This window comes from Triplophysa rosa, linkage group LG21 (assembly GCF_024868665.1).
Source record: "Triplophysa rosa linkage group LG21, Trosa_1v2, whole genome shotgun sequence".
NCBI classification, from domain to species: domain Eukaryota; kingdom Metazoa; phylum Chordata; class Actinopteri; order Cypriniformes; family Nemacheilidae; genus Triplophysa; species Triplophysa rosa.
Window position 1 is genome coordinate 2,628,348 of NC_079910.1, and position 288,358 is coordinate 2,916,705.

A 288,358-nucleotide genomic window follows, 5' to 3' on the forward strand; every position below is an offset into this window, starting at 1 on the left:
GATTTGTTGTGAGCATGCGCGACTTTGGCTACCATTTAAATGTATCGTCTGCTAAAATAATACCAGATGTTCACGAATGCAAGATTTTCCTGTCTAAATTGTAAGTTTGAGTTTTAAGCGGATTCTGTCAATGAAGAACTGCATCGTCGCCTTTACGTTGTCATGACAACACGTATCTTATTTTCACCGCAGCTTTGCCGTATAAAGACAGCTAGTGAAGGTCGTGGAATATAAAGAATAGAAAAATATATTGTGCAAGTTTATAAATGGTATTATATTCATTTTGCATAGGGCTAGCTGTTACGATTTTTGTGTCAATTATGCTTCTGAATTATTTAACGAGACTTTTTTGTAAATATGTATTATTGTAATATAGGCCTTAATTGTGTCTTCACAAATCACAATATAAATTCTGTAAAAAAATGTATCATGAAAATTAATTGTACATAAATCCTTTAACCTACAAGTTGTACTGTATATGACAGTATTTTTTGTATAGGCCTACTGTTCTGTGGAGTAGCACAATGGTGAAATGATAAACTAAATACCGTAGTACTTTAATATTTACTCTTGTAAGGTTCCTCAACATTAAAGAGAAGTTTTACTAGAGTTAAACTAGAGTTTTAATGTGGTAACATACTGAAGGCTACATAAAGGTATATTTTTCACATTTGCGCTTAATCCTAAAAGTAATGTTACAAAATTGTGGTAAATAATTATACCAAGGATTCGGATAAATATTTGGGAAAACCAATACAGTGCAAGCTTGAAATAATAGAAATGACTCCCTCAGTAAAAACCAAAGGTTGTACTTTTAGTGTCAAGGGCACAATGGTGATAGCTCATAAATAATGCCGGGCTCAAACCTGCAACCTTTCACTTACTGTATTAGCCCTTATCTTTATTCATTAGGCTACCCCACCCTCAGCACATCATCACGGTAAGAAATATAACTCATTTACATATGGTATGGCAGTACAGTGGGAGTTTCTGTTGTCAGTGATGTTCAATAAATAAGTGGTAGTTTCTAAGCAACCTCACCTGAGAGTATAATGTGTGTTAGTCTCTTGAGCTCATTTGGACACGTTGATCCTCGTGCATGTGGCCAAAGAAAAACAATTAATTTGCTCGTCACGCCAGATGCACAAATTGATCTCTACTCGTCCCGAGAGAACTTGATTTGTGAGAGGCAAAAATTGTGTTAAACGTTATTGCAAACTGGACACAGAGTGAATCACAAACCGCTTACTGTGACTACAGTTAAGAGGAAATACAGCTTTTGTCAAATATGATGACAGCATGCCCCAATAACAAGAGTAAGCTCTCATTTATTAAACCAGGTTTTACTGTTATTCATTAAATACAAAAAAAGTCTTCCACAATTTAAAATGTATTATTGACTGTATAATGCATTGCGTTTCAGCCATGTCTATTGAAATTGTGAAAAATGAGTGACAAATAAAGCCATTGTTTTAACCCATCAGAAATTATGTTTATTAATATACAACATGTGCAAAAAGTTAAGAGGATGATTAACAAAAATTATGCTTTAACTAATGTACATAACCACTGCTAACAACCGTTCATGAAATGAGACTTCAGATTTCACGACAAGTTACTAACCCCAGTTAGGTTTAGAATAATGATATTTTGGTCTTAGTTAGACACATACTGAAGCAATATGTTTGTATACATTCTCTAAATTGAACTCTTAAACAGCTGTTTTTCTTTGAAACGCTCTGCAGAATCTAGTAGTTGCCTGTGATTTCAAATGAGAAAGGTGGAGCATTCTTCCACACACACCGGAAGAGCAGGTATGGACAGACCCGTGTCGTGTTCCAGCCCTCCGCTCTGTTGTGACGAGTAAGTATTTAATAAATCATTCATCTAATGCTGAGCCTGTTCAAACACAATACTCAATTATCCATGCGCTCCCATCCTCTGCACTCTGTTCCCCTGTCAGTGTTTATACTTCTCAGTAACCTGGACACAGAAGCATGTCCAACCTGAGTCATTACAAACAGAAACATCCTCTTTAACATGGTTTTAGATTGATCTATGAGATGCTTTTAAATGTCGCATAAGTAAATGTGAATGCATTTTAAAAAACACAGCAAAATCCCAGATCGCAATGCGACAAGGTGAATAAATCTTCTTTAGCGTTCCACAGAAGAAAGAGTCAGAATTTTTATTAGCGAACTATCCCTTTATCCCCCTCCCCGTGAATGAAACGCCAACTTTTCTAGATCCAATCAAATCACAGTGGAAAAGCAAGCCACACCCACTTTTCTCTCATTCAGTATTCCATTTCACTCTGAAATACGTCACAATACCGAAGTCAGTCACGACTTGTCTCATTTTTTATGACTTGTCACATTTTTTTACGATTGACAAAAAGTGCTCACAAAAATAGTTTTAATCTTATTAATAACAAACGATTCATGTCAAAACTTGTGTTCAAGTATTGTGTTGCCAGAACTCAAATACAAACCAAATCGATCACTTAAGATCTTTTTTTTAGGATGCTGTGTTATAAAGCGCTAGGTCTTAAAACAGAGCCATTATATATGTTAAATTTACAATCACTCATTTTGCATGCCTTTTTCTAAAGCAGCGTACAATATGGATGCATCGAACAAGATGCATGTTTTCTATGCTGTATTTAATTCCTGAAGGCCAGATATGACATTCTCCCAGTCCACACGGGTATAAACAGCGTGATGTTTTGAAAGCAGCGAGCTCCTGACGTACAGAAGAGAGAAGAGATTCATTTAGCTCATTTAGATGAATAGCACCTGAACTTTTTCCTGCATGTGGTGTGAACGTAACCATAGCAGCAGAGACAATTGTGTTGTTACCATAAATAATAAGTGTGGGAGTTGCAACTTTTAGCATCTCATTGCGTCCCATAACCCCTGAGTCTGAAGAAGCATGAACAGGTGAAATGAAAAGACACGTGTTTGCGTGTTATTTCGCAGCGTGGTAAATAGCACCTTGTGACGTGCTGCATTAGGTAAAATCACTTTTCCGAGAGGAAGATGCTGCGCGTGATGCGCATGTTTGTCGTGATTCAGTTTGATAAAAATACTTTTCAAAGAAGGACTTGAAACGTAACAAAAGGAGCCTCGCTATAATCAATCGCACCGTGCTTTTCAGTCAGCCGATTTATTGAGCTGTTTTTGTCCTGTTACACATTTCGTGTGCCCATGTGCTTCACGTGCAAGAAATATAAAAGGACTAACAATAGATGAGAAAAACAAAATTGATATGTGACATTTATCCCAAAATAGCATTGCTTGATGACTGGTAGCACGTAAAAAGATGTTATTTTATCAAAACAGTTTATCCAACGTTAAGCCATTGTATTTATTTAATTACTTGGTGAATTTCCTTGGAATGAAGCCCACAATCATGATTCATGAATTTGTGCAAAGTAGATGTGATATACATGTATAGCTATGCATAGACAAGCAAAAGTGTCTGCCAAATGCATAAATGTAAAATTTATGAAGATGCCAAAGACTGCTTCCCAAACCCAATGTCTTTTATCAGGCGCAGATTGTGAGGTTTTGTGAGGTTTGATCCTTCAGATTGTGTGGAGTGAAACAGAGCAGATTCTGCAGGGCTTGATGAAATGACTTGGAAGTCAATCCGTGTTAGTCACTGGTGGTGCTTGAGTTTCGCTGTGATGTGATGCAGAACAAGGTCATTTTCTACTGTTAATTCTCAGGTGAAAATAACAGCCATTCAGATTTTCTCTCTCTGAATCACGACATATGTAGATCTGATTTGGATTTGTTCAGCATTGAAGTATCGTCCGTGTACTTCATGAGTTCAGGGACGACGGACTTTATCAGGGTTGAAGGAGTTTAAACACAAGCAGTAGAAAGGTTTGCGTCATAGACGTCACACGCTCGGGTGAGAGATGATGTGCCTCACGCTGCCCCTCAGACCTTTGATTGGGTATTCTGGGTGGTAACCGACAGTCAAGGTGTTTTGAGTTGTTTTTGCTGTTCAGTTTCTAGAGGTATTGCTATGGTAAGATGTTGGCGGAGTGGTCAGGATGTTCTGAGCATAGATATGTATATAGATTCCAACACTCGACCACTCCAGAAACATCAACATTTTAGTTGCTGTCATCGCTTACGGTAAAAATATTTGGATGCTACAACATTGCACAACATCTGGTTGTAAAAACCACTGAGATTTAAATTCCTTTAGAAACGAGATAACCTTTCACAGGTGAGAATGTGTCATGAACGGCAGGTGAGACACAGACAGAGGACCCAAGTGTAGACAGCGGGTAAGGGGTTAACAAGACATTTTAATAATAAAACAAAACAAAAACCCATGAGGGGGTAACATAATAAAACAAGGGAAGATCACAACATGACAAGACAGGACTAAGACTAACTACACTGACCAGACTGGAGAGCCAGGACCAAACAAATGACAACAGTACACAATGAACCAGCACAGGACAGAGAACAAAGGGGCATTAAATAAGGGACCAAATCAAGAGGGGACAGGTACGGGGCATGAACTAAGAACGAGCACTAACCAGGAAACAAGAGGGCAGGAACAATGATGAGACCTGGAGAGAGTATGGCGAGCCATAAGGGTCAAAATTACCTCCCTCCACATGAAACATGAGGTTCTGTCATGGCTCTGCCACAAGATCAAGAAAAGCAAGACAAGATGGGGCAGAACCATGACAGAATGTGTGTGTTATTTTGTATATGAACTCTGTATTGCTGGTTTTTAAACTATGGTAACTTTTTAATGTCGTGTTGACTGACGTCTTCATCTTGTTGTATTGTTTTAGTTTAACAATTATATGCTCTCGAGTGTTCACTGACCGGCCTTGACCTTCCCAATATGGCGGATGACTTATGTTTAATGGTCCATGGAGATAACTACTATAATGATGCATGTACAGTATATCCTCTATGGTTGTGAGGTGTCTAAACAACTGCAGTAATCATTTGTCATAGCAAACACTTTTAATAATGATCTAACGGAGATGATTTGGAAGGTGGAGAACAGCGCTCTTGTTTGCAGTGTGATTCTCTTCATCTTGATCTAAAGAGAAACAAAGCCTCTTTCTGTTTGCTTGACCGCTGAGAAAAACATCAGAGTCAGCTGCTAATTTTCCCACAAATCCTGATGTGAGATTAGCACCAGAGGTTTTCCATGATTCTGATCTCAGAGCAGGATTTGCAGACACAGCCCCAAGCGTCTCGTAACCAACCCTATACGTGAAAGCCTTTCGAGACGTTTCTGGACCATGTACAAAAGCTTTCCGTTCTGATGCAGCAGTGTGTCCGTGGTTCAAGGAGAACATCACGGCGGACAATAACTTGCATACTTCTTCCTTTCGCAAAATAATAGAGAGGAAATTGCTTAGCCGTCTCTAAGTTCTGCAGGTATTGAAAACATGACGGTCGTGAATGTCAAGGAAAATGACAACGATCGCTTGTCTGATTGTAATGCTGATTGCAGAGATCTTGTGATTCTGTCCTGGACTTCAATCATGGTTCATCAACATCACGACTCTCCTCAGCACTTCTGTTTGAGCCGCTCTATTGATCTCTATAGATGCGGTTCCTAATGCCACAACCAGATAATATTCTGACACTCGTGTCAGGGAAGCGGTACTGTAGATTATCCGGTAATTGAACCAACAGTTCTGATGTGGTTTACCCTTATTTCTGCTTTCTGAAGTGTCTGCAACCTTGCACACTCAAATGTTCTTTTTTGCCAAGAAGAGGCTTTTCTCGTGTTGGCTGAAAGATTTGACGTCAAGCATAAAAAAGGTAGCATATCGTTGCATGGTGCTTTTTACAAGGTCTCGTTTTCAGACACAGTTTACACCTCGCACCTGCTATCCTGGAAGTCTTATTCATCTCTAACTCACAAAGCTTTTTTTCTGTTTCCAGACAGGAGGAGGCGCCAGTCACGGTTATTGTGCAGATGCACGCAACATTCAACAACAGGTGCTCCGTCTCCAAGGACAACATATATCAGGGCTCAGTTTATGTTAATAAATGTAATTGTATTTTTGTATTTTCAGCACCCCCGTCTCTCTCTTCTCTGTATTTATCTCTTTCTCTTCAAGTGCTGTTTGAGATGTAAAACCCACTAATGGGCCAAATGATGTGGGTTGGGCTGATTTTGCACAGGTTACTGAGAGGCTTTTAAAAACTCTCCGTTTGTGAAGTAGAAACAAGTGGCAAATGAATAAAAGAATACATTAGAATTCCCAGCTTGAAATTTAGTTTTGATCATGCATGGTGGCAAAAGATGTTCCACAATTTTGTTCATTTAAATAAACTTTGTAAGGTGAAAATATTTGTTTACCTTCATTGGTCCGTGTTCTCTTTAGATTTTCACTCATCACTTTGTTCATCGGATTCGTTTTTACCTGCCCACAGATGATACACATTAGCATGTTGCCATAAAGCTGCTTCTATGCATTTTTTGTCCAAAAAAATACGCTGGCCTTCATGCTGTCATGGCAACGAATAATACATTGTGTCGAATGTAAAAGTATGAGAATGACAATAAAGAGGAAAAAGAGAGAAGGAGAGCGAGAAAGAGAGACGTATGTGAGTCATAAGTCAGTGTGACCCTGAAAGTTAGAAAAGCGAGAACTAATTATATGGAAGGTTAAAGAAAGAATAGTAAGTATTGGCTTCAGAATGACCTGAAAGATAAAACACAAACACATCAAGTGAGGACATTCAACAAAAAAAACGTCCCCCGCGGAGGCTGAGCATAGTCTTCTAAACATATCTGTGATTTTTCAGAAGCTGCAACAATTATATTTTAATTCTTTCACATCCAGGGGCCATTTATCAATCTTGGTTAATTGGCTGGTGAGTCACAATCTAGCAGAAGAGGAGTGTGATGAACTAGCTCAAACGCCTGAAGAATAATGAAAAAAGTTTTTATTGTTATTAGGCTATCGTCAGAAGCGCAGTATTGTGATTTATTTAACATTTAAAGGTGTCTTCCAGCAGAGTTTGCCAGGCAGAATTTAACGATGTAAAATAAGACCTGTCTCAAAATGCCTGGAACTATCACTGCTGTTGAGTGGGCAGCAATTACAGATGTAAACCCTTGCAGAACTCTCTCCACACCCGTTAGTGTTTTGAATTCAATTAAATATCATGTCGTTTTTTGTTGAACTGCGTTACATTCTTTCTGAGGGCTAGTGTAATGTTTTGTGTTTGTTCTCCAGCTCTGGATATTTAAGAATTGCCTGAGCAATGAAGAGATTCAACCTGTTTTTAAGTGAAGGAGGTTATGAGGTCATATAGTGACATCACTTAAATTTTCCAGTGAATCAGAAAGAGCTTTATTGCCTTAAGTGTGCTTGCACACACAAGGTTCTTTCTGGTACTTAAAGCTTTCAGTATACAACAACAACAATAGTAAAATTAATAGAAATATATATATTTTTATATAGAGTTCTTTATAAGGAAAACACCATTATTATTATTGTAATTAAGTAAATAAAGTAGAATTTCTACAGTATATATTTACTAATAATAAATGAATATATTCCAGAATAAGTTAATATATTTGGTTTAAATGACAGATATACAAAAGTAAATTATCAAATGCATTATATACACGATAATTTAAGGTGAATATTTAAAGAGTTCTTTGCAAAACCAGATAAAATGTTCAAAAATCTTGTTTTTTTTATTGTGCATTCCAAATAATATCAAAATGCAGCTGGTTTGTTTTGAGTAACAATAGCTCAGCAAATACAGCTAACACAATAAAAACATGATAAAACATTTTTGCAAATAAACTCTTCGATTCGCTATTTTATTAAAAAAAGCCATTAACAAAAGAAAAAACACTTAACCGAAGACAAAAACTGCACAGAGAATGTTGTAAAAAGTCAAAATTTGAGAAATGTGAAGGGGCATTTGCGAGCACATCTGCGTGGCTGTGGATACACGCTGTGCTGCACGTGCGAGGTCCCGCCCCTCACGTGAAATTCCACGCTGCTGCACGACGTGCGACCGCGGGCTCCCACCAGCTGTGAGAAAAAGCGCGAGGGCTTCAACGTGCTAATGCACGTTTGCAATATTACATGATGAACGGTGGATCATTTTCATCTATTGAGGTTTGACTGAATTTAAAAAATCAGCAACGTGAAATCGTTCCCCAACGCAGGGATGGGCTGTCACTCATTTACATATTACTGAACGAGAGCCTTACATCACATGGGTCAGACTTCACCGCACTTTTATTGTAATAATAGTTGCGTCACATGTATCCCATACTTTTTAAATGTTTGTATACTTAAATACACTTGTAATATATTATTTTAAAATATGTAAGTCCTAATTTCGTCAAACCTTTAAAACTGATCGTCTCTGTTGTGCATGCCTCCCCTCTGTTTGGATAAAATGGTACGGTCCGCGTAAACCACGCCCCATCTCTCATGTCCCGTTGATAATGAAGTTATTATTGTTGTTTTTATCAGCTAGAGTCTGATGGCGAAGAAGTTAATGAAAACACTCAAACGAACCCGTCGAGTTTCCCCACAATAACGCGCATCTCCCTGTCTAGGGACGTTATGATAAACCGAAGTATTACCCCGAAACACATGTTCGCGCGGGGGGTAATAAACTCATGGAGCAGGGGAGAATAACGCGCAGACGGGGTTGCAAGAGACCCGAGCCGCCGGACGCGAGCATGAAGCGGGACGTCAGTAAAGTCCTGCGGCCGCTGCCCGTGGAGAACAACGACGAAGATGAACTTATGAAGGAGGATCACTGTTTCTCCATGGACTTCAGCAGGAAACCAGCAAGAGCGCCTCGGTACAGTCTGATACGGGAGGTGGGTCGCGGGAGCTACGGTGTGGTGTACGAGGCTGTCGCCCGCAGCTCCGGCGCACGGGTGGCCGTGAAGAAGCTCCGCTGCGACGCGCCCGAGACCGTGGAGCTGGCGCTGGCCGAGTTCTGGGCCCTCGCGAGCCTGGAGAAACGGCATGAAAATGTGGTTCATCTGGAGGAGTGCGTGCTGCAGAGAGACGGGATGGCACAGAAAATGAACCACGGCAACCAGAAATGCAAACAGTATTTGAGATTGGTGGAAACCTCTCTGAAAGGTGAACGAGTTGGTATGGATCGATACAAAGTGTCAGGGCAATTTGCAAGAATTTGCCACGGTTTTACTACAGTAACTATAGTTGAAATGTTGTTTGTGTACTGTACTTCACTTTTACCGTGGTAAAACCATAGTTCGTTTTCATAATTTGCGGTTGCATCGTAATCACGTAATACGTTGAATTGTTTTGGTGTATTGATATCTGTAATGGATCTTGTCAAGTCAAACTTGTGCAGATGTGTTAACTTAGTTTTATGCATCTGATATTACTTCATGCAGCTCTTATAAAACGCATGCATGTTATTGTAAAGATCTTATATGCACAAAGTAGCTGGAGAGAAGGCGTGAGAGAACATGATGTCCCAGCACATGTGATCATTAACCCTTTCACTACCATATAGGCCTTTTTCATAACAGCTTCTGCTTTGTGTCTTGTAGTGATCACCTTTATGCCAATGGTTGTCCAAGAGTCTTGACAATATTGTTGTTGGATTAAGTTGAAATGTGCATGGTGCATTTCTAGAAACGTCCAATACAGTTGGTGTCACATCCGAAAAGTTCGAGTAAGATGTGTCTATTACATTGCAGATGAGAAGGCGCAATACAATTTGAATTGTGAATGTAATCTTCTTTATCTGTGTTGAGATGTGGATGTAGGAACTGAGCTCTGTTGTGTTATGTAAGTGTCATCATTTAGTTTCCACAAATTGAATTCTGCCGTTAAAGTCTTTTATTTTGGTTAGGAATAGCTTTTAACACACTTATTGATTGATTTTGGCTTATTCAGTGTTTATATTTCTTTAGTTGAGGAATTATTGACATATGTTAGAACAACCACGTCTGCATTGCTTGGTCTTGATGTCAGTGTTTGTGATATATAAGGAGGTCACTTCATGCCATTTCAGTTAAAATAGGTGAACAGATGTTACTGTTGGCACCTCGATATAACCTAAATCTGTTTTCAGGAATATGAAGGAAATGTGCTCGCAAGTGTTTCTGTTCCAAAAGGTCAAGGAGTTCAATGCATTTTCTTAGTTCTGTTTTCTATACATGGACCAACTCTTGTTTACAGGAGTTAAAGGGGCAGTTCACCCTAATATAAAAGTTCCGTCATCATTTATTCCCCCTCGTGTCATGCGAAACTTGCATGTGACTCTTTTCTTCAGTGGAACACAAAAGAAGATATTTTGATAAATGTCTCCGTGGTTTCGTGTCTATACAATGGAAGTCAATGGGGGTCAATGTTGTTTGCTTACCAACATACTTCAAAATATGTGTTAAATGTTGTCTCTTTTCAGGTGAGCGTATCTTGGGTCACTCTGAACAACCCTCTTATCTCTGGTTCGTTATGGAGTTCTGCGACGGTGGCGACCTCAACCAGTACATCCTCTCCCGACGGCCCGACCCGCGGACCAACCACAGTTTCATGAAGCAGCTGACCAGCGCTGTGGCCTTCCTCCATAAGAACAACATCGTCCACCGCGACCTCAAACCAGACAACATTCTCATCTCGCAGAAATCGGGGACCCCCGTCGTCAAAGTGGCCGACTTTGGCCTCAGCAAGGTGTGCGCGGGACTCGGCTGCTTCGAGGACGCGAGTCACGAGCAGGTAAACAAAAACACTGTGAACGTTAACAAATTCTGGTTGTCGTCAGCATGCGGCTCGGACTTCTTCATGGCTCCTGAGGTGTGGGAGGGCCACTACACGGCCAAAGCGGACATTTTTGCGTTGGGGATCATCATTTGGGCCATGATCGAACGGATCACGTTCATCGACGCAGATTCCAAGCGCGAGCTCCTCGGCACGTATGTTTGCCAGGGTGCCGAGATCATCCCGGTGGGCGAGGCCTTGCTGGAAAACCCGAAGATGGTTCTCCACATTCCTCAGAGGACCCGTAACGTGATGTCAGAGGGCGTCAAGCGACTCCTGCAGGACATGCTGGCTGTCAACCCGCAGGACCGGCCCGACGCCTTTCAGCTGGAGGTCAGAATGAACCAGGTCACATGTGCGGCATGAGCAGAAGTGACGGGCCGACATAATCGCACAACTATATTTCAGGTAAACTCATGTGGATTGCTTTTACGTTGTTTAACGATTGATGGACATGTCGGTATCGTACTGTTTACCATGAACCAGAGAGTTCGAAGGCCCAACAATAATAATGATAACTGTAAAGTTTTAAAAATCAAAATGCACCAAAAATATAACAATACAGAAACAAAAGGATGATATCGTTGGGATCACTTTAAATGTAATGGCTTTCGTCTTTACATGGGTTAGAAGTCTACCTCAGTTGGTCTGTTTAGTCGCAGCTCCATGCGTTACTAGTAACTTCCGGGAACTATTGAGAGCCTCCATTGCTGTGAAAAAACTGTTCCATTGGAGTCAACGGAGAAGACGCGACTCTCTCTATCAAATGGCTCTCGTTTGTATCTCCTCTTTGCTCCGCCTCTCTGAAACGCGCAGATTTTTTACAAAGCTCATGGCTCTGAAAAGCGAGGTGTGCTCTGATTGGCCAGTTAACCAGTGCGTAGTGATTGGTCGAATACTGCAAGCGTGTGATGGAAATGTAACGCCTCTTACCATATTTGGAACATCCGGTTCCAAAGCAATTGTACTGACAGGTACGCCCACCTTACTTGCGTATACATTTGGGCATACCACCAACTGACGTAGGTCTGGGTGAGCATTCGCTTTTAGATAGAATGCATCTTTGTTATTTTTTGCAATTTTACGTGTCTAATACATGCATGGGCAACTTATAACACACCAAAGACACAGAAAAACACGTATTCGAGCTATATGACCCCTTTAAAATGTGAAATTCTAGCGCAGAACTACCATAAAAATAACGTCAACGTCTGTTGGTGTGGCAACATAGTTGTGGTAACATAGTTATCGTTCTTGGTGTGAACGGGCCTCAACATGGCAACTTCTGTTAAAAAGGTATTTATCTTAAAGATTTCAGTTTTCAAAACTGAGTGTCGTGAAATTTGTTGCTACTGAAATGTTGCTATTTTGACAACCCTCCAAATCCAGCCCTATGAGTTATTTAACAATTTTTAAGACTATTGGCAGTCTTCATGGAGGGTACGGTTACGTAAACTTGATTTGCGTATTAAAAATTATTTCGTTTGCCAACTTGATTTCAATCCAAACATGGGTGGTCACGTCTGCAGGGCTTTTACCTGTGTTTACTTCCCACTGTTCTTTGCCTGTTCGTTCACCCAGCCTCTCTGTATTTCTCTAATCAAATCCTCATATATGGCCTTAGGGGTAACATGTACCCTAGACAGCTGCCAGTCCCAACTCATCGCCCTTTTCACCGACCCGTTCGGTTTTTGTTAACCGATGCCACGCCCTGAACTCGCACCAGCCATCCGATTAACGAGATCCGACACCTTTTTAGTAGAGGATCACAAAGCGCCGGGGGTCATAACACCGTGTTTACTCTCAGGTGTGGGTGAGGGCCAAATGTTATACAACATGGGTAATACTTCATTCTCTCAACACCACACCACAGCTGGAATGAAGGCAGCGCCCTCACAGTTTATTGCTTTCTTTTATGGATTTTATACTGGATGCTGTTCAGATGAAAAGGAAATTAAAGAGCATTGCAGAACCCACTTTACAGTTTTCATCGAAATTCGTCAGGCTTCATGTCCCACGCTAGGAGATACGACGGCAGAGTTATTATGAAACGGTGATCTCATTCTTCGATTAGGGCTGCTCGATTATGACCAAAACCTTCACGGTTATTTTGCCTGGTGTTGAGATCTCGATTATTTAACACGCTTACTTATTGACAAAGTCAATAAATTATTAATAAACAAATAACTTGTCAAATTATCACTGGATTCAACTTAATAATAATTTAAAAAATAAGTGTAAAAAATAGTTCAAATGAATCATTCAAAAATAATAAAGTGAAATGAGACAATCCTTGCAAAACGGAATGTAATACTTGTTTTACCTCGAGTATTTTGTTTTCATAATTGTTGTAATCCAAAATTGAAATTGAAAATCAATTACGATGAATTGCACAGCCCTAATCTCGATATATCTTGCTGCCCTATCAGGTCTAGTTCTCTATGATTTGTGTGAAATGGAAGGGCTTGTTTGTAGAGATACGTCACATGGTAAGCCTGCTGTCTGATGGCCGTGTACGTGACTCGTGCGTCAGGGTTTACCAGCTCGTTCCTCCAGTAAGTTGTGCTCATATGGGGCAGTTATGTAACCCGGCAGGGCACATAGCCTCATTCCCCCCACGGTGTCCTGAATAAACTCAGCCGTCCATCACAGCAAGTAGGCTAGAGACCGAGCCCTGAATTTGGGTGTTCAAAGGGCATTTCAGGGTGATAAAAGGGGCGACTTGGAGGCGTAGACACTTTCAATGGCCACTTACAGTATTATCAGCTAACTAGTGACATGGAAACCACACAGAAGCCCCCCTTTCATTTTCCAAACCTGTCCCCCACCCGCCCCGTCTGGTAGCCCAGGACACGGTGCGGTTTCTATGTCTCTCACGTTCAGAACATTCTGTTCTCTCCCGTCGACCTGCGCTTGTGTTGCGCTCATTGCTGAGGCTGTTGTTTGTCACACGTTTGTTTATTACATTTACATTTAGTCATTTAGCAGACGCTTTTATCCAAAGCGACTTACAGATGAGGGAAACAATGGAAGCAATATTACAGTATAGTAATATTTCTTTTCTAGTTCTGTTTTTCTTTTTTTTTTTTTCAAATATATATTGCATGTTTGCCGTGCAAAGCGAATCATATTTTTTGTTTATTGAAAACAATTGCATCTTAAGATAAATAAGTGAAAAATTAGGACTTTTAAAAATATGCTATTTATTTTTCCAAACTTAACGGTGCCATGATGTTAAATGTTGGAGACTTTAAAAGCCTCTGTACAGATATATGTTGGAGCCAAAAGCGTCTCACATTTGTGTTCCAGCTTTAGGGCTGCATAACGATTAATCGCGACTAATCGTTTGCAGAATAAAAGTTTTTGTTTACATAATATATGTTGGTGTACTGTGTGTGATAATTATTTATTTATAAATACACACACATGGATGCATGATTTTAAGAAAAAATATATTTAATATTTATATATAATATAAATAACATATTTCTTAATTATATACAGTACATGCATGTACGTGTATTTATATATACATAATTATCATACGCAGTACACCAACATGTATTATGTAAACAAAAACGTTTATTCTGCAAACGATTAGTCGCGATTACAACCCTATTTTTGGGTAAATATGTTACTTGGTTCTTAAAATAACAATTGCCATGTCAGGTTTAGAGAAACCGTAGCAGATGACATTATTGGATTTTCTGCCGCTGTGTCACAGCGCTGGCGGCCTGTAAATGGAATCCGATGAGACGCTGACACAGATACACAGCCTGAATGAGTCTGACATGGTGTTTCATCCGTAAATCATTTACCCGCCTGATGTCGGACACATGAAGCTCAGATTAGAAACACGCCAAGTGTTTAATGCAAAAATGCAATACAGTTTATATTGTAATCTAATCTTCCGGTCCAAATGTGTCAACATAAAGATAAAGTTCTGTTTAAAGATAAGTTTAGAGGTTTGGTTTCCCACATAAAACCAAAGGTTTTCATTCAACCAGGTGTGGTGAACGTGAGCGAGTTCATACGTGATTTTTGGAGGAAAGCCCAAGCGTTTACACGGTTACACATTGACTCTCGGCTGTGGCTGGTGTTTTAACAGCGCTTGGTTAAATTTACTACTGCGTTCTCTAAAAAATGATGTGTTGACTTTACCTAGAAACCATGATGCAAAAATGGTGCACATATATTTTAAGTAAATTCAACTTAAGGAGATTTTAAGTCAAAATAATAAGAAAGTCTTTGTTGCGTTTACACAAATATATGAGTTCACTTGACCTTCTTCACTTAAAAAATGATGTAGCACGAGTTCAATCGACTCACAGTGCTCATGTAGGCTGTACTTAAATATTTAATTCATTTACCTTAATGTTCATATAGCATAGTGAATTATATTATTACAACAAATAATATTGAAATAATTGATGACTGTTTGATGTCAGTCATTGAATGATTCTCCACACACAGAGGCACACAATACTGCATTTCTGATGTGTGTCTTCCTTATTGAGCTAAGAAATACGATGGGTCGAACAGGGTCTACACTTACCAAAGCAAACACGAATCACTTGATTGGTAACAATTATTCACAACAAAACAACATCAATAATACTAAATACATCTTAAATTTCGTAATACATATTATTAACATCTATGTAAATGCCCCAAAAGTGCTTATTATTTAAAAAAAAGCATGAATAATCAAACCTTTCAGGCGCAAGGGCTTATGGGTATTCCTCAGCATTTGTACTGATAATATTAAGTTCATTGCACTTGAAATGTACGTTAGGTTAACTTAATGTTAACTGTAGTTTCGCACAACTTTTCCATTCACTTTATGCATACTTGTGAGCTTTTCTTGTCATTTATATTTTTCTGTTGCATGAACAAAGGATTTTAAGTTAAGCTAAAAATGTTATAAATTTGTATATTTTTAAGTAGAAGCTACTTAACATAATTCAATATGGTTGTTGAGACAACGAATCACTTTTAAGAGTGTGTCACTTTTTTTGCTGACTCGCACCCGGACGACACCCAGATGTTATATTTTGCGGGTCAGCCATCAGCTGTGTGCTAAAATGATGTTTATGTAATTGTTTTCTCTGTTTTCAGGTTTGGTGAGCATTAAAATACGGAAGTGCACGCTGATGAGAACATCTAAAGGGACGTTGACCTTTAAACTCTGAATCTGGTGAATCTCATGGAAAAAGGTGAAACGTAAAACGTTATCTGTAGCAGACCTTTGACATGGAAAAGCTATGCAGGCTTCTTTTCTAACACACCTTTTCTACTTCTGCAATAAATTCCTCATATAAACGACTTCCAAAGAAACCACACATATGCATAAGACATTTTTACCTGCTGATGTCTAACTCTCTCGTGTTGTCTGACGTGGCCACATCCACATGTTTTGACGTTGCACTATGTCTTCATACAAACATATCCTGTGAAAACTACCTACTGCCGCTGTACCAGACAGTTTGTGACCTAGATCTCTAAAACAAAACTGATTAGGAAATGATTATATAGCTTGTGTAAATGAAGACATAAGTATTTAATGTGAATATGTGGGTGACCCTGTATACACTAGAAATGCTGTGTTATTTTCAATCCAGCGTTGGGTCAAAAAGGGACAAACCCAAATGTTGGGTTAAATTAACCAGGAAAATGTTTAGATTTGACCCAACAATGGATTCAGAGACAACCCAACATTTTGTTTTAATTACAACCCAACGGTTGGATTTGTTCCTTTTTGACCCAACGCTGGGTTGAAAAAACACATGTTTTTTTAGAGTATGTGTGAATGTTTGTGATGTGAGCAGTCTGCACCTCTTTCTAAAAAACACATTGTGCCTTAGATTGTTTTTTTAAGACAGTGGGCTGTATTGGTTTTTTTTTTTTTTTAGATTTTATGCATGATTTTGTCCGAAGAGTTTTATTTCTGTGACTGTTTAAAGGTTTTTCAAACAGTCTAATTGTATCCTTAAAAAATTGCAAAGTTATATGTAAGAGTTTTAAATGCAACCTTTGTGAAAAATGCGTATTTTTGTTAAATATTCTAAAAAACGTATTGTTTTCAAACGTTTAGCCATCAAACATGCACAAACAGTATCATATGAATACGACACAAATAGATCAATTGATATCATTCACTATTTTTTATCAGCAATGCTAACAGGTGATTGTTTTACTTTCAACAATTGTAATTTTTCAACACTGTTAATATTGTTTTTTTTATGGAATCGAACAACTTCTATCAGGTGAACTTTGTGTTGTTCCAGCAATTTTCCAATGTCACTTTTCACTCCAGTCTTCAGAATATTTGTGAATGAGATTTACATTTAGTCATTTAGCAGACGCTTTCATCCAAAGCGACTTACAAACGAGGTAAACAAAGCAAATGGAACAACATAAGGACAACAAAAAGCATAAGTGCAATGAAACTGGTCTCATAGCCTACCACAGCCTCATAGTTTTTTGGGGGGATAGAAAGAGAAATCCATGTGATATTTACAATCTATTTCAAAGTCTAAAATTTTGTGGATTTTTTTTCTTGTCGGCCGTTTAAATTCTTGTTTTGACATGAAATGTTTAAAGCTGCAATCCATAAATTTGCTCTCCATATTGCCATATATATTTAAAACAAAATTGCCTTTTACTTTATCTGTGTTAAAGTCCAAATTGATATTTCCCGCAAAATCGGGAATTATTATAACTTACAATTGTGAATTGTGAGGTTTTTAACACTGTTTTATGTAGTTGCTTAATGACAGATTTGTGTTCATTTTAACCAAGAAAAATGACAGATTGCAGCTTTCTTTTTTATATCATGTGTTGCATAGCTCTGTTTCTGTGGGCATCATTGAGTTAATGTAACGCTATACATTACTGTTTTGAGTTGCTGTTTAACATGCACTACCTTACCAGATGTTTAGACATGACCTGTTCTCTTCAGATCCAGATCTGTGTTCATCTCTGACGAATTAATGGTTTAATTGTTACACTCATTTTAATGGTGACCGTGGTCATGCTCAGTGTTAATCGACAAACAGCTGAAACGGCAGCGAGACATCGTTCCCTTAGTTAGAAGTGATTTCTGTTCAGTGTTTGGTTTACAGTGTCTCTACCTCATTTTCGCCATCGCTTTAATGTCACGTTTCAATGTTAAGTCTAGTCACTTGAGGTTCGCGTATATTCAGTCAATCGCTCTGTATTTCATAACTTTGCATTTTACTCTTTGTGTTTGAAATGCATGGAGTTCAGTTCATTATTGCAGTAAACCCGATGAGGCGACACGTTCTGTTGTCTTGTCATGGGTAGTTCAAGCAGTTCCTGATATACCTTATCTTTTCCAGTCACAACCCATAGTTCTGAAAACTTCAAACCAGGAGTTAATGTGTGTTGGTGTTAACATCTGTCACAAGAAATGTGGATTGTACATTTAGAAACTTGCCTCAAAATACCAAAAAACCTTTGACCTTGATGTTTGCCATTTCTGCATGCCCGCTGTAAAATGTTTGCAGGTCAAACAAATGCAATTTAACAGTTCTGTAGAAAACTCGCCTAACATAATGAATCACTACAAACACACCAAACGGTCGTCTTTCTACTTGAACATTTCTCCGTTTTTTGTTTGTTTTGTTGGTAGTTTCTTGTCAATATACTATTTTTGGTTTTGATGCTATGAGCCATGAGATGTTTTTGAAAACCTAAATGTAGATACTTATTTTCTTGAATAAAGGAATACAAATATTGAGTGATATTTGTTGTTTTATGTTGGACTTCTGCTAAAGATTCACCTACTCACCTACACCTAAAACCAGACACGAGATCACTCTAAAGCCTGATTTTTACTTCGGTGTCGGACCTACGCCGTAGCCTCTACGCTGTAGGTCGGTTTTCGTTTATACTTCTACGTCGTCGTCTGCGTCGACAGGCAATGACCACTAGGCGTCAGTGTCCACGCACGTGTTGCTTGTGTTACCAAGACAAGAGCCGAAGAAGAAGCATTAGCAGTGATAGTGGCAAGTAAACAGTGCAGATTAGAGATGTTAAATACAGAAGAACAAATAATTGACTTGGATAATTCATTCAGAAATGCGTTTGAGTAAACATGACTCATGAGAACATGAGAGTTTTTTGACCGGAGGGAGGGGTTCAAACAGACCAATCACAGCGCTTGAGGTCCGCGTTGAGTTGACGCGTTGTTACATTTTTGGAGAGGTGCGCGTCAGGCTCCGACGCAGAACCTTAAATTGGGCTTAATATGTTAATTATGTAGACATCACTGAGATCAAATTGAGTGCAAATAGAAACTTTTGCTTGAGTCTCAGACATTTCTCCTGAGAAAAAGAGTCAGAAATCTAGAGTTTCAGAAGAGATGTCAACAATGTGTCAAACTGAAGTCTGAAGTCAAATGTCAATATTATTGATCTCGATATGAACTCAAACATTTCTCGTCAAATTTACTCAAATCCTGATTATTTTACCTCTACGGTCGATCTACATTCATTTTATATTACCAATTGTCTCGTTTGTTTCCGTATTTATTCCTTAGAAATTTATGGAGAAACAGCTGAGACCAAGTTGATGTTCAAATGAAACTCCCGAGCTGAAATCTCCTCTGGAGATATGACACGAGTTGTTTGTCAAACATTCTATTCTTTGTTAATCGTCACTGGTCTGTAAACACATGCCTAATTACCCATGCAAATACTTGCACAACATGACGTGACTCTTGCGAGGTTCCCACATATTGACCTTAAGCAGAAACACGTAATGAGTGCCGCTCTGAGGTCAATGGGTTGAACACATGGAAATAACGCTAATGATCTGAAAGGACAGTTGTGAGCAGGTTGATCAGTTCTAAATGTGAACTGCAGAATATGATGCAGGTAAACGTGTGATGTGCGTGTACGCTGCAGGAGGAAGCGGGACTGTGGTTTTATGTCACGTGCCCTAATCTGAGAGGAGAGGAAGTGTTAGAGCAGAATGATACGTGTTTCCTCTTAAGAGATAAAGTGATTGCATGGTGCTATTACCATGACGACCGCAGCACATCCCAGCGGACGGGACGTGTGAATGAAATGTCGGTGTGTCTCGTATGGTGCTGTGTCACGTTGTCCTGAAACTTTGAAAAGTGTTACTTTTACTCTTCTGTTTCCGAGTATCTAAGTATTCCAATAAGAAACTAATTCACAGTTTGAGATTTTTTTTTATTAAATGGTTTGAGATTTAATTGCAAAATTGAATTTAAATTATATTAAACTGACTTACAAGTTGTATTTTACAACTTGATGTTTTAAAGCCAGGTCATTATAATTTAAGTTCAATTGACTCATAAAGGTAATTTGAATAACTTAAAGTTTTTTGTTGATTTTTTATTTTACAGTGTTTTTAAGCTCTTTTAATCTCTTTTTATAGATTCATTGCTTTGGTCTGTGAATTTATTTGTGTTTGTGTGTGTGTGTGTGCGTGTGTGTGTGTGTGCGTGTGTGTGTGTGTGTGTGTGTGTGTTGTGTGTGTGCGTGTGTGTGCGTGTGTGCGTGTGTGCGCGTGTGTGCGTGTGTGTGTGTGTGTGTGTGTGTGGGAAGGGTAAACCCTACGGTATGGGGACAAAATGTCCCCACAAAGATGGCAATATCCAAAATCCTTGTCCTTGTGGGGACATGTTTTTGTCCCCATGAGGAAACAAGCTTATAAATCATACAGAATGAACTGTTGTGAAAATGTAAAAGAGCAGACAGTTGTGTGTGATTGTTAGGGTATATGATATACAGTTTGTACAGTATAAAAACCATTGCGTCTATGGAATGTCCCCATAAAACATGGAAACCCAACATGTGTGCGTGCATGCGTGCTTGTTTGTTTGTTTGTTTGAGTGCACAGGCAAACAGCACTACTAATTTTGTGTCGTGTGTGTGTGTGTGTGTGTGTGTGTGTGTGTGTTTGTTTGTTTATTTAAGTGCACAGGCAAACAGCACTACTATATTTTTGTCATTTTTTTATCATTTCTGTCAATATGTATATTTTTGTGTTCATGGGGATGATTATTATTAGTATGTAAAATAATGAAAATTGATGTAAAATAATAAGTAATCTCAACTTCCACCTCATTGATGAACAGTTTTCTAGTTTTAATTTCTTTTGTTATAATATATATGTATATATATTAATTAATATATCTCACTGAGTCCAACAAACGCATGGAAACCCTGAGTGAACCTGTTGAATTAGATTTTTCATTTGCTTCCCATTCTGAGTTAAGAAGCAATGTGAGAAGCTATTGGAAAGGTGGACCATTTATAAATGAGAGAGACTGAGACAGCTCCTTCTGCTCTCCAAAACGAAAAAAATCCTTACCTTTCAAGAAACCCATTACAAAAGTCTCCATTAACACATTAAGAACATTCTACTTTTTGTGTCCCTCTCTCAAAAGTGTCTATGAAAGGACCCATATTGATTATCCTCATAGATACGTGGCTGCAAGCGTGCATAAAAAATAAATAAAAGAATAAACAAACATCAGTCCTTTTAATTAGCTTACAGAAGGCATCGGTCTGGATCTTACGACCTGCAGCGTTGAGTCACGGCGTCCATCACAAAAGATGCGACGCTTTGAATGCCCGAGACGCACGGAACCCTGAAAAGGTAAGAACTAATGGACGACATTATTGTCTGCGGGCTTTTCAAACTGAGAGATGCTGGTCTGAATCATGGCACTCAGACACATGACAAAGACTCCACAAACATTATCAACCGTCATGAAACGGCCGACTCCATTAAAAAGTCGAAATTTCATTTTGCTGTGAATAATGCAGTAGAGCAATGAATGATGCTTTCTACGTCAAAACACATTTCCAAGGGTGTATCTGTGATTTTTGTCAGCTTCCGGACTTATATGAGATACGGAAGATCTGAAATGAATTCACATAGACAGGTGTTATGTATATTGAAAGCCATAGTTCATCCAAAAAAGCATACAGGCAGTTCTTTAAAATATCTTGTGTGTTCTTCAGATGAAAGAACATCATAGAGGTTTGGAATGACATGAGGATAAATGAAAGAACTTTGGTGTGTGTGTGTCATCACCAAACCACCAGTGCAAAGTGTCTTATATCTACAAATATTTTCCCCAACAAAACGCTGCTTTTGTGTGATTCACAGTTATTGTGTCAGAGAACAGTTTGCTGAAACAAAAACCAAGAGAACCGTCCAGCTCAGTCATGCGTGATTTTGATCAAAATCTACTTTTAATTCATGCTGCTGCACAACATTATACTGACTTAATCCAGAGAAAAATTCAATAAAACTTGATCAAGACGAATTGTTTGCTAATTCAGCAATGAACTGAAATGAAACGGTTCGCAGCACACAGAGAGATCTGCACACGAAACCGTCAAAAGAGTTTAACGAATCACTTGTGAAACTTCCCATGCTGAGGAAATTCTATTTTGATTGTTCAGAGGTTACACAGCTCATGAGATTTACTGATAAATTTCCCCTAAAATGACTTGAGAACAAATGCGACCATTGTTGAAATCAATGGAGAGTATGGGGGTGTAAAAGGAATATAGATTGTAGATGTAAAATAATCCAGATTTTCTGTAAATTTGATAAGAAATGTTTGAGTTCATATTGAGATCTTCAATAATATAGACTTTTGATAACAGACTTGACAAATCTGAGCTCAGTTTGAGACGTTGTTGACATCTCTTTTGAAACTCTAGTGACAGACACATTTGTGAGATTTCTGACTCTTTTTCTCTGGAGAAATATCTGAGATGAGATTTAAGCAAATGTTTCTGCTTGCTCTCCATTGAATCTCATTGTTGTCTAGGAGAAAAATTGAGATATTAAAAATAATCTCATCTGTGATTTTTCTGTCTTGCATGTCAATGAATCCACAGTGGTGTGTTCTCCTGAAAGAACATGTGATAGTAATACTAGAGATGAGGATCTGTGTCAAGGTCTTCTGGTAACGGACTGTCCTGATCTGTCTCTTTACAGGTCTTGCACAGTATGGGGTTAATCCTAATCTGTGTCATTGTGTTTTCCAGGGACAGAACATCTCATCTGTTCTTGGCCCAGAGCAAAGTGACGCAGCACAAAGACAAATGAGGACACTTGTCCATACAGTACACCTACTGCACTCTTACAAATAAAGGTGCAGCGATGCCATAGAAGAACCATTTTTGGTTCCACAAACAACCATTCAGTCAAAGGTTCTTTAAAGAACCTCTTTCTTTTTTATAATCAAAAGGTTCTTCTATGGCATCGGGGAACCTTTTGAAGCACCTTTTTTTACGTACGGAGTACAGTGTACTAGTTCAGATACTCCTCTTGTTTGAATTTATGTTAAATAAATTTCACAATTTAAATAGTTTATATAGAAATAATAGATAAATGGATAAAAATAATATCAAATCAAGTGACACCTCCAAATAATTTAAAAGTTGCTGAGAACTAAAGACTACACAGCTGTATTTTTCATCCTGCAAATAATGTGTTAAAAAATGTTGACTTCAAATGTCAGAATAAGTTTGTGTAACTTACATATACTGTGAACACATTAGTATATTGCTAAACATAACCTAAACCCTCAGGACTTCAAACCTGTAGAAGACCTTTGACCATCTGATATATTTAAATCCATATCTCACAAAACAACTCACTGAGTAATTTTGTTGTTGCCCGGATGGATATGTTTGTGCAGAACTTTATCACGCAGAAATTCGATGGTCATGAATAAGTAACCTACTTTCACAGTGCATTTCAAGCCAGAGGTTTTTTAAGCGTGGTATAAAGGTACCGAGGATGTTGAAAACAGGCATAATACTGATGCACAATGACAAAGCGCCTTCAAGGTGTTCTGCTGGGATGTGGGAGTCGTTCCCGTTGTGCACAGGTTTTACGCCAGTGGTCATAAATACACAGCGCCCACTGAGAGTCACAGGAGAGATCTCCACTCCATCCCCACGCCTGCTGTGTCACGATCACATCTGTGTTTGCTGCTGTAAGGGACTCGAGCAGGTTACAAACACTGTAGGAGGACAGAACGTGGTGCCTCAAGGTTGACTATTGTTTTAGCATCCTAACAATAAACTTTTCGTGGTTGTCCACTGAACTGGCTACTTCTTCTGATTGCACATATTTCTGAAAACATAGAAATATAATGAAAAATATTCAAATAAATACTTAAAACGTTAACATAACATAACATACAACAATAACAATACATTAGGTGACTATAATAAATATGAAACAACACGAATATGACATATGTAGTCCAGATTGCTATAACATTAATTTGACAAATCAGAATAAAATATAGGTTCTATCAGAAAGAGGTAAATAGAAATTAAATGCAAATTAAATAAATAAATGATGGATTAAATTATTAAGAAAAACGATATGAGAAAGATATCAAACTATATGAATACATAATAGGCCCTATTAATCATATTCATGTAAAAAATTCAAATAAATTACGTCAGAAGATAAGTTAAATTTTCACGAACAGCATTTTAAAACAAACAAAAAGTTAAACAAAAGGTTTTGATACTTTAGGCTATATATTATTTTTCAGTTTCCTGGATCCGTTTTTCCTGGATCTGAGGACAAAACACCAAATAATAAATAAACAAATAGCAGAAAATACAGTAAAAGAAGGAAAAGTTGGACTTTTGAATAAACAAACTTTTTTCCAGCGTTGTGATCCGATTCCTCCAATATTATCCGACTGCAATACTGGAGGCTGCAATTCCAAGGACCTCCCTTTCTGGGACCACACTTCTAGGATCCTATTTTTTTTGGAACAGCGCCGCCTACCGAATCGGAGTTCAGAGATCCGCAGTCCAACGGACCCTAGTTTTGAGGACTGAAAAAAGTGCACAAGAATGTATTTACACCCAATTCTAACTACTTCCCTTAAGTAATCCCTTACTTTACTTTTCACAGGGAAAGTAATTAAATTACAGTAACTAATTACTTAGTAACTAGTTAGACCCCAACACTGCGTGTGACAACCTGCCCCGACCTGAGGTTTATGACAAATGACATAAGAGCACATTTGAGTTATATTATTTATTCTTTCCTTTAGTCTGTCACATTTAGTTTTTGTGGTTGATTGCTGAAGAGCTATAACAAAAACATGGTGTTTCCTATTTCCATGATGCCTAAAGGGATACTTCACCCAAAAATAAACATTCTTTCATCATTTACTCAGTTGCAAAAATACAATGGTACAATGGTTTGCTGTCCTACATTCTTCAAAATGTCTTCTTTTGGGTTCAATAGAACAAACAAATGATAAAGTATTTTTTCCTAGTCAATGGGGGGCTTCTGTCTGGTTATAAGCATTCTTCCAAATATCTTTCTGTGTTCATCAGAACAAAGAAATTTATACAGATTTGGCACAAAAGAAGGTGAGTAAATGATGACAGAACTTTCCTTTTTGGGTGAAGTATGCCTTTAAAAACACTGCTTTAGAAAACAAGCATTTGTGCAATTGGACTTTTTTACTGTTGTTGAGATATACTGTAGGCCCAATGACATCTAGCCTCAGCCTCGCCTAATACATGTGATGAAAATTTATGGAAATTACTCTTGGAATGGTCCAATCTTCTAGTACTCATTAAAACATATTCTGCATTTTTTTATGTCTCAGGCCTGTTGAGTCCATTTGTAAATTTCTCTGTAAACAAACCACAAAAAAATCTGTAAAGATATGATGCCATTTCTGCAGTCTGAAGGCATTTATTTATGACGTTGGATTAAGGTTCATTCTATGTGGAAATGACCGAAGGAGAAAATACCAGGTCATTTTTACGACTGAATAAATTGTTTGCATCTCCGGATGGCAGTGTCTTAAACCGGTGTTATGGCTTTTCACTGAAGTGCTGTTAACATTTGTCTTGATCTCTTGATTTAATATCCGCTGCTGTCGGTGCGAACAAAACATGGATATCTCACCCCCCAGAGCGTCAGCATTCATAGTCTGTGAAAGATTTTCTCCATAGGGGAGACGTTGTTTATTCCTCAAATAAGATGCAGGAAACTGAGATGTTTATCGGTTTATATGAGAATGCCTAGATGGATCACTGATTGTCTAATATAGACGCACACACAGTCTATAAGATTAAGTGTGTAGTGAAAAGGAACAGGCAGTTTCCAAACCAGGCTCCTCCATGCCCCTCGCTCTCTGTGGGCTTTCGGTGACCTGTGACCTGTGGCTACCGGGACTTTACCCCTTACCTGCACCAAACCCATTCATCACTCCCTCTTCAATGAGCCACAAGGACGTGTCCTCTTATGGACACCCAATGGACACTTTGATCTCATTTTTGAACATAAACATAAATAAATATGATGTTTTTGTGTGCCAAATGTTTCCACAGCGGTCCGGATTCCTGTCTTTGGTGATAATGGGCCTCATTCATGAAACATTCGTAAATAGAGTAAATTCCGAGTAATTTGCGCGTAAAACAGACCGTCCCGAAAACTTTACTCCGGATTCACAAATACTTGGTAAACGTCAGATCTCATAGTAAAATGTGTGTACGTTCCAATCATTCGTAAACAGGGCGCGCATGCACGCTCACTCACAATTAGCATAATCCCCGCCTATGATTTTACAGCTACGCAAATTACGTAGGCCTATCTAGGAATGCTGGATTCCTCTGGACTTCATTCTCTGGTTTGGCTACATTATATTGCATGAATGCATAAGAGACTAATCGGCGATATGCTTTCCAATAAATTAATCAATTAAAGTGTTTTCAGCCAGCTAAAATAATAATACCTGGTGCTCTTCTGAAAATGACCAGCTGGTGGCGCCTGAGAACGCTTTGGAGGCTCTGCGCGAGTGCGCGTTACTCCGGAGATGCGTTGGTTGCTGTGATTTAGAATATCCGCAACAGTTAGCCTACTTGTTATTAGTATATTATTTATGAAGAATATTACTGCATATGAAAATGCAGTAATAACACTCGCTTCTCCATCTCCATCGTTGTGTATGATGGTTGGTCAATGTAGTGTTTGTCCCGCCTCTTCTCCACTGTGATTGGACGGCTGTGTAAAAAAAGGACAGTGCGAGCTCTGCGTTTTACCCAAAGTTAAAAAGCAAAATAACTGGTGAAATATCATTATGATGTAATGCATCCAAATGCAGTGTCATCAGTTTGTCTAAAATAATACAGAACGTTACGTGCGGTTTTACGCACTATTGACACGTGTATGGAGCAGGCGTACATTTTTTTCGTACTACCAATTAACATTTTGAAAATACGAACATTTTCATGAATCCGAAAATTGACGTCAAAACGTCTTTACGAACGATATACACTGCTCGTGTTTCATGAATGAGGCCCATTGATCTTTAGAACATTTCTTAATATTACACGAGAGCAAAATACGCAGTTTGAGTAACAGCTGAACAAGGTTTATGAAAGCTATTAATTGTTCCGCTTATAGTGCTGTCAGGATGATGAAATTTGGATAAAAATAATTGTCTATTAAATAATTGCGATTATGACGATTAATTGTCTGTTTAAAGGCTTTGACAATTATAGCGATTAATTACAATTGATTTATTCAATGAATAAAATATAGATACGTTAAGAAATGTAAAAATTCTGTAAATTACTAGTAACATTCCCTACAGAGTGACCTTAACAGAAAAAACTGAGATATGAGGATAATGTCGTCTTGCTGTGTAAATCTGGAATCACTTTAATAAAACTCATAAACACAAAAAGTACAAATCTGATACAACTCAAATGATGAAGAAATGTCATTTGAACTTAACAGTGAGTGCAGATCAAGGACGGGATGTAAAATGCTGCAGATCACCCTAGTTTTCTAAGGATTTACAGTCATTGCAGTTATCTGATAATAATTGCGATTATGTCAAATAATTGGGATGAGACGATTATTTGATAATTGTGACAGCCCTAGTTCCGATGATCAAATGTGAAATGTGAGATGATCAAAGGAGTCTCAGATTTATAATGATGTTGACCTTGATAAATGCCCCAACGGGTCCATTGGGTTTACATTGTAGGAGGGGCACACATTCTTCGCTTTGTGTCTATCATGTCTGACCTTTATGCTAGAAATGTTTGATAATGTTTGTCTCTTATAAAAACAGTGAGACCTCTCAATCACTTTATTATGCCGCTGTCTGTGAGTGCCCGTGTGTCTCACCTCAGTCATAAATGAAAAGTTCAATGAGCTGAACATCCACTCTCTGTTTTGTTATTGCTGGCGCTTTAACTTCGTCTTGGTTGACGTCTTGTTACATTTCCAGATTTGAAGAGTGCTCCGTCTTCATTGATCAGTGTATAATACGCCATCTAAGCGATGTTCCTCCGATGTGGAGGTGTTTTTGTCTGCGTCTCTGTGTATGAAGCAGGATTACGGTGGACATGACAGATGAGCTGGTTTGCTGAGATGAAGTGAAGCTCTTTGACCCAATGGACTGGAGCTTTATTACACAGACTTTATCATGAATAAAGCCATCGATCTGAGCTTCAGGCCTAGAGACCGATGGAGACATTATGTGCGGTCCTATCGATTATGTAGGCTATTAGTGTGGAATCTTTATTGTTTATTGTTATAATTCAGAATCGTAATTGAAAATAATAGGAAAACAAAAATTTCAATTCCTCTTATCAATCAGAATTGGAATATAAGCTGAACACGTAATACACATGCGCCACCGCTGTTAGCGTAGGGCCGTAGGCGATAACGTTATCATTTTGAAACCTGTTTTGAGACGTTCGCGTTTTCAGGCCCCCTTGTCGCCAATGAACAGTCAAAAAAGCATAAAAATGTTTCCGTTTTAGTTGAAACGTCCTAACCCGGCACAAATATACATAAATACTTTCATGAGGTCATGAAATGTAATGTGTTAAAAAGTCAAGTTGACTTTGACCTGTTTGAGTGAATTGTTGACTGACGTTACACTGGAGATGGATTGGCAATAATACAAATAATGCTGAAAAGTTCAAGTGACGTCTGATGAATGAATCTCATCCGCTGGTGTATTTGAGCTTCTGAGGATCTACTTCAAAGATTAACTGAGAGATGTTGACATTTGCTTTGATTTTGTGCATATCATTTTGTGTTTTTTCGATGTACATGTTAATCAGTCCAGCTCAACAGCGTTGATACCACAAGTCCTCTATGTCAATCCTTTTAGTCCGATACAAAAGAAATGATTGTTTTTGTTTATCTTTTGTCTAGTAGGACACATGTAAAAATTGATCCTTAAAGGGACAGTTCACCCTGTCATGATTTACTCACCGTCGCGTTGTTCCAAATCTGTATACATTTCTTTGTTCAGGGGAACACCATTGACTACAATAGTAGGAAAAATTATGAATGAATGGATGAAGCATTTATAAAGCGCTTTATTGTGTATTATTACTCGGCTCGTTGGAATGCTTGATTGTGATTGGCCAGTCGTGGCATTTGCAGGTTCGTTATTCCCAGATAACAACCCCTCAAAACTAATAACACACGGTAACCCGGATGCAGCAAATCATTTTGACAGGTTTTTTTTTGACAAATGAAATATAATAACATCGGCGCCAGTGCCTTCACCACACACCAGCTATAGATGGAGAGGAGAGAGATATAGAGCCAATTCAGAGGGTGGGGATTATTAGGAGGCCATGATTGACAACGGCCAGTGGAGGGAATCTGGCCAGGACACCAGGGTTACACCCCTACTCTTTACGACAAGTGCCATGGGATCTTTATTGACCACAGGGAGTCAGGAACTCGGTTTAAGGTCTCATCCGAAGGACTGTGCTTTTTACAGTATAGTGTGCCCATCACTATACAGGGGCATTAGGACCCGTACAGACCACAGGGTGAGCACCTCCTGCTGGTCTCACTAACACCTCTTTCAACAGCAACCTAGCTTTCCCAGGAGGTCTCCCATCCCATCCCATCCAGGTACTGACCAGGCTCAGCCTTCCTTAGCTTCAGTGGGAAAACAGTCTTGGCTATAGGGTGATATGGCTGCTAACAATGCTAGTCAAAAGTCCCCCCGAACTACATTTTTCAAAAGATCTTCTTTTGTGTTCAATAGAACAAAGCAATTTATAATGTCATTTTTCCTATTATGGTAGTCTGTGGCCAAGAACTGTTTGGCGACAAGCATTCTTCCAAATATCTTTCTCTGTGTTCATCAGAACAAATAGATTTAGACAGATTTGGAACCACTCAAGGGTGAGTAAATGATGACAGAATTGTTTTTGTGGACTGTCGCTTTAAATACAGCATCTTAAACAGTTATTGTAGTCTCCAAACCAGACAACAGATTTGTTCATTAAAAATGTATTGCTCAGAGATCTCTTCTAAAACTCTGATGGTTTCTGCCTCTTTCTCATGAGAAATGTTTGAGACACAGTCACAGATGAAACATAAGAAAATGTTGCCAGTTGCTGTACATTTAATCTCATTGATGCCTTGGAGAAATAATTTAGATATTAAAGATCTAATGTGTAATTTTATAACATGTCAGTGTGTGAATGATTTATGAATACTTTAGAATATGTATTTGACCAGCATTTGAATTTATAGTCTTTAAACACAGAAACAACACTTCGAGAACATTTAAAAACAATACCAGCATTTATATTGAGTTCTACTGCCATCTAGTGGCATTTGTTTTGTCCAAAGTACAAAATCAATCCCGATCAAAAATATCGATGGTCAGTAGATGTTATTGGCAGTAAACATAAGTAACAATGTGACTGTATAAACGACCAAAGAGAGGGATAAAATCATGATGTTAATATTAACATTAACCTGGTGGATAAACTAACAGATAAACTTATAAACTCAATTGGAGATTTTTAACAAATATTCCAGTTCATTCAGATATTTTAAATTCCAGTTTCTCACCATTTCTCTAAGAAACGCCTTGGAATTTAACAAATCAACATAAATGACATTTACAAATAAAGAGATAAACACACAATACATCTTACAGTTATAAACTTTGCAAGGGTACAATATTTCTTGTGCTTAGTACACCTGTCGATTTCAAGCTCAAACTAATGCTCCTGTAAATCTATAGAAAGCATGATTGTCATGCAAAAGCAATATGACTGCTGCGTCAAACACAAATATATCAATGTTAAAGCATACAATAATTTGAGACCATTTATTTGCCCTTACAGTAAACAAAAAAACACTGATATTGAGATGACTAGATCTGAAACTGGCTACTTGCTTTAAAATGTATGCTTTTGAATGTAGAAAACTTTCTATAACTGATTTAAAATGAACATATCAAATCTTCAATTTTATCAGCAATATTATGTTTGAAATAGTTTTACATGTACTATAGCATGTTCCCAACGTCTTTCATGTCAAATGCAGTTACTAACTAAAGGGTTTTGCAGTTTTGTCTTCAAGTTCTAGTTGTTCATTTGTAAAGCGCAGTCATATTATGAGTCAAACATTTGTACCGTATATGAATTATTGTACGTTTGTTTTTTGTGTGTGTCCAGATGGATTTTTTCACAGAATGAAAGCTGCAGAAAGCCAGACGAGCATCAGCAGAGGAGCTAAAGTTCTCTCCACCTCTGATCCAGCCTTTATGACATCACTTTTCAATGTCTTCTCCATTCTTCTGTGTCCCTCTTCAGGAACAGAGGTGGGCTCATGTGTACGGGGTGGGATGGTGGCTTGCTTGGTTGAGACGGCTGGATGTTTTGTGGCCTCAGGTGGCTCCTCCGATGGAAGACGTTTCACTGTGAGGAGAAAAAAAAGATTGTTTTGTGATTTATATTTTATGTTGATTAGAACTCAACCTGAACAGATGATGTAAGATTACCACAGATGTTCTCCTCACACGTTGGCAGTTCCTCTGGACACTTTGAGCATGACTCTCCTGACTCATACGGCCTCTGTCCTTCAAAATTTCCTCTAATAAGGGAATAAAAAGAATTGCGTATGCTCTTTTTATCCTGGAATAGATTTTTTGAGCTTTTGTACAAACTTCTGGGCCTTGTATTTCTACAAACATCATCAATGGCAATATTTAGTATGTCACTTACGTCGGATAATAATTGCAGACGAGAAGAGTGGACTTTGGTAAATCCAAACCCTCTAGAGTATCACACACATGAGTAGCACATCCGATTTGTCTGCTGTCCGCCCACACCATCTATAATTAAAAAATAATGTAGAACCACAGCACGGTAGGTTGCCAAAATAAGTGAGACAGAGCTTGAGGTAACTCTGTTTAAAAATGTAACACTAAATAACAAACAAACAGAGAAAAAGAGAACAAGGTTTTGTTATGTTGAGATCTAGAGAAAAAAAATGTTTCTATGAGATGAGCCGAAATAAAAAGGGCATGTCTTCGGGCATTTGTAGGAGTCTTTGTTTTGTTAAAGATTTGGGATAATTTAGGAGAACATAGACATTTTGAATTTATAGATTTTATATTAAACTATGAATATACAGTGACATCCATAAGTATTGGGACAGAGGAGCATATTTTGTTATTTTAACTGTTTGCCAAATATTTTTCAAGTTACAGTTATATAATGAAAATTTTGAGTGTATTCACATCCAAATTGACTGATGGGTTTGGGAATTACAGCTCTTTAAATATGTATCTCCCCCCTTTTTCAAGTGACCAAAAGTAATGGGACAGTTGTATCAAAAGCTGTTTTATGGACAGGTATGGGCTTTTCGTTAAATCATTTCTAATAAATTAAACATGTTAAAGGTCTGGAGTTGATTCTACGCGTGGTGTTTGCATTTGGAAGGGGCCTTTTGCTGTAATTCTTTAAATAAGTCATTATTAGATTGATCATTTATTAGATTTATTAGACAGATTTATTTATATGCTTTATTCATAATTTAATATTAAAACATGAACTTTCTAATAATATTTTTTCCAGTTGTAAGGGCATCAATCATAGTACACTTTAAACGCAAAGTGGGATTTTTGGACTGTAATACAGTGACGCGGAAAACATTAAGAGACTATTTCAGAGACCATTTTTTAGATTTTAAAATTGACTAATTATAAGTATTTGTTTAGGAAATTTTTTTTTTTTTTTCATTCTGTGAACTACTAATAATATTTCTCAAATTTCAAAGAAAAATAATGTTTCTTTTTGCATTTATTTTCAGAAAATGAAAACTGGAGAAACAGGTGAAAATAGCAGAAGAGATGCTCTGTATTTTTTCAGACCTCAGATACTGCAAAGAAAGCAAGTTCATATTCAGTTTTAAGCAATACAAAAGCATTTTTTATGTGAAGACCTCGATTTTTATTACAGTTTTTATGTCTGCCATTCTGTCAGTCTTTCACATTGCTGTTGAATGACTTTTTGTCATTGACTTTTTGACACTAAACTGGAATGGCCACAATACATCTACTGTAGAAATGCTGATTTGAAATGAAAATTTGGAATGGTCTCTAAATTTTTTCCGCAGCTGTATAATTATACACAATCTGGCAACCGCATCTGTTGCTCACCTGAGTGTAGTGACCACACATTTTGTCTTCAGGGCAGTTGTTGTTTTCATATTCATAATCATGAATCTCTTCAAACCTGTGGTGCAAAGAAACGAGTTCATGGAAATGAAGTGCTTTAACTCTGCACAGAAAAATATAAATCTTCTGTTATAACTCAGTTTAGATCATACCAGTCAAGCATTGCTTGGGTAACATTAAATGGTCCAGTGGTTACAAAGAGGTTTTCCCCCAGTTCGAGGCTCTTGAGGTCAGGGTTGTGGTCCCAGATACATTTGGCTGCATATGCTTCTGCCATCAGACGCAGTGTCTCGTCCCATACCTGAAACAACAGCAGACAGAAGTAACTTTTACTTTATATGCATTAATATTACTTAAATTTGAAGCATGAAAATATCTCTTAAAAGTCTTATTTTCTAAATGCTAAATATTCTTTCTTATTTTGTTTCTTGACTTTCACATGAAATAGGACCTGGTTCTTCAAGAGATCCGCCTCATTCTTGTGTGATTGGAAATGAAGAAAGACATGCACAAGAGTGTCGTGCTCTGAATTTCAGCCACGACAAAAACAAAACAGGAAGGATAAATGACCACATGGGGTTTTATTAAAACACACACTCAGCATTACGCTCCTCTGGTCTCGTATAACATTCACATTCCTCAACATGTCTCACAAGTTGCGCAACGGTATTCCCTATAGCCACACCCCCATACAAATGTCATCCAATCAAATCAACCGCATTAAGAGAACTTCTTCTTTTAGAGATAAAGAATGGTCTTCCGTTATAAATCTGGTGTTGTTCTGCTCTGATTCCAGCGTTTGGGTTCAATCACATTCGACATGGATCAGTTGTGGTACAGCTGTATCGAAAGGGAAGCTTTTTCATACTTGATACTAGCACGTAACTAGATTTTTAGAGCTTTATGAAGTGTCAAGTTTTGTAATTACACTAGAGTCCCTTGTGATATGAGAAAGCCTCTCAAGTTAATTGCGCTTATGAATATGCAACAATGACTCAATTACCAGACAAATTAATGTGATTATTTGCAGATGTAATTAGAAAGTAAAAGCAATTCCAATGATTGACGGCAGGTGATTGGCTGTCGTGACCTCATAAAGAAATTCTTTAGCTAGATAGAAGTGTCTACGCAATACTCATTGATGACCAACCTGGCACGAAGCATCTTGATATACCACATACTACTGTATGAATGTTCGTGATTATTTTCTTTTAACAGCTTCACCCGCTCGCCGTGTGTTTGTGGTGTGGAAACAACATCTTTCTGTGCGTTTATGTGTGTTCCAAGAAAGAAAGATTTGAATGATAGAAAGGAAGAAAGAAAGAAAGAAAGATTCGTTTTAAAGAACCAGCAAAAATGCAGCCAAATGTTTCACACATGTACACATCTCTATCAACGGGTTCGACAAACATCACATGCATCTCTTACCACTTTCTGCATGAAGGCAGCGCTGGGCTTGACCTGCGAGCGGATATCATTGTGAATATCTATGATGTTAGATGTCTGTTGCTCTGTCAGGTGACCCGCCGCTAAACTCAGAAGAATCCAGAGCCCGGCGTTCCGGAGGGCCGTATTCCGATGCATGTTGACTGCAGTCAATGGTAAGATTCTCCTCCTGTTGTCTGCGGTCTCGCCTCGTGACAGAAATCTTTGTTTTTTCCTTTAGAGCATGTTAATGTTCTCCCTCAGTGTGTGTGCTTGAGAGAGAGAGAGAGAGAGAGAGAGAGAGAGAGAGCAATTGAGAGATGAACACCAGTCGGCTTTGCAGTTTCACAAGAAGTACAGGACCCTTTCAGCACCCCAGACTGTAACTCCCACCCCGCCTGTCCTGATCGGCCAGACTCAGATTACACATCTCACACACTCCATATGACTTCATCACAAGTGTCACATTGAATCACTGCCTGTTGTCCGATTCACTCCAGCAACATAATGCTCTCAAACTAACTCAAATCTTATGACGTGCGGGAGTTTGAGTCATGTTGCATGTCTAAGCATGCAGCTCGAGGAATGCCAGAGATAACAGAGTATGTGATCGGTTTTCATCTGCTCTTGTTATTCATTCTGTATGGCTAAAATCATTTCCTCTGTACCAGACAGTGCTTTCTCCATGCAGCGCGGATTGAACCGTAAGCTCATCCTGTTTGAAGAACCCTAAAGCAGATCAGGCCCAGGCCAGGTTACACAAAGCAAGCGCTCGTGAGCTGTAAGTGGTGAAATTCTTTGCCACATTTATGGTTGATTCAGTAACAGAGCGGATTGTTTCAAGTATAAAAATCGCCTGAAAACCGTACGGCATTTCTGACTTCCATACAGCTTTCAATACAATTACGTAAGATTAGAAAAAAATCACAGCTATTGCGCATGCACTGTACAGAATGCTGGGTTGCGATCCACTTCATTAAACCATGTGTTTTTGTTAATAAAAAATAACCAATGCTGGGGGGTAGAGGCAGTGGGAAAGGGAGAATATTGTATGTAATATATATGTAATACGTCACTGTTGAATAAAAATGTTAATAAAAAAATGAATGTATTTGTTTCATCATCTTTGCTTGTTTTGACTTACTTTACACAAATTTAGGTCATCTTGAGCTCCCCTAGTGGGAGACACACCGCTTTATAGTGTGCTATCGTGTGGTTGTCAGGGTGTTGCTATGCTGCTGTTCTGTGGCCTGAATCTGAATAATATGGCATGTTCTAAGGATAGTGCGAGTGGGGCTTGCAAATGAACTCGTTATCATTTTTTCCAAGTAGTTGGAGATGGTTGCCAGGGTGTTGCTATGTAGTTGTTAGGCCAGTCACTTAGAAAAGCAATAGCGCATCTGAACAAGCTGCATGATTTTAATTGTCATTTATGTTCCTGCCACAATTGATGGTGTTTGTTTGGGGTTAGCAGGTTGTTCCAACCCTCACCCGGAGTATGAGTGGTATTGATAGTAAAGTTTGCCTTGGCAAGCATCAGTGGAAGGGCGTTCTTATCATTGTTTCATTCCTGGATCGATTGGCATCTTAAGAACTCTTGTAAAATATACATGCCTTAAGAAAAGCCAGTCAGCAAATTTGTTGCTTTTATCAATTGAACAAAAATCAAAAATGTTATTTCATTCATAGTTTTTATCATGTTTTTGTTGCTTTAGCTTGAAAGTGGACGCACCATCTAACTTGCGTTACGTGTGTTTATTTTCTCTCTGCTGTCTGGCGTTGTGCTGGGTGTGGACCATTTTGCTTCTCAGATTTTCTTTACTAGCAGCCAGATGTACAGGCATGGCAACTAATGATTCAATGCTGAACTCTTAACACATGTGTGAGGCTCACATCCAATAAGGTGCACACATTTGGAGGAACTTGTTTTCTTGTTTTCCTCTGTACCTCATTTCGCGTGTGCCTTACGTTTCCCTGGTTTTATGTTTTTTAAATAACCTACACTCATTGGATCAAAAAGGGATGAACCCAACCGTTGTAAATTAACCTATGCACCCAAAATGCGGTGTTGTTTTAACCCATTGTTGAGTCAAATATAAACATTTTCCAGGGTAATTTAAACCAACAGCTGGGTTCGTCTCCTTTCCGACCCACCGCTGGGTTGACAATAACCCAGAATCCTTTAGTTTGTATGATTTAGCAGCTGGAAGAACTAGCTTGCAGGTTTAATACTGCCATGATGTATAAATACTCTACAATTCTAATAATAAAAGTATTTTCATCCTAGTAATGGGCTTGCTTCAATAAGAAATACCTTTACATTTCCAAATGTAAAATATTCATTCCTTTTTTTCATGAAATACTAAGTTATCATAATATTGTGATGACTTTGTTCACTAGTGAGATCATATAGATGTTTGGCTATTTGGTCGTCTCAAGCAAATGGTTTTGTCTCAATCTGTCTGGTCTGCTTTTGTAATTTTATAATGGAAGGAAATAAAGAGATGAGTAAACAAACACACCCGATCTGGTCAAATCTCTTCCAATGCTTTGTGTCACAGATGTGTTTAATTTTGTAATTTTGTTTTTTACCCAGAATCCTTCACTCATGAATCACACTGTACCACGGGCGTGTCTTCAGTGATATCACACATGACTTTAAATGTGTCGCTGTCATTCTCAGACATGCGTCACGTAAATGACTTCACAGGCTGCTGCTTTACCTACTCCAAAAAATGTCGCTCTTCATGTCAGGTATCAGAGCTGTTGCTTAGCACCGCAATCGGGAATGTTGTTGTGAATATTGGAATGTTCTCCTCGCCTCTGGCTCTTTCCCTGCCCCGAGTGTTAAAACGTCCAGAACACTTCCAGATGTAGGGTGGGACGGAGGTCTCTCGAGGGAACTTGGGCCTGGGCTCCTGATGTTCTGAAATCCCCTCCTTATGACCGTCTGTATTTCAGCTTTGCTTCTAAGGCAACCACAGAAATCATTGATGATGACTGGTTTGAAAGCTCTGAGCAAAACAAAACATATGCTGATGATGTCTGAGTTACTTATGTAATAGTCCTGAAATGTTATTTGTTTCGTTGTCTTGTGATGCGTTTAAAGAGGTGGCATGACCTACAACTCTTATAAAGACTTTCTTGAATGCCCACTGAAGGCTTTTTAAAATAAAGGAGGAAAAACGTGCTCATGAAAAATGAAACCTGTGCAATATTTGTTGTGTCAGAGAATAAACACGTTAAATTACCATTCTAGAATATTGATTTCTTCTATCCCTACATGTTTCTGTCGGGTACGTGGACGTGTGACAAAAGTCTTCATGTCATGGTGCCTGAACCTAAAGATTCTCTTTCATCTCAATAGCTGTTGCTTCCCGTTTCATATGACGCCTCGGAAGTACACAACCTTGCTGTCATCTTCCGTTCTGGAGAGGTTTTTTGAGCCAATCGCCCGAGACACAATTTGCTGATGTGAACTTAACTGGAATGTAGTTCTGTCAAATTTGATCAATATTACTATAACTTCCTTCATTTTAAAGGAGTTTGGTACTGAATGAGTATAGAATTGGCAGTATAATTCTAATATGTGTCAAATTCTGGATTCTAAAATTGCAAACTGGAAAACGGCCATGATGTGCCTCGAGAGTGAATGATTTTAAAAAGAGTTAATGATTTTAATTTCACGTAGTGGTAAGAGAGGGCTGTATTTTCTGCATCTGACGGGAGGATTAGACCGCAGTTGGTTAATGTGGATTGTGAGAAGTTAATTCAGGCTAATCTTTGGGTTAGAGTCGACACATGCGCTTCATGCGCTGGTCTCTCCAGATATGTGCTCACTGAAAACACTGCCAAAACACATTAAAAGATTCATGAGCATTGAGTATCACACATGGGCATCTGTACATGCTGTACCCAAACATTCAGCAGTAAACAACTCCTGTGTGGACTGTGGTTTGTTGTTCACATTGTTTGAAAGAAAAGTGAGATTTGTTTGACTTTTGATTTTGCGTCATTGCATATTTAGATTTTGCATTATTTCCGATAGTACAAAAGAAAATAAGTTTTTATTTAATCTTGCCCTTTTATCATTTAAAATGAAAATGCGGTTACTTTATTGTTCAAAGCAACTATCCAAAACAATATAGTGACCAGCATATATACAGTGCAAAGTTGTTTATTCGTTCTTTAAAGCACCTATAAGGTTCTAATCCAGAAAAGGTCTTGAGCTGGTTGTATAAAAGTTTCATTAAGATGTTCTTCAGTGTTCCCTGGTTCCATATGCTTAGTATGGCTTTCTATATAAATATAGAATCATTCTTGAATGTTATAATTCCATACAGTATATCCTACAGAATCAGGTTGTAAACATTTTCCGCGTTAGAACATATATTTCAAGAATAAACTTTAAATTAAAGGGGTCATATGACACGGCTAAAACGAATATTATCGTTTCTTTTAGATGTAACGCAATGTGTATACACGATTTACCACATATTTTCCACATACCGTACATGTTTGTATCTCCTCTTTGCCCCGCCTCTCTGAAACGCGCAGATTTTTTACAAAGATCATGGCTCTGAAAAGCGAGGTGTGCTATGATTGGCCAGTTAACCAGTGCGTAGTGATTGGTCGAATACTGCAAGCGTGTGATGTAAATGTAACGCCTCTGACCATATTTGGAACATCAGGTTCCTCTTCAATTGTACTGACAGGTACGCCCACCTTACTTGCGTATACATTTGGGCGGTCTTAGACAAATCATACCACCAACTGAGGTAGATTTGTGGGGGTGTGGTTACACGAGGCGTTTCAGGCAGGTCTGGGTGAGCATCTGCTTTTAGATAGAATGCATCTTTTGTTCCGACACTTTCATTTTTGCAATTTTATGTGTCTAATACATGCATGGGCAACTTATAACACACCAAAGACACAGAAAAACATGTGTTCACGCCATATTAAACTTATACGTGAAAAACAAAATGATCACATGTCCAGTGATATAACCTGACCTCAGAGTACACCCAGAACTCAACCCAGACAGGTTTACATTGACTAGTACATACCATAAAATGGTAACTATCAAATTCAATGAATGACCCAGTGGAATGTCACCATTAAAAGTCATGTGCTTTTATCTGAGTTTTACTTCTGTTTGCTTTTGCTAATAGGGGAAGTAACAAAATATCTGCCCTATTTACCAATGCCATCAAAAGATACTGAAGCTGTTCAAATAAAATGCTTCACTGCCAAAACACATTGACAGAGTATGAATTATGAGATGTGACACTTAAGGGTGTTGGTGGGGTATAAGTCATTGGGCATGAAATCAAATCATATTTTTAGAAACAGCCAAATGAACTGGTTGAATGCTTAAAATAACTTGAATGTTTAGAATAAATGCATCTTTGTCAACAAGAAAACATCAGTATATTTACACACTTAAAATTAATATATTTTCCTATATACCTAATTTAATGTAGGCCTATTCATGAAACGATGTAACGTTAGTGGTTTATAGTATTTCACATTTTTTGTGTATCACCTGCCATTATTATATAATGCATTCTTAGTGTTTGCAATAAATGCAGGTGTCTGCTTTAAAATGTATACAGTTTACATAAAAAACGACAAATAATAGTAATTAAAATAATCGTTTAATTGTTTTTACAAACTGCTGTACTATGCATACTATTTTTAAACGGTTAACAGTGTAAAGTGGGCAGTACGCTGTTGACGCACGTAGCATTCAGCCAATCAGCTGCAGCGCTATGTGTGTAACGCAGACGCTGATTGGCTGAGAGATCTGAGGTGTTGAATGCCTTCGCAGTTGCTCTCTTGCAGCTGATGCAGTCAGGCAGGTGAGCGGGCGGGAGTCTCGCGCATTCTCGACGCGTCTTTTCAGGTTCACAGGTAAGACTTTACTAGACCTTATTAGTTATTTGATGAAGGACCATCAACTTTATCGTGATTTTAGGCTCTTGTAATGATGTAGTGTTTCCCATGCGCTAATAATTACATCTGTAAAGTTTTTCAAAACAACAAGGCTGTAAGTTAATAATTAATAATTGGCTAACAACGAGAAATACAGCATTAGCAATCGTGTTTACTGTTTATATCTTACTTTGCATTATTATAGTACCTTATAGTTATGTATTTTTTGACAAAGTTGTTAGGCTACACCTGCTCTAGAGTCTAAAAGTTTACTGCACCCATCAAACTAAGTTACACCCATGTTAAACTGTAACGTTACACATTGTATTGATATTTTCATGAATTTATGGTTTTTATTTTGAGCTCTTTTTTATTTAGATTATATCACATTTGATTTTGAACTTCTTCATTCATCTGAACATCTTAATTCAACTGTACTGTAACTGTCTGTACATCCAAATTTACATTACAGGAAGATTTTTTTCTGTTTCCAATAGTCTCGTGTCATTTCCAAACTGCATATTTTCATTAAATGGCAGTTATGCTCTTCTTGCCTTACAATGACAGATCATAGGGACTGCTAAGTTTCAGAAAGGAAATGAAAGCATAAAAATGATCATAAACCGCCTGTGGGTGTGGGCCAGACACACCAGCTATTATTCATAAATAGTCACAATGACTTAACAGATCTGTTCCTCCCACAAAATATGGCTTCAGAAAACTGGGGATATTGTCAACTCATCTTATGTTTATAGTGCTTTGAAACTTCAAAGCTTCTCTTCAGTGTGTCATTGTATAGATAAAATCTCCATGAGCATTCTTAACATCTTGTATGTTTCACTAAAATGAAATTTGGACATATATGAAGTGATATATGAAGTGACATGAGTGTGAGGAAGCAGTGACATCATTATTACAGTTTACATGAACTGATACTGTAAATAACATTGACAACATGTTAAATACATCACACAAAGTCAAATGTTTAGATGTTTAATACATGAAATCGCTGGAAACAAATGTACACCGATTTTTGTTTCGAGAACTGCACAAACTGCTCCACATACTTTGTTTTACCAGAGCAAAGGTCTTTGCACATACAGTCCGAAATTTTCGTATGAGTTTTTTCCTATTTGGTGCTCGTTTGTACGGTGTCTCTGAGTTGTCAAAACGCCTCTCAAAATGCTTGCTATACGGATGCGAAAAACGCAGAAAATCGAACCCAGTCCGAATTTTTTATGACGGACGAAAATATCGGAGGCAGTGTGTAAATGTGATCGACACAACGAGAGGTCGTATTTTTTTTTTAACATGCAGAAATTTCGGAATGTAAATTTCGGACTCTATGTGCAATGGCCTTTACTATACATTTGTATAGACAAGGCCTGACTTCTGACATGCTGGTCTTAATTCATCTGATGAAGGGAGTTCGTTTACTGTAGTTTTATATAGTGTAACGCTTTCTGTAGTACAGTGTCCTCCTGTGGGTGGTGTGTATGTGATGCAGGGAGGGTGTATATTTTGATTCAAACTGAGATCCGCTTCTTTCCTTTGCATGTGTACTTTGCAGGTGGACTTGGACTGTGTGTGTTTATTGTCTGTAAATGAGTGGCCAGGGCCGACGACAGGGCACAGGGAAAATATTTCACATCTCTTGTCGTCACATGAACCATATTAAAGTTTGCATACTCGTTCTCAGAATCCCACAGTCCCTGCAAGGAGATAATGGTTATCTCTTTTACCTATATGAGCTTGAGTTTTGTTTTACAACGACCTTTAAATTACAAACATTGTTGTTTAAGCATAAAATCTTTGCATATGTCTACAGTATATGGTGGTTACATATTTATCAAGTTTTTTTTGTTTATATATGTTTTAATTGCGCATAAGTATCATATCAGGATTTATAAAAAAGTCTCTTGACTTTTTCGTTTACTTGAAGAATGAAATCTACACATGAGGCACATACATGAGACTTTATGAAATGCTTTGTTGGCCTATTAAAGAATGTATGTAATACATAAATATATATAAAAATTAGTATTACATCACTTAACACAAGTCAATTTGACATTTTCCTGTTTACAGTTTTACTTTTACCATTTAGTGTTCTTTATTAACGTGTCACTCCCACAAAAGTAAAAGCACACATTCACTTTTTTATGAAAACAATAGTGTGTGAGAGAGTTCATGGGTTAACCTAATGATATGTGGTAAAACCTGATTACTTCAAGTCATTTGAAGGGTTCATTTACCACAATTGTCTCAATACCCGGTAGTATCTGATTTCACCTGTTTGCGAACCATTCATTGTCAAAGTTACTCAGCTCAAGACTTTTAAACAAAGTGTAATGCAAACTTCCTAAATAGAAAGGCAAAGGGATTTTATTATTTACATGGTCGACAACAGATTTAAGCGGGTAACGTGGCATTCCGGTTTTCTAGGTGTTGTTTGTAGTCATCGCCCAGTCGTTCACAGTCAGAGGTGTGTACACGCAACAATGACCTCATCTCAGCCATGCAGAGCTGCCTGAAATATGCTGAACAACTTGAAAATCTTTCCATGTTACATGCTAACAATGGCTGCCATTCCAACTTGCTTTAGAGTCCCTGCGTGTTTTCTTTACACATTTGATTTGTTGATGCGCACATTGCTCTGAATCTCTGTAGTTCTTTCCGTAAAGATGATGTAGGATAAAAATGATGGATCGGTTCTAAAACCTGCCTTGCTGTTCGTGGCCTACAAAGACAGCTGCCTTCTTAGGGGTCATTCCCACAGGATGGGGGTGTCCGTCTTTAATTTTGTTGTTCTATGTAACATTCCTCTTTATGAGCAGTCAGTCGGCTTTTAATGATGCTCAGTTGAAAGAATAAATACAAACAAAATATTTATGCAGCAATGTGTAAAAGATCGACGTTGAAAATGGTCTCCCTACCTTACCCCAATTTGCGATGGTTAGCCTATAATAATGATTTATAATTTGAACTCTCTGGAAATGTCCGTTTTATTTCAACCCGCGTGCGTTAAGTAACCTGTTGTATTGTGTTTCAAACAGACATGGCAATAAAGGCAAAATGTGTGGATTGTAGGCTAGCTTAACGAAACTTGTCTTAAGGCCAATGCATTCTTTACTATTCTAGCTATTTTTAATGTGCGAAAAGGCCCTGGTGCATGATGGGATTGCCTTCTCGACAAAGGATACATGCAATGCAGTCTGAGAATTTGACGAAAAGCGGATTTATTAAAATCTTTGCTATGGGCGCACATGTTGTTCTCTAGGCGTTGGCTTGTCTCGGCTACATTATGTGTTCAATAATGTGTGCTTTGTTTTGATTGGCTTACCAGAACAGGTGAGTCAATCATGCTGAGATACTTTCATGAAACATTGAGCTGTTATCTACAGGGCGGATGCTGTTTTAACACCAGCTATCTAGTACGTTCAGTTTTCTGGGCAGGTACTACTGAGAGGCTGAAGGCCTTTTTTGGGAGTGTCCATAGTTGTAGTTTGGCTCGTTTGGCTCATTTGGTCCGGATCATAAAGAGATTGATACGTTCAGTAACACTGAACCTAAAGGCTGAAGTATTACAACCTGATCAGCTTTTATGACATTTGTGATGTATTATTTTGTTTGGCGTCCATCCACCAAGGTTTAGATGTCAGCATTCACCCTTATTCAAATGAAACGCACTGACTGTGCTGTACAGTTGCTGTAAAGAACCCAAATACCATAATTTACCTCATGAGCTCTTATTTCCAATCCCAAAACTCATTTTAAATCTGTTGGTGAGCATGTGTGTTTGATCTCAAATCTTGTACACATATCTGTAGTGTTGGACATCAGTCATTTTTACAAAGATAACTTACAAAACAGTACTGTGGCGGTCCCATGGTAAAAATGTGTAATTAGATTATGTTTATTGTAACTATAGCTTTTGTAAAGTTCATTGTTTTCATGCCTTTAAATGAATGACTTTAACTAGAGGTGTAACAAATGTATCATGGCACAATTCAAAATGATACAATAAAAAAACAATATGTCTTTGTAGCTATGGAGATATTTATAGAATATGACGTATGTTTAATCCTATTAGTTTAGCTGCAAAGATGTGGCACTAACAACCTAGATGTCCAAGCAACCCTCCCGTTTGAGATCAAAAAATCTGTTTGTTCCACAGTCTGTCATCTTGGTTAATGTGTGTTTACTGTATGTACTTTTCTTTAGATCGTCAGAAAAGGCTCTTTAGACATCATCGGTCAAATACCTCCAATGTGCAATGCCAAAAAGTGACAGCTGGCCAGGGGGCGTTTCCAAGGAACCCGTGTCTGGTATGAACAGCACAGGGAGCTGTGATAGCATGGTCAGCATCAACTCTGACTTTGTGAGTATCACATCGTCTTTCAATTTCCTAGAACAGTGCTTCCCAACCTTTTGTGTGCATGCATTTTAAGTACTTTAGGTAGGTTTTGGGATAGTGTCTAAACCTTTTCTTACAATTGTTTTTTTTAGCCATTTTTCTATTCTATTTTGCCGTAACATTGAGAAGCATGCTAAGAGTATTTTAGAGAGATTTTTTGACTGGCATTTTAAGTGTAAGAAATAAAATGTTTATAGCCGCTGCCGAGTGGAAAACTGCTACAAAAATGCTACAGCAGTAATTGTATTACATTTTCATTCAATTACAGGTAATAAAGTGCATATTGCATCTACAGTATACGGCCACTTTTTCTGTCATTTGTCCAAAATCCCATATTATAAATCTAAAGAAATTGTCTTTAAGATAGTATCGACAGCAAATGCTAGTCACTCACATCCTTAAATATGTTAAACATTAGCTTTACAAATATATTTATAGTCCAAAAATGGGTTTTCGGGCATAACTGGGCGCTCTAAAGAGGAAGACGGAAATGTGATGTTTATCTACTGATACTGATGTTGTTTGAACAAAACTTAATTAAACACTACTTTAACTTGTGTCCGTTTACTTAATACTGATTATATTATATGTTGAAGATTGTGGAAAGGGAAAGAATTTCAGATCGCAGTTTGAAATGTTACTTTTTTACTCGGTCTAGAAAAGTACAATTTGTCTTGCAAATAATGAAACGGCATTGGCACAATGTGAAACATTTAATGCAGCCGTTTGAGAGGTTCCAGGTTTTTAAGACTCTTTCCTCTTCACACCATAGAGTGACGACAGTCTGGAGCATCTCTCTGCTGAGGAGAAAGCATGTCTTATGTTCCTGGAGGAGACCATTGAATCTTTGGATGTGGAGGATGACAGCGGACTGTCTAATGATGAGCCCGATCGCCCCTCTTATGGACTAGCGAGGAAACTAGCTCAGTACCCTTCTGTCTACCACAACAAACCTGAGGGTAAGAAGTTACACCTTTTAAACACTGTATTTAAAAAACAGTTTTGTCTTAAACTTCAGATTGTAAAAGCCATGACCAAAGACAGCCTGCTGTCAAGTCACTAAATTGCTTGCAAACAACTGGGAGTTAAAATCATGACATTAAATTGACATTACCCTGACTTTCCTTTTTTAATATTGACCCGTATATGTTCTCTTTCAGCCCATGAGGACCCAAATAAAATCATAGGAAGAGGTCACAGACCATCTGCAAAATACCTCGTGCCAACTCCATTAGTCGTAGCTGGTGGAAATGCCAAACTGGATAGCAGACCAAGTGAATTATCACCCAAAGACAAACCTGCCGTGTTTATCGATGGCTTCAGGTCAGCCTCTGACCATCAACAAACACCACTGGCGGCTTTAAAAAGATCAGAATTATCACAATCAGTAATTGTTAAACAGAGCACTGGACTATCGAGAGAAGTGGCTGACCTGCCGCCGTCTTTCATTCCTGAACCTCCGGTTAGATCTCATGCGTCCAGTAACAGTCCTAAGAGTTTAGATGCTAAGAAGCAACAGAAGGTCTCCTCAGAGATGAGCTGGATTCCTCCACCTTCGGATTTCATGGATGAATCAGCCGATAAAGCCGCTCCACGTTATTCAGCACCGCCTCCACCTGTCATTGATGAACTGCCGGAATGGACTCCTGAACTTCCAAATCCTGCAGAGGTGAACAAATCAAAGTGTATATATCCAGCACCATCGAGACAATCACTGTCCAAAAATGACATTGAAAACTTGCGGCAGAAAGCTTTGATGAAGAAAACACCTCTGACGCCGGTAATGATCGTGCAGCATTCTGGAGCAGACGTGCCAAGAACACCTTCACCATCTTCTGAACAGGTACCGGCTCTTCCAAGAGAGTACAAGGACCCCAAAACCCCTCCGCCTGTGGCACCCAAACACAAACTCCCTTCTAATATCATCCTCAAAAGCCACAAAGAACCCGGGGCTGCACATTTGCTCCTGTCGCCGAGCGATCGCACTCCGTTGGATCAGCAGAAGATAAGAATGGAGGCATTGAGAAAACTAGGCCTGTTAAAGAATGACGATGTCGATTCAGGGCCCAGTGTCTCTCCTTCTGTCTCACCGACATACAAATCTAAAGATCTGAGTCCGGTGTCCCCTCACTGCCCATCTGTGTACTCAACATCACCTACTCTGGAACCGCCGCCGGACCACTCGAGGTTTACAGGATGGCCTGTATCAGGAGATACACAACTGCCGATAGACACAAGACACAGAGATGTGGCAAGTAGAGAAAGCCTTTTGAAGAAGCCACCGCCTCGGCCCTATGAGATCAAATCGTCCTCGCTGGGAAGGTCAGGTGTCGGTCTTAGCAGCATCGTTGTGGAACCCAGAACATCGGCGACAAATCTGGACACCACCGATGTTGAGCTATCACCCGGACAGTTTCGAAAAAGCCGAGCTCGACCCCTTTCTGTGGAAAGCGCCAAGGACTTGAGTTTGGGACACCCGGAGGTCGATTTCAACAAATCGTTTCATTCCAATTCGGTTTCGCTCGCACACACAGGTGGTGATGCCCAAAAGTTGCCCCGATCGAATGGAATAAGTGTGGTTATTACCCCTCACGGGAGGAACGGAGAAAACAGACGTGAAGCGCTGAAGAAATTGGGATTACTGAAGGATGGCGGCGGTCGCTGATTGTCTTTTGCAGATTTTTGGGGGTATGAGGATTGTTGTCATAGACACTAATAATACTGAAGAAAGACTTTTAATATAAGCATTTAAGTGATGCTGGATCTTAGATGAACTCATCTTCACTTGTTGCACTTTTGGTTCTGGCTTCATGGTCGATTTTCATCTCTAGATTACGCGTTCAATGAAATTCAATATAAATATAGCACTTTTTGTGAATTGTTGTTGGCAAAGCATTACAATGTTATCGTTTAAAGAACTAGCTTAAAGATAGTTTGTAGTATTTGCCGCTCAAAAATACAATCACACAGGATTGTATTATTCGGGCATGTTTTAGGGCATTGGTTTGTCTAAAATCTCATCTCTCCTGTGTATATTTCTTTATTAAAACGTTTTCAAATGGTGCATGTGGCACCAACAAGTTATTCTTGTTAATGAACGTACGGTAGTGTACTCGAGACCAATCTTGGTCTCAAGACCATTTTTTGATGTTCTTGGTCTTGTCTCGGTCTCAGACCTAAAGGACTCAGGATTTTATTTCCAGATCGGACAAGACCACAATTGCAGGAACATCAGTAAATTGCTGGTGCATTGTCTGATCTGATCTGATAACATCAATAATGTGAATGGATGTAAAACTCTCTGCTTTAAATGCTTTTATGTTACTTTTGTGCCAGTAATAAATGAAGTGGTGATTGTCAAAAAAATCAATAGAAAGGCCCACAAAATCGAAGATATGATTGCAAAAAAACTGTATGAGATCTTGTTTATTTATCTGTATTACATATAATATATATTAACATTGTTTTAAATGCGAAATGAATTTTTTGAAATTCTTGTTTGTAGTTCACACTCTCAATATAGTTATATATATATATATATATAGATAGATAGATACTTTCAATATCCTATTATTGTTTCATTAAAAGAGTTTACAGATTTCATGATATGTTGGGTATTTACAGAGTTTTTAGGGTTACGTAGATCTTTTAGATGAATTATAGGAGTGCTTGTCTTGGTCTTGACTCTGTCTCGGTCTGCCTTGGTCTTGTTTCGGTTTAGGTGGTCTTGACAACACTACACTAATGTACAGTTCATAAATTGTAAGATAAGTCAAGAATTAAATACTTCTAAATCTGTAACAATTATTTTGATTAAGACTCTTTAGCTCATCAGTGTTCAAATAATGGGAAACGGTAATCTGACATTTTGAAGGACTTCAATAAAATCTTGTAATATCAGTATACTGTGGTGGTGATAAAAGTAAGTGAAACTGTGTCTTGGAGGCTCAGTGTGTTTCTGAACTCTTGGAGTGGGTGTTTAACATCCTTGCCACCTCTGACGTTCAAATTCCTATCCATGTTTTTCTTGTCAACACGGTTCTGATGAGGTGACATTCTGAGAGTTCCTTTCATAACATCAGCTGTTTCTATCATGCAGAAACTTGTCAGACCTGCTGAGTCTTTCAGAACCTTTATCACCTGCACGTCTTTTGTTTTCCAGCATCAGACAGACTTCATTATGTCTTCATTTGATTCGACTTTTGGAAGCCTCCAAAAGACTGCCGTTTGTCATTTGAACAGGTGCATCCGAGTCTGTGGCTGCTTTGCTCAATATTAGATCACAATGGACAGAATAGACAAATACAGTGCACACAAAGATGACAAAAGACCAGAGACAAAAGGTTGAAGTAATCAAATATGTCAGATAAAAAAAGGAAAATAATAAATGCGATGTCATACTGTAAGTTTGGTTGATCACTGTGTTTGATACGAGAGGTACTGGTGGATTCCTGAACTGCACAATGTGATTCAAATGGGCTGAATCTCTTTGAAAGTCTCACCAGTAATGGGTCTTCATTAAGACTATCAATTCAGATCCATGTTTATGTTGTGTTTTCTGGTGACTGTTCACTGTTGGTTTATACATGAATTCACGACTCCCTCTAGTGGTAGTAGTTGTGAAATGCGCCCACTTATGTTTGGGTCAAATATGGGCATTTTCGAGATGACTAAGATCTTTGATTGAAACGTTGCCACTTGAACTTTTTTTTGCGAATGAACAACAGTGTGCAGATCTTTTTCATATTATTTGATTTATGTTTTTTTAATCTTGCACCTGGCTACGGTGCTTTGGATGTGCGTACCTTAATTTTTTGTGTTTATTCATATTTTACCCAGCCGTGGGTTAAAAACAGCATTTTTAGCTTGTTGTTGAACTTGGATAGATGGATTGATGGATGGATGAATGGATGAATGAATGAATGAATAGAAAAATTAATTTGGGATCTGGTCCTTATAAAATGCATAAATCACTTTGAATAAACAACTCATCTATGTTTGGTTATGGTAATGTTTGCTTTTTCTTGCTAAGCTCATGTGCTACTGTACATTCAGAAGTTCTTGGAAATGTGCAAACTTGTACGTTGTAATTAATTATCCTGTAATGTGTGTTTCAAGTATTTTAGTTGGAAAACTGAGTCGTTGTAAGAGGATGAGCATTAGGTGAGTAATCGATGATTTATCCGTTTACTTCATTCTGCCTCAGAGAATCATGGGATATGTGGCTTTTATTGCACAAGCCTGATGATCCAGCTAGTATTTTCTGGCAGACGTTATTGCTGTTTTGTACAATGTTCACAATTAAAACTTGATTAAAACATTTTTAGTTTTACTAGTATTAATACACCCAATTTAGGAATTAAAGACGGAGCAAAGATGGTTTATTTTTTCCCACCTGTAATTGTCTTTTTATCTTTATACAGTAGTGTTGCCGGGTAACCACCGTCACAAAAATAATTCCTGTTTTTAAACATGTTTCCCAGAGACTTTACCTTTCGGGATGGTTCCCAAAGGAGAATTTTATTGCTCAGATGTTGTTCTTTCTTTCGGTCTCGGATGTTTCTCCTAAAATTGTTTGGGAGAAATAAAAAGAGAAACAAATGGGACAATACGGTACATGAAGAGCATGGAGGTGTAAAATGAATGTAGTTGCTGAGGTCAAATCATCAGGATTTGGGTAAATTTAATGAGAAATGTTTGAGTTCATATTGAGAGCTTCAATAATATTGACTTTTGATTGCAAACTTGACAGATCTGAGCTCAGTTTCTGCCAGTTTTTCTCATGAGAAACATCTGAGACGCAGAAGACTTGTTTCCATTTGCACGCCATTTAATCTTATTGATGTCTGGGATCAATCATTGAGATATTTACCAGAGTAAAATACAGACTTCGGTCTACTTCATTACAGCCTCTTCCTTTGTGTCTACTGAGGAAGCAACACATTTGCCGAGAATGTCTTTTATTGCGACATCCTAGAGCGTTTGCACCGCAGAGAATCAGGCCACACATCTGGATGAATGTGGTGATTCAGAGCCGCAGGATGGTGGAGGGGTTACAGGCCCAGCTGCCCCCTTCAGTCCTCCAACTGAGGCTTTGTCTCATTACTGCCACGACAAACAACAACGTTACCAAACCTTTGAGGTTTACCAGAAAACCCTTTACGGGCCTTCTGTTAATAATAAAACAGTCATTCGGACATTTCCGTGGAATGGCTGGTCAATTGGATTAAAACAGATTTATTCAGGAATTTCTGGTTGTTTGTTTGCTGATGTCTAAGGGGAAAATGTTAGCATATTTTATTTAGAGAATACGATAACCTGCATCATGAGATTATAAAACTAATGTAATTCATTTTCAATATTTGTGAAGGGCAGTTTTGAAGCCTCTTTCTGATGATATGGGGACAGAAAGTTATTACGTATAAAAACACAAACCAACACATTCTAACCTGTGAAAGGTTATTTCTTTAGGAATTTGTGTTTTGTGGCATCTTGTAAAACGCAGAATTTTACTGTGAGTGATGACAGTAACTTAAATGTTGTCTGTTCCAAGATGGCGGACGTGTTGATGTGAACGGTTGAACGTGCATCTATACACATGCATATCTATGGTAACTGCATCATCCTATGTATAAACGGGACACAATCGTATCTTTCTCTCTCTTTTTGATGATGTCTTTTTCAGCCGGTGCTAGAGAGATTAGTCATGTGACTAACACACTTCAAAGGTGGTCTGGGTCCCAGCAACAGACGTTGGCATCCAGGTATTATCATTTTGTCTTTATCTGTTTAAAACAATTCACTTGTCTACTCAAGAAAAGCCGTTATTTACCTGTGTGGAGGTGTGTTGTTTTATAGACCCGCACATACTTGAAAAATCCCACAGTGGTGAATAAGCTCATGGGGTTTTTTGCTTTATGCCCATATGATCCTGGCAGTACCAGATTTATTATAGTTTTGACTTTAGTTTTATTACTACTTTAAATTAGCTTTTATTTTTTGATAAAAAATAGATTTTTAGTTTTTGTGTTAATTTTAGTTCAGATTTTAACAATTTTGGTATATGCTTTTGTCATTTTATAATTTATTGTTTTATTTTTAATGTTGCAATATTAATTAGCAATATTAATTCATTTTAATTTTAGTTTTTGTTTATTATTATAATTTTACTGCTTTAAACTGACTTCAGTTCATTTTTGAGGCAACATTTCAAATTTTCCTTGAGTCAAGTTTTTCCAATCATTTTTAGGTCAATATTTGATTTGATTTCAATGAACAGGAATGTTTTCAAAGTTTTAATTTGAGTAAACTAAAATAACCTTGATCGGCACAGGTACCAGCATTTACCACAAAGATACTGCATTCAAAAAGGAGTTCATGCGAACTGTCATTGTATAGAAAGGAACACCATTAAAAAAATCCCTAAATATTTATAGTCCAAGGAAAGAACAACAGCAAATGGGTAAGAACAACAGCATCCATTCGTCTATACTTTCTCTAAACCCGCATGTCAAGGTCCTGAGAGGGCTGAAGCACAAGGGTGAATAAAAACATTTTAGAGAGAGTTGTACCTTTAACATTTAGATTAAATGTTTTTCACATTAACAATTACACAATGCAGTTTTAACTGCAAATGCCTCATCGTGTTGCAGTTCTCAGTTTCACCGCCAGATGTCTCTAAAGCCTCCGCTTCGAGTTCGATTACTGACGCAAATCCTTTTGATACTTTCCGCAATCTTTACAATCTGTTTCTACTTCAAAAGGATTAAAGTCAGATGAGTCAGGCTTCAGAATCCAGTCAAGCAGATAAAGAGGGAGTTGTGTTGTGTTTGAGAGATGACTCAGGGACGCTCAAAACTCTGTGTGGCCAAATCCAGGTTGATGGAGCTTATAAGACAATCAAAATATCCTGCCTGATGCCACAAAACATCTGTCCGCTGGGTGGTCCGTTCAACCTGTGAGACTGATGAGAAGGGTCAGGCTTTTATTTAGCATTCTTTTCTAATTCAATACAGAATTACATTTTAATTTGCATTATTAGAATAGCAATGTAATAAGTTGAGCAATTTCAGGTGTCTCAGTGTTTGGTATGAGAGAACATGGTCAATACCATTAGAAAGAAAAATGACAGACGAGATCTCTCTGATATCTCAATTATTTCTCGTATGAAATTAACAAGTCTCTGTGTCTGAGAAAAAGAGTCAGAAATCTCACAAATGTGTCTGTCATTAGAGTTCCAGAAGAGATGTCAACAACGTGTCAAACTGAGCTCAGATTCCGCAAGTCTGCAGTCAAAAGTCGATGTTATTAAAGATCTCAACGTGAACTCAAACATTTCTCATCAAATTGACCCAAATCCATCTGATTTTACCTCCAACCTGCATTCCTTTGAAACCTCCATACTCTTCGTGTGTTTCAACAATTACAATTCCTATGCATTTATTTCTCACACTTCTGGATATATGTTATATCTTTTGTGAATGCCAATTGAATTTTTCAGACAAAATGAGAAGTGCCCTGAGCATCACATCAAAAGCTAAACGAGGCATTTTCCTCTCAAATCTGGAATGAAATCAGAGTATATTACTTTAGATGTGATGAAAGCCAAGTGCAACAGAATCATCTGAAAGCCGTGACCCGGTTCTGACATCAAATGCATGTTCACAACACGCCTTGCGCTGCGAGATGCACGTCACCTCCAAACGAAAATCAACATAAACACAAGAACGATGACCCGGCGGTGTGCGGTATTGATGGAGGTGAGACAGGCTGAAGCTTGCCTGCGTCTGCTTTTGTTGAACTGTACTGGGGCTTGACAAGAGGAAGTTTGGAGAGCGCTGGAAGAGAAGGTTTAATGTCTCGGCGTTCAGAAACAGAGACAGAGGAATGTCTCAAACAATGACCCGTGAGAACTGAAAGCATGTCTGTTATCCTTTAAACTCAGACTAACCTTTGTGATGTGTTTTATGTGGATGTGATTCTCTCTGTTTGCAGGGATCATGTGTGGATCGGAGTACATTGTGCTGGAATTCAGCTTGTCTGACGGAAGATTCCCGTTCTAAAAAGAGCAGATGGGTCAAAGGTAAAAGCCGTGAGGTGATGAAGGACCCTTTAGACGTAGAGTTTTTTTTTTTTAAGTGTTTTTTCATCGTCTGGCTTGCTTTTTATTTGTGAGCTTTAATTGTTCTCTGTTGAATCCTTTTTGTGTCTGAACAGGCCTGTTCCTACACGAGTATTCCTGCCGTCATCTTCCACTGCACAAGTCGGTGTGCTACAATCGCTGCTTGAAAGCCAATGCAAATCTGACAGATCAATCGACACACCTCAGAGCCGTACAGATGCCATGAAAGTGTGCTTACATTATTGCTTTTGTGCTGGTTAACACATTTTCATGTGTGTCTTCTGACAGCGGTCATTGCGACTCCTGAAGTTTGTGGAGAGATGAGAGAGAATTTGTGAATCGCACATGGCCCGGAGCGTCTGACCTCTGTTGCCCCAAGGAAGCCGTTTCCATGACAACCCCCCACTCAGCCGGAGTCCAACCAATCGCTGACGATTGTGAATTCCTGCAGGTTTAGAAAGAGAGAGGAAAAAGTTCTCAATGCACTCGGAGATGATAATATTACAGCCACGTTTGGAGACAAAAATGTGTTCGCCGATTGTATTATTAGAGACTTTATACAGCATTTAACGTCTGGTGGAATGTTTTGTATTTCACAGAAGGAAGAAGTCTTATGGGTTTGGAAAAACAGAAGTGAGTAAAAGTCTTATTTTTGGGTGCACTGTTCCTTTAATTAACACATGGATGGGATGGTGGAAAAAGTTAGATATTTAACTTCTAAATTCTCTTTATTTAACTATCTAAATTACATATCTATATATAAAAAAATCTTCTTTTTGGGACACACTGTTTAATATTCTAATTATTACTAATAATGCATTTATCTACATAAAAAAACATTTACAAAATAAATAACTGGATAAATAACAAAATATACAAAATCATGCACGTGCTTTAAACTATGTTCAGTACATAAAATGACAAATCAGTACAATCCACTGAATGAGTGCGAGAGAGTGCAAAACACTCTTCTGCATCTCTCTCTCTCCTCTCTCTCTCTCTCTCTCTCTCTCTCTCTCTCTCTCTCTCTCTCTCTCTCGCTCGCTCTGTGTGTGTGTGTCAGTCTCGCCCTCTCCCTCTTTCTCTCTGAAGACCATGAGCGCGTTTCTCCTCCTGATCTTCGCGCACACAATCTCTCCAAGAGCAAGGAATAACGCGCGCACTCCGTTTCACAGGAGGTCCGTCTCCACGCGCTGGGAACATCGCTTCGCGCACGTTCGGACTCTTTCATTTGTGTCTGTTTAATTCTCGGTTTTCTCTCTGTGAGGGTCGAAGGTGTTGGAGATGATGCGCGCCGCGTTTGGATTATTCGGCGTCTTTCTCATCGTCTTTGTCCAGCAGCCACACTGCGCTCGTGCCAACAAAACCCCGCAAGGTAAGTTTCGCTGTTATTTCACCGCGCGCGTAATAACGCGCCTTTACTCGCGCGCGATAGCTGCTCCGGCAGAAATGAGTGTTAGCCGAAACTCACGGCAGATAAGTTTGCGTTTTTCTCCGGCGCATGCTGAGACAGGCATGTGAAACATGTTTGAACTGTTTATACTGCGCAGGTGTGTTTATTGTAAAAGTTTCATGATAGATGCAGTTCTGACAGTGATCGTTATGCATCAAACTGTACATTTGCTAGATAGAAATCACAGTTAAAAAGTGTTATAAACAAGACAAGCAGTGACACGACATATAGAATATCACAAAAACTTGAGGGTTTTAGACAAAAAAAGAATTGCTTTGTGCGTTTTGGCTCACTGGTGCCATTAGATTGTGTCAAAGTCTTAATGGAAAGGGCGGATGGTGACCCGAAATAAAGCATAGACTTCATCTAGAGCATCTTTAGATTAGTGAGATCTGAAGTCATCTGACACATCTTTAATACCCAGAGGGACAGACACATCTAGAATAAGGATATCTAGAGTCATCTTAACAGATCTCTAATTCGGAGTGGAAGGATTCTGTCATCATGTATTCAGCATTTACTCCTGTCGTGCATAACCTGCATAAGACTATGTGAAGCACAAAAGAAGATATTTAAAGAAATGTCTCAGTGGTTTTGAGTCCATACGATGGAAGTCGATGGGGTTCAGTTCTGTGTGGTTACCAACATTCCTCAAAATATCTTCTTTTGTGTTCTGCAGAAGAATGAAAGTCATACAGGTTTGATCGTGATTCAACGATGAAAGAATTTTCATTTTTGGGTGAACTATCCTTTTAGTTCTGTATCTTGACGGTGCGACTCCACTGAAATGATGAAATGCAGAGCTCTGACCCTTACACAAGGAGATGTTGCGCTCATCTAGAAGATTTCAGGGGGACGGTTTAGCCAAGCACCCATTCACCTCCATTTCCCATCACTCAGCGACATGCTTTCAGTACAAACAAACGTCAACAAATGGCGACTCCCGGGGCTTCATCCATGCGGACCACATGCTGTACGGTTCCATATGTGGCCGAGAGCTGGACAGCAGCCTCGAAAGCCCTGCTGAGAGTCTTACAGAGGCCATTTAAAGGTATTTAACACCATCAAGTCGAGTATTTAACGCTCGCCTGTGACCTGATCGCGCAGCAGAGTCTGAAAGTGTGCAGGCTGTGATTTTTGTTCCACTTGTTATTTGTAACACTTCTTGCATGGAAACAAAGGCACCGTGTGATAACTTTGCAATTGTTGCACGCGTGCATATGTGTGCATTTAAATTCGGTGACCAAAAAGGCCTCTCTTGGGCCACCGACAACAGATATGGACAAGAGAGAGCGACTGAGAGAGAACTGGAGACAAGAGGAAGGGGGTGGGAAGGGGGGGGGGTTGTTTTGCATCTTGGGTGGTCTGCTTTCCATTGTGGGAAAACTCAATATTTACATTTTGTAATTAGAACTACTTTCACTCTTTCATTTTCCACAACAGGGATGACACACATCTAACAGAGGAAGGTGGCAGTGTCGGGGTTAATGACCTGCACCTGTTCACCAGCACAGGACAGACAGGTCAATGACATGTGCACACGTGTGTGCTTGTGATGCTGGTGCCTTTTATTTGGCTACTGGTCATAGAAAGAAGTCATAGAACACCGAGCTTTATTTATTTTTTTATGTTTTTTCAAAACAGTACATTTCTTCTGTGAACTCTTTTGAACTGAAAGAAATTCAGATGAAATGATGTCATACCCTGAAATTAAAAAATCAAGAGCAAAATAATAAATATATTTTTCTTTCTTTCTTTCTTTCTTTCTTTCTTTCTTTCTTTCTTTCTTTCTTTCTTTCTTTCTTTCTTTCTTCCTGACTCTCTGTTGATTTCTATTCATTTCTATCCATCCATCCATCCATCTTTTTTCTTTTTCTTTGTTTCCTTCTTTTCTTTCTTCCATCTTACTTTCTGTGACTGTCTTTTCTTTCTTTCTTTCTTTCTTTCTTTCTTTCTTTCTTTCTTTCTTTCTTTCTTTCTTTCTTTCTTTCTTTCTTTCTTTCTTTCTTTCTTTCTGACTGTCTGTTGGTTTCTATCCATCCATCCATCCATCCATCCATCCATCTTTTTTCTTTTTCTTTGTTTCCATCTTACTTTCTGTGACTGTCTTTTGTTTGTTTGTTTGTTTGTTTGTTTGTTTGTTTGTTTGTTTCTTTCTTTCTTTCTTTCTTTCTTTCTTTCTTTCTTTCTTTCTTTCTTCCTGACTCTCTGTTGATTACTATTCTTTTCGATCTATCTATCTGTCCGTCCGTCCGTCCGTCCGTCCATCCATCCATCCATCTTATTTCTTTTTCTTTGTTTCCTTCTTTTCTTTCTTCCATCTTACTTTCTGTGACTGTCTTTTGTTTGTTTGTTTGTTTGTTTGTTTGTTTGTTTGTTTGTTTGTTTGTTTCTTTCTTTCTTTCTTTCTTTCTTTCTTTCTTTCTTCCTGACTGTCTGTTGGTTTCTATCTATCTATCCATCCATCCATCCGTCTTTCTTTTTTTCTGCTTGTTTCTTTCTTTCTTTCCTTTCTTCCATCTTACTTGATTGTCTTTTGTTTCGTTTGTTTGTTTGTTTCTTTCTTTCTTTCTCTCTTTCTGTCTGCCTGTCTTTGTTTTTACTTTCTTATTCTCTCTTCATTTGTACAGTATCTTCCATCTGCATTCGAGTTATGTATGTAGTATTATTTAAAATAACGGTGTAAAACACATGGACTTTTATTAAAGTTTGTCAGGACAGTATTGATTAAACACACATGTAGTCTGTGAGCATTTTTAAACTTCATCAGTGTCTCCATCAGTACCAGTCGCTCATGATGATAATGCAATGGGAAAAGGGCCTTTTGAACGTCGAATGATGGATCTGTCCATGTTATTTGACTAGAAGGATAAAGAGAGAAATGTTGGACACGTCTTGCCGGTCGCTAACACAGCGCCAAGGCAACCAGTGGTGAGGATGTGACATGCCACAGCGGTATGTGTGTTGATGTAACCTCTCCTGTCGCTCTCCGTCTGCCCCGAGGTACAACCCCTGCCGGGCAGCCCTGCTGGACATCTCCAGTGTGGGAAATACACATTTCCCTTGAATAGCATGAGCCGCGAGACGAGGCCAGCGGCGGAGGCCTGCAGGGAGGGGTGGCGTGACAGCGGTTCGCCTCTTTCTCTGTTTGGGGGTTTGTTTGCTTTGTGTAGCCTTTCACTCAATGAAGTTGGAGTTCTTTTGTGAACGAGGAGTCGTGGCCTTGTCGGAGGCGGGGACGGATGATCTTGTGCTGCTAGTTGCTCCAGAGATTGATTTAGAGAATATCTGTCGCTGAAAATTCGTTTGTGAGATTTCTTCTGAAAAATCGTTCAATTCAGATCTCAACAATGTCTCAAACTGTTCTGTTTTTTAAACGCAAGATTTTTAACAAAACTTTAACTTCTCCCAAGTTGTTCCAAAAGCAAATTAAGTACACAGCCCATAGGAAAAAATACAGATGAGTTCTCGTCTCTTTAATAATGCACCTGTTTCAAAAGATATTATCTCAAACTGCGCTCTTTATTTCTGCAATTTAAGTCTGCAATTGAAAGTGATGACAGAATGAAAGAAAATCAATTCTCATTCTTAAATTCTATTATGTTTCCAGGTCTCATCTCATTTGTGTCTATTTTTAGTATTTTTTAGGGAAAAAAACACCCAAGACGAAGTTAATACTTTCTGAAGCATTTGCATATTCTAGACTTTACGTAAATCCAGAAAATGTATTACATTTATTTTGTGGATACACTATATTAACATTTTTGGTTAATATAGCGAACATTTATCTCGTCAGTCATTTTTATGTAGATAAGATAAAAAATCTTTCGTTCTGCACATCTTTGTCACAAATGTCTGTTTAACTCTCAAGTCTTTCCTTTCACGCTAACATTTGTGTCCCAGAGCAGAATCTGCATTTTTGAGGCGGAACTTAAAATGCTTATAGTCGGCCACATGGTATAAAGCGTGTTTGCTGCTCAGTTTTAAACTTATAGGCCCGGTTTCACAGACAGGCCTTAGTTAAATTAAGATATTTAAGTCGTTTTTATAAAAATGCCCTGGATAAAATCATTACTTACATTTTTAGGATATGTCAGGGCAAGTTTTTTTCACAGTTAAGACAGCTCAAACTTTCGTTTTAGTCTGGGACTAGACTTAAGCCTTGTCTGTGAAACTGGGCGATGGTGTTTCTGCTTCTGGAAGAGTTTATGAGAGTTTTACAGCGCTGTCATGCTCTGATCTCTCTGAATAGTGCTTTTATATTATATTACAAGAGATCAAACACTCCATCATCATCATGTTGGAGAAATGTAATGCTTCATTAGATGGATTATTCATGTTTTGTCATTTATTACTGTTGTGGCAGTAATACTGTGTATTTGATAAAAAAATCACGACACTGAAAGAGAACCAGAAAAACAGTTTATTGTTCAGATGTTGCTCTTTCATAGCTCAGGAGATTTGATGGAGTGCTCAGTTGTGTTTCATTTAAATAGTAATTTTCATTTGTGTTTCATTTAAATAATAACAATAAGATGTTTCTCCTAATAGTGCTTAGGAGAAGTAAAGACAGAAAAAAGGGACAATTGTGGAAATGCATAAAGAGTATGGAGGTGTAAAATAGATGTAGATGGTAGATCTGTAGATTGTTGATTGCAGACTTGACAAATCTGAGCTCAGTTTGTCACATCATTGACATCTCTTCTGAAACTGACAGAGACATTTGTGAGATTTCTGACTCTTTTTCTCTGGAGAAATATCTGAGACACGGATGAGACTCAAGCAAAAAATTCAATTTGCTTTCCATTAAATGTATAGAATGAATTAAGATACGGTATTAACGAGATCTCATCTGTGATTTTTCTTTCTTCTGGGCAGGCTCCATGGTATTATATTTATAAAGATATTTTTTTGAATATCGTGCTAAATTAACCATCACTATTGCACATTAGGGAATGAACAGACCCATTTAGTGTAAAACTTAAAAAATATGTAAATATTAATTCATCTGAATATTCATTTTCCCTCTCACACCAGGGAAAACACATGTACTTTACGTGTGAAAAAAGCAAATGAACACCTAGCACGATCAGTCAAACTGACTAATTTATTTCAGGACGTGTTGTTGAGATCATAGAGCGTCTAGACTTCATGGAGTAGAAAATTCGTTCTTAATTTACACGTCCCACATGTATATGACTTCGTTTTTTCAGTTAAACACAGACAAATCATTTTATATTTAAATGCGGCCATGTTATCTCCTCAACACGGAAAAGCTCCAAGCAGCCCAAACGCGCATCATTAAAGTGATCGTCCAAGTACTCCAAATGATAAACATCCGGCGTGACACGAGGGCGAGAAAACGGAGAGAATTTTCACATTGGGAGCACTTTTCCTTTAAGCAGAGGTTTGGAGATGAATGTCAGGTGGTGTGAAACAGTTAATCTGCTCGGCAGACAGCTCTGCGAGTTTCTTCTCATTGCAGTCATCATTAGGAGACAGAAGGAAAGCAAACATGCCGGCTCTAATTAGCGGTAGAGCTGAAGCAAAAATACACACCGCCTTTAAGGGCTTTACAGTCGAACATACAATTACTAAGTCTAACGTGACACGGCTGGGTTTGGATCATTAAGAGTTTACACTGATAGTGCGGTCGGGTTGAGGGGAAGTGTGCAGACCACATCTGTACGTGTCAGTGAGCTCGTGAACGCGTCACGCGGGGAGGAAACACGTCTTAATTGAAGCTTTTTGTGGTGGAATTAATCCATTAAGCGACCGCTTTTTCTGCCTTTTAACACCCTGCGCGCTTTATTGTTTAGTTGAGGGATCGTAAAACAGTGAAAGATTCACGCGAGGAGGTTTTAATGTTGGACGCTGGACGATGTTGTGCTTCCCTGAATCCTCACATCTACGTGTTAAAATCCACAGCGTGTGTATTTTAAGCGTCTGAGTGACTCTCTGTTGGCAGGGGTGGAGTAACACAAGACACACAAACGCACAGGGCCCCGGTGAAGTCAAGGGCCTCATGAACATCTCATCATAACAGTTATTGTACTGAGTTGGCTTTCTATGCATTACACCAGTAAGCTTTGTGTGAATTATTTTACGTTTCGGCGGTTAATGTTTTACTAGATTATTTGAGTTTTCTGGACCATCACATTTGTGTTATTTTTATGAACGTGTTGTGATATACTATGAAGTGGTATTGGTAACACTACAATAAGGAGGTATTTGTTAACACGAGTAAATGCATTAGCGAACACGAACTAACAATGAGCAATATAGTTTTTCAGCATTTATTAATTTCTGTTCATGTCAGTTAATATCAAAACAATTGTTATTTTTTTCTTTTGATTTTAAAAATGTATTAGTAAATGCAAAAATTAACACGAAGAATAATAAATGTGGTAGACATTTGCTCATTCATTGTTGATCTTAGCTAATACATTAACAAATGCAAACTTATCACAAAGAGTCACTGTGAAATTTATGTTGGGATTATCTGTTGTGGAAAATACATTCTTAAATATATTATGCAGTGATATTAGAAAACATCCCTCACATTCGCTTCCGAGATGCAGAACTATCTAAACTCCATCACAATCTTTCAAGAGTTATGATCTCCACATCATATTATACTTTAACCCATGTAAATGATTGTCTCATTTGTATCTTTTTATTGATTTCACACCTTGTGAAGAAACACCTGCGATAAAGTCAACACGAAACACAAGTGATAATCCAGTAACATCCCCTGAGCTATGACAGAGCAGTTCTCTGGCGATGTTTATTTGCATTAATTATACAGATTTTACATCGCTGTGGATACAGTCGAATAAATATTTATGGCCTCCAAATTTTCTCAGTGTAACACCCTCTTATACAAAAATGTCAAAGTTAATTTTATCTCTTGTTTGCGCGAGTGACTTCACCTCAGGCTGGCAGCTGAGACACGCGAGACCCAGAGGAAAATCTTATTGCTCAGATGTTGTTCATAGCGTTCTCCGTTGTGTTTCATTAAAGTATCAAATTAGTCTCAAATGCTTCTCATGCTTATAGGAGAAATACAAATGGAAACGGAGGTGTAAAATAAATGTAGAGTGTAGAGGTTACAGAATGTGAATTTGTGTGATTTTGATGAGAAATGTTTGAGTTCATATTGAGATCTTCAATAATATAGACTTTTAATTCCAGACTAGACATTTTGTCCGATTTCTGACTCTTTTTCTCAGGTGAAACATCTGCAAACGTTTGCTCTCTCATTGATGTCTAGGAGAAATCATTTTTGATTTTAAAGAGATCTGTGATTTATCTCTCTTATGGAGAGGCGCAGCATCAACGAGGAACATCCAGACGGTGTCTGTGAGCGAGCGAGACCAGCAGCTGAGGAGACACGGCTCTTCTCATCCTATTTTTCAGTATGAAAAGGTTCTTTAGGCTTTACTGATTTTAAAATTAGATGAGAAAAAGTGTTGCTTTGAAACATCTGAACACTTGAGTTCAACACTGGAGATCTCCTCTTCATCGAGTGGGAATTCAGAACATTGCAAAGATTTGCAAAGCTCAAGACTGTTGTCTGTGTAGATAACTTGTTCAAGTCAGTATAGCGAGATTTGTAAAGATGTTTTTGTATTGAGATTGATATCAAATATATAAACAAATGTTCGTGCGCGTTTGTCGACGAGTCTTTATGCATCTTGTCTTTCAAGCTCGAGAGAGACTTTAGAAAGAAGAACACCTGAATCTTAATGAACCGGCTCTCGCTCTTTAATTTGGCATTTCTCATGTTTCACGGATGGTCGTGTCCTCAGACAAGCTGTGTTGGAAGTTAAATTGGTGCGGATCATCCGTCAGGGGCCCTGCAGGTGACGCCCGCAACCGCCACGTTATGAAAAACACCGTTCTGGTGCGCCTGATAATCCCACTGCTTTTAAGAAAACACAGGCCGGGCTGTCAGAGAAAACCGGCGGCTTACGAGCACTGATGTCAGACACGAAGTAGGATTAAACCGCAGGAGGAAGGTTTCTGCGCATAAAGAACTGTATGTCATTCTGTGGAGTCTTGTTTGTTTGATATTGAACGTCAGCGTTTCTGGAAGCGGCGGCACAATGGATGGCTTTATTCATTTTAATTCTCTTCTCTTGGTCTGCAACACATTGTTCCCGCTCAAGGGAATTAATTCTTTTCATGAGACGTCCTTCCATTTGTTGTGGTGCGTTTATCGATATCAGGGCACAGACGCCCCGGGCTCGGCAGCCGCAATGTCAGTAAAAAACGCTGTGACTCACATTTTCCTTCATGACATCAAATTAATGCCTTCTACGGTCCCAACAACACGCAAACCAAACGCGCACACACACACACACACACACACACACACACACGCACGCACGCACGCACGCACGCACGCACGCACACACGCACGCACACACGCACACACGCACACACACACACGCACACACACACGCACACACACAAGGCCTACATTAACTTCTGAGCCCTGCACTATAAGCATCTTTCTTATTTATTTCTCTTTGATGTTTGTAATCAATAGTGCCTTTAAAACTTTAAAAACAGCAGATTTATTTTCAGGTATTTTTCAGGTTATAGATCTTGTAATTTCACTGAGAACGTTTTGTGCTGAAGAAACTCTGAAAATGTTAATTGATCTATAAGTTTTACTCGGTGGTGTAAACAAAGCATACAGCCTGATCTCACAGGAACTATATTGCGTGGTGGCTAATTTATGTGAAATCTTACAATGCGAAGCATACAAAAAACTACAGTAATTATAAGTAGAACCATTATGTGCAAATGAGACTCTACTAAACATATGAATGAGAATTCATACGAATTCCCGGGAGATTTTTTTGAATGGACGCAATGGTTTTGTTGTTTACTGGTTGCAGTTGTATGGGGAGGATTTTGATTTTAACTAACAAATCATTTGTTATAGAAAAGTTACATTTCAGCTACTCAGCTACTTTCCAAATGCCTTTTATGAATTGATTGTATTGTTTTAATTTTTAATTCAGACCCGAAACCTTCAAAACAGCATTTTTAAAGCTACACAAAATCAAGCCAAACTAAACTAACGCTTTTTAATATTGATTGTTTAAATATATTTCTTCCCTTTTTTGTATGCAAATTACCATTGCTTCTCAGCTGTGGCATCATTGCAACATGCGATTAGAAATTATTTTGATACTTAGTACTTTGCACTTGGTTATTAACACATACAGTGTTAGTGAGGAGTGTGCAAATGAAAATCTGACATTTAAAAAAATTGAAAATACGACACATGCAAGCTAAGGTGTGAAGAAGACAAAGTCAAGATGTCATTGAAACGTGTTTGATGCCATTTTCTTTTGTGATGCAATCACAAATCATTTCACTTAAACAGAATACTACAGATTTGACCAAAACAAGATTACAGCAGAAAATAGTCATATTGAACCAGAAGAGTGATGGAACTCTATGTCTGCTTATGTCAACATGACATATCGAACGTATCTTTATGGCTCTTTTCTCAATTTAGTCTTCTGTTTTGCCTCTGTTCCGTGAATGTACGCACGCATCGTGTCTAAATTCTCCCTGCACACCCTTTTTGACCCGACCTCTCAGAGAGTTCATTTATTGGGTCGTAATATAAACAACATGCCTCAGATTACGTCTGCAGTGTTGCTCTTGTGGGATTGAGAGGTTATTGGAGTCGCTCTTTGTAGGCCACATGGAGCCGGCGCCAAGCGTATCAGATCTTGAAAACGCAGTTCAGCGATGGCCTATATCTCAGAGGGCGCTGGGTGGCACATTGATGCCCAGATGATGGTCAGCGTTCAAAGCTCTGAAGCTCACAGCTGGTGTGATCCACTTGCTTTGATACTTACTTTGATAATACCATGGTATCTTGGTATACAGTATATCATGGTATTGAACAGTATTTACATTTAGATTGATTCATTTGGCAGATGCTTTTATCCAAAGCGACTTGCATGTAGAAGAGCATGCAACATTTTGTTAACTTTAAACAGCATTGTATCTCGTGCGGTATCATGGGTAAAAAACACGGTAATACTATGGTATTTCATCAGAAGAGTTCCATATGGGAGATTTCAGTTTTATTCAGTAATTTTCTTGGGTTTAGAGCAAATCTAAACTCGATTTCAAAAACTGTCAGATATTTTTCCTGAGAAAAAGAGTTAAAAATCTCACAAATGTCTCCATTAGTTTCAGAAGAGATGTCAACAACGTCTCAAACTGAGCTCAGATTTGTCAAGCCTGCAATCAAACGTCAATATTATTCTCAATTATAATCTCAAATGGCGTTTTTCCACTGCATAGTACTGCACGGTACGACGCGGCACAGCTCACTTTTGGGGTTTTTCCACTGGGCACAGTACCTAGTACCTGATACTTTTTTTTACGACCACCTTGGTTGAGTTTCCAAGTTTACCGATACCAAAATGTGACGTGTTCACACACAGATCACTGATTGGGCACAGAGAATCATTACCAGCGTCATTGGATTTGCAACACAAGTATACGCATTTTAATTCGTAAAATTGGCATTCCGTTATATGTTTTGTGACTGTAATATAGAGATTGAGCCCCTAAACGCTATGCTAAATGCAAGATTCTTGCCCTCGTGGACCGTCGAGCAACCCAAATGATCGTTGTCTGCACTTTCCTGTAAGATTTCCCAAACTCTCTGGTTTTTTTCAGCAGTATTTCGTTTTGCTCCCATCCGCCATGGATATGCTCCATATATCTCCTGTGTTGTGCGTGTGTTTATGTCACGTTCACAATGATGTTACGGGAGTAGAGGCGACACTAACTTTATAATCCCCACCCATTTTGAAGCAGTACTAAAGTGCAGTGGAAAAGCAAACTGAGCCGAAGTGAAGTGGGCTGTACCGAGCCGAGTCGTACTAAACCTGACGGTATCATGCAGTGGAACAGCGCCAAATATAAACTCAAACATTTCTCATCAAATTTACCCAAATCCTGATTATTTTACCTCAACAATCTTTGTTTTATACCTCCATAATCTTCATGTATTTCAACAATTACACTCTCATTTGTTTACATTTGTATTCCTCTAAACAATTTTAAGAAGAACACAGCGTATAAATACAGTTTAGTCAAGAAAGGACAGGAGATGGTCGGAAAACGTGCGACATGAGCTCCTCGGTGTCCTCGTCCTCGGTGTCGGACACATCAGATCGTGTGCTCACGGCCTTGTTAACATTTCAAGAGAAGTCAAGCAGAAAGTATTTATGGTTGATCATTAATGAGCGATAAACATTTAAAAGCACAATTTATCAAGCATCAGTCTTCTTTAATGAAGTATTACAGATGAGGAACAGCGCAATGAAGATCTGTCAGAGACAGTCTTGTTATAGGACAGCGAGATGAATGTGTGTGTATTTGTGTTTGTGTGTGCGTTTGCGTGTATTTATGTGTGTGTCTGTTTACAGACTGCATGTGTTTACATTCCGGGGAGATGGTCCAAGCTTCAGAGGCTGCAGTTAATGAATGGAAGGAAATGCTTTATTCTCCTCAGTAATGGAAAAACACTGTGAAAATGAAAGGTCGCGTTTGGTGCCACGAAGTTGCCGTGTGCCAGCTCGCACCGAGATGGGACAATATCCCTGACGCCGCGAGAAGACCCTGGGAAACTCTCACTGTTAATAAAGTGAAACCTCGCCTTTGGTTTACAAAACCGAGTGAGCTCTCTCTGTAGGCATCACACTTCTAACACAACGTTTGCTTTAAAATGCAGGATGCATAATTATTTCTGTCTATGCTGAACAATGTTTGTGTTTCACTATACAACATTAAAAATGTATTTTGTGACCTGCATCGAGAATGAAGTCAGAGTTTAAAGACTCATTTAAAAAAATGTAAATTCTGTCATCATTTACTCACCTTCATGTCATTTCAAACCTGAATGATTTTCTTTCTTCTGCAGAACACAAAAGAAGATTTTTGAAGAACGTTGGTAACCAAACCACACTGAACCCCATTGACTTTTATTGTACTGAGACATCTCTCAAAATATCTTCTTTTGTGATTTGCAGAAGAAAAAATAAGTTTTTATTTTGGGGGTGAATTTTGCTTTAAGAATGAACTGATGGGGTTAGTCATATTTGACATAATGGATAAGCAAACCTTGATGTGCAAGAAATCATTTTTTCCCCTTTGTGCAGGTGCTTAAACATCAATAAATTGAAACTAAAACGTGAGATCGTCTGTGATAAGTATCCAAAAAAGACGTTTTTCACCAAAAAGATGTCAATTATCTCTAAACTCCAGCTTCCCTGTTTGACCCAGTTCGTCTGGCTGTCGTCTTTCAGATGTTTTCACGTGTTTATTTTCTGTCGTGTCCTTGATGGAAACATCCTCGGGCATTTTTAGGTGCAGACGGTTTTCATGTCGGGATCTCGGCTCCGCTCAGCGTTGTCGGATGTGCCTCGAGGGCCATGAGATAGCAATCAAGGATTTTGTCATTAAGATAAGATATTCTTCTTACGCTTGGAAACGGTCAAAAGAAAACCTGACTTCATGAAGCCCGTTTTATTGCCCGAGCACGTATTGAACATCACAGGTGGGATGTGATGGAGACAAGTTCATATTATAAGCGCGATTCTATGGCTTATGAATGAAAAACAGAGATTACGTTGGAAGGGTGTATTTGTTCTGGAGTTGATAAGATCTCATTGAAAGAAGCCATTGAAGCTGGTTTGTAGGAACAACTTGTTCGTGTCATTCTTGAGCTGTAATGGTTCACTGAAGCAATCTCGAAGATGCCCAAAACACTTCGACTTTAGAATGAGTCATGTATTTCTTCTAGTCTGAATTGATGGCTTCTCTAGATTTGAAGTTAAGATTTGTGCACTGTAAAAAAAAAGATAAATCTGGCAGAAAATTACCAGTACATTTTCCCTTTATTTTACAAACATTTCCGTTAATGCTAAAATGTAATTTAATGCTGTGCAAAATGTAAGATACAGGGAAAACAGCTGTAAAAAATGATTATATTATATTAATACAGTATATTGTGCACTACTTTTACAGATTTTTTTTAGAGTGTGGTATTTGTGTTTTGTAGTTCACGTGTGTCATCTATTGATATTTACATCATCTTTATTTGAAAGTCACTGGCTATGTTTGTAAGTACTAACTTTCTTCTGAAGGGAATGTTGATAAAAAGATGAAAATTCTGCCGTCATTTATTCACCCTCATGTCGTTCAAAACCTGTATATGAAAAGGAAGATATTTCAAGAAATGTCTCAGTTGTTTTATTTCCATACAATGGACGTCAATTGCACTGCAAATCTGAGCTTTAAATAAGCGTTTTATTGTTGTTTAAAGACTGCCAGCATCACTCAGCACTTACAGTAGCGCTGCATTTACATCGTGTTAAAGACGCCTGGCCGTAACACAAATAGAAGCGGGCGATATTTCTTTTACGAGGCGCTCGGAGGACAAACACTGAGTTCCTTCATTAGATGCAGAGGCTCTGGGAAGAGACGGCGGAGGGGTGGATTCTAAATTCTGCTCTTACGTCTGCATTTCTCCAACACCCTTTTTTCTTCCGTCTCGTCTCTTCGTCGCCTAATAGACCATGAGATGAAGACTTTGTGCTGGTTTTGCCTGCGCCGGTCTGCCAGGTCACACACCCTACTCTCTCTCTCTCTCTCTCAGAGCAATTAAACATCGCTCGGCCCGCTAACGGATGTTTGGCCAGAAACGAGAGGTTGTCCCTGCGCTACTGTTTCTGGCTCTCCACCAGCTCATGTGATTGGCTGCCAAACTTGTGAGGGCAAAGTTAGATCCACTCTCTTACATAATATTTATTTAGATGGCGGAACAAACTAAGTGTGAGTGTGATGTGGTGGAGCTACTTTTAGATTTACTTGAGCGAAATTTGGCTCACCTCTTGAACACACAACACTGTATACAGTACATGTGTATGTTCTTACTGTTGCTTTATTAGGTGTTGTTAAACAGGTTTCATAAAAGGATTTGTCTTTTTAACGTGATCTGTCTGTCCTCTATGTTGCAAGTACATAAAAAAGCAAAATGCGTATTTCATTCATGTATTTGAAACGCGCTTTCATCTGAAGCAACTTCGGACATTGTATTCGGTCCATATATTTATCGGTGTGTTTTTTGGAATCAAACCGTTATTTCCTTATTAACAACCCATATTTATTTATTTACAATCGTTTCAAGTGTGCCACATTATATATTTGCGTTTGCAAGCAATATATAATTGTAGAGCAATGCAAAGATCATGGGTTCGATTCACAAGGGACACTCAAACTGATATAAAAGTATAGATTGAATGCAAGATGCTTTGGATAAAAGTATGAGACACAATAACTTGTATAAGCATGTGTGTTGCATAAACATACCACGATTACAGTTTGGGACATACTCATAATAATTTCAGATACTATTTAGACGGATAATATTTGAATTGAGACGCACGCTTATTGGCCGTTTCTCAATTCCAAGAACTCAAAGAACGGGCTTGTGTTCTTGTGTAGACCGGTCTTGCGAGGCAGCCTCGGGAGAACGAACTTGGATGGACGCGCCGTAGTGACTTCTGGGACTTCAAGCGGATTCCGTAGGCTATGGCTAGAAGGGATACAGCTACCTCCACTGGGCATGCGCACTTCAATACCACATCATTTTTGTCGCACTGACAACAGTTAATTACTATTTTTTATTATTGTAAGGTTAGTTTTAGGGTTGGGGTAGGTGTGGGCATTAGCTAATGTAATTTATTGTCATTTTATGGCGAGATTTTGGATCACTTCCGGCTGTAACTGTATCCCTTCTAGCCACAACCGATTCCGTAGGTGCGCAAGGCTTCATAGGACGCATCCTTGATATCGAGAACACATCCGGGTACTTTCATGCGTTCTTTGTTCTTGTGATCTTGAGAATTGGAACCGGACTTTGACGGTCATTGATGACGTAAAGCGAGAACATGAGGACACAAGACCGCTGAAGAACGCATATTGAGAAACAGCCGTTGTTTTGGAGTTTTCATTGTTTTAATTATCACATCCTCACAGTCAACCTGGTTACCCCGCGATGCATGTTATAAGCCCGTCTCTTCATTTTGACATTATTTTTATAATATTGATTGTTACATTTGACATCATAATAATTGACTGTTAAAATACCACGTGCTAGATTTTGTCATGTAGCCTACTGTGTAGTCTGAAGTGATTCCAAGGATAGAGCTCAGTGCAGACAATAGTATGATAAAAGATTAATAGATAAATTGGTCAAGTCCGTTACTAGGCTTCGGCCTTAGCGCTCACTAAGATGTTTTAAATATGAAATTTAAAATTAGAGAGTTGAACATGTTCAACTGAATGTTCATTATTTCATTCACTTCTCTCTCTTTATCTCCACTCTTTTATCTCTCTTAGGAGTCAATGAAAACGTCATCAATGAAGTTGGTGAATTTAATGAAGTTGGTCGTTATGAAGTGGTGCATGAATGTGGTTCATGTAAACAATTTGTTTGTGTGTTCAACTGATAATTTGTTATTTAATAAAATATACACAATCTTAAATCTACCCTGAGTCATCATTGTGTCTTCACTCTGTACTTGAAATGTGGTTAATCTAGTGACTGAAAAGGCTATACCATGATTTATTGTTTATTTTACTTGATGTGTTATATGTAATAATTTCTCAACATTATGCTGTTAGCATTAAGGTTTAATTGTAAGAAATAAATATGTATTTGGGATTAATAAAACTTTTAAAAAATCTAAGTAGTTAGAATTGGGTGGAAATACTGTCTTGTGCACTTGTTTCGGTCCTTGAGACTGCGGTTCTCAAAACTCCGATTCGGTAGGTGGCGCTGTCACCAAAAAAAATAGGGTCCTATAAGTGCGGTCCCAAAAGGTCCTGGAATTGCGGCCTCCGGTATTGCAGTCGGATAATATTGATGAAAAACGCGAATGTACCCAGCCAAAAGGCCAGGTAAACAATGCTTATTCCAAAAGAATAGCGAATCTGGGTTTATGTTTCACCCGCGGTTGAACACTGAAGTGAGAGGATGAGATTAAAGAGCGACGCGGGGTTCATATTTGTTTTGTCAGTCAGGTAACTTACAGTATGTGTTGTCATGTTCACGTTTGTTGGACAGGTGTGTAATGTTATCGTTGCCTCAGTAGTAGCGTTGCAATGTACGCACAAGCAGTTTGTGTTCACACGAAATTCTACTGTTGCTGAAAACTAAGGCTTATGGTCTGTGGGACTGAGCTTTGAATAACTTTTTGTCTAACATAAGCGGGCACAAACTAAATAGATAGCTGTCAGATCGAATCAGTCATAATGGTAAAGTTAAGTTTTAAGAAATTTGTACGTTTATGTTTATAAAATGTTCATTTAAAGTTGTACATACATATTTACTAGCTAATACTTTGAGTGAACGCCGTGTTCACAGACAGTTACAGTGAAAGTTAACGGGCTACGCTTATGAATATTAAACGCATGACGTGACATTCACCAGAGCCATTGAGAGAGAGATTCGCGTCTTCTCCGTTGACTCCAATGGAACAGTTTTTTCACAGCAATGGAGGCTCTCAATAGTTCCCGGAAGTTACTAGTAACGCATGGAGCTGCGACTAAGAGACCAATTGAGGTAAACTTCTAACCCATGTAAAGACGAAAGCCATTTAATGAATAAAAAAATGAAATAAATAAAGCATTTAAAGAGAAAACATAACTTCCTGGAACTATCTGAAGGCTCCACGAATCACGTGACACGGGCTCTCAATAGTTCCCGGAAGTTACTAGTTACGCATGGAGTTGCGACTAAACAGACCAACTGAGGTAAACGTTTAACCCATTTAAAGACGAAAGCCATTTAATGAATAAAAAATGAACGAAATAAAGCATTTAAAGAGAAAACATAACTTCCTGGAAATATCTGAAGGCTCCATGAATCACGTGACGCTCCAGCATTTTGGACTTCCATTCACTAAACATAGTCTAATAAACACACCATATAAGGGCATTAATAGTTCTTCAGGTACCTGTCGCTTCCTAGAGGAACGCAGACTTTACATCAAAAGTTGACCTTTTCAAAGATGATTTGTGTCATGTCTGTGCAGGTGGACTCCAAAAATGTCTGCGTGAAAACATACTTTATTTCTCGACCTGGAGGGAATAAACATTTGTGCACACAAGTATATTCATAATCTGGATATCTGAGCATTTATTTTAGATCAACACTTGGCAAAACAGTTAATGTATAACCAAAATACGGTCGTTTTTAGCACAATGTTTTAAAACGGCCATAACACACGTGGTTTCTGCCAATCTCATATTAATCTTGAGTACCTATAGAGTAGTATTGCATACTTCGTATCTTCGAAGAGTATTTAGTTTGATCACATTTATAAAAGATAGATACAGCTGTACAATTATTTCCGAATGCATACGGCGCTTGCGGGGGGGAGGGGTAGGCTGAACTAAAGCACGTGCGCACCTATTGCCAACAAAACACAAATCAGTTTCACTCACCGCTGCGGTTCATGTCTGGCATCTTTTAGTGCAGGGACCGCTCCATATATCAAACGATCTCCAAATCCAGCTTTATATCCACTGTTTATATAACATTCATCACCCAAATGCAGTGAACATCTCTCTCTCTCTCTCTCTCTCTCTCCTGCACACAAGTGAAAGTGACGTCTGCGCATGCTCCTTCTCCTGCTCTCCTTGCTGCCGCGTGCTTTTCCGGGAGAATTGTCCAATAAGGGACTAAGAAAAATTGTTACGAAACAGTTTTATATGTTCGAAAAAAAACTTTCCGAAACCTGTACGATCGCTGGGGGAGTGTATCGAGCACAGAAATACTACGTAATACGCCCAACTCGTTTTTTGACAAGTTGACCATGTTAAGCGTGAGAAGACAGCACGTTTAACATTGTAAAGAAGTCAGAATGCATGAAACACCGTTGCGCCACCCCTTTAAGTTTCCGTCTTCATTCTGACATCATGATATATAGCACATACCTCAATATACACTATATTATAAATAAGTTCTTGCCTTTCTCAAAAATGGCTCTCCTAATAGTTTGGTAGGAGCCTGGTGAAATGCCAGCATGTCTGATGTTGTGGAGGGTCTTGATTTTGGGGGTGGGTTTATCTGCAGAGCATAAAATATATTTTGAGAAATGGTCCATAAAAAGGAAATAAATGCGAGTCAATGTTGTTAGCTTACAGTTCTTCAAAATATCTTTCTTTGTGGTCTGAAAAAGACACTTTCCTCTTCCATAAATAGCACGTTCAGCACTGTAAAGGAAAAGTAATGCCCGTCAAAACCTCTCGAGTCACATTTTAAAATGTGTTGCTAGTGGAAAACGCAACCTCATAAACAGAGGGTTTAGTTACATAGGAATATAATATGGACCGGGAATACTTTATTGAGAATTCTCAAAGGTTTATGTTTTTAGGTCAACGGGGAGAAACATTTTCATAAAGTAACTGTAACGCAACCAAAGTTATAAAGACGTTTTATATTCTTAGGTATTTCTTTGAAATATGGAGAGGTAATCTTCACAGCGTTTCGCACATTTGGATGAGGGTTTGACTGGAAGTTTGGTTTTCTTGTGATGAAATAGCTGAAGTTTAAAGCAAAGAGACATATTTCAAGGTGAAATGAGTAATTTCTTCAGCACTAGTAGCACCAAACAAAGTCACAAAATTATGATTGGTTTCCCAAACATTCCTCTTGTCTTCCAATGGTCTATATAGAGAAATTTAGACTGTTTACAATGTTTCGGTGTTGAGATGTTTTGATGGCAGTAGTGTTTACAACTTTTGATGTTTTTTGTTTTGATGGTTTAGTTGTAGGGAAAGACCCCGTCTTCAACATATTCAAAGATAAAATGATACAATGTTTTTATTCTTTGCTCTTTAAAAATCGTCTCAGCACGTATATAATTTTATAGCCGTCATCGTAATCTTTTTTCGACTCTGTGATGTTGAAAGAGACAAAAGAACAAAACACCCAGAAAAGAAGCTTGGCATCATGTGTCCTTTAAAACCGGCCTGCCTCTCTTGAGTGCTCTGGAAAGTTCTCTCTAAACTCTCCTAGACAGATTAATACTGACATGTTTATTTTCTCTGTAAAACAGAATTTGTGTTACAACCACTCAAGCTCTTATTTTGGCTGGTTGTGATGTATGGAGCAGAAGACAGGGTCAGTTTCAACTATTTTATTATACTAGCAATATATTTTATTCCCCGGGACACAATGCTGATTTGTTTTGTTGTGAGCGTGATTGCAGCTAATTGCTCCCCTGATTGGTTCTGCTGTGTGACCGGGATTGTGGGTAACTTGTATGGTTCATTCATTTACAGGTTTGTATATAAATGTTATTTTGGATAGGGAGTCTAGCTGGTTGGTTTGGATAAGTGTGGTTGTGGAGAATAAATCTTATTGGCTCTGTTGTACTAGCGTGATTGTGCTTAATGAATCTTATTGGTTCTGTCGCATAGCGTAATTTTGTTTAAAAATGAGTAATATAATGACTAATGCTGCTGTAAAGACATCCATCACCACTTTCATGTAATCAGCAAAGAGATTTGCACCCGTGTCATTAATTCTAATCGTGAATCTGAATTCAAGAGTGATTGGTAAGAGTTGTACACGTGTGATTGGTTCTTTTGAACAAGCATAATTGTAGTGAATTAATTTGACTGGTTCTGTTGTACAAGCGTGATTGTGGAGAATGCATCTGATTGGTTCTGTTGTACAAGCGTGATTGTGGAGAATGAATCTGATTGGTTCTGTTGTACAAGCGTGATTGTGGAGAATGAATCTGATTGGTTCTGTTGTACAAGTGTGATTGTGGAGAATGAATCTGATTGGTTCAGTTCAAGCGTGATTGTGGCGAATGCATCTGATTGGTTCTGTTGTACAAGTGTGATTGTGGAGAATGAATCTGATTGGTTCTGTGCGTGATTGTGGCGAATGAATCTGATTGGTTCAGTTCAAGTGTGATTGTGGAGAATGAATCTGATTGGTTCTGTGCGTGATTGTGGCGAATGTGGCAAATGCATCTGATTGGTTCTGTTGTACAAGTGTGATTGTGGCGAATGCATCTGATTGGTTCTGTTGTACAAGCGTGATAGTGGAGAATGAATCTGATTGGTTCTGTTGTACAAGCGTGATTGTGGAGAATGAATCTGATTGGCTCTGTTTTACAAGTGTGATTGTGGCGAATGTGGCGAATGCATCTGATTGGTTCTTTTTTACAAGCGTGATTGTGGCGAATGTGGTGAATGCATCTGATTGGTTCTGTTTTACAAGCGGGATTGTGGCGAATGTGGCAAATGCATCTGATTGGTTCTGTTTTACAAGCGTGATTGTGGCGAATGTGGCGAATGCATCTGATTGGTTCTGTTTTATGAGCGTGATTGTGGCGATTGTGGCGAATGCATCTGATTGGTTCTGTTTTACAAGCGGGATTGTGGAGAATGAATCTGATTGGTTCAGTTCAAGCGTGATTGTGGCGAATGCATCTGATTGGTTCTGTTGTACAAGTGTGATTGTGGCGAATGCATCTGATTGGTTCTGTTGTACAAGCGTGATTGTGGAGAATGCATCTGATTGGTTCTGTTGTACAAGCGTGATTGTGGAGAATGTCGTTGACTCCAATGGAACAGTTTTTTCACAGCAATGGAGGCTCTCAATAGTTCCCGGAAGTTACTAGTAACGCATGGAGCTGCGACTAAGAGACCAATTGAGGTAAACTTCTAACCCATGTAAAGACGAAAGCCATTTAATGAATAAAAAAATGAAATAAATAAAGCATTTAAAGAGAAAACATAACTTCCTGGAACTATCTGAAGGCTCCACGAATCACGTGACACGGGCTCTCAATAGTTCCCGGAAGTTACTAGTTACGCATGGAGTTGCGACTAAACAGACCAACTGAGGTAAACGTTTAACCCATTTAAAGACGAAAGCCATTTAATGAATAAAAAATGAACGAAATAAAGCATTTAAAGAGAAAACATAACTTCCTGGAAATATCTGAAGGCTCCATGAATCACGTGACGCTCCAGCATTTTGGACTTCCATTCACTAAACATAGTCTAATAAACACACCATATAAGGGCATTAATAGTTCTTCAGGTACCTGTCGCTTCCTAGAGGAACGCAGACTTTACATCAAAAGTTGACCTTTTCAAAGATGATTTGTGTCATGTCTGTGCAGGTGGACTCCAAAAATGTCTGCGTGAAAACATACTTTATTTCTCGACCTGGAGGGAATAAACATTTGTGCACACAAGTATATTCATAATCTGGATATCTGAGCATTTATTTTAGATCAACACTTGGCAAAACAGTTAATGTATAACCAAAATACGGTCGTTTTTAGCACAATGTTTTAAAACGGCCATAACACACGTGGTTTCTGCCAATCTCATATTAATCTTGAGTACCTATAGAGTAGTATTGCATACTTCGTATCTTCGAAGAGTATTTAGTTTGATCACATTTATAAAAGATAGATACAGCTGTACAATTATTTCCGAATGCATACGGCGCTTGCGGGGGGGAGGGGTAGGCTGAACTAAAGCACGTGCGCACCTATTGCCAACAAAACACAAATCAGTTTCACTCACCGCTGCGGTTCATGTCTGGCATCTTTTAGTGCAGGGACCGCTCCATATATCAAACGATCTCCAAATCCAGCTTTATATCCACTGTTTATATAACATTCATCACCCAAATGCAGTGAACATCTCTCTCTCTCTCTCTCTCTCTCTCCTGCACACAAGTGAAAGTGACGTCTGCGCATGCTCCTTCTCCTGCTCTCCTTGCTGCCGCGTGCTTTTCCGGGAGAATTGTCCAATAAGGGACTAAGAAAAATTGTTACGAAACAGTTTTATATGTTCTAAAAAACCTTTCCGAAACCTGTACGATCGCTGGGGGAGTGTATCGAGCACAGAAATACTACGTAATACGCCCAACTCGTTTTTTGACAAGTTGACCATGTTAAGCGTGAGAAGACAGCACGTTTAACATTGTAAAGAAGTCAGAATGCATGAAACACCGTTGCGCCACCCCTTTAAGTTTCCGTCTTCATTCTGACATCATGATATATAGCACATACCTCAATATACACTATATTATAAATAAGTTCTTGCCTTTCTCAAAAATGGCTCTCCTAATAGTTTGGTAGGAGCCTGGTGAAATGCCAGCATGTCTGATGTTGTGGAGGGTCTTGATTTTGGGGGTGGGTTTATCTGCAGAGCATAAAATATATTTTGAGAAATGGTCCATAAAAAGGAAATAAATGCGAGTCAATGTTGTTAGCTTACAGTTCTTCAAAATATCTTTCTTTGTGGTCTGAAAAAGACACTTTCCTCTTCCATAAATAGCACGTTCAGCACTGTAAAGGAAAAGTAATGCCCGTCAAAACCTCTCGAGTCACATTTTAAAATGTGTTGCTAGTGGAAAACGCAACCTCATAAACAGAGGGTTTAGTTACATAGGAATATAATATGGACCGGGAATACTTTATTGAGAATTCTCAAAGGTTTATGTTTTTAGGTCAACGGGGAGAAACATTTTCATAAAGTAACTGTAACGCAACCAAAGTTATAAAGACGTTTTATATTCTTAGGTATTTCTTTGAAATATGGAGAGGTAATCTTCACAGCGTTTCGCACATTTGGATGAGGGTTTGACTGGAAGTTTGGTTTTCTTGTGATGAAATAGCTGAAGTTTAAAGCAAAGAGACATATTTCAAGGTGAAATGAGTAATTTCTTCAGCACTAGTAGCACCAAACAAAGTCACAAAATTATGATTGGTTTCCCAAACATTCCTCTTGTCTTCCAATGGTCTATATAGAGAAATTTAGACTGTTTACAATGTTTCGGTGTTGAGATGTTTTGATGGCAGTAGTGTTTACAACTTTTGATGTTTTTTGTTTTGATGGTTTAGTTGTAGGGAAAGACCCCGTCTTCAACATATTCAAAGATAAAATGATACAATGTTTTTATTCTTTGCTCTTTAAAAATCGTCTCAGCACGTATATAATTTTATAGCCGTCATCGTAATCTTTTTTCGACTCTGTGATGTTGAAAGAGACAAAAGAACAAAACACCCAGAAAAGAAGCTTGGCATCATGTGTCCTTTAAAACCGGCCTGCCTCTCTTGAGTGCTCTGGAAAGTTCTCTCTAAACTCTCCTAGACAGATTAATACTGACATGTTTATTTTCTCTGTAAAACAGAATTTGTGTTACAACCACTCAAGCTCTTATTTTGGCTGGTTGTGATGTATGGAGCAGAAGACAGGGTCAGTTTCAACTATTTTATTATACTAGCAATATATTTTATTCCCCGGGACACAATGCTGATTTGTTTTGTTGTGAGCGTGATTGCAGCTAATTGCTCCCCTGATTGGTTCTGCTGTGTGACCGGGATTGTGGGTAACTTGTATGGTTCATTCATTTACAGGTTTGTATATAAATGTTATTTTGGATAGGGAGTCTAGCTGGTTGGTTTGGATAAGTGTGGTTGTGGAGAATAAATCTTATTGGCTCTGTTGTACTAGCGTGATTGTGCTTAATGAATCTTATTGGTTCTGTCGCATAGCGTAATTTTGTTTAAAAATGAGTAATATAATGACTAATGCTGCTGTAAAGACATCCATCACCACTTTCATGTAATCAGCAAAGAGATTTGCACCCGTGTCATTAATTCTAATCGTGAATCTGAATTCAAGAGTGATTGGTAAGAGTTGTACACGTGTGATTGGTTCTTTTGAACAAGCATAATTGTAGTGAATTAATTTGACTGGTTCTGTTGTACAAGCGTGATTGTGGAGAATGCATCTGATTGGTTCTGTTGTACAAGCGTGATTGTGGAGAATGAATCTGATTGGTTCTGTTGTACAAGCGTGATTGTGGAGAATGAATCTGATTGGTTCTGTTGTACAAGTGTGATTGTGGAGAATGAATCTGATTGGTTCAGTTCAAGCGTGATTGTGGCGAATGCATCTGATTGGTTCTGTTGTACAAGTGTGATTGTGGAGAATGAATCTGATTGGTTCTGTGCGTGATTGTGGCGAATGAATCTGATTGGTTCAGTTCAAGTGTGATTGTGGAGAATGAATCTGATTGGTTCTGTGCGTGATTGTGGCGAATGTGGCAAATGCATCTGATTGGTTCTGTTGTACAAGTGTGATTGTGGCGAATGCATCTGATTGGTTCTGTTGTACAAGCGTGATAGTGGAGAATGAATCTGATTGGTTCTGTTGTACAAGCGTGATTGTGGAGAATGAATCTGATTGGCTCTGTTTTACAAGTGTGATTGTGGCGAATGTGGCGAATGCATCTGATTGGTTCTTTTTTACAAGCGTGATTGTGGCGAATGTGGTGAATGCATCTGATTGGTTCTGTTTTACAAGCGGGATTGTGGCGAATGTGGCAAATGCATCTGATTGGTTCTGTTTTACAAGCGTGATTGTGGCGAATGTGGCGAATGCATCTGATTGGTTCTGTTTTACAAGCGTGATTGTGGCGAATGTGGCGAATGCATCTGATTGGTTCTGTTTTATGAGCGTGATTGTGGCGATTGTGGCGAATGCATCTGATTGGTTCTGTTTTACAAGCGGGATTGTGGCGAATTAATCTTGGTTCTGTTGTACAAGCGTGATTGTGGTGAATGCATCTGATTGGTTCTGTTTTACAAGCGTGATTGTGGCGAATGTGGCGAATGCATCTGATTGGTTCTGTTTTATAAGCGGGATTGGGGCGAATTAATCTTGGTTCTGTTGTACAAGCGTGATTGTGGCGAATGTGGTGAATGCATCTGATTGGTTCTGTTTTACAAGCGGGATTGGGGCGAATTAATCTTGGTTCTGTTGTACAAGCGTGATTGTGGCGAATGCATCTGATTGGTTCTGTTTTACAAGCGTGATTGTGGCGAATGTGGCGAATGCATCTGATTGGTTCTGTTTTACAAGTGTGATTGTGGCGAATGAATCTTGGTTCTGTAGTACAAGCGTGATTGTGGCGAATGCATCTGATTGGTTCTGTTGTACAAGCGTGATTGTGGCGAATGCATCTGATTGGTTCTGTTGTACAAGCGTGATTGTGGCGAATGCATCTGATTGGTTCTGTTGTACAAGCGTGATTGTGGCGAATGCATCTGATTGGTTCTGTTGTACAAGCGTGATTGTGGCGAATGCATCTGATTGGTTCTGTTGTACAAGCGTGATTGTGGCGAATGTGGCGAATGCATCTGATTGGTTCTGTTTTACAAGTGTGATTGTGGCGAATGAATCTTGGTTCTGTAGTACAAGCGTGATTGTGGCGAATGCATCTGCTTGGTTCTGTTGTACAAGCGTGATTGTGGCGAATGCATCTGATTGGTTCTGTTGTACAAGCGTGATTGTGGCGAATGCATCTGATTGGTTCTGTTGTACAAGCGTGATTGTGGCGAATGCATCTGATTGGTTCTGTTGTAGAAGCGTGATTGTGGCGAATGCATCTGATTGGTTCTGTTTTACAAGCGGGATTGTGATGAATACATCTGATTGGTTCTGTTGTACAAGCGTGATTGTGCCGAATGCATCTGATTGGTTCTATTGTACAAGCGTGATTGTGGCGNAATGCATCTGATTGGTTCTGTTGTACAAGTGTGATTGTGGCGAATGCATCTGATTGGTTCTGTTGTACAAGCGTGATTGTGGAGAATGCATCTGATTGGTTCTGTTGTACAAGCGTGATTGTGGAGAATGCATCTGATTGGTTCAGTTGTACAAGCGAGATTGTGTTTAAAGGGGAACTGATCCGTTCATCTTCGCAACGCAAATTAAGATAGTTTTGATGAGGTTCGGGAGCTTTCTGACTCCTGCCCATAGACAGCAACGTAACTGAAATTCTGCGCTTTGAAAGTGATTGTGTGCGAATTTTGTGTGGCTTCTGGAACAGTTAATCTAAAAATGAAAAATCAGTAGTTTCTCACCTTCATGCCATTCCAAACCTGTTGGCTTGAACTGTAACCAGTCATGTAGTTAAAAGGGTTTGTGATTTTAAATGTTGTGAATACATCGTTTTCCCTCTTTTTACTCAGCGTGAGATCTGACTAGTGTATTTTATAGTATTAGAGCTCTTAAGAAAAAGATGCGATCCATCTTCTGTTCTCCGCAGTGTTGAGACACTTCTGTAATGAGTGGGTGCTGTGCTAAACCCCTAAAAGCTCGGTACTATAAACAGTTGGTAAAGCGTGTAGCTTTAAAAATGAGTAATATAATGACTAATGCCGCTGTAAAGACATCCACCACCACTTTCATGTAGAATCAGCAAAGAGATTGCACCCGTGTCATTAATTCTAAATCATAAATCTGAATTCAAGCGTGAAAACGGTGAATGTGTTAGAGGTGAGCATGATGAATTGTGGGTATTAGTGTTGGCCGACTGGCTATTATATGACACGGTTGCCTGTTCTTAAAGTGATAGTTCACCCAGAAAATAACATTTTGTCATCATTTATTCTCCCTCATGTCTTGTATCTGACTTCTCCTTTTGTAGATCAAAATGAAGATATTTTGATAAACGTCTCAGTGGTTTTGTGTTCATACAATGGAAGTCAATGGGGTCCAATGTCGTTTGATTACCAGTTTGGGTTCTGCAGAAAAAATTAAGTCATACTGTTTGCAATGACATGAGGGTGAGCAAATAATGAAAGAATTTCCATTTTGGGGTGAACCTTCCCTTTATCATCGGTTTTCACAGGAGGATTTGTAGAAACTGGCTCCAGATCGCTGGACCTTTAAACCCATAATAAGCCGCCTCCTGGTTGGATGTGCATCTGTTTTTTAGACAGCATCCACATAAGACAGGAGCAACGAGACAGAACTCTACTGTGATTTAATCCAGAAGGAGAAAGACAGATTTGATTGTTGGAACCATGTGAAGTCACTTTTGGAAACCATCGACCTAACAGTTGTTATGCACAGAAAATCCTCTTGGTCAGTGCACACTTGCCAAAAAATGTACTGCATCATTCCTTTATTTACATAAGTTTTTATTAAGGTTTAGTGATGCTTGCTTTAGCAAACACTACTGATGTTACGCTTGCTCATACTTGAGGTTAGGAATTTGAACGAACTCATAACCCCAGCTAATAATCTTCGGGGATAGCTTGTAAAGACATTGTGATACCGGTGCAGTTGGTAAAGGCACAAACTGACTTGCGGTAAGGAACCACCTAGCAGCCAGACAGTACATCCAGCTGCATAGCAACGTCTTGGGAATGATCCACAGCACCCTAAAATTGTGGCATGAAGTTTTGGGAAAGGAGCCCTTATACAAGTCTTGTATAAACATGTCATGTTATTGCAGTCCATGAATAAATAAAAGTGGCTTTTGTTTGGTCAACCATGACCATGTCATTGACCTTCGATGGGGACAGAACATAGTTTTGTTGTTATTGTTCAGATGAACCTTCAAACCCTATCACCAGCTAGCTTCAGTTTTAGAGGTCGCAGAAACATCAAATAAGTCTTGACATCTTAAATTGGAACACTTTTGTTTTGTGTCAAGATTTGGATTGGACACCCTGGTTTGCTGGTGATCTTCTCGCCTGAGCACCTTGTGCTGACAAATAAAGTTTGGTTTTGTGTAGAATAGTGAAACTAATGATGTAGCATTGCTGTGCCACGCTGAATCATCATGTTTGCCCAAGTTTTATTACCCGAGTTACCCTAGAGCTGGCACAATCGTCTAAGTCTTTTGTTTTTCTGGTGTTTCAACAGATGTGGACGAGTGCGCGGAGGCCTTGGACAGCTGCAGTATTGATGCCATCTGTCAAAACACCCTGAGGTCATACAAATGCATCTGCAAATCAGGATACAAGGGTGACGGCAAATATTGCGAAGGTAAGAAACCCGTGAGAAGAGACAAAGGTGCTGGACCGATTCATGGTTCTAGATTTTTGTTTTCTCTGTTACAATAACAATATCTAAACATCCTTAAAACACAATGCGTTTAAGTATACATTTAGTGTACTTTTGCAATGCATTCACATTAACTTTAGTATTTCATCATTATATGTTATATATATTTCTCACTCTGTTCCAAAAGACATGTTGCAATTTTTTATGGAACATAAAATTTTCGATTTTTTAAGAATCCACAACTTTTTTATACTTTAAGGCTAAAGCCCATTGCACATTTAGTCCGAAATTTGCGTCCGAAATTTCCGCACGTTAAAATATACGACCTCACGTTGTGGCAATCACATGTACACACTGCCTCCGATATTTTCGTTCGTCATAATTAAATTCGGACCAGGTTCGATTTTCTGCGTTTTTCGCATCCGTCAAGCATTTTGAGTGGCCTTTTTTAACCATTCAGAGACACAGTACAAACGAGAGCCAAATACGAAAAAACGCATACGACAATTTCGGACTGTATGTGCAAAGACCTTAAAGGACCATTCACATGAAGAACGGCAGCAACCGACGATTACAAAAAAAGCGTGAATTAGACCGGATTTTCACTGTTTTATCGTACATCAACTGGTAAAAAATATCTCTGAAATTCATCCCAACCTTATCGTTTCTCATTTCACTGTCGGCCACATATTATTCTCCTAAATTTAGTACGATTTTTAATGCTTTATAGTTATAACAAACTTTATAGTCTAACAAACGTTTAGCTTAATCCATGGAAAGAACTATCTGTACCAAAAAGATCAAAATAAACTTGAATTATGATACTGTGATTCGTAATCCTTATTAGATTAAATTATTTTTAAATCTTGTTTTGAGGATGTTTGGTTATTTCAACTGGGAAGCAAGACAAGTTTTTTCCAATGTAGTATAATAAGATCATTCTGATGATTGTGTGTTTGTTTTCAGCATGCCATTTCTCCAGTTTTGTTTTCTTACCTGAGGGAAAGGAAACACAGGTTCAGATGCTAAAAATGACTCAATTTTATCCTTGGATGTGAAATGGAGCATAAAATACCTTACGCATGTTACTATATCATAAGGACTTGTGTGATTCTAGGAGAAGATCTGTAGTCGTAAACACAGATGTAAATCTACTAACGTAACTCTGAAGTCAACTGCTTTGAATTATGACTAGCTTGTAGTTTGGCAGCCTACGGTTTCATAGTAGCGCAGTCCCAGACCGTTACTACGAAACGATTTGTCACCGTGATATCGCCGTATTTGATATTATTTCATTTACTTGGTTTTGTTTTCTTGTGGTCGTTCGCCTCGGGAAGTTTTTAAAGCTCGGTTGTGTTTGGAGAGGTGAACGTTTCTTTTGGACAGACTCGACCAATATGATCCGCTGTGGATACAAGCCCAGGCGGGGAAGCGGAGAGTTCAGGAATGTTTGCGCTTCGTTAAAACGGCACTATCGACTGAACCGGGATCAGCGCGTAAAGCCTTTGATTTGACTTGGAAGCAGAAATGTGTGGAGGGGAGATATGAGAATGGCTGGTAAAATATACTCCTCCACGTGCTGAATTTCTGTGTACACAACCTCACGAGTACTTAAGAAGAGCGGGCTGTAATCCTCTCGAAGCTATTGCAAAAGTCTTCTTAACTATTAGCAACAAATATAAGCTTCTCTGAGTAAATAACAGGGCCTTATCCTTGCGAAAGCAGCATTGTCATGTTGAAGAGGACAGTTCAGGTGCTGACCAGCATATGTTGTGTTTTGAATGTTGTTGTTGTCTTAAAGGCACAGTTCACCCAAAAATGGAAATTCTGTCATCATTTACTCACCCTCTTGTCGTTTCAAACCTGTATGACTTTCTTCTGCAGAACACAAAAGAAGATATTTTGAAGAAAGTGTTAGTTCATTTGACTCTGTTCAGTCGGTCTGTACGTTGTGAACTCTATCACCCGAGTCTCTTATTTCTGACTATTTGTCTTGAAACGAAACGTAATGTTTATTCCCGGTAGTGCTGCTCGATTATGACAAAAATCATAATCACGATTATTTTGGCCAATAATGAGATCACGATCATTTAACATGATTACTCACAGACTTTTGAAACAATTTAGAAAAAAGAATAAAACTTAAAATTGAATTAAACTGAAAAATGAATGTAAAGAAATAGCACCGCTGAACTGCTGTAAAGGAAATGGTGCGCGGTGGATTTATACCACAAGAAAAGAGAGGATTCTGGCTAAATGGAATGCAGCACAATAATCGTTTTTCCTCGAAGGCAAAATTGACGATTACGATTAATTTTCGAGTAATTGCACAGGTCAACCGATATTGGATTTTGCCGAAAATAATAACTAAGGTGGGCAGTACCTGCCGATAATGATTAATTAATGATAGTTTTTTATTGATTCTGAATCAAACTATTATTGACAAATGCCTGTACCCATACTACAGATGTGACATTTAAACATTTTTGCATGTATTTTCTCACATTGTCCTTACGACTTGAGCTAATAGGCTACTAATGTTAGCGCGCTCTTGTCGGCAAAATACTGCTGTTCTCCATTCATGCAGCATAGAGTCAACAAATTAATTACTTTTTAACATGTCCCCTGTACTGCAATGTGCTCTACCTTGTCATTGTCAAACTTTTAAATCTGCAGATATTGTAGCCTCTCCATGCATAGTGTGGTCTCACTTGTGCGTCTCCACAGGCTGTCAGTATTATTTTTATTTCCGCCTCTATTTCTGAGGTCACTGTTTTTCTCATTGCATATTATCTGGATCAAACGCAACCAGGAAAAACTATCGGTGGGGATTTTTGCCGCTTAACGATAGTTATTGTTATCGGGACCGATTTATCGGCAAAAACGATAAATTGGCCGACCTCCTAATCCTGGTGAGCGTCCGCGCAGTCATCTCAGCGTGACGTTAATGACCCATAATCAAACCGACTGGTCGCCGAACGCTTCGCCCGCAGCTCAAATCAGACGATCCCTTGCCCCGTAAATCACACGCCTTCACAAAAAGCAACAGCAGGTGTAAAATTGCGTGTGATTGGATGGAGTAAAGTTGGTATTGCCTCTGTACAAAACCTCAATACGAACAGAAAAAATGAAGTGAAAAGATTGTGTGGAAGTGAAAAAAAACCATTCAGGAATAAAGAACTGCATGTACCGGCAGACTGAAGTCACTCACTGAGCCCAGACGACTACAAAGCAGTGCAGGGTATTCTGGGTAATTGGTGCTCAATTGGGCGTCAAATGAGAGGGGATGCCCCCCACCCCCAAAGCAACACAGCCGTCCACTTTTCTCTCTAGCTTTGGGATGTTTATTCAGCTGGCCTTTCTATACAAACGTATGGCACAATTCACCATAATCACTGTTACCGCCACACAGAAGCTCATGTTGACCGAAATAAATTAATTTTAAGGAAATTAATGACGTCTGTGCAGACGCAAATGACAGATTTTGGGCAAATGTGGTTTTAATTCTATTATTCCTTGATGCTATTCTACACTATTATGAATTATTTTTCCACTGTATGTCCACTTACAGTATTAGTCTCTGGAAGCGAAAATAGTTATTTAGTTTTCATGATCATTATTCTCAAGCTCTCTCTCACTCGCTCTTTCTCTCTCTTTCTAAATCTTAGGCCCAAGCACTTAACCCAATTGACTCAAGCGAGCTTGTTTACATAGTGGACGTTACTCATCTGCAAAAAAGTCACAAATGAGACCAATAACTCAATAAATTGTTTATGAATAATACATTGTTTTCCCTAGACTGCAATTTCGGAGTGTTATTTTAAGGGAAAGTGTCGCTTAACCTGTCTGAAAACAGTTTTTGGTGACAGTAATGGTGCAGGAATGACCCAGTTTTTCCATCTCTCCCGCAGATATCGATGAGTGTGCCAGCGAATATAACGGCGGCTGCGTTCACGAGTGCATCAACATCCCTGGAAACTACAGATGCACGTGCTACGATGGCTTCCGACTGGCCCACGATGGACACAACTGCCTGGGTAAAGCTAACGCTTCCAATCGGTTTCTAGTTATCTAAATCAGACAATGTCTTTAAAAGGTGGGTCTGAAAACGGTTCGGGGAACGTTAATGATGAATAAGCTTTGTTTTGAAACAAAAGTCTTTGTTGATGTGCTCAGACGGCGAGGATGTGTGTGTGTGTGTGTTAGGAGACATTCCTCAGTCTGTTACTTGTCGCCTCAAATCTTCATCCTCTCAGGACATCAGCCCACACAAGACAAACAAACAAAAGCTTTGTGAATGTAAGCATCGGTGCCGAAACTGAATTAAGAACGGCTGATATCTAATGCAACTGTGCTGAACGCAGTGCGGTTAACCAGTAAGAGAGGGAGATAAATCTGTATGATTTTTTTGCTGACTGCCGAGCAGACGCTTCTGTGGCATTAATTGCATTTTCAGACGCAGTGAGCTCACATTTTGGATATTTGGTGGCTCGTGTGCCCAAGTGTTACAGGTCAGTTAAATCAATTGGAGGGGATTGTCAAACCCGAACCGCTGTGTGTTGTGTGATTTACATGGGGTTACAGTTCTATACTGACCCTGGTTCTGTAACTCAAAACAGATGTTTGCTCAAGTCGAACAATCACACCAATGAAGATGTGGAATCGCTGCTTCTCTGTTCGTGGGTTGCCGGCGAGCGTTCGCGCAAGTTATGTGTGCTTAACTGTGTAATTGAACCCTGACACTTCAACCATTCAGAGACGTAAAGCAATTTTTAGAAACACGTTTTCAAATAATGAGGTCTTTTCTCGCAAGTTTCTCACTACTCTGGAGAATCGTAGGCTCAGACAGGTTCTTTTAGATGTGTTGACAACAGGAACAGTTGCGTATAGTACTTTATATATTTTTTCAAGTTTAACGTGCAAATTAAAAATGCATTCTGTTTTTTAGCTCGACTCAGATGCAGGAATCACCTCCTCACACACATAAAACACTTTGTTCCGTCTCATCTAGCGCCGGTCGCATGTTTTATCGTGGATCATTTGCGACGCTGTATGGATGAGCTGTACTCATGTATGCGGGCTGTAATTATCTATATCTGCTGTCCTGCGTGAATGTTATCTTTCATACACCCTTCACTTGTTCTTTTGTAACGCTGTGTTCTGTTCTTTACAAATGAACGCTCCATGAAACGCGACTGTTAGCCTGAGGGGGAAATAAACAACCCACTTCGTCCATATCTTTTTTTTGTTGGTTACGTGCTCTTTTCATTGGGTTACAAAATCTAGAATGTCATAAGCACTTGCTTTTTTTTAATATATAGCAGAATTTGATAATCGCTCAAGCGAGTAGTTTTGGTCTTAAATTTTGCTGCTGTCCTTCTGAAACCTTGTATCTTCATGTTTTGTGATTTTTATTTTTTTGCCATAAATTATTATCATTAATCACCCTTTATATTTGGCACCATCTAAACATTAAAAAGTGCTTGTCAACTTTGACAACAGTGTTGAATCATTTAAAAAGTACCAATTTTCCAATTTTTTGCAAATTTGGACATTTAAGGTTTTGGATTTTTTTTATTGTATGATATATTGTGAAACAAAAAATTTGCGTTTTTTTTTAAAGCGGCAAACATGGGATCTGCGTCAACATACTGTACAGTATATGTTGTTTTCATATTTTTGGTGATTTTACTCCCTTGCGATTTCTTTTTCTTGTAGGGTTTAGCTTTCGTAATTCCCTTCTAAATTTCTTAATCTTGCATACGGAAGGTTCAACGAAACAAACAAGTTGTATGTACAACCAAAAATGTTTTGAAAATAAATCTGTTTTTTACTTTTTATTTCAAAGTTTTCTTGAAGTATGTGATACTACAACGTAACGTAAACCCAGTATCATGAACTGTACAGTATCGTGTTGTGTCCCATCACACTGTGCTGTATCGTATCATATATAAAATCATATCATATATAATACCGTATCATCTCGTATCTCAATATCGCAAACCTATAACGTAAACCAAGTATCATGGAATGTACAGTATCATACTGTGCTGTATCATCTCATATATCAATATCGCAAACCTATAACGCAACGTAAACACAGTATCATGAATTGTACAGTATCGTATCGTTCCACATCGTATCACATCATAAATCATATATCACATCATATCACATTACATCATATCATATCATACAAAGCCCTATTTGGAGATCTGAGACCAGCTTGAAACTGTTGATTTGATGGAAGTGAAGCCAATTTTGATGATTTTTAGATGTGTTGCCTGCGATTCAAACCCATGACCTTGCTGTTGCTAGCGCCATCTCAACCAGTTGAGCTAAAAAGAGAGGGAAGTATTTTCTGAAATGAGCACATGCACGATTGAATCAATCTCATAGCGAGATAGTGTCAGCGCTCTGAAACATTTCATGAATATGACCTTTAACCTCATAATCCTATCACTGGATCTGCACCGGCATACTTTCACACCCTCCTACACCTCATCAAGAACCCTGCGTTCAGCAAACCAGCGGCGTCTTGTATTGCCTTCCCATAAGGGCAGTAAATCACTTTCCCGCTCATTCTTCTTCACAACTCCTTCCTGGTGGAACATTCTTCCTAACTCGGTCCGGTCAACCACATCTCACAACATTAAAAAAACTACTTAAAACCCATCTCTTCTGTGAATACTTGACAGACAAATGGGGTTAAAAAAAACTCTCTCTTTCTCTCAACAGTCTAGCTTTTGTTGAAACTATTGTATTATTGCTCCTGTATGACATATCGCTTATTGCTCCCTGAACTCTCTGTAAGTCGCTTTGGATAAAAGCGTCTGTTAAATGACTAAATGTAATCCCCTCCTGGCTTTGAGTGATTGATCATCTTTAACTCTCAGCCTGGCACAGAGGGACGGACGGAGTGAGAAAGAGGAAGAAGGGATTTACAGAAGAGAGAAAAACGTGAAAAGAGAGAGAATTTTTCAACATCGAGGCATCCTCTCAGGAGAATTTCTAGAAAACGTTTTAAGTGCAAAGAACATGAGCTGAGCTCTGGGTTGAGCCAGAATCCTTTTCCAAATATTTGCTTTGGACACCAGCCGCGACCTGCGTATAACACATGTCCCTAATGCAGTGCGCTGACCGAGAGACATTCACAAAATGCGACAGACGTGTGAGAAAACGAGAGCGAGAGAAGCCGGAAATCACTGGTTTGTTTATGCTGCGGGATAAGGTGTTTTGGGTGCTAGGGTCTCGGTGCAAGATTCTTAACAATTGATGTGTATTTCTCCCTACGTTAAATGGGTCCTAAATGGTTGGGCGTTACAAAATGTAAGCAGTGAATTTATACAAACCGCAAACTGCAGCTGAAGTTGTGGCATCTTTTTTTCGCATAAATGTACCAATGGGCAGTGCCTTCACATTGCTTCTTTGATAGGAGTGCGTGTGTGTGTGTGTTTGACCCCTCGAGATGGGCAGCATCTAGGAGCATTCGTAAATGAGCATGCTGGGAAATGGAGAGGTTATATTCCTCCCGGCTGGGATGAAATGGCCTAGATTAGAAACTCTATCCCGAGGACTCGGTACATTGGAAAAATAGACAGAAATTAGTTTCGCATGAGGGTTTATTATGCACAAGCTTGTGTATACAGATGGACACTGATGTGACATATCTGAGAGCGAGATCACATTGCATTCTTAAGGGCTGTTCACATTATAACGATAACTATAAAAAATACAGTTTTAAAAATCTTTCTTAATTCAGGAGGGTAGCGGGGTTCACACCATAACTATAAAGAGAACGATATAGTTGGGATCACTTTCAGAACATTTTTTTCCAGCTGATGAACGATAAAACATACTAACAGACAGTTTCTGGTGGATAACGTTTGACTATTGGTGATCGCAACGCGGGTTTTATGTCTGAATTAAAGACTGTAGTTGTCGGAAAGTGGTGTGTTTACGGCGGGATATTATACTATATGTAACGCTTATGACTCTTAAGCAAGCTGGCAAAATGCTTAACATCCCAGACACGAGTGCACCTTCAGCCTTCAGAGAGAGCATCCAGCCTTTGCTGTCATATCTTGGAGAAGACATTCGGGAATGAAAACAAAAGCATCGGCAGAAGGTCATCTACATTCATTTTAGTGACCTGGAACACTGCAGCACGCAGACTTAAAATAAACACAGCATTATTGTTGACGTCCGCTGGTGTGGACGTAAATATAGTTATAGTTTCAGTTATTGTTATAATGTGAACGGCCCTTTAGACTAAGGAACGAAGAGAAATATCTTGTATATGAGACACACAGAACAATTTTCAGGGTGTGCTGAATGAAACAAGACCGCACCTGTTAATAGTTCACCTTTATGCAGTGCGATTTTGTTTTTTAGATTTTGTTAATAACATTTAATTTATCTTTGGCATTTGTGCATTTGGCAGTCGCTTCTATCCAAAGCTATTTCCAGTGTGTATGTGTGTTCCCCGAGGATCGAACCCATGACCTTGACGTTGCTGACGCAACGTTCTACCAAATGTGCTACAAGAACACCTGTTCTTGTATCCCTCTTTCAACAGTTCCCATGGTAACCATAATTGGTCCAATCAAAGGTGTAGATTTGGTTTGAACACTGGAGGGGTTGAAGTGTCAACTGTATACGTGTGTTCATTAATCACCGAAACTACACCTCTGGGTCCGGTCATGTATATTTTTGTAATTGTTACTACAGTTAAAAAGCAATGAATAAATGAAAAACAAGTGAAACGCTCGGGCTAAAGGAATCATTTTGATTTAATGTTGATTTGAGATTAATGTGTTTGGGCGAAATGGCCATCTGTAATTCAACAAAAAAAGCAGGTTGAACTGAATCATTATAAGATGAACTTGAACCTTCAACGGTTGTTGTAATGTTGTGTGAAGCAACATTAAATCACAAAAGATCTGTCAACTAACACGCACACACGCACACACAAAATCAGGTGCCGATGATATCAACACAAATATATGATATGAACCACATATAGGTTAAGTGCTTGTAAGCCAAAACACACATACACGTTGAAACAGGCAGCGTGCGGAGGATTGTTTCTGTTTATTCTCACTGGCTTGAGGATCTTTACTGTAAAATGTAAAATATGTGCGTGCCTGCGTTTGAAATCTGTGGTACAATATTCTTTCATAGCGGAACGTAAGATTATCATAGAAACGTTCTCATCTTCATCTTCACAGCAGGGTCACAATTTCTTCTGAGGTTAATTTATAATGTACCCAAACGTCATTTAGTTTTAATAATCATTTTCCTCCTCTTTAAGTTGCTTTTGCTTTTACATTAAAGACTTGAATGAAGCTTTGGGGGTTTGTGTGGTTCTCAGTCTTTGTGTTTGTGTCTCTGTTGTTCTGCAGATGTGGACGAGTGCGGGGAGGGGAATGGCGGCTGTCAGCAGATCTGTGTGAACATGATGGGAAGTTATGAATGTCGGTGCAGAGACGGATTCCTCCTATCGGACAACCAGCACACCTGCATCCAGAGGCCAAAAGGTAAATGCAAGTAACGCAGACGTGCTCTCCAACAAACGACGCAGATGTAAGCAGTATGTAATGCGTAGGATTTCGAAAATAGTAAGCAAATATTCATGTGGTTTAACAATGCTAGCTCTTTTCTCTTCTAAGCCAAACCTCCAGAGACGAATTCGGCCTGTCGGACTTGTCAATGTTTGCGTTTATTAGTGTAGTGCTGGATCGTACGTTTCAACCGCTTCTCCTCGTAAGTCCTTTATTGTGTTTTCTGGACTTCGTTGTTTTGCCTTTGTAACGGGGTTGATAAATAATGTTGTTAATCCCTCATATTTCACGTTAATATTCGTTTTATGGCTCCCAGATTAAAACTTCTTGAGCAGAGCGGTAAAGTCGCCATAAATCCACAAGCACTTTCTAACGGCTGCTGTTGTGACCGAGCGAGAGGTGCGCATCAGAACGAATGCTCATCTGCTTGCTATTACGGTTATTGTTACAGCGCAATATGCTTCAGATAATTGCAGGCCAGGAAGAAATGATATTGGATTCGCGACAGAGAGAGTGACATCATTCAGCATCTCGGGGTGTTGAGGGATTGATGAATAGGATGTGAAGCCGACAGTCAAACAAAAGTGCTCGGCTAATCACTACACCTCATGAGGTTTAGGTGAAACGGGGTTATTCCTGCATTTTGGTTTTATATTGTACAATAGCAGTTGTTTATTTTTTATATGTGTGTAGCGTATTTGTAGAAGGAGGCCGACCAAATTATGCCAAATTTGTTTAGGTTGCTAGCGGTGTTATTGTATGAAAGAGATTTAAAAGCGTCTTTAAAACGTCTTAAAAATGTCTACTTTTCTGTTTTACTGTGCAACTTAGAAAATGTACACATTTTTCAGTTCTAGATAAAACGTTTCTTTACATCATGTTATACCCTTTGTTGCCACAGTTTTACACTTCAAAAACCAGGCCGGGAAATGTTGTAACTAATATAAACTTTACCATATGTCCATTTGTGTCTTTCTCTCTCTCTTGTCATGCGATTGATCCATGTGTCCTGCTTCAAAGATGAAACTCAGACGTATACATTTCTCTTGTTCCTCCATATGAGTTCGTCCTCGTGTGCGTGACTGCGGATCCGACGTTACGTGAGTCCGGCCCGCCGAGCAGCTAGCTGTTCAATGAAGGCATCTGGTAGACGTTTCAGACTCATTGTTGTCGTAGCAATACCTGCGGTTGTGTCTGTATTGTGGTTGTTAGACGAAAAGTACTTTCCTTCGCAAACACGTTCTTCAATGACAGCTAATGTGTGTCGGATTGATGCAGAGAATAAGATGAGAGGAAGTCGAGCCTCGGGATGTGTGGTGATGTCTGAGATGAGAAAATCCAGCGGAAAGTACTTGATAATCACACAAGCTCGTTTCTACTGCGTCTTGAATGTTTTCCCAAGGTAATTGAAGTGATGTGCTTTCTAAAGCTGCAACGGAATGTGTTAGAAAGTTGCTAAATAATGATAACTAAAAGCCAAATAGCTGTTCAGAGATTTTTTTTTGAGATTTCAGAGATTTAAGTTAATACCATCATTTTATGATGGTTGCTTAGAATACTTTAAAGATTACGGCAATAATAGCTGATAATGATAGATTTGAAATACAAGTCTTACCATTTGCAAAGACAGTTTTATGGTAAACTTGACCTCTAGTCTCCGTGTGTCCATTTTTACAACTTTTCATCGATTTTTTATTGATTTAAATCTTTTTCTTCGCGAGATCAGAGCATTATGATGCGAAGAGTTCTGATGAAAGCTGATTGAATCACAGATGCATTTGTTTCACTGCGTCACACCTGTGAAGTACACGCAGCTTTTAAAGCGGATGAATCTCAGCACATGTGTTTTGTGGTCAGTGCAACGCTCTGCATATTCACTTAGTAATAAAAACGGCCGCCTTTTTCTTAGTCTCGTCAAGTGACAGGCCCGGAGTCTGGAGTGTGGAGTCACGCATGCACAAAACGCACAGTTTCACACATCATAAACACACACAAACAAACTCTCTCTCACAGACAGTCATGCAGACACACATATCAGCAGTTTGTCATATCATAAAGCACACACACACACACACACACACACGCACGCACGCACATACACACACTCAAACTCTCTCACACAGACAGACATGCAGACACACATATCAGCAGTTTGTCATATCATAAAGCACACACACACACACACACACACATGCACGCACGCACATACACACACTCAAACTCTCTCACACAGACAGACATGCAGACACACATATCAGCAGTTTGTCATATCATAACATTTATTTGATTGTGTCAAATGTGGTAGTCTTTTCAATGTACAACACTTTTTTTGGCAGTTTTACTCTCACCTCTTCACATTTAATTTGAGGAAAAACCCCAAAGAGAGTTCAGAAGAGAGCAGGTCTAATCAGGCCGTTCCAATCGAAAGTATTCCTGCGACGCAGACTAGCATTCACATCATTACAAAACCACGCGAGGATTGTTTTTGGAACGCATGCTGTACATAAATAAACGCATAATTGCTAGTCATCAAAGGTGCTTGTCACATGTAATTATAGAATCTCAAGGAGTTCATGCTAAACTTTGTCGGAGGAGTTAACGCAACAAACTCCTCATGACCTAAACTTTCGTCTAAAAAAACTCTCTGCTGCATGCTGGTAATTTAACGATTTTTTTTCTGAACTGTCATGTTTAAGTTTGTTTCGAACCTTTCCCCTGATCCCCGGCTGTCAAACAGCGACCCGCACGCCTTACGGTAATTTTCGCAGATTCGTAGCCTCATCAAACTCTGGAAGCCCATCGCTTTGGGCTAGAAAGAAGAGAAGATACAGCTCTGCCAAGACTAAATTGCTTTTGATGGAGATGACAGAATGTGATTCTGTAACTTTCAGTGATCAGAGCGGCGTGCGAATGCTCCTTGGCTGTGTAGAATCAGATCTACTGGTTTATTTGTTGAACAAATATCATTTAAGGTGGTTAAACAGTGTTCCTGTCTCAATAAATTACGCTTAGCTGAAAGAGAATCTCTATATGCTAGTGGTCACTCTTCAGTATCACTTGTCATATGTTTATGAGTTTTGAGGTACGTTGAAACCCATGAGAGTTTTTGTAAAACCAATATAAAAACAGAGAATGCCTCAAGCTGTCCTTCTTGTCTTTATTTAGTTTATCAACCACGCATATACTATAATACTATATACTATAGCCACATATTCAACAACAGTCAGATATTGTGATGAGTAGCAGGGCTAGGGGATATATCTAAAATTTGATATCTTTCCAAATTTTAACATCGCTTGATAATATAGGTGTCACAATATACCGTTATTGTCCAATAACCGTGAATTTAAAAGCCGATCGTCGTATAATCGTGAACTATTCTGCAGCTGTTAAAATTTTTGCCTTATTGTATTTTGAGTGAAATTTATTGACCAAATAGCAAAATAAACAAATTTAATTATTAATTTGACTAATAGCGTCATTTATTTCTTTATTATCGCAAAAATCTTGTCATTGTGATTTTTTTGGCCACGATAACCGTGTAGTGAATATCTGATATTGTGACCAAAACCTAAAACAAATTTTGGGTTTCAATTAGGTGTAGTCTTGCCACAATTAAAAAGTAAAAAAGACACGTCACGTCGTATTGTTTTCTTTCACTTTTTTTTATACTATCCCCATATTACCGGCAGTTTCATCGGACGGACACGCCTGGCCCGAAGTTAACTTCCTGTCTATGTTTGGTTATAATATAACAATTTATTTTATATTTAATTTAGATTCAATTTGTATCTTTTTTGTGTATTACAGTAATTGTATTAAATTTAATTAAAAGAACTCAACACCGTCTTTGCAGAGTCGTGTCAATCTGCAGAAGGCTTCGGGTTACCCAGTTCTTCCCTGTGGCATTTATATCAACTTGTTAAATTTTAAGAGTGCTTTAGAATTGAATAATTGCAGTAATGTGCTAGACTTTTTACTATTGCGGGTTGTGTGCATATTCTGATTTCTAGCTACATTCACCTTTTTTATGGCCATTGTCATTTAACATGTGTTTTCAAGTGTTTCAAATGATATGCTTTAGGGAGTTAATATGCCGTGTGGTATGTTATTAGTTTACAGTATAATTCTGTCTGCAGTAAGTGAGGTTAATAACTGGGTTTCGGGGTTTAGACTTTTTACAGTAGACACCCCATAAATTCCTGTTTATACGCTTTGGGAACAGAATAGGTGTTGAATTTAATTGCTTACAGGTCACATTGATTCCTCCATCTGGAAATGTGAAGTGAACGGAGGCTGCAGCTGATTTCCACGGCAACCATGTATGACATAACCTTCACTTGTACAGAGGACAATATTTGTTTGAAATCTCATTTGATATGTTGATCCGTTGTATTTATTTGTACTTTTCTTTGCATTCTAGTTCGTAATAGTTCAATTGGCATATTAGTTTTCTGTGCCGTTGAGCGTACTAAAGTTGGATGTGGTCTGTTATGTTTGTTTGCGAAGAAGTTTGTGTTACGCAACTCGCACAAAAGACAGATTTCCAGGTTTGTATTTGACTTATGGGAAAGCCACGTACGTTCTCTGCGGTTCAGAGGTTTTGAGAAGAATTGTTTACACATCACCCAACGACTAGTTAGAAGAGCGTTTCAGTGTGCCAACTCTTCCAGAGAGGTGCTGAAGCCTACAGCTTCCCGAAGAACACGCATGTCTGATGGCGTCCTCCGTGTCTGTGCTGTTTTTGTTGGCATGAACATCAGAGAATTCCTACAGAATCGCTTTGATATTACGTTGGTATTTTGTCTGTTTTCTGCATGAAGTTCACCTGCCTTGGGCTCATGGTGAAATATTGCAGAAAAATTTCTGCCATTGAAAAGGTGGCAGACATTTCAATCATATCCGAAAAATCGTTTTTTGCAACTGTTGTAGTTTTGTTATGGTTTTAACTCAACTCAACACATTTTACATCTATTCTTTCAAATAAACACAGACATACATAGTAGAGATGCACTGATTGTTTCACAATCGAAATTATTTGTCCGAAAATAGCAAAAAAAGCATGTTTGGTGAAATGGCCGAATAAATTATACCAAACAATGACCCTTTTTTGCGATCAAGCAGCAACCAGCGAAAAGAGAGAGACGTGCATGCTTTAGAAACATAGAAAAAATGTAAAAAAAACGTGTTCGGCCTTCAGCCAATTGTTTCATTTTATTCGGTTTCGGCGAAGAATTTTCATTTCGGTGCGTACCAAATAGAGAGAGCATTTTTAAACAACATCCCAGTGGTTAAGTGGGAGACGTTTACATAAAATTCTGTGTTTCAAACTTGTAATTATGAATTAAAAAAAATGTTTTTTACTAGATGGAAACTCATAATAACAGTAATTCTGACATGAATTAAATTTAGCAGAAGCTCTGGTAGAGTTATCAGGTGTTTTAGAAATGAGCTTCTCGGGTGTGTTTTGTGTGGTTTTGTAGAGAATGTTTGCAAGAGAAAATGCAATTTACTAGTGAACAAAATCAATGATGTTAAATTCTCTACCATAAGCTCTTTCACTTTCCATCGCTGGTCATCACTCAGTAAATCACCTCGCTATATTTTGTTGCCCTCCACATGTAGACTTGTTTTGTAGTGGTACGGACTCTAATCGTCCACTTTTAATTCTCTTCAAACCCCAACTCTGGTGTAAAATTCTTCCAATTTCCTATCAGTCAACTCCATTTTTCTAGAGAGCAGAGTCTCAGAAGTGATTAAACCAACTCTCGTAATGATATGACCGGCTGGGAATGGTCAGGGAGTTAGGGGGGTGACCTCAGGGGTGGGCCACACCTCGTGGTGGAAAAAAGGCTCATTGTAACAATTTACTGCTCTTTTGAGAATCTCCGCACCGGATTTTGACCCGACCGTGATGAATAGATCTGCAGAACTGAGATGCGTTCTCTTGAGTCCGAGACCCTCTGTAAGTGATACGAGACCCTCTCTGGAAGTTTTATGAACTTGCATGACCTGCATCTCATTTCCGAAGCCTACATAAGGTGCGCCTTGAACTTTTTATGCTTTTTGTCAATCTTGAATAAAAAAAATCCTGACGGTAATTATACAAATGTCACAGGATCAATAGATTCATGGATTTGTCTGGATCTTACAATAAGAGCTTCTTTAGAGAAACGGCACAAAACCCGAACGGCTGCTTCTCAGAGCTTTGAAAGTTTGTCAAAAGCAAACTTCTGTGACTTCCAGGCACTTTGTGAAACATTATCATTCACGGCTTTGCAAGAGACGGAGGGAGCGTGAGAGAGAATTGGAGGAATTGGAAGGTTGCTCAGACATCAGTTCCCAAGTGCAAGAGAGTAAAAAATGGTAGAATGTTGTTTTTTGGCAGCAGAAACGGAAAACAAAAGGTTCTAATGAATCAAAGTGATGCAGGCAGATGTGAACGGTTGTGAATTACTAATTGAAACCAAAACGTTCAGCTCTGTCGCCCCTCGGTTCACATTTGTCAGCGGTTTTTCGCTACGGAGGGGAAAGGTTTCCTGTAAATTGTGCTCAGAGGGTCTGCTTAAAAACTGCCCTCGGGGTGTGTGTGAATGTGTGTGTTGTCTTCAAGCAGGTTAAATGTCTGTGTTCAGCGTTGTTTCTTGACCTCTGTGTGTAAAACTGCATTTTAATGACAGTGTTTTGATGTTTTGTTTAGAAAGGAATTTGTTTCTTTTGAATTTTACACTTGTATTAATACAGTAAGCATTATTTCTTGTGGTTGTCACATGACCTCATGACGGCACATGTGAGTAATTTAGCCTCGTTTTGTGCATGTTTTTGTTCTTTTGTTTTGATTTTGAGCCTTCTGATGAAATACTGAAAAAGAGACATTAGCTGCGTTTCCATGGACAACAATATTCCGATATTAACACGATTAAAACAACGCTCTGATTAAGAATGTACCATGTAAACATCTTTTTGATGAGCTTAATCCGTCTAAACTCATAATCGTAGTAAACACAAATCGAAATTAAGACGTGTGGAGTATTTCTATTTTAGTCGCATACTTATTGAAGTGCAGTATACACATCTTAATCGCATTATTACCGGCGTGTCACTGCAAAAAATTGTACTTAGAATGTTCGTCTTGTTTTCCAGTACAAATGTCTTTAAATTCTCGAATCAAGATGCATTTTCTTGATGAGCAAAATGACCTAAGAAAATAAGTCTTGTTTTTATACAAAAAAAAAATGAAATTTCAGTGAATTTGTGCTTAAAACAAGCCAAAAATCTGCCAATGGGGTAAAAAAATCTTGAATTTAGTGACTAAGAAAAAGGTAAACCTTAATTCAAGATTATTTTAATTCAAGATTATTTTTCTTACCCCATTGGCAGATTTTATTTTGCTTGTTTTAAGCAATTATTCAATGAATTTTCATATTTTTTTGGTCTAAAAACAAGATTTATTTTCTTAGGTCATTTTGCTCATCAAGAAAATGCATCTTGATTCGAGAATTTTTTGACATTTGTACTGGAAAACAAGACAAAAATACTAAGTAAAATAGTCATTTTTTGCAGTGTAGGACTTTTTGCGGCACTTTGCGACGACGGCAAATAAAATAGCGTGGCTTCAAAGCTTGTTTTCCGAACGGGAAACGGGGATAATGTTAGCAATTCTTAAAGAACTTGATATTATGAAGTTCCTTGATGGCCGTAAGAGCAGGAATGGCGTTCTGGAGGGAACGTTGGATAGTGTCGCGTGGGGACGTAAAATGCCGTATGCTGTATAATAACAACATGTAATCGATCTGTGTACTATAACATGTAAAACGGGAACATGAAAGGTATATTCTTAATGCAACTCATGTAAACGCCTTAATCATAATATTGTCTTACTCAGAATAAGGCAAACAATTAGATTACTGATGTCCATGTGAACGTAGTCAGTGTCCCAAAAATGTATCCCACAATTCAAGGCGGTCTTGTTGACGTTCCATTTGTGTGTAATGGAATTTAAAATGACCTGATCTGTACTCTTCATAGTTATATACTCTTAATGTATGTTAGCAATCGTCTCTTGTTCTAAGAACAAAGACAAACATCTGAGACAAAGTTTATCCTTAAACAAAACATGGGAAAACTTAGTCTCATGTGCTAGGAAAGAGCATTATATTTTTTTCTAGTTGTCACTGTTGGATTGGTGGTGTGATATAAGCTTTTGTGTTATATAATGGCGGATATAGAGGTTCTGAATGTGTTCAGCTCCCTGTGGTTCTCTCTGCTGCTTTTTCATGGTGTGGAGGGTCTGTTGACACAGATGCGTCCTGGGGTCTGAAGTCAGTGGGGGTTTTCTGTTCTCCTCTTACTGTTCAAACACTGGTGGACATGATTCTGATCTTGGGTCAGTCAAAGAAAGTAAAGCTTATCGCTCAAACAGAGGTTCTGAACTTAACCAAGCAAAACAAAAAAGTGTGCAAAAGCAGAATAAAAGTATCATGAATGTAGTCCATATAACTTAACTTTAGACACGTACATAGTTATTCTTATGATATGTGATTGTAATTGAATTTAAATAAGGAACAATATAAGGTTAATGTGATCACAGATGAAAGTGTTATTGCTTAGGTGTTGCTCTTTCAGTTACTGTGTGTAATTTTGTTTCTATACTTTTGTTTTAATTATCACCCCAGTCTCAGATGTTTCTTATAAAATTGTTTAGGAGAAATAAAAAATTCAGTCAAATGTCTAAATCCATGAAGAGTATGGAGGTGTAAAAGGAATGTAGATTGTAGAGGTACATTAATCAGGATTTGTGTAAATTTGATGAGAAATGTTTGACTTCATATTGAGATCCTCAATAAGATTGACATTCGATTGCAGATTTTTGTTGAGATCTCTTCTGAAACTATAATGTAGACATTCGTGAGTTTTCTGGCTTTTTTCCGAGATGCAGTTGAGACTTAAGCAAAGGTTTCCATTTGCTCTCCGTTTGTCTTACTGATGCCTATAGGAGAAATTATTGAGATATTAAAAAGATCTTTTTTTGTTAATTTTTGGCTTTTCCAATACGTTGAACTAATCCTGTGCATGATGTCTGTTAAGTCATGTTGTAAACTCTAATGCAAGACGATTTATGCGTGAATAATGTTAAAAGTAGAAAAGTAGTTATAAAAGCACAGATGCTGATTTTTTGCCTGGGATGTTAATTATTGGTCGCAAACGCACTCTTGTCCATGCTGGAGAAATGGCACACAACGTCACCCAATGTCTAAACCAGGAGAATGTTAATGTCTTAAATATGTGTGGATAAAGTCATCAAATCCTCTTTCTCTGTTCATTCCTCATGGTCTGCAGTACGCTTCAATGGAACTACAGATGTGCCCACCTGCATGGACAAAAACCACTGTGCTCACATCTGCCGAGAAACACCCAATGGAACCATCGCCTGCGAGTGCCGGCCGGGATTCCAGCTCACCAAAAACAACAGGGACTGTAAACGTGAGTCAAAGTTTTTTATACGAACATGCGGCAAAGGTCAACAAAGAACAAAAAGAAAGAGAGAGGAAAATGGCAGTCTGTTAATATCTTCTGTGTCTTTAGTCTGTTTCCCTTGACAGGCTAAAAGACCGAACGACACATTGACTATGAGAAACTAATACTAGCTCATCTTTTTGTTTAGTGACATGTAACTATGGTAACGGAGGATGTCAGCACATCTGCGAGGAGATGGACCACGGGCCCAGATGTTTGTGTCACATGAAGTTTGCTCTACACTCTGATGGGAAGACCTGTGTAGGTGAGTTTGTACGCTGTACTACATTTAAATGAAACATGATCGTTTTTTCTTGGAATAATGTGCCCTAAAGTAGGTTCGATTGAATCAATTTTGCTTTGATGCTGACTTCCCTCATCCCTCAAAGCGGAGATGTCCGGAAAGGAAATACGTTTGATGAAAAAGTAATGTTTTGCTAAGAATCAGGCTTGAGTTCCATTTAACTTACGTTGAGTATAGATTAGTGTGTGTTTTTAAAGTATTTTACAGTGAGCGCATTGTCTTTAACATATGTATGTAAATGAAGCGTAACCTAGAGTTTCCATTTGTCTGGTCACTTGCAACTAAGGTATAAAGTTGAAATATTCGACAGAAATTATTGCATGTGAAGAGCTGTGTGGCGTTGTGCTTTGGCCTTCACTGTTGCTCTTTGCTGTTTATTTTATTTATCCTTGACTGTTTAATTCGCTAAACACATTTCCTATTTAACATGGTTTTGACTTTTCACTTCTTACCAGTTCACAGCATAGATGTGTATACATAGATGCCACATTTGAGCTCTGTTTTTTACCACTCCAAATATTAGTTGAGCATGCCTCTCACAGCAAAAATCTATACGTTTTCCAAGATGGTTGTAAAAACTGCTTTGATTTAAATGAACCTTTCACAAGTGAGAATGTGTTGGTCTGTGTTTTAATATGTATGAACTCAATATAACAGGTTTTTGAACTTAGCCAACACCTTCGTCTTGCTTAGCAATTATAATGTTTAGGTCTGCGCAACAGCACATAACATTTGATGTTCATACATGTGTGTTTTGTTTACATTCAAGTGTATTTACCTTTCCAATATAATGGAACTTGGTCATAGCGACCCCATAGAAACACACAATAAGGCATCTATGTATATATACATTTATGACTTGAATCGTTTGGCATTCTATTCTGCTATTTTTCTTTGCTAGCTCAAAAGCTGGAAGCCTGTTATCTAATTCTTTGTGGCAGTTGATGTTGCATGTGAGAATTAAATCTGCTGTAATGAAATAGATCACGTAATGTACAAAAAAAGACATTTGCAGATAGTTGAAGTTTATGTGATAATGCTGTAAAGGTTTGAGGGAAGATTTTTCTCTTTTTTACTTTGGGTTTTGGGTTGAATTATTATGTAGATGTTGCTTTAGGGGTTTCATTAATAGAGAAATACTTGCATTATGAATACTCGTTCATATTTTAGATTTGTTGGGCTGAGCGCAGATTATAAACCAATAAATGATGCACTGCAAAAACTGACATTCTTACTAAGTGTTTTTGTCTGTTTTGTAGTACAAATAACTTAACATTCTTAAATCAAGATGCACTTTCTTGACAAAAAAAGTGACCTATGATGTTTAGTCTATTTTATGGTTTATGGTAAAAACAAGCAAAAAAATCTGCCAATGGGGTGAGAAAAATAAACTTGAAATAGGTAATTGGGAAATCTTGATCTAAATTCAAGTTTATTTTTCTCACCCCATTGGCAGATTTTTTTGCTTAATTTTCCCATAAACTTGCTTCATTCTTATGTAATTTTTCATAAAACAAGACTAAATATCTTTGGTCACTTTTCTTGGGAAGTAATTGGATATTGATTTAAGAAGTTTTAGATATTTTTGACTAAAAACAAGACAAAAATGCTTAGCAAGAATGTCATTTTTTGCAGTGTGCAGTGCACGCAGATACATTTTTATCACCGTTTGTTGCCGCTGGAAATGAATGTTGGACTGTTTTCTGTTCTGCCATATTAGCTGGAAAAGTCATAAAACAAGCCGCAGACGGCAGTAACCCGCCCGTCCGCCTCATTCGGCCGCATTCAAATACAAACAAACACTTGAGCGGAGAACTTTAACAGCACAATATCAGCAGCCAAAAGATCACGGTGTCTCGCTGGGACCTTGCAGCTCGACTCGACCAAAGTAGTGGTTAGTCTGCCCATTTCCTGCTCTCTCTCTCTCTCTCTCTCTGCCCCCCTCTATGTCTCTCCGCTCTCACTTTCTCAGCTATTATGTCAAGGTCTCGCTGAGATGGCCTGTTATTATCCTTCTATTCCCCCTCAAACCTCCTAGCAGATCCGCAAATGAGACGTCTGGCTGCTCTGACAGCCCCAAAGACATCATTGAATCCACTGCTGTGGAAAAGAACAGGCCACAGAGGCCAGAGGCTTGCGGTGAATCTGTCAGGGTCGCACATCCCCCCCACAGGAATCCAGATCGAGCGCGGCCGAAGGCTGGGTCGCGGTCGGAAATGCCGCTGGCTCCGTCTCTCTCTTTCACGGGCTCTAATAGGCCAGAAAGCCACAATAAAACAAGCTGAACTTATTAATGAGCCCCTGTTGAGCGAGGGCCGAGTAATTGATGTGGCTTACCCACAATCCCCCGAGGAGATGGAAACCGCTCGTGTGATAAGAGAAGGTGAGAAATGAAGCTAGTTGGGCACTTTTTCAATTAGGGGCACATTTATGTCTCTGGGTTAAGTTTTATTCAAGCTAGCAGATTTCAACTTTTTACTTTTGGAAAGTAGCTCGCCCAAATATAAATATTATCTCATCATTTACTCATGTCAAATGTACATGACTTTGTTTCTTCGGTTGAACACGAACTAATAATTTTATATAAAACCTTAAATATATCAAATAAAAAATATGTCAATTTTGTATGAAAGAATATAACATGATAGCATTATATGAGGGTCATGGCTCCACAAACGCCCAAATATCCGTCATTGAAGTAATCCATATGACTCCAGTTTTCTGAAGTGAATTGAAAGTTTGTGCAAGAAATTCATATTTGAATCTTATTTAGCGTTTGTCATATCCACTACAAAATATAATGCATGGTAAATTCAAATACAGTATGGCGGCACATCAGTGTGTTGTCATATGTGTTTTCATCTCCACCATAAGAGTATTCCATGTTTTTTAACTTTTGAGATTATAGTTTAAAAATTAAATTTAAATTATAGACACAAATATGAGTAAAATGAAATATGCATTGGATGAAAATGATTTGCATCCTTTTTATATTTTTTTTGTCCCTTTGTAGCGTCACATTTTGCCAGTTTTATAAAAAGTTAGTGTACTCGGTTACCAGGGAGACTGCGGTGTCATTATGGATTATTTTGTATACTTTGACAAAATTACAGCTGTTCTGGACTAAAAGTGTCTTTAGTTGAAGAAACACCCAAAGCATGATAATAGAAACAGTTCCAGGGATCAGACATATTCTGTAGTAAAATCTTCCACACATTTTCACATCCTTTGGTTAATGATTGGAACACGTCCAGAACTTGAGTTGGATTTATTCTCGCCCTCATTAACATGATATGAATCCCTACGAACAGGTGTTCACAATTTACAATAGCTTCTTAATGATCTCTGGTCATTTTTGGAACATCCTTGCTTCAGCGCCCTGCACGCCAGTTCTTGGACTTTAATCTTGACATGGCAGTTTGGCCACGTTGGTTGCGCAAAAATCGATCGCTCTGATCTTACTGGGTGTCTTTTATGTGTTTCTTGATCTGCGCTCTTCCTCTTTCTCTCTTTCTCTTCGTCTTCACTCACTGCTTCGGCACTGATGCGTATCAGCCACTCTGTTTATTTTTGCACTTTATTCAGCTTTCATCTCTCACAATCTGTTGCGGCAGTTTTGCTTTGGCAAGTTTAGCAGGTGATTTGGAACCGGCTGCGTTGGGTCCGCGCTGCGAGCAGATGGAGACTCGGAGGATGACAATAAACCGAATACGCTCGCACACCTTCATTACGTTACATTTATTCATTTGGCAGATGCTTTTATACAAAGCGACTTACAAGTTGGAGAACATATAACATTACATTACCTATAGTTTACAAGGTCATGTTATTAGAAGGATTAAAGCTTAAGTAAGCAAGGGAGAGAATGAACAACATGAAATACTTTTTTTTTAATTAGACATAAAACATAGACAGTAATTGGTTAAATGCGGAATATGTTTTGAGTTGCTTTTTGAAAGTTGGGAAGGATGCTGCAGTTCGGGCGGAGGCTGGCAGTTCATTCCTCCACAGGGGAACCGAATGAGTTCGCTTCACGTGTATACAGTAGATGAGGAGGTCTGTAATACCTGGAGAAAGCTGTCTGTTAGTCATCTCCGTTGTAGTTAGATTAAATCCCTCAGAATTATTTTAAAAAGTCTTCGAAGTGAGTAGGCCATAGTGATTAAATTGCTTTGAAATAAATTTACGGTTCCGGATAAATTGTGTTATCGCACCATGCTTGAAATGTTCTTCACAGCGATACCACAGAAGAACCATTTTTGGTTCCACAAAGAACCATTCTGTCAAAGGTTCTTTAAAGAACCTCTATCTTACTTTTTTATAATCTGAAGAGCCTTTTTTCGCCACAAAGAACCTTTTGTGAAACAGAAAGGTTCTTCCGATGTTAAAGGTTCTTTATGGAAACAAAAGGTTCTTCTATAGCATCAAAGAACCTTTTGAATCATCTTTTTTTTAAGATGTGTGTGTGTGTGATTTACAAATAGTCAGGCTCTTAAAGGTTCAAATAATAATTCATAATTCTTAATTATTTGTATTATTATAATGTAATAATTATTAAATAATATATGTTTAATATTTGAAAATAATTTCATATAATTATCAATTTTCAAAATAAATTATCATTAAATATTATTATTTATGTATTTATTTTTAATAAAATTCAATTTATTTATTTATAAAAATGAAAATATATATTTTTTCATTATTATATGATAGTTCACTGATGTGGATTAAATATCTACATTTCCCATGTAATTGTATTAACTTTATATCTTTTATGATCACTTAATTTTTGTAGCTTTTTTTACTTTTACATTTTGGAATTTTTGCCCCTCTGTCACCTCATTTGTTTGAAACATAAAAATTCAGGTAATTTTGTGTACTGATCATTACATTGGTTTAAATATATTGATCTCAAACTCACATTTCCTTTGATAGCTCATCGTAAATCATATTTATAATAAATCATCATTGCCGATGTTAGTTAGTAGTAATGAGACTGAACTTTTGCTCATGCTCAATCATAAATATTTGTGTATTTTTACCAGAAATTGCAGCTTTAAAACAAAATAAATATATAAACGATAAATAATATGCCCTTTTTAAGATTTAACATTGATTCTGTCATTCTTAAATCTACTATAAATACATTTTATTCATTTCTAAGAAAGGAGCTGTTTTTAGTTTTAATGAAGACACACACACTGAAAACACTTTTTTAGGTGTCCCGCACAGGGATTCATTGTTTTGAAATGTGTCTGTGTCACTTCCAGATCGATAAATCATCTCTGCATGATGTCACTTCACACCCTCCTGCTCGGTTTCAATGTTTACCACCAAGCGTCTGGCAGTATTCAGACTTACACTAACTCGTGTGCGTCTTCTGCCGTCTGCTGTGTTAAATCACTCTCGTGCGTGGGACGGTTGTGTCGTCCGTGCCTGAAAATCCTAATCCTTGTATGAAAGTGTAAACGGTTTAAACGTTGTCAGTCTTATTTTATGTTACTGCTGTAAAAACTAAGTTTAAACTAGCCGAAGGTGGTTTGCTGGTTGCTGTAAAGCCAGACTGGTTTCCATCGCTCAGGCTGGTCTGGATTGATGGTTTTAGAGGGGGTTTGAGCTCCTGCCAACATGCCAACATACAACCAGCAAATCAAGTTAGAGTTAGAGCTTAGTTAAGCATTTTTGGATAAGATTGGCCAGTTTGTTGAATAAAGTTGGGGTCAATTTTGGAAGACTAAAGCCGTGTTTCTGTAATGTGTGTGTGTGTGTGCAGAAGAAAGGAGTGTCCAACCGCAGCCCCTGCAGCCACAGCTGTTACCCAATGGTAAATATCTCCATTTCTCTAGCTTGATTCCTATTGGCTACCTCTTTTCCAAAGTAGGCGTTGTGAAACTTTTACTAACTCGCATTGCAGTGTTTTCTTGGGTTGGGGTTCAGTACATCCAAGATCAAGGCATTGGATTTGTTTCTTGAATTGTCTGAACCTGAGCCCAACTTTGCTTACGACCTCCTGATTCATCTTGCATCCTCTAATGAGAAAGCATGTTCAACCGAGACCTTCAAAGTTAGAAAAAAGTCTTGTGTAGGTCAAAGAAGCATCGATTCAGCCCTCATTTGACCTATAATGAATGTTTTTAATGCAGTTCGATTGGTACTTGATTTTTAGAGCACAACATGCATGACCAAGCTCTTGCAAAGGCTCTGAGGTTAGAAGGTTCTGCGACTCGATCTGCATGCTGGCTGAAGGCGGGACGCTTGATATGTTTCTCATTCTGTTAATTGGGTTTGATTTAAGCACGCAACGAATACACCAGCGCTTATGGACAACCTTTGTCCCAAGACCAAACATTTTCTTACTTTTGTTTCTCTCGCTGTTTCCTCTGGTATTTTCTCGACCTGGAAAGCTTCGCCGTTTCTGAAAACCCAAGTTTGACAACCTTTTAACATCCGAGCGGTTTTAATGTGGACCCATGTGTTTGGTCAAAGCTAGGAATGACCCGTGCCAACAGCTGTCACATGCCGCCAGAGGTAAAATTTTCGGTGAATGTTTCTGACTCGTCCGACACTTAATCGTGCCAACATTTTCAGTTGTAAGGGAATTCTTGAGCAATGCTTTGAATGGTTTTGCTTAAGTAAATTGAAACCAATTACCATGATGGTCATATACATGCCAACAGGATTCAGAGTTAAATGTAGTCTTGCGCAAAAACACAGTGTTCTTGGATACTTTTGTGCACGCTAGTACCTATTCAGACTACTTTTTGTTAACATCGAAAGGAATGGAAATGTTGAAATGGAAGTCAGAATGACAGGAAGAGATGGTGGGCTCTCTGAGGAAATGATTAGCTGACCGTAATTGCAATGAATGGAGTGAAGTTTCCAGCATTGCTTTAGCAGAAATCCCTGAAGTTTTCTCAAAGATCATTGTGTGTTAGCAGGCAGCCCGCTGGCCACAATATAATGAGTGTGTTTTTTCTTCATACACTAACACCTTGTCTTTCAGTAACTCATCTAAAACACGCACATAGACACCTCCAGACCTCCAGAATGAGAAAAAACATAATTACTGTCTGTGGAGATAATGGCTGTATTGAGATTTCCAAGTGTTGGGATGCGACCAAAGCCATGCCATTCATTCAGTAAGAGCATTCTGACAGAGTTCGGGCTATTTTTTCGGAAGAGCGGGTCTTGACACGCACACCCGTCGATGTTTTGTCTGTCTTGTCTGAGGAAGGTGTTAGATGGTTGATGTTTGAAGTGCGTGCATGAAATCTGAAAAGAAGCTCTTAAGTTTATTTGTGGAACCCGACCTCAAGTTTCTGTCATTCTGCTGCCGAGAGAGAGAACACAATGGGATCTTGTGTTATTTTATTCTACTGTATGCAATGTTGTGTTTACATTAATAGTGAGTAGGGCAGCATGATAAATAAGCATTTCGCGGTTGTCTGCGTTTTTTTTTTTTACACAGCTTGTCAGTGAAGCACGGTTAAATCAGAATCAGAAAGAGCTTTATTGCCAAGTGTGCTTGGACACACAAGGAATTTGTATTAGTGACAGAAGCTTCCAGTGCACATACAGGTTAAAAAAAGTGACAAGGCACAGGTAACAAAACATAAAAAATAAAGGACAATATTAGATAAAAGGACAATAGGCAGTATATTGTATGTACAGATGTGCTATATACAAATTATACTGGTATATACAAGTTATGCAGGGCAATGTGGATAGCTGAATATTATATCAACAACATATGTATAATAAATATGAGTATATAGTTGTGTATTGCACGTGTTTTTATTGCAAGAATATGAATAGAGGAAAGGAGCTCCGAGGTTTCACTGGGTTCGTCGGGTAGGCATCCTCTGTGTTTGGGGGATATATGATTATAGAAATACATAGCATATTTATACCTACCTTTCCTTGCTATTATCAGAGAGACATCTCATGTGTCCGATCCCACTTTCATCACATCATTATCCTGGGTGAAAGATGCCTTTTGGTGAGGTGCTGCTGATAATGGCCGTTGTATGGTTCCCGACAATGTGACACATGGTCAGTTGTGCACCTCAGCCTCATTGGGTGTTTCGGCCCTTTATCACAAGACACCCTCAGCCAAGGGAGGCCCACCGCAGGTCGATCAGCATTTCCCAATCCCTGGCTATACTCAGCAGACCTGAATCTGGGGATAAGGGCTGTCCCGCTTTTTCTGCCCCTCCCAAATAAAGGGTATTTAGCCTGGGCGTTTTGGGGGATGTCATTTGCTGCTACTCTCTTGGTCTCTACTGCTGCAGCCAAGCCCTTTAGTACTTGATTGTAGCGCCATGTGTATCTCCCCTGTGTCAAGCTCTTCTTACAACCCACAAGAATATGTTTAAGGTTAGCTGGAGCTGCACATAAGTGGCAGGCTGGATCCTGTCCACACCAAACATGCAGATTTGTTGGTGAGGGCAGTACATCATATGTAGCTCTTATTCTAAAGCTTAGCCTGTTTGTTTCCATACTCCACAGCTCACTCCAAGTGATTTTGCGCCGTTCAATGCCTTCCCACCTCATCCAGCAGCCTTGCTAGGCTTGAGTGACCGCTCTGGCTCATCTACTTGCTCCCTCTTGACGCCGAACCTCCTCCACCACCAGGTGATGCTGTTCCCTTGGTGTAGCTTTTCGCCATGTCAATGTGGTTGATCCCAAACCAAGTCCCCCTCTGCCATATTGAACTTGTCCCACGATGTCCCTATGTCTGAGGGCTGCCTTTGAATCTGCTATCGCTGTTGCTGGGTTCCATTTCCTCCCTGTCGCTACTGTTGGAGCAGCATCTCTTACACAGGGATCACAGGATAATTTGAGCGTCATCTCCAGCCTTGTTTTGGTGTATTTATATTCCTCCACAAGGCTTGAAATGGGAAGTGAGAGAGCTCCATTCCTGTACAGCCTTATGTTGCTAAGGCATCTTGTTAGCCCAAGCCATTTCCTCACTTGTGTACTCACCAATCTCTCCAGGTTCTTGGCGTGAGACTCTGTGAGCTCATACATTGAAATTGGCCACATTAGGCGTGGCAACCAGCCAAATTGGAAGCACCAGAGTTTCAGCTTCCCAGGTAGAGCTGTATTATTGATTTTCTTGAGTCCACTGACTGTCTCTTGCCTGAGTTGTTCCACCTGTTTGGCGTCTTTAAAGTCTATGGTGTACCATGGTCCAAAGCTTTTGATGGGCTTGTCCGTGACCGTTGGTATGGGCTCGCCCTTTATACAATACCTTTCGTAGGTAAGCCGGCCCCTGACGATAGAAATGCTGCAGGATTTGATCTCCATTTGTGCCCAACTAATGTTCTCCTGGAGCTTGTCCAGCAGCCGCTTTGTACATGCTTTGGTTGTTTTGATGGTTGTCATGGCATCCATTTATGCCCTGATTGGAGGTAGGCCCTACCCATTTTTCAAATGCTCTCCTCCAACCACCCAACGCGATGCCCAGATTATTATTTCCATTGCCATTGTGAAAGCCAGTGGTGAAATTGTGCAACCTGCCATTATGCCAACCTCCAGCTGTTGCCACGTGGTGGTACTATCCTGTGTGGTAATACAGAATTGGAGATCCTGAAAATATGCCTTAATCAGCTTTGTTACCTGCTCTGGAATGTGGAAAAAGTCAAAGGCTGTCCACAGCATCTCATGTGGCACTGATCCAAAGGTATGGTATACTGTTGGGTCCAGGAGCAGAAGATGATCTTGCCCGTTTTACTGCATTCTCAACTTCGCTCCATTTAGGGAGCCTTGTGCCCATCTGTTGTTCTGGAAGCTGAATTAGTGGTATGTCTTCTGGAATGGAGATTGGCTCATGCCTCTGATTGTCGGAATACGTTTTCCGTAGGTGTTCCTCAAGATCTGTTATAGGTACTTTAAGGGTCCCAGTTTTCTCCTTGCTAAAGATGCTACTGACGAACTTGTAATGATCTTTGTAGAAAGCGGTCCTGGTTCGCTCCTATTTCTTATGTTACTTTCTCAAGCTCTCTGCTCTTCGCAGCAAGGCCAGGCGACTTTTAATACCACCTTGTAGTGCCTCTAGGCCCTCCCTTTCCTCTTCAGTGGCCTTCTTCCACTGTTTCCTCAGGCTCCTCCTTTCTCTCACAAGTCTGTCAATTTCTTTTTGTCTCCAGGACTTAGGCCAGCATGTCGTCTCATTCTGTGACCTAGGATTCTTGCTATTCACTCCAAATCTCTCCATCCCATAGGTGTTTTGAAGACTTTTGGCCTGCTAATAGCTGAGCGAGATCCGAGTCAATGGTTGCCTACTCTTTGTCGCAGGATTTAGGCCAATGTATCCCAGGTCTTCTTCCATCCATTTTCCTTTCTACTGCTTGCTGCGGATAGAGAAGAGATATAACAATATGAAAAGGCATCCTCAGCTAGATTAAACTGGGGAAAAGGTGAGGGTTTTATTATTGGAGAGTGGACAAGAAAAGGACTTCCAAAGCTTCCTGGTGGGTTGAAATGGTGTAGGGAAGGGTTGAAAGTTTTAGGTGTATATTTAGGGAATAACCATTTTCAGGAAAACAATTGGGAGGGAATGTTGGAGAAAGTAATTGCTCGATTGTCTAAATGGAAATGGCTATTACCACAGGTGTCGTATAGAGGGAGAGTTTTGGTTGTTAACAATCTGACTGCCTCTACGCTGTGGCACAGGATGTTGGTCATGGAGCCACCTGATGAACTGATTTGCCGTATACAGAGGAGCATTAGTGGATTTCTTCTGGAGCGGGCAGCACTGGATCTGAGCAGCTGCACTGTATCTACCTGTCCAGCAAGGAGGACAGGGTCTGGTGGATGTGAGGAGTCGCACCCGTGCTTTCAGAATTCAAGCAGCACAGAGACTCCTGTACCATAAGGATTTGACTTGGGCCCAAACTGCTTGTGCTTTGTTACAGAAAGTAGGAGGACTAGGGTTGGATAAACATTTATTCATAATAAAACTGGAGGATGTGAGCTTGTCCGAGATTACACCGTTTTACAGGTCTATGTTGAAGGCATGGAGAACTGTTTTTAAAGCAGAGAGGGACATTGATCCTCAAGGACATTGGGTTACTGAAGAACCTTTGTTTTTCAATCCACTGATACAGACAAGGATGTTATCTTCTGTGAGTATACGAACATGCTTAATAAGGAATAAAATTGTAAAACTGGGGCATCTCTTGGACAATAATGGATGTCGATCAGTAGAGAACCTCAAAGAGGTGACAGGATTACGATCATCAAGACTCACAGCAAAGCTGATGGAAGAGATTTTTAATGTAATACCAAGCAGCTACAGAGAAAACATTGCAAGAAAAGAAAATGATATGATTGCATTCCCTAACATTAAAATTGTGCTCGCAAGTAACTAAGATCTGGAGGGTGAAGACGCTGGTTCAATTTTGTCCTTTGAGGTTCCTCAAATACACTTTTTTGAATCTACATCAAAGAAAGCCATATATCATACCACAGTAAAGGTTACTCATCAGGAATCACTTAAGGGAGTAAAAGTCTCTGGATGGCCAGGACTGTTAACTCCAGACTTTCTCGTAAGGGACCGGTGGAGAACCCTGTATAAGCCTCCGGTGGAGAAGCGAACAGCTGATCTACAGTGGAGGATTATTCACAGGGCAATAGCTACAGACAGACATGTAGCACACTTGAATCCAGCAGTGGTTGGGGAATGTAGGTTCTGTGGGGAAGAAGAGGATTTGGAGCATTTATTTTTAAGATGTGCTAGACTTCTAGGCCTTTTTAACCTTCTTAAGGAATTGTTCAGGGGTTTTAACGAGGATTTTTCAGATAAAGTTTTCATCGGAGGGTTAAAGTATGGATTTTCGATGAGGAAAAAAGTGTGTTTATTGAGTTATTTGATTGGGACTGCAAAATTGGCAGTATGGAAGACTAGAAAAAATAAGGGTCTACTTTTTGCAAGTACGGATTCTGAATTAATGTTTAGGGGCTTAGTGGCAGGAAGGCTTAAAGTGGAGTATGCGTATTATAATGTTGTAAACAATGTCCAGAGTTTTATTGAAATATGGTGTGTTAATGATGTTTTATGTACAGTTGTTGATGATGTGATGGTTCTGAATTTTTAACCAATTCATTGCTTTTTATTGTGTACATTTGTGGGATTATATAGTAGTAATGTGTAGAAATGTATGAGTTTTGAAATGTAAAAAATTAAAGATTTATAAATCTCTCTCTCTCTCTCTCTCTCTCTCTCTCTCTCTCTCTCACTCTCTCTCACTCTCTCTCTTTCTCTCTCTCTCCCTCTTTCTCTCTCTCTGTGGCTCTCTCTTTCTGTTTTTGTATAGAGTGGTTCTTGGGAATGGCAGCAGGTTTTGTGCTAAACCCATGTGCAGGGATATAAACATAATATAAATTTTAGCATGATGTTTAGGAATCACTGTTACTGTATGACCTGAGGTTGCGGCATATTTAACAAACTTGAGGAGATGATTTTTGAGGAGATGCTAATGAATCCATCTCCCTTCAACAACACCTGCTCCCTTTCCCAGAACCACATTTACTTACTGTAGATAGAGACATAGATCTTTTGTCTTCTACTGTTTTATTGCTGTTGTGTTCTGCTCACACACACACACACACACACACACACACACACACACACACACACACACACACACACACACACACACACACACACACACACACGCTGAATGATTGACAGTGAAATTGCTTGGCAAACACTTTTTCCCCGTTGACATTTCCTGTTGAATCAGGAAGCTTGGGCAGCCTGCATGTGTTGTGTGTAATGACTAACAGATCTGAGGTCGATACAGGAAAGTTTGATGTGGATTCATTCGTGTACGTCTGCAGTCAAACTGACTTCTGCCATGTGTGTGTTTTTTCAGAGACGTGTGCGGTGAATAACGGCGGATGTGACAGCACGTGTCATGATGCTGTCACTGGTGTGCGGTGCAGCTGCCCGGTGGGCTTCACACTACAGCCAGACCGCAAGACCTGTAAAGGTAATTCTGAGATAAAGATATTTTCTATGACCTAACTCCACCCTTAAATCTCTCTCTCTCTCTGACAACTCTCTGCATTTTTACGTTTTCAATGAAAACTATAACACTGTTCACACACAAGTACACAATCACACAGAGATAAAGTATCACACTGCTAGCGCATAGATAGTTAACTGCAATTAGAAAATTTGTTTTAATGTGTGCTATAATTTTATTATTGGTCATGTCTTAATAATGCTGAACTATTTAAAAATAGCTGGAAAAAAACAGTGACGTAGTTGGGTCCATGTTGGCATCATGAACGTTGCCATAGTAACACATTATTTTTTGGTCATGTTATAATGACTGTAATTCCAGAAGTGTTTTAAGTCACCAGTACAAAACTTTGTTAAACACATTTCTCTGTTATCTGGTTGTCGACCGTGTTCGTCTTGCTGTAAAACACAGCTATCCTTCAAGAAGTCGCATTTATCTGAGCATTTAGGATGATTCAGTGTTAAAAGCGCTTAGAATTTATCGCGAATAGTTTACCCAAATATGACAATTCTCTCATTCCTCATGCCATCACAGGCATATATGAATATTTCTTTCTTTAAAAACAGCGATAATTCACACATATTACAACTAGTCATGAGACACGCAAGAAGCAATGAGATTCAGGATTACATATTCGAACTTACCAGAGGTGGAGGTATTTTTACTCTACTCGAGAACATATTTCAAGTATTTTTTGAGCAGACTTTTCAAGTCTGAAATAATATCGGAAAAATACTTCAATGCTCATACTTCATAAATAATTTCATCATAACATCATAAATCTATTTTTGCATGTACATTAAAAATCTAGTACTTTGATCGATTGATTGATACTTTATTAATCCTTTACAGAAAATAACGTCTACAGATCTGCTTTGTTACTTTTAAGCAAGTAAAATGTTTCCATAAAAATATTAGAGTACAACTAAAAACATACTGTTAATGTACTTCATTATTAAAGGTGAAAATATTACATTCATTTATGAAATGCAGTGAAAAGTATGATTTATGCTTTATAATGTTGTAAAGTAAAAACAGTCTGATAAAGGACAGATACTTAAAAATGTAATTAAGAGTAAAAATACTCAAGTGCTGTCCACCTCTGGAACTTACATTTATTTGTGTTTTCCTGAAGAAATGATCTCATACTGTACATCTGGGATGACATGAGGATGAGTAAATTATGAGAGAATTTTCATATTTGTGTGAACTATTCCTTTAAAGAGTACATAAAATGAGATCATGAAAATTACATTTCATGCCATGTGTAATGTTGCCGTGTTTGAAAGTAAGCAGTCTGCCAAGTTGTAAATCCGAAGGTGAACGAATAACAAAGTTATTGGCTTGGAAAGAAGGGAGTCGACTCTGAATCACGCAAACGAGTCGTCCCTAGTCCGATTCGCGAACTTCGCCGTGGATTTACGTCACTACATATAGTCCCCGCCTACGTTTTGCTAGGACTGCCCGCGAAAACTCCCCTCTTCTCCCCCAAACACTGTAGCTCGTGAGCCTCATTTGCGGTAGACCAATCACAGCAGACTAGACCATCTGACCAATCACATCAGACTAGGCTAGCGGAAAGGAGGGGATTAGACCGATGAATCGCGCAACGAACCATTTGAGTCAGTCAAGAAGTAAGTTAAGAATAACTGCCTGTTATAATGAAATAATAGTGTTTTTACACCTTCTATGTACATAAACTTGTAGTTGGACACTCCGTAAACCAAAGTAGGACCTTAAAAATCCGTAGTTATGTACTCTTTAAGTGAAAGACAACCTGCTCCAAGTCGGCCTTTTAAAAGCTCTCAACTATTTAAAACTAAAAAGTGTATGCTTTTGTAATGTTTTTTTTCATTGTAACCTCAGCTGGTGGTGTTGCCGTAGATGTTTGACAGTCGAGTTATTTATAGACTTCAACCGTATTCTCAGAATTGAGTTCATCTCCAGTCATTTCATTTAATGGCATTAACACAGATACGCTTTAAGACTAACTGTTGTGTGGATTGAGATGTGTCTTTAGAATGACAAATTATCACAATTGTGTCTGATTATACTTTACAGTCTTTAGATGTGATCAGCCTCGAGTTTAATCAAAAAATTGAAATACTTGTGAAGACTTTTAGGTTCATGTGTCCGCCACCGTCTCGCCTCACATTGACACGTTAACAAGAGCGATAAAAGAGTATTCAGTTTTATTAGTGCTGCTACAGCAGAAACAAAGAAAAACATCTCCAGACTGCTGGCATAAGAACACACGACAGAGAGAGAGAGAGAGAGAGAGAGAGAGAGAAGTGGTGTTTTATTCTGTGTGTAATGCAGTGATTCTGTCCAGATGAAACCGAGATGAACGGCTCATTTCCTCAGATGATTCGGCTAATCAGAAACATCCACTTTAGCTCAATCAAAGCCAACTGAAAGCTGATGATACATTCGTCCATTATTCCTAAAGAACAGAACAGAGGAGACGTGGTCCTGAAGAACTTCCTCCTGTTTGAGCTGCGGGAGGTCTCCAACGTTCTCTGACCGCAGAAATGCTCTGATGTCACACATTTACTCCACGTGTGTCCACTGAAAAACATCTCGAACGTCTCATCTCCTCTATCTCCTCTCATGTGCTCTCACGACTCATTTCTCACATCCTCCTGTCTTATTTCACATCTTATTTTCTCATGTCCTCTCCTTTCACTTCTTTTCGTTTCATCGTCTCTCCTCTTGTCATATATTAGCGCTCATCTTCTCCACATTTTCTCCTCTCTTGAACTCTACTCTCACTTCCGTCTTTCTTCTCTTGTCATCTTACGTCTCACATCTTGTCTCGTGCCACTTCTCCTCTTTTGTTCTCATCATATCTTGGCTCTCTTTTCTCCTTTGACGACCATGTCCTCATATCTGCTCTCAATGACACTGTTTATCTTTTTATTGTTGCATATTATTATTCACTTATGGTCTGCATCACAGCAAGCCTACAGGAACCGTTCTAATCCATCACATGTGTCTTTGTTCATACTAACCAGTGTTCATTACAAACTCTCTCTCTCTTGTTACAGACATTGATGAATGCCGTATGAACAATGGGGGGTGTGACCATGTGTGCAGAAACACAGTGGGTAGCTTCGAGTGCAGCTGCAAGAAAGGATACAAACTTTTGACCAATGAGAGGACTTGTCAAGGTAGGCCGGCCAATAGATGACTGCGTAGTTTTGGTTTGATCCAGTGATATTTTATGATGTTTTGCTCAGTGCACATCACATCTTTTGAGTGGAGCGACACGGGGCTTAACTCATAGATACTGTCAAATAAAAATATCATTATTTTAAGTTTACTTACTGCATCTCTATATATGTGTTTTAGATCCTAAAGTCAAAGCAATATATATTTTTAAGATCATTATAAGAACATATTTTGTTTTTTTGAAAATGAGTCGGTCCTCTTATTTGAAAGTATAGCGTTAAGGAGGGGTCTGCTCGGGTCACAGGGTCTCATTTACAGGGCAGGTTCAGACTTTAATTGACCGCTCGAGGATAGTAATGTTCTGTTTGGCCTGACGGTGCGGTAGCGCTCACTCAGCAGGGGTACAGAACTGTGTGACACACCGCTCCTGGCTACAGGACTGAGGATTAGAACCAGAGATCCCTCCAGAAGCTCCCAGCAGAGATCTCTTCTCTGAAGAACATCTGGACCTTCGGGATTTCACCAAATAAACATGAAAGAATGAATGACAAATGAACAGAGAAAACATGAAAGAGCAAGAACAAGTTTTTAGCTCTCAGGGTTTTTCCTGGCTCAAAATGAGGCAGAGGTGGTGCAACGTGCGTGTAGGCCTACCGTCCCTTTAAGTGGCTTAACAAAACACTTATCAAATTTTTAGAACTTTAATATGAAAATGACAACTAATAAGTCACTAATAAATAACTAATAAAACATTAAAAAAATTTCACCCGAACAGAAAATTTGAATACAAGCTTTTTATCATTTTCAACTAACTTTTCAGCCTATAATTAACTAAATGAGCAAAGTTCATTCGCATCCTACGTTCTCTTGTGCTTCACTGAGCTTTGAATGAATCGCTGATCTCTTACATTCTGTTTAAACGAATCGGTTCAAAGGAGTCATTTGTTTGCGAGTCGTTCTGATCGCGATGTGCGTTCATACTGGCGATCGCTGTGTACAGTATGACGCTGATTCAACGAGCCAATTTCACAGCTAAAACATTACAATGATGTACAGCACGTTAATTTAAGAAACCTTTTAAATAAATTGAACGTAAGACACATGAACAGCCGTCAAACACAGCTAATACAGCTCCTAATATAGCTCTTCTACTGAACTCTTCTGCGCTTCACTGTGCTGATAACGAAACAGCGCCTCCATTGTGGCGTAATGCCGCAACTGCAGTTACAAATGTCTGTCTGTTTAATGCCCGCAGTGTTTTTTGTGAAGACACCCGACATAATTTTGCCGAGAGTCGGAGGCGGCACGAAATTTGACTGAGGCGGCCTCCCCCAATTTCTCTATGCAGGAAAAACCCTGGTCACCGTTGGGTTTTGATGCTAAATGAAGAACTGTTTTTTTTTGTTTCCCAGAAACCTTTCAGTCAATGGATCTTTAAAGCTTTGTTTCTTTAATACCTTTTATAGTCGATTGAACCTTTTTGTCCATAAATTAGCTTATCCATATTGTTTACCATTAGTTTACCATTGATTCACTTTATTTTCTGCAGTTTTATTCAGTGTGTTGCATGTTAATACATTTGCATATTCTTCACGCTATTTTAATAGATTTAAATGTTTGATTTTGTAGACACTTTTAATACTTTAGCATGTTAAACAATTCTGTGTTGTGTTATCGTTTGATGTTCAGCGTAAATCTGATTTCCAGGGTTAAAGGATTAAATCTGGGTATATTTTATTGTGGCATTGATGTTCATTGAAACAGAGGTGGACACAAAGTATTTTTACTCAAGTACATTTTATAAAATCTGTACTTTATGAGAGTGTTTTTACTTTGGAAAAATTTGACTTCACTACATTACAAAGCATATATCATACTTTTTAACTCCACAACATTTCATGAATAAATGTTGTTTTTTAATACTTAAGTACAAGCTCAAATCTAGTTCTTTTACTTCAGATCTTTTACTTAAGTATTTTTACTTTTAAAAGTGGGAAAGTACTAGATTTTTACTTAAATTCTGTATTAAAGGTTAAAAAACATGCAAAATTTTATTTATGAAATGTAATGGAGTAAAAGTATGACATATGCTTCGTAACTCAAGTAAAAGTAAAAGTACTATCCACTTCTGCGTTTAAACACTCGTCCCTGGGTTGCTGGTTTACCGGGGTCCAGCGGGTATATTAGGTTTGTGAGATCGGAATTAGTTTGGTCTAGAGAGCTTGGTGTTAATACAGAGGTTTACCACAGTGAATATTTAAGGTAATACCGCCAGGCTTCGCAAACACACAGCACCTCCAATACGAGTCCCTCTTTGGTGGGAAAACGTCATGGGAATATTTCTAGAAAGGTTTTACAGTAATGATAAATTAAGCGTGAGTGCTTAAACAGGTGCTACACATTATAAATTTGAGTTTAAACCAAAACCTCAGTAAGCCCAACTTACACATCATCAGACCTCCCTTCTCCATGTTTTTTTATGGGATGTGGTGAGTGTGGGAACAGCACTGACCGCTGGTATCGGGGCTGTGTGAAGTGAGCAGGGTATCTGAAGGGCAGCATGGTGCAGATAGGGCATCTCATCGGATGTGTTAACAGATCCTAACCATTGTCGTGAGGAATGTCACACGAATGATAAAAACAATTGGTGACCATTTTCTCTCATTCTAAGTCTCTTTCAAAACCAAGTGAAACAGAAGTGCTTGGTGTTTGTAAAATTGTTGGGAATATACTTTTAATGACTGATGGCTTTTATTAGTTTGGGAAGCATCGGTATTGGCTGGGTATCGATTCTGATGTTCCTATTTGATTCCGATTCACAAGCTCTCGACTCGATTCGATTCTCGATTCGAGTCAGTGATTATAGATTTAATACAAATCCTATAGATATTTCTAAAAAAGATCAGTAAATGTCAGATAACAATGGTGAATTAAACAATTAAATGAAGAGCCACAAACCTGTATATTAATCTTTAAACACACTTGGGGATATTGAAACAGAACAGTCGCATACCTTGATCAAACAGGATCAGGTTATTTTACATTTAAGAGACAGTATAACAAACAACATTTCACAAAATTAGCTGTAAAGAGAGGCTGCAATCATATGAACCGCTGCCTTTAATGTGAAGGTGATGCTAAATTCGACTACACACCCGCATCCGCCATGTTAATTAAGCAGTGAATGAACGATATGCTCCCTGTTGTAACATCCACCCGTTGTAAAAAGAAAAGTGACATCTAGTGGATAGTAGTAGCAATAACATTCACGTTAGTGAATGTTCAGTGCTTACGGAAATATGAAAGAAAGAAATCTATTCACGGCTTTTGAGAATCAATATCGAATCGACCAAATAAAAAAAAACGATTAATCGATTTTTCATTTTTATTTGCCCAGCCCTAGGTATTACTATTGCTTGTAGTTAGATTTAGACAAGCGTATAATTCACTTATACAAGCGTATAAGTTTGTGTTTCAGACATGAATGACACTTTAAATCATTTGGCCTGTTGATGTGAATAATTTGTATTTTTTTTATAGATGCACTGTAAAACCTAACAGTGAAATTCACTAAATGTAAATGTGTTCATTTTACTTAATTAAAAAAAAATTAAGTCCACTTGTTGTAGTTGTAAGCTACAACAATTAATTTGATCAAGTAGCTTACACTCAAAAATGAATTGTGCAATTTACTTTTAAATTTAAACAAATTTAAACAAGTTAATTCAACATGATAGGTTGAGGAGGATTTTTAGTTCCCAGCATGCTTGGCGTAAGATGGTATTTAGGCAGTAAATGTAGAAATTTTGTGTTATTTTATGTGCTTTCTTAGTAAAAATAAAGACTTGTTTGTGTTTCATGTTCATTTATCTTTGGGATTCAGAACAGTTTGTTATATTTTTTAGTTTGGGGTTTCAAGTGCTTAGGCTGGAGGTTAAAGCATGGCCATGATGTGTATTGCATCATTCAATGAATAATACAGTATATTTAATTTATGTATAACAACAAAAAGTACCAATAAGTCTTATAGATATTTAGTTTAGTTAACATAAAATTTCAGGTACAAATGATTAATTTACAACTTAATCAATTTAAGTTAACTTGAGTCAGAAAAGTAAGAAATACTTTCATTATTTTAGTAATACAATTAAAGGGATATTTCAGAGGCAAACTTCCAAGCGGTTGAATGGGAGTGAATGGCCGTTGACTTTTTGAAGTTCCAAAAAGTGCATCCATCGATCAAAGAACTGCTCGACACGGCTCTGTTTTCTTAGAGCCGTTCTTTGATCGATGGATGCACTTTATGGAGTTTCAAAAAATGGCCCCCATTATCTCCCATTCTACCGCTTGGAAGAAAAATGATACGGGGTATAATAACTCCGACTGCATTATTCTTCAAGAAGAAAGTCATATTCGGTCAGGATGCCTTGAGGGGGGAGTAAAACGTGGGGAAATTTTCCAAAGTAAACAAATTAGTTTTTACAGTGCATGGGTTCAAACCAGAAACCACTAGCATGTTAAAACAACAGACTTTATGGATTTTTGCTATAGTTTTTTTAAACTGAACGAGAGCTTGACTGCAATATCACAGTAGCATTTTTGACAAATGCTAATGGATTGTTCAAAATATTTTATACAAATAACAAAACAAGTGCGACATGCCTCACTGCTGTCCAGAGTGTCCTGCCAGAGGAAGTGACATCACTGGCTGCAGATCGCATGCTTTTTATGAACGCTTTGGAGATTCTTATGCAGATTTTATAACAGAGTTGAGCATAACGTAGCGATAGGAGCTTTTTTTTAAATACATATAAATATTTTCATTACAATTGTTAACAAACAAGCTAAATAGTTGCAAAACACTTGTCAGAAGAAAAGATTCATTAGAAGAAAGTTGCATCTTCAGAGAGGAAACCAGAGCACAGAATAAACAGCGCCTATGAGTGAAAGATGTAAACAGAATATTTCCTCTATTTGAGTTGTAACAGAGTTTTGTGTGTTTCCCGGCTGTCATCGGTCTCGTCCTTCAGCACCTCTCCGAGAGAGCGGCATGCATTCCTCCGTCGACTTCAGCTCTTTCTCAAGTGTGTTTAGGGGAAGCTCTTATCAGATGGCTGCTTTTCTTGAGGTGGGAGTCATAGATAAAGCCTCTATCTGCTCTGTATAAACAGACCAGCTTTTATTTTCCTCTCACAATGCCATTGTTTCAAACTGAGAGATTAAGAGAAACCTGCATACTCGGGACCACAGGGGTGAAGAAGTCAGAACATCTCTGGCCGACACACAGCACTAAAAAATTCTGTAGAAATTGCAGCATTACTGGCAGTAATTTACCGTAGATTTACATTTATGTAATTTACTGGCAACAATTTGTTCAAAGATAAATGATCATGAACAAGTCTTTATCTTTACAGAAAAAAACTATAAAATAACAGCCTCATGCAAAGCATTCTGGGAACCAATATTAGAAAAAAAACACAGAAAAAGGTTGATGAGGATTTCTGGTACCCAAAATACTTTGCATGAGGCTGTTATTTTATAGTTTTTTTCTGTAAAGATGAAGACTTGTTAATGTTTAATGTTCGTTTATCTTTTGCCAACAAATTCGATAAATATAAATCTACAGTAAGTTACCGGCAACTAGCTGCATATCTTCAGCAACTTTTTTTTACAGTGCATTGTTTGCCAAGACACAAGCAACGCTGTTACTATTGCTCGTACTTGATGTTAAAAAGCTTTGTGAAATCTCTTAAGTTACAAGTTTCAAACGGAATTCCTTGAGTACAAACACAACCACAACCGTTTTTTAATCCAGTGATTTGTTGCATTGTGTCTGAAATGCTCAGATGAAAGTTTTTGTGTGTTTTACGGACGTGCTGTTTAAATGCCTTCGGTTCTTCTAGGATCAAGTGAAATGATGGACTTCTCCTTGACATGCGCCTTGAATGTTTTTGTCCTTGTGAAAAGTTGTGTGGTAGTCTCATAGATCTCTGCTCTGTCTCTTGAGCGATGAACCTCTCCGTGCCGCACTCGAGGGAACTCAAGGTTCCACGCTGCCTGACAAACTCTTGCTTGTGAATTTGTGTAACACCAAAAGGTTACGAGAAATGGAAGGGCACACCAGATGTTAAATGTCACGCCCTTACGTTAAAGAAAAGTCATCATTTACTCATTTACATACCCCTCATTTTATCCCAAACTTGTAGTGTATTTTCATGTTCATTTTATTCAATTATTCATTTCTCTACATCATCAGTTTTCTTTATTGTGGGTGTTTTTTCAACCTGCATTTTGTGCAGATTGTCCTTTGTGTCTTTTGACAAAATAGCAGTATGTGTCATAACACACAATAAAGATTAGATCGGCGGTCCTTCAGGGATATTTGTAATCTGTAAGTGGAGCTGGCGTGCTATTAGCATTTTAATTTTCCGGAAAACGTGACCTTTTCAAAACAATGTTCACCTCTGGAAAGCCTCCTCTGGTCTCACCTCGAGGACTGATGGCAGACCGCCGACTGCATGACAAACATTATTTCATTAGCCGCCGCCTTTATCTTTGCTTCTTGAATGTTGTCCTTTCCCAGAAACGGTTGCTTGACACGCCTCTTGCAATCTTGGGTTGTTTCATTTATTATTTTTTTGTCCGAAGAAATGGTTTCATTAAAAAGTCTAGACCGATAAATCTTATAAAAAGAAATGTTTGGGGCACCATCAAATTAAAGGAAGAAAAATAAGATGTTTACTTTAACACGCATGCGTTGTTTTATATATTTATCATATATAGTTTGACCATTAGCAATAAAAAACAAAGAATGTATACCTGCACGTTTTTTAGATTATGCATGACACTGACTATATTAAAAGACTCCAGATAATTTGCATTGTTGTGCAATAATGATTTTTGAAAGATTTTTTTGCATTATTGTCATAATAATTTAGGATAAATGCAGTATGCAAATGTATTATTGTGCCATGTAAATATGCATTGTTTTCTCCTATATAAATATGTTTTTTTTTTTTTTTGAGGTGAAACCTGACATTTATAGACTCAACGTCTAGAGACTCCAGAGCTCATCTCTGAAGTGTCTTAGGTTACGACACGTTCTGTAATAGCGAGCGTTTAGGAGTAAATCATTTCCATATGTTGTGAAATGCCTTGACTTTAACCTGAAAACATGTGTTAGTAAAGAGCAGAAGCTTTGATAATAAGACAGTATTGTGGATCACATTGAAATGACTAACGGCAAATGAAAAACAAACTATTCACAAAAGCGTGAAAACTACTTATCGTTATTTGTATGACTGTGATTGTTATATTTATGTGAACAGTTGAATAAAGTGCTTCTCTCGCTCTCTGTATTTGTAGATATCGACGAGTGCTCGTTCGACCGGGCGTGCGACCACACCTGCGTGAACTCACCCGGAAGTTTCCAGTGCTACTGTCACAAAGGTCACGTCCTCTACGGCGTGGCTCATTGTGGAGGTAACTGATACATCATGGGATCGGTTTTATTTTGAAACAACGTATGTCTCTTGTTAGGGGCTTCTGTGTTACGAGGACAATATTTGATTCACCCTTTCCTGTGCAGCAATAAAAACTAACAGAAAACGTATGGGAGAGAATCACCCTCCTTTGCCTTTACTTGTTAGGGTCCACTTTGGGCAACCACATCTAATGAAAACTGAGACCTTCTCATATAAATGTCCTTCCGTTTCCCCCTCGCAGAATCGTGACGGCACCCATTAACCAAAGTTTAGATGACTTTCTTGGACAGACGTGAAGAAATGATGCTGTGGGTGTTGTGCTTATAGACTCTCATATCCTAGATGTAGTTTCATTTGAATGAGATTTGGATGTGAGTGTTTGTATGGCTGGTTTTTGTGGGGTAGGTTACCAGGTGTTCATGATGAAGGTTTTGGCTGTGTGTGGACTGTATACATCACACCATTGTTTTGGGGACCATAAATGATGAATGCGTTTCTCTCTTCATCCGTCCGAGCCGTTAGATAACACCCAGATTTATGGACCTTTCTCTTTATTCCAAAGAGTGGGTGCCAGTTTCCCATAGAAGGCTTATCTTCGGGGAAATAAATGTTGGGACCGGAGAGTCTGAATTGACTTGGAGAGCTCGTAATCGATCACTTGCACTATTGTTTTCTGCTTTTGAAAAATGCATAAATGCAAGTCGTCATGAGAGCAACATCAGCCCCATCGTTCCTGGTCTTTATGTGAGTAATCGTTGAATGTTATTCCAAGTTAACTTTTTATTTACAATTACAATTATTCTTTTAGCAGATGTTTTTATCCACAGTGATTTTCAATGAGAGAGCATTTAACATTGTGTCAAAAGAAATAACTTAAAAGTCATGCTTCCGAGTAGAATCACAGCTAAAGTGAAACTTTCCCAATTAAATCTGTAAATTATTATATTATTTGAATAAAAATATATACAATCCAATTTACATTTAAATGTACTTTACCAATTTTTGTTCAATTTAATTTAATGTTATTTTATTTATATAGCGCTTTTCACAATTTTCATTGTTGCAGAGCAGCTTTAAATACATCATAATAATTACGACATAATAATAATAATAGAGTAATAAAACATAAAGACATTATATATAAGTAAAAGTAAAATAAAATACATTAAAATAATGAAAATAAAGGTTATAATTTAATTAAATAAAGTTATTTAATTAAAATAATGTAATTATAGTTTTGTTTACGGTTTTATAAATATTTGAATTAGCTTTTTTGTATTTTTAGTCATTTTAGTTTACTTTTTTAGCTATTTATTTGTCATTTTGTTATTTAAGAAAAAATATATTATACTGCTAAGTAATTTTTTTGCTGTTGAATTAATATTTTTATATTTATTTATTTTCAGTTAATACTTTTAGTGCCTCAACCAAAACTTGTTAAAGTGTATTGCTAAGGCAAAACGTCAAATTTTCGTTTAGGTTTTTCCAATAATACTGAAAATTTTAAACTACAGTTTGACACACACACACACACACACACACACGCACACACACACACACACACACACACACACACACACACACACACACGCATGTTGGGTTTCCATGTTTTATGGGGACATTCCATAGACGCAATGGTTTTTATACTGTACAAACTGTATCTCATATTCCCTACCCCTAACCCTAACAATCACACACAACTGTCTGCTCGTTTACATTTTCACAAAAGTTCATTCTGTATGATTTATAAGCTTGTTTCCTCATGGGGACAAAAAATGTCCCCACAAGGACAAGGATTTTGGATATTGCCATCTCAAAATGTCCCCACACCATAGGGTTTACCCTTCCCACACACACACACACACACACACGCAGTGTGGATATGTTGTTTTCACCATGATCCTGGGCCTGTCCGTACAAGACAAAAACCACAGCGATCAATTTTTGTATGGGAAAACATAGTTTCATATTTGCACTTCATTCCCCCCGTGTGATTCTCAGATAACCCCAGACTGACTCCACTACTACAAAACGTGCCCACAAACAGACATATCATCTTCATGTATATGTTTTATCTGTGTGGATTTGGCTTGTGCAGTTTTTCCTTCACGTCTCTTCAGTTGAGACGCATGGAACGGTTCTAGATTAGAGGGAACCGAGACCCTCAGTCTGTCAGTGGTGAAGGTTGAACATGTCCTCGGCGCTCTGGAGCTACAGGAGGTTAGGATGTGTCACCTCCACACCTCTCTCACTCGCTCCGTAGATTAACGGAGGAAACGTGGAGCCGGTTCAGATCTGATGAAGAACAAGAGAAAGACAAAGAGAGGAAAAACCAGACTAGCCTAGCAAGCCATCGCTTTATCCCTTAAAGAAACACACAAAGACGCTGGTCTCACATTTACTCTGTACAGAAAACCAATTGGTTGAAAGAGTTCTTCTCTGTTTCTGTCTTTGTCTCCTTTTGATCTGGTTTTGTTCGTTTCTCTGTGACAAACTCACTAAGCTTAAGAAATCATTTCTGTCTAAATGAGACGGTCTAGATGTTAGCATAAATGTTGACACGATGCAAATAAAGCGTTTGCAGACTGTTCGGTTCCCTGAGCTAACAACCCGTTGACTTTTATATCTTTAGTCATGACCTGCTTAATAACAAAGCACCGTTGAATCATCACAGTCTCACGGGGAGATTGTTTTCTCAATGTCTATCATCATCATCATCTCATTGTTTATGTGATTTTAATAAAAAAGCTCTGCTGACTCATATGGGAGAACATCAGAAAACCCCAAACCAGAGAACACATGTTCAATAGATCTGAATAAAGACAACTGCGTGTGTTCAGAACCCAACACTTTCTTCTTAAAGCAATTGTTCATGCAAAAATGATTTACTTGCCCTGATTTGCCATCCCACATTTAAGACGTCCTTTCTTCAGTCGAGCTAAAACAAACAAGATTACGACGACGCGTCATTTTAAATACGTCTCTGGTTCTCGGATGTCTCGTGTCATAGGCCTATTTAAGAGACACGCAAGAAGAACGTATGCGATTTTGAGTTTTTAATGTGTCGCAGTGTTTGAGTTTAGCATTTGGATGTTGGTTTCAGTTGTGCTAAATAAGCTCAAGATATGAGTCATCCTTTTTCTCTCACAACTATATGCTTTTACTTGAGTAAGCATGCTGCATGTGGATGACTTTTTTTTATCATAATGGAACAATCAAAATAAGTCCAAAAAAGAAAATAAAAATTCATGGAAGGTCAATTCAAGCCCATTGCATTGTGGGACTGTATGTTTCTCTGTATACGGTCTTTTAAAACCGATCAAGAAACAACTTTTGTTTGTTGTTGTGTTTTACAGATATCGATGAGTGCAGCATCAACCGAGGCGGATGCAAATTTGGATGTTTGAACACGTTGGGCAGTTACGAGTGCACGTGTCCTCCAGGATACAAACTGCACTGGAATAAGAAAGACTGCGTCGGTATGTAGACAAGACTGCCACCTAGAGGACATTCACGCGCCACTACAACCTTAATGAAAACTGACTTTTTATTATTTCATTTCAGTCTTCATTTAAACGCATTGATGCATGAATATGAGATTCAAGTGTAAATGTCGTGTCACGTGTGTTTTTCCTCATACAGAGGTGGTGAAGTGTCCGTCCAGTCTTCTGTCCTCTAAAGCCACGCTCACCTGCAGTAAGACGGGAAAGAAAGAGAGCTGCTCCCTCACCTGTGCATCCAAAGCACATTACCTGGCAGGTACATATTCATCAAACCCAAACACAAATCTGCGTATTCAATTCTGCCGTGAACTATTGTCACGTTCTCGTCAAACAGAGTCGGACAGCAGTTATTCTGTGAGTTGTGGAATACCCGTTCTGCGGGGTAAATCACAGGGCCGCTTCAACACAAGCACCGCTCAGAGCTGCGTAGGTAAGACACATGTGCATTTGGGTCAATTGGATGAGAAATGTTTGAGATCTTCAATAATATTGACTTTTGATCGCAGAGCTCATGTTGAGACGGATGATGTCCGATGCAGAAGTTTGATTTGCTGTCCATTTAATCTCATGCAGTATAATATAACTGAGAAATAGTTCAGATATTGAATTGCTCTGTGATTTATTGTTGCCTCTTACGAAACAAAGTGAACTCGTGTAGTGTTTCGTTCGAGCTCTTGGGTCTTGTGTTCAGGATTGATCTGCACCTCCCGTCATTGCGCGTTTGTTTAGAGACGCTTCAGGTTTAGATTCTCTATTTGTCTCTAACGTACGTTCTGGAAGCCGATGAGACGTTCTCCAGACCATCTGCAGCTCAGGATTCTGAAAAACATCACAGCAGTGCTATTACTCCGTCAGTCCGTGCGCTTGATGTTTGTTTTTCACGTCAGACGTGTTTCATTTACCACGTTAGTATTGCTGTCACGGTGCACTAGAATCTCAGATCCCCGTTCAGAATGATCCTAATGCAAATCGCTGTTTTCTTCATGAATGCGTGTCGATGTCTCTGCGTTTGGTTGTAGAGACTCAGGCTCCTCCCGTGAAACAGACGGCGTCCTTCCGGATCAAGAATGCCAAATGTCACCTGCACCCGAAGCACAAGGGGAGGGCGGAGGACAACGGCAGACAGATCGGGCCAGGTCAGAGGTCATAGGGGCCTGGAAATCAAGGGTACCATGTCATTTTGATGGTCCCTGTGGAGAGAAACCACTGTTATTGAGGGGTTGACTGCTACACGGAGAGTAAAAGACATGTTAAAAAATTCAATCAAACAAGATGCCATGTACTCTGTATTACTTCCGAAGTCTTGAAAAGTCAAATCTAAACATTGCAAACCTCATTCGCAGGCGGTCAGCCGTGCGTCAACTGCCTGGTCACGTTTGTTAACCTGAAGTGCGACTCTTCCAAGAAGACCAAAGGTCGGCGAGCGCGTAACCCGTCGAGCAAAGAGATCACACGGATCACCCTGGAGCTGGAGGCCGAAGTGAAGCCGGGAGACGCCACGGGTGAGTCGGACATCTGCAATACGACGGTTTTAAAGCTGAAGGTGTTTCTCATGACGGTCGTGATGTCGTTCTGCAGGGAACTGTAATATGATGTGTCAAAGACAGCGGATGGAACAGCAGATGAAGTCGTACATCAAAGCACTGAAGAAGTCTATTAACCAGGAGCGTTTTCTCATCCGGGTGGCGGGGTTGGAGTACGAGGTGGCGCAGAAGCTCTCTCAGCCCGCCGCCAAGCAGGAGAACTGCGGACCGGGTCGAGAGAAGGACAGCGGCCGCTGTGGTAAGTGGGTCCAGAACCCACATAGTTTTATCGGGATCGTTGAAGATTTTAATGGGAAATATTAACAAAGCACCTGCTAATGACTCTTTCCCTGCTATTTTTTTTGGTTGTTGCATGATTATTTTGATCTTTTTCACAAAACGTACATGACCCCTCAAAGCAAGAGTATTTTGTTGAACGACTATGTAAACATTTCAACACTTGAATAAAACAATTGCATGTGGAGTTTCTTTTTAAAAGTCCAAAAAGCTGAGAAAATTGTGTTTTGGACAAAGACTTCATCCAGATCAAATTCAGAACAATGATCCAAACGGAGCATTTGTTGATTTTGGTTTTTAGATGCTTTACTTTTTCGAAAGATGTGTAACAGCGCCACCTACCGAAAACGTAGAAAAAACTAAAAATCATTGCAGGGAAGCATGTCATAAAAAAGGATAAAATGTCATAAATTGCGACAAAAGGTTCTGAATGGTAAAAAAAGTGTTTCTAATGAATATGCATTAAAAAGATGGTCTGAAGTTTGTGTTTAAGTTATATGAAATGACTATAAACACCCTTTTCCAAGACAGCAAGTCAGGTTGTCCCATTTTAACCAAATCAGGTTTCCGTCATTTTTTACGCCTTGGTAACCAAAATCAGACATCTTGAAAGTTAAGTGCATATGTTAAAAACAGTAAAGATATAGGAAACGCAAACATAACAAATTCCTATGTTGTGGTAAAACCATTCTTGTATAAATAGTCAACTTTGAGTGTAACAATGTTTATGCAGTTTACACAATTTAATTCTTCCGAAATGTGTTGCGGAGAGTTTGGTAATTATGGAGAGTTTGTGTCCTCACCGCTGCCCCCTGCTGGCTGTTCTCACTTAGTCAGATGTTTGCCTGGGTCATACTACCACGGTGAACAGGAGCGATGCGTTCAGTGCCCACCCGGAACTTTCCAAGAGCGTGATGGTCAGCTGGCCTGTGACCTTTGCCCTGGAGGAGACCGGCACGGTCCAGCAGGAGCTCGTAACATCACGTCGTGTGCAGGTAACCAAACCAAACTTTTATAATAAGTACGTTTTTAACAGACGGCATTGCGAATTGTTTTAATTAAACCGATTAATAGTGATGAAGGTAAAATATGTTTTTAGTTATAATTTGAAGGTTCATATCTCAACATATGTTGTGACAACGTGATGTCATGTTGATAGGTCAGTGTCCTCCTGGATATTTCTCCAGCGATGGCTTTAAGCCCTGTCAGTTATGCCCGCTGGGCACGTACCAGCCTGACCCCGGACGAACTCTCTGCTTCCCGTGTGGAGGAGGACTCGGTACCAAACGAGAGGGTGCCATCTCCTTCAATGACTGTGAGGTCAAAGGTCAGACATTTTTACACTCTTCACGATGCCATAAAACTGTTGCGGGAGTTCGTTGTTCATTCTCTGTTTTACATTTACTTTTATCCAAAGCGACTTACATTGCATTATACTGTACATTTGTTTCTAAGTATGTGCAATCCCCTGGGATCGAACCCATGACCTTGGCGTTGTAGCGCTAACCACTGAGGTACAGGAAAGCTTTTCACACAAAATTCATTTGTTGTGTTTGGATTTTAAGAACAAAGGGGCAGAAGTTTGCTTTTGATCTGTTATACTGACAGTCCAGCAGTGAATGTCTGACTCACAGAGCTGTTTCAAACACACTGAACTTGTACAGAGACGGGAATGTGTCATGAGACCACCAGAACTGGACGACTGAAGCCTGTGAAGTCTTAAAATCAAACCATCTGTGTGCGAGATCTTCATCATACATGCTTGTCGCATGACAGAACGACAACAGTTTACCATTTTTGTGGCATCGAATCTTAAAAAAGGAAACTTTAACGTTTTGTTTAAAGCACTTAGCTACAAGTAAACCAGATGGTTCATAAGAATATTCAGCTTTGTTTTCATTCATTTTGAGCAAACAGAAAATCTGTACAAACATTTCCAGTCATTCATTTTTTTTTTTTTTTTACTATTTTTCGTCCAACATTACTTTTCAGATACATTTTCTCTTTTCTGACTGATGGTTTTTAATGCAGAAAGTTAGGTTCTGGTTTAAAGGAGAGAATATACAGTACAGCTTGTAGCATGTAAATGTCATTATGTTTATAGAAAGTCCACATGGAAACCAAATATGTGCGTTTGTGTGTGTAGTGTTGTGTTCTCCAGGTCATTATTATAACACTTCAGTTCATCGTTGTATCCGCTGTCCTCGTGGAACGTATCAGGCCGAGTTCAGACAGAACTACTGTATCTCCTGTCCTGGAAACACAACCACAGACTTCGACGGGGCCATCAGCGTCTCCCAATGCAAGAGTGAGTTCACCTCCGTGTTTTTAATCACTCTTCGATGAAAATGAATGAAAACTTCAAACGGACATCAATGAAGGATATTTTTAGAGATTTTTTCAAAGACAAGAAAAATGTGATAACTTGATAAATAATGTGATATGATACATGATATGATCATGTTTAAAGTTTGTGAAATCAACTTTTAAAATGGAAAATGACACAACCAGCACACGTTTCACATTCATTCTGAAAAAACACGATTCTCTTCAGTCGACCTAAAACTTTTGCAATAAGTATTCAAATCTGATATATTGTATAAATATTCTCAGTGTCAATGAATTGACTAAAGACTTTCTGACTCTGGATCTTCTCCAAGCCTTGATACTCATCGGGGTCAGAAATAGACCCCTATACTCTTTCATTTTCAGTGCTGATACAGTGGATGTTATCATGTGCACTCATTCAGTCCCATGATGCACCACAATAACAAGTAGACAAGCGTTGTACGCTGCTCATCTATTTTGAGTCTTAAAAACTGAATTCCTGCATTTTGGCACAAGATGGCACTCGCAGCCTTTCTGACACACCCAGAGTTTAAATTCACTCGCTTGTTTTCATGCACTTTTCCAAGTGGATTATAATAAATCATTTTCAGCATTCAAGGCCTGAAAAATCATGCAAACCACGTAAATCTCAGCTATGCATGGAATTTTGCGAAAGAGAAAACTGACGAGGCCAAACTAAAGACATTCTCGCGCAAATAAATTCGCTGAAAGTGTTGGTTTGTTGCTTGTTCAGATCGGGAGTGCGGTGGTGAAATCGGCGAGTTCATCGGATACATCGAGTCTCCCAACTATCCTGGAAACTACCCGGCCAACGTGGAGTGCAACTGGACCATAAGCCCTCCGCACAAACGCAAGATTCTAATCGTGGTTCCTGAAATCTTCCTGCCGTCCGAGGACGAGTGTGGAGATGTTTTAGTCATGAGGAAGAACTGTGAGTGTTTATTGACATCTGACTTAAGCTAGGTCTGACGTTTGTAAATCGATCATTGATTTGGATGTTGGGTTGCTGTTCTCACAGGGTCGGCGACCTCCATCACCACGTATGAGACGTGTCAAACGTACGAGAGGCCCATCGCGTTCACGGCTCGCTCGCGTCGTCTCTGGATTAACTTTAAAACGAATGATGTCAACAGCGCTCGAGGGTTCCAGATTCCATACGTCACGTATGACGGTATATCATCATCTCATACATCATCAGACAGCTCCACACTGATCATTTACTTACAGTATACGACACCGATCACCTTTTGAAGTTCTTGCCGGTTGTCTGCGTTTTCTGTCTCTAGAGGATTACGAGCAGCTCGTTGAAGATATCGTTAGAGACGGACGACTTTATGCTTCTGAAAACCATCAAGAAATACTTAAGGTTAGTTTTGACTTGTGAAGGGTGAGACTGACACATTTCCACGATGCTTAAAATTTGCAGCCGTTCTCGGCGAATCTGTACTTGATTGGGTTTTCTTGGAAAAGGTCTTTTTTTTAGATTCTCAGATTCAGTATGAGCTCTTTCAGCAGCTTTGGTTTGCATACACAAGTACATTTTTCGTTTTATTCTCATGATGTTTTTCTCCTTTTTGTTTCCGATCAGGATAAAAAACTCATTAAAACTCTCTTTGATGTGCTGGCTCACCCAAACAACTACTACAAGTACTCCCCTCGAGACTCCACGGAGATGCTGCCGCGCTCCTTCATACGCCTCATCCACAGCAAAGTCTCCGCCTTCCTGCGTCCGTACAAATAGTCCAAAAGCTCCGCCCACCCCCTCCGATCACCTGACCGCAACTCGACAGGATCTTACACACACACACACACACACACACACCGCCACACCCAATGACATCACACTATGCAGATATCAAACGTTTCGCTTCACTTTACCTTATTTCTTACGTGTTCTTACGGGAAACATCTTACGTGTAGTCTGTAAAAATGTATTGCAAAAAGACTGCGGTCACACTCCGTGCTGTCTCGATGTTTTTGTTGGATTGTATGAATGTCCGGTTCAGAACCCCGTGCGAGTTTAAACTCACGTCACAGAAACGATGCGTTCAGACGGAAGAAAGTTGTAGCATGTCAAAGAAATATTTTACGTAGCAAGCGGTGACCGTGCTTTCAAAACGAGCTTTTCCAGCTCATCCGAATAAATGTACAATCTTTTGCATATCTGTAGTTTTAACGTGCTCTTGATTCATATCAAGCATTTCACATTTATATTTGAGCTCCTAGAGCATTCATGTAATCTCCAAAGGTCACGCTGTTAAAACAGTAACGTTCTGTCTGTTCAGATTGTATTATTTTCAGCCGCATATTCGTCCTAATATTCGCGTTAATTTAACAAGAAAGATGTGTGTTATTGAAAAGGCTCGGGTGATGAAAAGGTCGCTTGGTGTGTAAAGCATTGGACACTCGGTTCTGTGCGAGACAGAAATTGTTTTGGTTTTTTTTCTTTTGCAGGACATGCAATTGCTGCTTGATTTAAATCGTCACTTTAAACCTTCTGTTTGAATGATATTCCGAAATTTTCCCCCGCAGAGAAGAGCAGTTAGGGGCCGAACCCTTTCAACGTGAACCACTGATCAATACAAACCTGAGGTTAACACGGATGGGAGTCATGAAACAGTATCAGTACACATTTCAGTCCTGAAGTGGATGAAGCGGCAGTGTTTTGAGTTTGATTTGCACATAACTTTAACCATCCGAAGCAAAGCGGCGTTCGGTTAACAGGTGATGGGTTTCACCGGACCGCAGTGATGTTTGCTTTTAAGTGCCTGAAGTACAAAATCGTCAGGAGAAAGCCTGTGGATGTGGACATTTGAGAAGTTTGGGTAAATTGTTCCTTAAACATTTAGGCTATTAGGAAAAAGTTAACTTTGGATCGGTCAGTTCAAACCCTATTCTAAGTGTAACCGAAGACAGAAAAGGAAACATCACAACGGTTGTTTGTCATCTCTCTCTCTTTTGTTTATTGTAAATATAAAATAAACTAATTGGAATCTAAGTGATATGTTCAAAGTTCTTCGACCTTGTATTTAGTTTGCTATGTGTTGTCCGCCCTGCCAAATGTCGACACAATTCTATCTATAAAAAACCATCTGAGAGGATGTGAACGTTTTAAGACCTGAAAATGCTCCGCATGAGAATTTTACGGTGTCGATCAAAATGCTCCAGATGTGGTCAAGTGTGTTTATTTGACAGACCTCTCTTTCCAAAGATGGTAAAAGCAGACAAAGAGGTCCCAGTCTGTTAAAGTGCAGTGACTTCCAAAAAAAAACTCAAAAGAGAGATTCCCAAATTCTAAAATAAAAAGAATGATGTCCTGTGTTTAAAAATAATGTTTTAATGGAACAGTGATCGACGTTTTTGGCATTTTGTACATTTGACACCGGTCACTAATATAAATGTTTAACTGTTTAAATGTAATAGTGTAGAAAGAAAGATGAAAAACCGAAATCAAAGCAAACTTAAGTCAGGAACGGGCTGGACAGAACGGTCAAACTCAAGTTTCTCCCTCAATGTAAACATTCTGCAGCACTACGGGATTGAAATCTCTGTATTGGTCATAATATGTGAAATAGCCACGACTGTCATGAAATAAAAGGTTTGTGGCAAAGTAGTCAATGTTTGCTTCTTTTGAATGTTCACTAAAGAAATGTCATTAGCAGTCTGTGACTGCGGCTTTATTTTTATAATTTCCCCTCGTCTTTGCTCTACCAAACCCATTTCAAACAACTTTAAATGTATCGCATTTCTGTTATTTTTCTTTGTTTTTGTTTCATTGTGTTCTTCGTTTTCTTTTCTTTTTCATCTAAATATATATATATATTTTTTTTTTTTTTTTTTTTTTTTTTTTTTTTTTTTTTTTTTTTTTTATATTTTTTTTTTTTTTTGCCACAATGTTTCATGGAATGGGAAATGGTATTTGCACTTGAAATTTGTTTATGCTCATGTAAAAGTGTCTGGATTTTGTATTGTCTTTTGAAATGAAAGAAATTGGTGTTCTTAAAATGGCCTAGCTTGTTTTCTTAATTCATTCAGAATAAACAAGAAAACAGCAAAAAATTCAATGTTGTATTACTTACATATACAAGTGTTGCTGTAAACGTTGCGAATTCATTATTTTATAGTAATATTAGATTGTTTTATGTGTTCAAATCTGAAGAAATTAAACGTCCATTTAATTATTTATTTTAAAACTACCAGTCTTTCATGTTACCTTTCTACAGGTGTCCCAGAGAGAACTTTAAAGGTCTGTTTATTTCACCTTTTACTCAGAGAGGTCAATCTGTTTTTGATGTTGAATTTTTGCTGCTGTTCTAGTTAGTTTGCATCATAATCTGTGTTTTGATTGAATTATAGAAATATGGCCAAAAGGGCAATGACACTTATTTGCTGTTATATACCAGGAATGAAGGCCAAAAGCTATAATTAATACGTCAAAGTAAAAATGTTTTTTTGCATTTTTATACCGACTTGCATACTTAGTTATTTAAGATTGAATTAAAAATGTAACATTTATTACCCTCGCATATACTGACGTTTGCATTTGTGCACTTTGTCATTTAGAGACTTGACACAAAGTTCCACTTACTTCTCTTTATTGTTACTGTGGTTTAAATCTGTCTATCCAAAAACAGAAACCATCACATAAATTATAATGGATTTAATGGTTATAATGTGAATTGTATTTGCTGTAATGGACTAACTATAATGGTCTTTACTGCTAATGGGTTGGTGGGATGTTATGTGGTGGATGGGAACCAACAGAACACCATTAAATCATAAGACCCAAAACACACTTGCACATTTGTAATGGTTTTAATGGTACTAGGACTGGAAACCAGTAGCATTTGTATTGTTGTTGGTTTTTTTTGCCGGCAGTGTCTCAAACCAAGTAATAAATATGGTGAGCCAACAACAATCTGGACCGTGGCTGGACGACAAAAATCTTCACATCAGTGTCATATTTGCACCCTGGGTTATGGGCTGAACATTGTTCTGTATGAAAGGACTCTGGAGACCCTTGAACATGTAAGTAATGATTTACACTGAAACTATTATGGGATCATAAAAAGATCTTATTTCACAGCTTTAGATTGTCACTTATTTGTTCACACTTTATAAAGTTAACGTCTTTATTATGTCTTATCTCCCCAAGAAAGGGTCCAGCTGCTGGATGAAAATGGCCAACACAACCAAGAAAAACAAATGTTTGCTACAGGACTGCTGTATACTGAAGGGTATGAAACTTGAATGAGCACTGTGTGGTTTTGAGACCGGGTGATGGCATCGTGTTGAAATGTTTTTAATGCAAAATAAAAAAATGAATGCTATATATCGTTCTTTCGTGTATGTCTTTTTTCATATTGAACATATGCATATTATACAGTAGACTGGAACTGAGCCTGCTTTCACCCAGCTAACATCACCTTAAGTGGATTTTCATTTCTTGCGACATTCGTTTTGCTTACAGACAAACAAATGAAGGGAATCGTCTTGAAGCTTAATAATGATGTAATGTTGTGAGTTTTGCATAGCTAATTCAGCACACCGTTAGTTGTGTTTTATCATCGAGTGAATGTGTATTGAAAGTTTTTAAAAGCATTGTTTTATTTATTAAGTTGCATACAGTTTACTTATTTATTTTGATAGTTCTTGTTGTATGCAGATTATTTTCTAATGTGACACAGAAAGGAAGTCCTTTGTGTTTGACCACCGAGTAATGCCACTTCCTCATCCGGCTCTCTCACATCAACACGTGACCAGAGAGAGTCAGGTATAATGTGACAGATCTACATCACTTAGGAAGTTCATAGAGGGCATAATGGATTAGAATAACAGTCATATTTCAACCCATAACATTTCACTATTCCAGAACTTCATAGGTTGAGAGGAACACATTCCAACCACATCAGACATTGAGGGCTCACAAGTTATTAATACAATAAAATATATATATATATTTTTATTGATTCAAAGACTTTTTTAGATGCCGCACAACATTTTACTGCAGACAAAAACGACGAAGAAACTGTTTCATTAAACATTTTACTGAGCACAAAAACAAAGAAAATATAAAAGAGATAAATGAAAGGTCAAATTTATTCTTTACAAAAATCACACCCGAGAACCAGATACTGTGAGATGTATCAGATAGTGTGACTTCACTTTTTTCACCTTTTTGTAAATTACCCGTAAGCCACATTTAAGGAAGTTGTTTAGTTTTAGGTAAACACACCACACAAGTTCTCTCTCTCTCTCTCTCTCTCTCTCTCTCTCTCTCTCTCTCTCACACACACACACACACACAGATACAGATACACACCCCTTTACAGGAGACGGCAGACCTCGATGTGAACAAAGTTATTGAGTTGATGAGTGCGCTGACGTGTTTTCTTATGTCTCTGACAGCATGGATCACAAGCCGCTGGTAGTTCCTCAGGTAAGAGTACCTTCTTAAAATCTGCACGTGTACATCTTTAGTCAGAGAGGTTTATTTGACTACAACACAAGATGCTCATGTAAACAGACGGTTTATTGAAATAAAATGGCAACTAATTTCAGTACATGTACACAATCAAAACTTCAAATTAAATGTTTTTTTTTTATGTCAATTTTAAATGTTTCAAAGCTGCTTTCCATGGAAAATCACATACAAGAGGAAAATACATTCAGCAAAGAATACAATACATGGTATCATTGCAAATATGAAATGCAACGTAATCGTTTTTGATGAGTTACACAAAAGACGTTGAAGTATTTAGCAAAAATGATGCTTTTAACTAAAAGTGAAGAGTGCAATGAAGCTCTTCGTCCTGTAAGCAGACAATGACACGAGAAGCGTTGAATATAACCGCACAAGAGAGAGAACAGCAGGTCCAGTCAAACGAAACGCTTCCTCATTTGAACAGGTTTTTTGTGAGTTTGGTGAATATGATGTTAATGTTGTTTTGTTTTTACAGCTCAGTAATGAGATGCAGCTCAGTCTCATGAGTTTGGTGAAGGCAGGAAAGTTGAGTATTGATCAAGCTCTGATTCAGGCTGGACGTGGCACGGTGAGGAACTTTCGTTCACAGGTGAATCATCTTCAATATACAACAGTGAGAAAGGAAAAACCACAACGCACATCTTGTTTGTTTCTTTGTAGATTTACTCAACACTTGGAATGTTCGTGTCTGTTTTTGAGCCCCTTTGTGCTTGTATGCTGTTCTTCAACGCTGTTTTAAGTTTGCTTTTTTACAGTGCTGTGCGGAATGGGTGTGCGGGTAAAAGACGGACTGAAGACATATTTGCCATAGCAATTTAAACCAGCAGCCAACCAAACCTGAAAGTAGTTGGTATGCTTTGACACACTTATCAAGGAAATGATTAGTTGCTCGACCTGTTTTCAAGGGACGCGCCGATATTGAAAGACCGGTCGCCATGGCGATTATAACCAACCCAAGGCAGGTTTTGTGAAGTAAACTGCATTGAGGAAGTATACAGTAGTTTGTCATTTCCAGAACTATGGGTGCGTCTCGGTAGACAGGGCACTGATCAGAAAGTCGGCCATTTTAAGCAAGTAGGGTTCTCTGCAGGTCGGAGAAATGGGCGTGTCGAAAGGTGGGGGCGTGCCGAAAGGTTTTTCATTGGTCAAAGGTGCTCTTTCTTACCAATTTAGTTGACCAATCAGCTTTAACCACACACATACGTCATTTCTTTTAAACTGGAAGATCATCGCAATAAGGTGTGTAATGCAAAGGTTTCAAATTGTGAATTTGTGATCATAGGCCCTTAAAAACGAAATAAAATTTGATCAGACAAGTCTGCGTTTTTGCTAAATTGCTTAATAATAAATTACAGAAGGTAGGCCTAAGTAAATAGCTCTCACTCATCTAGAATCAGCTGTCTTTATGCTTTATGAGTATTTCAGTCTTTTTCTGCATGTTTTTGTCTACATATACTAAATCATAGTTGTACTAAAACGCTAGAAATGCCTTTTATAGTATGACATGTTGTTATTCTATCATGACACCAAGGAAAGTCAATTATGTTGAATTTATAAAACGCTAGTGCAGTTGTAAGTGTTATTATTTTAGAGACAGTGTACCACCCTTTAAAAATTAATAGTAATTCACATTTGATTGTGACACTTATCAGCTGTTCCTTAAATATCAGTTATTTCTAAATAGTTCAAATCCAATATGTGCATCCCCTGTACCTTCACTTTACATTTACAATAAAACGCAATATGACGTGAACACCTGCTTTTCGTTTTCATTTGAAATATGGTTAAGGTAATGTGATTATTTTCATTTTTAATCAAATACAAAACACATTTTATTGTAAAGTATAAGAAGTACTTTGCACAATAGGGAAAAACAATTCAGTCAAAAGTACACAGGCAATGCTCCAAGACTACGTTTAACTAATGAATACATACAGCCAGGCTGTGTATAGTTATGAAACTCTGACTGACCTCAGTCAAAATGATTAGTCTCGAAACTAATAGATTCATCAGACCAACGACTGTCCATTATGAAGCGTGACCAAAACTAGGCTAATAATCCTATTACCACTTTAGTGATATTAGAGGCAGCGGCCAATTTGAGGTGTATTTGCTGCCATCAAGATGTTCTTTAAAAAACACCACAGTGAAAAAGTGGCTTTAGATGTAGGCCAATAGCGTTTAAGATGATGTTGAACAGGCAGCTTTCGTGTCCAATTGAAAAGACCTTTTGGTACGCCCAGTTCTCTCATTTTAAGGGCCGTCTCATTCGCAAAATCCTTCCAGTGCACTGATTACGTTCGTTCCCTTAAAAATCCCACAATTCAATGCAAAAGTGAGGGAGCATCTATGCTCACTATGTTCCACACCCGTTGTGCCGAAAACAGACTCCCTGCCAAATTATGACTCCCCCATTCCCCACTAACATTAGGTGTTAGGATTCGCCAATCCCCAGCAAAATCAACAAGGGGTGTCGTAATCTGGCGGGGAGTCCAAATTCGACACAACACCGGAAATCATGTGACATTTTTAAAATAAATTTAAACCTGGCTCAGATTACAGGATTCTAGGCCAGATTTTACTCCTCCCGAGAATCTTTGGAAAAAATCTTATCCGTGGCCTCGATCGGGTGCGATGTTTGGTCCAGATTATCACGTAATGCGAGGCATTCACAGATCAAATCGTACACATACCGATCTGCTCCGAGAACAATTGGGGCCACCCCGATCCTATCAAACATGTTTGATATTTACGATTTCAAATCGGGGTGATGACGTTGGTACTTTTACAACAACCAATGAGAGACAAGACTGCAAGATGACGGAGGGACTGACAGAACTTTAAAAATGTAAACCGCAACTGCTGCACTGCGTTGAAATGTGGCAACAGAACAAATACCTCTATAATGCGTACTTCAAGTTGTTGCTTCGCAATGTCCATTGTGTTCTTTATTTTACGTAGTGAACACGAGCTGCTGGCTGCTCTATCCTATATCCATAATGTTGTACTACTGCCATCTTCTGGTGATCGTCAATTTCTCTATTTAGTCATATTCTTGCTATAAATCCTGTTTTAGTTATATACCAGAATAGGTATTTTCTACCTTGAACACTTCTGACCCATTCTAGTATGTCCTTAAGTTCTTGTCCCACTAAACCTACTTTTACAAGCTGCTGCTTCCTCACACAACTTTATTTAACTGTTACCAGAAAAAAACATCCCCGCATCACCACAAGTTGACATAATGCCATACTACCACTGGATGTCCCCATGTCACATCAAATACACACGTTGTTTACCTCAGCTTTCGGGTGAAATCACGTGATGTGCGTGTTCTCTGGTACGATAATCTTAATATTATCTTGTAGTGTGTGATGAGCCAGGAGTTTCGAATCTTTTAATATGAACATGATTACATTTAGTCATTTAGCAGACACTTTTATCCAAAGCGACTTACAGATGAGGGAAACGATGGAAGCAATTGGAACAACATAAGGACAACAAAAAGCATAAATGCAAAAAAGAAAATTGGTCTCACATAGTTTAACGGTTACACATTATCAGGACATACTGTATCAAGCGATCTCTAACAAAGCAATAGTGACGCATAGTACAAATGTTGCATGTTTGTTGCTTGGTCGCTCTAAATAAAAATAACAGTGAAAGAAGTCCCCACTTTTGCACATATGACACGGGGCTAGCCGCTCTCGAGATCCCTTCACTAAAGTGACAGGCTTGCCAGATCTTCACAGAAAAAATAAGCAAATAAAGACAAGACAAAAACACCTTAAAATGCAAATTGTTTATTTATTTTATAAGACCAAAAATTCTTAAAATCTGCAACAGACAATTTATTAAGACTAAGTGCCGAGGCTTTTTGATCTAAGACCAAACAGTTTAAACTGACGGACAAAACTAATCTTTAGCCAAAAATCAGTCGCTATGGTTACCATTTTGTCAATCATCACAAATGCTGGAGTGTGTACTATGTGTGGCTAAAGTCCTTCGCGAACCAGTGGGCGGGGCTAGAGAAGTAGTCGTTGATATTTTTCTGTGGAGGCGGTGTTCAACCTGTCATAGGTGCATTCCAGGACCTGGCGTTCGCTGGGCCTGGTGTCAATAACAGATGTAATTTCAGTAACAAGGGCGTTTTCAGGTTTGACACTTACATGATGTTCGCTTGAATACGATTCCCTCTTATACAAGAAAAGCTTGGGTTAAAATTGAGGTCTTAATTCATTGCCCCTTTAAAGGGCTATTTCAGAGTCAAATCAAAATTTCCCCATGTTTTACTCCCCCTCAAGCCATCCTGACTGAATATGACTTTCTTCTTTAAGAATAATGCATTCGGAGTTATAATACCACGTATCGTTTTTCTTCCAAGTGGTAGAATGGATAGCGAATGGGGGGCAATTTTTTGAAGCTCCATAAAGTGCATCCATCGATCAAAGAACGGCTCGACGCGGCTTTGTGGTCTTAACACAGGTCTTCTCTTTGTTTAAGAGAACTATCCATATTGAGAGCACTATTAACGTTAAAGATGGGGTAACACATCGCTTTAAAAGTTTAATTTAACATTAGACCACATTTGTGCACGGATATGTAACAAGATAATTAAAGTGTTTCTCATATGTATTTCAACCATTGTTAACAAAATAAAGCCAGAGAGATGTCGGTTTTGCCTGTTGTTGGCAAATATTATGTGTAAATGACCGAGGTTAGTCATGAAACACTAGAAGCTCAGACTCACGAGACAGTCAATCAGCTTGCACATCAGCACGATCCAACCGATAGGGTTTTCAGATAACTGGTAAATGACAATGCATGCTGCTGCTATCAGAGCTCTGTGTGTCCACCAAAGTGTTTCGAAGTGGCTAAAGACGCTAGCAGTGGGTTCTTGACATTTTGGTTGCTATGATACAGAACATCCGCCAACGTAATGTGTTACTAATATCTCATTTTGCAGTATATGTTTAATCAACAAATGTAAATATTATGGTAGCTCGGGGATGTCATGTGGTACAGAATACTTGGAGACAGAAATATTATCTTATGCATTCTTTTTTAACCATTGTACAAGTAGGATGTGCTGGTTGGTCATTGTGGAATTTGTTCCGCCCCCTCCTGCACCCTGATTGGATGGCTGTGTAAACATTTACGTTTTTCACCAAAGTTGAGCATATTTGAACTCTCTGCGACCAATATAAAAGAAACACAGAGCACCCAGCATTGAGCGTAGTGTCGAGCACATTCACATGTCATCATGACCATTAATATGCTTAAATTATATCCCACCAGTTGTCATGACTGAAGTATGTCTGTTGTAGGAAAATGAACCCTCCCAGTACAACTTTAGCGTCCGCAAGTTCAACCGCTACATATGGCAGAAAAGAGTGTTACAGGTTTGTCTCTAAAAACCAGAAATGTATGAACATCTCTTCAAAAAGATGTTAGCAAATGAATGAATGTCTTGGTCCGTGCTCTTTTTTTGCAGGTTGATTTCACCAAGAACATATTGTGCAGCATCGAGAAAGGAATCGTGAAGCGTCAGCTCCTCTTCTCTGATGTGAAAAACTGTCACGATGCTGCCGGGACCAGATTCTCCATTTCATTCAAAGGTCGACCGGACTATGAGCTGGAAGCCGCATCTTCCGGGGACAAACACAGGGTGAGATTATGTGCAACCTTGATTTAGCTCCAACAATGTATTTCTTAATATTCTGTTGTGTACTAAATGTGAGTTTGTACTGGCTATCACACCTTCAGATCATGCAACTGGTAAATCATATAATCTACAATAACATATACAGCCTTCCCGTGGACACATCTCTGGACGTGGAAACTCCAAACGGACCTCCGGAGAACCTTAAAGAGGAACATCTTTTGCTTCAGAGAGGGGGACTGGCATCATTCAAATGGAAGAAGTATGACCATTTCTCTGTTGTGTTTGTCTCGCAAACTAATTCTTAGTTGTTAAACGAGATATTTGATCACGGAGGTTTTCAGCTGGTTTCCTATTATGGTAAGCATCATTTTTGATGGAGGTTTGAACAAACTTTATCCCAGCGACCACCCATACAGTAACTCCTAGCAGCTATATAACAAATGCTTAAAACCACTCAAGAGTGTCTTAGCAACCGCATGGCAACTCCCTGGCAACCACCCAGAGCATTGTGGTCTCAAATTGTGCACAGGCAAGCACCACAAAACTAAAAATCAAGTTTTTCTATTGCAAAATTAAATGCAAGTACTTCTATAAAACATGTCTATGGCTTGTTCCGTGTCCTTAGATATGAAGCTCATCTTCAAACAGGCCTGCTGACCTTGTTGCCTGTTGCTCCGCAACCTGCAGAAGCATCCGTGTCGTCCAGCGAGTCTGTCTGTCACTTCTCGGACGTTTACGCCAGTGTGAATAATCACAGGTGTGACGGAGGTGACGGGACAGCTGTTGTCATCCATCTCTCGGACGGTAATGTCAGGGTGGAGACCTCCGGCGCCCCCGACACCTTTACAGTGCTGAACGACAGGAACGACTTTCTGTGAGTCGCACACTCTTGTGTTTGTTTGTTGGAAAATAATAATGCCACTACTGAAATTGGGACAGTTTTAACTTTTTTGTGTGTTTAACTTCTGTATCAACAATGTTTTAGTGCTTCTTTAGAAAATTTTTATATTACCGTAATATTTTGAGAATATCATCAAGATTCTGAATAGGTGTGATCTAAATTTGGTATTTGCTTCTTTACTACATCACTCCGAACACTTTTATGTCAAAATGAAAAAGGATTAAAATTAAGAGTTTAGTCTTGTGTTGTTTTGAATTTGTACCCAAAATATTATGTAATGTTTTATTCCCCCAATTTATTCTCATAATTTGGCCTTTATTTTTAAATTTTATTTTCAAAATATGATGACTTTAATTGTGTTGTAATGTTTCTGAGGGAAACTAAATATTCAAATAAAAGTAATGGGGAATAGTGATGCTTTTCTTCTAATTATTTTTTTAACAAAATTGTTTTTTTTTCTAGCCTCATAAAGAAGCAGGATAAAAGATATATTTCCCTTTACTCATTTTCTATTAATATCAATACATGTATTGCCGTATAGTCATTAGTCAATACAATGACTTGTTTCTCATAAAAAAAAGTAAATTGTTCAAGAAATTCAAAGCATTATTCTTTTATTTTCTGTTGTACTGACAGTTATCCTAAATCTCATATACTCTACCTCTGACAGGTTCAGAATACCAAAGACTGATCATATGACCTCAGAGTTTGTTCAAAATGAGCGAGACGCCTGGGTGAAAGCCATCAAACAGCTATGCATTGACTGGAAACGAAAGTCTCAGTGTGAACCCTTATATGAAGTCACTGAAATGCAGAGAAATCACAATGGTATTACAGAAACCAACAGCCAGCCAGAATATGACATTCCAAATAACCACACACCTCCCCCAGTACCACCTACACCGAGACCACGCTTACCCCGACCTTCTCCAGCCCAGCCCGAGGTTGTTCCAACAGCAGCAGAGCCAGAACCCAACACCTCCCAAAGATCAGAACCAGAACTGAAGCCAACCCCAACAGCACAGATACAAAATCTATCCACCGCAGAGGAGAAACCTTCACCTGCTTTTTCATTCTCTCCGGCCTCAGCCATGCTCGTGCCAGGTCCTGTTGGAAACCAGGGTGTCCCGCCAGCGCCTTTACCCCCTCCAATGCCCAAGAAAACAGCAAAGCAGCTCACAAACAAGATGAAAGCTTTTCACTGGGACCTGGTTGCTCAGGATAAGGTGAAAATCCAGTGCTTGTTGGAGTTGTTTATACACGTTTTATTTTGAATGTGGTCAAAATGAGGTGACCCTCGTATGTATTTACATTTACATTAATGCATTTGGCAGACGCTTATATCCATAGCGACCTTTAATGCATTTTTTGGGGGGGAATCATGGAAAAGATCACCTTCAAGTATAAATGCATTTGTTTAATAGGCTCAAAGTTAAACTAACAATTCATTTAGCTTTTTTATTAACTATGAGTTTATGAATTATGATCATGCAAACTTTTCTGAAATATATTTTTCAGATTTTTTTGGTATTTTGTATTTTTTAAAGAGTTATTTTGGATATGGAGTATAGATCAAAGCCTTGACAGTAATATCGATATCCAAAATATTAATATTATAAATTAATTATATAAGACATTTCAATATAAATATTAATAATATAATTAATATAATATACTAATATAAATATTTGCTTTTAAATTTAGACCAAGAGTCATTCATAATCATGATTTTTATCATCAAAATCAACTTTTAAACCATAACTTGTACCATGGTATTTATATATAACCTCTATATAACCTGTACTATAGTAAAAGCATGCTTAATAATTTTCATGAGAGACTAAATATCTTGGATTGCAAACAGTGTTTCGTGTGTTTTTTTTTTTTTACAGTTGGTATAAAATGATATCAGAGAAGATGATTTACAGGTGAGAAAATTGAGATATTGACTGTTTCCTCCTCTTTTAGATTGAAAAGTCAACGTGGGCCCGCAAGAACCCCAAAAAGATCGAAATCGACACATCACGCTTGTATGAGCTGTTCTGCGTGAGAGACCAGGACACCGTCGGCAAATCAGAGTCCAACATTAACGTGGAAATCATGCTGAATGCAAAGATCGCTCACAATTTCAGTGAGTATATCACATGTTCTTCAGTTTACTTATGGGTCTGTTCTCAAAAAACTCACAGAAAACATGTGATAAATCATTCCAGCACAGCCAAACCATAACCAAATGGGTATACAGTAGGTGCAGTAACAATACGATAAACCCCAAGTTTTGTCATGTTTGTCACGTCATTTGACTTATTGTATTGACACATGTTTGGCTATTATAAAGATCCACATATATTATTCTACAGATGTGAGGTTGAACTATAGGATGGAAGGCCTTGTTGTGTTATTTGATGAGAAATGCCCGACGGTTACAAATGGTGGCGTCAGTCACGGTGGGCAGGTTATTGATCTCTTTGAGAGGATTAGAGCATCACCCGATGATTGGTGGATCGACTTGGAATAACAATCGAGTCACTGGTTACATCATTGAGCCCAAAACAAGCTTTATTTATCCGACAGCTATACCATATGTGTTTATTCAAAGTCAGCCTCATTATTACTATTTTGGGGTTAAACATTTTGCTATTCACCTTTATATGTTTGTGCTACAGACATGAATTATACCTTAAATGGTGTGGCATTTTGAGGAGAAATGAGCTGCTACTTTACTAGACATCTTAAATTAAGCAATATAGAAGGCAGAATATCAAAGTCTGAACAAAGAACAGCTCTGAAAGCTACAGCTAGGTGGCAGTGTTGCGTCAAACTGTGCTTGCAAAACTGGACAAAGTCACAAAACAGAAAAAAAGTTATTTTTAACACGACCCATTGAATTTGTCAAGCGGGTGTTTGTTAAACTTTTTTCTTTGGCTTAAGTTAAGATGCATTATGCAAAACATCATTGATGCTGTCTCAAACGTATGATGAACAGCACAGAGCAACTTGTTTTTGGAGTAAATGCGGTCTCATCCTTGAAATGGTGCATCCGTCAGAAACTTGATAACATTTTGTCTTTTGTGTTTAGAAAGACATTCAAAGGTAAACATTTTGATATACAAAGAAGATGGGTCCTTGTGATTATTCATGCTCTGAATCATCAAATGCCATCAGAGGACATGTTTAGTTTGATCTTGATGATTTTTGTTGTATTTCAATGAGCGACATTTTTATGTCCTTTTGAATGAGCCAAGAGCTCTTAAACCTTATGTAAGCATTATCATTACATGGTATCAGGGCTGGATTGGTAATCGGGCATTTTCACGGTGGGCCGATGTACTTTTTGTGTCGAAACGGACGCATGGGCCGGAGAGATGGACGGATTAGAAGTGTGAATCGGGTGCGTATGCACGGAATGCGATTGCAATTGCGAATCGGACATGTATGCAGGAAAGGCAATGACAAAGGCACAACCTACCACTCGCACCCAACAGCCAACACTCCCCCCTCCCCTCTGTCGACACAAATGGTGGAGTGCCAAAGCTGGTCAAAAATGCCAGGGCCAATTTAACGTCCCAGTCCAGCCCTGCATGGTATACTAACCAGTAGACGTCTTAATATACACCACAGCGAGATGGTTTCATCCGTTTTAAATTGTATTCTCACCCAAGTTCTCAAGCTCGGATGCAGATTACGCTTCACAAACTTCACAATCCTTGGAAATGTAAACACAAACAGCGCAACTGTGCGATTCTCCCGCAGGTGCGTCAATTAGCAAAGAGGTAAGAAAAATGCATAGCACCCTTACTAGCACCTGTCAGCCATCTACCCTTTCCGTATCTCTGACAAGCTATAGTTGTAGGCAATCAGAGCCCATGGCAACCCCCAGGCAATCTATCTCTCAGCCGGTCTAACGCGAAGAGGGCAAAGGGGCCACGGAGCTCGGAAAAATGATAATGCCTCCTCAGATGAATATTGCATGTTGATCAGTAATAGGGCTGAAAACTACCCCGACCGCATGAAACGGGAGAAGACGTGTAAAGTGGGGTGCGGGGATGATGGCACCAAGAAGAGGCGACTCGATGGAGATTGCTGGAGGAAATGTCAGCGTCGTGCCCTCTTCAGACACACCCGTTAGCTCATGCCCCGCTTCTTGATTTCATGTCTTTTATCACAGACTTATGAAATTCATTGTCTGTGTCTTTATATGTAGTTTGATGCCTTACCCACATCCGAGCGAGTTCATCACAGTGTATGGCCGTTTATACGATGTCGTTTTCAACTGAAAACGGAAAACTTTGCGTTTTAGCCGTTCGTTTTGGGGGACTGGAAACGCAAACTTTTGAAAACGGGTCTCAAAGTGCACCGTTTTTGTTTCCATGTAAACTGTAAGACGGAACTTTCTGAAAACGATGACGTCACGCGCATGCGTATTACGCGCTCAGTTGCGCTAGTATAGCCAAAACAACATGGCGGCTTCCCGTACTGTGAGCTCTCGCTGCTCAACTATGTATTAACGTTTTGTTTGTTGTTTTATTGTGTGTAGATTTATATATACACATGGATACTTGTGTATGCTTTAAATTTAATTATGGAAAAGTGTGTATATATATATTTATTTTTTTATTATTTTTCATATGCATATTTGTGTTCCCCATTTGAGTTTGTAAATTAATGCTGTTTCAATAAAAAAAAAACTATGTATTAACGTTTCCCCAGCAAAATGTGGATTTGCTGCACCAATAAGACCAGCGGAGACACACTATTTACATTCGCCAGACTTTAAACACACATATACGTTGACCAACGGTATTAAAAAGCACTTTTGGCTTATAACTGTGCATGTGTATGTGCCAAGGCACCGTCCTGTTTCTTTACACAACAACGTCGCCATCCACTGGCCTGGGGTGCATACTACAGCGTTTTTATCTGTTTTCCTGGATCCGTGTAAATGCAGAACGTTTTGATAACGCTGTCATGTGTACGTGAAACTTTTCAAAAACGCAAAGGAAAAACTTTTCCGTTTTTCATCGTGTAAACGTGGCCTATAGACGGGAGTTTCTTTATACACAGATGGCCATGAATGAGAACTGACAGAGGAATTGCTTTGAATTTCTCCAGCGTTGGAATTATCATTCAGATTTACAAAACCCTCATGTAAACAACACACAACATTAGAAGAACTTTAAATGCGATTCAAGAAAAATTTCATGATGGGGCTTAAGCCTGGTCGCCAGACTAACTTAAATGTTTGAGGTGTCTTGATCGAAAACAATGTATACGGACAAATCTTAAAATAGATATGCGCGATTGTTTTGTCTTAAGAGGCACACAGTAAAGTCTTTTTTGTGTAAATGTATTTATATTATGTCCTAATTTAAAGGAGCAATGTGAAATTGTAGCGGCATCTAGAGGTGAGGTTATGAATTGCAACCAACAGCTCACTTCAGCCCCCCCCTCCCTTTCGAAGTACTACGGTGGCTGACACCAGACGTTGTCACGTTTTTGCTTCTTTGTCAAAGGAGATCATGTATTTACGAAACGCTCCATTTAGGGCTACTGTAGAAACAACATGATGAATTCCATGTAAGGGGACCCGCGGTGTATGTTGATAGAAATAGTTCATTCTAAGGTAATAAAAACATAACGCTTCATTATATAAGGTCTTTATACACCTCTGAAGACAGTTATGTATATTATATTGCATTTCTCTCAATAGATCTTGCTAAATATTACACACAGCAGCTTTAACTAATGCCTAGTCCTTGCTTAAGCAAATCCTTGTCTGGGGGGATGTCAAATGAGCCATCATTTCTGTCAATGCCACTGATCTTTTGGCTCAGAAAACTTTATTGAGCCCTCAGATGTTTCATTTTTGTAAGTTGATGGTAAAAATGATTGAAAAAAAATACAAAAACACATTGTGGGCATAAAGATCTACCAGGCTGATCTCACACGAATTTTCTACTCTGTATTTTACAAGCTGGCTATTTGATTTATAGCAAGTAAATTTTACAAAAATGTATTTCTATCGTTAAAAAAAACCAATGGTGTGAAAGTTGATCGTACTAATGTGTGAATTCATAAAAAAATTAGCTACCTCTTAAAATGGTTACGAACTGCCATGAGATTGTGTTAGATATGTTAAATATGAAAATTTGTTTTTAGAAGAACTTAATGAGAAATATTTGCGTTCATACTAAGATTGGATTTGAACTTTTATTCAAACATATGAACTCACACACTCAGAAAATAAGGTTTATTATAAATGGTGTAATTTCATAGAGTGGCACATTAAAGCGCAGGGAATTATATGTTAGAGCTTTTGTTCAGGATTAAAACTTGGCCCCTCAGGTTGATATAATAAAACTGCCTGATTTTTAGCCATGAATAGAATTCAATAACATTATTCTCACTCTTTTCTTATAGTAAGGGTCAATTTTGTGTTCCCCGTTTCAGACGTCAAAGAATTTACTTCGCCAAGCGGCCTAATCTGATGCTATTGAGAGTTTCTACCCATTCACAAGAAGTTGAAACAAGTTTACTTCATCCAAAAATAAACATTCTTGTTTAAAACCGGTGTATGATTCTTTCTTATCTGAAACACTAAAGAAGATATTTTGAGAAATGTCTCTGTGGTTTTGTGTCAATGGGGTTTAGCGTCGTTCGGTTACCAACATTCTTCAAAATATCTTCTTTTGTGTTCTGCAGAAGACAGAAAGTCAATGACATGAGGATGAGTAAATGTTGAAAGATTTTTTTTTAATTTGAGGTGAACTGTCCCTTTTAAGCAGCTGATTTGCGGTGTTGAAATGAAATGGCATTAGCCATGAGACGCCCCCTTTTCCATACAGAGTTAAAAGAGGATTTGTTTTGTGTTTTGCACTGAATTGATAAAAGCGTTCGGCATTAAAATTGCACCCCTGACCCCTGTGCAGCTCAATCAAAGCAGGAATATATTGCTATAATGGAGTGTTGTCCCACTCTCCCAAAACGCTTCATCGGTTATTCACGACCTGTTGTTTGTTTGCAACATCAGCACAGCAAGGTTCGTTCTGGTTTTGTAGGATGTAAAACAGCATCAAAGTTGATGTGGAGAGAAATAATTAAGCACACGGTCTTTTGTCTCCAAAATGCGTTTGGATTTTTTCATCACAGTTGGGTAGTGTGTGTGTGTGCGTGTGTGTGTGTGTGTGTGTGTGTGTGTGTGTGTGTGTGTGTGTGTGTGTGCATGCGTGCGTGCGTGTGTGTGTGACTGACTTTTTTCTATGTTGTCCCCACAGATATTTTCCTTAAAAGTTTCCCTGTGCCTCCAGAAGAGCTCAAGGACAAATTGTTGATTATAAATGAAGACGACGGGGGTCTCTCGGACGAGCACATCGCCTCTCTCAGGAGGTATGAGAGTTACGTGGAGACGCAACACATCTGCCAAACTCGACACCTGACACGATAGTTTATCTCACAAGTGCAGAATTATCTCAAGTGGAGGTGTATCCACGTTAATCTGTCTGTGTCTGTTTTCTGTTTGTGGACCGAAATGCACGTGATTAATTCACATCATCTTGCCTAGGAACTACCCACAGAAGAATCACATTGCTTAGCAACCTCTCCATCATTGCTCCGGAGACGGAGAGCTATCCCAGAGGAGCATTTTATTGCTCAGATGTTGCTATTTTATAGCTCAGGAGATTCGATGGAGATCTCAGTTGTGTTCGTCTCAAATGTTTCTCCTAAAATTGCTTTGGAGGTATAACAACATAAATGTAGATTGTAAAGGTAAAATAATCTGGATTTGCGTAAATTTGATGAGAAATGTTTGAGTACATATTGAGATCTTCAATAATATCGACTTGACAAATCTGAGGTCAGTTTGAGACATTGTTGACATCTGTTCTGAAACTCTAATGACAGAGACGTTTGTGAGATTTCTGACTCTTTTTCTAATGAGAAACATCTGAGATGCAGATGAGACTTAAACTAAAGTTTCCATTTGCCCTCCATTTAATCTCATATGAGAAATAATTGAGACGTTAAAGAGAACTCATCTGTGATTTTTCTTTCTTTCTGAAAAGTGAAAACTAGTAAATGAAAACGATTAAAATGTGAAATGAACGTGGATGACAAATCTCAGATAATTTGGTCTTGAAAGAATTTGAAGATTTCGCGTTGACTTAATGTCTGAGCACATTGGTGAAGTCTCCAGGTATTACTTTAAAGATTACCGAGGTCTGCTCCTCAAGAGAAAACATCTGAAAAGCACTCGCACAAAAATCTCTATTTGCTCCCAGTCTGCAAAGCTTTCCCTGAAAAGATCTCACTTGAGTCTTCTTTCTTAGCCGTATGACATCCGAAAACTGGAAAAAGTCCACGTTATTTGTCAACTGTCCCTTAATGAAATATAAATGTAAATGAGCGGTCGAGGGCAGTAAGCTCAGCGTGGGCTGTGTGTTGTGTGTTACTCCAGCGTGGCTGATGTAATGAAGCCCATGGAGACCGGATGAAGTCACCGACGGTTCAGATTGAGAAACACACCGCCGTCTTTCTTTAATGCTGATGTACAAGAACATATGCCAGACTCTCTTAACTGAACAGTCACCTTATGAAACTTTCATCAGATGTATCTGAGCAAAAGGAAACTATTGAGTTGTCCTCAGGGATGTTTGGTATGAAATGCTCCCCTGACCGCATTCGTCCTCTGGAAACATCTGGAGATGACTGTGGCGGGCCGACCTGCGTGCGGGGGACACAATCTAACGTGCCTACTGGGGGATTTATATGTATGTAGCCAAATCCGCCGCAAAATCTAAGTTCGGCCGCACGGGCTTCTGAATACAATCTTAATCGAGTCGCTCCCAGCAGAATCTGCAATATTAATGGTTAGGTGGCTGTAGTTTCTCCAGCGGAGCATGCTCGGCCTCATGAAATAGTCAGTGTGGTATGGATTTGAAACACGCTAAAATGATATGAACACGGGTCCATTTTGGAGGTGAGCCGGGTTCAAACCGGATGCATGTTAGAACGCTACCTGGGCACTTTATGCAACCTGCAACCCGGACCACTGGAAATCAGCCTGGCCCTTTTTCAGATGGCGGGATGAAAAGATGAGGAGGCAATCTCAGAGGAGAAAAAACAGGCTTAAAAGGAACATGAGGTTATGTGACATCCCTTCAGAGTCACGCGTGCATAAAACAGGCGTCTTTGAAGCATTTATGAAGCAGACAGCCCGGACCCGTGTTCAAATGAATTAGGCAGTTCAGTGCTCGACTGTGACTTTCTGTTTCTGTCCCGATCAGGTACGTGCCCACGGCGGATGACATTGAGATGTATAAATCCTATAAAGGAGATGTGAATGAACTGCATGTGGTGGACCGGTACATGCTGGAGGTAACACGTTCTTCTTCACACACAGATGTCAGACGGAAATGGTGGTAATGATCTACACTTGATTGACATGTTTTGTTATTGCAATCAAATTTTGCAAAGTTTTTTATAGGCGTTTCATTCAGAATCTCGGAAAAGGCGATTTTTACAAGTGATGTCAGGTGACGCGTCTTTGAGATCATCATCTTTGAATCTCATTGATGCGTTTCAGCTGATACCTGGCAACCTGTTGCGCATATGTGAGGTTGAAGCCTTCAAGAATAACGTACACATGATATTTTCACCTCAAAAATCAAAGCACTTTTCATTTGGTTTGACGCTAGGTTGGACAGTTTTGTTGAGGCTAGCGACTACAATCTACTGTAGTTTTGAAAGGACAAGATCCCGCCCTCCCTTCAGAGCTCATTCCTAAGCCACGCCTCCTCGTTTCAATCACCTTGTACACTCTTGTTTATGTGCAGAGCCATTGAGAGAGAGAGTCGTGACGAGGGAAGTTCGAAATTTTCGCGTGTCACGTGATTCAAGGAGCCTTCAGATAGTTCCGTTTTCTCTTTAAATGCTTTATTTAGTTTTATTTATTAAATGACGTCTTTAAATGGGTTAAAAGTTTGTCACAATCGTCCTGTTTAGCCGCAGCTCCATGCGTTACTAGTAACTTTCGGGAACTATTGAGAACCTCCATGAATCGCCATTGCTGTGAAAAAACTGTTGTATTGGAGTCAACGGAGTTGACGTAACTCTCTCTCTCTCTCTCTCTCTCTCTCTCAATGGCTCTGTTTATGTGCAAGCTAGTAGGCGGAGTTATGCAAAAACAGGTTGACAGGCGTGTAAGACATTTGGACTGAATGCCAACAATATCTTATTGTCCATTTTATTTATTTTAAATAAAATGGACATTATTTTAAATAACGGACAGTAAAATGTTGTTGCACTCAGTCCAAATCTCCTACATGAATATAAAATGTCCAACATCTCTATAAATATTTAGACCACTTAAATTATTGACTGTTGACGTGATGGGAAGGTGGAACAAAAAGTGTTCATGTAAAACACTGCCCTACCCTAACTTAAAAAAACCTAAAAAAAATCTGACAAAAACTGTTAAAAAAATATTAACATATTACAAAAAATAAATATATCAATTCAAATTCTCCTTACAGTTGTGTTAGGAAAAAATATATTTTTGAAAGTGTGTACATTGTGCTCCTACAGCATAACCAGATGCAAAAGAAAACAAACACTGTTCTCATTCAAACATTTTCGTCATGCAACTAAACATTAACATGCGAACAAGACGTTCTCTCGTCTGTTCTTATGAGACTCGCGTATGAACCTGCGAGTTGCCGCATATTTTTGTTACATTGTACATATCGTCTTACGACATCTCACCTTTTTTCTTCAGATGTGTTACATCCTGAACCTCAGCGCCCGGCTGGACCTGCTGCTCATGTTGCGAGAACTTCCCATCTGTATGGAGGACCTCACGCCGGTCAGACTCGCATTACAAACACCTCGTACGCACCTGTCACTCACACTCGCTTTCCTCACCTCCTTTTCATCTATCGGCTCGTTCCCTGAATTACTCTGATAGGGCACATTAAGAATACGCCGCTCTAGATAGATAGGTAGGCACGTTTGTTGCTTTCAGTATTTCTTTACATTACGATAATCAGCGTGTGTGTGTGTGTGTGTGCATATATTAATTTGCATGTTTGTTTATGAGACGTGAGTGTGTGTTGCCATTTGTTTGTACTGTAGTTAGCACGGCGGCGCATCAATGATTATGATTGACGGAATGAAAGTTTGTTTGGAAGAACACATCATATCTCATGTGAAGTCGAGTCTGTCGGTACGCCGGGGGGAGATCAGGATTGAAGCTTTGTAAAGGTGGCTGATGAAGAGAAAAACACAAAGACTGAAAAAGCTCATTTGCTAATGCAAAAGATAATCTCGACAGACAGCGGGCGCTGGGAAAAAAGAAACGAAATAGACTGGAGAAAAAAAAGCGGTGCATTAATACACGGGAGCTGTATCCCCCAGGAATCGACACTCCTAATGTCAAAATTTCCACAAGTTCTGGAAGTCATTTATTAGTTAGTGCCAGGTAGTGCCGGTCTGGCCCGAAGAGCACTCTGAAGGCTTTTTCTACCTGAAATCCCTCTTGTGCTTTTTTTGTGTTTTCATTCCACTCTCTGTAACCGTCTGGCCCTGCATCATTCAATTTCTTTCCGTCTGATGTTGAGCTCGCTCGGCGCTGTGAAATACCTGTAACGAACGTTAAGGTCTGGATAGAGGTGACATCACGTTGTGTGGATGTGATCAAGTTTAAGGTGGTAAATCAGCAGGTCAGGGAGGCGGTTTGGGAGGCGTGGGATCCACTTGACTTTGCGCATGGGTGGCAGAAATGGCTTTCAGATTTGGCCTCAGTGGATTGACAGATGTTCAGCTGATTTTGCTCTTCTGTCCAGTTTTATTTACAAACTAAAGATGGCGGACATGGTAGTTCACGCTTGGAGAGGTGTGTGTGTCGCTAGTAAGAATATGTACAGTACGTCTAAAAATGCACATGTAGTTCACAGCGATGTTATTACGAAATGGGTTTCATGTGACAGTGCTGGCTATCAAATCAATATTAAAAAATATTTGCGTTTTAGAATAATGTGTGCACTAAAAAACCCAAACATGTTCTGAAAGTAAAAAGGGTCGGCTTAGATTTTATGTCCATTTTATTTTTTTATGATAACAATTTAGGGTTCTTTTCCTATATAAATTATTGGTAACGCTTTAGATTACGGCCCGCAATGTACCGCATAATTAAACAGGATTTACAGCGTAAGTAGTTGTAACAATAATGTACCTCTACAGTACATATCTGTAGATAAAGGGGAACAATATGTAAAATTTGGGGAATAAAGGGGTAAGAGTTGGGAAAATTAAAAAAAAAATTATGAGGGAACTGCATGCCATATTAACTTAAAATATCAAAATAGATTTTGTACGTTACACATTAAAACTCATTAAAATAACTCATAATAACTCATAATTAAAAGAAATGATTTGTGACCAACAATCCTAAAATCAATCAAATTCAAATTAATCCTAAAGTCAAAACTCAAGTCAAATTTACAGTTGACAGACAGCGTGCTTCATTCTTGCTGTTTTGCTTGCACAAAAACTGAACACATAATTTTCCCTTATTTCGTGTTTGCTATAATAATAAAATAAGAACCTCGTACTTAATTAATATCCAAAGTAGCTTATTTATGGGTACATTGCGATTACAAAAATGTAGTGTGTGTTCACGCTAAGACTGATGTATAGCAAACTGCAGGTCATGCATACCATGTAATATTAAAATAGTTACCCCTTAGTTTTAAAATACTTAAAGTATAAAAGTTTTTTTGAATTTTCTGACTTCCCCAAACTTTGCTTATTGTTCCCCTTTACCTACAGATATGTACTGTAGACGTACATTATTGTTACAATTAGTTACACTGTAAATTCTGTTTAACTATGCAGTACTTTGCGGGCCGTAATCTAAAGCGTTACCAAATTATTTAAATTTGAAACAAAAGAAGATATTTTGAGAAATGCCAACCAATTGTTCGGTTACCAACATTCTTCAAAATATCTTTTTTTGTGTTCTGCAGAAGATAAAAAAGACAGACAGGTTTGGAATGATATGAGGGAGAGTAAATGATGAAAGTATTTTTATTTTTGTGTAAACTATCCCTTTAAGTAAAATGTTTATTTATTGGTAACATATCATAGAAAAGTGCATATAGGTGATGTTTTTTTCTTTAGTGGTGACAGCTAAACTCAATATGGTCTCCTCTGAGAGGTCCTTCATTGTTTAGGGCGCCCTGAACACATACCCAAGCTTGTGTTTCTACTTCTGCCATTAAATCCATGGGATTTCTGACATGGTTGACTTTTAAACCCCAAACATTAAGACGGATTTACCCACCATGTGACAGGCTGGGTGCTAGGCTGGAAAATTGGTCTGGCTTAGAGAGGGGACGCCGAAGAATCTAGAGGCGTGTTGTGTTTTGTCTCCGAGCTGTTGGAGGAATGCTAACTCCTCGTGGCAGGATGAGCTCTTACTAGAGCATACGCCGTGGGTACTGAACGAAAAGAGTTTCAGAGAACAAAACTATAAAATGTCGTTTTTGTGTACGTTAGTGTAATTGGCTTTGGTTAAATGAGCATTTAAGGGTGTGTGATCACTGGATATGAAACGTATCTTACTGAATGTTTTTCATGATTCTAATCTTAAAATCAATTTAATTCAAGGGTTTGTGCATCCATGTTTTCAATTATTTTTTTTCTTTTAAAAAGAACACGGTTACTGTAGTTTAACCTCATTAACCACAAACTAACCGTGGTGTTTGTAGTAAAACTGTGTTTTCGCTATCAAATATTAAAGTTTAGAGTCACCTTACACTCTTAAAAAGAAAGGTTCATATAAACGTTTAATTGTTTGTTGCAACATGTTAATTCCTTTTCATCCGAAAACCGAAATTTTAAAAAATTTGTGAAATGCATTTGGACCAAATAGAAAAAAATGAGCAATTAAGTTGCTAAAATATTTCATTTATTTAGGTTTTTTAAGCACATCACAATTCCCAACTTTACATATGTGTCGTTCCATCGTTCTAATGAGTTCACTATTATTGTTAAATGTGGAAAAATAATAAAAAAGAACGAGCAAAGTGACTCTAAACTTTTGAATGTTAGTGTAGATCTGCTGTTCTTCGGCTCGAGGGTTCAATATACCAGACAGTCGGAGGAATTAAAAAAGAACTAATAGCACAAACTGCAGTTAATGCTAGAATCTCACAGCACCTCACGCTTCAACCCAACCTGTTTATCTTGACTAAATCACAGAGGCTTTGCCTCAAGAGAACCATCGAGATGTTACTTTGGTATTAATAAGAATATAAATGAGACACTTAAATGAATGTGGTGTTTCTAATTTGGTAAAGTTAATTGAAAATAATCCGATGTGAATATTTCACATTCAGTTTGAGTGTTCCCAGATGGAAATGATCATCCTGAATGTAATGTTTGCACACAAGAAAATGCATTTAATGCAATACAGTTATAATCAAAAATAAGAATTCTTTCATCTTTTTTTCGTCCTCATGTCATTCTAAACAAAAGAAGATATTTTGAGATATGTCTCTTGGTTTTGTGTTCATGCAATGGAAGTCAGTGGTGTTCAATGTTGTTTGCTTACCAACATTCTTCAAAGTATCTTCTTTTGTATTCTGCAAAAGAAAGTCATACAGGTTTGGAATGACATGAGGGTGTTTAAATAAATAAAATTATTTCTTTATATAATAATCTGCTTGTGGACAAATACGAAACGTTTTCTTTTGTAGTAAACTGCAGTTTTACAAGTGGTAATCAATCCACGGAAAATATGTTTCCTACACATTTACTCTATAAATTACCCTAGGACAATTAACCATGGTTTTATTAAAGACATCCTTAAGGCACAAACACAACAACAGCGACAATGAAAAGGGCAGTTTTAATTTTAAGGGTCAAAGAGAAAATGGTAATGAAAAACTGATTTTGTTTTCAGCACATAACACTTTAAGGGGGACAAACGTATGATACAAACGTTTGATATGATTTAGACTGCTTTAGAACAATTAAAGATCTGTGTATCGACAGCATTTGATTCTGAAATTACATTTTAAATGACCGCATACATATTCGTCTAAAGCAATTGACAGTACGACTGTTAAAGCGACAAACCACCCCCCTGGACCAGCCCTAAAAGTGAAGTGTCTTGTTGACTGATGGTGGACTCGTTTTTTATTTTTGTGTGTCTGTGTCTACCAATCTATTACATGCGTGAACCTCTTAACCTACACTGTAATCTATCAGAGCTCAATATTCCCAGGTGTCGTCTCCTGTGTACTCGTGAGAGGACGCGTCCGTGTCAACAGGACCACAGAGAAATCACAGAGAAGCTTCAGTGAATGTGATTGAGTTTGTGGTTTGTGTGTTTGTCTTGCAGCTGATTATCCAGAAGATCCGCATGTGCCAGCAGCTGGTGTCCTGCGAGTCATTTGTCAGCGTGTTGGAGTATCTCCTGACTCTGGGCAATTACATCAACCACAACGCAGGCAAAGAGAAGGCCAAGGGGTTTCGCCTTTCATCTTTAACAAAGGTAGGACCCCGTGTGACCCTCGAGAGGACGGCCTGATTAAACTTCTCATTGGCATACATGACAAATATCGGCCTTATTTATCTTCTATTTTTTAAACCCTTCGTCTGATTTTATTTGACCAGACGGTCTTTTGGTAAGCCTATATATGTGTCAATGTGAAGTGACTTGCTTAAAGCAAAAATGCTGCAATTTATAACTTTGGTTTAGAAATAGATCAAAAATAACTGATTCATTTTTATTAAGTACGCAAATGTATCATATAAATATATAAAAATGTAAAATTTTATAATATATCATATATAATATAATGTAATGTAAAAATAAATAAATAAAATATATAATGAATAAAATAATGAAATGTATATTGTATATATTTATATTGTGTATATTATTTATTATATAAATATTTCATGAAATATATATAAATATTATAAGAAATATACTGTAAATGCTAAAGTAACCTGCAGTTTTATGTTTAAAACAGAGATGGCGATATAAAGATGCAAAAGCATTTTACAGTATCTTTACAATTTTTTAAATAGTTTTTTAACAGGTACAATGCAAAAATATTTTATTAATCAGGATTTTTGTCTAAGATGTCTCCTTAAAAGTGTTTTTTAAATGAATATATACATTATCTTGAATTGTAATTTTTCACCAAATAGTCTTATTTTCTTTTTAGTACAGTACACTATAGTATAGTTTATTACAGCAAACGTCATGAAAAGCTTTGTTTGTTAACATTCACTGTGGAGAAAATAAATCGGGTTTCTAGTTTTACCAAAAATGTGGAAGTCTATCCATTTGATTTGGTGATGCCCTGTGATGTATTGACATGACATTCCTGCTAAGACTCATTAGCTACGTGGTGACGAGGGCTATTGTTTCGCCATATTTTCATAGCTCGTCAAGTTATTAGTAACACGCCGGTAACGTGTATTGATTTTTAGGCCAGGGTGCTGGAGAACCGCTTGCTAGGTGGCAGATTTAAGGGCACGATAAGCAGAATGACTTTTCTTTTTAGCTAATGAGGCATCTGAGCGCAGTACCCCCCTGTGCTGTCGCCATGGAGACCTGACAAAGAATGAATAGAAGTGTGCGCTTCTTTGAGAGTGATGGAGGACAAGTGTGCCGGACGGCTCTGCGTGTACTTGGGGTTTCTCTGTGTGAGATTTAGGATTGTGGTCGGAAGTGCTGAATAAACATTTATTTGATGCATGCTTGTTATTTTTAGGCCTGAAACAGAAGTAAATGCAAACGCTTTGGTCTACAAGCTGTGTTTTGCATTGTAGAATGCATTTAGTTTTCAACGTTGCCACTAGGGGATTATATTACTGACAGATTAAACTCAAAATAGTACTAAAGGTTAATAGTTTAGGAAACTTAATGAGAGTTAATAAGAGTTTTTAATCTTGTTGTACAGTCAACTTTGATTGTGTTTTATTATATATCATCATATTTCATATATACATGTATTTATTATATGTATATTATAGGTTGTCATTATGTGTTTTCGTAATTCTAGGGTCTTCATCAAGGAGTCCTCTGAAAATATTTTTTAGGCATCATGTAATTAAATGTATTAAATATTATTTCAAATTGAAAAACATAAAGGTCACATCAAATTTTATTAAATGCACTTTAAAGGTCCAGTGTATGAAATTTAGCGGCATCTAGCGGCGAGGTTGCGAATTGCAACCAACGGCTCACTTCACCCCTCCCTTTCAAAAGCACTACGGTGGATGACGCAGCACTAAGATGTTGTAAAGTTTTTGCTTCTTCTCCGAAGGAGATAACGTAGTTATGAAATGTGCTCTGTAGTGCAGTTTGTCCATTTAGGGCTACTGTAGAAACAACGTGGTGAATTCCATGCAAGAGTACCCGCGGTTGAAGACATAGTTATGTATATTATATTGCGTTTCTGTCAATAGATCCTCCAAAAAATGACACGTTGGACCTTTAAGTGTTACACAGGTTAATAATATTACAGGCCAGTTTTATACAGTGTGTAAGCAGGTATCCGTCACCGTTGACATCCTCCGGCCAATGAGAAACAATTGAGATGATTTAATAGACATCATTTTTACCATCTTAGATGCAAGTAACTCCTTGAATTGTAAGGTTTGCTACTGCCAGAACAAGTGCCCACATTCATGTTTTTATACTACATTAGCCAAGCCGTCTACTTTTGCCAATTCGCACAAATTATGTTTCTGCCCATAATTTTGTAAAATGGCTGGTGTCTGAAATGGTAAAGAACAAAGTACACGCTCCCTCTCTACCGCAGAACACATCCAAGGATTCGCTCTCAGTCGCCTGAGCAGCGGAGAAAATTGTCGCGGCACGGTTTGGCGTCTCCGTGCATTACCATAAAGAACACTTCTTGAGGCTCGCTCTTGTTCTCCGCAGACCTCTTCAGATGCAGATGTGTGCAAATCGTCATTCTGATACATGCAAACTGCCTTTGTGGCATTAGCGCTCACTTTACACAACGCAGTTCAGACTGAGGGATTTAGCACTCAACGCTTGAATAATTTACAGTGCTTGTGCCTGTTATGATTTGTAAAATTGCACGAGATGTTTTTTTTAATTAGTGGGTACGATGTGTTTGTTTGGTACTGAACGTATCGTCCCACAATGCAAATACAATACGCTCACGGAGGACTCCAATACACTGTATAGTTTGGCATTGTGTCCGTGTTGTTAACCTTAAAGATTTCAAGGAAACCCTTACGGGAAACCGTTTTTCACATGTATACAAAAGAGATGCTCCTTAGTGCATTTTAAGTTCAGGGTATTACGCACATGGATGCTCAGTTGTCAAACCTTTCTCAATCCGTGGCCTTGGGAATGGTATTTGTATTCAAAGATGCACGCGTGGGCTAACCGAAGGATAAATACTTGTTTGCTTGCTTTACTGCTCTTTACTCCCCTTTGGACAGGTATGACGTTTGTTTTAGTTTTTCAGGAACGTGTGCACTAAATGCTTCCTCAAAGGCTCTCATCGTGTCTCTGTTTTGTCTTTCTCAAGGTCTCTCAGTTGCGTGGGAACTATCGAAAGTTCACCTTGCTGCATGCCCTTGTGGAACAGATCATGTTGCGAGAGCCGAGTTTGGCCACCTTTTTCCTGGAGCTTGCAGAATTCGAGATGGTTTCTGGGGGTACTCTAATCAAAATTTCACTGAAAGAGAAGATGTGATAGATGTTTGCAGGCCGAATGCCTTTTGATTGTGTGTTTGTGTGGTTTTCCTGCAGCCTCGGTGAAAGGCCTGACAGCGGAGGTGGACGGTACGTGAGCCTCTTATCTGATGCGTTTGTGTTGATGAGGAAGTGATGCGAGGTTGCAGAATATCACTCTGCTTTTTGAGAAGGGTTTGTCGTGTTACGGTCATGTTGCAGTTTTCCACTTTATAACGGACTGAGCATTACGGACACAAACCTGTTGCTGTTTGCGTGTGCATTAATGCATGAAGGCCTCGCAGTGATATTCATATGGTGATTCTGTGTAAAATGATTTGAAGAATAAAGCGAGATTAGATGTGATGTTGAAGATGAACATATTTACCTTTCAGTTGTGAAGAATGAGTTTCAGAAGGTCATGCAGTACAGGAAAGCACACAAACGGAAAAACGTGGTTAATCAGCAGCCAAAGTTCTTCAGAGACTTGAAGGTAATTTTTCTTTCCATCACGCATTGCGCATGATTCCATCTGAAAACTTCATCATGCATTTGAATGAACAGATGGGTAAAAACCCAATCACACCAGGAACAATAACTGTAAAGATTAAAGGAGAAATGTGGAGGTTTTAGCGTCATCTAGAGGCCAGGTATAGATGGGCAATTCCGCGAAAATGTCAACCTAGCCACGAATTTTTTTTTACCAGCGGTTTTTACTATGGTAACAGCACAGATTTTAAAATTTGGTGGTTCGAATACCCATGTGAGATTTCTCTTCAAATTTGTAAAGCATTTGTTTTATTTTTAGTGCATGATTATTGTGCGCTATTTTCATAGTCATGTAAGTGCCATTTTCAGGATTGTCACATCCATAACGTTACATATTCCTCATAAATGGAGACATGAAAATGAATATAAAGTAACTATTTTATGTTCTATAAAGAGGCATCCCTTCTCCATTCATTGGGTATTATTGCTTCAGGATTGTGCATTTTATTTGATAGAAATCCTACAAAGTTTATCGTCTCCCAAAAACCGTGTCTTTTTTTTGTCACATCCATAACGCGTGTTTATTTCCCTTTTTTAAATATATATTTTTTTCATAGACTGACATTTTTTGATGTTTAGACTCTATCACAAGGGTTCAGTAAAACATAAACAGATGGTTCAATATAATCGTAACAAATTCATTCTCTGAGCATTTTTTGTCACGTCCATAACGCAAAATGTCACGTCCGTAACGCTGGAATTGCCCAGATGGTAAAATATGCCTGTACGATGTTGGATTCACCAATCTCTTAAATGGAGGACACTTCAAATTGGATTTTTCGAAAAGGGAAAGTAAACTTTGTTCTATCACTTCATCTCATTTTAACACGCACTTTAACAAAAACATTCAGTTGTCACACGTTTTCCTTCATTTCTGTATCACAAGTTTTTTATTTTTATGGAAAGCTACAAACCGAAGGCTGTTAAAGCTTTTCCTACATCATCTAAACCAAACGTGAGATTTCAAACCGGTCAAAATGTAATTCATGTCCCAACTTATTGGATGAAGCATTTTGCGAAATGCATCGGCATCAAATAAAAATAAGATGCGACAAAATGTTTCCTGTGCAAATCCTTTGTGCAAACTCTTTTGTGCACGTTTGATGTGGTTGTTCTCTTTAGGAGAGTTCTTTCTGTATGTGGCCAGTAAGGTATCAATTCTAACCGCAAGAGTAATGAGCAAAAGCCCACACTCTCTCCTCTTTATCTCCGGCTTTAGATGGCCATCGAGAGGTACGAAACGGATCTCAGCCAGCTGACGAAGAGGTGCGAGGAGATGAGGAAACTCTACACTGACATATTGGTAATCCCTGAGTTATTATTTCAATATCTTGTGTTGTGTTGCCCGGGGAGACGGATGGGTCGGAAGCCTCGGCTGTGTGGAGATTGGCCTTTCTCTGCTTATCTGTGGCGGGCGGACTGAGAGAAGGGGAAAATATTTCAGCCTAGCCATTCCTCAAGGTTATAAAGGCTTTTCTTTTGTACTGTGAGAAACACCATGCTCGGTTGACTGTCATTTATTCTGTCAATTTTATACAAGGTTTATGGCTGCGCTTGTAACAGATGATGTTTACTAAACATGTTACGGTCACAGAAAATGGCTCCTGGTTACATGTGATACAGTGAGCCAGTGGAGCACAAGTTAAGAACCTCTACAATCCTTTTTACTTTTTTGTCTTTTATTTACAGTACTTTCATTGAGTTATGGCTTGTTGCGGTTGTGTGTTATTGCCATCGCGCTGTGTCTTATTTTTTTGGTCTGTGTCTTATTTCAATTGGTTTGTTTCTTTTCTATTGTGTTGTGTCTAATTTTCTTTGGTCTGTATCTCGTTTCCATTGGTTTGTGTCTTATTCCTATTGTGTTGTTTCTTATTTTCATTGGTTTGTTTCTTATTTCCATTGTATTGTCTTATTTAGTGTCTTATTTCCATTGTGTTGTCTTATTTCCATTGTGTTGTCTTATTTCCATTGGCTTGTGTCTTGTTTCCATTGTGTTGTCTTATTTCCATTGGTTTGTGTCTTATTTCCATTGGTTTGTGTCCTGTTTCCATTGTGTTGTCTTATTTCCATTGGTTTGTGTCTTATTTCCATTGGTTTGTGTCCTGTTTCCATTGTGTTGTCTTATTTCCATTGGTTTGTGTCTTATTTCCATTGGTTTGTGTCTTTTTCCATCGGTTTGTGTCCTGTTTCTATTGTGTTGTGTCTTATTTCCATTATGTTGTGTCTTATTTCCATCGGTTTGTGTCCTGTTTCCATTGTGTTGTCTTATCTCCATTGGTTTGTGTCTTATTTCCATCGGTTTGTGTCTTATTGCTATTATGTTGTTTTTTCCATCGGTTTGTGTCCTGTTTCTATTGTGTTGTGTCTTATTTCCATTGTGTTGTGTCTTATTTCTATTATGTTGTATCTTATTTCCACTGTGTTGTCTTATTTCTATTGTGTTGTGTCTTATGTCTGTTGTGTTATCTTGATTCCATTGTTTTGTGTCTTATTTATTTTGTGCAATATCTTATTTTCATTGTGTTGTGTCTTACTTTGTATTGTGTCTCGTTTTCTTTGTGTTGTATCTTCTGTCCTTTGTGTTTTGTCTTGTGTCCTTACGTCTTATTTCTGTTTTATTGTCTTTGTGTTATGTCCTCTTTATTTTCTTTGTGTTATCTTGTTTCCATTTTGTTGTGTCTTTTCCTTTTCTATTGTGGCTTAAAGTGATAGTTCACCCAAAAATAAGAATTTTGTCATCATTTACTCACCCTCTTGTCATTTCAAACACGTATATGACTTTCTTTCCTCCGCGGAACAAAAAATCTTATCTGTTATTTGGCCCCCATTCGCTTGCATTGGTTTTGTGTCCATACAATAGAAGTGAATGGGGGCCGGTGCTGTTTGGTGTGACCAACTTTCTTCAAAATATCTTCTTTTGTGTTCTGCGGAAAAAAGAAAGTCACACAGGTTTGAAATGACAAGAGGGCGAGTTAATTATGATGAAAGGAATTTTCATTATTGGGTGAACTATCACTTTAATTCAGATCGTTTTAAAATACTAAAATAAGGAGAAACAAAACAAAAGAAATATATTTCACATCAGCCAGATCTTGCAACTCTTCTGAGCAGTTTAATTTTCCTCGTACCTTGTTCAGTAAAATCCAGGTGAAAAGCACGTCAGGTGCAGAAATACACCGTTTGATTATAACCCCGCAGTAAAAGCTCAACTCTTTATGGACGGTCCCTTTTCTCCATCTGTAACGTGTATTTCCCAGCTGTCCCAATTTTCCTCAGCACTATCTGTAATCTCACAGTGGGGTTGTGCTTTACAGTGAACGTTTGGCCCATTGTGAGTTTGACAGGCTGAAAAGTGAGTCTGTTGCCAGGGATGAGAATTGCTTTAAGTTTAACAATTACAGATGAAACTTTTAGCTTATGGCGAAAATAGAGAAGAAACTTGGAGTGAGAGAGAGAAACAAAGAAATTGCTCAGAAATGAAAGAACTGGAATTCGGCCATTATAGTCTGTTACTCAACACTGAGGTTATAAAACTTTCTGCTATCTAAAGCTATAGCTTGATATAACACTCGGATCGATAGCTGTTCTTCGCTGAGATTAGTTTGACTGCAATATTCATCACATGTTTTTACACAACCTTTTCCTTCTGTCATCCGCAGGTAAAATTTGGAGAACCTTTGGACCAAGACTCTCAAGAACTTTTCGGATGGGTTGGCCAATTTATTAATGACTTCAAGAAAGTTTACAGCGAGTATGATCAATGAGTTAAGCAGCCGTACACGGATATGTGCATCTGTTTTCTCAAACATTTCATGAATACAGTTTCCGTCCGAAGGCAATTTGAATGCCTTTAGAAAGACTTATCTATGGACCGAGACCTTGCTCGCTGGATCTCTCCCATGCGCTGGTGTTTGCTTTAATTAAAAGTCTTGGCGAGCTGCTTTCACACGAATCTTTCATCCTTTGCCATAAGCAACAACTTGGATTCATTTCCCAGACAGGGGCAAATGTTTACTGGAGGCACGTATCTGTTTGTTTTCTCAAAGTGAACAGATTCCAGCACGAGTCCTGATTCTCAGACGCGCTTTATGGCCTTGTGGATGTGTGTGTTTGTGTTTTCTGGATGATACAGAACCGAATCCACAACAAAGAACATCAACATTTCACATTGTGCAACACAGACCCGTCTTGAATTTTCCTTTTTTTTGGTAAACTATTTCTATAAGCTTTAATAACCATCACTGCAGCACAAAAATATCAACAATTTAAACAAAAAATATATAAGTATATACACTAAGACTGTATAATAAATATAAACACTTGTGCATAAATTGAAAATAAAGATGTGCAATATTAGTCATTCAAGTGTATGAAGTATTCTGTGTGTCGTGTAATGGCCTACAGGAGTTTCTCATGTAGAGATGAAATGCTTTTCTTCAGTACCGCACACAAGCACGATAGCAAATATATATATTTTTTTTTAAGGAAAATATTCATCTCGGGAAACAGAGCATGATGTGCCCTTGTATTCTGAACTAAACTAGTCGACTGCACAGGGAACAAAAGTAAAGTATTTCATTCATTAAAGAAATTTAATCGCAAGAACATGGAAATTTCTGTCAAACGCGTCTAATTTATCTCCCGAAGCCTTGATTTGCGCTAATAGTCATTTTAATTTCAATAAATCATAAAAGTATTCCTGTCAAAAACTTTAGCTGTCACTGGTTGCGTTGCTTTAATATCGTCCTTTTTTAGTGGCTGAACATTCTGTACTTGAAGCTTTTGAACATCAGCTTTAAATGAGAAAACATCATTTTATTACAGCAAGAGGATTACAGATGCATGTCTGCTGCCTTTTCAAACGATCCTACCTGAGCTTTTACAGTTTCTGTTTTAAATCTCTGACATAGTGATAGTTCACCTTCAAAATGAAAACTCTGTCATCATTTACTCGCCCTCTTGTCATTTCAAACCTGGATGACTTTCTCTCTTCTGCAGAACACAAAAGAAGATATTTTGAAAAATGTTACAGGTAACAGAACAGCACGCGCCCCCCCCCCCATTCACTACTATTGTAACCGATGCAAGTGAATGGGGGGGATGTTAACAACATTCTTCAAAATATCTTCTTTTTTGTTCTGCGCAAGGAAGAAAGTCACACGTTTGAAATGACAAGAGGGCGAGTAAATGATGACAGAGTTTTCATTTTGAAGGTGAACTATCACTATGTCATTAGAGTTTCAGAAGAGATGTCAACAACGTGTCAAACTGAGCTCAGATTGGTCAAGTCTGCAATCAAAAGTCAATATGAACTCAAACATTTCTCATCAAATTTACCCAAATCCAGATTATTTTACGTCTACAATCACACTACTTTTTGTCATTTTTGGAGAAACATCTGAGAAGTTTTTTTTTTTTTAATGAGATTTGCACCTGCAATTCTCCATGACTTCAAATATCAACGAAGATACTGCTAAGAAACTGTGTTCTTTGTGAAAATGGTGTTGCTGATAAAATCATTCAGCTGCTCTTGCATTTTTTAATTTCCATGGCAACGTCTGAGCTCTAAAGCTCTGCTTCCGTTCTGTTTCGGTTTGGAGTTTTTCGGTGTTCTTCATCGCTGTTTGGCACATGAAACCGGCGCACATGTCTCTCTCTTGACCAGCATGGCACAAAAGCATTTAGGCTGTTGAAGAAGAATCACTCCAGTCAATGCGTTCAGCTGTGACCCTTTTGTGTAGACCTCAGATTAAACAATTTCTCTCGGTCTCCTTTGCAGAGCGACTGCCATGAATGAAAGCAGCGCACTGTCAGCTCGGATCGACGGGACCAAAAACTTGCTTTAACCTTTAGCTTTAGTCATTTTTGGAGCCAACTGTTATCTTGTAGGTTTTATAGATTTGTATAATTTATAGAGGTGTTTAGATGACTTTTAATGCTATTCCAAACCTTTCTGACTTCTTTGAAATGCAAATAAATGATTGATGTGTTACATATAAATGTCTTACAAAGAAATCACAGTGACTTTCAAACTGCGAAAAGGAGCTTAAAGCGTGCGGTTTTTAAGCCTTCTCTTTGTCTCTCTTACCTGGCAGATTTGTTTAGATGCCCCTAGAGAAGACTGCATGTTTGAACTCTGAAAGAGCGGGGGTCTTCGTTTGATGGATTTTAATGTCATTTGTTTTCTAAGTCAATGTCAGATCTCAATGGGAGTTTACCGAGAGCCTCTTTATACCCGAACCCTGCAGGTCCGAGCACGCGTTGTGTTTTATGCAAACAACAAAGACACACAATTAAAACCTCAAATAAACATCTTTTAAGAGTTTTGCACTCTGTGGATCTCACCACGACCCGGTGAATCATAACTTGGTCCCCTGAGGTTCTTTCTCTCTATTTTTCCAAAACAGTGTCGCGGGGTCAGAAGAACTAGCCTTTTTTCACGCTCCCAGACGCTCTTACCTGAATGAGAAGACAGGTAGCATGTAGGTCACAGAAGGTTGATTCATTCGCAGGAACAGAAGTCCAGCTCATTTATCTTAGTCCCATCCAGAAATAGATTCCCTGCTATCTGCCCGGCTGTCGTCCTAAGGATGTGTCCGAAGAATCCAATAGTCTTAAGCAAATATTAACTCCTTATGTCATCATTTGTGAGTCTGATTTTGGTCCTCGCTTATGGATACGGGCTGGTAACACAAATAATACATTTTGGACTCTTTGTATTTGAAGGAAAAGTGAAATCCATAGATGAACATTCTTTTATTATTTGCTTACCCATGCTGTTCGGATTTGGATGCTATTATTTTTTTCTTCAAACTTTTAGAAACTCGATGCTACTTTTTTACCAGTTCATAGTGACCATGTCAAACTTTAAAAAGGAGATAAGAGATGAGTCCATATGACATGTGCTACAATTTTATTGCTCAGAAGTTTCGTTTTCATAAGTTTTTTCATAAAATTACTTAATTGCTTTAGAAATGAAAATGAGACAGTTGTTGAAATCTATAAAGAGTATGGAGGTGTAAAATGAATGTAGATTGTAGAGGTAAAATAATCTGGATCTGGGTAAATTTGATGAGAAATGTTTGAGTTCATATTGAGATCTTCAATATTGACTTTTGATGGCAGACTTGACAAATATCTAATATATCTAAGACTTTGGAGAGCAAAAGTTTTCCTTTGCTTTCCATTCAATCCCATTGATGTTGAAGTGAAATAGAAATATTGAACAGTTCTAAATGTCATTTTTCTTTCTTTTAGGAAAGAAATACTGTTTACAGTTGGTGTTTAATGGCAAAGTCATATAGGCACCATTCGGCATCCGTGCTGCCAAGTATTAACAAAAATCATCATTTGTAAACAATAAATAACTTTATGGTGCATGGACTGTTTTAATAGACGACTCGATCAAATAATCTCATTACGGTTTTACATTTCCGTTATGAATGCTCAGGTCTCTTTTTGTGAATTACTTTGATTCAGGAATGCCAGGTCTAAACATCTGAATCATTTATGAATTCTGAAATATGAATGGCCGCATCAGATGCTGTGCTTTCCAAAGCAAGAGAAGTTCATCCTTACATGTGGAGGTAGTGTATAGATGTACTATATTGCAATGCACTCTAAAAATTCCTGCCTGTGTCAAATATGGACATTTTCTAGATTCATTTGTCCTTTTTTTACCCAACAATGGTCTGAAACAGCACAGACGTTTTGTATAGTGTGCAGCATTTATTAAACGTGTTTTCTTTGAATATTCTCTCAGACAAAGCTTACATGAGAGAGTATAAAAGCAACAAATATAACACTGCACATTTATTCATTTGTCATTCCGAGCAACTCAATAGGTTCCCGGGTGATTTAACTGTGAATTTGTGCTCGCAGATATAAATGAAAAGCTGTGCGTTGCTGAAGTTCATTCGAGTTCCTCAACAATGAGATTACGGGAGTACAAAATGTATTATGCATTTTTCATGGACTTCTTAGCACGCGCTTCATCCCCAGATCCTCTTGAAAAACTCTATTCATTAACAAGATCAATGGCAGCATTCAATGACTGCTTGCATTTGCGTGCGTCTGCGTTTACTTATCGAGTCCTGATAAACTCATTTCATTCATGTGTTTGCCGTCTCCACATAAGGATGCAGACACATCGACAGCATTGCTTTTCTTATGTCAAACATTAGAGAAAAACAATGTTCATGGTTCCAACTTGAGATGCGTAAAGCAGAGGCAGACACATAAAGGCAAATGTTGAAATGCTTCACAGCTCCATTATATTACGCATGAATTGTTTTAACCTATTATAACTTTACTTGATATATGTTCTTTTTTGACATCCTGGCGCGTTTTAGTTGTTATGCAATATTATCCTGGGCGTTCGTTTCTGTCCACTAGTGATGGATATTTTTGGTTACTGAAGATGAGACTATGCCAGCCTTTGATGTTCATGTTAAAGTGGACTTCCTGGGCTCCTCTGGCATACCAGATGTTAGGGGGTGTGGCCATTATGATGATGTGTTAATTAGGTATATAATTTGACAGTATAATAATAATAATTAAATACTTACATTTCTTCGCCTACATATCCTAGTAAAGTTTGCATTTGCAAATGAGAAACAAAATTGTATTGTATTTGTACAATTAAAAAAACTAACCACGCCCCGCACCTTCCAAAGATAGCAGACATTATAAGAAAATATTGCTGTAACCGTGATGATAAAGAAAGTGTTTGCTTAGTCTCGGGAGGTTATTGATCATCTGATGTTACGCAACATCACGGGCGTCTCGGCTTCTCACTGCCACTGCACACTGTGGTTGAGCTCGTCGGGTCGGGTGTGCGCTGTCTAGTGTGCTTTTGGTTTAGAGGGACAGAATCATACATAGATGCTCTGACGGCAGTCATTCCAAATGATTAAGTTGACTTTTTAGTTTGGTGCTGCAAAACTAGTATGGCCAAAAGGTGGCGATTGCGCAGGTAGTGCGGTTAGTGCTGCCCACCCGCACCTCTCCAAACCTCTTCATCTGGAGTTTCAAAAACACAGCATCGCTTAAACACGAGGAAACTGTATTACTCTTAAAACATGACTATTAATGTAACATTTAGATATTTGTAAACGTCGGGTTGATGTTTGGAGTAATCGTGCGCAATCCCGGAGCAGAAGCGCAGTGACGGGACCCCGTGAGCGCTTTCGGATTTTGGCTGCTGGAAATTGTTCATCATGGTGTTGGTAAAGCCCCGTAAGAAGGTGTGCGTCGACTGTGTGGCTTTTGTGTTCTGCTTGGTCTTGTGTGAGTTCGTTTGGGCGCAGAATGACACGGAGCCCATCGTCCTGGAGGGGAAATGTCTGGTGGTGTGCGACTCGAACCCTGCCGACTGGAAGAGCTCGTCCTCGCCGCTCGGCATCTCCGTGCGCGCGGCCAACTCCAAAGTGGCTTTCTCCGCGGTGAGAAGCAACAATCACGAGCCATCAGAGATGAGCAATAAGACTAGGATCATATATTTCGACCAGGTAAGGATAACATACGCTAAACTGATTTGAAACTTTGATATGTTGCATGTTATTTTTAAGATTTGGGGATCATATTTTGGATGGCGCAGTTGAAAACCCTTATCCAAAAAGTTTTAAGACTTACACTTTAAATGACTGCGCATGTTATAGTTATAAATAATTACTTGATGTACGTGATTTATTATATGGACCATCATATTTTGGCATTGCTTTGTAATGAAGTGTGTTATGATGCTGTATTGTACAGTCTTTTGGGTCACGCTTTACAGTAATGTCCACGCTACAGTAAGTACAATCGGGCCTCATACAAATTCATTACACGTATACTGAATATGGTGCATTATATATAGTACATGATGCTATTGTTTGCGTCATATAGAGTGTCATGTTGCTTAGTTTTACTCTCCCATGACAGTAAATATTTTATCTAATAAGACAAAAGTCATAAATAATTAAATTGACAACAAGATGTTATATTTAATTTGCCATACTCATATTTTTTCTCAATGAATGTGATAATCTAATTATTATACATTTAACGTAATGCATGGATGCATGAATAACTATTTTGCATAATAACATAAGTTATCAGAATTATGTACTCTAAATGTTCTTATTTAACATTGACTGGGCTGTTTTTGAATTATATGAATAATCACAGTGATGAGTGTCACTCTTTGCTTAAGAACTAGAAAAACATTTAACAAAACAGATACCACATACCAGGTGACTTAGACCTAAGCTTTTGTGACGCAGGAACATAGGAATAGTGATTGACAGAGAGGATGAAACTCATCTATGTTGGGTTGTTTCATGGTTGGGTAAAAAATGGACATTTTCTAGGTTCATTTAAACCAACAGTTGTAGCCATGGGTTGAAATAACCTAGAATTGTTTACAGTGTATGTTTGCTCTGTAGACACAGGTTGGAAATATCATTGTGATGGTCTTTAGTGATAGCTCAAACTGTCACAGTGTGGTAAAGGGCAGAGCTTTTTTATTGTGTTTGTTGAGTTCGAGGTCAAAACGTGCGTCTGTGCTGTAGACTTTCATGGCTTTCCGTGTATCACTGTCTGATGCATGCTATGATTCAAATATAATCTGATTTTAAAAGCATTTGAATTAGAAACGTTCAAGGATGTGCTGAAATATTGAGTTGCAAATTATTCTAACATGTTCTCAACCTTTTAATATGGATGAAGTTATGCAGTATATTCTTTATTCTGGCTACACGCAAAGCACGACAGGACCTGGTTCAATTCGGTGTGCTTTCCTGGTCAAAGACGGGGAGAATAAATGCGGCAACATCTTCAGGCAGGGCCGGATCAAACAGAACGCCTGCAGGTGTGCGTCGCTGTTTTATATTACTAATGTCCTTCAAATAGATTCAAAAGAGATTCATTTAACTTGTTTTAGGTTTGCATTTTATCATTCATTTACTCCCTCCCTTTCCCCCTGAAAAACAAAAGCAAGCATTAATATATTAGAACATTTGGATACGTGTCTCAGTTCATAGACCTCCATATAATAGATAGATAGTGTGTGTATTATTTCTTAAAGACAGTCTAGACACAAATAGAACTGTTTATTGTTGGAGATGAATAAAAGATTATTTTTCAGCTTTGCTGAGATACAGTAGAAGCTGTGAGCAGTTTTGCCCTTGAGTCCGTTTTATTCCCTTCTCATTGCTTTTCAGGATGAGGGAAAAATAAGGTAAAAAGGTGCAGAACTGGCCAGCTGCTCTCGGCCCCTGAGCGCTCACTACCTTGACACACATTACACCGTCCAATAAGCCGTCTGGCCAGCCTCTCGCTCCGGGTTCGCCACAGGGAATGGTTACTTAAACCTTAAACCTCACAAACTGCAAGAGAGAGATTGTGTCTTCCTGTTTGTGGACCTACGAGGGTCTTGTGTTTGGAATGCTGAGCAATCTTAATGCAGCATCACAGCTAGTTTGAAACCAAAGACTTTTTTGCATTCATGTGTCTGGGGAGTTCAGGCTGTGTTTGTAAATATTCATGTATCATATACAATGGGGTCTAAGTTTCTAAGAAAATGCTTCAGGTTTGCAATTTATTACAAATTATATGCATTGCATGTTAAACACGTAGTATATTATTAGTGTGACATTTTGAGCAAAAACTCGAATAGTCCAAGAAATAGTGAAGAATTTAAAATGTGTATATATGCGTTTTGTGTTTTTTTATCCCTCAAAATCTTTTATCTTTTTCACTGTTAAGGTGCTGCAAAGGTTCTTCACAGTGATGCCACACAAGAACCAGTTTGTTTCTAATAAGAACCATTTCTTTCTTTTTTGGAATCTAAACAACCTTTTTCCACTACAAAGAGCATTTTGTGAAGTTTCTTCAAATGTTAATGGTTCTTGATGGAACCATTCACACAAACGTGGTTCTTCTATGGCATCTTAAAGCACCTGTTTTTAAAAGTGTTGTTTTCAGTTTAAATGTAATAAAATCCCTGATTTTTAATGTGCAGTTGATATAGCCTATTTGGCTGAGCTATGAATTTGCTTTTTTGTTTGTTTTTTTCAGTTTTGAAAAAGATTGAGAGAGAGAGAGAGAGAGAGAGAGAGAGCAACCTGCATTTTTGGAGGGGTGGGTAGTGATGTCAGACAGGTGGACAGATAAATACGCATTCTTTATGATGTTCACTTTAAATCTAAATCTAAATCTAAAAAAAATCTAAATCTAAATCTTTAATCCACATTTTTTATGAAACACAACCCCAAATTTCATTTCGAGTCCTGTGAGATTGATCATGGTGTTTTTAATCTTTGTAATCCAGTCATGTGGCATTGCACATGTAAGACAATGTTTGCCACTAACAGGATTTCGTTTTCATTGTTTTACTATAAAAGATTTGGACATTTTGGTTGTTGTTGTTTTTTCTACTTCCAAAAGCCAAACAAAGACAAAGTCTATGATGTGTTTGTCATTGTCGTCGTCAGCAGCATGCATTTAAAAATAAAAGATTTCGTCTCTGTGTGTAAATGCACGAAGAACCTGTAAAATCTAGGGAAACTCATCATTGCAAAAGAATGTTGTGTAGTTGAAAGGGTCTATCAATAGATGAAGGAAGCAATCCATATAGCGATGCATTTTGCACTGACAAGCAGCACTCACTGTTTCTTGAGACGAATAAGAAAGCAGAGAATCATAGAACTGTCTTAAAACATCAGAAGCTTGTGTTATATTTTTGCTTTCGCGTTGGCACTTTAGTCTCGCACTCCATAGTCTTTACACTGCTGAGTGACTCTGTATTGGTCTGCTTCTGTGTAAATGAAGTGTGTGTTATACTGTTACCCTCAATTGTCATTCAAGTATAAACACATTTATGTCGCCTCTATGCGTTAAACTTTTAAATGTAGAGTTTCAATATATAGCTGTTGTGTTTTATATCCATCTGCCCTGGAATGAGAAACATCTTCAGGTTGAATGACAGGAGGAAATCATGATTTTTCTCTTCACCGCTGCCGATGACTAATGTGGAGAAGTCCAATTGTATGCATGACCGAATGTTCTAATTCGTTCTAATGTCCCGCTAACGTATTCCACAGTCTTTCAGCATCACAAGAGAAAATCCTTCACAGAACAAATAACAGTTGGATTTCACTGTAAAGGCATTTGACGAATTCTTTGTTCGCTGTCTGCTTTGATACCTCTGAAATATCCCTTTGCAGGTTCTTGTCAACATAGGAAACTATTTCACGCTGGAATCCGTGTTCCTGTGTCCCCGGAAAGGAATCTACAGCTTTAACTTTCACGTTATCAAAGTTTACCAGAGCCAGACCATCCAAGTGAGTAAAGAAACAATGTCACACGGCTTCTCATTTTAAAGTCATGTCTGAAGAAAGCACAAGGGCTTAGCTACATTAAAACAACTTTTATTAAAACATGTTTGATTACTAATGCATTTTAAAGTAATCTATTGCATTCGTAGGATCTTATGATTGACCATCAGATGTATGTTCAGATGTATGATGATCATTTTCTATTCATACAGTAGACCTTCATTTAGGAAAAATCTTCAAGTGTTATAATGAGAAAGTGTAATAATGAATTCAAATAAGCAAGAATAAGTGTCATTTCCGATCTGGAGTAGCTTTTTATTGTTGTGTGTTAGTAATGAAATAAATGAAAAGTTTTATCAGAAGCATTTTTAAAAAGGGAAGGGATACCGGAGAATGAGAAAGAGATTGTGAAAGATTGTCATGATGTTATTTTCATGAGTGTGTAACCTCACAATTATTATTATACTTAACAAAAGGTTGCCAGGATATGAAGGAAATCCCGTAAATAGATTTTTTTCATAAATAATTAATATAGGACAAATCAATGGCACTGACATATTTTACATTACATTATAATATATAAAAATTATAAATTGTATAAATAAACAAAAAGGAAGATATTTGGAAAAATGTCAGTGACCAAACAGATCTCATCCCCCATTGACTACCATGCTATTTATTTTCCCTTACTATGGCAGTAAATTGGGGATGAGAGACATTCTTCCAAATATCTTCCTTTGTGTTCAGCAGAACTAAGAAATGTACTCCTGTTTGGAACAATCTGAGGGTGCGTGAATGATGATTTTCAGTATTGGGTGAACTGTCCCTTAAAGTAGTTTTATTTCAAATTACAGACAGCAATGAATAAATGCAGTTTTTTTTCTGAATGTATAGCACCATGGTATTTATTGTCTTATATATTAAGACAACGTATGTGAAAAGAGACGGCATATGAATGAACCAGATTTAAAAATGGCCCATCGTTAATATTGGACACTTATGCCTAGTTTCACAGACGATGCTTAAACCTAATCCCAGACTAACATGCATGTTTGAGCTGTTTTAACTGGAAGAAGCTTGTACTGGCATATCTTAAAATATGTCGGAGCCATTGTTTTGTCCTAAGATTCACGTTGTTTTCTAAGGTACGTTTATAAAAGCTGCTTTAACCAAGGCTTCGTCCTGATTTAAGACAAGCCCTGTCTGTAAAACCAGAGCTATGTGTAATCATTTTTAAGTCATCCACACCAACAGGTTTATTTTAAGATTGCATGCTGCAGTTTCACACTTTGAATCTGTGAGCCCTTGAAATCTGAATGAATTTTGATTGGCTGTCTCTTTTTTTCATTTAACAGCTGTAAAAATGCTCTGATAATAATCCCAACCATAGTGTGCCTCTGCATGACTATGATTATATCACAGCATACAGTACTTGTGGTGTCAAATATTGATCTAAAACGTTACAGTTATCGTTCTTGGTGTAAACAGGCTTTTACTACTGAAAATATGTATTGAATAAGAGTCTCTGCATTGATTTGCTCTCTGTGCTTCAGGTGAATTTAATGTTAAATGGAAAGCCGGTCATTTCTGCCTTCGCCGGGGACAAAGACGTCACACGTGAAGCGGCCACCAATGGCGTCCTCCTGCACCTCAACAAGGAAGACAAAGTTTACCTGAAGCTGGAGAAGGGCAATCTGGTCGGCGGATGGCAATACTCCACCTTTTCAGGCTTTCTTATATTTCCCCTGTAAAACACATGCACTAGAACCACGTCGTCTTTTCTGTCCTGCGAAACAACCGTCATCGTGTAAGCAGCCCTGAAGGCGTCCGAATGGAATCATATCTCCAGATCGTTCAACTGTTGTCTAAAGACTACATTGTGACAATGAATTATCTGGAGACTGCAGCGCAATATCTCATCTCCCGTCAGCTGACGTTCTTCATAAACCCTTCCCGGCAGATTCAACGGCGGACTCATTGTTGGTTTAGTAAGTGATGTCATTTAAAGTTACTGTGTTAGACGTCAGGGGACATCCGTTAAATATAATCTCGGTTAAAACTGAAAAAGTGATTATTGATTTGAATCTAGCATCTTACGCAAACACGAGGAACAACATTGACACTTTTTATGTGCTGAGAGGTGTTAAAAGGAATTTTTCTGTGATTCACTCATTGACTTCACACAGTGCACAGTTTGATTTAACAGAATCTGTGACAGCATATAACAAAGCATGATCGGGGTGGGGGGATGACGTGTAATTAAGGTGCCAATTAGTTCAGACAAGCTGCTGTATCCCCCCATCCCAAATTCACTCATTACAACATATCACTCCGTCACTCACGCTTTCTGTAGGTTGGTTTGCTTTGCCGTGTGTTTTGTCTTTGCTTATGGACAGCAGTTTATTACACAGGTTGGTGCAATATCGTTCTTCAGAGAGTTTGTAAGAATGCAGTGGCTCTTGCTTAAAGTGTCTCAGTATTTTGAAGGAATTCTGTAATACATTGTGACTTTTTAAGTGTCAGTCTGGTTCTGGGTCTTGGTTTAAGTCTTAAAGGGATAGTTCACCCAAAAATAAAACTTCTGTCATCATTTACTCATCTTCGAGTTCAAATCTGTGTACATTTCTTTGTTCTGATGAACAGAGAGAATAATATTTGGAAGAATGCTTATAACCAAACAGTTGTTCTGTTGAACAGAAAAGAAGATATTTTGAAGACTCTCAAACAGTTCTGGGCACTTTTGACGACCATTGTAATTTTTCCTACTATTGTAGTCAATGGGGTCCTAGAACTGTTTGGTTACAAGCATTGGTCCAAATATCTTTCTCTGTGGTCATCAGAACAAAGTAATTTATACAGGTTTGGAACAACTGGAAAGTGAGTAAAAGGAACTATCCCTTTAAGATTGAGTCTCGGGTTTGGTTATGATCTGCACCCTTGAGGGTTTGATCTTGACTGCTTAGCAAGTATTGTGATGTCAAGTCAATTTCTTTACTTCAGATGTATGGTTAATTTTTTTCTGAAAATTCTCTCAAATGAACATGACTTCTTATTAGTGTTCTATCATTTTTGTTTCAATAAACCCAATATTTAATAGGATATAAAGTCCAGAACCTAATGATTAGTCAAGCATATGCTCCATACAGACCAGCTGTATTTAAACCTGAATGGTGTCTACCGCATGCAAAAGAGAGACCGGTGCGTCTGTATTTCATTGTTTTAACAAAGATTTGAAGAAATTAAGGCAGGCGATTTCTTCATAATTTGGCCCTAAGTTACTTGACTCGACTGATGTTGAGGGGCATTCATTATATTCAAGTGAAGGTATATTTGAGCATTTACACATTAGGAAGTTTGTGAATTCTCAGTTTTTTCTGAAATAGCATTAACTTCAATAAGTCATAAGCCATATTCAGACTGTAGTTGTTTTATATGGAGCTGTGATCATTATTTACAGGTGCTAGTCTGTGATTTTATTGCTGGCTGAACTGAAAATGTTGTCTCCCAGCACCGGGAGAAAATTTCTGGCCAAGTTTTCTATCATTTTCTGGGTTGTGTGGTCATTTTAGTCCAAATCATAATCCAAGTTAACAAGGAAAACTGGCCTCTAATTTGTGTATTTTCAATTTTTTTTGAACAAGTGCTGTAGGATTGATTCAAACTTTTCAAACTATTCAGTAGGGCATTATAATGATAACGACAGGTTGAATATGGATAACATTGGAGAGGATCAACATCTGGAATATCTGGTGTTGGAATATGGTCATGTGACCACATGCAATTTGTCCTTCTGGATCTAAGTGCATTCGTGTTAGTACAGGTGTCATTTTGATTTACAATTACCATTAGAGAAGTGTAGCAGATATATTTGAAAATACAACTTTGAGCAAGCTGGATCTCAGAATTAGACTTAACCCGTTCATAGCAAGAATGATAACTGTAAAAATAATGTTTTAAAAATCATTCTAAATATAATTGGTGTGGATGCTAATATAGTTTTTGTTAGTTATAATTATATTGCATTTATAATTGCAATCATTTAATTATTAATTGTACGGCGGGTAAAAACATTTACCTGTTCAAGAGGTAGATGGCCTGAGAGAAGAAGGTTGTTTTGGTGCTCCGTGCTCTGTAGCGCCGACCAGACGGCAGCATTGTGAAGAGATGATGGCTTGGATGCGAGAGATCCAGGGTGATTTTCTCATGTATACAGTTCTTGGAGGGTGGGCAGGGTAGCACCAACGATCTTCTCAGCAGTCCGAACCGTCCTCTGTAGTCTTCTGATGTCTGACTTTGTGGCTGAGCCAAAGCAGACAGGGATGGATGTGCGGAGGACAGACTCCATGACTGCTGAGTAAAACTGTTTTAATAGAGTTTGTGGTAGGTTGAATTTCTTCAGCTGATGTAAGAAGTAACATGGCATCCCTTTTAACATTGTCCGGTTTTATGTGGCCCTCATCTGTGTAGAAAGCTTTCATCATCTTTATATTATATGTAAAACACCTATTTTTATATGATTTACAATATTTTCTAAATGTTTATATTTTGTATTTCACTTTAAGATTGTTGTTCCTTGCACGTCTTTCCTGATACTCTGAAATGAAGAATCAAAGACATGTATATTTGTTAAAAGGTTACCAAAGTAGATCAAAATGTATCCGAGAACTTGTTTCAGACATGGAGGGATTATCTTTGTGTCAACAGTGAAACATTTCCATCAGCTAAGACTGCAGGAGACACCAGAGAGACACTGGCTTCATGTCATTGATTAATAATCACTAAAATGTGTTTGACCCCACGATTGGATTGATGCTGATTTTAACAACGGCCTTTAAACCCATTATGTGTTTCTGTCCAATTAAATTAAAGCATCTGTAATGAAAATTTGTTCTTGTTCATTTTGTTTACTTGTATGTTCAGTAGATCAGATCCAACTTTTTATTTAATAGAAAGTATCGTGGTATTGAATATCTGTAACTTCCAATTCAAGGCTTTGCAGTATTGAACATCATTTTGTTGATGATCGAGTTTCTGTATTTCAATGTTCAGTTATTGTCAGATGATTCCTTTCATAAATGCTCTGTAACTATCACATCTATCCTCTTTGAGAAACAGAAATTCGCCATAGAAAGAATGCTTGAGCTGATAATACAGTAAGTTTGGCAAAATTGGCATACATGACATTGCAAGAATATTTAAAGATTACATTTAAAGTAAAGTACTTGCATTAATAATGTAGATGCACATGTTTAAGGTTTCCACAACAGAAGGTGCTTCAATGCTTTTCTTCTAATAATCATATACATTTTAGTGAAATTCACATCAAACTAATGTATACTAATAATTAATAAATGATGGATTTACGTGAGATCAGGCTGCATTTGGAATATGTACCACATAACATTATGTCTTAAATAGTAACTCCGGCCAAAAATGAAAATTCTGCAATTAATTACTCACCCTCAAGTAGTTTAACATCTGTATGACCTCCATTTTTCCCAAAAATGCAAATTAAGGTAGTTTCGGAAGCTTTCTGACTCCTCAGATTGCAACGCAACCAAACACACGAGCCACATGACGGTGCATTCGGTATCAGCATCGCTCGACGCATGCGCGTTTTGACCACACAGCTCTACATCAGAATGCGCATGCGTCGAGCGATGCTGACACGGATGCACTGTCGTGTGGCTCTCGGGAACGTGCGCTGGAAACTAACACTCAAATCAGGAAGTTTTTGAATATAGTCGTTAGTTTTGTTTGTTTGCACACAAAAAGTATCCTCGTCACATTATATTAACTTATACTGAACCACCGTAGTCGTGTGGACAATTTCACGATGTCTTTTGTCACTTTCAGCACTTTGAAGATTGGTTGCGTTGCAATCTAAGGAGGAGTCAGAAAGCTTCCAAAACGACCTTAATTAGGTCACATGGATGTTAAACTACTTGAGGGTGAGTAATTAATGGCATCATTTTCATTTTTGGTCGGAGTTCCCCTTTAAGCTTTGGTGAGTTGGTGTGTTTGCTATGGCGATAAGATGCAGCTTCTTTTTAAAGACTTGAGATTTGTTGGCGAAAAAAATCAATAACGTTTATCGAAGGCAGACCAGAGTCAGTTCAGAATATCGTAGATGTTCTGATGTGGGCCAATAATAAACCAGCTAACAATCACCGACAGCGTTTCAGCCTCATGTTGGCGGGTATCGCACGAACCAGCACCACTTAACCTTTTTTCTTCAGAAAATGTTCTAGTTATATTTTCAGATGCTGTTTCGGCACTGTGTTTTCACAAACCTTTCACCTGAATGTGTGACTTTAAAACACACGTTTTAGTGATTGTTTTAACACATACATTTGTCAGTAAACACCCTAACTTCTTTTCTTCAAATAAAACAACATTTGGAGAACAGCACATGAACAAATATGAACAAAATGTACATAGAAAAAGTCAATCAATAATGTTATGAAGTAGAATAAAGTCAAATTCTCTTCTATCTATTTCTTCGTGTGCCAGGAATCCTTTCTTATTTTTTATTTATACTCTGTATGTGGAAACATTTATTTGGCTCACCATATTTGTAATACTCTAGATAAGACGATTGATCACCAGGTATGTTTGTGTCCTTTGCTTATAATCTCTGTCCTTTTAAAACTTTCTCACTTAGCAGCGGAAGCCTCACTGGAGTCAACAGCAGCCGTCCAATTACTCTAAATATTAAATCACCCCGAGCAGCGAAAGCGAGCCGCTAAACGGACGCCTCGCCCGACAACAGCCAATTCTGCACATTTCTAGAGCTGACATTATGCAGAATCTGCACTTCTGTTTCTGAATAATTGGTCAATTTGGCCATTTTCTCTCACGGTTCAAGAATGATAAATATGTTGTTCTGCAGGATGCACACAATGGCCCGTCGAGCGGCCACTGGAGACCTCGGCAGGTAAGATGGATTTTAATGTGGAATACTTACAAAGTCCCTGTTTACTGGCCTCGCCTCATTTAATATTAAACACAAGAGTTATTAAAGCAACCATCAACCAGAGCCATTACAAAACCATAGAGATAGAGCAGAAAAACAAGAGAGATTTAAAGAAACCGTGTGGTAGCGCGATGGAGAAAATAAGAGAGCATTTGGGTGAATTTCAAAACTGGAAGTATTGATTTGTCTGTCTAGCCTTCAGTCTTGGTGTCCACGCATCACTTCTCCAATCCATAAATGCATTTGTTTGTCGGCTTTGAACAGCTTCTGAGAATAATTGAAGAAATCGCTCCGTACTAAGACCCAGTGAACCGCCTCCGTAAGCAAGGTTTTAGGGCATCGTCGGCAACGCACCTCGTGTTCAAAAGGTGCCACCTTATGCTGCCTCAGACACCTTTATTTTGGTTAAGTTCTAAAGTGTCATCAAATGTATTCTTGATGGAGTGCAATCCCAGAATGCATTGCAGTAAATTCAGAAACCAAAATAATCTAACACTGTATGAAACAAGAAAAAAAAGAATGATAAATATATATTTCATTAGATCTGTAACCATTGTCTATCTCTATCGTCATCTCTGTTTGAAACAAAAACGGCATTAAATTGAAAGAAAAAATGAATTAAAATTTTTATATTTCTTATATGAAAAAGAAAACATTTTTGTGTGGTCTATGTGTCTATTGGAGTAACTGTGCAAAATAAATTAAATAAAAAAACATGTTTTTATCCAATGAATGTAACCGGAAACTATCTTTATAGGTGATAGGATTGTTGTGATCTTGATATTAATAATGTGTGGACATGATTCTGGGTTGAGACTTCTCTTCTCAGGAGGAGACTTTGCTCTTTTCCAGCCGTGAATAAATGTTCTTTTTTTAAATCCTGTTGTCTGTGTTCTCTTTATTAGGGTAATTTTCCAGACTGAAGGAAGCCATTTTACAGGATTTTGGAATAATGCCGACACAGTCCATATCACTGAACAGCATTAATATCACGGTTCAGTGCTGCATGCAACAAAAGCCTGGCTATAATGCTTCTGTTTGGCACATCTGATCGGGATACTTTGTAATTATTTTCATGAAAGGAATTCTTCACAGCTGGTGCGATTAGTCAGGAATTCATTATTCATGCTGTGTGTCTGACATTGTGTAAACAGCCAATTACATGACAGTATTTATTAGAAGTAAGTGTGTGAGTGTTAAATCAATTGTGAAAGTACATTAAAGTGACACAATAGTCAAGCTTCACATTGAAGAACCATTTCTGGTTTCCCAAAGAACCCTATAGTCGAAAGTTTTTAAAATGATCATTCTAGTCTGGAAACTTGTTCCACTATAAGGAACCTTATGTGCAATAGAAAGGTTATGGAAAAAACTTCATTTTTCAGACATTTTTCTGCTCAGAAGATTTGACTTGGTTCTTGGTTGCGACTTCGTCTCAAAAAAGGTAGAAATAAAAAGACAAATGAGACAATTGTTCTAATCCATGAAGAGTATGGAGGTGTTAAATAAATGAAGACCGGAGAGGTCAAATTTGATGAGAAAGTTCATCTTGACAAATCTGAGCTCAGTTTGAGACATTGTTGACATCTCTTCTGAAACTCTAATGACAGACACATTTGTGAGATTTCTAACTCTTTCTCAGGAGACACGGGAGATTCAAACAAAAGTTTCCATTTGCTCTCCATTTAATTGATGTCTAAGAGAAAGAACTGAGATATCAAAGAGATCTCATCTGGGCATCTTTTGGGAATCTTTTAACAGTAAAAGGACGATTCTTTATGCTTGTTACATGAAGACCCAGAAGATGACCGTGCATTTCAACCCTATAGCGTCAAACACGTTCCTCTGACATTTTCTTGCGTTTTCTTGTCCACTTTAAAATCTCAAAGAAGTGTTAAAACATTTCAAGGTTTTTCAGTTCTGCCCTTTTGAGCATTTAATGAAAATAATGTCCATTCATTCGGGCCCTTTGCACTCTTAAAACATACATGCAGGTTTCCTACAGATAATTGGCACCCTTGCCTTTTCATTACTATAATGGGTTTGCGGCTTATATAGGTGGAATGTCAAGGTAAGACGTGACGTTGAAACCCATTGTAACAGAACGGCGATGACCCATTGACACCCCTCAGATGTCGGATGGCGAGCGCAATGATCTCGGACTGAAAAGATTTTTCACATGATTAAATATTCATCCTGTTTGTGTCAAATAAAATGACGCATTCTGAGGTTTATGATGTAATTTGTTGGACATTAGTGTGAAAAGACCTTGGTTGGATGTTGTGTTTTGTATAATGTAGTGCACTGAGAACCTTGAATTTAACAGACTAATTCCAATGCGTGACACGTCTTGCTCGCATAATCGTGACCAGCTTGGCCAAGTTATAAAGTCTTGAGTCCTAGACTAATTCATATATTTTCATTTATGACAGAAAATTCATTTGAAAAGCATTCAGGGTGACTAAACAATGACATCGTGTCATGTGTGTAGTAAGAGGTTAGAGCTTGTTTAATATAATCCAGTTAAGATGTCTAAATTCTTGTACTGCATTTTCACAGTCTATAATATGTGGTGGTTTGTCTTTTGGGATGAACTTGTTTGGCATTTAATTATCTCTCTCTGATTATCAAATGAGGTTTTTTTTCATGGCAAAACTAATAATAATAGATGCCGCTGGATCATGAATGATTAGATTTGCCTGTCTGGAGAAAGCCAGGAGTCAGCCCGCTCTGTATTCAAATCATCTGAGATTTACACCCACCTCTTTAAAAACAAGAAGAAAGAAAAACACTCGTGAAGGAAATTACAGGCAGAATATATCCTCAGATTCTCAGAGAAAGACTCACTATGAATATTATTTTGACGTTGATGAACGTGTCAGATGAGAGCTTTCAACACAATCTCACGGCCAAAGCCTAACTATTTTACGATGTGGCTAATTCGTATGAATGTGTTCGATCTCATTCGTACATTTTTGTACAATTTGCTTTTGCGCCGTTACGTTAGGGGTGGGGCTTCAGTATTGCTTTCTTTCTAACTCTGCCTTTCTAACTCTTACATGCATCGTAACAGGGATCCTATTCCCTTTTATGGGCCATTCTCCCGGAAAAGCAGGCCCACGCGTCATCCACCGAGCGAAAGACCACACCCACGTGCTAGTGTGAGAGAAAGACCACGCCCACGTGTCTATCAGGCAGTGTGAGAGAGACCACGCCCATCAATGCCGCTTCACTCGGCTGACAGAACTTTCTGTTTGTTTCCCCACTGAATTTCGGTGATGAATGTTATATAACCGGTGGATATAACGCTGGATTTGGAGATCGTTTGAAACTGATAGATGGCGCGGTCCCAGCGCTAAAAGATGCCAGACATGAACCGTACGTGGTAAGTCAAACTGAGTCATATGTCTGTGTTTTGTTGGCAATCGGTGCGTACGTGCATAATGTAAACAACCCGAAGGGATAATGCGATGATGTGCTCGTGCTGTATCCATCCTCCCTACCCGCCTCCAGCAGCTCGTCTATTTCCGGAAATAATCGTACAGCTGTATCTGTCTTTTATAAATTTGATCAAACTAAATACTCTTCGAAGATACGAAGTATCCAATACTACTGTATAGGTACTCAAGATTAATATGAGATTGGCAGAAACTGCGCGTTACCTCATCTTTAAGTTTAAAGTGGATGAGTTTACAAGGCCATGCACTTTGAGAAGGGTTTAAGACTGAATTGAATTTAATCCAGTTGAATGTCACATTTTTGGTAACACATTCAATAACTATTCCTTAAAAATATATATTTTTGAACTTGCTCATTTTTGTACGGGGACCACCTTTTTAAGTGGCTGAGTTTCACAAAACTCAGATGAATCACAGAAAAAAGTCCTCTTGTATCCTTGCACATATCATGCCAAGGTTATTGTGTTTGCAAGCTCATCACGGTCATGACTGGAGCTGTAATCCTGGATCAAACTTTGCACAGATGAGGTTAGTAAGCGACTCTGTCACACATGTGTCATGTTAACCCGTTTAATGTTTGAATCTGGTGGCTACATATTCAAAGTGCATTTTAACATTTATTTTGTCGCTCTGTTTGCGTCTATTGTAAGTGGTTACACCCATTGCTTTTTTGCAACATTAACAAAATGTCAATGGATGTATAACCATCATTAAAAAGGACCTTAATGGAGCTTAACTTGCATTGAAACCAGAATACTCATTAAGTGCATAAAAACATCGTATAACCTCTATTTAATATATTATTAGATTGTATTTATTATTTATATTTAATATAAATGATATGTATTTATTATAAAACATATCAGATCTTACTTTTGATTGTGTCTGATTGGATGAGCAACCTTCTTTGTTAAATATGCAATTTGCAAGGTGATATAGATGCGTGACATCACATCAGTTCAATTCTTTAGACTCATTAATGCACTACATTGTACCACGTGTTTGACATCACAAGCTTTTTTTTTATAATCACTGTGACTCAAGTTTTTGCAAAGAGTTGGACCTTTGCGTTCAAAATGTTTTTTTCTTTTTTTGCAACATTTTTTTGGTGTTTCTGGTGAGATCTCTGGTTTCCAAGGAAACCTTTGAATGAAGGTCTGATCAAACCTTTGAAACACAAGGACAAAGCGTGTGAAACATTCATTGACTTTAAAACAATAACCAGTGTCTCTCCTGAGGTTTCCCTCCACGAGCAAACATGTTTTATCTGCTCACTTTATGATAAATGGCTTCTCGATCTGATCCATTAAGCTATATGTGGCAAAGTGCGATTCGGCCTTGGCTTAGCCCGTTCAACCGAGGGCAAAAGATCTGTCTGAAAAACTGTAACCTTGAAACCAAAAGCATCCGAGTCTTTGTAGGACAACTGGGTTAAAGTTCAAATTAAATATTGAGAGATTGTTTTACGCTGCACAGATTATACAGTGTATGTATACAGAGTTTGCTCTTTCGAAAATGTAAAAAATGTCAGAAAATGTTAAATGTAATTGTTGCTGAAATCATGACATTCTCTGTAACATTTGGATCTTGTTCAGAATTGACAATTAAGGGAATCTTTATCGCAAGCGTGCATTTCCACACCAAGATTAAAAAATCATGTCTAATTTCGGTTTCCTCTCCTCTGCTGCTGTGTTTAGTCTTTCACAAAAGCTGCTGTGATAAAGGAATTGTGGTCTGTATGGATGAAGCACCATCCATCAAATGACCTCCTCGGAGACGCTTAAACTTCTGTGAGATGAGGAGAAAACTGCTGGCAGGGAGAATTCTCATCTGTGTCTGTCATCATTGTTGCGTCAGTGTGTGAGATACAGCAAACCACAGCTGATGTGTCTGTCATCGTTTCCTCTGATAATCTCTGATGTGAATCAGTATCTGAGAGGCTGGCCGCTGCATACGTGTCGGGTGTTTCATTGTGTGTGCTTTTGGTTGTTGTCTAATAATAATTTATACACGACATCTAAAGAAAAACATCACTAGTTCTTACATTTGCATTATTTGTCCTGTTTTCTTTTCTCCTCTAAGGGTAATGTAACATTTCAAATTTTGTCTATCCAAAGAAAACGTTTGCAATTTATTACTGCCTAAGCACAATTAGAAGCAAAAGAACACGTTAACGCAGCAGAATGGAGAGAAATGACAATAGGTCATATATCATAGAAGTAGACGTCTCATAAGTTTGCGCAGAAAAGTATGAGGAGTAGAAATGTAGCGCTCTGTATAACTGCTGCTCTTGTAGAATGTATTTAAAAGGCTTTTTTATTCTAACTTTGTCATTGAGTCTATTCACATCTTTGTTTCTACGGTAGCCCTAAATAGACAAATTTTGGTAAATACGTTATCTCTTTCAGAAAAGAAGCGAAAACGTGATGACATCTTTGCCCCGTGTCAGCCACCGTAGTGCCTTGAAAACTGTTAAAATATTGAAGAGTGTATTGTTAATTTGTGTAAACTGTATTTGCAAAGTATGCATGAAGTGCTCAGATCATGATCACACTGACTGTTCTCTTAAAACAGCCTAATATACTTCATTTGCAGGATTCATGAAGGAATAAATCAGTGAATCATGTGTGCAAGGGAAACGTGTAAGGCAACAATTGCATTAAAAATATGAATGTGGAAAGAAAATGTGAGAATGAAAAGGAATCCATACACCAAACAATGTCAAAGTCATATAAAACATATTTTTTTCTCAGTAATCCTTTTGTGCGCAGTCGCTGTTTTTGTTAGTGCACCTTTATGCTTTGTTGTCATTTCACACGAGAATCTTCAAAAAACATTTTTTTTTCTCAGTTGATATTGGACTTTGAATTTGCTCTGTGCGCGTTTTCCTTTTTTCTTTCATTTAATAACGAGATGAATCTATGCATCCAGAAAATATCTGGAATATACAAATCGGCTAAAGACATTTTTTGCTGCCCCTAAAACAACACCAAACAAATAAACAAAAGCACTGATTGGTTCATTAGAATGCTATTTAAATAACTAATCTGAGATTTCTTTAGTATTCATATACTCAAGCAGGACATAAAGAACATTATGATTCAGCAAAGTTTGTGCATCAAAACTACGGTTATGAGAAAATATTTGCTGTCTATTGATTTCATCAGACTATTATAAAAGTTTGCGTTACTTGTGTTGACCTCCAATTAAACAGGCATGTTTTGAGTTTTAAAATAGTATGCATACTTGAAAAGAAATTGTATTTACATTTCTGTAAATCTCCCCATATGCAGGAGTGTTGCAGGAACTGCACTTTCTACTCTAAATCACGTTAAGCAGAAGGTACTTGATTTTTCATGTGCCCCGAGTTTCAATTGAGCAAAATTTGAGGACAGTTTTAAAGTCCTATCTCTGGAAATCATTTTAAATGTCATAAAAAGTCAACTTCGGTGACCAATTTAGTTTGAGAAGAGTGAGAGAAGATAAAAACAGAAGAAAGTGAGGGATTAAAACTTAATCTCTTCTGAATGTGATCCATCATGAGGGAAAATAGACTCTGGCAGATGGACACTTTTAGTTTGGATCTTGAGAGGAGTGACTTTTCACAGAGACAAATGTCCATTACTGGTTCTCTCTCGCGCGCGGCCTCTCTCTCTCCCGGGACATTTTTCCAAGTGTATATCATTTTGGAATGGGACAGATTTATAATTAAGTGAATCCTGTGTGTCTGTAAATCTCAGGCTTATACAGTGGAATTTCAAAACAATACGATAAATAACTGTTGGTTGATGTAACGGAATAAATAAACTGTCCTTGTTTATAGACTAGTATAGCATGTACTGCATATGGATGTCCAAAAACCAGACAAAACAGTACCTATACAGTTGTTAGGTTTGTAAGGATTTTAGAAGTTTACATGAATCTGACATAAGCCAGTGTTGCCAGATCTCACTAAAAATAAGCGACCAGGTCCGCAAAATATAAGTCAACCAAAATAAACCTAATAGCAGGTTTAAATGTTTCAGCTGTATAGACATTTCTTCAATGAAAAAACAACAGAAACCATATGAGAAATTCTAATGGTTTCCGATAAAACACCATTACGAACAATTATCTTTCTACATTAAAAAAAACTATTCATTTTTGTCGTGTGTTTTGGGCATTATTCCAATATGATTTAATAATGATCTATTGGTTCCCATCTGCCAGATAACATCCCAGAATTCATCACACACCAGTAGAGACCACTATAGTTTCCATTAAAACCAATACAATTCCCATTATAACCATTAAATCCATTACATTTTCTATTGTGCGTTGGGCAGGGTTCTGTGGTTTTTTCAGCGGGTAAGTCGCTTAATGTCGTGCAATTAGCATATTCCTTACATCATCACTTTGTGTGCACAATAAACGTGTAACATATTTTCTGTTTCTGCTGTGAGACAAAGAAATAAACTGAATATGACACATTAAAACTACATACACTACACTGTAAAAACAATTGTAGAAATTACAGTAACCTTACCAGTCTTTATCTTTACAGATAAAAACCCGCCTATTTTATAGATTTTCTGTTAAGATAAAGACTTGTTAATGTTTCATGTTCAATTGAACAATCTGTTGCCAATAAATTACATAAATATAAATCTACAGTAAGTTACTGACAACTAGCTGCATAACAACAGCAACATTTTTTACAGTGTACCATTTACCAAACAAAGCTAAGGTTTGTCCAAAAAGTTGCTAGATTAGTTGCCATTCATTTTTGAGTCTGTAAAGGGGTCTGAAAAAGTCAGTAAGATAATTAAAAGTTGATTAAATCAAATCAAAGACCTCATATATTGTTGTAGTGTATACTGTAAACCCAAACTCTCAAGCAGGTGCTCACAGTCTGCCGGCGGTAACAGAAGTGCACAACTTCTTTTACACACACGGCAAGTGATGGTGTGCACGAGGGAATCACAACTCATCGCACAAAAGCAGTTAATGTGCTGGCACATTTTCCAGCTGAATACAGTGACAGAACGCCGTAGCTTTCAGTAATGTAATCAACTGACAATATCTGTCACACTGATTATGTAGTGACGATCATTAGCATATCATTAAATTATCCACAAAATTCTGGAGAGGATGCCGTCTGCCAGCAGGTGGGAGGATTTTGTGAGCAATCCCTCAGCCTAAACTGGCAGTTAGCGTAACCTGCGAATTGTAGAGAACAGTGGAAAATATGCAAATGTAGAGCAACCAACAAAATTGTTGAGAGTTACACGTGACATCAGCACACGCAGATGCTTAGCAACATAACTCCATTTTAGACTTATTTAATACCCGGAGAGTTATGACAATGTGGGATTCACATTTACAAAACGCACAGGGCTCTAGAGTGCGACCAATTTGGTCGCATGTGCGACCGTATTTCTCAATGGTGCGACTAAAAAAATATGAGGTCGTACCGGTGCGAACAGCCGTTCGAGGGAGAAAAAAAGTCTCTGCGACTCTAAAAGTCTCCCTGTGATTCAACAACAGACACACATTAGGCCCATATTGTGGTCTAAACCAATCAGAGATAGTGAAGGGCGGACCCCCACTCTGATTGGCCGTGGTCCAGATATTCCTGTACGTGTGTGTACGAGAGGTCGCGTTAACCGAAAATTCTCTGTCATTGACATATTTTTTTTCCAGTGACGGAAAAATCTGAAGGCCGTTCGTCCGTCATTTTGACGGATTACAATGAGGGCAATTTGTAACTCCCCGTTTCCCTTCATTAGAGCGCCGTCTCATAGTGCAATTACGTAACTTTTTGGAGGAATTTATTTGGCAAATACGTTTCCATCTCCTATTATTCGCATTAACCCTTTTTCGCAAGTGAAAAACCACCTCAAGCGATCTTAAAAACTTTTTGCGAATTAAGGGTTTTTAATTCGAAATTTGGTGTTTCCATCACTCGTTTCTGATGCGAAACTTCAAAATGCGAATAAAACCAGAGTGATGGAAACCCGCTTATTGTTACTGACTATACATATGTGATGCGATCTGGGAAAACCCGTCAGATGTCGCGCTGGGACACCTATCAAAGTAAACCACATAACATGAAGAATGAAGGAATGTTTTCGTGAGATGACAGAGCTCCCCGGTCAGCTGCTCATGCGAGCCGGACCGCGATCGCAAAACATACAAGGGATGATCAAAAGTCCAGACACTATGCACATGATAAACAACGTAAAACTTGCTTCACTGCTTATTAGTTGTTGTCCGTAAAGTTTGCTCCTTGTGTAGTGATAATGGCAGAGCTCTCGTTCTTTAAGTGTGCCCTGCGCCATTTTCCTTTCTTTCGTTTTATTCAAACGGTTTTGTACAGTATTTTTATAGACTCAAGCACAGCAAGTACAGCGTGATGACGTCACGAACATACTAATTACCACGTAAAGCCTCCTTGCACCATAGTGACGGGTAATAATATATTATGACGGATTTTTTTTGAGCCTGTCAGTCAAAATGACGGACAATAAAAAAGTCTAGCGCAACCTCTGGTGTGTACGTGTGAAAATGCGTGTGCTGCAGTCAGACAGAGAGGGGAGGAGCCTATAGACCCGTCAGTTAAACTGAGTGGATGTAGCCGCGGATGATGAGAGAAGATGAAAAGAACGATTGACAACTTTTTCGTGAATAATGTTAAGTTAAGGCCTGATCCGTCCGAAAATCATAAGCAATGCTCTGACACGGAGCCATCAACCTCCCAGGTTATGTCAAGCCCTGGTCCATTTATCTTGAGATGTTTTAAGTTTCAGTTCAGTGAAGCACTTTAAGCACCAACACTTTTTCAGTAAATTACCTTTCTTGTAGAATTGTGCTTCAAATAAAGAACTTTATGTTGACCAGATTGTTAGTTAATCATTTACAAGTCAATTTTGCCTATATGGACAGCGATTTAAAAAAAAAGTGAACTGGTAAAACTGCAGTGTTAAATGTGATGCGGTCAAAAATTTGGGTGCACCTAACTTTTGTGCTGGTGCACCTAAGAAAAAAAGTTAGGCGCACCAGTGCAACCAGTGCAAAAAGTTAGTCTAGAGCCCTGAACGCACCATGATTTAAACTCAATTCAGTTTGGAAGCCAACACCACTCGCATCTCCACGTTTGCAGATGGCAAACGTTGTGTTGTGTTTTAGAAATTATGCTGCCGTTTGCACCGGATTTATTAAAAGATTAACATCAAATCTCATTGGTTATCACATGTCTTGGACCAGTTGTCATGTGATGTTTTGTCATGAGACACGCAAGAACCAATGAGATTTGAAGTTAGACATGCGCCATATTTGAAAGTGGTACTGATGTGCGTTTGGTTCAATTTTGCTAAATAAGCCAACAATATGAATAATTAATATAGAATAATTGTGTGTTTTATACTTTAATGATGCATGTTTGTGTTTTGTGGAGATAGAATGTTTTGTATCCCGAATACGAAGATCAAATGAACATACAGTATGTTTGAAAGTATTGGTTGTTTTCAACTAAAGAATGGAAGCCATGAGGGTAAGTAAATTTTATCTGCCAGCCAAACCCAGTCCTAACAGTTTTAACATTTATGCATTTGGGAGACACTTTTATTTGACTCGCAGTGCAGTCAAACTATGTGTTTTATCAGTTTTATCAAACCTGCTAATGCAATTCTCTACCAATTGAGCTACAGAAATGAGCACAGAAATGTACGCTGCTAGTATTTTTTTAGCTTTCACAACTATATCGTGCAGAAATCCATTTGCCTCATGTGATGTGCTTAATGAAAGGGTTGATATTGCACAGTGGGCCTTCTCATACCAATTTGAGCTTTTAGTGCTATTGCTGGCTTTGTATAAATATAAAGTGTTGTTTTAAGTGTAAATCTGTTTTCAAATGCATCTTGTTGAGTTTCATTCATTAAAGACTTTAAGACTTTAAGTACAGAGGAAGCCGGGGGTAGTTTTCATACTTTTTACTTTCTCGGTGTGTTTATTTTTACAATGTCACATTCTGTATTGGCATATACTGTACCTTTCAGCCTTTGCTACAATAAAGCTTTTGGAACGTTGACCTTTATGAAGTTCATTGTCACGATAGGAACCTGCTGTTTTTGGATACAGATCTGTATCCAAAGGACACCCTTTTTGAAATATGAAATGCAATTTAAACATTTTTGAAACGCATGATTAATTCATAAAACAGCAAAAATGGGAAAGGTAGCGCACAGAAATACATGTGACCCTGGACCACAAAACCAGTCATAACGGTCAATTTTTTTAAATGTATAAATAGATTAGCTGAATAAATAAGCTGTAGTTTGTTAGGACAGGTCAATATCTGGCCCAGAACTTCTTGAAAGTCTGGAATCTGAGGGTGCAAATAATCAAAATATTGAGAAAATCGCCTTTAAACCACATCTCACAACATTCAAAAAACTACTTAAAACCCATCTCTTCTGTGAATACTTGACAGACAAATGAAAAAAAAAACACTAACCCTCTCCTTTTCTCTCAACAGTCTGGCTTTTGTTGAAACTAGTAACTTTGTATGAGCACCTGTTGTATTATTGCTCCTGTATGACATATCGCGTATTGCTCCCTGAACTCTCTGTAAGTCGCTTTGGATAAAAGCGTCTGCTAAATGTAAATGTAAATGTAAATCGGAGGCGCTGTAGCAGGCCATTGTTAAGAAGAAACAGGTCGTTTTAACGCTCTCTATTGGCTTACCGCTGTAATGATGTTGTGGAGAGTAGATGAACCCAAAAGCAGAAATTCTGAGCTTTACATAGATACCAAACTTGAGGGAGTAATTCACAAAGAGCGGACAGCACCGAGCGATGTTTGCAGGCGTGTTTCCGGCCATTTTGTTTGCGATTTTGCTGCATCCACTCACAAAAATAAAGTTTTTATACAGTATATTTATGGTAGGAAATGTACAAAACATCTTCATGGAACATAGAGATCGATCATTTTGACCGATAGGCTACAATGTATTGTTGGATATTGCTACAAATATACCCGTGTGACTTATAACGGGTTTTGTGATCCAGGGTCACATATTAAAATATTATTAAGCATTTAAATTAATATTTAAATTAATGAAACCACTGCATGAGATTTGATGGACTTTAATGGACTCAAAACTTTTCTACATCTCCTCTATATAAACACAGCATAATATTCTTCTCTTCATAATTGGCAAGCAATCTGATAAAAGATTATTGAATAATCAGTGTTACTAAAATTGATTTATTCGCATATAATTCATATCAAGAGCTGGTTTTGCCTCGGGACTTATATTTTCCATTCAAACTGTCATACATTTGACTGAAGTTTTGAATTTATTTCTTTTTATTTAAGCAAGTATGATGATGCAATTAATTGACCTGTGATGTAGAGCACTTCAGCAATTAAACTCAGATTTTATTGCTTTTTCCCATTCAAATTATACGAACAACTTGCCTCAGTAATCCCCGCTGGGTGAATCTCAAGTAGAGGTTCATTTTTGTCAGCATGCTGTGATTTTTAAATTAAATACATGTTTATTAACTTGATTACTGGTTTGAGACTGTGAGAAAAAAATTGCAAAAATGTCCTTTTCAACTCTACATGAAAAAACATGTCTGTATATTAAACATGTAGCAAAAGTAAATACATATTTTACCACTTTAATGTTGTTTTCACAGACCATAGCAAAAACCAACCAGATGTTCACTTGTGTCTTCTACATAGCGATAAAACTAAACGGAAAGCAAATGAAGATAAATGATCTTAATGATCTCTTGTGTGTCCAGTTTTCGGGAAATGAAAAATGGAAGAGTTGCGTTGGGTGTTTGCTCTAAACAAAACCGTTTAAACGGTTCGATGTTTTTTAAACCTTCAGACATCAATAATGTGCCCAAACTGAAATGCCATGTTGTGATCATTTCCTCTTCAATCGTGCAGAGCGTTCTCCTTGTACCAGCGAACAGAGCAGTTATTTATTTCAGATTGATATTTTATTATTGTAATCAGCTCGGGCTGATCAAGTAGGTAGCCTGCTTCAGTGCACTCCATTGACACTTGACTAATCAGGGCTGAGCTCTCTTGAGCTCTCACCTCCGGTACGTCTGCGTCTGCAGCCTGCGCTGGTGTTAGACGCTGTGTGATTTCTGTGTTAGGTGCTAATTTCGGCTCTGCGTTGCATCGAAATCATTTCAGAGTTTGAAGTTGGATGGTGACATGGAAGTTCACGAGCTACCTTTGACAGCACAAATGTCAAAAGTATGTTAAACGTAACGGTCTTATGAAATCAAATTTATTAATTAATGTTGGCTTTAGCCTTAAGGATTTCTATAAGCATTGACAATATTTGCATTTGGAAGTGTTTAAAACGCAATCTCTCACTTCTACCAATATGAATCAAATAAACATTTTTATGACATCATTCTGCACTTCAGCTTCTCATCAGATTCCAGCCTGTGAGTTGTGATATTATATTATATGTTTGAAAAGGGGGTGGAGCCACTCGTTTTGTCCCACCCTGGAGTTTTCAGTGGAAAAAAACGTCAACAAATAATTTCATGGCACTTAAAACGAAAGTAAATTTAAGGCACACTTTAAAAAAATCTGTTGCTGCCATAAATGTTTTTTTAATTTATATTTTAAATCTTGACCATAAATCAGTTGTTGTAACTTAAAAATAAAAAAAACTATTATAAAGCACTAAAATAAAAAGTTGAAATTGCACAAATTGAGTTAAAATTAAACACGTTGGCCTGATTTATTGATCAGATCTTTTTTTACCGTGCAGAACCGTGAAACAGCTTCTTGTGGCCAAATCAAAATCAAATCCCTTTATTGTCACTCAACCATATCCACAAGTGCAACAGTAGGTGAAAAACTTGTGTATCCTTTGTGTAAAAGACAATCCCACAATGCATTGCAATCAACTCAAAAGCAAAAATCCAATTTGGTGCCTGAAACATGCTTAAAATTTATTTTCAATTTAAAAAATGTAATAAAAATGTTGTCATATCATTAACAAAGTTCCTCAAGTTCTGGGCTGCTGCGTTAAACTGTAAACCGCAAAGTGTTCATTCGGAACGCTGGGTCAATAAGGAAACATTGCGCTTTTTCCGTGTAATAATACAACACTTTTGACAAGAAAGACAGTAGCAGTAAAAATGTGTTTAATGTAGATGTCTCCTCAAAACAGACTCCACATCAGTTACATTTCTAATGGAGATCTGTCTGTGCGATACGGGTATTTTCTTTGACTGCACATTTATATGTAGCCAACTAGATACGCTGCGAGTTCTTTCTGCACTTTGTTTGAAGAGAACACATTGCTATCTATATACGGAACTCAACAAAATGTGATTCACTTGTTCCCTTCGTGCAGTAGACATTAAGAAACAGTCCTGCCATCCATCATTTGGGGGAACCCGCTCTTTATCCTCCTTGTTTTGGTTTCAAGTCCATTATCATAATGTTACTTTATCTTGAAAGCTTCATGTGTCATTTTGTATTACATCACAAATTGACCTCATTCCTTCCTTCGAGTCGAAATATTTAATGAAGAGAAACATTCGGTTGATATCTTCTCGCCTTTACGAACATCTTGTACTGTGTAGCATCATTAAACCAGAGAAGCGCTGACTCACGGAGCTCAAAATAACAGCCAAGGTCAGTGTCAAATCCTCTTCAAATACACCATGAGAGTGACGAGTGATGGAATACATTACCAGACAGCTGAAGAACACGCTGTCAGCATTTTACACACTTTCCCTCACGTGCACAGATGTGTACGTTTTATTTCTTACAGAATGTATATTGTGTCTTAAAAGGGTAGTTCACCCGAAAATTTTAATTCTGTCAACATTTACTCTTGTCATTTCAAATCTGTTTGACCACTCTTCAGAACACAAGAGAAGATATTTTGAAGAATGTTGGTAACCGAACTACGGCGGTACCCATTCACATGCATTGAGCTTGTGTCCGCACGATAGAAGTGAATGTTCGGTTACTAACATTCTTCAAAATATCTTCTTTTGTGTTCTGTAGAAGATGACAAAATTTTCATTTTTGGGTGAACTATACCTTTAAGTATTAAAGAAATGCAAATCAATCAGAGATGACAATAAAAACAGAACATAAATGTGATTTTAAATGTTAAAATACTCATTTTAATCAACTTATATAGAGACCACTAAAAGGGACCCACACTTTAAAAAACACTGCGGTATACTTAAATATTTACTATAGAAAGGTTTTAGAAACACACTAGTATATTTTATACAAAGCATATTAGTAACGTTTGCTATGGTAAATATTACAGTGTACTATAGTATTACATGTGGAAATGGACCCGAAAAGTGAAACGGTTTGTAGAACTAAAATAAAACCTATTTCCATGAATCTCCTTAAAACATTTGCATTCGTAACATTAACACGTGACTAATGAATTCCTCCTGAAAAAGGCACATCTCATACCTCAGAATAAAGCTGTGTAGTTTTAATGACGTTGTGTACATGTACATTGTCTGCAGTTTCAGCCTTTGCAAGCAGATGTCCATACGGCTGCATGCATTTGTGTTTTTGGACCGAGAGGAGACAAATTGCTGCTTGGCATGGCATCGTGCATCTGTGATTTGGAACAGGTGTTAACAGACCTGAAGATGCATTTTTATTCAACATCAACGGAAAAAACCCACAGCCCGCGCCGGCTGCCCGCTGCAGACTAATGTAAATTAATGACCATGCGGTGTGAGAAATATTCTCACTCCATTTTTCACAATGCATTAGCTATCACACAGGATGTGCTTTTTGGCACAGGTGTTGACTTTAAATGCCTCGGCGTCTATATTCTGAAACAGTCTGGAGGTAACAGACACCCTCACAATATACCTGTACAGGACCGGGTCACACCAATTTATAAGAGAGGAAAATCACAAATAAGATCTCTTTAGTATCTCAATTATTTCTCCAACGAGATTAAATGGAGCGCAAACGGAAATTTTTGCTTAAATCTCATCCGTCTCTCATATATTTCTCCAGAGAAAAAAAAAAAAGAGTCAGAAATCTCACAAATGTCTGTCATTAGAGTTTCAGAAAAGATGTCAACAATGTGTCAGACTGAGCTCAGATTTGTCAAGTTTGCATCAAAAGTCAATATTATTAACGATCTCAATATCAACTCAAACATTTCTCATCAAATCGACCCAAATCCATATTATTTTACCTCCACAATCTATACATTTCTTTTACACCTCCATACTCTTCATTTGTTTCTGCACTGAAAAAAATGATTATGTGCTTTAGTAGATTTTATGAAAAGAAATGATTAAAATATACTTAATATAATTATGTTCCTGTTTTTAACAAAAACAATTGAGTTGCAATAATGTAAAAATCTTGGGAATAAAATCTGAATATAGCAGCAAATTTTACTTCAAGAAAATTCGTGCAGATTGTTACGAGGATTTTATGAAGTTATTTTTTCAGTGTGTTTTTATTCCTCGCAAGAGAAACATCTGAGACTATGTTAATACTTAAATAATACACAACTGAGTACATACTTTCTTAATGTTTTTTATATACATAATTTATATGGTTAATCTGTCATAGAACTAAAGCTACACTAACTGTATATTAAATAAAAAAGTTGTGTTGTTGTGCCTCGAACCCAGCTCAATATCTGTCTATATTTACATCTAATTTCCATATACTTACATTTTGAGTGCCAGGCCGGGTTAATCCTGCCGCTACTTGGAAATGACCCTTGCATGAGCAACCAGATAATACGAGAGAGATTTTTTCATGTCAGGGTGGTTTTTACCCTCCAAAAGCCCACGATGCAATCGGCTCATATACTGTACGGGCAGCATCAGAGGCGGATACAGAAAGTAGATGATAGGTGGGCCTGTAAAATTGTGGGTGGGCCGGAATAATTCGCATCACCCTTTCAACCGAAGTAATTTTTAAGAAAAATTGATGGACCGGTGCTCTGTCCCACTGTGGCGCCAAATGCAATTCAATAAACTTCGCTCTACAAATGAAACGGCATCACCGTGCAGTTGATTTAACACGGTCCCACGGCTTTGCGGTGCATGGCTTTCCCTGTATGCGTCAAAAGTCAGTGCGGTTCACTAGACTCATGTTTGTTACAGATAGGTTATAAGGGTCTCTTCTGAAAGTAAACTCGTGTGCACCTCAGGAAAATGTCTGCATGCTTTACATAATGTACAATATTTGATTTACTAATTCGGAAGGCGGCTGAGTGAGAATATCAGTGGAGGCTGAAGCACAAATGCTTCCATTAGCATTCGACTCATTGGATGTTTATGTGTGTTTTCACCTTCATTTCCAGGTGCCTCGGTGTGTGTTTCTTCAGCGGTTTTTTCTAGATGTGTTTTTTTTTTTTTACTGCCGCATGGATAGCTGTTTAGCCATGTTTACACGATCATTGAAAGAGAATCTACAGACAGCGATATTGGCGTAACGGCCGTAACGTAACTGACTTAACGTGAGCACATTCTTAATAATATTTGGATATTATTATTAAAAAACAAACAATTCAAATATTTTTATTTAATTTATACAATTCAAATTTAGAATTAAGCTTTTTAATAATATTAAAAATAAATTACTTAGCTCTGACTGGGTGGGCCAGCTGTCAATCTGGGTGGGCCTAGGCCCGTAGCTCCGCCCCTGGGCAGCATGTCCCTGAGGATTCAGGGCTGTGCAGGAGCTACAGACACACCACTAATAACACCGCAGCACAGTTCATCCACACCAAAGCGCTGTTCCCTGCCGGGCAAATGAGCTTTTCATTTTCCTTTTCAGAAATCGGTGTCTTGTTGTGCGGCCACCGCCGGTGGATGTGCTGCATGTTAAATTGCCCTCTGATCCACCCCAGAACAACTCAGACATGCTGTCACGAACAGGGGCGGCATTCCACAACATGGTGATGTGTGTCAAATACTTCTGTACAAAATCTGTCTAACCAACAGCGTGCAGTAAAACCTATTTTAAACATAATTGTTTTTGTCACTCCATTTAGTGACACTAGAAATTTCGTGCCTCGCTTTAAATCGTGCAGTTTAATTAAGAGCTGAAAAGATGGAGTTAAATATAAAAGTGAACCCATGCGAGAGCTGAGGAGTTCACGGACTGCCGTCTATAAAATTTATTCGCATAGATAAGATGTAACCACTTTGGACCTTCAGATGTTCGACTATATTAGATTTCATAATGAAAGTAGCCTACTTAGTATGGCACGTAGCACACGCGGTAGTTTTGAGCCCTGCGTTTCAGTCACCGCAGACATGAGGGAGATTTTTGAAAGAGCGCCGTAGTGCTTGAAGACACCCCGCATGAAATGAGCTTTGTCTGAGGTTGAATCTCTCAGTCTTTGTGGAGGTTTCTGTTTTCCTTATTTAGGCAATATTTTAATTGCTTAGTGGCTTAGTATATATTATTGACTGTCAAACAGTATCTGTCAAGCTGCGGGAGAATAAATATATTAGTGGAAGGAAAGGTGCGCATAGCAATAACTCACGATTTGATTTCTTTGGTAATATATGATGGTTGCCATGGTGTGGCCATGTGGATACTATAGTGTTCTGGCTGGTTTTAAGTGCCTTGCTAAGGATCTTTTTTAAAGATACAGATGCAAAACTTTTAATAGCCCTTAAAATTTACTACTGTACTTTAAGAGATGGTTACCTGCGGAGCCCTTAAAGGGAAAAATAGGAGATGGGAAGAAAAATAGTTTTAACCCTTGCATTATTCCGTTTTTAAATCAATAAAGACATAAAAATGAATGTAAAAATACTTTACAGGTGTTTAATTTATCCCAATTACAAGCAACATACAGGATATATGGTTAATATTTGTCACTTACCCACGTTAAATTACACTCATGAAAAAGGGGCTGTTCCTATAAAAAACTATAAAAAGTATGATACGTACACGTATGGGTAAAAAAGAAAATATTTTGAAAATAACTATAAATGTCTATGGGGTTTATAAGACAATTCAATCTGATGTCACGGAAAATCGTAACTATTTTAAGAGGTGGCGTATTCGTATGAATTTGTTAGTTGTGATTAAAAGATGTACAATGAATAAGCAAAAGCAACACTGAAGCCCCGCCTCTAACTCTTACGTTAATGGCACGAAAGCAATTCATTCTAAAATGTACGAATGAGATCTTACGAATTCATTAGAATTAGCAAAACGAGCCACATCGTAAAATAGTTACGTTTTTGCCGTGAGATTGTGTGGGACTAAACATTTTTTTTCAATGCACGGGATTCCACAGATGGGACACACGAGTTAAAACCTTGATCATTCACTCGCAAAATTGTTTTTAAGTTTTCTTGCATTTTGTGTTCTACCAAATTATGAATTCTCTTGCAAAACCCAAAGCAAAACATGAAATTGGAGGAAAGACATTTGAAACGTTGCTTGTAACACTATCGTGTTGTCCTGAGAACTTTGTGCATGTTGATTTAAAAATATATTTACATACTTTTGCCCTTTTCTCGCAAAGATTTTGCGTTCTCACATACATATTTTGTCTCTCTCTTTGCAAAACTCAAAACAGGTTTTATGATAAAATACAAACCCAGAAAGCTAAGATTTAATACTGAATCAATGTTATTGGTTATTAATTGGTTAATGATTCGATATTAAATCAATTATCGTTTGATATTTGAGAAGCGTACTCGAGACAGCGAAAAGTTGTAAAGTGCAACACAAAGTATCAAAGTACTTTTTCCATGCCTGTATCTTTACAGACTTTGTGCTTACTTACCCTCAACCGGCTATAACCGTTCTTGCTCAAGTCTTGTCTGCCCCAGGTGACATATCAGCTAGTAAAATCCCAGACATGAAGCCCTGAGGCTTTGCTTCTTAAACAAGCTGAAGTAATGCCACTATGCTATCATTATTTGCACAGGTCTTCACAAATCTGAGTAAGCACTGACCATAAGGGTTCAAGTGTACGCTGCTCGAGGAAGAAGTTGAGCGAGCTCGCGCTGCCCGGTCTGATACCATGACAACAGCCATCGGGCATAACTCAGAAAGTGCTGCACATCCGTGGAGAAATAAGAGCCCTTCTGCACTGTGAAGTGCACCGTACGTGACTCTGGTTTCAAGTGGATTTTCAAAGAGATTAAAAAGAAGGTGTTCACAGTTTACGGGCGTAATGACTTGTGTTCAGAAATGAACGTTGTGTGCTGCTTGCGGTGTGTGTTGGGTTATCACATGCTGGTGTGTGAGAGGTGGGTTAAGGATTATTATAAACACCCCAGAGAGGTGCATCCTATTTAGACATGACTTGTGAATTGTCAAGACTCCGAGTAAACCAAGAAAAGAGAGCATTCACAATCTTTCGTATATCAACAATGTAACAAGGTTATTGTAAATTGGGACATTCTTTGTATAACTATAGGATATTTATTGTCTTTTATAAGGGAAATATTCTAAATATAATACCAAATGCATTATGCACATTTGCACAATTAGTGGTTCTTTTTGGTTAATATAATATAAATAAAGTTTTTCTTTATTATGCTCTTTAGCAAAGCACTATTAAACATTCAACATTTCAAATGGAGGCAATTGACTCAAAATAGTATACTAGTGTGCGATAGTATAGCGTGGCGTATACATGATGTGAACCAAGTATGCACTTCACCTACGCTGAGCTGTGATGTGAAGATAATAGTAAACCTCAAAAAAGTGGTTGAAAAAAGAATTACTGGTAAAACACTTTTTAATATTTTAAAAATCATAAGCTGTAATTGTAAGTTCATATAAAAATATTAATTTTTACATACTATCATCATCACCACCGTCATTATCATATTAAATAAGTGTATCAATTTTAATTGGTTTGATTATAGTCAATATGTCTTTTGTACAGCTGCTTTGGAACAATGAAAATTGTAAAAAGCGCTATATAAATAAAGTTGACTTGAGAGTTGAGTATATTTACATAATATATGTAAATAATTTTAATATATATTTACATAAATAATAATAAAACAAAATAAAACCAAAATTGTAATATTTAACATGTAATGTTTTATTATTTTACATATATTAATTATATTTTTTTAAATATTTCATTTATACAAGAATAATCGGAAAATACCTAATAAAACACAATCTATCATTTGAAAATTTTTGAAAAATGTTGCTTAAACAACATATATTGTTTGGTGTAGTTCCAAAATCTACCAGCAGGGGCTATTTGGACTAGCTTGAAAAACAATTTCCCATAATGCAGTTTTTTTTTGCATTAGATTTTAAGGTCCCACCATTGTTAACAAGGAAGTCATTCAGGTCTGAGAGAATAAAAGTTTAAAAGTGACACAGGGTCAAAGGGTGCATTTCACATTCAGATGAACCGCACTCTTTGGTGACATTGCCGACGGCTAGAACCATGATGAAGACTTCATTAAGACTGCGGTGTCAAAGGTTTTGAAAAAAACCTACTTTAGCGTCATTGTTTACCTCAAATCTCCTTTATTTGTATAAAAATGTATATTTGTATTTACGCATGAATTTATGTTAGTTTTCAACACATCCATCAGAAGCCATTATGCTGCACAAGAGCATCTGTTGTGGATACCCTGATTTTGTATTTATTGGAAGATTGTCTGGGAATTTAGATCGACCTATGATAAAACAATGTTCTGCTGTTTTAATTCGAGCTTGAGGTGATTTGACAACTTTTTGTCTCGCGACATGCCAAACAATAGCACAGAACTCCTTTCATCTGTCTTCATCCATCACACTTCAATTATTATCTGAATCATTCGCAGATCACACCATTTAATTTGATTTGCTCTGAATTCATCTCTGTAAGGCACATCTGCTTGCCATCATCGATTTGTGTCAGATGAGAAGAGCTTTTGAGGAGAACTTGTTGAAAGAAACTCCTAGATCTGAACTTTCCTTCAACCGGTGACCTGAAAGAGACTGTGAGTTTGAAGCTGTTCTGCTGACAGAGGTCATCCTGACATTGTGTGAAATCGCAAACTATAGCGATCCATATCCTGCTGTCACAGCGTGCTGGGGAATATGCGCTCCCACATAAATAATGATGAGATCAACGATTCTCTCTAAATCACTGTTACTTGAAAAATTACGGCATACCTTGTTTTTAATATCAAACTGACCCGGCGTATCAAACTTTACATACCCTGGAACTTAATGTATTGTGGTTCCTTCTTAAAGTGACAGTTCACTCAAAAATAAACATTCTGTCATCATTTACTCACCCTCATGTCATTTCAAACCTGTGTGACTATTTTTCTTCCGCGGAACACAAAAGAAGATATTTTGAAGAAAGTTGGTAACCGAACAGTGCTGGCACCCATTCACTTCTATTGTACGGACACAAAACCAATGCAAGTGAATGTGTACCGGTTAACAACATTCTTCAAAATATCTTCTTTTGTGTTCTGTGGAAGAAAGTTGTTGTATTTACACATTGTAAACAAATACAGACTATAAATTCATTTTCTGTCCATTCTAGTAATGATGTATGGAAGAATTCACCCAATGAATGAAATATTTAACCTCTCCATATTTCCAAATGATATCAAGCACAGCTTAACGTTTGCCAATTATTCAGCATTAACACGGCAGTGTTCTCTGTGCTTAAATTGTTATGTGTGCTTTCTCATATGTGCAAATGCATGCGCGGAAATAATGATGTGCAATTTACACAATTAGTTTAAAAGCCGTCCTTACGCATGGTATGAATAATAATGCTGGAAGTCATTACTAGGAACTAATTCCTCTCTGAGGGGCTGAAAGAGGCTCGGTAGCACTGGAGGATTTATCACCTGTTGGCCGGACGCTTCTTTAATATCGTCTGACAGGATCTGAGCGGGTGATTGATGTCTGTGCTGCTCTGTCTGATGTGTGCGTGTGTGTGTGTGTGTCTCAGCCGACCACGGGACAGCTTTGGGAAGGGTTTTATATGTTTTTGATATTATACTGTAGGTGGGAAATAAATATATACAACCTGAAAGTATCCATCCATCCATCCATCCGTCATATAATATTTGATCATATTTGAAGAGTTTATGTTGCAAAAACAGATCACTTAAAAATGTTCAAAAATCATGTTTTTATTGTACATTCCAATTAATATCAATCAAACTGCAGTTAAAGGGGTCATATGGCGCGAATATGTGTTTTTCTGTGTCTTTGGTGTGTTATAAGTTGCCCGTGCATGTATTAGACACGTAAAATCGCAAAAACAAAAGATGCAGAGATGTGTAAAGAGGAGATACAAACATGCACGGTATGTGTAAAATACAGCATTTTTTAACCTTAAATCGTGTATACACATTGCATTACATCCAAAACAAACGATAATATTTGTTTTAGCCGTGTCATATCGCCCCATTACGTTGTTTTGATTAAGTTATAACTCTACGTTTTTAAAAACTGTTTTTATGTTTCTGTTCTGTCTTTGCAAATAAACTCTTCCCTGTATACATTATATAATATTTTTAATATAAAATATTTTTATTTAAACAATATTTAAATCATTAAAAGTTATTCATTTTAATGTAATGTAATATAATTACATTAAATTACATTTTAATAATTTAAATTAAATGTATAGTTAAATTAATAATATACATTTAAATGAATATAATTTAGTATTTTTATATATAAAAACTAAGGTCATCCTTGCTGGTCCCATACATCTTATGCAATGAACAATGTTCATTGACCCACAGAAAAAAGAGGCTTGTACTGCTAAGCTCTCCAATAATTCAATAATGGTGTTGTTTAACAGGACATGGATTTAAGTCTCAGCGATTTGAGTTGTAAACAGTAGACTCTTTATTCTGACCTACACAATAGACTTTATGCATTATATCTTTGTACCAAAAGCATTTAAAACCTTTAGTTGCTTTCCACGGCGGTGCATTTCAGTATGAGCAATGTCATTCAACTTTCCCCTAAAAGTATCTGAAAGTACCATTACAAAAACAATTTTTTATTATATTTTAAGTATATTTTAAATAGTAAGTATACAAGTATCGAATGAACAGTACTATTTCAACACTGCTTAAGATATTGGCTCTTTTTTTAGTTGACAAAAGTTTACTTTTAAACATACTTGAGGTGTAACAGTAGTAAACTTTAAGTAAAAAAAGTACTTTACGACTATGTTTCTTGTTTGTACTGCAAGAATCCTTATAGATATACTGGTGGTTTACTAGTGCACTAGGTTTTAGCACATCTTTGAGTCTAAACTTCGAGTTTATACAGCAAGATAAGTTTTCTTTAAGTGAACTTAACATCATATTCCAACCACACGGGAATTCGTAACTATTCATGGTGGCTTATTCGTATTAATTTGTACGTTGTGAATCTTACAAAAACATGCAATTACTAGAATAAAAGCAATTCTGAAACATTACTGTTTCATGACATTCCCTAACATCACTGGCGTGAAAGCAAATCCTATCAAAATCTACAAATGAGATGGTACAAATTCATGTGAATTAGCCAAAATTAGCCACATCGAAAAATAGTTACGTTTTTGCCGTGAGATTGTGCTGTGAGATATTCATATTTACTCATTATATCATGTCATGTTATATTGTTATCTTGCTCAAAAGATTGACTACACAGGCTAAATAGACTTACACATTTCAGTTAGCTATTTCTGAGAGGTAAATAAACGTGAGACTGAAAGTATACATTCTTCCTTTAAGTATAAAAGATAGCACACTTAAAGTCTGTTTTGTAAGGGTTAAAATGATTAAAGTACTATTTATAATAGATACACACCATCATATTTTTATTGTTTATTCCATGTGCTTTTTCTTTAGTTCTAATATCACAAAGAGATGACATTTTCCAACAAAACCTATACTTCATTTAATCTGGGAGCTAAACCCTGATCTAGCATGCATACTTGGTTTTTTTTCAGTGAGTGCACTGTACTGATTGTCTCCAGATGTCACATACTGTATCTAAGGTTGTAAAACAGTTAACATCTTATTTATAGATACTTCTCCATTCGTATCATATCGATCCTGGCCAGTTTTGATACCCAAGGGTAAGTGTGCGTGTCGCTATGTGTGCATGTTACTGTAAAGCCCAGTTTGCGGAACAGCGAAATAGCTGCCGTTTGCGGAGAGCTGATCTCCACGACCACACGAGAAAGCCCCTGTCTCTTACAGAACTCTATGGCGGTCCCCACCAGCTGGGTTCCCAGACCCTTACGGCGCTGAGGAAGAGACACGATCAACTGAAAGATGCCCCCCACACTTGTTCCCAAAGACCCCGTGCCCTCTGCGTTACCGTTCCAACAGTCACAACATATTCCATCCTTTACACCCACCACAGCCAGAAGCCCGGCGACCTTTGACCTCTCGTTGACCTCCGCCTCCGCCAGCCAGAAATGATTCACAGGGTTATCCAGGAAGTTGGCCTGAATGTCGGACATTTCCACATCTAGCCCTCTTTTCAGGTAGCTGTTGTAAATCTCGTAGCAGCAATAGTAAATCAAACTGACCCACACTCCGCCGAAGAGCAAAGCCTGGAGGTAGGAGCTTCCGCCAAGGACATAGCCTGCCACCGAGATGCTGAGGGTCACGCCGATGTGGTCCGTGTGTCTCATGGCTTTGAAGAAGGCTGGATAGACGTGCTCCATAATTCCAAAGCGGTGGAGAGAGATGATGGCAGATTTATCTGTGGGCTTGTAGGGACGAATTACACATTGCACTGCAAGAGAGGAGGAAGAGAGTTGAGTCAAAGTGTGTGGCCCATGAGGCATCTACGCGTATACAGTATAATATATATATATATATATACTGTGTATATATATATATATATATATATATATATATTATACATACACAGGAAGGAAGGAAGGCAGGAAGGAAGAGAGAGATAGATAAAAAGGAGAGAAAGAATAGAAAGAAGAAGGAAGGAGGGACGGTAGGAAGGTTGGAAGAGAGAGAGAGATAAAAGGAAAAAGTGAAAGAGAGAAAGGAAGGAAGGAATAGAGAGATAAAAAGAAAGAGCGAAAGGACAGAAAGAATGAGAAAATGGGAGAAAGAACGCGAGAAAGAAGGAGAGGAAGAGAGAAAGATGGAGAAAGGACAAAAAGAAAGAAAGAAAGAAAGAAAGAAAGAAAGAAAGAAAGAAAGAAAGAAAGAAAGAAAGAAAGAAAGAAAGAAAGAAAGCATTCTGCAAACTACATGTTACTACTATAGACAAATGTAAAACATAATAATCGCTTTGGATAAAAGCTTCTGCCAAATGAATAAATGTAAATGCAAATAATAAAAGTAGGTTTCACATTTAGTAAACATCACATTTGGCGTGAACAAAAAAAAACTAAATTCATAAATTAAAAAGAGTTGTCAAAACTCTCAGTACACTCACATATAGAGAATAACATATTGTGGCACAACGAACAGCATTTTTAACAAATGCACTTAAGCACAAGCTATTCCAGTCCTCCCATGCTAATTGAATTAACAGGAAAGGCAGCGACACTCTTGAACAACTTCCTCGACACATTTACACCCATATAAAATACTCAAACTTACAGTTAGTCTTCTGTGCCATCGCTGCCTCTCGCAGTTAAACACTCTTCCAGTCTGTGTGAACTTTACTCACAGTATGAGACAAACAACCCTCTCACAGGCCAGCTCAGAGAAAACACACAACCGGCGTGGAGTTTGTATTTAATGCCATCGGCACTAATCTCAGACTGGTGGTGTAATGAAGTTTTCGTATGACTTAGAAATTCAAAACACAGTGTTTAGCTATTATTATTAACTTTTCATTTGAATCCTTTATATTATTATGGAGTTTTACGTGTTTTGAATACTTTCTTCATTCTTTGTATCATAGTTTTGTAAAACACTGAAATGACGCTGTATATTAAATGATGTGCTGTATAAATAAACTCGCTCTGGCTGCCGAGTCTGTTTGCGAGCTGCAAATTTGGCCTGGGTTTTATTTGTGACATCCCAGAATGGTGTCAATAATATGAGCTGTTAAAGTTGATACTTCGCTGCGCTTTACAAGCCAATACTCTCGCCTAAAACTGTCGACTGCAGCATTTTAAACAAAGCTGCCAATTTATCAATGACACTTGTATTGTGTTTTTGCTTTTTTAATCCAACCTTAAAACCATTTTAAGAATTCATTATCGCTCCATGATAATTTCTGTATAAAAACTCTTTCTTGTATAAAAACGTCCATGCTTTCTGATGGATCTAGTACATGTTGAAAAAGCAAATCCTTTTTTAATATTAGAAATAATTGGGTTCACTTTGCAGTGTTGTGCACCTTGTGTTGTTTAGTGTGCACTATTTTAACATTAAAGGCATAATTCACCTTAAGTCTAAATTCTGTCATAATTTATTCACCCTCCTGTGGTTCAAAACCTGTATATGACTCTTTCTTATGTGGAACACAAAAGAAGATATTTTGAGAAATGTCTCAGTGGTTTTGTGTTCATACAACAGAAGCAATGTTGTTTGGTCACCCACGTTCCTCAAAATATCTTCTTTTGTGTTCTGCAGCAGAAAGAAGTCATACAGGTTTGAAACTACATAAGCGTAAATGGTTTTTGGGCGAACTATACCTTTAACACACATTGCAGGTCCTTCTTTCTTTTATCACTGATCCAAAAACGAATGGTTTAAAGTCGCACATCCTCACTTTCTTGAGATAGAAATTAATATACATATGGTCTCGCGCCAGGCACGTTCACACACCTGCGAGGCGTCAAATCTGCTCGTAGCATATTAGCTTCATTTCCATTGTTCCTCCGATACCGTGCTGCTGTCGACTCCGGTGCTAAATGATCTAACGCCACCTTTCACCTGCATTTATTTTAAGCGCATAAAATGCACTCGAAACTCAAAATCTATGTGGAATAAATGCAAGCAATTGCTGTTAAGCTCTCGTGCTCTTTGAATATGTTCCAATATATTTATGTTCACCATCCAGATGACATATTTACGAGGACGGCCAATTGAAACTAGAACATTGCAAATGCAAACCACCGTGTCTTTGTTTCTCTGTGGCCCGAGCACAACAACGGCGCAGTTTTCAAAGAGATTTAAAGCCTTCTACCGATGATACTCCACACAAAACACATTTTCACTTCTGTATCTGATTGTGTGGCAGTGATATATGCAAACGTCCCGGACAAACTTTCATCAATAGTATTAATAGCGTTTGTGCAACCACTTCTGACCTACGATGTATGAAAACGTAAAAAAGAACTGTCATAAGAGATCATCCTTTTTTTTGTTTTCATATTTCATATCCTTTTCATATTGTCATTTCTTTTGATGTTTAAGCGCCAGACTGTTCACTGTTGTGTAATAAACCTGCGTATGTCAGTGAAGATTGAATTTTACACCTGCTTAAATCAATAAAAACCCCTCATGAATTGCAAAAGGAGGTGAGGGTCAAGGGACTTGAAGTTTCTGGAATAATTCAAAGCATGTCGGTCAATTTGAAATTTCACACTTGGCGACTCGCTTTATCCTGCATGTTAATCGTGAATCGGATCATGACCAAATGAAATCAGTTTTGTTTCTGTGAGGTTTGGATTGTCTTTCTATTTCCAGATGACTACAAAACCAGTTAACAGATAAGTCCTGTCCTTAAAAAATATCACCAAAACAAACCATATAAGAGGCTTACAGGACATTATTAGTGGGATTTCAGAACAAACATGTCTCTACAGTTTCTCACATGGCATTTTTATTGCTCTTTCCCAGCTCTGTGTCTTAGTTATGTTTCAGTATCAACTTTGTTTCAGAAGAAGACTAAAATAAGAAGCAGGAGACAGAAGGTTACGTGTAATTTCAGAGGTTTCCAAGAGAAACAGTTGATATATTAGATAGATGTAAACCTTTAAGACATCAATATACACAACAAAAAATGTATTAAAATTGTCCTGCGTCCAAGAATCGAGTTTGATCTTCACAAAATTAAAGCGCAATCGATTTGTCCTTCTCTTAATCATGAAAATGCGTTATTATAAAAATGTTAAACCTCTTTCCCGATGCAGCCTTGTTATTGAGGAAAACATCGAGCTATTATAAATAATTCAGCGAACTGCTTTTAATAACCACATTATATTTTGCCGGTTACCTCGGGTCACATCACAGTCTCATTTGAGAATAAAAAACTGCTATGAAACTAAAACTATATCACATGACTCTTCTATATTCTCACTTTCAGCAGCATTATATTTTTATTTCTAAGTTTTTGTTACTTCAGGCTGCTGTAATTGCTCTGATGGGTATTATAAACGACCTACAAAGTTTATATAAAATAATAAGAGAGAGCCTCAAACCCATAGCAGCAGTAGTAAATGATCAGATTCAGATTTTTTTCATCTCTAGAGAGCTTACTTCTAATAATGACTTTGTATCTGCATGTTTAATTTGTATTGTTGATATTGTGCAGTTCAAAACAAGGTACAGTAAAAATGAAATCTGTATTCAAACCCACAGTACATGCTCCACAGGAGCACCACACAATGATGTTTAGAGCTTAATACATAAACCCGTCCAACTTTAATTGCTTTTTACAACAACAATGAAATAGTGAGCAGATTTTTGTCTGTTCACATCAGATAATTTATCTGTGGTTGTGCCTGAGCACACCAGTAATGTTTAAATCAGTCAGGCGCTGAGAAGAAATGCTGATCTTCTCTTTAGAAGGAACAGAGCCCAAACACCAGAAAATAGTTGTATAAAAACAGACCGTTACAACATCCCCTGCCATCCAACCTGACCTTAAAAAGCATTTGGAGGTGAAAAAACTTTACAAGAACCTATGAGGGATTACATTTCTTCAACAGAAACGTTTAGGGAGAGTTCACCCAAAAATCCGCCGTCATTGTAGATATTTTAGAAAACGTTGGTCACCAAACAACATTGAAGAAATTCTCAAATCTAGGTTTAAACAACATGTATGACATAACAACATGACATGAACAAACAGGGTTTTTTTTGTTTTTGTATTTTTGGGTGAACTGTCCCTTTAAGTCTACTACTTCTCATATTTATCTCCTGTGATTCGTAAAGACTTACGTGCCAGTTAGGAGAGCTCAACAAGGTCTCAAACAATGCTTGCCAACATGCCAAAATATGGAGTCAAAAGTAAAGGGATTTCAACTCTTATCATTAAAACATTTCTGATCACATTCCTCTAAAACCAAATCATTGATTTCTATCCACTATTAACAACTGTCGTCTTTATTTATGTTTCCTAAGGAATATATCTGAAAGAGAGCAAATCCTCAAGAGACATTACCGAGAATCCCGGCAACATCTGAGAAATAAAATTTGCATCTGAATAATATAAATGTACATATGTGAGCTGCAAATGAAATCGCAAAAACTTCAACTTTACAATGTTTTGACGTTCCCCGCCCTTCACATTACTGTTGAATAAATATTGAGAATAATTAGATTATGCATGCAAGAGTCTAACACTATCAGCTCCATTTAACACATTTTAACATGACTTAATCCATTCTAAAGATTTCCTCCAGATTTAGCATAATATAACAATGAAAATAAAAAAGTCCACAGATTCGGCTTGAGCATTCTTACAATTCATACCCGAGAGCTGATTTTACCAACTTTAAGTTTGTTGTCCTAAACAATTTCCTGTCAGGAAGGTTTATTACTTTTATTATTTTACTTTACTTTATTCTTTATTGTCATTGTAACAAGTGAATGTACAATGAAATTGAGTGCGTACTCACAGTGCAGAAACAATAAATAAAGAAGATTAGACATACAAAGATATTGCACAGGTAATGCAGATCAACAAATTTCCGAAAATATTGCATGAATATTGCACATTCCGTACAGATTCTGTTTTCACAAAATATTACACAGATAAATATTTCACAGACAATGAACATACTTAATACAACCACTGTCATTTGGTATTTAGAAATTGTATAGCTACTGGGTAGAAGCTGTTTCTATAGCGATTTGTCCTTGCTTTTAGGGAAAAAAGCAATGAAAAAGTAATTAACTACTAGTTACTAGTTAATTAGATTACTGTACAAATTACTTTCTCCAAAAAGCATTTTATTACTTATTACTAATTACTTTCTATATCCTATATCAACCTTTATTAGTTAAGCGATTCATGGATAGACATGAAACGGCTCTTTTAATTAATTCAAATAAATAATATAAAACTACATAAAGTAGTATTATTAACTGACCAAAGTATGACAGATGTGATAATTATACATTAAAGCACGGATTTTAAAGTTATACTTTGAATTTCGATGTCAATCCCACTATTGCACACACAAATATTACACAAAGTATTTAGTTTCATTACATCAGAAGTAACTAATTAAATTACAGAAAAATTTGAGTAATCCCTTACTTTACTTTTTCAAAGGAAAGTAATTAAATTACAGTAACTAATTACTTAGTAACTAATTACAGCCAACACTGACAACGAGTGACCAGGGTGGGATGTATCTTTAATGATATTTTGCGCATGTGTAGGTCTTCTGGAGTGGGGAGATGGCACCCAATGATTTTCTCAGAAGGTTTTTTTAGTACATGAAAATATATGATTTATTTCAGTCTAACTCTTACCTACAAACACAGACTGGAATCCAACCATCTGTTTGTGCATTACAGATGGTAAATACAGACCATTACTGGGAATAATTTGGCTTGTGAAAACGGACCTAATTTAGTTGAGTAATGCTGACTAAAGCCAACGGTTAACAGAGGAACGCCGCTTATCCGAAAACATTCTTCTTCGATAAGTGCTGGATTCAGAGGCATTGGGTAAGAAACCAATAAAGGGCCAAACATTTCAGTCGTTGTAGATTGAAGGAAATCAAAACCTTGCTGGAGACACTATATTGCAATTTGACGCCGTTCTCTTCCCCTAGGGAGCGCAGGACTGCGACACGGGGGCGGCCGGGCGGGTCTATGCCAAATTCCATCTATCACACTTAAAAAAGAAAAACGAACCCGCCCATGTCGGTTCAACAGCACACAGCGCTATTCAGAGGTTTACAAAGATGCTTTGAATGGACACAACGGGCCAGAGCTGTCGCTTCTGTAACAATCTTTCTGATGGAGAGCTGTGTGAGCATGGTGGGCAAATGCTTGCCTGGTTTTCATTAGGAGCAGTCCACAGTTGTTTAAGCGTAACTGTCGGCTGGGGACACCGGTTCAGTGTTGTGGGTTCGAGGTGTCACTATATTAATAAATGATGCTGGAGAACAGAAATGGTCTCGGAGGAGAGCGTGTCGTAGTGGATCTGTCCCTGTAAAACACAGCGGACCTGCAGCTGACTTCAGGTGTTTTATTTCAGGTGACATGAGAAGTCACACCTGTGGATGGCACGCGCTGAAGCGGGCACTTATTCCCTGAAACGCATTAAGCTCATGAATGAATCAGATCGTCTTTTTATGTACTGAGAAGGCCTGTTCACACCAAATAAGATAACTTTAAAGTTTTAATAATCGTTTTAAATTTAAGATCATAGAGGAGTCCACACCACAAATGTAACAATAGCAATACAGAGGAACAGTACTGTTGGGATTACTTTCAGAGCTTTCATTATTTTTTATCTTATGAACAATAGAAGGCTGTTCGAATTTAAAATGCCATTGTTCTCTATGGTGCCTGATGTAACAGCCTAGCTGAGATTTTGTCTGGAATTACGTCATCGACCCGTTTGCACATACCCCATTTAAACACACAACTTATCGCGCGCCTAATAAGATGAAAACAGGTTATTTTAGATCGTCATTTTGACTGTAAGTCAATAGCGCTCTCTGTCAGTTGGGCATACCAAGATGGCGGCGCGATCGCTTCACCTCCTGCCGTTGGTTTAGCGTTCTAGGCGCAATCTAGTTATTTATATAGATCAGTAAAGCTTCTAATTTAATGTCAAAGTAGCCAAAAACATTTAAGTTACTTGAGAGAAAAAAAATCACATTCCACATTTCTTATAGACTTCACCTTTTTTCATTGGCAAATGATAATCGCTCTTTCATTTTTAAGTTGGTCTGTATAATTGTGTCTGAAAAAGGAATAAATATAAATATATTTGTGAATTTTCAAAAGCAAACTTTATGATAAAATCTGACCGATAAAACCAATAGACACTAATAAACACTGGTGGAAAAGCACTTCCGGTTTCATTTTATATTTATTTATTATTACATATTTTTCAAATCGTATACGTATATAATTAAATCAATAAATAAGATATTTTTACATTTTTATTTGGTTAGATATGTTGTTTACATCTTCAGACAGCAGTTATCTTAATAAAGCAACTTAGATGAAAACGCTGAACAATCTTTAATCACAAAAAAGCACAAAAATAAAAATCTAGAACAAACCACACTTTTAAATAAAACCAGTATGCTGAGACCTGTTTTATTAAATCCTTTAAATCCTGTAGCAAGATTTAAGTATAGTTTAGTAGTATTTGTTTAGTATGTTTCTATATATTCCTTGAGTCAAGTATAGAACTTTCAAGTTTTAGGTTTTATTGGTCACATGTACAGCTATCTCCTCCTCACAGTTTGCAATACAAAAGTATGTACTTAAGAAAACTATGAAATTAGAATTAAGGAAATTAAATATAAAATACAAGAAGAAGAATAAATAATCTGGAGAATTTACAATACGATAACAGAATAAGGATATAATAAATATTAATATTAAAATTAAATATGAAATAGTGCAACATGATAACTTGCTGTTAGTTCAGTAAATACCCTTTAAAATGAAATGGAAGATGACCTTTCATGCTGGCAGTACGCATTTGACAAAGAATTTTCAGGCGATAAGGTAGAATTGCTAATGTTTATGCTTTCTTTCAAAGCCGCTTGCAGTGCATTTAATCTTCACATTTGTAATTATTATTCAGATGCAATTTGTTTTGCACTTACACGTGAAGAGTCGTAAAACGCAGGGAACCTCGGTTTGACGCTGGTTAATTTACACATTTCTGATCTCCGCAGCCCTTGAAATTCTTTTCCAAATAATTTCATGAATTCATAATTTTCTCAGCTCCCTAATGACCCAGAACAGGTATTGCGTACCGAAAATGAATAATCGCTGCAAACTTCCAACATCCCTTTGAAAACAACAAAGCAACTGCATCTCAAAGATGAATTATGAACTTGTTTTGCGAGGGGAATTAAGCTCTGAATGTTTCGTTCAAGCCGAGTTTAGCAAATACTTTCATGAGAAATGAAGCTTGGCTCCAGCTGCCTTCTCACTTTTAAACACACTCAATGGGAGGTGGGAGAGAGAGAGAGAGAGAGAGAGAGAGAGAGAGAGAAAGCGTTTATAATACACTTTGCCAATGTTGACAACAACTCTCAAAAATTACCGCCCACAACTCCTGCCAGCCTGGTCTATAAGAGCCTAACCAACAGAGACCAGGTCAGATCTGAGTGCCTGTTCACGCTTTGTTTCTAAATAGCACCCGTGCTTTTAAAGTCTGGCACATTGTAATTCAAACAAGAACACGCATCACAAATCTAATATTGTTTATCATAAAACATTATATGCATCCGTTAAAGATGAGGTTAAATGTTAGTTACGGCCTGTAAAAGAAATGAATAGCCATATGTCTTCTACTGGAGGAGTCTGATGAGAATTTAGTTTCAAAGGAGAAAGTTTGTCCTGCATAATTTGGAAGATATTAGGAAAGCCAGGGCTGGCTCTTTGAAATGCACCTTCCAATTTGAGCAAAAAATGGCTTTCCATTTTATCCTCTTATCAACTAAATCTACAAAAAAGAAAGAACTTTCCAAGCTTTTATCTCTAATCGACTTGGAAATGTATTACCGGTGGAGAATTTAGGAGAAACAGACTTTTCTCTCCGTGCATTTCATTTGTATTTCCATTTGCGAATGCAAAGTACTTTCACTACATACATCCATTAAATTACACAGAAAAAAGGATCGATTTGTCATGTACTTTGGTAGGAAATGGTTAAACTAAACTCTATAAATGTCAAACTCTCTCTCGTCTGTAAGTGTCCCTGACAACTGACCTCAGCGAGACGTGACCGGCACTGTCATGCAGTAAATATCTGTAAACATGCTGCGATTTAAGTCAGTTGGAGTGCTGTGAGTTTTGGCCACTGTGGGATTCGAATTAGAATGGCAAATGAGACTGCAGATGTTGAAGCGGACCGTCAGATGTTCAGGGATATTGGGGTTACGAGGCGGTCGACCTGCTCGCAGTGGTCACCTACTGGACAACCACTGACATGGGATCGTGATCTGTTTTTATTGAAAGATGCTGAATTTAATTTGCTTTCCACAACACAGAATACATCAACTTGAATAGAGAACATCCAGCAGGTTTTATTAGAAATAAAACTGAGCGACTTATGTTTTATGAAACATCTGTTTGTAGGAACCTTTTTGTTTTATCATTCCAGTAAACAAACAGTTCACACAAAATTTCGCCCACACTTATTCCAAACTTTGTAAAGACAGAGAGAGATTTTAAAGGAGTAATTCACCTTCAAAATGAAAATTCTGTCATCATTTGCAGGCCGCTTGTTCTTTCCTGTATGACTTTGTTTTGCAGAACACAGAAGAAGATATTTTGAAAAATGTTGGTAACAGAAGAGCTCAGCTCCCCATTCACTTCTATTGTAACCAATGCAATTGAATGGGGGGCTGTTAACAACATTCTTCAAAATATCTTCTTTTGTGTTCTGCGGAAGAAAGTGCGAGGGCGAGTAAATGATGACAGAATTTGGAAGTGGACTTTCAAGCTTGTTTCTGACTTGTATATATTATAAAGTTGTGTGAAAAACGGTTCTGATTCTGCAATGCTGCATTAGTCATCAAGACAACCAAAGTTTTCCTTCTATGCCATCTATAACAGTACATGTTTTATATATCTATGAAATGGAATAGAAATTGCACAATGTGTAGCTTATAATGATGTGAATGTTGGTGCTCTAAAGTCCTCTAAACGCGCATGGTTAAATCTGCTTCAAATAGGCCTTCTGCGCCGTCGTAGCAGTGTAAAGATGTTTTATGATCATCAAACAAATAGACTCACAGCTCTGTTTTGCATTGGTCAACTGTAGTTTTATGTCTTTAACCTACTTGGAATAATAGCATAAAAATCTTCATATTTTGTTCTTTACTCTATTTGACTAAGTTACCAGTTAAAGCAACGACACTTGAAATGAAAAAGCATTCATATATATACACAAAAAGCCTTTTGACTGCTCAAGAAATGTCGCTCAATCCCTCGGTTAGCTCTAATGGCTTATTGGGGAAAAAAACATTATTTTATACATCAATTCACTAAAAGTTAGCTAATCCATCGCACCTCACTGTACAAGATCATAAGAGAAGGCGGTCACCCTGACAACCCCGGAAAAGTCATGGGAATAAAGCAGTTACCACACTTGCTGAAAGAAGATTAATGTTTTATCCCTCATGCCCAATAGTGTTTTGTCTTAGAGCATTGCAGATGGGAGAAAGACAGAGACAGAGACTGAGAGAGTAGTTTTCTTTGTAATCTGTTTTGCTCTTTTCTAATAGTAATGGATGACTGATAAAGAGGAATATTGATGGATAACACGCTGGGGATGTTCTGAAAACGCATTTGCTTCCTTATTCAGGGATGCATGACAATAGCATTAAGAGTTACCCTGGTCTCATCACTTGGGAGGTGGGTGGGTACAAAATCGTTAGAGAGGACCACTTTATCCAGAAATGTACTGTTTTCAGAGATAGTCTGACCAAACTTTTTAGCTCAATAATGTTTAAGAAACTTAACTACTGTGTATAATCTTCAAACCCTAAAACCAACTGTATTGCTCAGACATTGAATATCTAGAAACAAATATCTCTGTTTATTCTACAATTACTCTCTTTGGTGTCTATAGGTAACAACTGAAACATTATAGATTTCTTTGTCTTACATATGTCTACATCCCTGACATCATGTACAGTATATTATATTAAACATCATCACTGAACACGATAGACACCAAACTATATTTATACTTTTGTCAATCTCTTACGGTGCTCAAAAGTTCCATGTTGAAAGAGACTTTGTTTCATGTTAAACTTCTTGTTTTAAGTTTTATTTTAATATGTCAAAATCCTAAAAAAACAGCAGGTGTGTGAAGTACTCATTATAATAAATATCATTAAAAAATATCAACAGTTTACCAACATTTAGAAAGATCAAAATTGTAGAGCAAGCTGGCCAAAAAACGTCAACATAGTATTTGTAGATTATGTAAAGAACAAAACATAATAAATCAAAATAATTTAACGGATTCAAATTAGTGACCTTATGAACTCTTCAAAAGGTGAAAAATCAAGTTCAAACTTTTTTCAGTGTACTGAATTACAACATTCTTGTTGAGAGAACCGCTAGACCCCCCCAAAAATAGTAAAACATTTTGTCTTCTACTATTCAAATATTGATGTTGTTTGAATATGAGCCTTTCTGCCCTTTTCTTCACTAATTGTCAAGTTCCTGAACAATTCTCACAGCCACTGAATTCAGTTTCTATACGTGAGTTCACATTTTAATGCAGTTGCACAACACATAGAGCTGTATTTCTATTCAAAAGAGAGAAGGTCTGACATGATGAGACAGACTGAGCTCTTGGTAATATTGTGCTGAGAATGACTGATTCAAAAAACCAGAGCAGCAAGAAAATGATCCGTGATTCTGTAATCAGAACATCTTTCTATATCTGCCCTTGGAAGGGAACGCGAGGGCTGGAGGCTTTAAAATGACTTCCAAATCAAAAACAACATCGACTGTATCGCATAAAGATGAGGGAAAGTAGTACATAGAATAAACTGTATTAGATCACAAAACATGTTAGTCACCCTTATTGTTGAACTAATCTTGTCGAACTTTTTTTGTAGAAAATTGGCGCCAGTTTTTATTATAGACGGTTTCAGCGGCAACAACATAAACACGTCATGTGGCCCAAACTTAACTTTAGACCCCTGCGTAGAATCAATAACTGTTGAGTAGTTTTAATTTAATTTAATACAATTGATAAACACGAAAATATTCATATAAATTAAATCTTAAATAAATTGTTATATTATAACCAAAGACAGACCCTGGAACTTAACTTCGGGCCAGGCATCCGATTGAAACCAATTGTAATGATGGTGAATAAGGACTGCCTTTTTATGCTTTGAAAGTGACGCAAAATCCATAAAAAATATATAAAAAATGTGTATGTTCCAAATCTTGACTCATTTTAAATTTTTCATGATTTAAAAATATGATTATTATTTTCGATTATTGTGAATTATTTGTGTTAAACAGTGCTCCCATCACAAAAAAAGACAATGACATCTACAGTATTGTCTGCTACTTCGACTGTCTTGTTTTAATCTGTGCGTTTCTTTTAAAGTTCAAACACATAATAAAATGGCTTCATTCAGCATGCATCAACATCCTGAGCCATGATTGAAATGTCATTACTGGCAAATGAATTCATCTCCGAGTCCCTGCAACTGATTGCTTCCTTACTGCAGGTCCATCTGGACAAACCGCGCGTCTCCTTCACACCAAATCCACAATGAGTTCCCTTACACGGCACACTCCGTACCGCACGTCCCTCAGCTCGTTTCCATTCCGCATCAAGCAGTGTGAGTTCGGGGCAAGGTTTTTAATCTGCCAAAAATCCCCAAGCGTTCCCGTACATGTCTAGCTGTCATAATCTCTTCTGGATGGACTGTCGACTGAAGGGCCTTGTTTTCCATCAAGTGCACAGGGGCTGTTGAATTTACTGCTTTGCGACAACACTGCAGTTTGAATAAGCTATGTATCAGATGTTCGTAGAATCAGAGTAAAGTCGCATTTGCACAGTCAGACTTCAGACGAGAGGTGCTCAGTGATGTCATTAGATGTTGAGAGTGTTTCTCCAATCCCGCTCTATCACATCTGCACTAAAGAGAATACAAAGACCCTGCCTGCTTCCAAGCATCCTATTTTATGGGTTATGGAAAGATACGCACTTTTAAGAAATAAAACTCTGTGTGAGTATTGGGATATTGGGAAAAAACAGTTTAAAGGTTTACGTCACAGCTTTCCAAAATATTGGATATTCTGACTTAAACGAACACAGCGCACAATTAAATGTTTAAGCAATTAAGCATTCAAATGGTTAAGAAAACCAGATCAGATTTATCTTTGAGTGACATACATCTGTGACCCAGTTTGTGAAATTCAGGTTAAAGTCATATAATCAAATTATGAGATAACAAGCATCAAAGTTTGATTTCAACCATTGATTTTGATATTTGACGTGGTCTTACTCAGTCAGCATGAATGATATCAAGATTATATTTTTACAGAATGTACCTTTTATTATGTAGGATGATTGTATGTAGCAAACAGTAAATCACAAAAAAATGACTTTAGCTGGGTTTGCATTTGGTCAGAAATTATAACTGTGAATTTTATTCATTAAATCTTAAAAAGGATTGTGGTTAATTGTTTCATATTTCAAGATATAAGCAATATAATCTCACGACATAACACAGATATGCTCATCTTTCTTGATTTAACTCAACACTAGGAAGCCACAGTTAAATAACTATCCCCCATATTATCCATCTGTTAAACCACTGATTCCAGATCTGAAAATGTTACGGAATAATCCACAAGCCTCAGTACGCACCATGAAAACGCATTAAAAATTAGTGATGTTTGCTTCTAGGCGATTGCGTTTACCTCTGACATTACGTCTCTATGAAGTTTTATGTTGTATGACGCTCCAGGGAGAAATTGTGCAATAAGTATGCAGTCCCCCGAGGGGAAAGAAGAGAGCACATATACAGACAGATTTGTTGTTCCTCTCCCATGGGCGACACAGAGCACCATGCATTTACCATCTGTTTTGTAGGCACAACAGGACTGTGGACAAATTGTATAAACAAGGCGTGTTTTAGCAGCTTGTTAGTGTGAGAGATTCAATCAGAAATCTTGATGAGGCGGTGGTGACCTTTTGTTGTAACCCTTACAGACTGTCTGATGTTGAACATCAGGTGGGGTCTAAAGCGTTATGTGTCTGGAATAGAATACTTTGAGGAAACAGAGACCCCTAGCGGAGATGTTGTGAATGTGCACTGTTGTCGCAGCATCAGACTACAGTACATAAAAAATGAAACCTCATTTACATTGAAAAGACATAGACCGATATAAACAGAACGAGACAGCACAAGCTAAAAACAAAGCAACTTTTTTTTCAGAACTGACAGGACTTTCTATCAACAAGCTAACTTCAACTACTAGTAACTGGACATAGGACATCCAATGTTTTCATCATTAAGCGACCTGTATGTTTATATGTGTGCTATACTTACAGCAAGTGCAAAAAGATTTACCAATGTGTTGTAAAAAAAAAAGTACAGTTTAACTACGATTAAGTATTTTGGCACCTGTATCACTCACAGTAAAATAAGCCGTCCAGTTTACAGTTCTCCTCAGTATGTTCCCCTCAGCTGTCGTGGGCTCGTGGGATAGAATTGACGTTGGATGACGTTGTATAACATCCGGGCATTTTTCATCGTTTTCCAACCATGCCCTGCGTCCGAAATCGCGTACTGACAGTACGCACTAAATTAAAAAAGTACCTACTTCATAGCCGCAATGACCACTTTCTCCTGTTCCTGCGATGTGTCAAAGACGCCGCCATATTGGACGGGGCAAGACTGTCCAATAAACACACACAAGGGAACGGATAAGCTGTGTCTTTTCTGGATGAAAAGCACAATGACGTTTACATTTCGGTGCTTGACAGTTTTAAGGGGGTAAAAGAATACTTTCCTGATCAAAACAGTAAATAGAGAATGTGTTAGTGCTCGATGCAGATCACAAACAACGATTTTGCGTTCACGGGTGTCACTTCTGTGTGCATGGTGTTTGTTATTTAATGCATAAATAAGCTAGAAAGAAAAAGCTTCCCGTATCCCTGTGTTCATGGTCAAAATTTAACAAGCACACTGTTCTGAATCTGGAATGGATAGCGCTTGGCGAGAGGATGCCCATGAGCTGGAGGAACTTGTTAATTGGGATCTTGATTCTCCAGAGGTCGCCCACCAAAGCCTCTTACTTTGTTTATTTATCTGATATTTTATCAGATGGAACAGGCCACCCTCACATACTCTCTTTAATTAGGCCGGTACAATCCTTCACATCCATGTGTCTGTATCAGTGGGGACCAGACGCCTGCCTGCTGATGCAAACTCACAATCACAACAGCTGGAATTTAACAGCTCACTTCTGTATGGGCCAATTAACAGGTCTTCCACCATGTTTGCCGATGTTTACTTGGTAATGATGCAATAATATGATCCTTTTTCTTTTAGCCGTTTACGCATGTAAATGACAAACCAATTACAGGTTTGATTAAATATTACCTCCTCTTGAAAACTGCACAGTAAAAACCGACAGAATTATCATCTTAGAGGGTCATAACGCTTCAACATACAATGTGGCCAAACATGAAATCCTACCTTAGAAAATCATGTGATGCGTATTTTCTTCAATGCCTTGCAAAGCCTATCCATAACCTTGAACAGCCCAAAGTTTTTACATAGAGAACATAAAACCGTGTGCTGTGAAAGAAGTTTAATACTGTAATATTTTAATGAGATTCTTTAATTAGAAAAGGTTACCAATTAAATTTTCTGAACAGACGTGCAAGGAAAAATATGCTTCTCTAGGAAACGTTTACTGCTTTGATGCAAGTGCATTTTATTGTATGCCAGGCATCTGTCAGGTCTATTAGATACAAGGCATTTATTTTCTTTTTTAAACAGTTTATTAAGAGTCTTTCTAAACATTGGGTACTTCTGATTAAACTTTCTGACTACTGCCAAGCATTGTTATTTAAATTGAGGACAGAATCTGTGCTCTAACTGCAGGTGGTCAACAGCCATCTGGCTCCATAGCTCAGTGGTTAGCTGGGGCCTGTCAGTAATTATTTGCATCTCCAAACTTATATAAAAACACATCTTCTAGTCTTTGCACAGTTCCAGCATCTTCCCATTCTAGTAAGAGGTGAAGTTTTATTTGCTCACTTAATTAAACCTTGGATGAAACCCTGCTTTTGTAATAATGTGACGCTTGTATGTAATATGACTTACAGTATGCATATTACAGGGACCCGAAATTATATCACTTAAATAAGAGCACAATGGTTAGTTTATCAACTGTTTTACAGGTTTCAAAACTGTTTGCATTACCAGCTGAGAAATGTAACCACTAGGCTGCGATGAGGATTCACTAAATATGAAACATAAAATATGAAACTTACAGGAAACAATGTTACAGTTTTGCTTTTTATTTTTAATATCAGTGCCTTTTCTTTTCTTTCCCGATGCTCCATCCAGCCGGCTCAAAAACCAGCTCAACAACAGCTCACGTCATACAATTCACCAAACAAAACATGTGAAATTTCAAAAAACACCATCAGCAGAGGAAACAGTACAGAAAGCGGTTATGGAAATGTGCTGTTGGAGTTTAACAGTCCACAGTTTAACTGTGTCAAGTCCACATGCTTGAAGTTTCAGCTTTCATCTGCCTCGAGATTAATGTTGTTTCCAAACTTGGCATACAGCTGAACCTTAAGATCTCCAAGCACCCCCTGTATGGATGACACGCGGCCCTCCAGACCTTTGATCTCCTCCTGCAGAGCTTCCTGTGGATACCACGACATCATTGAGATTTTTAAGAAGGTGACATAATTTCCCATATACATGTTAATTAAACCTGTGCTGGAATCTGAAAACCTGTATTTTGTTATGTTATATATTTTCTGACTATTAAAATCCTTCTTACAGATTCACTTCACCCAGGATTAGGTTTTTAATTGGCTTTGGGGAAGAAACACAGGTTTTTGGTAAGGGTCAGGGTCTCATACCTTCGCTGCCTCCAACAATTCCTGTGTCTCTTCTTGAGAGTGACTGATGAAGACATCTCCGATCTGATATGGGATCAACATAGCATCGTCATCACACATCATGAGGTCATCACTGGCATCCTCTAGATTCTGTAAGGATTTCTGAAACAAAAAAAAGAGCATCAGCATTCAGCCCGGGCAAGACAGCAGACGGGTCTAAGGAGCCATCGAATTGTTTAATTACCTTTTTGGCCTCAATTTCATCTTTCAGTTCCGACATCCGATTTGTATTTCTGGCAAACTTGTTTATCTTCTGCTGGTCTTCAAATGTCACATTGACATCTTCAGCTGCCTGTCAGGATGGATAAAATATTGTAAAAAAAAAAATTCAATCACCTTAAAAATAAACAAGCCTTTGCTTTCGTCTATATACATGGAGATTCCAAGAGAGTCTTCCGTTATTCTGTAACCAGTTTAATAACAGATTGTGCCGCATTAGAGGTTAATATTTATTAAAACTGTGCAATCTGATGTGTGAGGAGTATCAAGAAATAGGCCTAATACACACATTCATTATCCATGCAAAGATTTTCTCACTGTGAAAACATAAGTCTATTTATTTATTTCAGTATAATATGTAAAAAAAAACTCTGCAAACAAGTCCAAACATTCCCTGATGTTATACAAAATACTAATGATATTCTAATGATTTCCATTACAAACCATCACCATCAAAACCATTACAAAATCTGTTTATGTAGTGTGTTTCAGGCTTTATTCCAGTTGGATGTAATGTTCTGATGTAGTGTAGTGTTCTGTTGACTCCCATCTGTCAAATAACATACCACCAACAGCACCCAACACATTACCAGTAGAGAGAGACTATAAGATATGTATTAGTCATATTACTACATATTCCCGTCGTAACCATTCAAATCAGTAGGACTTCGGTTAAACACCAAGCTAAAAAGCACACGGCGGCTTACAAAACGCATATGAACTCACTGCAGTACAAAACAGAGAGTAAACGTATACAATAAACATTAAACGTCACACTTTAGCGGTAACCAAAGCATACATCGTGTGATGTTAGCAAGCTAGCGGTCCAAATAGCAAACAAACACAAGCACAGTTCAAAGTCCCCCAGCTGAAAATATGTTCTTTCATCACTGCACATGCGTTTATTAACAAAAGCAAACGCATGTGGTAAAGCTTAACAGAAAAGTATTTGTGCGAAAACGTACCACTCCTTTCTTCATGGTTGCCGCCATGTTGAACCGGAAGCGAAAGGCGTGCACGCGCGTGAGCGGTGAAGTGACGGGCGCACGTGGATATTCATTATCGTCCTGTATTTTTTCTGTTTTTTAAAACGAATTAACCTTGTTAGTTGGTCTGAAAACACCTTTGGGAATAAAAGTTAATATATTTAGCTGGTTTCCCGTAATATTTCACATTGGGCTGGAGTTTTGACTGCTGGACGACAGTCTCAAGCACCCAACACTTGATTAAGTGTTTATCGTAATTCTAAGAAAAGGGATGACTCTCTGTACCAGCCGACTCATGCTGTTAAATGTTGAGTTTACATAAAGACAGTGGACACAGCCTGACTGAACAAACTCAATGTGTTGCTTGAGCTTGAGGTTTCTTAAACATCCTCTCTGTAAACAGAGCTACACCCAGGCACAAATATTGATCTAATACATGTGTTAATTTATCCCCAACATCTACAACATTGCAATTTCAAATGAACAGCATGCGGATCATTGTACCAAAATAAACCATCAACCATTTACCATTCAAAATACAATTTTTAATTTCCTTGGGAATTATTCCAGCAGGATGTGTTCTGTTGGTTTCTAGCCTCTAGTTAACATCACGCCTAAAGAACCCAATACTTTACATTTACATTTAGCAGAGGCTTTTATCCAAAGCGACTTACAAATGAGGTAAACCTTGGAAGCAATTGGAACAACATAAGGACAACAAAAAGCATAAGTGCATTAAAACTGGTCTCACAAAGCCTGCCACAGTATACAGAGCTAAGTTTTTTTATTTATAGAAAGCGTAGAAAAGAGATAGAAGTCAGAACTGATTGGTCAGGTGTTTTCAGCCGATTCTTAAATGTTCTTAAACATTACCAGTAGAGAGAGACCCATAAAGATTGCCATTAATACCAATTCCTGTGTAACCATTAAATCCATTAAAATTCTGTAATGGTTTCTGGGATATTTTATTTTAATATTATGACTTTTTTGCAGGGACAGCAGATATCCTTTAATTCTTTAAAAAAAATGTGTGTTCAGAATCAATGAGAAAATGTCGGGCTTATGCTACATTCAACAAGTGTGTTGTTTTTTATAAATGTTTTTTTAACTAAATCGTTCAGCTGTATGAAAATATTATTTTGTTTATCATACAGCTTTCGGATAATTCATCATGCGGTGGAATGCCGTGGAGCTTGTCTGACGTTTTTCTCTGTTAGTATGTTTCAAGACTCATGCATTCATGATGGAAGAGATCAAGTTCACTGTGACCACAAAGGAATTTGCTTCACGCCCCCAGTGTGTACATTAACAATGTGACTCTGTATCCATGGACAGCGCTTACATGACAAAATCTCACCCTGTACTGGTGGGGTCTCTGGGCTTTAATAGGATCTTCTTTTGTTTTGCGTGGCATGCTGTCTGTTGAATTAGGAGCTGCATGTACTTGAGTGCTCTGAGGTTTATTTCATACGATGTTAAAGAGTGTACTGTACACTTTGGCACAGCGAGTGGATTCCTTAGCTCAAATGACCGTGTGCTCACCCATTTGTGAATCAAATAGTTGCATCTACTCTTAGAATAATGAGGGGACGGTGGGGAATGACTAGAATTCTCTGGTTTGACCCGTGGGAGACGATGAGCATAACTGTTGGATTTACAGACCTGCTTGTGTAATTTAGGCGTGTAATAATTCTTGCATTGAAAGCATGGTGTTTAAAACCATGCTTGGTAATGTGCGATACACCAATTAGTGAAAAAAGGTGTGTCAGGAATATGTATCCCAGAACATCACCACAACACATTTATCATCAATTGATGGCATCACAGGGAAAGTGCAGTAGAAGAGTAAACCATAAATTAGCCTACATCTACATTTTCTGTTTGTTCTCCCTTTGGAAGATGAATAACATGAGTCATGAATATGCACTGCAACCCAAGAAACGAGTCCACTAACAAGAGAAGGGTTACTGTCAAAATCTGTTAATGTTACTAAATGTGTTTTTTTTCCCAATAAATGTTCGTATATCCAAGGCCGTCTGTACTCCAAGTTTCATCTGAATTACACAAACAAAACAGAAACTTTTGTGTTTAAAGATGAGCTTAAACTGATCGGTTTAACCGACTTTAAAACCCTGATAATTCAATCAATAAACCTGGAATATAATTAATACCTGGAAATACATTTACATTTAGTCATTTAGCAGATGCTTTTATCCAAAGCGACTTACAGAGAGTTCAGGGAGCAATAAGCGATATGTCATACTAGCAATAATACAATAGGTGCTCATACAAAGTTACTAGTTTCAACAAAAGCCAGAACAATACCTGTTGAGAGAAAGAGAGAGGGTTAGTTTTTTTTCTCTCATTTGTCCTGTAAGCAAGCGTTAGTGACTTAAATCTGATACGGGCTTCAACCGGTAGCCAGTGGAGAGAGATGAAAAGGGCCGTCACATGAGCCCTTTTGGGCTGTTGGAAGACCAGGCGTGCTGCTGCGTTCTGAACCAGCTGGAGTGGTTTGATAGCCTTTGCAGGAAGACCAGCAAGGATAGCATTGCAGTAGACCAACCTTGAAATGACCAGGGCCTGGACAAGGAGTTGTGCCGCATGCTCAGTGAGATAGGGTCTAACCTTTCTAATCTTGAATAAGGCATATCGGCATGACTGCGTTGTCTTTGCAATGTGATCATTGAAGGATTAATCAAATATGACTCTGATGTTCCTGTCTGTTTTGGAAGGAGTGATTGTGGTATTGCCAAGTTTGATGGTGAGATCGTGTTGCACCGGAAATACGAGTAACAAAGTTAAAATAAAAAAACATATCAGATTTATGATCATATTAACAAACAGTCAGATTTTCTTGTTTCCACTCAAGCACACAATACGCAACATGTGAATCACAAAATGGCCGTTAAAATCCGTGAACATACAGTATGTGCACACCCCGGAGACCCTCCTGGCATGTTTTTGTTGTTGTTGTGTGTAAAATGGGCACTGTTTTACACATCAGGCCCAAGGTTTTCCACAAAATGCTATTTATTCTAGCTCATGTTTGTAATAAACTAAAAATGTTAAGAAATCAGAAAATCATCTTAAATTCAATCAGTTTTATGCTAATAATATTATTTACAATGGAAAAAAGAGAACCTTTGAACCCCACAGTATATCTATCTTTAGAAATATCAAGATCTCACCTGAAACCCTCACATTACTTTTTTATATTTCCAACCTTTTATTACTTCACTCTACTACAATTAGGCTAAGTGTTTTTTCATCCGTCCAAAGTGTGAGGACTCATTAAATAAATAAGGGCTTATGTTGTTTGGTATCATGTACTCTTGGATGAGAGTCATACATTGCAAATAAACTTTTCTTTATATCCTCTACACACATCCTGTTTGGGGCCAACCACACCTACAAAACAGGGTGGCTCTTAAGAGCTGATCTCTGATCAGCTTCGCACTTTCTCTCCTTCAGTGACTTAAATAGATTTCTGTGATGCTTTCCCTGTCAGTGTGTGATGAATAGATTAATGAAAGCTCATCACTTTTTGCATGAAACAGCTAATCATTGAAAAACAATAGGACACAGTTCTGTTTCATCAACGCTTGCACATTCACATACAGTGTTTTAATCACAGTGTTGTATCACGAGTAACTTAAGGTAGGTGATTTTGAGCTCCTCCCTCTCTCAGGACAGGTATATGTGCTCACACGGGTCTTGACAGAACCAAAGTACTGTTGATGACTTTTTAATCGAACTTGGGAAACTCAATCAAATTGCCTTGTTGGGGCACAAAAAACAGCAAAGGTAAATATATATATTTTGTAATGAAATGTAAACTGTGCGTTTTAAAATTTTATTGAATCCTCGTCCTTTTTTGCCATTGAATTTATGAGCTTTATGAATTCACGTGTCTTATTGGATCTTAATTTTGTGATTCTAATTTAGGCATAGACTGTTATTTTGGAACAATAAATTTGTAGGTCCAAGACATAATAAAGTGCATGTTCTTAATATTTTATATTCATTTTTAATATGCTTTGTGGTTTGCTTGCAATGTCTTATGTATTTGTGATGTTAATGCAGATTTTCAATTGCTGAATTGAAATCAAGATGGGAAATGAGCAGTCATCTCAGAAAAAACGCCAAAAGGTAAATTAATTTCATTGTTGTGTATCGTTATATTGTTGACAAATAACATTTAACATTGGATTAGGGAAGCATAACAGGTCACCAATTTCAAGCTTTCATATTCAAGCTGTTTTTCAATTAATTTGGCGGTCATGCAATGTGACAGATCATTTGTTCACAATTCACAAGTTTTAAAAATAGAGCAGGCCTTTGTGTTTGTTTAGGTAAATGTATGTGTATATTTTTGTCACTGTGATGAACAATAAATATGAGCACATACAGTAGCTACCAATGCCCGACGGCTTAAACAGAAATGCTTAAAACACCCTGTGAAGCTAACCGATATTATTGAACAGGCAAACGCTGCCGAGACTAAAGTCCAAAATGGAGAACTGAACGGGCATGCAGTTCCTCCTTCAGATTCAACAGAGCCTGGTATGTACATTGTATGATCATTGCATTTATTTTATGACGTGTTAATATCTCGAGCTCCCTTCATAATCTCAAAATGAAGAAAGACCTAGAGGAATACCATCGTCTTAAATGCTCCTGCAAGCATTTGATCAAGTTTGGATTAACTCACAATGGAGAACAAGACTCAAAGCTCTGAATAAACTTTGAGTTTTGTAGGCAAACACAGTGGATAAAGTGATGCTTAATTGTATTGTTTGCGTTACTGTTCTGCAAGTCGCACAAAGCACTAGAGATTTCTTGTAAATATTTAATTTCATACTTGAAAAAGCTTTTATTAAAGCAAGAGTGTACATAACAAGCCGTTTGTTTGGCCAAAACTCTAGCAACAAATTTGTGAAGGGAGCAACAATTCAAGCATTTCATGGGCCTAACCCATGCGCAATGGGTGCGTATTAGCAAACATAAGTCATACCAACGGCGTTCAAAAAGATTAGCATTTTGATTATCGTTCCTGTGCATCTCATGCATCGTTGCTTTCATTTCTTTCATCCAGCAGTTTGCAAAGAAGCACAGCAGCAAAAGAGCGAAATTCCACCAGCGACCGACAGAAATAAGCCACAACCACCATCAGGTAAAGAGGAGGTCGATAAAGGCAAGGAACCTGCGCATGCCGAAACACCTCCTGAGAAAGACACTACAAACGCAGCTGATGCAGAACCTCCCAAAGAAGTTCCAAAGCCCACTGGAGAGGACGTGAGCAACTTCTTTGGTAAAATGTTTAAAAAGAAGGCCGAACCTGTGAAACTTGCAACAGAGAGCAAAGATTCAGTTGATGGACAGGTTCCAGCGGAAGATGAGAAATCAGTAAGTAGAAACTGCAATATTAGTTCATCATTTAGCTTTCCAGCATGTCCTAACCAGATGCTTTGTTTAAAGTAACAATTCTTTCTTTTATGGGTTTATCAAAGTGTTTTCCAAGACAAGCAACAAGATGTTTTGTACTCAGATCGGTGTATTAAAATGTTCAAATTGACTTTGGCATTGCACCTGGTTAGCACACAGTGTCTGCGTTATTTACCCTGTTTGGTGGAGTAAATAACACGCATGATAAAAACAATGCATGTTATTAGATTATTCATGTTTCTTTAGCTTTCATCTGTGCAAGTCCAGGTGTACTGTACCTGAAGTATTCTTCTAAGCATCGGCCAGGTAACGTGTTCAGAACATTTACTGCATTTTGTTTCAACATTGCCAATTTCTCGTTCCAAAAGGAAATAGTCATCATTACTGCAGACCAAAAGGAGATTCGCGAAGAAGCAGCCCTCTCACTGGAGTCAACAAGCAGTAATGATGAAGCTCTGACCTTCTCTGGTGTTCTCCTTGATCTGCGCAGTACAGAGGAACCAGAAGCTGTTGCTAAAGAACTTCTTACCGTCGCAAAGGTTTCCCAAATTGGAGCAGTGTTGGGATCTCAACTTGAGATACATATAGAAAATCTGAAGTCTGAAAGAGAGGAAGTTGATGCTCAGTTTCCAGCGTTATGGAAATACGAAGAACCTACGACTACTGATGCTGAACAGCCCTTCACAGAAGATGAGGAGTTCATAAAAATGGTTGAAATGATAATATCAGATGAAGAGGAACAGGTGACCAACGGGTCTGAATCGGCTTTAATGGAACAGAAGTGTGAAGGTACTTTAGACGGGTTTGTGAAAGCCATGGTTGAGGATGAGGAACCAGTCGATGGAACTGAGGAGCCATTGCTAGCTGCTGAAGAAATTGAGGCTATTGTTCAGGAAATCTTGCAGATTTCAGAAGACCACGTTTTAAGTATCGCTCACGAGCAAAATGGCGAGGAAGCGATGAGGCACGTAAATGAAGCGGGAGAATCTGAAGTCTCAGAGGAAGCTGCTCTGAAGAACTCTTTCATGGATGTGTCGGATGCCTTGGAAGCGCCTGAAATGTTATCTGAATCGGCAGTGATCGTCGAAGACTAAATGGCTCGCGTGACTGTCGAGTCCATCTTGCCTTGTAACGGAACAGCAGCAGGAGATGAAGAAAGCTGGGTGATTATTGAAGAACCAGCGCCAGCATATACTTACTCAAGACATCCGGGAGCTGTGAAAGAAGAATCTCCAACTTCACCATCCAACGCAGAAGAAGAAAGAGATGATCTAGCAAAATCTACAAAACTGCTTGCTCACATGAGTGCTGTGTGCGTTGAGGCTTTTGAAGATTCTTCATATAAGCCAGTCAGGGTAGATGTACGTGGTATCCGAAGCACGATTCACATCACAATCGAGGTTTGCCCGATTTATAGCGGTAACAACACATCTGTTAGAGCAGAAGGGAATTAATTCACCCAAAATATCTGCAAAAATGTAAGTCAGGTTTCTTGGATAGACGCATGCATTTAACAGAAACGCCTCATGGATGAACTCGTAACCTCAAAATGGACACGAACTAACTCCAACCATCGACCAGTGTGAACTAACAGAAAGTTAACAACTCCAAACTCGTTTCTCTTCACGCAGACAGAATTAAGTTCTGAAAATGAATTGTGAAGTTCGTGAGCATGTTTGTGTGTCAAAATAACTTCCATCTAACAGACATTTTTGCCTTTATTCTTGTTGATTTTTCATTTGCATGAAACTAACTTTTTGTCTAGAGACAACTGTACGACTCTCACCACCGACCAGCTGTTTCAATGCGTCTGTGATATATTTGATATAAAGGCTAAACTTGAAAATAGCACGCCACATACAGTATTATGTACCTAATATAAATAAATCACATTTACTCCGTTGAAGACGTCCAGCGCATTGCTGAATATCAATGAGTGAGGGGGGGATACAGGCTTTAATAAAAGAGTGATTGTTACAGCCGGTCCGAGTAGGCAGAGGCATGGATGGAATTGTGCCCCTTATTTCAATGCAACTATTGCACATCAGCTGTAGCGTTGTGACACATTTTCAAGGGCTAATTCTCTGGGTCTGTCTATAGGAACCAGTGGCCATTAAGGCGAACGCAGAGGCTGTGCCAGAGCCCGAGGGGACCGCTCTCGAACTCCTGGAAGATCTCGCAGAAGTCGCAGAAGAAGTACAGCAGCTGGAGGACACGAAAGCAGCAGAGAAAACAGTTATGAACTTTTTCAAAACATTCGTAAGTATGATTTTTCAATTGCTTCATTTCGTTTATTTGACCTGAAGTAAGTCAGACTTACCGATTTGAAGGCACTCGGACGCGACCAATATATTTTATTGATTTGATTTAATTGCACATGTACATATTTGGCCGACACTTTATTCAGATTAATTCAGATTTAGCCTTTCTCTAGAAATTGAACCCACACACTAAAAAATCCTGGGTTATTTTCAACCCAGCGTTGGGTCAAAAGGGACAAACCTAACTGTTGGGTTAAATTAACCCAGAAAATTTGTATATATGACCCAACAATGAGTTTGAAAAACCCAGCATAGGTTAAATTACAACCTATTTGTCCCTTTTTTGACCCAACGCTAGGTTGAAAATAACCCAATATTTTTTTCTTGGCATTGTTAGTGCAATCTTTGGTTGAGTCACTAAAAGTCAAATACCAAGTTTTATTAATATTAAACAACGTATTTATTTGTGAATAATTTAGTATGAAAGCATAAAGAAATTTGAGTTTAGCATCACATGCATTTGTGCGTATGTGACCTCGTAGAAATTCATAACCAGTCTCCTTCAATGAGGTTATTAGCTTTAAAAAAAAGTACTCTGCCTTTATAGGATTGGTTAAACTGGACCTTTAAATGTGTAAAACTATCCTTGTCAGTCTGCTAAATCAATCCTTTGGACATGTGGCAGTCTTTTGTTTGCTGCATAATGTGAGCTCACAAGGGAGGCCTGTGCGTCTGGAGTAGTGATGTGCTGTGATAAAGCACGGGCAGGCCTACGCCATCTCCAGAGGACAATAGCTGACTCAATACCAGAAACATGTTCACAACCATCCCTGCCAGGGAGCTCTTTGTGCCCGTAAAACCGCGTCTCAGTTTGACAGACAGACATCCTGACAAAAGATACATTTTGATATCTCTATCTGCAGATGAAGACGAATAGGGCCGGATCTCCGGCATGGAGTACCTGAAAGAGCAATATACGCTTAAACATGACACTTTAATGGTTTTTCACAGTCACTCTAATGTTTCCCTGTCTCCATTCTCTTTTCTGCATGTGAAGGTCAGTCCGACCAAAACAAGCAAAGATGCCAAAGCCACTCCTGATGCTTCAAAAGACCAGGTAATAAAACGTATTGTCACATTGTTGTCTACAATATTTAGACAGTATGTATTCTATTTTTTATTTTTTATTTTTTTATCTGGCTTCCTTGCACAAGACTGTCTATATGCATGTACGCTTTTGGCGGCTTTAAAGACTTGGATTCTTCATGCTGATGTTTAAGTAGCTAAGGATGAAGTTCCAGCTGACATGAAAGCAAACAACTTTTCAATATTCTATCATGGCAAGAATCTAAAGTTTCTAGACATCTGTCGATTTCTTTGTCTTTTGTCAAAGACCCCAGGATGTGTTCCCAGAGCCTCTCATTAAGCTCTTGGGCAAAAAATGTAAACAGACGTGCTCTATTGATTGTCTTTATATTTGATGTTTTCTCTTTTTCATCGTGCAGTCACAGAAGGAGATGCCTCCAGCACCTTCAGGCAATGTGAGTCCTTATATTTCATATTTCAATATTTTATTACTAGACAGACAGATAGGTCGTGTATCTAAAAACCACCCCAACATACCCAAACCTCTGCTTCACCTCGTCTATAAGGTACAGGAAGCACCCAAAGCGCCTCCTCCACCCCCTCCAGCACCTCCTAAGATAGAAGGCAAAGCAGATGCCGCGGTGAAGAAAGAGGAAACGTCTGCAACAGCTGCAACAGCTGCAACCAAAGCAGCAGAAGCTTCTGCCAAGACCAAAACTAAAGACAGTAGCTTCAGAAAACTCTTCCGTCCAAAGGTAAGAGCACACCTGCCACCCTCCCGTCAGAAGTGGGTTACTGTACCCTCTGTAAATATTGTTAGAAGGTTTCAGTGGCTTGCTTTATTATTAGTTTGTCATGTGTGGCAGACCATAATAGAGTTATGTGAATTTGAGATGTTGCTAGGCAAGGTGGTGTCAAAGGTTCATGCGACGAAAGCCAGCGGAGGCAGTGCTAAGAGAAGTGGAGCGGTAAAAAATGAGAACGAGAAGAGAATATGGTTACTGTATCTCATACAAATGAATTCCTTCTAAATAGCTGCTGTGATTTTGCTTTGTTGAGCTTATTGTAGTATATACAGTATATATTTCATGCAGCACAACGTTACGATTGTGTTTACAAGCTTTTCACATCATTTTTTACGCCAATCCAACCAGCGGGACATTCATTTAAAGTAATGAATGAAGTGCTGGGCGCTCAACGTGTATGACATCACGTTGACAGTAGCCATTACCTCATGTCACAACAGTCGGCCAACCATGTGCTTCGTGCTCCATTCCACCACTTCTTCACTTACATCAGATTTATTTAGCAGATTGAGACGCTTTGTGTAAAGAGTGACTCTGTGTTTGTCTGTGAAGGGAGAATTGTAGAGAATTGCTCTTTTTCAAAATTAATGTTAATATTTGCTTGCCTGCAGCCTGATGTGGTGGAAGAGAAAAAGCCGGTTGAGGTTCAGGTAAATACCTTCAGCAGATTGACTGTCTCCTTGTGGGCTGCATGCTGGAGGGACTTTATTCCTAAATAAAACGATGAACTCTTTCCATCTTAATGGTACCTTCCATCAATAGAGTACAAATTGGTGTGCCAAAACACAGTTTGTTGAACTGTGTATGACAATCAAAAGCAAACAATTTGTTACTTCCTTGTTGGATTTACATAGATAACTTTAACTATAAAAAAAAGTACTGTAAAAAGTACTGTAAGAAGTTTTTTTTTTTATAAAGGTTATTCAGAAACCTTCTATCATTGACCCTTTGTTAAAAACAACCAAAAGTCTGGTCAGATCCCATTTTGTACTCTTTTTCATGGACTGTCCCTCTTTGAACGGCAAAGGCTTTCTTTGGTCAATTGTACACGACAAAATGCAAAATATGCATAAATGCACCAGCGACTTATTAGGGCCCCTAGATATTCATATGTGCTTGAATGTGGTCACTTTCATTCTCACCTCAAATGATTCTGTGCCAAGCTTCTCTTCTGCCTTTTCACAACCTTCTTTACGTCTCGTTGTTTTTATTTTCCATTATAACAACATCCCGTTTCTTTCTCGGACACTCCAGGTAGACGCGTCTAAGACCAGCACCCTCGAGGCTGCTGCCAAACCCGAAGAACCCCAAGCGCCCAAACCCGAAGAAAAGAAACCAGAGAAGAAATCGGCTTTTGGCATGTTCAAACCCAAGGTAAACAGACCACGATAAACAACCATCCGAGTGTGAAAATGTATTTTGTGCATTAGAGAACCGCATGCAATAATAGGTTTGTGTAAATTTGAGGTACTGCTAGGTCAAATGTCCACCAGGATCCAGGCGGCGGCCTCCAGCGCTGCCGCGACCTTCTCCCTCGTGTCTCCTAGATCGGTAAATGGCGCTGTAGTGGCCATTTTGCATTAACAATACTGATATCTGCTCAGACTGATATCTGACATGATTCTTTGTGTTGTGAGATATCTGTTTGCTGGCACAGTAAGCTGAATGGGTTGTTGTTAATCAAGTTAATGTTTTACCTGCGTGATGACTGAATTATCAGATCCTACTAAAGTCCTTCACTCCCATATGGTGCTTTTATTTGTTTATCTGGCAAAAGCTTTTTTCAGTGTGAAAATACATTTTACAGTATCTGTATTCTTTGGATAAAACTATGTATGTAGCATATGTATGTTTGTTTGTCTAGCTTTTATCTTTTAATGTTTATTCTTTATTACATGAATATACAGTATGTACATGCTTTATATTTTAGTATTTAATATTTTAATGAATATATGAATTCTTTATTTTGTTCTTTATATCATTATTATTATTTATATCAAGTTTTTTTCTTTATATTTCAATATTTTATATTTTTATATTAATTATTTATTATTTTTTTTTTCTTATATATATATTATTTTTTCCTTATATACATACATACATATATATATATATAATAACATTAAAGCTGCAGTCTCTAGCTTTTTTCGTTAAAAATGAACAAAAATCTAGCAATACCTAAAAAAGCAAAAAAGCGATAAGCTAATAAAAGCTTTGTATAAGCATTTATAAGTTGAGCTATCATATCTGTTTTCATGAGAAATGTCAGTTTAACGTAATTTTAACCCATGTAAAGACAGGTGCATAAAGTAACCTACAACTGTATCTTTCAAATGAAGATGCGCTGTAATAAACTACTGAAAAACTTTAGTTCAAAAGCTGTGTTATACGAAATACAAAAGCTAGTAGTTGTATTTCGTTTAACTTAAAAAAAATTTACGCTATACAAAATACAACGATTTTGTAAAGTCAGTTTACTATCATTTAAACATAAGTGACTTGTTCTTTTGATTTTAACTTTAGAATTTGAGGCAGCTTTTGATCTGAAGTTTTTTATTTAATATCAATTTTTACAATGTGCTGATATAAAAGAAAAATGTTATGGATTGCAGCTTCAAAATAATTATAATTTATTTAGTTTCTAATATAATAATACCTAATAAAAAGAATGCGGCTCATAGTTAATATTCTTTCTTTTTTCAATTTAAGGCCCCTGAGCCCAAGAAGGAGACGCCGGCTGCACCTGCTGCGGCAGAATCTGCCCCCGTCGCGAAGGCCAAGGAGGAGCCAAAACCTGCCGCACCTGCAGCACCTGCAGCACCAGACAACAAATCAGCAGAAAGCTCAGAAAACGCCTCACCCAGCATCCCTCGCAAACTGGAGAAGAGGAACTCCATCCAACTATTCTTCAAAAACCTGGTTAAGTAAAAACACAGAGTTTAGCTTAAGCCAAGAAATTGACCGAGGACAAATTCATTTAGCAATCTTTACTTTTTAACTGTCCATCTGTATGTAGTTTCGCCGGTTCAAAACTTTCGTTATGTCGCCTGACAACTAAATATCCAGAGTGATCTGGTTTTGTTGGTTGGCTATTAATCTTATAATATGTCTTGTCTGAATGATCTCAAATGATCTTCAATGTGTTCAAAATAAATATATCGTATCAAATAAAGCGAGATGGTATCACAAAATTCAGATTACTAAATATATTACAGATAGATTGTTTGAACCCTTATGTTTATGTAAAATGCAGCAACACCGTTTAAACATCATTAAATTAAATTGGGACGCAAAAAGTGATGGCATGTAACAGTCACTGTTGATATTTAAGTAAATAAGGCACCACTAGTCAGACAGGTTACATTAACGCTTCAGGCACTAGCAAACAACCAACAATTCCTTTTTCAGTTGGGATCACTAATATTGCGTTGTGCATTGGTGTGTCTCACAGGGCCAAAAACGTCATTCTGATGCTGGAGTGCAAACGGAGGCCGTGGCACCCGAGAAGGCCAAATAAACCCCCAGCCTTTCGGGGTTGGTGATCTTTACCGTAGCATAGGAAAACACATTTTAAAAAACACGACCAAGAAACTTTTGTTGACACTGCAGACCCGAATAATTCATTTCAACTCCCAGCTTCATTTCCATTGGTTATAAGGTTGACCCCTTCAAATTGTGGTTGAATCTCCATGTATTTAGCAAGCGTAGACGTATGTGTACAAGTATTCCTTGTTAAGCAAGCTACATGTGTTTTTGACAGGAAGGAGAGAGTCTTGTTTTTTTAAACAATAGAAACTCGTTACAGTTACGTCACAAGATGGAAAAATGAAAGTGAAAATGTGATTCTGCATTCAGAGGAAAGCTCAAATTCCTTTATTTTCTATGCAAGAAAATCATGGAAGTATGTGAAATATCAACTAATGCTATTCATCATAATACACTACACCAGGTGCATTATGGGATGTATTATCGCCCATTATCACCTTAGTGATGTTTTTTCCACTGGTACAAAGCAAACAATGTCATTAACACATGAAATGAAGTAGTTTCTGTAATCATACACTATCTGATTGTAAAAACAATCTGATTCCATGGACAGAAACCTACTCAATGGCCCATTGTCTGCTTAACTCAATCATCTCTCTCTCTCTCTCTCTCTCTCTCTCTCTTTCTCTCTGAAATCTACAATGCCATTTAAATTCCATTAAAAGCTGCCGGAATTTCTGAATCACAGTTTTAAAAATCAAAATTATTTATTTAACCTCATATCCATCTTGTAATTTTCCAATATATATTATGACCCACTTACTGGTTATTTATGTTTGACCCAACGGTCGCAATCCTACTTTTTAATTTCTGCTTTACATAACAAAATCTGCATGTATTATAACTTTCTAAACCACACGGCAATTATTCTGTTACTTGCTTGGCCGTCAGTTTGTGTCTGCAGGAGTCTAAAAAATGTACGATGTTTATTGATGTGTTCTTTCATGTATTTTTTATGTTTTCTGAACATTACGGGATATTAGAACATTATGTAATACAATGTACAATTATTAAATACACAATAATGCAATATACATCTCTTTGATAGTGAAATGTTTATGGTTTTCCTCTGATTCTTGTCTACATTTGTAAAGAGCGGACGGGCCTACCTGAAATTCAATGAATCTTAGATTTTTCTGTTCCTCCTTTGTTGCATTGTTGTCTGTTTAACCAATTTATACAAATAAATGACCCATATCTCTCCTCTGTAAAAAGACTCATTCTTCATTTAAATAAATAGACATTTAAAAATGTAATGAACTAGACGTTTTTTGATTTTTTTAAAAGTCTTTTTTGCTTTGTAGTGTCATGATGAGGTGTTGTTGTGTTTTTTTCTGTGTGTTCTTTGGGAGTGTAGGGGATTTTCTTACCCGTTTTATTTTCTGCCAGCCAAAACTAAAATCACATAGACACATAATAGCCCACCTTTTCCAAAAAGCCACATGGTTTGAAGTATCTTTCATGCCCCATACTTGGTCTTGGAAATAAAAGTTTCAGTAATAATCATTCACTTACTTAACACTCACTTATTTCTCAATTGTTTACTTTGTGAAATGTAATATTAGTAAAGAAGAGAGAGAGTTAATGCAGCCTGCGTTTTGAGAGTGCACCCGCCCACAGGGAGCAAACATTTGGAAAACAATTAGCGTTTGACTAAAGATGCACGGGATTCTGAGTACTTATTGTTGGTCCAGTGTACTGCCGCATGCTTCTGTTTTCCCACACAAGCGCACTGTCCCAGCTGTGTGTGGGATTGTGGCCTAGGGGAGGGGTTCAGGGCTGGAGAGTGGTATGGCCCTTGTCATCACTAATGTGTGTCACAGCCGATAGTAAAGAGAGAGAGAGAGAGAGAGAAAGAGAGACTGCCTGGATCAGATTCCTAGATCCTCGGGATGCTCCAATTACTTTTTTGCAATTCTATCCTTCAAAGACGACAAACTACGGAGTAGAGATTGTGTGGATTATTGTACATTCTCAAAAACACAGAAGTCATTTTAAAGAATGTTGGTAACCAAACAACATTGGGACCTATTGATTTCCATTTTATGAACACAAAATGACATTTCTCAAAATATCTTCTTTTGTGTTCCACAGAAGAGAGAGTCATACGCAGGTTTACAACCACATGAGGGTGAATAGACGATGGCAGAATTTTATTTTGCGCTGAACTATCCTTTTAATGTTTGCACTGCTGGAGGTGGAGTTGTTAAGGTGCGGTACCTTCAAGTATTTGTATATTAAAAAGAAAGTCAGTGTGTTGTGCTGACTGAGCGTTTGCTCTGGGATGGTGAACAGTGCTGGCATTGTCCTACAGACCCATGACGGTTCTCATAACTGTCATGAACTCTTAGAGGGAGATGTCCCTGACACAAAGCATACACACATGATGTTTATCAGCTTGTGTTCGCTGGGACTCCAAAGTTTTTTTTTTTTTTGGTGCAAACCCAACGCTCTAAATGCTCTACTCAGAAAAAGGTACAAAAGCTGCATTACCCTTTCAAAAAGAGTGCATATTAGGACCTTTTTAAAGGGTACCGTCCCAGTGACAGCTATTATATTTATATTCTAATGTATTATATTGTTATTTGATTTTATGTTACTTTATATGATTTAATTATTATCAATCAAATATTAATATCAATCAAACTGCAGTTGGTTTGTTTTGATTTAAGCCAAAAAATACAGCTAACTAACACAATAAAAACGTGATTTTTTAAAATGTTTATCTCATTTTGGAACCAAACTCTTCATATGTTTAATTTTATGAATAGACTCCCACATGTGAAACATTCTTTGGTAAATACTTTGTTCTACCACAAGGTGTCTCTAAATATCACGTCGCTTGAATTGCTTCCTTGTTTAGTAAAGCAGAGGCCTTGTGAGCTAGAAACTTGTTGACATATTTGTCATTTCCCAAAGTTCATTGCTGAGGAATTGTAACTTACCAGTTACAACAGACGGGAAGTTGAATATTGGCTGAGGTGTTTTCCCCGTGCTTGTGCTGTCTTGTGTATGAAGTAGGGAATTTGGTTTCAGTATAATCTTCTTTAAAAGTCATTATATTCAGCAGGTTTGGGTAAAACGTCAGGAAGCAGCCATACAGTGTTTACACTCACTTGTCGTGTCACATCAGGCTACAATGTTTCCATTTCAAAAGGCCCAAGTTTCCCTCAATAGTGGATATACAGGACAAAAGACCCCTGACCTGCCCCTGACAGCCTGAAGTTTCTGCTCATTCGGTTATGTTTATCAGCAAATCGCCCGTTCTAAAGCTAATTTTAGTCAAATTTAGTTCAATTAATCAAATAAATTAAATTAAGGTCATTTACGAGTCAATAAAAAGCGAATTAAAATAAACAATGATTTTTAAGTCAGTTTTCATCCGATGTCCGGGTGGGCCTAGTTGTTTTCTTTAGTTTAGTTCTAGTTCTTTTATTGCACACCTCTTCTTAAAAATGTAACTTATCATTTCCTTTGTGGCACAATTGGTACACAATGATACGGCGATGTTTATGAATGTATATTGTTTAGCTCTTTTCTGACAGCGAGCGGTCCTCCCGGGACAATGAGGTCAGCTGCTCCTGACACATCTACACAAAACCAGTCTCCAGTAAACTTCACAAGCCACTCAGAGCCCTGCCATCACACGTGTGTGCCGTCTGCTCAATACACATAATACTCGTCTGTAATCAACTCTGTTTTGGTGTACTCTGTTAGTTTAACTGCTCTTGCCTTTTCTTTGCTTGCCTTTTGATTACTTATAAGGAAAACTATTATTTAATTGAGTTTAAGGCAAACCTGTTTCTTTACATTTCGCGTAGTCAGATTTGCGAGAAAACCGTTTCCTCTCCCAAATGTTGTGATGATGGCTTCTGCCCTACTTTTCTCCCTCATTATTGGCTTACCAGCCATTTGGCTTGATATTATCCCCAGGGGAACACAACCCCCCTCCACAGCAAACGCTGGGGACACAACACTGTGCCGGGCATCTTTTAACTCCCAGCTGCCGAACAAACATGTTAAGAACTATCAGAGAAAGATGATCTGGTTGGACTGGATGGCCAAGATGATTTTGCTTCGTAAAATCAAGAAGATAAGTAAGGCACTGATGTAGAATATGCCTGCGAGAATTGACATTTCTTTGGTAAACAAATTTGCATAAAAGCACCTCACTATTGACTATCATACACTGTAATAGTTTCGAAACTGCATAACAACAGAAAACAATAGAAACCATTCCAGAAAGTCAAATACATTTTAATGGTTTAAATGGGAATCGTATTGGTTTTGATGGAAACCGTTTGTGGGTTTTTTTCTTTCTCAAATCTTAACAAAAGCACCAAACTTTTGACTATTGCATAATGTAACGGTTTCAAAACTGCATCGCAGTGCATGACAATTGAAAACAATAGAAACCAATTTCAAATCAATTTTAATGGGAATGATATTGGTTGGGGCTCTGCGGGTCTTTTTTCCCGAATCTAAATAAAAGCACCAAACTATTTCAAATCCACATCACACACTGCAAAAAATGACTTTCCTACCAAGTCTTTTTTTCTTATTTTCCAGTAAAAATGTCTAAACATTCTTGAATCAAGAAGCATTTTCTTGATGAGCAAACTGACCTAAGAAAACAAGTCTCGTTTTTAGTAAAAAAAATATGAAATTCCAGTGAATTTGTGCTTAAAACAAGCAAAAAAAATCTGCCAATGGGGTAAGAAAAATTAAATCTTGAATTGATTAAGAAAAAGGTCAACCTTAATTCAAGATGGTTTTTCTAAGTAAGAAAGTCATTTTTTGCAGTGCAGTGAAAACCATAATCTAAATGTATCATATTACAACATCAATTATTCAGAGTAAACAGGAAGCACATCAAAACAGAGCTGAAGAAGAAACCCCAATTATATTCACAAAGCCTATCAACATAACTTGATGAAATGCTACATAAGCAAATCTGTCTGGATCTACACAGGGTCTTTTCCTGGGTTTCATCAAGCCAGACAAAATAATGCCATTCCCAATGACTGGCTGCCCCCAAAGCCTTTGTGATGTCAGAACAATAGGAAATGAGCGGGAGGCCTCTGTGTCACATGTGGTGCCTTTGATTAACATTCTGCACTGGTCTGTGTCACACACTCAGGACAGAGCGAGACAAAAAACCAGGTGAAAGGCAATACAGCGAAGTTTGTTCAAGATGTTCTCTCTACAAAGGTAAACAAATGAAGAAATTAACATGAAATGCACTTCTGGCATTCGAATTAAACTTAAACAGGACTTGTGTCCTAATTTGTCCCTCGAGGTATAACACACTGTCTTAAACTTCTCATTATGAACTGTAGCGCTGACTCGTGTTTAAAACTCCTTCATTGGTCAATATCACACCTCTGTTAACACCCGCCCCTCCATTACAGGTCTGAGTTCACATTGTGAAATCCATCTACACCATTGTGATAATGTGAATACGTAATGGATAATGTGCGGTCAGCACGTCTTTATTGCAAAATAATCCATGATCAGGTCTGGTATCACTCCGTCCAACTTAAATGTCCAATGTGTAATTTTTTTTGGAGGATCTATTGACAGAAATGCAATATTATATACATGTCTTCAGAGGTGTATAAAGATGTTTTTTGTTACTTTATTATGAGCTATTTCTATCTATATATATTTCCGTTCAAAAGTTTTGGGACACTCACTTTACTCGTGTGTTTTTATTTTTCCGACATTTTAGAATATTGATAAACTCATCAAAATTATGGAATAAAACAAAGGGCACTATGGGAATAATTTAAAATAAATTAAAACATGTTATATTTTACATCTTCAGTGTAGTCGCCCTTTGACTAGAATTTGCAGAAATGTTTCCTCGTCATTTTATCAAGTAGCTTCTTAAGGTCTCAACCTGAGATGCTTTTAAAAAAAATATTAAGGGAGTTCACATCTACAGTCAAAGTCATCCATTACAAAAGAAAATGATTGAATAAAATTTTCGTTTTGTCATGAAAATACATTTAATTTCACACATTTAAGCTTACACCTTCAGATCAAAAGTTTTTTAAAGTAACGAGAAACGTTTCAGTCAAGTGTCCCAAAACTTTTGACCGGTAGTGCACACCGCGGGTCCCCTTACGTGGAATTCGCCATGTTGTTTCTATAGTACCTCTAAATGGACAAACTGCTCTACAGAACGTGTTTTGTAAATACGTTATTTATTTCGGCAAAGCAGCGAAAATGTGACGTCATCTTAGTCCTGTGTCAGCCACTGTAGTGCCTCGAAAGAGACGGTGGAGTGAGCCATTGGTTGCATTTCACAACCTCACCACTAGACGTTGCTAAATTTCATACACACAATTCTTTTACCATTACCTCACGTGTGTGTCATTCCAAACTTGTATGACTTTCTTCTGCAGAATGTAAATTAAGATATTTTAAAGGTCACTGGTAACCAAACAACACTGGCCCCATTGACTTCCACTGTTTGTGTTCCACAAAAGAAAGAGTCATATGAACGTTTTAAATGACACGAGGGAGACTAACCAATGACATAATTAAAATTTTTGGGTGGACTATGCCATAAAAGGTTGGCTGTAAGATTTAGAATGACATCACTCATTGCAAGCTAAACATTTAATCCAAAGAAGCGACAATTACTGGCCCAAACAAGTACTGATGTGGATTTGTTAACTGTGTCGGCCTGCAAGCAGCTGTGGGCTGCGACTGAGAGCCCCTCTCTCAGAGAAATGATTGCAATAGAGCATTAGTCTGTGAGCCAGCATTCACAGTGCAGATGAATAGAAACCATACAACACAGCACGGCCTGGACGCTCTTCAACGGATTTACTGTAGCTATAAAAGAGGTTCGACTTTGGAAACAGAAATGATTAGTTCCTGCCAACAAACTTCTATGACAAAACAAAGGTTTACATCAACGCTTAATGAATTGTTATAAAGAAGCAAATGTATACATTTATATACTGTATATCCACAACACAATTGATGTATACTTGTTCCAAGACACTTTTTACTGTACCTAATAAATAACATATCATCACTGAACCACAACATTCTAGTCATGTTTGTCTAAAACCATCGAGGAGCAGAAAATCAAATCAAATAACATGAAATTGAAGTCCTTCCACATGAACAATACAAAAGCAAAAGGCCTTAGGGAGATTCCCAGAGCTGCATCTTCCTTTCCATGAGGGCTGGGTGTGGAAATGGGGGATGGGAAAGTTGCAGCTTCATTCACATGCAGAATATCGAACTTAAAGAGAGTTTGGGGACAACAGGCCTTTCATTTGAAAAGCTATTAACACCTATTATTAAATGTCCAAAATATATCAAACTTGTATTTATAATAGGGCTTTTCGATTCAAACTTCTGATACACACACGTACAAGCGCATGAAGAATGTATCCAATATGGTTAAACTGACTAATACAAGTCTATGCATTTGAGTCATGCCGATCTTGTTCATTTTATTTTTTTAACTCAAAGATTACGCAACTTAACAGTTTTCTGCCAGAGGGGTTTACAGAAGTTACTTGTGATGAAGTATAACAATGCTTCTGTTCCAGCTATAAGCAACACTGTTGCTGTTAGAAACGTGTAAAGTTGAACATTTAGGCTATATAGAATTATCATTCTGCATGTTAAACTTTAGACATTATATAACCCATTATATAACGCAGACATTCAATCCAAAAAATATAATTGACATGAGGTTTTATTGATCGATTATTCCGCAAAACTGTAAACAAAAACAAATGGTCTTCTCTAATTTATTTGAATGAATGGTCTGGCAAAAAGTAACGTCAGCATTTCCACGTGTGCATACTTAACATAAGAGATCTTCACTTCCGAATGTAAAAAGTTGACTTCTAAGCGATAAGGTAACTAACTGGGCCTGATCTATAGCTTTTACATTAGTGTGTTTTCTTGTTGTGTCCTACACCCCTCCCCCTACCCCACATGGTGCATGTGCGATGCGCGATAGGTATCTTCTCTCTCAAATAACAGCCACATTTTATGCACTTCCACTCAGCTGCAGAATGAGTGACAATAGCGTATAATTCAATAATGAAAGTAAACTTTGGCAAAGGCAGGTTAAGCCCGTTTGTCCGCGTCAATTCGGGACACTAATAGTTCAATGGTGTACAGAAAAAGCACACTTCGTCCTTAAATGTTCGGTGCCATGACGGTTCAATATGGTGTGACCGTGGCACAATACTTATAAATGTTCCGCTTATTATGGATGCATATAAGGATGAGAGTTGCACCTCGTCGACAGCGATAACGGAAGACATCCACGTGCGTCGGAAAAAGTGACCAACGTGCATAATTCATTTTAACCAATACACGTAAACCACTGCTGAAATTTGTAACCATCAGAAGTGAACTAGATGAAGAATAGTTGAGTGGTTCACGTGATCGAAGGTGCGCGCATCGCCAAGTTCCATAGAACGGGCTGCGTTAACGCGATCGCGTGCCTCGCGGGAGCGCGCCTCTCTCTCTAAACGCAACAGCTGCACAGTGAGTGATTTGCAAACATTGAAAGCAAGGCATTTCGTCCGGCTAACAATTGGCTAACTCAGCTAATCTGATTTCCAGAAAGAAAGAAAACCAGCTACCATCCAACATCCCATATAAACGCTATTAGTTACCATAGCGATTGCTAGCGCAGAATAAAAGTACCTGACGGAGTCTAAACATAATGGTAGGTATGGAGGGTGAGTTCCTTATTTTCTATATCACTCATCGCTAGCGTGTCGTTAGCCAAATTTCTGTTATCACCACGAGCACAGGTTGATCTAAACTCACCAAAGTGAACAAACCGAGTCAAGCGGCATACTTCGATACTCTATTACATGAAACAAAATAGAAGAGGATGATAAAGTTGGTGTCTGTTTTTGTAATGCAGGAACTGCATTAAGACCTTTTGATGTTCCTCCTTAACTCGAGAAGGGAAAGAATAGTAATCAGCCCGACAGTAGTTGTCGCCACCCCCCAGAAAACAAACTTGGAGAGATCCACTCTATTGTGTTGAAGCAATAATAGTTGTTTATGGTAGTTAGTGTTTTTATGCAGCCACGTCCATACATATAGTTACAAATAATTAACTTTTGTATAAGACTTTTCTTGTCAACAGGGCAAAGAAGCTTGTGATGTTTTTATATGGCTTTAAGATGATGACTTATTATTCTTCGTTTGATTGCATATTTTGTCGTGGTACCTCAATCAACAAACTTGGATGGTTATAAGAAGTCGCTGTACTTGTCCATATAGTGCGCGAGGTATTGTTCTTGTGTTGTAAAACCTGCCCATGTAAATTAACATGAGCAGTTAGAAAGGGAGGGTGTCGTATCGCATTCCAGAAAAAGAAAGAAACGCATGCAGGTAAGTTATATTGTTGAGGTATGTAGCGAAATAACGAGCAGTCTGTGGAGCTGCTCATCGAGTTAGATCTGATCACGTGTCAGGAAATTACGGCTGCATTAAAGACACGCTTTCACACAGATCACGGTATTAACTATACAGCCATTATCTCATTTACAACGTTTAACGGTCACGTTATGTGCTTTTCAAAAACGGATACTTTTGAAATGGTTACGTTGTGACGTCAATAACCGTCATGTTCATCGCAAGCCAACATACTGCTTGACGTAACGTTACATCCACCAGAGAAATATATACATTTTGGCGAATATTTAACGTCATAACACCCGTGTAATTTATATTATTATATTACTGTAACGGTTAATCGGCAAAGGCTGTTTTTCAGGATGCTTTCAGCTAATTATTATTCACAGCTTGTTTTTTTCCATCTCATTTTAAGAGGCATGTCACAAACTTGTGATCGGTGCAACTGACACCCCTTGTTTATAATAACTTTTTGGATAGATTCAGATGGTTTTGAGGGCCATTCTTGTGAACGGGTTGCACGGCAGAGACCAAACAAAAGCCCAAGTCAAACACCAGCTGGCCTCTAGCAGTTCTTTAGCATGTCAACTAACCCTGTTTGTGCTCCATTATAATGACATAAGTCGAGGTGGAGTTATTGTTCTTGAATTATTTTGGGTAAATACGGATAGTTTTTTTGGTACTTTGTCCCAGGGCTGTCTATGTTTGTACACAATACTTCATTTATTACTGTTGGCTAAAAGTGAATAACGGTTAGAAATGACACGGCCTGTATGTATGTGAAAGAAACCGTGTTGTTTCTTTGTTTCTTTATTGGCTTGTTATCAGAGTATGTTAGCAGAATAAGATGGTTTCTTTTTTACCCACAATTCATCACTGATTGTTTCCTTTTCGCTATCTTTTTTGAACCGTGGTTATTCTATAGATAGCTGAAGTGCTGATGTGTCTTTTTCAACCTCTGTTTCTTTTAAACGCTTGGCGTTAGAAAAGCGTCTTTCTGTTTTTTAGAGGGTTTCCTTGAAAGTACTTTATGTTCTCAGAATTCTGAGATATTTTTACTCTAAATGCTGACGTTAGTTATTACTCCATTGCGAAAGTGATCGATACAGAGAATATTGCTTTGTATTTGAAGTTTTTGAGGATAGTTTGCTGGTGTTCTGAACTTTTTAGTTGAGTATATCAATGTTGAATATTGTATTTGTATGGATATCTTAAGGAAGAGATAAACACGGTTTCTCTTATCTGTTGGCATTTTTTCAGCATTGAAGGTAGGTTGGCAGAACAATGGTGGGACTTCACATTGCGTGAGCTTTCACAGATATTGTGACGGACAGCACTGTAGATAGTTCGAAAACGTCAACTTCCTGTTGCCTTTGAGTGTAATGCATCGGAAGAAAAGCACTTCAAGTCAGTTTTGTAGCAGTCTGAATTGGGATTTCTCTTATTGTGTGCATTCACAAATACAGAACGCACGTGTGGCTAGTTAGGACTGCTCTGAAATAACTTATCTGTTTTTATCAGCATGAATTTGTATTACATCAGGCCTGGTAAAGAGTCAATCCCACTAGAGTTGACTTTTCTCAAGGGCATGATCATTATAGACTAACACGGTGTCCTTAACAAGCCTGTCGCTGCTGGTTCACTCCCAATTCAGAATTCACATGCTTTGGGTGAAGCCCACAACCTTTGGCTGGCAGCCCAGATATTTAACCGCAAGGTTGTTACTACCTTAACTTGGTTTAAGTTGCCTTAAACAGTTACATTTAGACTAACACAATTCAATTTTATTTACTTCTATACATTGATGTTTCTATTGTCAGTCGTTTGTCTTTTTCCAGGGTTGGCATTTGCATTGCATTTTTATTATAGAATAGAATAGATTCAACTATCTGATAGATCGTACCATCTTGTTCGTGTTACCAAAAATGATAGATCCAAATATGGATATGACTTGTATGCGAATAGAATATCTCTATTGTCAGTGCACAACTGTATCTTTGCTCTTTGAAAACTAGAAGTGTAGTGTGCTTCATTGGTTTTTGGTTTGGGGTGCGTGGGAAGAGTCTGCTAAACATTACACTTGAGGTCTAGGTCGTCGCTAATCTTGTTTGTTTGTTTGTTTGTTTGAATAATCCATGTGTCAGACAGCTCAAGTAACAGCACACAAGAGAAGAGCACTTGTTGTTCATTTAATCATTTGTATTTCAAAATCTCGATCTGATTGCATTCCTCTTTGGCCACACCTGACTTCGTCTCTTCCTTCCATTTCAGGTTTTGCCTGTCAGGACGATTCCTCCGCGTGAATCACAAGACAACAACTGATCGAGTTTATGCCCCAGCACCTGGCAGCCCAGCAACAAACTGCTTCTTTGTGCAGAATGGATCATAGGGGTTTACTGAAGCTCAATGCCGACATACTTATCTAAAGAACCATTTGGTTTCCATGGAAGACCTGAGAGTATTGAGTACTTTCTTTGACGTGTCCTCCATCAGTATTTCAGATGAGTGACTTTGTCATACGCCGTGTATTGTTTCTTTAAAGCTTTCTGCGACTGAAGCGAAATTGAAAGAATATATATATCAATTAAATTCCAAGCACTGCTGACATGCCTACCCACCCATTGATCCCATATGTGGAAAGTCCTGATGGACTAGCCCATGATATCCTCAGCCACAGCAGCGCCAGTATGCCTGGCACTGGATCAAGCATGACGCCCCACGCCAGCTTAGCCGACAAACCGGACACGCAAGCTGCTGGTAGTCTACCTCTAGACTGCATGTTTTGTGAGGAGACTTTTACGCACCAGGAAGACCTCGGCCCGCACCTTCTCTCCCAGCATCCCACCACGTTTCATGCTCCTGCCGTTCTGCGCGTGGAAGCGGAGTTCTTGACTCCCAGCGACAGGGCGCGTTCCAAGGCCTGCCCAGTCGTGGAGAAGAACGATGAGATTGGTTGCGTTGTGTGCTGTCAGGTCATCGCAGATGCTGCCGAGTTGGAAACGCACATGAGAAAACACAAGGACTCCTTCACGTATTGCTGTGGGCTCTGCGGACGCCGTTTCAAAGAACCCTGGTTCCTGAAGAACCACATGAGAACCCACGGAGGAAAGGCGGGTTCTAAAAACAAAAACCAGGACTTGGAAAGCCCAGTAACCGTTAATGACGTCATCCAAGATCAGCCACCATCACCTGTGGTCACGCCTTACAAAATGTGCATGGTTTGCGGCTTCTTTTTCCTCAACAAAGAAGTTCTGGCGGAGCACAGTAAAGTTCACAATCGTGAACCGGAGGCTGAGGAGAACATCTCTGCTGAGAGTCAGCCTCCTGAGGAGGCGTCTGTATCTCAGGAGGCTTTTTTGCAGACCTTACAGTTGCATCCGTCTAGAGAGGAATCCGAGCGGAACCACCCGTCCGGACGCTGGATCTCACATCTCGATCCGTTCAACACCTACCAGGCTTGGCAGTTGGCCACTAGAGGAAAGATAGCGGCCGGTCCGAACGTAGCCAAGGAGCTCAACGCGGACTCCAACTCTGACAACGAGGACTCTGGTTCTGACAAAGAAGAACTGGGGGCCATCTGGGCATCAGGCGGTGGAGATAAACCTATGAGACGAGGCCAGAGAAGTGAACTCAAGCCTACAGCCGAGACCCCGTCCCCAACACCAGAGCAAAAGGGTCTGATGGGTAAAGGCAAGCCAACTAACTGCGAGGAGTGTGGTAAGATCTTCAGGACGTACCATCAGTTGGTTCTTCACTCTAGAATCCATAAGAAGGAGAGGGGGGGAGCCGAAAGTCCCACCACACCTGTAGACGGAAGGGCTCAGAGCGTGGGCTCCTGTAGCAGTTCATCTCTTGATAGAGCTGAGGAATATTCAGAGGACGGTTCGGAAGAAGGATTGCAGGTCGACGCCTTTAATCCAGGTATTATTGGCAGAATGAGTTTTTCTTATGGTTCATTGCACTGTGAAAACAACATGTCGTCAACAGTTTGGTGTTCATAAAAGAATCCAAATCTGCTAATAATGGAACAATAGTTCCAAAATTTAGCATTTTCTATTATTTACACAGGATCACTATCTTCATGGGTTTAAAAAAGGTTTTGTTATAAGGGATAACTTTGATAAAATATTGTTTGATTTTCCAGTAAAAAATCATACATTTTATGTGATTTGTTACCCCTTACATTAGAATTGGTTGGTTTTATTGTGGCAGTCCAAACACAAGAAAAGGCTATTTTTGTCTCATTGGTGATGTTCAGTTACACTTTCAGAAAGACATTTAAAAGCTTGTGTAGATGGCAGAGCAGTGTTTCTCAACCAGGGGCTCTCAAAAATGTCCAAGAGGTCCTCAAGATTATAATTATTTAAATAATGTTAAGGATTTAAAATGAGATTTAAAAAAAGCACATGCATAAAAACCCTAAAAGTGTCTGGTTATTTGTTAAAACAGATATACATCTTTCTAGTAATGCCAAGCTCTACAATATTTTATTGGCTTGTGGGGGTCAAAAGTCAAAAATTTTGATCCACCTCAGCAGATGTTAGAGCCCCCTCTGCTGGTTAGTGAAAACATGACTTTTTATTTAATTTTTTTTTAACTTATTGGGTTTTAGGAAACAAAAGAAGAACATTTCAAAGCTAGTCATTTATCATTTCTACATTTGAAGAGTTTAGTTCCAAAGTGAGAACTCCTTTTTCAATTTTTTTTCAAAAATCATTTTTTTATGTTATCATGTTTTTGTGTTAGTTAGCTGTATTTTTTTAGTTACGGTTTAAATCAAAACAAACTAACTGCAGTTTGATTGATATTAAATGGAATGCACAATAAAAAAAACATGATTTTTGAAAAAGACGGAGTGATCTCATTTTGGAACCAAACTCTTCATTTATTTGCGTATACATTTACCAAATAAGTTAAATACTAAGTGGTTTTATTTTTCACATTTGTTGTGGCTTATTGTGTGTTTTAAATGCAATTAATTTTCTATTAAAAAAGACCATATTGTATCTTTTAAGCAGTAAATGGGCTCATGCTTTGTTTAAATGCTGACCGTGCGTCTTATTTGCCTGCAGATAAAAATGAAGATGTGTCAGGGAAGATGAAGCTGAAAATTCTTGCGCCGAGAAAATGCAACTACTGTGGCAAGACTTTCCGCTCAAACTATTACCTCAATATTCATCTCAGGACACACACTGGTATGTAAAACACTTTTTGGGGGGATAATTAATTATTAATTCATTCATTTCCATTTTGCTTGTTTACGTACTTGTTTACAATGCATCTTTCAAGGGTAATAGTACTTTTTAACTAATATAGTTTTTTTTTTGTATCATTTATTTGAATGTTGATCTCTCTCTCTCTCTCTCTCTCTCTCTCTCTCTCTCTCTCTCTCTCTCTCTCTCTCTCTCTCTCTCTCTCTCTCTCTCTCTCTCTCTCTCTCTCTCTCTCTCTCTCTCTCTGTGTGTGTGTGTGAACAGGTGAAAAACCATATAAATGTGAATACTGTGATTATGCTGCAGCACAGAAGACCTCTTTGAGGTATCATCTGGACAGACGTCACAAGGACAAGCCCTTCACCGAGATCCCAAACATTCCTGCGGCATCTGCTAAAAATATCAAGGCTGTCGAATCGCCCACAAACGTAGATAACAAACCAGCCTTAAAACCAGTCAAACAGTGGCTAGCCCCTAAACCTCTCGCTGCTAGTGTTAAACTTAAACTGGCCGTAAGCCAGTCGGCTGTTACCAGCCCAAGTCCAGCTTTTCAAGTCAAACAAGAGTTTACAACATCTCCTGCCACAGCTCCGTATACCCCCTCAAATGAGGCCATCCAAAAAAGCCCCTTACCTGAAAACCTAAAGATGGAGACCTCCGAGAGCCCGCTGAATCTGTCCCTCAAAGCGTCTCTCTCTGTATCTGCTACCTCAGTACCCAGAGATCTGTTACTAACAAACAAATGTACCTCCTGCTCGTATGAGACTCTCTACCCTGAGGTTCTCCTCATGCATAAAAAACTCATCCACAAGTTGGAAATGAGGAAGAATGGATACAGACCTCAAAAACTTAAACGGTACACCGGCTGTCCTCCGGCTCTCGAGGGCAAAGACGTCACTCCTTTGCCCCACATCAACAAGAAGCATCCACGCCGGACCAAGTCTCCACCTCGCCCACCTGAAAAGTTCACGGAGAAGGCTTCCGGACATCCTCAAACGCCGAAGATCTCTCCCGCAAAAGAGCGCTGGAGAGATCAGCAGAGAATCAGGGAGTCGTACCCACCTACCGTCTCGTCGTCCAGGGTCTCCGAACACGCGGTGGAACCCAACAGGAAATTAAAGGCAGCGAAGGTCTTAGACAGAGACGTCTCCAAGCAGAGACCTGGCGTAGATTACGAGACGGCCGGTCAGAGGGCGAGCGTGGGCAAGAACGGAAGAGTGTGGCCCACCGACCCGGCTAAACTTTGCCTGTCGGACCGTTTCCGAAACTTGACGCCAGTGGACGCCGGCGAGCCCTCCAGCAAGAGGTACAAAGCGTTTGAGCCATCTCGTGCCGTGTCGGGGCGGCTCGTAGAGGAATTCAACAGACTCGTGCCTTCTGGCAGAAATGTGAAAACGTCGCTTCAGTTTAACTCGCCCCTAGCTCCTGCTAAAGTCATTCCCACGCCTGCTAGCAACAGCGTGCAGCCCGACTGGAACGTCATCAACCTGCTCCGCACCTACACGCCCAACAGCCTGGCCTCACTGTACCACCCCACCGCCGCAGGGTCATGTCATACTGTCATGACTTCACCTGTCACCGGTAAGTGTTTACAGAACCATAATCGTATCATCAAGTCATCATTTACTCACCCTCGTGTCATTCCAAACCTGTATGACTTTCTTTCTTCAGGTTTACAACCACATGAGAGTGAATACATTGACAACTTTTTTATTTTGGGGTGAACGGTGCATTTTAAGCTCGAGTTAACCCTAAAATAAAACTTCTGTCTGGAAGAATGTTTGTAACCGAACATTTCTGGGGCAAGATATTCTAAATATCTTATTTTGTGTTCAACAGAAAAAAAGAAATGTTTACAGATTTGATCCAACATGAGGATGAGCAAATGATGACAGAATTTTGTTTTTGGGTGAACTGTTCCTTTAAGGAGTCTTGTACACTGTTTTTGGGTAATGGCATTGATGCATGAAGTTCACAAAGGACATTTACTTGATATTTCACCTAAAAGAAAAAAGATGGAAATTGTATTTTAGTTAAAGCTGCAATTCATAATTATATTTGGGTAACAATAAACAAAAATCTGTTGTTGAGCGAGAACAATAAAACAAATCTGTGTTTAAGGAAATCAGTAAACTTAAACTTGGATGTAATAATGAATTATAAGTTTAGTTGTCAGGTCTGATTTCAATGAAAATGTCAGTTGGCCGTCATTTGACCTCAACACACGTAATGAAAAGTACCTAAAGTAATCTGCAATTTTATATTTCAATCCAAGATTGTGATCGAGATCTTTATGTGGGTTGAAGTCAAATGAGGTGAAACTGACATTTCCTGCAAAATCAAACCTGACAACCCGATTTATTTCTGATATGGTGACAGTTTGAAAAATTATTTTTATGAACTTGCTCTTTTTAAAAAAAAAAACATTTTTATCCAAAGAACTTGGGAATGTATAATATTCATCTTATCGCTTTGAAGAAGTGTATGCTTTTAGACTGTATGCTTTCATATCTCAACACTCTTCCTCTCTTTAGGGAGCAGATCGGTGATCTTCCCTCATTACTCCCCAAGCATGAATCAGAGGAGAATCCAGACCAGTCCTATGAGTAATGACCGCTGTGGACCTTCAGAGAAGAGCTTGTAGGACCATCCACGGTAAACATCTACAGACGCGGCTCTCATTCCCAAGGCCACGCGTTGCCATCATCACCTCAAATAATGTGACCCGTCTCTTCTCCACAGCTTTGAAGAGGGATTTCATGTTGACGGTTCATACACCAACGGGTGGATGTACTGCGGGCGGCAGGCGGGCTCTTCTTCGGCCTTGATGGGAAAGCCAGAACTCGGACTGCAGCCTCGAACAGTGTTGTTTCCATTTCATTTGCGTTCCATTACGGCAGTGGTGCACTTAAAACGCACTCGCTCCTGTTTACCGTGCGCGCCGGCTGACCTGCGAATCCGTTTGGGGTCAGCGGTTCATAATTGCCTAAATACTAACGAAGCCTAACTAAACCGAGCAAGTGCCTCCATGTACTTTGATTCAAAGCCGAAACGCCTGTATTAACCGGACGCCACTGACCAAATAAACAAGAGGGCAGTGTTGTGTGTTTGCTCCTCTAATTATGTGCTATTGTTTATACTGTTAATGTTTAACGTCTTTTTTACACCCTACAGGTCAACTTTATGCTATGCAGATAACGGGAACCTTTGTATTTCCGATGTTGGAAATCTTTTCATTTGTGCAAATTTAGCTGCTGTGTTGCAACGGCGACGTGTTGTGTACGGTTGTGCAGGTACATTAAATATAAAGAAATGCAGGGACTGCGTGGTACCTTTTTCACTGTGACTAAGACATTCGATGGAATCCTCAGGATGGATGTACGACTGTGATATCGCTCTGCCACAGCCGAGCAGTTCGGCCCAAAAGTGTTTTGAGCATTTTCCGCTGTTTGTGTTGCTTTTTTGTATTTTTTTGGTTCTTGTGCCATGTGTTTTCACCCAATAATCAAGGATTTGTATTTATTTTCAGTGTGTTGCTTTATTAGATGCTCATTGCGTGTGTGTTTGTGAGGTTCTGTCCCAGAGCCCGTGTGATGCTGGCCGGGCACGTCGTGGTTTTTCTGTTACTTAATACTAACCTCCTCGAGAGACGTGCGGCCACAGTCTAGTTAACTTATTTTGTAATATTTAAAACAATAATATGGTTCGGTTTGCGAGTGTTAAAGCAGTTGGTCTGAGCAACTTGATGTCAAGAGCTGATGTATTATGCTGCTGTATCAACTTCCTTCTCGTTCTGGCTATCTCTGTAATTTGACCTCGTGAAACTTTTTTAACACTGAACTGGGTTCGCGCAAGTAGTTTAGTTGAAAATGGAGTGACAGCCCATGTGTACATATTTGTTTGTAGTAAGATCATTTTTTCTCTAGGGTGTCTTTTTGTATTTTAATTATTTTTTTCTTTTGCACTTTCACTAACAGTTTTTCTCTGTCGTTCGTTTCGCGTGGTTAGGTCGTGTCTTTCACAAGCATGCAAAATGAAGCTTGAGATGCCTCTTCCCTCTTCTCTTGTTCATGTTTCATATACAGTGCTGTTATTTTGGCCTCTTAACAGAATGTTTCCTTTGGAAATCCAAATTTGTGATGATGTATTTCAGGGCCGTGGGCCTTTCCAGTGGCAAAATAAAGCAGTTGTGTAAATTGTAATAAATGCGAAATTGTGTCTGATTTTATTTTCATTAGATGTCATTTGATGGTGTGCCAAGGGCAGGTAAATATTTCATTTTCATGCTGGTGGAGGTTGTTGAGCAGTTTAGTAAAGTTTTAAAGTGATGGTTTGATGTAAGCAAACTTTAAAGTCTGTAGCAGTAAATCTCAACTACTTTGACTTGAAGGTTGTCCGCCACAATATTTGAAGGCCCAGCACACCCAATAAAACATTCCAAAGCTTGGCAATACCTTCCCAGAAATAAAAAAGGTATAAAACAACCCAACCGTAAGCAAATAGATATTGTTAGTCATTTTGTCTTGTTTTAATAATTAAAAGTAGCAATGCGGAGATTTTAGTGGCATCTAGTGGTGAGGTTACGAATCGCAACCAACGGCGTTCTCCCCCTACCTTTAAAAGCACTATGGTGTCTTAAACAGAACTTAAGATGTAGCCACGTTTTCGCCTGTTTGCCGAAGGAGATAACAACGAAATAGGAGATAACCTTAACTAAACGCACTTTGTAGAGCTCTCTGTATTTCGGCCTACTGTAGGGCCTAAACGACATGGCGAATTCAATGCAAGGGGACCCGTGGTGTATGTAGAAAAAAAGCTCATTCGATTGTTACCTCACACCTTTTTTTTTCAATAATTTTGAAAAAATGCATTAGCTAACTATCAAGAAACAATACAGTTATTAATCTTTGTTATGTAATGCCAATTCAATATAGTTCATGTTAATTCATGCATGAACTAATGTTAACGGATACAACTTTTAATTTGTAAAATGCTTTAGTAAAGGATGAAATTAAGATGAACTAAAATAAAAAAAATGCTGTAGAAGTGTTGTTCATTAACTAATGCATTGATGTTAACAAATGCGACTTTATTGTAAAGCGTTACCAATTTATAAATATTTACATTTTGAATATATCTCATTACAGTTACACTACCGGTCAAACCTAATAATCTAATCCGGTAACACTTTACAATAAGGTGCTATTAGTTAACATTAGTAAATGCATTAGCTAACATTAGCTAACAATGAACAATTTCGTTTTTCAGCATTTATTAATCCTTGTTAATGTTAGTTCATGTCAATACAGCTATTCATGTTAGTTCATGGTGCATTAACTAATGTTAACAGTGACAACGTTTGATTTTAATAATGTATTTATAAATGCTGAAATTAACATGTAGTAATATTAATAAATGCTGTAGAAGTATTGTTAGTTGTTAGTTCATGTTAGCTAATGCATTAAATAATTGTTAACAAATAGCACCTTATTGTAAAGTGTTACCTCTAATCCTAATAAATTATAATCTAATATTTGTTTTATATAAATGTTTTTGAAATGGATGACGTTGACTAAATAATGAAATAAGAGCAGCCAATAAGAGCTCAGAATAGATACATGTTTGAAAACTTTTCACCAGTAGTGTGTAGGGATGTAACGATTCACTCACGATGCGATGCGATTCACGATTCTGATCTCACGATGCGATTTATTCACGATTTACTCACGATTTATTTTTAAAAAATGAGTTGAAACAAATTAGAAATGAACAACTTCCCTTGCATTATTTCTTAAATGCTTCACGTTTCTTTGCATAATAAAATAATGTTTTATTTCAAATAAAAGTAAACTGCGATTTTATAACAAATTAATAATAGAAAAAGTCTCTTTAATATAAACAAACTAATACTGTCTGTGCTTATCTTGGATTTTTTTGCATTTAAGAAATATCAGCATCCACGTTTAGGTTTGCAGTGAACATGGCGGCCCCTGCTGTTCAAAAAATGTATTGCGATTCAGTTCAAGCCTCAACCGAATTGAATCGTCACTCATTATAACCGATTTTCAACCGGCTCACGGTGAATCGTTACATCCCTAGTAGTGTGGTTTATAGATGATTTGCATTGACTTCTAGATCCCTAACAGTTTTTTTTAAGAGTTTAAGGTCTTTGATGGACCAAGAAGTAAATGCAACTTCAGCGTCTGCACACTAGAGGGCAGAATCTTCAAACATATGAACTACTTCTGTACTGTAGTCTAAACCCATGCCCTTCACTCAATGATCTCACGTCACACAGTGAGTCATTGCGTTTTGTAGAGATGAAATAATCACTTCACATTTCGCTGTAAAATACGATGCATCACAGAGGGTTTTAAGAGCATTTTCACGGCCATGCCCTGGTAATCTTCAACTCTGTTTGCAAAGTGAATCTGTGGACGGTGTGTTAAACCTTCCATCACAAGTCTATCAGCAAATGACAAAGGACAATATCCAGCACATTAAGCAGTCCTTCAATCTCTCTCTCCCCCTCCTTTCTTTTTTTGCTATAGCGCATCTGCTTACTGTCTGCTCCCCAGGGCCGGCGCTGTGTAATCTATTGCATTAGCTCACATTAGCGCATATCGCCCATGGGCCTCAATAATCACAAACGCAAAATGAGCATTTCACTTAGTATCACACTCAAATGTCCCTCAAAGAGAAGCAGCTGGATGGGACAGGGAAGGAAACGCAAGCTCAGCCCGCGACACACTTCCTGTTTAGTCTAATCCCTTAAATCCAATGTGATTCTCTAGTACAGTTTTATGCCTCTTGAGTCCCGCTGAAGGGTTTAATGTCAGGATTGTAGCTGTAGTGAATAGAGAACTGCTTGGTGCTGTTTATTTGATGCACACTTTGTAGATGTTTGGATGATCAAAGGAGCAATGTGGAGATTTTGGCGGCATCTAGTGGTGAGGTTGCGAACGCAACCGCTGGCTCACTCCACCCCTCCCTCGCGAAGAACAAAATATGTTGTCAAGTTTTCACATCTTTGCCACGGGGGAGATAACATGTTTAGTTCATCCATTTAGGGCTAGACGGCGAATTCCGTGTAAGGTCGAAATAGCTCATTCTAAGGTCATAAAAACATGATGGTTTATTATGGAAGGTCTTTATACACCTCTGAAGACATTTGTGTATATTATATTGCATTTCTGTCAATGGATTTTCCTAAATATTACACACAGGACCTTTAAGTGTTTGAAGTCTGGAAGGTTCTTGCGCATCGTGTGTTGAGTTTCAAAGGGATAGTTCACCCAAAAGTGAAAATCCTTTCATCATTTCATCAATTGATTTACAGTTCATTGACGGTTTACTTTATTTCTGTATGTGTGTGTTTACCGGGAATCGAACCCATGACTGCTAACAATAGATTTATGCAACGAGTCGAGTCTTCATCACATATGTTGATGAAACAATTCTAAAAACTAACATAGTTTGTTTCTCATTTACACGTTCAAATGTTCTCATAGCTGCATTTTGTAAATGCATGCAATGCGGAGCAAGCGTTACAGCGGCTGCCTTCACCCCTGCTGTTACAGCACAATAGTTAATTCCTGTTTTCGTCCTGCCTTGTTTTCTGTGAAGGTGTGGGCCGTTCTGTGCCTGGGGTCACACCCTGCAGAAGAGAGCTTTATTTCCACTGGGTTCTGCTTTATTCACCGCAGGAGGTGTTGCTTTTGCTGACATCGGGATCTGGCACGCACGGGGCCCCACGCGATGCTGTGTGCAGCAGGTAATGCGCTGAAGAACAATGCTAAGATGTTAATTAGAATTATGTGCAACATGGGGCCGCCGTGGCGCAGTGCGCAGTTACCCCGAGTGTTTGTGAGACCATTTGTGGCCGAAGCTACGCAGGCAATATTCCCTGTAGACACGGCTACTAAGGCGACTGTATACATATTTTATTAGAGCCGTTTCCCCTCTGTCAGGCAAATTATTTGTTCGTCGTAAAATTGTTTGACTGTCTGATTTAGTATTGCCGTGTAAGATCGATACGTTGGATTCATTAATCATAAAAAAAGTAGTGCGTGCGGTTTAGTGTGTATTTTAAAATATGGCTTTTTTGCTTTAAATTATTTACCAGGAAAGGAAAAAGTTTATGCTCACACAAACACACAGTGTCATTTATTTTGTCTTCATTGTGTGTTTGTATTATTGTAATATTTAATGTAAGATTATTCCAGACTGATCTCACAGAAATTTGTAACTATTTTACGAGTCGGCTAATTTGTATGAATTTGTACGATGCGAGTCGTACGATTTTTAGCAAAAAGCATTTAAGTTCCACCTCTACACCTGATGTCACAAGTGCGAAAGCAAATCGTACTGAAATGTACGAATGGGATCGTACGAAATCGTACATAGTTACTACCTAGTAATACAGTCTCATTTATTGTGTCTTTATTGTTTGTTTGTAATGTTTTGTAATGTTGTAATATTTGATGTTCGGTTGTTCCAGACTGATATCACGGAAATTCGTAACTATTTTATTAGGCGGCTGTGATGATGCGAGTCGTACAAAAACATACGATTATTAGCAAAAAGCATTTAAGTTCCACCTCTACACCTGATGTCACAAGTGCGAAAGCAAATCGTACTGAAATGTACGAATGGGATCGTACGAAATCGTACATAGTTACTACCTAGTAATACAGTCTCATTTATTGTGTCTTCATTGTTTGTTTGTAATGTTTTGTAATGTTGTAATATTTGATGTTCGGTTGTTCGGTCCAGACTGATATCACGGAAATTCGTAACTATTTTATTAGGCGGCTGTGATGATGCGAGTCGTACAAAAACATGTCAAGAGTATGAAAGCAGATCGAACTAAAACGTACGAATGAGATCGTACGAAATCATACGAACTAGCCACCTCGTAAAATTGCGCAAATACAGTGTCATGTATTGTGTCGTCATTGTTTGTTTGTAATGTTTTTGTGAAGTTGTAATATTTGATGTTCGTTGTTTCAGACTAATCTCAGGGAAATTCGTAACTATTTTATGAAGCGGCTGTGATGATGCGAGTCGTACAAAAACATGTCAAGAGTGTGAAAGCAGATCGAACTAAAACGTACGAATGAGATCGTACGAAATCATACAAAGTAGCCACCTCGTAAAACAGTTGCGAATTGCTGTGAGGTAGTGTTGGTTGTTCCTGATGTTTAGGCCTGTTTTACACTGCTTTTCTTTTTTGTTTTCCTATGATTGTTGCTTTATTGTTGTAACATCTGTTTTTCCTCCCTGCAGACAGAGATAGATCAAAATTTTGACGAACTTCATCGTTGATAATCCAGATTTTCTGCGGTATTACCGATGAAATCCGTTTTTAGGTCTACGCAAGCCATTCACTGTGATTCCTCGTACTCGTGGTCGGATCGCTCTGTAAAAGAAGTGAGATAAAATGGCAAATGCGGAAAAAACAGCCGCTGGCCTCAGGAAAGGGATTTGGGTGTCTGGAGACAAGCAGGGCCATATGGAGCAGGCTAAGATAGCAAGGCACACGTTCAGAATAATGGATGATGTGTCATGTTTCATGTTGCTAAGAAGCCATCAAGAGACCTGCTTGGGGAAAATCAAAAGACGTGCGTACAGTAAAAGCGACTGTTGCTGCGTTTAAAGATTTCGCCAGCCCCATCAAGCCGCGGCGGTGCTCCGTGTTCGGCGGAGCCCATTAATGGGATGAGGATTCTTGAGAATAACATTACTGTCGTCATTGAACGCGGAGAAAAAAAATCAAGAAAAGTCAAAAACAAAAAGTAGGCCCAGCTGCTCTTTAAATAACATCCATTAACACGCAACCAATCGGGATTAGGTTTTGTTTCATCACATAAACGCTCGTCCCCAGATGTTGCGTGTGCAGGTCCCCAGCCGTACCACAGAGGGAGATGTAGGGCCGAGGTCGCGACCCCGCGACAACACGCACCTCACATCCTCCTGCCTGAGCCCGTCTGCCCTTCTATCATCAAGCCATAAATATTACAACGGTCTAAACATCACAATCTCGCATGCTCTCAAAACACAGAGCTGAAATGATAGATGGGGGGATGAGTGATAGATGCTTTCTACCTCTCCCCGGTCTGCATCTGAAACGCGGGGCGCCCGGCTGTTTTCTTTTTGCCGGGGGAGTTCTTTCTCTTTTCTTTCTCTTTTCTTTTGCACGTGTGCTAAGTGCAACATCCCCCCTCCACCTCCACCGACTTTCTCTCTTTTTCTTTCTCCCGCTCTCTACCTGCATGCCAAATGCGTCTGCGTGCCCCTAACCTCGCTTTTTCCTGCGGTGTCAGAGCCACCCCTAAGTGCTGTTGCCGATACCCATGAGTAAGCCCCATAAAAGCCGCGGCGTCGCAGCGGCCGTTATTGTTTCTTGCGGATGATTGATTGATGGATGATGGCTGACACTTCAATGAAGCCATTTCCACCGGCATCTCTATCCGATGATGTGCAGCGTACATTTTCTAGCTACGCCTCATTGCTCGCCTGTGTCATTCCTGGAAGTTCATTTACACCTTGTTCCCTGAAGGACCTTTTTTTGCCCATCTCCCTTTTTCTTTTCACGTTTTTTCTTCTGGATTCACTCTCTCCTCTGGTGTCATAAAATAATGCTGTTTCTGTGGGGGTCGGGATCATTTGTGCAGTGTGACAAAACAAAAGGCACAGGGAGGTTACTTACATCAGCGGCAGGAGTTTCAGTATACCGCACATATGATTCTTAGATTGGAACTGATGTGGTTTCATTTGTGTAAAGTCATTCTTACTGTGCAATACGTGCGTTACATCATAATGTATCAAATATTTATTCATTTATTTGCTTGTTGTGAGTTGATTTATTTTGAAATATTGAATATATAATATTGAAAATATATTTGTACATACACGAAAACATTTTATCATAATATTTTCATGATTAGAAAATTTGATAATGTCAAAAAATAAAATTTGTAAATTTTGAATGATGCATTTTTACTCTTTTCCATGCGGTTTCCATGAAGGTACCGGAGGGTTCGATTAAATAATCTGAATGAAAATATGAAGTAAAATCCGGTCTGAATGATTTTTGTGCACCGTGGATGAAAGAAAGTCGTGTGCATTTGGAACGACATGAGGGTGAGTGAATCGTTTTCACTATAGGTGAAACATTCCTTTAATAAAGTTACAGAATACATTTCCGAAAGTGTGTCTAATCCTATTAAAAAAATTGCATATCCAACACAAGCATATTGATGTTCCACAGGTTTGAAACGAACTGCGTAACAGTAATGACTCGCAGTAAATGCTCTGTTAGCGTTCACGGTAAGGACGCATTGTGATGGTCAGCGAGCTGCTGATACAGCTCTCTGTTTTCTCTTCCAGAATATTGTTAGAGTTTTTTCAGATGGTGAGCTGAAGAAGATGATGGCTTTTTGAGGACAATTCGTCACTTTTATCTCATATGGAGAGCAGATGGCAGGCCCGTATCCGTGCAGAACTCTTTCTGGGATGACAGCCATGAGATTCCCCCTCAGGTGCCATTGGAGCCCTTGTGTGATGGTTGGGACATGGCATCTTCTCGGTGAAAGAATGCCTCTCTGTTCTCACTTCCTAATGGCGCCTGCTAACGACATACTGTTTCAAATGTATGTGAGAACAGACCCTATACTAAACTATTTTATCAGCTTTTTTGTGTGAGAAAATCAAAAGTCCTCTTGGATTGAGGGATTACGGTTAAGTACAGAAAAATCTTCTTTAGACAATATTCTGTTTCATTTTGCGACAGGCTCCTCATTACCAGAGAATAATTTTGACTTGTCGGTATGCAGCGCTGAAAATGGCCGAGAATCACTGGAGGGACTGTCGTGGGACATTTTTTTATATTTTTAAACCAAAAATGCAGAAAACGCCACTCGGGGTCTCGCAACCGACTGGTATTGTCAATTACCGTGATATTTTAAACCACGGTTATCGGTATTGTGTTAATGAATCCTTTCTCTCAAATTTAAAGGGTGATTTGTTGGGCAAAAAAAGGCTAAAGCATTATTATGGATACCGTGATAATACCGCCACACCGGATTCTTTTGGCTTAACCTGTTATTGTGACAGCCCTAAAGCCATTTTAAGCATTTGTAGACAATTTTCTGCATATAAATATAAATCCTCTACATTTTGAGGTGGAACTCCGTCCCCTTTTGAAAAGTACTCCCTGCACTCCGCCCCCCGGTGTCTCACCCATTTCCAGCTCTGTGGGTATGAACGAATGTGTTTACACGGAATGGAAGTTAAGTGGTTAGCTATAGCAGTTATGAAGTGTACGAAGGTAAAATAACAAGGTCTTCTCTAGGTGGTCATACTATGAGTCAAATATTGGATGAAATGGGATATGAAGGTATAAAAACAAAGTTGTAAGCAATTCTGTCACACCAATCTCATTTGCTTTAAACATGTACGGACTTTCCTAACACTGTTCTTCTCATTTGTTTTGTGACATCTGCCCTTTGCAAATATACACGATGCATAGGAAACCCGAAATGAATGTGTTAAACTTGTGTGTGTCCCACCAGGACCATTTCCGCTATGTGCCTTTTTGTCCCCGTGACAGCGAGGATCTTTCAGATAAAACACCGCATGTTCAAAAATCCTCATCAAAACAGAAGGTGTAGACACTCCTTAAAAGCCTCCTGCATTTTTGATGACCCTACCTTCCATCCCTTTCCTCAAGATGAAGTGTCTCATAAGGTGAGGTGAGTATTCGTCCACCCTGCATTTATTACGCACCCGCGAGAGAGGCAGGCGATTGGACTCTGGTGGATATTTCCCCCGCGTCTTCGTTCAGTGTGTCATTCTTTATCGGTAATCACCTCAGAGGGCAGCGTTACACTCGTTTGCTGGAGGCTGCCCTCTCTTGCTCAGAGAGGCGGTGGACAGTAGGGCCATCCATAACCCGCGATGCATTACCGGCCGTAACGCGTGCCGTATTCACTCCTTTTAGAAACTAGCGTTCAAGTGCAAGGCCCTGGGTACAACACCTCTTGGGACCCATCAAAAATCTGTCACGCTGCAAGGTATGAAAGATGCTAGGCTTCGCTAATGTGGATTGTAAGCTTACCCTGCTAAAAAACAACAACATGCTAGTCCAAGCTGGTCATCATTTATCATGCTGGTCTAAATTACATATGCTTGTCAAAATTGATCAGGTTGGTCTAAAATGTAACATGCTAGTTCAATTGCTAGTATCATGCTAGTCCGAAATTTACAGCCTGATCTCAAGGGAATTTGTAACTGTTTCATGAGGTAGTTAATTTGTATGAATTCATACGATGTGAATTGTACAAAATTGTACGATTATTAGAAAAAACAAATGTTACGAAGCCCTCGGAAGTGAAAATGACACACTGAAGTCCCTTCCCTAACCCCACCCCTAAACCTAACCATCACTGTCGCGAAAGCGAATCGTTCTAAACCATACAAATGAGATTTTTCATTTCATACGAATTAGCAACGTCTTAAAATAGTTACGAATTGCTGTGATATTGTGTTGAAATATAACATGCTAGTCCAACATTTAACATGCTAGTCCAAGCTAGTAAAAAAGTATCATGCTAAAATGCTCGCTAGCATGTAAATTTAACGTTTAAAAGATCAGTGTAGTAAAAATCTGATATCATGACACCCCTACCACCAATTGACATGTACCCTGATAGCACGAATACATATGGAAGACGTCTATTTGATGTCTGCCTTTACATTTGCAAGATGTGTTTTTTGATTATTTGCTCGTCTGCAATACTGTCTCCTGTCAGATGTCATATAGACATCTAGAAGATGTCTGTAAGATGTTTGTAAAACTCTCTTTTATAAGACGTTTATCGGATGTTTTTACACAGCAGATGTCTTCCAGATTTCTAGATCTTTACCTGTGCTATCTAGGTAGCGTCAATATGGTCTATGCTAGTCTGTTTACCGAGGGACTGGTCTTTTTTTAACTGTGTTGTGTAGTCTTTGGGGTTGTAGTTAAGTTTGACTTGGCCCCTGAACGTATCTCTTCCGCCCAGGTGTCCGTGCGTTTCGATCTCAAAAGAGAATCAGCCACACCCATCCAACAATGCAATGCGTCGATGGGCTAATGCATGCTGACACTGAAAACTACACCCACCGAAATGAGAAGCCGTAAATTGGGTTATTCATCTTCACCTGGCGGTAATCTAGTTGATAAGCACTATGTACAAAGATCTTGCGGGGGAGAGGGAATGTGATTACCGAGAGCCGAGCCTGTGATGCCCGAGCCTCATTGAAAGGGCCTCTGGTGATCAGAGGGATGAGCCCCAAACAAACACATTTAAATCAGACAAAGAAAAGAAGTCGTTTTCATTTCTCCCACATGTGGTGCCATGCAGAGGATGGAAACAGAAACAAATACGTTTGTTTTACCCACTAACTAGAGGAAGGTGATGCGGCGGGTAGAGGCGCTCAAATGAGATATCATCCGTTTCTGCTTCAGAGAAACTTGGTCGTTTTCTTTCCTCTTTCCGTACCGCAATTGTTTTTGCCCGAGAATAGTGTGCATTCACCTGAGAAATCAGGCCAGCGTGGAGAGCAGTCTGACTGTTGTAAATAAAGAACAAAAGCAAAAGAGATTCAGCTGTCCGTCAGCCGCGGCAGGATACAACATTATCTCACGGCAGACTGGCTGGAAGTTAGAGGTGATGTCCGGGTGTGGTGCTTTTCCGTTAGATGTACTCAGGCAGGTATTTTTGGAGATGTAGCTTGCGATGACTTTAAATATCTTGAAATGTTAAATATGCCTTAAAATGGCTGTAAAATCTGCATTGGATGAGCCAAATCACTTGAATAGATGTAATAATCATTTATTGTGATAACAGTAATGCATTTATAAATATATTTTTTTTTCATTGAATTATTATAATGCAAATAAAAAATGTAAGCGTAACAAAATTCGTCAGAACGCGAAATGTTTACATTACGCTAAATCATTACTTGGTCCCGTGTATGCGGTTTCAAAAAGAGCAGGGGCCTTTGTTGCTCCCTGAATTATTTTCGTTCCTTCCAGGAGTCAGTCGGACCGTCTCATGACTTATGCATGTCGTAGATCCCTTCCCCTCCCGATAGCCGGAGCGGCCGCGAGATGTTGTCGTATTTGCCGGCGTGATGCATAGATCCCCGGTGGCCGCGTAAAACCCGGCCAGGCCAGGTGCAACACTAATATCCCAGCCGTATCCAAACATTTCCTTTCAAAGTAAGCAGCACGCAGGGGCTCATAAATTAGAGCCGAGATGTCGGGCTTCCAATAAGACCCTACCCTGAGCAATAAACTTTGACATTGGTGTGTGAAAAACGCCGGCTCTTTTTCATTGTCAAGTGTTACAAATTGATGAAATGAGTTCATCGATGTTCCCTGGTCATTATCCCTCTAGTGGCACTTTGTTTTACAGACAGGAGGGAAAGGGCCGGAGCAGATTAGAGGCCCCCGACACAGTTTATCAAACCAAATCTAATATCATCCATAAGAGGAGAATCTGGAAATCAATACTTCATTACTAAATTGTTACTGGGGATGAAGACTGATCGCGAGGGTTCAGAGATGTGTCTCGGCGGCCGGGGCACGGGAAGTTCAATGTCACCGACGAAGTGATAAGTAAAGACTTTGATGGGAAGAAACATTTCTGTAATGGGGCGCTGGTGAAGGAGGGCTGGGGGGGTGTCGGTAGGAAGAGATAATAGAAACCGAGTTTGCCTTTGATTGGGCTTTTGCTTTATAGCTGGAATGAGAGAAAGGTTGGGAGGAGGGGGGGCGTCTTTCTCTCTTGACTTCTACAATATCTCCAAGGCTTCTGGGTACGTGATGCTTTATGGTTGACTTACTGTGTCATCTGCAAGCAAACTCTCATTATGAAGAGATCGATTTACACAATAATCGAGTCTTTATTGTCTGTAATATAGATCTTTGTTTATTTGTGTGTATTGTTCTCTTCGCAGGGCTGGCGTGGTGTAGCTTGGAGAATGTGAGCTGTGGTTTCGACTTGTTTTGTGGAGGCAGACAGGAAAAGATGCAAGATTATTGATAATACATTTCAAACAGCCCTAAACGGACACACTGCTCTAAAGAGCATGTTTTTGTAAATACATTATCCTTCAGCAAAGAAGCAAAAACGTGATGACTTAGGTCTGTGTCAGCTTCCGTTGTGCTTCGAACGAGATGGATCGAGTGAGCCGTTTCTTACTATTCGCAACATCGCCTCTAGATACCGCTAAATTTCATACACTGGACCTTTAAACATGAATATGAACTTTTTTTTTAAGCATTCAAGGTCTAAAAACGCTTTTCTTTCTTGACAAGGGCAAATCATTTTTTTTTACATTTTATTTAAAAAAATTGAAAACAGGAGGAAACGAAAAAATGTAATAATACACGATTGAAAATCATTTTAAAGTGGTCTCTTATTTTTTCTAGATGTGTATATTAATTTACATCTTGACTAGACATAACACAATGGAAAATAAGACGTAATAATAAATAAAACCGAGATCACAACAGTAACTGTAGTATAACCATGGTATTTGTAGTAAAACTGTATATTCAAAAGCCCCTCCCCTCCCAAAAAACATGGTTATTACACTTTTACTATAATAAACCACAGTTCATTTACCTAAGGAAAAAATGAACTTGTCACAGTCCAAAATGATTCAAAATCTTTGTCTTTGATTTTTTTTAGAAAGACACTTCTTGATGGGGACTTCTGTTGAGCTTGTGGACATCACAGTGGTTCAGAAGTGGACGCCGAGGGCCTGTTCCTATCTAGCACACTATACGAGTATTGCACAGATTCTACACAGAGGTACGGCTTTGTACCTCAGCATCCAATATTAGACTGCAGACACTAAGATGTGCTTTTGTGTGTAATAATAAATAAGTACGAATAATTAGTCTTAGAGCAAATCATTTCCAGTGTTATGCCGCATTGCCATTCCCCGGTGCTGTAGGTCTCTAATTGGAACATCGTTGTCTAAAGCATCGCAGGCGAACCCTCGCTCATTTTCTTACATCCCTTACGTACATCGCCAGGCCTGCAGAGCCCCGTTTCGCTCAGGTGACAGAGATAAACATTTTTTACGGCCGAGTCTGACATCGGCGGAGGGAGAAGACTTAGTCCAGTATCAGAGGCCCACGGCTAATGATTTTTGAGCAGCCCCCAACTGAGTCTTAAATGTCTGCAATATCCATAAACAACTCTATACTGTCCAATTAGGCAGACAGAGATGTACTGAGCTGTCAGACAGATTTGCATGGCTAAGCACCTGAGATCCCTCAGATGATGGGGGGGAGGGTTCGTCAGGCCGAGGAGAGAGAAAGACGAACACAACGGATGACTTTCATTACTGCGTTTTGCCTTTTTCCACACACCCAATTACTGCCAGGATTAATTGATTATCTTACCTTTCCGTTCAAAGCCCGACGCAGGGGTTGCCTGCTCTCCTCCGCACCACGTGCACGCTTTCTTTTCTCAGAGCGTGTCTATTGTTCATGTGCAAAACCGGCCTGGCTTTCCTGCGGGGATTTAATTCATGTGTGCGATTTCAAGTTGAAAAAAATCTGTTGCAGTGAAAAGGTGGCCATTTGCGGCCGGCGATACCGGGCGTAATTGGGATTTATACCCTCGCTTGCCACCTCCCCTGCCCGCTTGGCTTTTCTCTCCTGTCATCGGGCAGGGATCTCGGGAGAATGTGACACTTCCCCGAGTATGTCTGATGGGAGTGAATCATGCTTTTTAGATTCATTATGGCACTTTATTTTTCTGCTGGGTCTTTTCTCCGCTGCCCTGGTGGTGAGACGTGAGGGGGGTGAAGTAAAGCACAGACAGCGTACATATTTCACGACGTGCATGCGGTTCTGCTCTGCGGATCGGGTGAGATGCTCTGCTTTCTGTCGCTGTAAGTTTTGTCGCACACGCCGGCCGGACAAAGAATTCAATGCGTCTCGGTACGAGAGAACATCATCAAAGTCACATCAGGCTGTCTGTAATTCCTGGGTTAACGCTGATTAGGTATAAAGCAAGCGAGGGAGAGAGAGAGAATTAAAGAATTATTTACATTTGTGCGTTTGGAAGACACTTCTCTTTTATAGCTCAGGAGATTTGATGAAGTTCTCGTGTTTTAACTTAGTCTCAGATGATTCGTTCTGAAATTGCTTGGACGAAATAAAAACAGAAACAAATGAGACTTGGTGAAGTCCATGAAGAGCACGGAGGTGTATGGATGTCGATTGTAGAGGTAAAATAATCAGGATTTGAGTTCACATTGAGATCTTCAACAAGGTTGACTTTTGATTGCAGACTTGACAGATCTGAGCTCAGTTTGGCACATTGTTGACATCTCTTCTGGAACTCTAATGGAGACTCTTAGGAGAAATATCTGAGACACAGATGAGATTTAAGGCAAATTTCCATTTCCTCTCTATTAATCTCATCGTGTCTAAACTTTTCAAAGGCGGATGAATCCGTCAACACGTCCACACATAACCCATCCATGTATGTAGATTGGATATCATATCTAATTATATATTCCAAACCTCAAAACATGTTACGAAAACACATTGTTACTTTTCTCACCCAAAATGTCGTTCCTGGCATGAACGTTTTCTTCGCGAGCGTGCGATGGCGTTTCTTTGAAGCACGTTATTTTGATCTCAGACATTGGCACCGTTGACACCTCGGTATTTGACTGTCCCTCAAGCCTCTCCATCTCCCCGGCATCGCACTTCCGTTGGAACTAATTAATAAAAGTGTTTAAATCGCATTTCCCCCCTCCTGTTGTAATTAACAGCAACATCTGTTAAAGTTTCACTCAGCCTAGAAATAACAGCCCCTGTGCACACTCGCAGGGAGAAGCGTTTGGATAACACACACGTGACTTCAGCGGACGGGCTTGTTAGAATGTGAAGGTTGTATCGATACGTTGAGCTCATTGATCCCATCATGTGTTATTTTCTTGTCCGTGCGCTCATTGCCAAGCAATCTGGGCTGGATTACAACATGCTATGCAAAGAAATCGATTTTGAAAGCTTTTGATTATGTCTGAATTTTGAAATAGACAGATGGACGGATCAATGCGGAGGTTACGTTAGGTCGGAGCGGAGAGGGTCTAAGTACAGCTGGACACGTGTTGATTTAGTGGAGGTGTTTTATGTATTTTCATATGAAATCGTCTGGTGAATTCTACAGTCCGCGCTTCTAAATTTGTTTCTGTCGAGGGGGTTTTAAATGTTGCAGTTGTTGACAATTGGCTGAAGTTCTTTTCTGAGGAATTTTTTGTTTTTAATGTACTGCGTGACACCATCGATATGAATTTTACTCGTCCCAACACATTTACAGTAAATATGCTGAGACGTTTATAATAATATACTGGAATACTGCTTTAATGTTTCATCTATATCCGTTTCTCGACTTTGTACACGTGCCATTTATTTTGGTACTATGTAGCCAAATTAACAACTTTCTTACTACTTTTTAAAAATCCATCAACCAAATATCGATCGAAATACGTCTGCTCTCTTTTTCTTGTGTCTTAAAGGGACAGTTCACCCAAAAATAAAAATGATGTCATTATTTATTTACCCTCATGTTGTTTAAAACCTGTAAAATACTTTTTTCAATGGAACACAATAGAGGATATTTTGAGAAATGTCTCATACAATGGAAGTCAATGGGGGTCAATGTTGTTCGGTCATCAACATTCTTCAAAATATCTTCTGTCATGTTCCGCAGAAGAAGGAAAGTCATACAGATTTGAAACGACGAGGGTGAGTAAATGATGACAGAATTTTCATTTTGGGGTGAACTATCCCTTTAATGCAGTCATTACGAAGCCTCTCAGAGCTCACGAGCCTCGGTTTGAGTACTGAGGTCGAACGCTAAATCAGAAGCTGAGATTAGACAGGAGGTGTCCCATGAATCAGGTTTGCACTCGCTGCTTATAATCACTTTTGTGTGACAAAAAACTAATTGAACTCAAGCTGTTTTGTGTACACGAGTATGACAAGAGCTAATGGGATAATTTGAAGTACAAACGGGTCCTCACTTTTTCATCATTAATTACTACTAATTATATGAGCTCACGCACGCTCGCGTTCAGACACCTATTACTGTATTTTGTTCTTGAACGGGGCGCATCACAATCACAATGTCAGGGATGTGTCTTAATTGTCGTATTGTTTTCTCTGCCATAACCGAACCCTGATTATGATTACAGTAGATGACACCTGAGCGGTCTGATCATACGAAAGAGAAATCACAGATCTCTTTAATATCTCAATTATTATAGACATCAGTGAGATTAACGGAGAGCAAATGGAAAGTTTTGCTTCTGGGTCTCAGATATTTCACGTAGAGGCAGAAATCTCACAAATGTCTCCATAAGAGATCTCAACGATGTCACAAACTGAGCTCAGATTTGTCAAGTCTGCAATCAAAAGTCGATAGTATTGAAAATCTCAATATGAATTTAAACATTTCTCATCAAATGTACCCAAATCCGGATGATTTTACCTCCACAATCAACACATCTGAGATTAAGTTGAAACACAACTGAGAACTCAAATCTCCAACATCTGAGCAATAAAATATTCCTTGGGTGTTCATAACTCCCTCGAGATCATCATTACCTAGATCAAAGTGTTGCGTATTGTGTCAAACATCTTTAAAAGGATAAATCGAGATCAAACGCATATTGTAATTGTATCCCTGCCCCTTTAAGAACATTCTGTCACCTGTCTGATGTACGTCATGCCGAGTAGACTGCATTACTTCACCTCATCTCTGCCTTTTTAATTGTTGTTTTTATACCCGGAGCTCATCCTCGGGGAAGCAGCCGAGTCACTTCGAAAGGTTAGCGCTCCCTGATGCAAGCGCGTCGCCGGATTTCACATAATGTCATGTCTTTATTAGCATTTTCACTGTTAATAATGTAGTCACCTGACATCAGCCCTCCGCACCGGGGGCACCATGATGATGATGCAGCGGGGAAATGGGATCTCTCCCAAAAACAATTACCGTCCGATACTTACCGCCAAACAGTTGTTTTAAAGCCGCGTTGGCGTGATTCATCAGTAATCAAGGGTTAATTTCACACTCCACTGAATGGCCTGTTTTAATCCCCATTCAGAGTAATTAAATCTGTCTAATAAAGTGAGCGCGTTTTTTGTTCGCACTTTCTTTTTTATTGTTTTACACCCTTCACGTCTCGTCTCCCGGTCCACGCGTCATCTCGCCTCCGCGACGGGCAGAATCCATCCCTAAAATTAAAACATTCCTGACCTATCCGATATGACAAGCGATGGAGAGTGCGAGAGAGAGGAAAGAGGGGAAGAAGGACGGGCTGAGGATGAGAGAAGTTGAAAGAGACTCCTCACAAAGCTCGTCAGGAGCGTGAAGAATAGCTGACAGTCGTTTCTGTTTCTCTCTCTCTCTTCCATTTCAGACGAGTGGAATGTGAAGATTTGACCCTGTCAATCAGGACCGGTGACAAGTTTAATCACCGAGCGCCCTCCACAAAATCACGGCTAAATAGGAATGCAAATAATAGAGCACCAGGGCCTCTTATAAATGCTAATCATGAGGGCTAATCAGCTGACAGGACCACGGATCCGGCTCGCTCAAGGAGTCACTCAAACTTACTTATTCTCTCTCTCTTCCACTGTCATTTTCTTTCCTTTTCACTCCTTTTACAGGCCGTGAATCCTTACGACTGCGTGAATGAAAATCAAGAAAGGTCTCTAAGCGTTGTTAGTGTTGGTGAGTAACTATAAAAAACCAGCTAACGTCAACAAACACAATGAGCGTCAAACAGGTTTCCTGAACGTTCTTCATACGGCAGCTGATCTCTGCACAATAAGTTGCTAGAAAGTATTTTAAGATGGAAAAATGACCTACTTTTTATATTGAAGCACGTCTCGCATTTGCATGGCAGTAGTTTCCAAAACTTTGTCGCTTTTCTAAAGAGCATGTAATGGACAGTGTTGGGTAAGTTACTCTGAAAAAGTTATTAATTACTAGTTACTAATTACACTTTCGACAATGTAATTAGATTACTGTACAAGTTACTCTCTTCAAAAAGTATTTAATTACTTATTACTAATTACTTTCTATATCCTACATCAACCTTGATGAGTTAAGTGATTCAAGGATAGACATGAAACGACTCTTTTAATTCATTCAAATAAATAATATAAAACTACATAAAGTATTATTATTAATTACAAATGTGAGAATTATACATTAAAGCACGGATTTTAAAGTTAGACTTTGAATTTTGATGTTAATTCCTCTTCTGCACACACATATATTACACAAAGTATTTAGTTTAATTACATCAGAAGTAACTGTAATTAAATTACAGAAAAAATAAGAGTAATCCCTTACTTTACTTTTTCAAGGGAAAGTAATTAAATTACAGTAACTAATTACTTAGTAACTAGTTACACCCAACACTGGTAATGGAGTAGTGTGACAAAAATGCTACTGACAAAAAGATGTAATGGATGGATGTTGCTAGAATAAATGGACTAAATAGACTAAATAAATTACAAATTAGATACGGCAAAAAGATGTTCTCTATATACTGTACACATTTGAATGTGTATAATTGTCTATCTGTATTATTTTATTCTGTGATTTAATATCTATATTACGTTGTACTGTAATGTCAATTGTGTAATTTACATTTAAGATGATCTCTCTTAGAAAAAGTTTGTTTTAAACTGAAAAAGAAGTACAATTTCAGTCTACTTTTTATGTACTTCTCAAAAAAATGTAGTTGTAAACTACCTCTCACAGTTGACTACTGTTACACAGCAGTGTGCCAATTTGATTCCAAAGGAGTATTGAAATAGTACACGTACAAGTATTCACTACATAAAGCAGGCTATCCTTAAAATTATGCTTGATCTTTGCTTGAAGGGATTATTACACAATATATATTTTGTTCATGTTCAGAACCTGTATTTGACTCTTTTCTGTGAGGCACAAAAGAAGATATTTTGAGAAATGTGGTTTTGTGTCATACAATGGAAGTCAACGGAGTTCAATGTTGTTTGGTTACTAACGTTTTTCAAAATATATTTTTGTGTTCTGCAAAAAAAAGGTCATATAGGTTTACAATGACATGAGGGTGAATAAATCATGCAAGAATTTTCCTTTTGGGTGCACTATCCATTTAAGTATACTTAATAAAATGACTTGAATTATATTTCATGACGGCTTTATACATTTTCCTAGTTTGTTTGTTTTGTATTTTGTGTGGCCAAAATGTTTACGCATAAATACGCAACCTTACATGATTGTTTATGTTAAATTAGCAGAAAAATAGCTACATGTAGGCTCCAGTTATTGTACCGTTACTGTAACATAAAATTACTGTGATATAAGATCTCTACAACTCTCAGTTGTTCTGTTGGTTATCTCTCTGCGGACGGCCCACTTTTGCTCTATTTGCACAGATGTAACATGTCTATTATGCCCACCTTTGATCTACTCCTGTATTTATCTTTCACCGCTTCTGCCTTGCGTGTCAGAAATCTGTTTTTGAGTTTGATAAAAGAAGTTTCCTCTCGGTCTCTCAGCGAGATGAAGTGGCCGTCTCTTTCAGAACCATGTAAATGAGGCCTTGCCAATCCACAGCTCTGTGATTCCGCTCAGAAGTGCGGAGCTCAGCCGAGACTTTGAAATGTTGATTTAAGCCCCGATCGAGGATGGCGAGTCTCCCTCCGCACCTTTAAGAAACAGTTGATCTAAGTTTTATGTGCGCTTCAAAGTTGTGAAGGTTGGCTTTCTTTCCCCAATTGTCTAGGATGTCAAAGCTAAACGTGAAGATGGCATCAAGAGTACAGCGGGACTGTTTGAAGTCCATGGAATCGCTGGCGATAAGACTGAAGTGGAGGCAGATACTCTTTCGGAGACTTGCTTTTACTTCTGGCACCTGCAGCATGTGCTTTACAGTCTCGGTTTGATTAAACGTGAATCGAGTGAATCACACCCTTGTACAGTTGGGACAGTTCACTCATAAGCGAAATTTTGTCATTATTGAATCGCATATCGTGCCGGTGTTGTTTTAAAGCCGGTTTTCTGTGTAACACAAAAGGAGACCTTTGGGAGAATCTTCCTTTTGTTTTTTTTTCCCGTACAATGATGTACAATGTTCAGCTAAATTATTGAAAATTATGAATTATACTAAGTAAATCACTTGAGTGTTATATTCCAAAACAAAGTCAGCTGTTGTTTCTCATACTTTCCTCATTGGCTATCCACAGAATAGCAGCGTACAGAAAATCACAGCATATGGGTTTGACATGACATTAAGGATGGTGAGTACAAAATGACATTTATAGCTCACGTTTAATTTCATTTTCTGGTTGTCACACAACTGTGAAGTATGGCGGTCGTATCAGATTTCTAAACCCGAAAGTGTTGACGTTTTCACAAGCGCAATTCCTTTTCAAAACATCAAAACACGGTATTCACTTCACACCGTTGTGCGTCTAAGTTTACGTTTGTGATTTTCCAAGAGAAAGTTGCTCCTTCTGCTGTATCCTGTTTTCCAAATCAATAATTTGTTGTAACGGGAGCTTTTATTCAAAGGCAAACGTTATCGTAACATAATCATAAGTGATTCGGTCTGGTTACGTTTGTCAGTAAGAGTTACGCTAGAAACGGCAACGTAAACAAGCTCTCACATCTCAAAATCTAACACTGGCAAAGTCTATTCCTCCCCTCGAACTGATGCTTTACCGTCTAATTCTCTCGGGCGTATCTGAGTGCCTGCTCCGTACCCCATCTCCAGACGCGCACGTAAGTTCATCTGGCAGTGCCAAAGGGGAAAACAAAGACTTGCTCGGAGAGCTCGTGAAAAACACTGTCATGCGCCTCAAGACGACCTCATAAAACTCCTAAACGTAATTATATTTCATTGCTTTACACAAATTGTTTTGATTTTTCGAGAAATGTCTCCGTGGTTTTGTGTTCATACGTTGGAAGTCAATGGGGGTCCGTGTTGTTTTGGTAATCAACGTTCTTCAAAATATCTTCTTTTGTGTTCTGAAGAAGAATGAAGGTCATACAGGTCTGGTGAGTAAATGATGACAGAATTTTCATTTTTGGGTAAACTGTCCCTTTAAAGCATGTCTATGGGAAAACGAAACATTAAAGTGATGTAATTTGTCATTTTTAATTGGTTGTTGTCTTTTGGTAAAACCATTTTAAAACACGTATCAACTCAATTACAAGACTCTGTAAAGAAGAACCATGTAAGAATTGTTCGGCGACTGGTGGATTTAGCTGTAGGTGCCGTTTTCCACTCATCCCCCTTCACATCATATCAGATAGTTAACAGCAGACCTTTCTCTACGCACCCCGAGGTGAAGATTCAACTCGCCGACCACCCACATCGCCAGACGTCTCCCCAGGCATCAACACCACACGGCCATCGTCCAGTCGACGTCTCCCGAGCGCCGGCCCTCCGCTGCTAATGATGCCCGTTTTTGGCAGTTCAGAGGTCTTTTTGATCCGGTATCAGCCACAGATATCGCCGGAGAGCTGAGGTTCACAAACATGTGTCTGCAGATCAATCAGACCTCCTCAGTCTGTCAGGCAGTCGGTGACTGGGACCGAGGGCCATCAAGGCCCGATGCCTTCTCTTGGATTTACTTTCTCCTGAAGCAATGGTGGGGTTTACTTCTAATGAGGAATGGGTTTGCTATGTGGAACGGAATTGCTGAGGTGCTGTTGGTGTGCACAAGTGGGTCAAGACCAAGTTGCCTGTCTGGTCGAACAGCATTCAAGATATCTGTAAATATAAACATGCCTTTTATCAACCGATCAAAGTGCTCCCGTCAGGAAAAACAATTAAAATGTTTTACAAATGAAGAAAAAAAAGATTGATCTCAAGAAGCTGGTTGATACAATGTCAAGAGCACATTTCCCATTTTGGCTAATTGCTCTGTTTTTATAACAGCATAATACTAAGCATCACCTTCTAAATCCATTCTACAGATTTCCACAGATATCACCTGTCACAGAGTTCGGCGATCGTGCGCGACTGCATTGAGATGGACACCTGACCTTCGCGTGTTTCTCAAGCACCACCACCCGTCCGGATTTACCCCAGACTGGCACACGAGTTCCAGCGGACGAACAGAAAGGGTGCCGGATGACAGGCCTGTCGGCTATTTTTACACCCGCTCCGATAACGTTGGGGAAATTGACAGACTACCAAATGATGTGTTGCAGAGTGGCTTGGTTACAGACAAGGAGACCTCTTCACGCGGGAGGGCGCTGGCTGCTGACACCGGTTATAATAGCCATGCATGGAGCTCATTGTGTGCGTCCCCCACACGTGGCATTTGGAACCGAGCGGCTTCTATCCCCACGGACAAACGATTCGTGCTTGGCCGGGGAACGTCAGGCTTCTCGCCTTTCAATCAGCGCTCTTGAAGGATCTTGGCAGGGGCTGCTCTCTTAACCCTTGAATTCATTAATAATTAGCTTAATTGTGTGAGGCAGGGGTTGGACGTGCCCGAGACGTCGGCTGAATTCTTGATCGCCTTTTTAAGACCATTTCATCTGTACTTGCGAAATGAAGTGTTTACGCATTTATCATTTGTTTCTACACCTCTCCAATGTTTTTGTTCCTCTAGTAAACATCCATCGTCCTGGCACTGCTGCATTGCGAGAGAACCTTCAGGATGCCCATGCACCGCATCAGATTGCAAAAGCTGGCACGCTTTATCAACGCCACTCGTTTTCATTTTGCCCGGGGGCTGCTGCCAGCGTCATGGGCCGTTCTTTGCAACGTGACAGCTCCATCTCAAGGGACCTGGCTCCCGCGCAAAAGCAGCGCATCAAAACAAATAAGGCCTCCGCCACATAAGCGAAATCCGCGATCAGTACCGCCCTTCAACGGCGCATGATGCAAGAGCTCACAAGGCAACCCAGTGTTCCCCGGCTCTCTGCCAGTCTGTCCTGCAATTCAGCATCATCTCCACAGGAGGCCCCCGCTTCTGTCATCCTATGGAACCGCTGAAGAGGTAATTACAGATTTTGCAGCGTACAGAATTTCCGGAGACGGACACCTGCCTTAAAAGATTACGCTCCTCCGCGGTCGACATCCCCACCCTGGCTCCTCCTCCGGCTCTTTTTTCCCATCCGAAACGGAAAAATGTTCTCCGCCGATCCCCTACCCAAACGCCGATGGCAATGGGAGCCTGTTGTACATAAAATAAAAACTGTCACCCTGGGCAACGTGTGGCACCTGAGCATTTATTCCGTCTCGCACATCCTGGCACTTAGAATTATTTCCTTCATGCCTGATAACCAAATTACAATATGGCAGGTCTCCCCGGAGCCACGGGGATCGTTAGTGCTCGCTCACAACATACTTTCAACTGATGTGGCGTTTTCATGTACAGCTGCCAATCAAAAGTCTGCGGAAAGGAGAGATGCAAATGAGGGCGGGCCTGGCAGTGTTGCAATTACGGTTATGTGTGTGCGCGCGTGCCGGCGAGCGGACGCGTAATCCCTCGCCTGTGCCGAAGACAGACAGCTGCAGTCTGAACGGCATCTAACTCTACTCTAAATGTGGGGTAAGCAAAATGGCAGGTGAGGGGAATTACTGTAGCGCTGTTGGATTATGAGCTGTCGTCTGCTTTTCTCAGGTCTCTGAGTGGGCTGAAAGCTGGAAGTCGGCATTTAGGAGCGCGAGAGGCAAACTGAGCGCAATTTTGTCGACGTAAACTCAAGGGGGTGGTTTCCCAGACAGGGATGAGCTTAAACCAGGACTAGGCCTTAGTTAAATTAGGACATTTAAGTAGTTTTAACAAACACGCCTTACTATAAACATTACTTTAAGACGACACAAAGGCACTGACGTATTTTAAGATATGTCCGTGTGTGTTGTATTCAGTTTGGACAGCGCTTACATTTATTTTAGTCTGGGACTAGTCTACTCCCTGTCCGGGAAACCACCCCTAGGTTTTCACAATACGACGACCCGATCGGTTTAGAGGTGGAGAGGCTGGTGAAGTGTTTATATGTTTGGGACAGTTTTTTTTTAACTCTTGGTCAATAATGATAAATAAAATGGATTGTATGTACATTTATAAACTAGTAAACAAATTTTATTGCATTGATTGCTGTCAGCTCTTAATGAAAATTCTGGTCCTGTACGCAGATGATCTCAGCCGGACCTAAAATACTCTTTAAGTGTCAATTCTTTCATCTTTCATCTTTTACCGTCGTGTCATTTCTAACCTGTATGACTTTCTTTATTCTGCAGAACACAAAAGAAGATATTTTGAAGAATGTCGGTAACCAAACAACTTTGAACAGCATTGACTTTCATTACATGGACATTTCTCAAAATATCTCCTTTTGTGCCCGACATAAGAAAGTCATATACAGATTTTGATTGACATGATGGTAAATAAATGATGACCATTTAAACATGTCTCACGATGTTTCTAATTAAACTGAACGCATTGGTAACACGTCACAATAAGGTGCGTTTTGGTTAACATTAGATAACAATGAGCAATTTTTCAGCATTGATTCATCCTTGTTAATGTTTGTCAATACAATTATTCGCTTTAGTTCATGGTGCATTAACTAATGTAATCTGATTTTAAAACTGTTTTAGTAAATGCAGAAATTAATATGAACTAAAATTAATAAATGATATATAAGAATTGATCATTGTTAGAGCATGTTAGCTAATGCATTAACTAATTGTTAACAAATAGCACCTTATTGTAAAGCGTTTCCAATGTATTAAATACAAATAATGTGTTTTTGTGAATCTATAGTGTTGG

The 288,358-nt window shown here is 38.5% G+C and overlaps 10 protein-coding genes and 1 long non-coding RNA gene across 22 annotated transcripts; 8 read left to right on the forward strand and 3 right to left on the reverse strand.

Annotated features, from left to right (window-relative positions):
* The first annotated feature begins 8,425 nt into the window (after positions 1-8,425).
* Positions 8,426-18,551, forward strand: stk35 (serine/threonine kinase 35). Of its 2 annotated transcripts, none has more exons than XM_057319618.1 (3): positions 8,426-9,145; positions 10,431-11,191; positions 15,902-18,551. In XM_057319618.1, the coding sequence occupies exons 1-2, from the start codon at positions 8,656-8,658 to the stop codon at positions 11,147-11,149; spliced, it is 1,209 nt and encodes a 402-aa protein (XP_057175601.1). In that variant the 5' UTR covers positions 8,426-8,655; the 3' UTR covers positions 11,150-11,191; positions 15,902-18,551. The 2 variants fall into 2 exon arrangements, with proteins under 2 accessions (XP_057175601.1, XP_057175603.1); XM_057319620.1 differs by having other exon boundaries at positions 8,454-9,133.
* Positions 18,552-30,356: 11,805 nt separating this feature from the next.
* LOC130545113 (peptidase inhibitor 16) lies at positions 30,357-35,256 on the reverse strand. Its single transcript, XM_057319465.1, has 6 exons — positions 34,752-35,256; positions 33,476-33,624; positions 33,306-33,381; positions 31,867-31,976; positions 31,644-31,735; positions 30,357-31,560 (listed from the first exon to the last, which is right to left on the reverse strand). The coding sequence occupies exons 1-6, from the start codon at positions 34,905-34,907 to the stop codon at positions 31,328-31,330; spliced, it is 816 nt and encodes a 271-aa protein (XP_057175448.1). The 5' UTR covers positions 34,908-35,256; the 3' UTR covers positions 30,357-31,327.
* Positions 35,257-40,587: 5,331 nt separating this feature from the next.
* On the forward strand, positions 40,588-50,261 carry LOC130545592 (specifically androgen-regulated gene protein). 2 transcript variants are annotated; one of them, XM_057320207.1, is made up of 4 exons: positions 40,588-40,661; positions 44,907-45,042; positions 45,872-46,058; positions 46,260-50,261. In XM_057320207.1, exons 2-4 carry the CDS (start codon positions 44,959-44,961, stop codon positions 47,762-47,764), a joined length of 1,776 nt encoding a protein of 591 aa, XP_057176190.1. In that variant the 5' UTR covers positions 40,588-40,661; positions 44,907-44,958; the 3' UTR covers positions 47,765-50,261. The 2 variants fall into 2 exon arrangements, with proteins under 2 accessions (XP_057176190.1, XP_057176189.1); XM_057320206.1 differs by having other exon boundaries at positions 44,907-45,063; positions 46,260-50,217.
* Positions 50,262-53,893: 3,632 nt separating this feature from the next.
* LOC130545488 (uncharacterized) lies at positions 53,894-55,211 on the forward strand. Its single transcript, XR_008961656.1, has 3 exons — positions 53,894-54,004; positions 54,094-54,195; positions 54,316-55,211. It is a non-coding gene; the product is annotated as an uncharacterized LOC130545488 (long non-coding RNA).
* A 78-nt stretch (positions 55,212-55,289) lies between these two features.
* On the forward strand, positions 55,290-138,236 carry scube3 (signal peptide, CUB domain, EGF-like 3). Of its 2 annotated transcripts, XM_057320042.1 has the most exons (23): positions 55,290-55,595; positions 83,499-83,621; positions 87,551-87,676; positions 93,044-93,178; positions 102,542-102,685; positions 102,867-102,983; positions 108,799-108,849; positions 115,907-116,023; positions 119,107-119,229; positions 126,596-126,712; positions 130,071-130,193; positions 130,357-130,473; positions 130,552-130,647; positions 131,237-131,353; positions 131,561-131,719; positions 131,796-131,999; positions 132,871-133,032; positions 133,197-133,364; positions 134,184-134,345; positions 135,120-135,317; positions 135,405-135,557; positions 135,673-135,752; positions 135,975-138,236. In XM_057320042.1, the coding sequence occupies exons 1-23, from the start codon at positions 55,505-55,507 to the stop codon at positions 136,125-136,127; spliced, it is 3,036 nt and encodes a 1,011-aa protein (XP_057176025.1). In that variant the 5' UTR covers positions 55,290-55,504; the 3' UTR covers positions 136,128-138,236. The 2 variants fall into 2 exon arrangements, with proteins under 2 accessions (XP_057176025.1, XP_057176026.1); XM_057320043.1 differs by lacking the exon at positions 108,799-108,849 and having other exon boundaries at positions 135,975-138,235.
* A 2,473-nt stretch (positions 138,237-140,709) lies between these two features.
* LOC130545511 (formin-H) lies at positions 140,710-171,071 on the forward strand. Of its 2 annotated transcripts, none has more exons than XM_057320044.1 (17): positions 140,710-140,825; positions 141,346-141,459; positions 146,198-146,272; positions 146,365-146,538; positions 146,637-146,794; positions 147,161-147,409; positions 148,107-148,662; positions 149,405-149,567; positions 154,711-154,822; positions 156,721-156,811; positions 158,211-158,297; positions 162,840-162,992; positions 166,024-166,153; positions 166,248-166,280; positions 166,565-166,662; positions 167,938-168,021; positions 170,378-171,071. In XM_057320044.1, the coding sequence occupies exons 1-17, from the start codon at positions 140,796-140,798 to the stop codon at positions 170,480-170,482; spliced, it is 2,412 nt and encodes an 803-aa protein (XP_057176027.1). In that variant the 5' UTR covers positions 140,710-140,795; the 3' UTR covers positions 170,483-171,071. The 2 variants fall into 2 exon arrangements, with proteins under 2 accessions (XP_057176027.1, XP_057176028.1); XM_057320045.1 differs by having other exon boundaries at positions 141,346-141,438.
* A 4,372-nt stretch (positions 171,072-175,443) lies between these two features.
* cbln4 (cerebellin 4 precursor) lies at positions 175,444-184,777 on the forward strand. Its single transcript, XM_057320055.1, has 3 exons — positions 175,444-176,227; positions 179,927-180,043; positions 181,591-184,777. Exons 1-3 carry the CDS (start codon positions 175,937-175,939, stop codon positions 181,786-181,788), a joined length of 606 nt encoding a protein of 201 aa, XP_057176038.1. The 5' UTR covers positions 175,444-175,936; the 3' UTR covers positions 181,789-184,777.
* A 26,896-nt stretch (positions 184,778-211,673) lies between these two features.
* On the reverse strand, positions 211,674-228,129 carry LOC130545514 (uncharacterized). Of its 2 annotated transcripts, none has more exons than XM_057320054.1 (2): positions 227,980-228,129; positions 211,674-213,226 (listed from the first exon to the last, which is right to left on the reverse strand). In XM_057320054.1, exon 2 carries the CDS (start codon positions 213,153-213,155, stop codon positions 212,502-212,504), a length of 654 nt encoding a protein of 217 aa, XP_057176037.1. In that variant the 5' UTR covers positions 213,156-213,226; positions 227,980-228,129; the 3' UTR covers positions 211,674-212,501. The 2 variants fall into 2 exon arrangements, with proteins under 2 accessions (XP_057176037.1, XP_057176036.1); XM_057320053.1 differs by lacking the exon at positions 227,980-228,129 and adding an exon at positions 214,060-214,154.
* A 1,724-nt stretch (positions 228,130-229,853) lies between these two features.
* Positions 229,854-231,752, reverse strand: pfdn4 (prefoldin subunit 4). Its single transcript, XM_057320056.1, has 4 exons — positions 231,676-231,752; positions 230,676-230,783; positions 230,453-230,593; positions 229,854-230,230 (listed from the first exon to the last, which is right to left on the reverse strand). The coding sequence occupies exons 1-4, from the start codon at positions 231,700-231,702 to the stop codon at positions 230,099-230,101; spliced, it is 408 nt and encodes a 135-aa protein (XP_057176039.1). The 5' UTR covers positions 231,703-231,752; the 3' UTR covers positions 229,854-230,098.
* A 3,457-nt stretch (positions 231,753-235,209) lies between these two features.
* On the forward strand, positions 235,210-246,093 carry bcas1 (brain enriched myelin associated protein 1). Of its 6 annotated transcripts, none has more exons than XM_057320048.1 (13): positions 235,210-235,356; positions 235,783-235,848; positions 236,184-236,262; positions 236,795-237,105; positions 239,245-239,403; positions 240,463-240,522; positions 240,911-240,946; positions 241,058-241,246; positions 241,909-241,947; positions 242,552-242,671; positions 242,765-242,848; positions 244,007-244,216; positions 244,749-246,093. In XM_057320048.1, exons 2-13 carry the CDS (start codon positions 235,810-235,812, stop codon positions 244,812-244,814), a joined length of 1,392 nt encoding a protein of 463 aa, XP_057176031.1. In that variant the 5' UTR covers positions 235,210-235,356; positions 235,783-235,809; the 3' UTR covers positions 244,815-246,093. The 6 variants fall into 6 exon arrangements, with proteins under 6 accessions (XP_057176031.1, XP_057176033.1, XP_057176032.1 ...); XM_057320050.1 differs by lacking the exon at positions 235,210-235,356 and adding an exon at positions 235,374-235,503 and having other exon boundaries at positions 241,064-241,246; XM_057320049.1 differs by lacking the exon at positions 235,210-235,356 and adding an exon at positions 235,374-235,503 and having other exon boundaries at positions 236,798-237,105.
* Positions 246,094-253,321: 7,228 nt separating this feature from the next.
* znf217 (zinc finger protein 217) lies at positions 253,322-263,682 on the forward strand. 2 transcript variants are annotated; one of them, XM_057320075.1, is made up of 6 exons: positions 253,323-253,559; positions 256,535-258,184; positions 259,336-259,458; positions 259,741-261,057; positions 262,011-262,131; positions 262,219-263,682. In XM_057320075.1, the coding sequence occupies exons 2-5, from the start codon at positions 256,870-256,872 to the stop codon at positions 262,118-262,120; spliced, it is 2,865 nt and encodes a 954-aa protein (XP_057176058.1). In that variant the 5' UTR covers positions 253,323-253,559; positions 256,535-256,869; the 3' UTR covers positions 262,121-262,131; positions 262,219-263,682. The 2 variants fall into 2 exon arrangements, with proteins under 2 accessions (XP_057176059.1, XP_057176058.1); XM_057320076.1 differs by having other exon boundaries at positions 253,322-253,559; positions 262,011-263,682.
* Positions 263,683-288,358: the final 24,676 nt, after the last annotated feature.

Bases quoted from the DNA above. Each gene is read 5' to 3' on its own strand.
- stk35 (XM_057319618.1), top strand. From the start codon at position 8,656: ATGGAGCAGGGGAGAATAACGCGCAGACGGGGTTGCAAGAGACCCGAG. The intron at 9,146-10,430 runs GTATGGATCGAT...GTCTCTTTTCAG, and splicing joins TCTGAAAGGTGAACGAGTTG to GTGAGCGTATCTTGGGTCAC.
- LOC130545113 (XM_057319465.1), bottom strand. From the start codon at position 34,907: ATGCATCGGAATACGGCCCTCCGGAACGCCGGGCTCTGGATTCTTCTG. The intron at 33,382-33,475 runs GTATGATCTAAA...TTTGCACCACAG, and splicing joins ACCCAAGCAATGCTTGACTG to GTTTGAAGAGATTCATGATT. The intron at 31,561-31,643 runs GTAATCTTACAT...TTCTCCTCACAG, and splicing joins GTGTGAGGAGAACATCTGTG to TGAAACGTCTTCCATCGGAG.
- LOC130545592 (XM_057320206.1), top strand. From the start codon at position 44,959: ATGCCAAAAAGTGACAGCTGGCCAGGGGGCGTTTCCAAGGAACCCGTG. The intron at 45,064-45,871 runs GTGAGTATCACA...TTCACACCATAG, and splicing joins TCAGCATCAACTCTGACTTT to AGTGACGACAGTCTGGAGCA. The intron at 46,059-46,259 runs GTAAGAAGTTAC...GTTCTCTTTCAG, and splicing joins CTACCACAACAAACCTGAGG to CCCATGAGGACCCAAATAAA.
- scube3 (XM_057320042.1), top strand. From the start codon at position 55,505: ATGATGCGCGCCGCGTTTGGATTATTCGGCGTCTTTCTCATCGTCTTT. The intron at 119,230-126,595 runs GTAGGCCGGCCA...CTGTATTTGTAG, and splicing joins CAATGAGAGGACTTGTCAAG to ATATCGACGAGTGCTCGTTC. The intron at 132,000-132,870 runs GTAAGTGGGTCC...GTTCTCACTTAG, and splicing joins GAAGGACAGCGGCCGCTGTG to TCAGATGTTTGCCTGGGTCA.
- LOC130545511 (XM_057320044.1), top strand. From the start codon at position 140,796: ATGGATCACAAGCCGCTGGTAGTTCCTCAG. The intron at 156,812-158,210 runs GTAACACGTTCT...TTTTTTCTTCAG, and splicing joins TGGACCGGTACATGCTGGAG to ATGTGTTACATCCTGAACCT. The intron at 166,663-167,937 runs GTAATTTTTCTT...CTCCGGCTTTAG, and splicing joins AGTTCTTCAGAGACTTGAAG to ATGGCCATCGAGAGGTACGA.
- cbln4 (XM_057320055.1), top strand. From the start codon at position 175,937: ATGGTGTTGGTAAAGCCCCGTAAGAAGGTGTGCGTCGACTGTGTGGCT. The intron at 176,228-179,926 runs GTAAGGATAACA...ATCCCTTTGCAG, and splicing joins GGATCATATATTTCGACCAG to GTTCTTGTCAACATAGGAAA. The intron at 180,044-181,590 runs GTGAGTAAAGAA...TCTGTGCTTCAG, and splicing joins ACCAGAGCCAGACCATCCAA to GTGAATTTAATGTTAAATGG.
- pfdn4 (XM_057320056.1), bottom strand. From the start codon at position 231,702: ATGGCGGCAACCATGAAGAAAGGAGTG. The intron at 230,784-231,675 runs GTACGTTTTCGC...CCATCCTGACAG, and splicing joins CAACCATGAAGAAAGGAGTG to GCAGCTGAAGATGTCAATGT. The intron at 230,231-230,452 runs GTATGAGACCCT...TGGTATCCACAG, and splicing joins AATTGTTGGAGGCAGCGAAG to GAAGCTCTGCAGGAGGAGAT.
- bcas1 (XM_057320048.1), top strand. From the start codon at position 235,810: ATGGGAAATGAGCAGTCATCTCAGAAAAAACGCCAAAAG. The intron at 240,947-241,057 runs GTGAGTCCTTAT...CTCGTCTATAAG, and splicing joins CTCCAGCACCTTCAGGCAAT to GTACAGGAAGCACCCAAAGC. The intron at 241,247-241,908 runs GTAAGAGCACAC...GCTTGCCTGCAG, and splicing joins GAAAACTCTTCCGTCCAAAG to CCTGATGTGGTGGAAGAGAA.
- znf217 (XM_057320076.1), top strand. From the start codon at position 256,870: ATGCCTACCCACCCATTGATCCCATATGTGGAAAGTCCTGATGGACTA. The intron at 258,185-259,335 runs GTATTATTGGCA...ATTTGCCTGCAG, and splicing joins GGTCGACGCCTTTAATCCAG to ATAAAAATGAAGATGTGTCA. The intron at 259,459-259,740 runs GTATGTAAAACA...GTGTGTGAACAG, and splicing joins TCATCTCAGGACACACACTG to GTGAAAAACCATATAAATGT.